Source organism: Capra hircus, chromosome 8 (genome assembly GCF_001704415.2).
Source record: "Capra hircus breed San Clemente chromosome 8, ASM170441v1, whole genome shotgun sequence".
Classification (NCBI taxonomy): Eukaryota; Metazoa; Chordata; class Mammalia; order Artiodactyla; family Bovidae; genus Capra; species Capra hircus.
In genome coordinates this window covers 45,386,042-45,648,182 of record NC_030815.1, presented here as the reverse complement: position 1 = coordinate 45,648,182, position 262,141 = coordinate 45,386,042, and the positions used below count along the sequence as shown (strand labels likewise).

The following is a 262,141-nucleotide window of genomic DNA, read 5'->3' as shown; positions in this document are numbered from 1 at the left end:
AAGCACACACAGCAAGATACAGAATTTATTGTGCATTGGGTCAAGTACCATGAACAGTGTTTAGCCCACAGTATTGTTTTTGATTTGATATCCTAGGGAAGGGAAGTAGTTTACTAAAGACAGTCTTGATTTCAATGAGTAATCAGATTACATAAGAAATCTGACAACAGTTAGTATTACCAAAGTGCTTCACTTAATAGGATACTCCTTGAACAATAACAGAGGCAGGATAATATACTAGCCCGTTACAACTTTTAAATATGATAAACCTTTCATCATTTGTCTGTATTTGGCAATATCACTTTCCTCATGCTGGAAGCTCAATTTTTTGCTTTTGGTGCTTTTCTTTTTTTTTCCCCCTTTTAAATTAAATGGCATGGCTTCTGTCTTTTCACTCAACTCCAGAATGGCTAGACTGGGCATCAGCTATATTTAACAAGTTATAGTAAGCTTTTTTCTTATAAGAAGTACAATATTATCATATGTGTCCCATGTTACAGCAGAAGTTGAAAATAGAAGCAGTAATTTTTATATTGTCTTTTCTTTCAAAGAAAAATATTTAGAATAATCCTGGTTGCTAAGAGGAATTTCCTTACCACTCCTTAATTATATGAACAGACAGATAACGCTTTTGAATTTACACTTTTATTATTGGAATCTTCTGAATATGTATAAATCCTGTGAAGATATATAAATCTCTTATATTAGATTCCTCATGTACCTCTCACAGTAATTACAGGTGACTGATGCAAGGTCAGCTTTCTGTGTTGGGGAGAAATGGGCTGAAATGGCCCTCCATCATATTTCTGTATTCTAATATTTCTTACATTGCTAGTGATCTCCCTAGATACACTGTTGAGAGGATACTGGAAAGTGGGTGAATAAGTGGGATTGTTGCCACATTAGACACCCTGTTTATTTTATTTTCAAGGAAGTTTTGTAGTCTCCCCACCATAGCTCAGTTGGTAAAGAATCCGCCTGCAAAGCTGGAGACCTGAGTTCGATCCCTGTGTTGGGAAGATCCCCTGGAGAAGGGAAAGGCTACTCACTCCAATATTCTGGCCTCAAGAATTCCGTGGACTTTATAGTCCGTGGGGTCGCAGAGAGTTGGACACAACTGTGCAACTTTCAGTCACATGCTCATACCTACTAAGGGCCCCTGGAGCAAAAATAATCACTAGTTCTCTCTTGTCTGTCACTAAGGCATGACACATCTAATTTGTGACATTGATCTCATACAAGTCTTAATGGTAGTTATTCCATGTGAAGAAATTTTTGAATTAAAGCAATTCAAGTAGTATTTACTATAGTAAAAAATGAGAAACAACTTGAATACACAACAGTAAGAGATTCAGTAAATTGGCATTTTCCTACAGTGGTATAATACATACCTTACCATTATAAAGAAGTGTATAAGATTCTAATTTTATTTAAAAATTAAGATTAATTACCATTTCCAGTAGTGGCAGGACCAACACTCCTACTGCTGCTGCTGCTGCTAAGTCGCTTCAGTCGTGTCCGATTCTGTGTGACCCCATAGACGGCAGCCTACAAGGCTTCTCCGTCCCTGGGATTCTCCAGGCAAGAACACTGGAGTGGGTTGCCGTTTCCTTCTCCAGTGCATGAAAGTGAAAAGTGAAAGTGAAGTCGCTCAGTCGTGTCCGACTCTTGGCGACTCCATGGACTGCAGCCTACCAGGCTCCTCCGTCCATGGGATTTTCCAGGCAAGAGTACTGGAGTGGGGTGCCATCGCCTTCTCCAATTGGACACAACTAAAGCTTTTGGGAAAAAATACTAAAATTTTTCTTCAAAGCAAAATAAATAAAAAGAAATCCAATCATACTGAAACTGCAGGATGCCCAACAGCAATAGAACCTTAAAAGTAACTGATGGTAAGACATTATACCAATAACTGACTTCTCATTCATTCAGTTCAGTTCAGTCGCTCAGTCGTGTCCGACTTCTCATTAGCAACATTTAAAGTCAGAAGACAGTGGGAAAGGTAAGCTCAATGTGCTGGAGTGATGTAACTGCCATTATAGAAATCTATATATAGAAAAAAGCTATTTGAGGAATTATATATATTGGGTTGGCCAAAAGGTTTGTTCAGGTTTTTCCATAAGCTACTATGGGAAAACCCAAATTTTTTTTTGCCAATCCAACATTATATATTATGTAAAATAATTATATTTTTATTTAAATTTAATTACTAAAGTTATATATAAAATTCTGTATATAAATTGTATTTGAGGAATTTTACATCTATACATATGTAATTCCTTTCATGTAAGATGTTTAAAATAGATGTTTAAATCTATGAAAAAAGCAAAAGAAAAACTGTTGTAAGGGTCAAGGTAATGGTTATCTCTAGTTGGGGAATAATGGAACCATGATCAAGGATTGCATCAAGATGGGGAACTTCTGGGACGCTGATGGGGTTTTGTCTTGAACTGGATATGGACACATGTTTTATGCACTTTGCTCATTGTTACTATCACAATAATAGAACAAAAATATTTAAAAATCAGAGTACAAAGTTATTTTTAAGTTAAAGTACCATATTTATGAACTTGACAGCATATAAAATATCCCTCCCAAATTGATCTGTAGATTCAATAATCTATCAAAATTCCAGTGGGTTTTTTCAGTGAAATTAATGAATTACTTTAAATTTATATGGAAATGAGAAAGATTTAAAATAACCAAATGATTTTGAAAAGATGGCTTACTATAAAGCTATAGTAATTAAGTCTGATTTTTGACATAAGAATAAACAAATCAATGGAACAGAATAGGTTTGTTCCCAAAAACCTACGTATATACAGTCAGCTGAATTTTGACCGATGTACTAAAGTCGTTTCAATGGGGAAATCTAATAAATAGTGCTGGAACAACAAGATACCTATATAGGAAAAAATGCACCTCAACACTTAACCTCTTGTAATTTATAGAAGTTAATTAAAAATGGATCATAGAATGTAAAACTAATAACCCATAATATTACTAGAAAACAAGAGAATAGTTTTCCAGCCCTAAGGTAGAAACAGTTTATTGAACTGGACACAAAAAGGTCTAAATCTGATCAGTAAAAAATTTGAAGCTAGAAGGCCATAAAATGGGTAGGAGTGTGTGCATGTTCAGGAAAGACCTGAGAAGGTCATAAGCTGTCATCTCGCACAGCAAAAGCAGGATGTGAAGGCTAAGACAGTTTCAATTGCCTGGGTAATATGGAAGGCGTGCCATAACAAGCACACATAGTCCTATCAATAACTGGGAGGTGTGAATCAAGGAAATCTCTCTCCAGTCATTAGCTGACCATTATGTTACTGAGTAGAGACTTACAGGAATACACACCATAAAGAATACGGACTTTGCAAAATTAAGAAGTCAGTAAACAACAAGCAGTGACAATAAACCCTGAGGATGAGGAAGAATCTGATTCCCAAATTTGATGTGTTACATTATTCAAAATGTCCAGTTTTCAACAAAAAATATCACATGGAAAGGAATGATAAAGTATGATGCATACCCAGGGGAAAAAAGCATGAGAAAGAACAACTGTTAGACTTACTAGACAAAGACATTAAATCAGCTATTTTAAATATATTCAAAGAACTGGAAGAAGCATGGCAAGTGAGCATATGAAAAAATGCTACACATCAAGTGTCATTTGGGAAATGTAAATTAAAACACTGAGATACAATCACATACATATTAAAAAAGTCAAAATCCAGAACAAATGCTGATGACAGTATGGAACAACAGGAACACTTGCTCATTACTGTGGGAATGCAAAATGATGCTACAGTCACTTTGGAAAACAGTTTGGCAGTTTCTCACAAAACTAAACATACTTTTAACCATACAATCTAGCAATTAAACTCCTTGGTATTTGCCCAAAGGAGTCAAAAACATATACACATAAAAATCTGCACATTTGTTTTACAGAAGTCCTATTTGTAATTCCTCAAATTTGGAAGCAATCAAAATGCCCTTCAGTAGGTGAATGGATAAACTGTGGCACATCTGGGTAATGTAATATTATTCACTGTTAAAAAGAAATGAGCCATCAAGCCACAAAAAGGCATGGAGGAACCATAAATATATTACTAAGTGAAAAAAACCAATGTGAAAAGGCTTCCTACCTATTGTAGCCTTTCAACTGTATGACCTGGAAAAGGCAAAAACAGTGGAGATAGTAAAAAGGTCACTGAGGGGTTAGGGAGGAGAGGAATGAAGACAGAGCACAAAGGATTTTAAGGTCGTGAAGCTTCTATGTAACACTATGTAGATGAATACTTATCATACTTGTGTCAGAACCCACAAAGTGTATAACACCAAGAATGAACTCTAATATAAACTAAGATCTTTGGGTGATAATGAGGTATCAATACAGGCCCATCAAAAGTGTACCACTTTGTTGGATATTGATAATGCCAAAGGCCATGCATGTATAGGGACAGAGCTTATATGGGAAATCTCTGTACTTTCCATTCAGTTTTGTTGTGAACTTAGAACCGCTCCAAAAAAATAATATCTGTTAAAAAAAAGTCTCAAGATATTTGACACTTTAACTTTTAAGTGGTTTAAAAACGTGTATGTGTATGTTTCTGGATAATATTTGGACATACAAATATTGTTTTTTAAAAAAGACAAGGTCCAACTATAAACTGTCTGCAAGACTCATACTTCAGATTTAAAAACACATACAAGTAAGTTGAAAGTGAGCGGATGTAGGAAGATATACTATGCAAAAGAGAACTGCAGGTAGCTCTCAGACAAAATAGATTTTAAGACAAAATTTGTTACTAGAGACAAAGAAGGACATTTTCTACAAATAAAAGGTTCTGTCCATCAAGAGAGCTACCAATTACATATGCGTCTGACAACAGCCCCCAAATATATGAAGCAATATTAATAGAATTAAAGGGAAATATACAATTCAACAAAAATCATTAAGAGACCATACTACGCCACTTTCAATAATGAATAGAACAACTGGACAAAATACTGGCAAGGACATAGAAGGTGTTTAGCAACAATAAACCAACTAAATCTAACGTCTATAGAATACTTCACCCAACAACAGTAAAATACACATTTTTCTCAAGTGTGATGGGACATTTCCCAAAATAGACCATGTGGTAAGCCATAAAATAAGCTAATAGATGTAAAAGGTTCAAATCATGCAAAATCTATTCTCTGACCACCATGGAATGATTCAGATATCAACAGGAAAAAAGTTTTGGAAACTCACAAATATATGGAAATTAAACAATACACTCATAAATAACAAGTGGGTCAAAGACAAAAATCATAATTTATGAAATACTTTGAGGCAAATGCAAACAAAACACAGCATACCAAAACTTACAGGCTGCATCAAAAGAAAAGTGCTCAGAGGAAGATTTATAGCTGTAAATGCCTATGTTTAAAAAAATGAAAGATGTCATACCAGTAGCTTAAACTTCGAGCTTACTAAACTAAAAAAGTGGGAGGAGCAGGGTAAATTAAAATAAGCAGGGGGAAGAAAATAATAAACTTAACAGTGGAAATAGAGAATAGAAAAAAACAGAGCAAATGAAGCAAAGTTCGTTCTTTGAAAAGATCAATGGAAGATGGAAGTAAAGAACCTTGCCTGATCATTTTTTTGAAAAGGAAGACTAATTACCAAACTCAGAAATGAAAGAGGGGCATTACTAACAACCTTAATAGAAATATAAAGGATTATAAGAAATACTTATAAACAATACTTATGAACAGTAAATTAGATGACCTATACAAAATGGCCAAAAAAAGACAAACTACTCAGACTGACTCAGGTTGAAATAGAAAATCTAAACAGAGTTCTAACAAAGATTGATTCAGTAATAAATTTTTTCTCACAAACATCAGTAATCAGATGACTTCATTGGTGAACACTACCATATGTTCAGTTCAGTTCATTCGTGTCCAGCTCTTTGCAACCCCATGAATCACAGCACGCCAGGCCTCCCTGTCCATCACCAACTCCGGAGTTCACTCAGACTCACATCCATTGAGTCAGTGATGCCATCCAGCCATCTCATCCTCTGTCACCCCCCTCTCCTCCTGCCCCCAATCCCTCCCCGCATCAGAGTCTTTTCCAATGAGTCAACTCTTCGCATGAGGTGGCCAAAGTATTGGAGTTTCAGCCTCAGCATCATTCCTTCCAAAGAAATCCCAGGGCTGATCTCCTTTAGAATGGACTGGCTGGATCTCCTTGCAGTCCAAGGGACTCTCAAGAGTCTTCTCCAACACCACAGTTCAAAAGCATCAATTCTTTGGCGCTCAGCCTTCTTCACAGTCCAACTCTCACATCCATACATGACAACTGGAAAAACCATAGCCTTGACTAGATGGACCTTTGTTGGCAAAATATTATCTCTGCTTTTGAATATGCTATATAGGTTGGTCATAACTTTTCTTCCAAGGAGTAAGCGTCTTTTAATTTCATGGCTGCAGTCACCATCTGCAGTGAATTTGGAGCCCCCCAAAATAAAGTCTGACACTGTTTCTATTGTTTCCCCATCTATTTGCCACAAAGTGATGGGACCAGATGCCATGATCTTAGTTTTCTGAATGTTGAGCTTTAAGCCAACTTTTTCACTCTCTTTCACTTTCATCAAGAGGCTCTTTTGTTCTTCTTCACTTTCTGCCATAAGGGTGGTGTCATCTGCATATCTGAGGTTATTGATATTTCTCCCGGCAATCTTGATTCCAGCTTGTGTTTCTTCCAGTCCAGCATTTCTCATGATGAACTCATGATCTCATGATGTCATCTCATGATGTACCAGATGTTTAAGAGAGAAATAAAAATCCATCACAAAATATTTCCAAAAGTAGAAAAGGAAGGAACCCATTCTAAAAGGCCAATATTATCCTGATGCCAAAAGCAGACATGCATGCGTGCAAAGTTGCTTCAGTCATGCCTGACTCTCTGCGACCCTATGGACTATAGCCTGCCAGGCCTCTTTCTCCATGGATTCTCCAGGCTTCCCTGGTGGCTCAGATGGTAAAAGCATCTGCCTACAATGTGGGAGACCCGGGTTTGATCCCTGGGAAGGGAAGATCCCTGGGGAAGGAAATGGCAACCCACTCCAGTACTCTTGCCTGGAAAATCCCATGAATGGAGGAGCCTGATAGGCTACAGTCCATGGGGTCGCAAAGTCAGACACGACTGAGCAACCTCACTTCACTTCTCCAGGCAGGAATACTGGAGTAAGTTGTCATGCCCTCCTCCAGGGGATCTTCCCAATCCCAGAATTGAACCCACATCTCCTATGACCTCCTGCATTGACAGATGGGTTCTTTACCACTAGAGCCACCTGGGAAGCCCCAAACCAGACACACACACCTGAAAAAAACAAGACCAATATCCCTTATGAATATAGACACAAAAATCCTTAAAAACAAAATCTAAATCGCAAAATATAAAAAGGATTATATACCAAGCTAGCTCAGTTGGTAAAGAACCCACCTGCAATGCGGGAGACCCCGGTTCAATTCGTGGGTCGGGAGGATCCCCTGGAGAAGGGATAGCTACCCACTCCAGTATTCTTGGGCTTCCCTGGTGGCTCAGCTGGTAAAGAATCTGCCTGAAATATAGGAGACCAGGTTTCAATCCCTGGGTTGGGAAGATCCCTTGGAGAAGGGAAAGGCTACCTACTCCAGTATTCTGGCCTGGAGAATTCCACGGATTGTATATAAGTCCATGGGGTCGCAAAGAGTCAGACATGACTGAGTGACTCACTTTAAAGCAGGATTTATCCTAAGAATGAAGGGCTTTTGTATGATTCAACATACAAAAATCAAAAGGTTTCTCCTCAAATCTTTGTTATATTCTTTACTACCTTGAGAAATCTCCAGGAACAATGTTAGATTATGGCATTTATTTCCATGCCCTGGTTTATGAATCCACAGATAGCAATTTGTTCTAAGCCAGCTGCACTCACTTAGCCTAGCCCCAATGAAGAATCTGCCCTCTGTTGATGAAGAGTCACTTACACTTGTCTTACACAGAACAACACTTACACTTTTAGAAGAAATAGCCTCTTCATAAATGGTTAAATTTTTCCGACAGGGTAAAACAGGATTGCTGTTTAACATGTTTTTAATGAATCTGTCATTTGGGGATTTACCTGAATGTAACAGATGAAAGAAAAACATTCTTTTATATGCAGATACTATAACTATAATTTTGTATAAAACCAAGTGATTTTAAAGACAGCTGACACTGTTCCCTAATTATTGCCATAACAGAATTACTATAGATGAATTGTTCTGAAACAAAGTTCATAATTATGGAAGTCTTCCCCAGTCCTCAACAAATTTAAAATAATAATCCCACACAGTTAACTTTCCAGGAATGTAGAGGTATGTTAGGAGAAGGCGATGGCACCCCACTCTAGTAAATCTTGCCTGGAAAATCCCATGGATGGAGGAGCCTGGTAGGCTGCAGTCCATGGGGTTGCCAAGAGTCGGACACGACTGAGCGACTTCACTTTCACTTTTCACTTTCATGCACTGGAGAAGGAAATGGCAACCCACTCCAGTGTTGTTGCCTGGAGAATCCAGGGACGGGGGAGCCTGTTGGGCTGCCGTCTATGGGGTCGCACAGAGTCAGACACGACTGAAGCGACTTAGCAGCAGCAGAGGTATGTTATACACATTTACCTTGAATAGTGCTCCTAGAAGTACATAACTTTAAGAAGTTACTCTGTTTTTTAAGTGATCAATGATTTTTAATATATCTGTTTCATGCCTAAAGCAGGCATCTGGTTTTACTGCTTTAAATGCATTCAGACTAAAAATATCATACCCATGATATAATCAACAAAACCTGGCACCAAAGGCCACCGTTTTATACCTCTTTGTAAGGAAAAGCTTGACGCTGCCTCTGGGACCCTCCCTTGCTCATTTCTATTAGGCAGGGCATTTTATTTACAGCTCTAGAACTTTTTCAGCTCCTTTGTTTCCATAAGATAGTATAGGTCTATCCTCAGTTGAATTGTCTATTATGGAAGGTGTGTTTCTGTTTAGCCAGGAATATAAAATAACAAGTCTAGGAACTCATTATGGAATGCAAATTCATTGTTGCCCAACATTAATAAAATTCCAGCTGAGAAACGCAGTATTGATGGAGAATTTCAGAAGGCTACAAAGATCCATGCATTTTTAAAACCTGTACTCTTAAGATCAAGCTAGAAGGATATCAGAAAGCCAGGTACTCCTGGAGCAAGTGTGGTAGTAAAGAGCATATGCTCTGAGTTTGAACTTGGCTTTATCACTTAATTAGCTGTGAGAACATGGGCAAGTCACTTAACCTTTCTCTGGCCTAGCCTATGTAACACTTCCCATTTTGAATTTTTGCTATCCTATTATATTTCACATTCTCTTAAAAGCAGCCTTCAATCCACTGAGATAAAGTGGAGGAAATGATTTCTTATAGATAAACATTTTAATTGATAATACATTATAATAGAGAAGCTTACATATCTTAGGAACTTAAAGATTGTTTAATATTTTTAAATATATTAATATATAACATCAGTAGCCCCACTAAGGAAGAAAAAAAAATCATTTTAATTGATGCTGAAAGGCACAAAATAAAATCAAGATTAACCGTGTTTTTTTTTAAAATGCTCTTAATAACCCAGGACTTAAAGACTATTATTTTAATGTCTAAAAAGTCTACCACGACAATATTGTAAAGTAATTAGCCTCCAAATAAATTAATTTTTTTAGAAAAGACAATGACAACATGCAGTGTTGGTTCCAACAGTCATTTCCCTTTCCTGCTAGTGGTGGAGCCCACATATTGGGACAGCAATTTAGCAAGACTCAAAGACCTTTAAAACTTAGACTCAACATCTCCATTTCAAATAATTTATTCTAATGATGAATGTGGTTAGGTATTCTAACATATACATGATGCTATTTAAAGAAATGTTTTCCAGTTAAAATTTGTAAATAGTTTAAATATTTAAAAGAAGAGAATGTTTAGAAAGCTGCGTGATAATTCCTAAGGAGTTATCATGAATACCAATATCTGGAGACACTAACATTGAATAATATGGGCACGTACTAGCTGTATGTTTTTTAAGTTGTAAAACAGGTTATAAACTATGTATACAACATCCTCACTTTTATAAAATGTATATTTGTTTATTTACATTAGCATGCTCAGAACAAGACCTGAGGAGTGAAATGCCTAAGTGTTAGTGATGGTTTTGCTGTTAATGATTTCATCTTTTTCTTCTTGCTTATTTGTACTTCCAATTTTTCTCCTAATAGACATGTATTATTTTCATAATAAAGAAATATTCTAAGGTTAAAAAAACAGGTTAATATAATTCACACACACACAAAATCTATCTGAAACCAAAAGCCACATAATTCTTCACAGAAACATATTCATTAAAATTTTAGAAACAAAATTCAGGTATATAACTTCTACCATTATTAATACTGAGTGCAAATTATATTCTACCATTATTATACTGAGTGGAATTATGCTAGTGCAAACCATACATGGCACAGAAATGAGATCTAAATTTTGGAAAAGAGGAAACATAATTATCATTACTTATGAATGGTATTATATACTAGAAAAGCCATGATAAAAAATGAAATTCCTAGATTCAAAGCTCAATAAGGTGCTAGACATAAAATAAGTATGCAGTTGGTTCTTTGTTATTGGAAGAAATTTTTTCTATTTCTCAACACAGCAGCAGAAATCAGTTATCAAACATAATAAAATATGGGAAAAGATTCTATTCACCATGTATTCTAATAGACTAAGAAACATGAATGACCTATATGTAGAAACTCACAAAACTCCTGAAAGATGTAAAAGGAGAGAGATCACATTCTTTGATGGAGAAAACACATTTTGTAAATTTGTTTATCATATTTAATACATCTAACTAAATGCCAATTAAACTCACAATTTTCTTTATAAAATGACCATAAAGTTTGTAAAAGTAAATATAACTGTTCAATGGAATAATAGCCATATCTAAAGCTATAATAATTTAACACATATATAGACATAGGAGTAGGCAGACACACCTACAAAACAGGCTCTATTGTTGATGAGAATTTAATATGTGATCAATGGAGCATTGTAAACCAGTAACAACAGGAAAAATTATTCAATAAATTGCTTGGGAAACACTCATTAAATATTTTGGGAAAAATTAATTCAGATACTCATATTTTTAGATATACATAAAAACATAAATGTAAAATAAGTCAAACATTTAAAAGTCTTGAGAAAAATAGACATGAATATTGAATTTCTCAAGTGGGGAAAATTATTTACTTTAGAAATGATTAAATAATTTGGATAAAGAACCCAGTAACAAACCCTTATGCATATGGTCAATTAATCAAAGGAGTACAGTAAAAATATACAATGGTGAAAAGACTGTCTCTTCAATAAGTGGTGTTGGGAAAAATGGATAGCTACATATAAAAAAAATAAAATTAGAGCATTTTCTGATGTCATATACAAAAATTTTAAAAATGCATTAAAGACATAAATGTAAAGACCAAAAATCCAGAAAACTCCTAGAAGAAAAACTAGGCAGTGCACTCTTTGACATAAGTCTCAGCAATATTTTTTTGAATCTGTCTCCTCAGGCAAGGGAAACAAAAGCAAAAATAAACATATGGGACCAAATTCAACTTAAAAGCTTTGACAGCAAAGAAAACCATTAACAAAAAAATAACCTGCTAAATGGAAGAAGATATTTGTAAATGATATGTCTGATAATCTCACTCATCTCACATGATAGTAAAGTAATGCTTAAAATTCTCCAAGCCAGGCTTCAGCAATACATGAACCGTGAACTTCCAGATGTTCAAGCTGGTTTTAGAAAAGGCAGAGGAACCAGAGATCAAGTTGCCAACGTCCGCTGGATCATCGAAAAAGCAAGAGAATTCCAGAAAAACATCTATTTCTGCTTTATTGACTATGCCAAAGCCTTTGACTGTGTGGATCCCAATAAACTGTGGACAATTCTGAAAGAGATGGGAATACCAGACCACCTGACCTGCCTCTTGAGAAACCTATATGCAGGTCAGGAAGCAACGGTTAGAACTGCACATGAAACAACAGACTGGTTCCAAATAGGAAAAGGAGTACATCAAGGCTGTATATTGTCATCCTGCTTATTTAACCTATATGCAGAGTACATCATGAGAAACGCTGGGCTGGAGGAAGCAGAAGCTGGAATCAAGATTGCCAGGAGAAATATCGACAACCTCAGATATGCAGGTGACACCACCCTTATGGTAGAAAGTGAGGAAGAACTAAAGAGCCTCTTGATGAAAGTGAAAGAGGAGAGTGAAAAAGTTGGCTTAAAGCTCAACATTCAGGAAGCGAAGATCATGGCATCTGGTCCCATTACTTCATGGCAAATAGATGGGGAAACAGTGGCTGACTTTATTTTGGGGGGCTCCAAAATCACTGCAGATGGTGACTGCAGCCATGAAATTAAAAGACACTTACTCCTTGGAAGGAAAGTTATGACCAACTTAGACAGCATATTCAAAAGCAGAGATATTACTTTGCCAACAAAGGTCTATCTAGTCAAGGCTATGGTTTTTCCTGTGGTCATGTATGGATGTGAGAGTTGGACTGTGAAGAAAGCTGAGTGCCGAAGAATTGATGCTTTTGAACTGTGGTGTTGGAGAAGACTCTTGAGAGTCCCCTGGACCGCAAGGAGATCCAACCAGTCCATTCTAAAGGAGATCAGTCCTGGGTGTTCATTGGAGGGACTGATGTTGAAGCTGAAACTACAATACTTTGGCCACCTGATGCGGAGAGCTAACTCACTGGAAAAGACCCTGATGCTGGGAAAGATTGAGGGTAGGAGGAGAAGGGGACGACAGAGGATGAGATGTTTGGATGGCATCATCGATCGATGGACATGCATTTGGGTGGACTCTGGGAGTTGGTGATGGACAGGGAGGCCTGGCATGCTGCAGTTCATGGGGTCGCAAAAGGTCAGACACGACTGAGCGACTGAACTCAACTGAAAACTAATGTTGTAAATTAACTGTCTTTCAATTAGAAAAAGAATTGACCAACCCCCTCCAAAATACCCAGTAAATTCAAATTTTAAATCTAAAAACAAAATCCTAACTATGGAAAGATAAACAATGGAAAAGTAATAACTTGCAAGAATGCCAAAAATGAATATTGCTCTTTACACTCTATTTGCAACTTTTTTGTAAGTTTAGGGTTATTTTAAAAAATTATAAACACCCTTGATATAAGAATTCCTGCAATTTGATAAGAAAAACATTAAAAGTCCAGTAGATGAATGAGTAAAGAATATAAACAAACAGTACATAAATCCACAAGCACACACACACTCACAAAAGACAAAAAGGTAGTTAACAGATAAAGCAGAAAAATAATGTCTTGGTGGCTAAGAAATGCAGATTAAAATAAGACTTCAATACCTATCAAATTAGCAAAGGTTTTTGGTTTCGTTTGTTTTTAGTAATAACATCAGATGTTTGCAAGAGTACAATAAAAGGTGCATCCTTTCTCTTTATTGTTGGGAGTGTAAAGAATAATAAATTTAGTCATTTGTATAAGGAATCCTGACATCCTTGAATATAGATATCCCACTTCTAGGAATCACCCTTAAGAGAAATCATGAACCAAAGAAAAAGCCTTATATATAAAAATGTTCAATAAGAATTATTTATATTAATGAAAATTTGAAAAAACTTTAATGTCAAGCTGTATAGGGAATTACTAGATAAACAGTAAAATATAGCTATATAAATGTTTACAAAAGAACTTTTAAAATAATGTGACAAAATGTGCTAAGTTAAGAAAGTAAGATGCAGAATTGTTTATACAGTATGATCACATACCTGTAAAAAAGAAGACTGGGGAAAAATTATTTTAAAAAGTAGATGCTAACTATAGTAACTTTGAGTGGAGAAGCTGTAACAAATTTTATTCTTTCAATTCTTGTATTTACTGCATTCTCTATGAGAGAATATACTGGGTTTCTCTGGTGGCTCAGACGGTGAAGAATCTGCCTGCCAACACAGGAGATGCAGGAGGCAAGGTTTTGATTCCTGAGTCAGGAAGACTCCCTGGAGAAAGGAATGGCTGCCCGCTCCAGTATTCTTGCCTGGAGAATTTCATGGTCGTAGGAGCCTGGTGGGCTATAGTCCATGGGGTCACATTTTCTTTGAGAAGAATATATTAGCTTATATTTTATAATATATAATAACAATCACTGTTATGTCTGGGGCAGCAGGGAAATCTCACAGTATGTGCTTATTATAGATTTCCAGGTTTCTGAGTTTAATGAAATTCGATACAAACTTTTGAGCCAATGGCGATGATTTTTCCAATTCCTTCTAGAACTATTAATAAGAGCCTTCAGAAGTCGAGTATATAAAAAAAGTTTGACCAGAAATTCTCTTGCTTGGTGCTTCGGTGCTAAAAGACATCTGATGATTAGTTGGGGCTGAGGAGGAAAAAGGATCTTTTAGAAAAACTAAAACTCTATCAAAATTTCCTAGTGGTAATTTTTTTGCTTGTTCGTTTTCTAAACTACTTGTTCTGAATATAAGAATAATAAATCCTTGTTATAAACATTTCAAGTGCTATAGGTATTTATGATAGAGTGACTAACTCTACTATAGTTTGGTGTATGTTACTCCAAATTTTTATGAATATCTAACACTTAAATAATAATAATGGGATCATTCTAAACATACTATTTTGCAACTTTGTTGCAGACAATTTCCCTTGAAAGAATTCATGGGCCCCCTCCTTTGTTTTTTTTTCCCCCCTCCTTTGTTTTAATGATTTAAAATGTTCCATTTTTGGTATACTATAAATTATTTAACCAGTTCCCATTTGAGAGTTATTTTGATTACCAAATCATTATAAACAATGCTACACTGAATATGTACATATCTTTGTACACTTGTACAATGAAAAAATATCTGAATTGTATGACTATTTTATGATAAGTATCAATGACAAGTATTTCTGTGTGATAAATTCCCAGGAATGGAATTTTAGGGTCAAAGCTTGTTAGCTAAGCAGGCATTTACAAATATTGTTTATACTTATATTATACAGTAATACTGTATAATGAAAATATCTGTTTTCTTACATTTTTAATAATGTAGTTTATTATCAAGTTTTATTTTAGCCAATCTAATAGGTGTAAAATATCATCTTTGTATTTCTTTAATTAATACAGAAGTTGAACACCTTTTCACCAATCTATTGGTCACTTGTTTTTCTTCTAGGAGTTGGCCATTATTGTCCTTTGTATTTCTATTTGTTTATCTTTTCTTATTGATTTGTGAGAGCTGATTTTATATCAGGCAAAGTAGCCCTTCATTATGTTATTGCATAATTTTCTAAGGTTTTCTTTTGATGCTTTGTTTTCAAGTTTTGGTGCAGAAATTCTTTAATTTTAATGTGGTTATATTTATTGGAATGTTCTAATTCTGGGTTTGTGACATGCTTAGAAAGGTCCTTTCCACTCCAAGATTGTAAATAATATCTACTGTGTTTTCTTCAAGTATTTTAATCTTTTCATGTTTATTTTTTAAATATGTAGAATTTATTTTGATATGGGGCTTCCCTGGTGGCTTGGATGGTAAAGCATCTGCCTGCAATGTGGGAGACCTGGGTTTGATCCCTGGGTCAGGAAGATCCCCTGGAGAAGGAAATGGCAACCCACTCCAGTACTCTTGCCTGGAGAATACCATGGACGGAGGAGCCTGGTAGGCTACAGTCCATGGGGTAGCAAAGAGTCAGACACGACTGAGTGAATCCACTTTAACTTTATTTTTATATAAAGAGTGGGATAAGGACTTCCCTGGTGGTCCAATGCTTAAGACTTCACATTTCTACTGCAGGGGAATGCCTTTGGATCCCTGGTCCAGAAACTTTGATCCTACAGGCCAAGTAGTACAAACAGTAGGATGGAGATTCAGTTTATTTTGTCATAAATGGCTAGTCAGCTGACCTAATAACAGTTATTAAATAATCCATCTTTCTGTACTAACTTGAAATGCGACATTTATGATGTACTAAATTCTCATATAGATCTTGTGTATCTCTGGGATCCATTTACCTTTGCTCCTGAGCCATAAAGGGGCAATTTATCTTTGAATAAACACACTTTTAATAGAAAAACAAAATACTATTGTTCTGGAGTTGAACATCTTTAGACTGTACAAAAAATTTCCTTTTACTAATTTATCTTTCAAGACAAATCATCAGTCTTGGGCAATATGGTCAACATGGCTACAAAGGTCAAATTTGGTATGATGCCCAAGTCGTCTTGGGCCTCACCCACAGTTTCTTACCCCTACTTTGTCAAGTAAGGATCAATACAGTTCATTTCTTATCTCTAAACAGACAGTTCACTGTGGCTAAATAATAGAACCACAAATTGAAAGAACTGGATATAGTAAAGGTTGGTGATGTAAATTTAAGCTATGGAACTTGAGTATGACCAATGGGGCTGTTTATATTCATATGCATAGGTGAGAAACTAAGAATCTCCTTTTCCAGCTATTGTACCTGTGTGGATTTACACTGAACATATAAAAACAGATACAGTATTTCAGTTTAAGGAAACTCTTCTGAACAGGTAGAGTTCACAAAGAATCGATGATAGAGATTTGCCACAGTCTTGCCATAGTGGGTCTCCTTTTGTTTCTTCAGTTCCCATAACATGAAGGAAAGGAATGACCCTGTGACCCACCATCTTAGCACCTCAGACTGAATGCCATGTTATGCCTCTCAATTCCATCGTGTGGGTTTTGTGCAGTGATTCACTCCTCCTATGTAGCACCTATCTCTATGGCCAACTTACCTATTAGAGCAGGTACAATGCCTAAGGCCCATAATACTTTGAGGAACCCATTAAGATGTCTTAATTTCTTTTAAAATTGGAGATGAAAAAGAACTTTTAAGTCCAGGAAAATGTTTTGTTATATAATATTAATATATTCATCTTTGTAGAAATATAGTTATAAAATGTATCCTTTACTATTTTTTATGAAGGAAGGAGCCAGCAAAAGTCATAATATAGCCTTGTCTGTCTCTTAAAAGATGTCCTGCAAAGGTAATACCAAATATTTTAGATCTTTCATCTCTACTCTCCTGGAAATTCACAATTAAAGGCTTGTAGAAGTCCTGCAATAAATTAAAAAACAAAGCAACAACAAACTGTAAATTTTACTTTATTCTAGGTTCTTCAGATTTATGTGATCCTGGAACGTTTTTACTCCCACATAATAACTACTATTTTTCACTTCCACTGTATAATTGTAAGGGATTTGATTTAGGTCATCTCTGAATGGTCTAGTGGTTTTCCCTACTTTCTTCAATTTAAGTCTGAATTTGGCAATAAGGAGTTCATGATCTGAGCCACAGTCAGCTCCAGTCTTGTTTTTGCTGACTGTATAGAGCTTCTCCATCTTTGGCTGCAAAGAATATAATCAATCTGATTTCTGCATTGACCATCTGGTGATGTCCATGTGTAGAGTTTTCTCTTGTGTAGTCATGTACAGATGTGAGAGTTGGACCATAAAGAAAGCTGAGTGCCGAAGAATTGATGCTTTTGAACTGTGGTGTTGGAGAAGACTCTTGAGAGTCCCTTGGACTGCAAGGAGATCCAATCAGTCCATCCTAAAGGAAATCAGTCCTGAATATTCATTGGAAGGACTGATGCTGAAGCTGAAGCTCCAATACTTTGGCCACCTGATGTAAAGAACTGACTCATTTGAAAAGACCCTGATGCTGGGAAAGATTGAAGGCAGAAGAAGGGGATGACAGAGGATGAGATGGTTGGATGGCATCACTAACTCAATGGACATGAGCTTGAGTAAACTCCAGGAGTTGGTGATGGACAGGGAGGCCTGGTGTGCTGCAGTCCATGGGGTTGCAAAGAGCTGGACACGAATGAGCAACTGAACTGAACTGAACTGAATGACTACTACCTTCCCGCAGAACTAGGGATCCATAGAAGAATTTGGGAGATACTTAACTTTCTATTACATTAAGATTCAACATTGATCATGAGAGTCTGTAAATGAAATCTCTCAACTGTGTATATATGTATATATATATATATATATATATATATCAGACACCTAAAGAATTACTCTATATTCTATACAAACAGAATTAAAATGTATACCTGATTCTCTTTGAGAGCATGCTAGCAACACAGCCTCCCTATTCACTTGGCAAGAGAATTTTATTGTTGCATGTTTTAGATTTATGCTACACAGCTCACTGAGACCCATTTCAATTCAGTTTTCTTGATAGACTTGCAGTAGCATGAGGATGAAAATAATTCCCAAATGGCAAGGAAGGGTGAAAAGCTGCTTTCCTAAATTCCAGAACATGTTATTCCTTAACCCATCAGACCTTATTAAGAGTAACTTAAAATCTGTCAGCTCTCAAAAGGTTTCTCTAGTAACAGATTTCTTGGTTCCATCTCAGTTCCTGCAGTTCCCATAACCACAGCCTATTCAATTTAGCAGTGCTCGGCTGCATGAATGCTGAAATTAAAATGTGCTTTCAAAATTCAATCCACAGCAAAACTGACCTAAGTTAGAAGCATCTCCACAGTTAGATTTAATAAAAAAGATATGAGATTGAGATGGAAGGCAGAAAAAGGATAAATTTCTCTGAGAAATAAAAGTAGAAAGTGGTTGGTTCTTTTTTTTTTTTTTTTTCATTGGAAAAGACTCTGATGCTGGGAGGGATTGGGGGCGGGACGAGAAGGGGACGACAGAGGATGAGATGGCTGAATGGCATCACCCACTCGATGGACATGAGTTTGGGTGAAATCTGGGAGTTGGTGATGGACAGGGAGGCCTGGTGTGCTACAGTTCATGGGGTCGCAGAGAGTCAGACATGACTGAACTGAACTGAATGTCCTTTTTTAAGAGTCAGTTTTCTGTTTGACAGAAAAAGTCAGAGACTTTAAGTCCTTTTTTTCAGCTTTCAGAAGGTTTGTTCATTAGGGAGATGATCTCAATTATTTTTCTGGAAGCAGACACAATGGTCAGCCCATAGATGCTTTAAAAATACATGTATTTCTCATCTTGGAGAAAATTACAAGTCTTCAGGTTTATTATAGTATTTTTTAAAATTAGGAAACAAAATTTCTTTTAAGGAAAAAAAAGTCCTGCTCATTTAATGACAGACCTGATTTCTAGAGAATTTATTTAATTCCCTAAACACATAGTATTTAGCAAAACAAAGTGATAATAACAACAACAAAAATTTGTCAAGTTCTCCTTTGCACCTCTTTTTATCACAGCCAGTACAACCCCTGAAATGATTTGTTTATAGATCTGTCTGCCTTTTTTAAGGCACAAAAGTCCTCAAGGGTAGAGAGGTTGTGGTATTTGACTTGGTCTCACAAATGCCTACCACAGTGACTAGCATATGCAGCTTGAGGAATGAAAATGCAGTATTTAGTGACTTTTTGATAGTATAACCTTCTGAAAATGGTCAGTATCGCCATAATTGTTAGTTATAGTGTTACTTGTTGTTTAGTCGCTCAGTTATATCTGACTCTTTTGTCACTCCATGGACTGTAGCCTGTCAGGCTCCTCTGTCCATGAGATTTTCTGGGCAAGACTACTGGAGCAGGTTGCCGTTTCCTCCTCCAGGGGATGTTCCTGACCCAGGGATAGAATCCACGTCTCCTGCATCTCCTACACTGCAGGCAGATTCCTTACTGCTGAGCCACCAGGGAAGCCCTTATATTGTTAACTGCTCATCCTGAATATGAGGAGGAGGAGGGAGTGGGAGGGAGAGAGAAGGAGAGAAAACATTACCCGTCTTGGCTGGCAAAGGGCATGAAGTTCTGATAAAATTGCTGACACTGGTTTTGCCTACTATTAAAGCCTTACCTGAGCTCTTTATTTTTGGGTCAATAGAGAGAACTACAGCCACATTTTTAGTAACCATATTTTTTCAAATTGTTAAGGCCATGTGAATTCTAATAAAAATAGTAACGAAGGGAAAGGAAATTATTTTAAAGGCAAATCACTTCAATAGTCTTCTTGAACAATCCAACTGTAGTCACTGGAATGAGAGTAAATAAAGCAACCAGTCAACAAATATTTGATGAGTACTTCCTAGATACTTTATTAATATGCTAGGTATTTGGTAGAAGGAACACAAAGGGAATATAACTGACATTTAGTCACTAATCTTTAAGTGTTCAGGAACTAATTGGGGAGGTGATACATCAAACCCAGAACAAAATACCTAACAGAAAATAGGACTAGAACAGTGATTTTTAAATTACACTTTCATGTGTCAGTGTAATTGTAAAACCAGTACTGAGGGGATCTCCTGCCTGAAATGAATAATGGTTGCCTATTTCTTAAACTGATAAAAGAAAAGGACTGGTTACCAGAATTTTCTCAATCTTATTATTAAAATTAGTAGAGTGGGAAAAAGATATAAATCTACAGCAAACACATATTAAGAAAAAGTTTTTCTGAAATTGCTGAGCACGTAATTTCCCAGCTTCTTATTTTTAAGTAAATACACTCCTGATTGCAATGTTATATTTTATCTAGAACACATGGTCATATTTTCTTCCAGTAAAATTGTTCCCAGTGTGTATGATGAATTAAATATATCAATATCTTATGCTGCTCCAACCAGATGACCATAATATTCAGCTGTCTTACTACTGAAATAACATGGGAAACAACCAAGTGCATAAGCAGATGTTAAACAGAATGAGCAAACAATTTGATCAATTTTTGTCTACTTATATCCTGACATTTCAAAGATGCTGTAAGGCTCCCAGTGCTTCAAACAAATGCTCAGACAGTAAGGTACATCAATGATAGCAACACAGTCTGAAAACATTTTCTTCAAGTATGTGGCATTTGAAATAAGCCTGAAGGATAAATCAAATTTGGAAAACTGTTTTAGAAATGCAAAGTGACCCAATAGTTATTTTGGGACGTCACTAGGCATCTGGTAGTAATGTTAATTTTTACAACCACATTTTTAGTAACCTTATTTTTTAAAATCGTTAAGGTCATGTGTATAGTGTAAAATTTTTTTAAACTACTACAGCATAGAAAGAGGAAAAGAACAGTACTACTCAAGAGGACTACTGACAACATTTTGATGTACTTTTTTTTTTCCTATGCACTTTTTAAAAGTTATGATCAACTCTCTACCTAATGTTGTATCCTGATTTTTAAAAACTATGATGAGAACATAAGCTTGTGTTTCTTCCATATTATTTAAAAAATCTATGGATATAACATTTTTAATGGCTGTGTTATATAGCACTGTAAAGACATTCACTTATGTACTAATTCCCTTATTATTGTACAGTTGGGTTAAATTTTCTTGTTTTTCTCTAGTATAAGCCTGAGATGAACAAGAGAGTTGTTTTCCTTTGCTTCCATCCATTTCCCGCTCTTTTTTTCTATTATTAACCATGTGGTTTGGGGAGAAATGATCCAGCTACAGGGGTGGGAGCCTTGCTGCTAGCTATGGAGGTTGGTTCAGGAATGGGCACATAACCATTTAAAGAAGACAGTAGGATCCCATGACACTCCTCATTCAGAAACTTCATTTTCAGTGGTAGAATTACCATCTGTGGAACCAGAATATCCTCCAGTGCATCACATAGCTACAGCACAAAATTCTGGTAGGAACCATTAAAGAGTACAGTGAATGTGATTCAAGGAAGAGAGAAAGGGAACCTGGCCTATTTGAAGGAATAGAAAAGACAAGGATCTGGCTGAAGCCAGGACAGAATGTATATCTAGAGGAAAAGCTGGTGAAATAAGAATCAACATGTAAAAGATTCATGGAAGTTTAGGAGACACATTTCATAATTGTTTATTTTGTCCATATACTTAAAATTATGTGACAAAAGTAACTATACAGTAGATTGAAAATGTTGCTAGATTATCTAATGCTAACAAAGCTGAAATCCTCAAGAAAAACCTCACTACCCGAAGGTTGCTGATTATTTGTTCTACACACAGACTCAGCTCATAAGACTTAAACTCAAGGCCTGAGATAGAATGCACTTGATAAGGACTTGAAATCCAGGGAAAGAATCTACCATTACCAAAGTAAATGTTGCTTGAGCCTTGCAAGAAAAGCTATGACAAACCTAGACAGCATATTAAACAGCAGAGACATCACTTAGACGACAAAGGTCTGTATAATGAAAGCGATGATTTTTCCAGTAGTTATATACAGATGTGAGAGCTGGACCATAAAGAAGCCTGAGAGCTGAAGAATTGATGCTTTCAAATTGTAGTGCTAGATAAGACTCTTGAGAGTCCTTGAGGCTACCAGGGGATCAAACCAGTCAATCCTAAAGGAAATCAACCCTGATATTCATTGGAAGGACTGATGCTGAAGCTGAAGCTCCAATAGTTTGGCCACCTGATGGGAAGAGCCGACTCAATGTAAAAGACCTGATGCTGCGAAAGGGCAGGAGGAAAGGGGGCAGCAGAGGATGAGATGGTTGGATGGCATCACCAACTCAATGGACATGAGTTTGAGCAAACTCTGGGAGATAGTAAAGGACAGGGAAGCCTGGTGTGCTGCAGTCCATGGAGTCACAAAGAGTCAGACAGGACTTAGCGAGTGGACAACAACAAATTATCCAAAGAGACATGTCCAGTTTGGGCTGTCCAGAATCATAACAGAGGATGAAAGACATGGTCACACTCTTTTAAAATGTGAATGAATTTAGTGAATCCTCCAATCTTCAGGTCTTTGCTGACGAAAAGAAACCTAAATGAGTAACAGTTCATGGATCCCTGCCCTCTTACCAGTGACAGACAGTGTTTGTGCCACTAAGATATACTTGTAAGTACAGAGGAGGGTGTTGGGGAACTTGGAGATCACACTAAAGAAAATTATGAAATTATCTATAAGCCAGTGGGAGACAAACTTGGCTCTTATAACAGGAGGCTCTAGACTGGCATGCACAGAGACTTCATATCCACATGCAATCCTGGACAAGGCCTAATTTAAACCCAAGTCACTTGGCAGTGTCTATAGTATTGTACCTGCTACAATGGCTGGTAGGGTGCCAGTGTTTTATATACTGGCTTCTGAAACCTTGAAGTGCAGTTCTGACCCTTGTTAAAATTAGGTGGGTATACATATTTGAAATGGCTTATAAGAATACCTGTAATAAAGTAGAAAATACCAATAAAGCAGGCACAGGAAAACTATAGATAGACTAGAAAAACAAGACCAAAGGAAGAGCTATGACATAGATAAGGATGCCATATGAATTTACCCATTTCCTACAATGACCTGCAAATTAGGCTTGAGTTTCCTGTCAGCCAAGGCACAAAGAGTAACTTGAGCACTTCAGACAACATTTGTGCTCACCAAAAGAAAACAGGCATTTCTGTTTTTTTGTGGAAGGTTCAGGGGAGGAGAAGGGAGGGAGTTTCCAAGATGTGACTATTTGGTAAATGGTTAGTTTGGAGGTCTCTAGAAAGTGAAAGAAAGAAAGAAAGTGAGTCACTCAGTCGTGTCCAACTCTTTGTAGCCTACCAGACTTCTCCATCCATGGGATTCTCCAGGCAAGAATACTGGAGTGGGTTACCATTTCCTTCTCCAGGGGATCTTCCCCACCCTGCATTGCAGGCAAACGCTTTTAACCTCTGAGCCACCAGGGAAGCCCTCCTAGAAAGTGAAGAGGAACTAAAAAGCCTCTTGAAAGTGAAAGAGGACAGTGAAAAAGTTGGCTTAAAGCTCAACATTCAGAAAACGAAGATCATGGCATCTGGTCCCATCACTTCATGGCAAATAGATGGGGAAACAGTGGAAACAGTGGCTGACTTTATTTTTCTGGGCTCCAAAATCACTGCGGATGGTGACTGCAGCCATGAAATTAAAAGACGCTTACTCTTTGGAAGGAAAGTTATGACCAACCTAGACAGCATATTAAAAAGCAGAGACATTACTTTGCCAACAAAGGTCCGTCTAGTCAAGGCTATGGTTTTTCCAGTGGTCATGTATGGATGTCAGAGTTGGACTATAAAGAAAGCTGAGCACTGAAGAATTGATGCTTTTGAACTGTGGAGTTGGAGAAGACTCTTGAGAGTCCCTTGGACTGCAAGGAGATCCAGCCAGTCCATCCTAAAGGAGATCAGTCCTGGGTGTTCATTGGAAGGACTGATGCTGAAGCTGAGACTCCAATACTTTGCCACCTCATGTGAAAAGTTGACTCATTGGGAAAGACCCTGACGCTGGGAGGGATTGGGGGCAGGAGAAGAAGGGGACAACAGAGGATGAGATGGCTGGATGGCATCACTGACTCAATGGACGTGAGTCTGAGTAGACTCCAGGAGTTGGTGATGGACAGGGAGGCCTGGTGTGCTGCGATTCATGGGATCCCAAAGAGTCTGACACGACTGAACGACTGAACTGAACTGAACTGAAGCTGCCATTACAACAATGATTACTTTTTTTATATGGCACTTAATACTTTGCAGAGTCATTTCACACTTTCTTTAATCTGCACAAAAATCCTGTGATGCAAGATTGAGGAAAATATATTACATTATTAAAGCAATAATGTATCTCTTATTCATGAATCAAGGAACTTTGCCTCAATGTAAGCACAACAGAAAAGTAGAAAATAAGCATAACAAACCAAATGACACCAAGTGTATGCACAGAAAAAGCCTCTTACTCAACCTGAAATTCTAACACAATTAGTTCATTTCTTTCCTAAAACACAGCAGATTAAAAGTAACAAAGTAGGCACTACTACAGAAAGACCACAAAACTAGTATGAATGGAAGCAGAGGCAGTAACTAAAAACAAACAGAAGAACAGTCCGTGTAAAACTGAAAACCCTAAATACTTAACCAAATATACAGGCATGGATGTCTCTACCCTCCATGAAACACTTATTCACATGGTTCCCTCACCCATTTTTAAGAAACTAAAATGTGATCATGATCACTCACTCCCAACTCTTACAGTCTTGCAGTGACCTTCCAAGGCACACAGAATAAAATCCTTATTCAAAAAGGCCCCCAAGGTTCTGGCTGCAACTGCCCACCTCTCATTCCTTCTTACTTCAGGCACACTTGGGTGGGCTTCTGCACATTTCCTTCTGTCTACCTGGAAGTGCCTCTCCTGGGCAAACTGAAAGGTCATTTCCCTGGAGAGCCTTACCCAATCTTGTAGTTCATATTAGGTTTCCTTATAAACCCTCAGCACCTTTGCATTTGAGAACACATCACAGTTGCACTTATTCATCTGATTGTTTTAATACCTGTTTCCTCCATTGTTCTATGAGCTCTGGGAGAACAAGTACCTTGTCTGGCATAAATATCCAATAGTTGCTGGGGCAAAAAATGAATATGTAAGATTACAAGATGAATAGATATATCTTCCTAGTATGTGCTGTGTGGTGCCAAGGGGCGTCAGTCTTATCTGACTCTGTGTGGCCCTATGCGCTGCAGCCTCCCTGGTTCCTCTGTCCATAGGATTCTCCAGGCAAGAATACTGGAGTGGGCTGCCATGCCCTTCCGGGGATCTTCCCAACCCAGGGATGGAACCCAAGTCTCCTGCACTGCAGGCGGATTCTTCACCACTTCACCACCAGGGAAGCCCCCTTCCTAGTACATAATATTTCAATTTTAGTAAAAGATCTTTTTGGAGGGGGGGAGAAGCTATTTTTTAATTTTATTAAAGTGAAAAAGAGATTTGTGGAATAGAATGGAAACGTGAATTTTAAAGCTAAAACGCAAGACTTTGACAATGCGTTTCTGGAGGCATTCGGCTTAATATGGAAACACACTGTGATAAAAGAACACTTTCCCAAGAAATCTGGATAACCAGAGCTTATCTTCATTTTACCAGATAAGAACATATGTATGAAGATGGTTTTGCAAAACTATAAGGCTTTGTGCAAATATCATTTCTTATTATTACTGAGTATTCTGTGAAAAAGGATTTCACTCATATTACACTGCCAGTTACAGGTGAGGCCGGCGCCAGAACCCAGGTCTTCTGAGGCCTGTCCATCCCACTGCTTTTCATTAACGCACAGCACCTGCCACCTGGTCCCTGCTACCAAGGTCCCCGCCTTACTCCTTCCCAGGCATATCTGGGGCTGATGCCCTAAGCCAGGCTCGACTACACTCCCGGCATCATAATCCAGAGGCTTTCTTCTCTTCCCGCAGGACTGGGCAGTTCCCTTCAAGGGCTGCAGGCGCGGTCAGCGCCGCTCCGGCCCGAACCCGAGTGGCTCACTCCCTAGCGGCGAAAACGTAGGCCTGCAGCCGGCTCCAGACGTACCCGGCAACCCTCTTTTCTTAGGGGGCCTTGTGTGCCTGCCAGGTAGTGCAGTACAGGCATCATTTTAGGGGCCGGAGGAGCGGGAAAGCTCGTCAGTAACTCAGTTAAGGGAACACCCCTCCGGAGCCGACTCGGCGGCCGGGATTCGATGTCCGGCAGGGCGGCCTGTTTCTGCGCGGAGACGTTGGCCGCAGCTGCTGCTGAGGAAACCGCGGACCTTCTGGGCTTCCACCGAAGAGGGTGGAGATCCCTGTCAGTCCCCTCGGGGAGGCAGCCGCATTGCCCACTCCATGCGGCGACGCGAAAGCCGGAGGGATGCCCCGGGAGCTCCGACGGAGCCCGTGCACGCCAGGACGCGGCTGCCCGAGCTGAGGCGCGACAGGCAGCGAAAGGCTGTAGAGCCCCTCATGCCCACCAGCCCTTGGGCTGGGGCGCTTCAGAGGCTGCGCGTGGAGGACGCCGCCTGGCTGCTTCGTGCTCGCGCGCCGCGCGTGCGCGCGGGTGGGCGTGGGAGGCGAAGGCGCGCCTAGCTGGCGGCGTGCGCGCGCACTCACCCCGGCGCCCTCCCTCGCCAGCCTGCCGGCTCGGCCCCGGCGCGCGTCACGAGGGGCGGGAGGGTGGGGAGAAGGGGGTGGGGCCGCAGGACCGGAGGGGCCTGAGCGGCTGCTGCGAAGCCCCAGCCAGAGCTGGGCGACGGCGGCTGCGGTCGCGGCGGCGGCAGCGGCGGCGGGAGAAGATGGTGGCGCTGGAGGTAGGAGCGGCTGGAGAGGAGCTTTATTCCCAGACTTGGCACCAACGCTGTCGTTAGCGCCGCCTGCTTCTGCGGGCCCGCGGACCCAGCTGTCAGGCAAGGTACCACCTCCAGAGCGGCTTGGGTGAATGGGGGGTCCCCGGCGCTGATGTTGCCCCCGACGGGGCCCCCGTCCTCGCCGAAGGGCGCCCCCGGGCGCCTGCAAGGAACAATAGTGCGGATGAGAGGGGACAGCCGGCGACATCCAGGGAGGCAATGCCTAGAGCCATCGAGCTAACGGGGCGGGGGAAGGGGGCGTTGAGGATACGGACGCCTGGTGTCCAGTGCGCGCTGACATGCCGTGCTTTCGGGGCAGCGGTGAGTCTGATGACAGTCATGGCAGGAGTGTGTGTGTGTGTGTGTAAAAGGTAGAGTCAAAGGGATGGGGGTGGCGGACCGAAGGTGTTGGGGGATGACATTTCCAGGAATCCCCGCTAGGATCCCTCAGCTCTCCGGACTCTCCGGGAGAGTGTGGTGATGACAACGGTGAAGTGAGCAGGATGCACTTGGTGTGAGAGTGTGGAGGGAGGCAGGGGCGTGGGTGCGGATTTGTAAAATCCCATGTGTGTGAATCTGTGTGTGTATGTGTGTGTGTGTACTCGCGTGACTGCAAACTGCTCTCCAGACCCAGAGATCTGCGGGTGCCCTGACTTGCTGTCACCCGCTGACTGTGGGACAGTGTTATTTCTCCCCTGAAACTCTGTTCACAGTCTCTGTTCTGCTCCCGCCTGGGGATGGCCGGCTGTAGGGGTGCTCACTTCCCTTCGTTTCCCTTCGTTTCCCCTTTTTCTTCACATGTCGCTTGAGATGGGGATGTGGAAGGGCGCATGTGGCTTTGGGCACATGGCAGGGAAACAGTATAATGGTTACCGTTCCTGGGCTTGCTGGCATTCAGGTTTTGAAGGCAGCTTCCATCCTGTGACCCTTCTCCTTTCCTCATCTCCTAGTCTGTAAGGGTCTTAGATGCCCTGACTCTGCAGTTTCTATTGTTTTTCTCTTGTCTGACCTGAAGGAGAAGGGGCTTTAATGGCCACTGTCCCCACAACTTTGAATGTCAACTAAACCTTCTCCGTCCACATTTAAACACTGGAAATCTTATGGTTGAGGAATATGGACTTTATCTTGGATCTTGCAGAATGAACTCTGAAGGTGTGTATGAGAGATGAGGGGGTAGTATTTTAAAAGAAAAAAAAAATCATTGAGAAATTGGTCCCCCGCCTACCCTCTGGTCAACATCACAAGCAGGGCGTTTTCCTTAGGAAAAGGGATACTTTTATTTCTAATGCTAGTGGCATCCACTCTTCCAGATTTCACAATGGCTAGGTGGTACCATGTATTATTGGGGGACTGAAATCCCCCAAGGTTCATAGTGATGGGGTCCCAGGTTAGTGAGTCTGCTTTCCTAGCCAATATAGCCTGCAAGTAGAAAATTTGGAGAATGTCAGGCTGGCAATAAGTCACCCAGTGGAAGCCAGGACACGGAATTGCATCCAGGGTCTATAGCTGTTTAATTGTCTCTGCGTGATAAAGATCCGCTTATGTGGGGTTGGGTAGAGAGAGACAGGAAGGGAGATACTGTATTCATATGTGCGTCCACTGCAGTTTGACTCCCCAGCTCCTATTTTTCTCCTGCAGTGTTTATAAGAATGATGCACCTTTACACTGTATATCTTGATACTTCTTTATTAAAATGTTGTGGAACTAGATTAACCTGCTTAGAACATATTTGCATAACACCTTAAATTCTACTGCATTGCTGTCAGAATCCAAACTGGCTGCCCCAGTCCTCTTGAAAAGCCTATAGCAGTCATAGCTACACAAGTAGGTATACAACATGTTAGCATCAGATGTTTCTTTCTCTTTTAAAAAAATTTTTGTTTTGTTTTGCAGAGGTTGCATTGAAAATAATAGAACCAGGGCTGTCCACATATGCTTTTTGTCTTCCCATTTGTCTTCTCTTAATTAATGATGATCTATAGACCAGGTTTTCTTGGAGCTGTGAACACTAAAATAAATTTCCTCATGTCCTTCAAGTCAAGCCTTCTAAAATTTTAATGTGAGGTTGTTGGATCGCATCCAAAGTTTTACGAAAGATTTATAAAAATGAATTTGGAATCTTAGTTCTTAACTCTCTTATTAGTTCTGCCAATTTCTTTCTGAGAAAAGTACTTTGGAACGTAAAAGGCATTCTAAGAGGTTTTTGCTTTTTTTTTTAAAGAAAAACTGTCTTACCATAAAGTTTAAGAATATCAGGAATTATCAAGGTGAATAAACTGTTTAGAAAAAGAATAATTATACAACAGCACAACTGATGACTCAGGAATTAGTGATTTCCTTTCTAACCTGTGATAATTTTTAAAATGCAATGCCTGGCTGTCTAAAGATTGCACTATTAAGGTTAATGATACAGCTTGAATACTGTAATTCAGTCTATAAACAGTTGTACCTTTTGCTGTAGCCTGAAGTAAGTCATTTGTTTTGCATGGATGTGTTTTCTTTCTTAAAGGAGCATTAATTCTGTTCTTTTCCAGTATTGGGTCTCTTAAAGAAGTTTGTTTTTTAGAAGATTTGGGAATAAAAGACATCCGAAAATTGACCTGTGGGGCCAAAGGGAATAAGCTGTGGTACCATGGGCGAGGTTGGACTTACATCCTATAAAGAAAAAGTAATTGTTGTTAAAATTGAGAGACTTTCAACCACTAAAATCCAGAGTTAACCCTTTAGGTTACAGTCATTAATTTGCAAATATTTGTTCATTGCCTACAACATCTTAGGCAGTGTATACCTTTGGATAGAGTTTGGGAAATGTTATGACGGCTGGAAATTTGAAAACTAAGGATACCTAGATCCTGCCCAGAGGAAGTTCATGGCCAGGAAGGAGAGACAGGTCATGCATGTAAAAATGGTGGAAAGTGGTGAAGTGCTGAAAAAGCTATATGCCTGTAGATCTGTAGGAGTTCACGTGATACAACAATGACTTCAGAAGGAAGAATCAAGAAAGATTTGGAAGAATGAGCTTTTGAGCTGAGATTTACATAGGTGGGTTTTGGGCTGGCAAGGAAGGAAGGGCATATTTGGGGGGGGGGAACAGCATAGCAGAGGCCTGGTGGTGGCAAGTGTGTGCCCATTCAGGGAACAGAATGAAAATGAAGTCGCTCAGTCGTGTCCGACTCTTTGTGACCCCATGGATTGTAGCCTACCAGGCTCCTCCGAATGGTGTGCTTAAAATTCTTTCTCAGTTAAACTGGGGGTGGGGGGTGGGAAAGAATGGCGTGTGCTGGAATGTAGGAGATGCCCAGAGATGAAGTGAGAGATAAGAAAGAGACAGTCATTCAAGGTTGTGAAGCAACTTTTATGTGGATTTTATTCAGTTACTGCCAGGAAGCCTTGGAAGGTTTTTGAGGATGAAGGTTGACAGAACTATAACTGAGCTTCACAGTGACAATCTTGAATTGTGTTGGATGTAATGAAATGAAGAAAGAACAGCAGTAGGGAGACAAGATAAGCTCTGTTGTTAAATTAAGGGTCAGAGGAAATGAGAGAGTGGGAGTGAAGAGAGCAAACTCAAGAGACAGAGTACAAGAATAATCTGAACACTGATCAGGGAGATCAAAGGTCATTGTCAGGCTCAGCTGTGAGAATGATTGGGTTATTGTCAAGAAATACTCCTTCAGAGGAGGATGGGGAAACTTCTTTATAAAGAAGAATTTTGAGCCTGACAGGTTTGTCCAAATGAAGGGACTCCAGTGCAGGTATAGGTTTCGGAGAGAGGTTAGAGCGACAAAGAGAGATTTGTAAGTCATTTATTTAGGAGCAGTTTTAATGTCTCAGGGGGGCTTCCCTGGTGGCTCAGAGGTTAAAACGTCTGTCTGCAACGCAGGAGACCTGGGTTTGATCCCTGGTCGGGAAGATCCCCTGGAGAAGGAAATGGCAACACACTCCAGTATTCTTGCCTGGAGAATCCCATGGACAGAGGAGCCTGGTGGGCTACAGTCCACAGAGTCGGACATGACTGAGCGACTTCACTCACTCACTTAATGTCTCAGGAATGACCAATAAAGAGAGTGGAGCAAGAAGAGGCAAAGGCTAAGGGTAGGCTCCTTGGAGGACGTCTGGTTTGGAGGGGAAAAGAGGAAAAAGAGGTTATGAGCGTTAAACAAGAGGCAGTTGGAGGAATGCAGTAGCAGTAGTGTGGTGTCGTGGAAGCTGGGGAAGGTGAGGGAGTACCACCCTTCCTACATCACGCCCCAAGGGGGTGGAGGTACAGGGAAGGAAGAGCCGGTTGGGCTTGACTTGACTTTCCTTGATTATCCTGAGGCAGGTGGAGTGCATCCATGCTGTGAGGGATTGAATAGGGGAGGGTAATGCGTATGGAAAGCAGCGAGGACAGACTTCCTTTTTAATAAGTAGGATGAAGGAGAGAGAGAGAGTTTGCTACATCAAAGGTAGGGCATGGTGTAGGGAAAGTAATGTCTTAGTATAGGGACACCTGAACCTACTTTATAAGTGGAGGAGAAGAAACCAGTGAAGGATAAAGAGAGATCGAAAATGTAAGGGACAGGCTAATGGGAAATAATGGGAGAGGCTAATGGGGAGGCTAATGGGAGAGGCTGACGGGAACATAATCTTTAAGATAGGACTTTTCAAGGGAAGGGCTCTTTTGAGACAGAAGCATGGGAAGTTTGAGGTGAAAAGAAAGGAATTTGGCCATGGTCTTCTAAGTCAAGTCAGAGAGAGCTGGGCAGGGTTGAAGCCATGGGTAGAATAATAAAGACTTGGACCAAGTGTTGTGGGAATGTAGTGGTGAGTTAGTTATGGGTAAATAAAAGATTATCACCTGACTATGAGGGCCTCCTTTGTTTGGAGAGCATAAATTTGTGGTAGAACCAATTGGTCCTATATAATTAAAGTTTGACAACCGCTTATATAATTTTTGTTATTAATAGCATTAAATGTTGTTAAATACAGTAGCTCCTCCTTCCCATAAACTCAATGAAAAGAGAAAAATGTTTGCCTTTAAAATTAGCTGAATAAAAGACCCCACCTGAAGTATTTCCTGTGAAGATTTTCTCTCAAGGATTGCTGACTTCAGTAAATAATGGAGGAAAATATAAGTGTTTTTGAAAAGATGAGATTTCCCTATCTCCAGTGCCAACATATGGCAAAAGAAAAATCAAATATAGCTCTTCACCCAACACCATGCCTATTGTAAGTGCTCAGTAAATTGTTTTTCATGAATACATGAATAAATTAATTTTTTTAGTAAAGATAGGTATAGTATCTAAGATCTAAAATTTCAGGATTTCTTTCCTGTTTACATCATGGACATTGAATAAGTTGCATTCCATGGCCTGTTCAAGTTCATGACAGCATTAAAACTTTTATTTATTCTTACCTGTTACATACATTGAAGCTTTATAAATTTTTTTTTTCATGAAATAATTCCTCAAAGGGGGTCTACAGGGTCATGTGTGATTCCAGACAAATTTATAGAAATCTGACTGTGGTGAGTGTTGATTTTGAGGTTTTAATGTTGAAATCATTTATTCATTCCTTCAATAAATGTTCTCTGAACATCTCTCCACCACTCACTATTGTTGGTGCAAAGGATAGATCGGGGCAAGAAGGTCCCTACTACCACTGACCTTTTAGAGGAAGGGATTAAAAAATAAATAAGCACATATATTTCAGGTGGCAGTGAGTGCTATGAAGAAGAAAGCAAGGAAGGAGTAGAGTGTGGAGTGTAGGGGTGGCTGTTACTTTATAGTGGGTGGTCAGGGAATGCCTTGAGCTCAGAACTTAAAGAGTTGAGTGAGCCATGCAAGTATTTGGTTGGCCAAAAAGTTCATTTGAGTTTTCCTGACTGATGGGGCAGTAAGACCCAAACAAACTTTTTGACCAACCCAGTATTTTTGAGGGCAGGGCCTTCTAGGTAGTGAATGTCAAAGGGCCTGAGACAGGAACATGCTTGGCATAATCAAGTAAACCTTGCTGGTTTCCTTGCTTCTCCTGGCCATGTAGTGTCATACAAGATACATGGAGCCGTCACTTAGGGACCCTGCAATGTGATGCTTTGCCTTTCAGTACTGAATCAGTCACTTGTAAGGCTGTATCACACTACCATGTTCGAGCTGACCTGTGGGTGAGTCGGTGCTGGGTTTTTAAAAAGAGAATATGTCCTGAATGACACATTTGAGTTAGAAAACTTGGAGAGTAGCTGTGTCTGAGTAGTGCTGAAATACTAGCCAGCTGGAAGTGGTCCCTTTCTTGAAACTGCACATTCACTCTTCTCTGGACTGAACCGTCTTTAGCCATAGTGTTCCTCTTCTTCTTCCATATTTCATATCTCATTCCTAGGTCTAAGGTCTTTGAAACTAGAGCTATGTTTTGTTCATCTGGGCATAGAAAAACCCTTCAGCCCATAGAAATACTGTTTGTCTTAGTAAGGTATCATCAACTACTCATTGCAAAGAATGGATGAGACATTTCCAGGTATAAAGGAATGGGGCTAAAGCTCTTTGACCTTGATCCCTGAAGACAGCTGTTTTTAAAAGAAGACAAAATTTTCCCTTGGTGCTAAGTAGTTTATGCACTCATGGTCTGAGATGAAGACTTGGGTACAAATAGTCTGTTTGGGAGGTGATCCCAAGAAGCACAAATGAGGAATGGGAAAAAATGAGACAGGAAAGGAAGGAAAACAGGGAAGTAAGAAAAGAGGCAAGTTAGTGAGCAGATTACCATTGTGGGCAGTGGAGACGCTATTCTTTATGATTGTCTATCAAGCAGTGGGGAAGGTAGGATTTTACCCCCCATTTAATCCTGGGGGCATCAATTCCCAGGCACTTTAATGCTGCGAACTTTGTAGGCACTGGAGAAAACCCTTGTGGGTAGCTAAGCAGAGAGGCTGAGAGGGTGGGGGTAGGAAGCCGTCAGTGTGTGGGGAGCTGTCCGTCAGAGCCACCCATGAACTCACAGGTGGGCTAAAGGGGCAGGCTGCTGCTGCTAAGTCGCTTCAGTCATGTCCGACTCTGTGCGACCCCATAGATGGCAGCCCACCATGCTCCCCCATCCCTGGGATTCTCCAGGCAAGAACACTGGAGTGGGTTGCCATTTCCTTCTCCAGTGCATGAAAGTGAAAAGTGAAAGTGAAGTCTTCGCAACCCCATGGACTGCAGCCTACCAGGCTCCTCCGTCCATGGGATTTTCCAGGCGAGAGTACTGGAGTGGGGTGCCATTGCTTTCTCCAAAGGGACATGGGGGCAGCGCAACAGCAGCTTCTTGTGCACATTGGCACAGGGAATTTTTAATAGAATTTATGGGATAGCAGTTATTGTTATTTTATTTTAGGGGTTTTAATATATTGCAGCAGCTTCCTACTGTTCAAGTTTACTCACAAGCCAACTGTTGACAATCCTTAATTATCTGGGGTGCACATTACCATGTATGCCCATGTATAAGGTACCCTGGATTATAAGGTAGTACCCCATTTTCCAGCGAGGTAGTTTTAAAAAAGTCTTTACATCAACTTGAATATGCACATTGGCATGATATAGGTATTTTTATATTTAATAAATAATATTTTATTGTTATATTTAATTTACTCTAAATGTTTATACTATATTTAATAATAATCTATATTTATTAATTTACTTGCATGCATTTTAAATCACCTTATATAAAATTAGTCAGTTTAAAATATGACATTCTTCTACACTCACATTTTACAAAATCATTTATTCAGATGTTTCACATGCTGCTTTGACCAGCGTCCTTTTCATTGTTAAACACCACTTTTGGCATATTCACATCTATCTAACTTGTATGTCATAGAGTACTTTTGAATTTGCATGTGATGCTGTCCTTCCATGGGATGCCTCCCTTAATTCTAAGCCCTGTATGCCTATTCACACAGTGTAAAGACAGTTGGTTTTTTGCTGTCTTCCTATAGGTATATATTCATGCCCTCTACAGCCCAGCACTTCTGCATGATTTGTGTAAAGTCATCCAATACAGGCAATTATGAAGGAGTACTTACCTAAATTGGTGTTAAAATCTTGACTCCCTTCATTCGTTCACCTACTCTGTTTCAATCCCATGACCTCTATAGGCATCCCTGTCTAGTTTTGATTGCAGTTGTTTCTGGCTGTCTTCTCCAGACAGTTCTCAGGTGACCTCTGAAACCTACATCTTTTCATAGAACCTTCAGTCTTACCAAGTAAATTTTTGACATGGCTTTTCCCTTTAAAATCAGTGGCCATCACATCCAATATTAATGAACTGCTTGATTTTAATTCCTGTTATCTTGGAGATAACAAGCTTTCTGGCATTCAGAAGAGAGTAACTGAGAGCATGGCTCTTAGTAAGGGAGACTTTATATGGAGTTAAACACAAGATGACTTTCTCTTTTCTGAAATCTCATTTTTTGGGGGGATTAGGAATCTCATTTTGTATATGCCATGTCATCATGGGAGGTTGTTGAGGTGTGGTGATCCTTGCCTAGTAAGTTTCCTCTCCAACCTCCTCCTCTTCTGCTCCGTGGTGGATTAATTAGTGTGAAAAATACAGTAATGATTTAGTTTCACTGAGCAGTTGATGAACCGTTGTTCTGAACAGTGTGACCATTTACATTTCTGACTTTTGATAAATTTTGTGTCTCACATTCAATTCCATATTGATTGACAGATACACTTTATTTTCTAGAAGAGGTGTACTTGACAAGATGTGTATAAATCATTTTTCTTGTAAATGGTAGCATATCTTAAATTCAGAGGAAGAGCTTATCATTGAAAGAGATTCCACTTATCAGCAATAATTACTCTCTTATGTGGCTAGTCAATGAACTAGGATTTTTATAGTGGACTTACTATGTGGATCACACTCTATTTCAGTGCCTTTAAACTTGTTTAACCAAGACCCCTCATGATAATATAGTTTATATCATAGCCTAACAATATAGATGAGTATGTTTAAACATACACACACACACACACACACACACATCACTGAAACAAAAATCTCACTTGGCAATACTGGTCCTTTATTACGTGTGAAGCACTTGGATATTTTCTGTTCTATTCCATTCTATTCTATATGATTGTCAACTCACTAAACTTATTTCAGTTCTAATGGTTCCTGACATGCGGTTGAGGAAACACTGTTCTATTGTATTACATCCATCAGAAGAGTGCTTGTTTCCTTATAGCATGAAATAATTTCATGTCAGAGGATTTTTAAAATTTGTTTCAAATTATTAGCATATCTGTATATTTGGTAGTATGAGTGTAGGAGGTCACAAGAATACTAAAGAAAAATTTATTTTTGAGTAGATGTTGTATTTCCAAAAGAAGAAACTATTAGTGTGGAAAGTGGAGTCAGACAAGTGGATTGGTTCTTAGATCTAGCGGCTTCCTGGGCTGTACGAACCATGCTCAGCTCCTGGGTCCTGACTGCGCGGCTGGACTGGCCGGCCTTCCCAGTCTGGCTCATCTCCCCTCACAGTTCTTTGCTGCCCCCTCCTTTCCTGCTTCTTTCCCAAGCCACCGCCTCCAAATTTCAGAGTGCTAGATATTCAGTTCAATTACTTCCTTCTCAATTTCAACCTAATATATTTCTTCCTAGATGTGAAACTGCTTTTTACACCCACTTCTCTTCCAAATAACTTGAAAGTGCAGGAATCGCTTTTTCCCCTGAGCTCATACCTGGCATATGTGTGGGGGGCAGGGTGGGGAGGGGGACCTAAAGAAGTGAGAATGTGTTCCACAGGTGGAATGTTTCCATAGTGTTAGGCGGTATGAAAGTCTAATCTAGTCTGGTGTTGAGGTGTGATTACACTCTTTATGGCTCTCCTGTTGTCTAGTGGAAGGACATACCAGTTCCTACTTTCAAAGCCTAATAGGCAGGAATAGAGATGCAGACGTAGAGAACAGACTTCTGTACACGGGGAGCAGGGAGGGAAGGGGAGTGTGGGACAGATTGAGAGAGTAGCGTTGACATATATACACTACCACATGTAAAATAGAGAGCTAGTGGGAAGCTGCTGTATAGCCCAGGGAGCTCAGCTCAGTGCTCTGTGAAGACCTGGAGTGGTGGATGGGAGAGTGCAGTGGGAGGGAGGCTTAAGAGGGGGGGGATGTATGTAAACTTACAGCTGATTCACATTGTTGTATGGCAGAAACTAACACAACATTATACAGCATTTTTACTGCAATAATGAAGAAGAAAAACCTCAATAGGTTCCCCATCCAGTAAGTGAAAGCAAGTTAACATCATAGCTACAGAGTGCCAGGTGTTGTGGTGAGCACTATACACAGTTAACTCACTTGATTCTCATACTGACCTCACCTACTCTTCATAACCATATCAGGAGAAGACTTAAGTTACAGATGGGACTTGAGGCTCTCAGAGGTTCCATCAGTGACTGAAGGACAGGCAAGAGGGCCTCACCTGGGGTCCAGGGATGGGAGCAGGCCCTGATGGCTCCTGTTGCCTTTGTCCTGGGGCCCAGCAAAAGCCCCCCACCCGACCTGGCCAGCTGGATGCCCTTGTTTGTGATGCCCTGTCCCACTTGGGATGTCTGTGTGTGGGCAGCTGTTGCACCAGCATCTCTCCAGTCTCTACCTGCTGTGATGGAAAGGCTCAAGATGGATGGAGTGTGGTGCTGCCATTCATTAGCTGCCAACATTGGTCAAGTCTCTCTTGACTGAGCTGAGCCTCAGCTTCCTCAGCAGTAAAAGGAGGGATGATGAAACCTACCCTTCTCTTCTCTTCCCACACAGGGCCACTGGGCTGTCAAGGGCTCTAGGAAAGTAAGGGAGACGTGTCACTCCCCTCATGATGACCTTGGGCATAAGTGACATCTCCCCACTCTAAACCAGGGGTCAGCACATTCTTTCTGCAAAGGGCCAGATAGTAAAAAAGGTTCCATGGGGCCATACAGTCTCTGCCGCCTGTCACAACTTCTCAGCTCTGCTGTGGACGTGTAAGGCAGTGAGCAGGGCAGTACTCCAATAAAACTTTATTTCTGGATGCTGAAATTTGAATTTCGTATCACTTTCACTTGTCACAAAATTTTGATTCCTCCCTTGATTTTTTTCCAGCCATCTAAAAATGTAAAACCATTCCCAACTCCCAGGCACTGGGCCAGATACGTTTCCTGGATCTGAGCTCACAGACTCCTGGTGTAAATGCTCACAGCCCTGGGTACCACTGGTTAGAGAGCAACTGCAGTTCACTTTGGACTGCAGCACTGTGTGCTTACTTTATTCCATCCCTTTCTTGTCCTTCCACATTATACACCCACCCGCTGACCTTTTTCTCATCTTCTTTAGCACTGTGAGAGCTAACAGCGTATGGATACTCTGCACACACATATATGCATATATAGTATGTGCTGAATATATATTTGTTGAATATATGGTATATATAATAAGAAAATATGTTGCTTTTCTGTGTATCTTATTTTTCCATCTTTAAAAGGAATTCTGTCTATTCTCTAGTGAACCTTTAGGAATGGTTGAGTTAACATTTTGTAATTAAATTTAAGGGCTTCAGCAATCATGTACCCCCCCTCCCCCACTATTAACCAAAAAAGGAAAAGAATGTCAGGGAAGAAAGAAGAGAAAAGCAAACAGGCAAAACAAAGCCAACATTTCAACATGAAAAGGGCTTATTAGAGAATAACTGAAGTGGCTAAACGTTTAGCTTTGGTCCCTGAGGCTTTCTGTCACTGTCGGAGCTCTGGAGGCTGACGTGCTTTGAGCCTTAGCTGCCAGCAGCCCAGCGTTTTGTTGTGCTTTACCCAAAATTTAACTCAGGGGCCGGAACTCTGCATTAGGCATAAATAAAGATAGAATGATAGAATGTGCTGTGTCTTTTCATCTGTATTTTCTCAACATGTAACAAGGAGTCACATCTCTTTAAGAGCAAAGCCTTGAACACAACTCCCATTTTATTTCTTAGTACGTATGTAGGCTCAGGAGTGGAAGCATTAGGAAATATATAAATCTAGAATTTTCTTCTCAAAATGAGATGGACAAAAACTGGATGGTGAAATTACAGTGTGCACGTGTGTTATTTTTCCAAATAGTCTGTTACTCTGTGTTCTGTCATGAAGAAACTCTATATGTGTGTGTATGTGTGTGTTTAAGGGGTGAAAAGAAAGGAATGTGCTAGAAAAGTTGTAACCAAAATCATTAATAGTCTATACCCCTTATTAAAATTTGTTAAGGAAAAGAACAGTTAGGTTAGCTTTCAAATAAGCCCTTATCTTTTTTAGTCTGCCAAAATATGTTAACCTGGAGAAAAGATCCATGGCTGATGTAAAATAAGTTATTAAGTGTGCTTTCAGCTTGGTATAAATTGGTACTGCTCTGGTAGATGCTGTCTAACCTTGAAGACAAAATGTTAAGCCAGTGTTAGAAGTGCATATTACATTTAAGTTGTGTGAGGTATTCAAAGCCTGCTTGGGGAAGAATGGAGGCTGAGGGGCTTAGGATGTTGTTTGCTATTATGTCTGAGCTGCTCCTAGTGAGACACAACATACCACTTACTGGCAGTGCAAAGACTGATTTCAAAATCGTTCTCAGTAGATGAAGGCACAGGGGTTGGGGTGGCGGGGGGCATGCTTACCTGAGAACTGCAAGGTGTGGAGGGGGTGTAACTAACCATCTGCAGTTTCTTGTATGGAATGAGGCTCCCCTTGATGAAGTAAAGAGACTGTACTTGTGAAGGTGGATGATTAAGGTTTTGTTCATTATATTATCTGCACAGTGAGTCTTTTCCTGAGTTAAATTTTTTCCTCTCTTCCCACCCCCTCCTTCTTTTTTCCATTCAGGGAATTACAGTGGGCTTGTTTATATCTCGCTTATTTGGATGGCTCCCTTCCATGCCAGAGGTTTTCAGCTAATGTCTGGTCATCATGGATTGTCCATTCATATTAGGGCTGTGACATGGGAGATAGCCAAGCGTCTGTATTAGTTGGCAGGGTTTGTAAAGGTCTTAGGTTGGGCCCCCCAGAGCAGAAACTAAGAAGAGGTTGGTATGTTCAGGCACTGCTTTATTAAGGAGATGCTCCAGGAAGAGAAGCAGGGTGTGGGGGCAGGGAGGGTGTCCGTCAGACAAGGGTGTGATCTCAAAGGCTTGAGGGTGGGGAAGCTCTGGTATGATGTGGTCTCAGGACTGTCCCTACCAGAGTCAGTGGCTTTGGTGGCATGCACTGCATACCTGTCAGTCACTGGGTAAGGGTCTTTTGCATTAAAAGGGTACTGTGGGGAGGGGAACATACATCCGCAGGTATTTCTGGTTCTCTGTATGAAAAGGCGAAGCTGGTCAATGAGTCATAGATGCTGGCTGTTGACCAGGTGAGGATTTGGATGTGATACCAACATTGTCCACCACCAGGCCAGTAGCTTCTCTTGACAGTAGTCAACCAAGGAGCCAGTTCAGCGCTTCCCTGGAAATCCCCATATGCCACTCTTTTTCCTGAGAAGTGGCTGCTGGCTTCTGGTGATATTGTGTGTATCACATGGAGCAGAGGTCTGTGATCCAACTGTCTGGTTTCAGGGGATCGCCTGTTTTCCAGAACCTTCTGTACCTCCATCCCTTGCCAGGCCTGTATGCCTGGCCAGGGATTCTACAGTCTAGTCACTTCCAAAGAAATGTGTTAAAAATCTCTTGTTTGTGGCTATTCTCTCTCTGTTTCTCTTAATAAAAATGTATGTGATCAAGTTGCCGCCTTTAACCAGAGCTACTCAAAATAAAAGCTAAAGCAGAATTGTGGACTGAAAAAACGTATCTGTTTTCTCAGTGGATCTGTTTTCTGTTCCCCATTGGAATACAATCCTGCACAGGTCCTTTAGGTTTCCCTCTCTTGAGTGGTGAAAGGCAAAACCAGTTTATTAATCACATAATACAGTCCAGTGTAATAATAAAAATTCCAAACTCCTGCCTCATTCTTGGCTTAAAAATTGCAGTGAAACCTGAACACAGTACAGAAATCCAAGTGTGCAGTTTGTTGAATTTTGTGTATCTGAAAACCCATATAATTGGCACCTTGATGAGATACAGAACACATCCTGCCCCTCCTCCACTTCCCCCAAGCTCCCTCATGGCCATTTCTAGTTAATACCACCTGCAGCCCACAGGTAACCACTGCTCTGTCTGACCTCTATCACCATGGAGTATTTTGCTTGCTTTTAACTTCATACACATGGAATCCTTGAGTATGTAACCTTTTGTGTCTGACTTTTTTGTTCAATATTTTTTAGAGATTCACCCATGTTGTTTTATGTAGTTCACTCCTTTCTGTTGTGGTTTGATAATCCATTGTGTGGGGTTTCCCGTTACTCAGCAGTAAAGAATCCTCCTGCAGTACGGGAGATGCAGTTTGATCCCTGCGTTGGGAAGATCCCGTGGAGGAGGGCATGGCAACTCACTCCTGTATCCTTGTCGGGAAAATCTCATGGACCAAGGAGCCTGGTGGGCTGCAGTCCATGGGGTCACGAAGAGTCAGACACGACTGAGCATGAGCATGAATCTGTTGTGTGAATATACTTAGTTTATTCTCTGATCTTCTATTGGACACTTAGGTTGTCTCACTGAAGATTCTTGAACATTTTGGTGCACATAAGCATTCATTTCTCTAAGAGTGAAATGGCTGAGTCATGGAACAGTATATGTTTAGGTTTTGAGATATGGCCCAAAGGTTTTACAAAGTGGTGGACCAATTTACTCCCCCAACAGCAGCTTATGAGAGCTGTGATTGGTCCCCATCCTCATCAGCACCTGATCTCATATCATTCATTTAGCTCTAGCCATTCTGGTAGGTGTGTTTTTGTTGTTGAGTTTCTAAGACGTGTCTAACTCTTTGCAACCCCATGGATTGTAGCATGCCAGGCCTCCCTGTCCCTCAGTGTCTCCCAGAGTTTGCCCAGGTTTCTGTCCCTTGAGTTGGTGATGCTATCCAACCATCTCATTCTCTGCCACCCTCTTCTCCTTTTGCCTTTAATCTTTCCCAGCATCAGTGTCTTTCCCAATGAGTCAGCTCTTCTCATCAGGTGGTCCAAGTATCGGAGCTTCAGCTTCAGCATCTTTTCTGGAATTCCCTTGCTTTCTCTATGATCCAGCAAATGTTGGTTCCTCTGCCTTTCCTAACCCAAGCTTGTACATCTGGAAGTTCTCAATTCCAGTACTGCTGAAGCCTACCTTGAAGAATTTTGAGCATAACCTTATTAGCATGGGAAATGAGTGCAATTGTCTGGTAGTTAGAACATTCTTTAGCACTGCCTTTGGGATTGGAATGAAAACTGACCTTTCAGGTGTGTAGTGGTGTTAAATATGTCTAGTGTTAAACTTCTCCTCCAGCTCAAGCAGGCTGCTTCCATGGAGCCCACAGGAAACACACACCCCTGTTCCAGTGGCAATTGATGTGCCTTTTGCTACAAAGACAGCCCCCTCTCTCTTTGCCCTGCTGGTTTTGACTACCTTCTTGATTTCTCACAGCAAGAATCAGGTAACAACATCCTGGCTCCCACAAACTCCAGAGAGCCCACATCAAGCTCCCAGAGTTTTTCCTGAAGCCTCTTTACTTGGTGCGTTAGTCTACTAGAGCTGTCATAACAGACTACTGTAGAGTGAGTGGCTTGGCCAGCAGAAATTCAGTTTCTCGCAGTTCTAGAGGCTGAAAGTTGAAGATCAAGGTGTCAGCAGGCCTTTCTCCTCAGCTTGCAGACAGCCACCTAGTCGCCATGTCCTCACATGGGTTTTTCTCATTAGGGCACATACTTGATATCACTTCCTCTTCTTAAAAGGACCCCAGTCATGTTCTGTATGTCTCCAGCCTTATGATGATATTTAACTTTAATTACCTCTCTAACGGTCCTATTTCCCAATACAGTCATGCTGGGGGTTGGAGCATCAACACGTGAAGGGCGAGGGGCACACAGTTCACTCTGTAACACTTAGTTTGGTGTGTACGTGGAAAGAGCTGTCTGCCAACTCTGCAGCAATGTGTGAAGAACTCAGATGGCGGTCAGTTTTCTTAAATCGGTGTACAGCTGGTCATGATTTAAACTATTAGGAAGGTTTTTTTTTTTACATAATAGGAGTAAAACACATACAGTGAAGTACATAAAGTACATACATCTTTAGTGTACAGTTTGAGGAATTTTCCATATGTATAAACCTGAGTAACCACCCCCCAAATCAGGATGTAGAACACTGCCAGCACCTCATAGATTCCCCCCAGTCTATACCTGTTCCCGTCTCCCGGAGGTAAACACTGCTGTGACTTCTATCATCATTTATCAGATTTGACGATTCTTGAACTTCATCTAAAAAGAATCACTTCTGTACTTCTTTTTTGTACAGATTATTTTACTTGGCATAATATCTATGAGATACATGCATGTTATTATGTGTAACAGTGGTCATTCTTTTCATTGCTATATGGTATTCAGTTGCATAAATACATAATGATTTGTACTCTGCCTGCTGATGGACATTTGAGTTTTCAGTTTTTTGACTATATGAACAATGCTGCTATGAACATTCTTGTGCGTATCTTTCTCCCTTTTTTCCTATTTTTTGAGTATGTATTTAGGAACAGAATTCCTTGATCATAAGGATATGTGTGTGTCTAATTAGAAACATTTTAATCAATTGATTTTGTGAATACCTTTCTGTTTGATGTAATCAACATATTCTCTTCACAACTCAAGGATAGATATAGGTATACTACTCTGCTTTAAGGCAGAGATACATTTTATTGATTCTTTTCTGATTAATTTTATTGTCTACCTCAGTTAACAGAATGTGATTTTGTTATTTTATATATCAAAGGTAAATGAGGCATATGCTTGTGAATTCACTGGATACTGAACAGGTTATTCATGCATATTTGAAGAGTTTTTGTCACACTCTGTTAAGAAGTCAACAACCATCCACTAACATTTTGTTTGCTTTGTCTGAATCAACAAGGTTATATATTCAGAATACTTTCATTAAAAATAGTTTTATGTACAACAGAATAAGCCAGTGCATATTTTAGTTTTTAGCATCTTAGCTTTAAACATTAATTGAGCCCCATTCTAATCAAAGTATATTTATTTTCACTAGAATACTGTAAAACAGCTTTAAAAAAACAGTAATAATAAAAGGGAAAACATTTATATATTGAGTCATATAATATGTTAAGTAACCTAAAACACTGCTCAAAGCACTTGATGTACATTAATTCATTTAATTCTCATAACAACACTATGCTATTATTATATACATTTTATAGATGAGGATACCGAGGCACAGTGAGGTCAAGTGACTTGCCCAAGATCACAGAGCCAGCAGGTAGCCAGGATCCAGAGTATGTACATATATAACCACTATACCACACTGCCTTTTAACTCATTTTTTAATCTTTCTGTTTGTACATGGTAGAGGGGACTGTGGGAAACAGCATTCGTGCTTTCTCAGTTCTTAGAAGTTTTCTCAGTTTGGATTAAAGCTGTTGCAGTTAAAATCTTTATTATTGAACAGATTCCATTAATCAGATGCCTAAAGGATGCCAACCTGCTCTCACTGTCTTGGAAAAAAAATCACATTAAAGAATGCCAACAGAAATAGAGTTGTGCATGCATGCTCAGTCACTTCAGTCATGTCCGACTCTTTGTGACCATATGGACTGTAGCCCTTCAGGCTCCTCAGTCCGTGGGATTCCCCAGGCAAGGATACTGGAATGGGTTGCCATGACCTCCGCTAGGGGATCTTCTGACCCGGAGATTGAACCCGCATCTCCTGCATCTCCTACACTGCAGGCAGAGTCTTTACCACTGAGCAACCGGGGAAGCCCAGAAAGAGAGTTGCAGGTATAGGAAGCAAACCTGTGGTTACTAGGGTATAAGTGGGGGAGGGATAAATTGGGAGACTGGAATTGACGCATCCAGACTTCTACATTTAAAACAGATAACTAATAAGGACCTACTGTATAACACAGGGAACTCTACTTAATACTCTGTAATGTCCTATATGAGAAAAGAACCTAAAAAAGAGTGGGGAAGAAAAAAAAAAAAAATATATATATATATACACACACCTGGAACTGACATGACACTGTAAATCAACTTTACTCCAATAAAAATAAAAAAAAAACCTCTCTCCCTCCTTCCCACACTTTAAGCCCTTGGGTTATATTGGGGAACTCTGTTAAGGGAAGAGCCTGGATGTTCCTGCAGATCCTCTGCAGCCCTGAAAGACTGACCTCCGTATGGCTGGAGAATGATGCTCAGCAACAGGGGTCTTAACACCCATGATCTGAGCACTAACCCCTTTCTCACGTTCACTCTTCATCACATTCATCCTACACATATTTGGTGGGCATGGACAGTGAGCCAATCCTGTGCAGGTTCCAGGGGTTTATTGGAGTGGAGCCCTATTCTTTAGGGAGCTAATTTAAAGTTGAGCACAGGAGATAGGTACTTACACAAACTATAGAAATGTCATTGCTGTTCTTACACCTGATGTGTGCTGTGAAGGACAGATAAGAGTGCCTGTGTGTGAACAGGGAGCCAGCCCTGCTGGGGTCTCTCAAGAAGAGCTTCTCTATGTGCAGAAATAACTGAGGTGGGGAAGTAATCACAGGCAGAAGGGAGAGAGTGCATCAGAGTCCTGGGAAGGGGAGGGGACAGCTGCCTGCACTCTGAGGACAAGAGGGAGTCATCTAAATGTTTCAAATAAAGGAAAGCCATGGTCAGATGTGTGCTTTTCTGAGACAGTAGATTGGGAAGAGGGCTCAAGGGAAAGCCCATTTGTAAACATTTTGCAAAACGGAAGGTGATTCCCATTAGAGCCCATCACAGACTCTAAAGGTGGTGGTTTGGGAAATGCTGGCAGAAGAACTGGGAGATGGACAGACAGAAAAGATATTGAGCAGGTAAAATCATCAGGACCTGGGGATGGAGGCAAGGGCATTACAGCCTGCTCCTAGGTTATTTTGTGCTTCTAGAGGGATGGGGTCTCCAGTTACTGAAATAAGAGATGGAAAAATGGAAAGTGACTCATGGGGAGAGTGGGCAGGGAGCCAAGAGGACACTGACTGTAAGGTGTCTGTGAGGTCTGCAAGGACAGGCGAGAGGTGGGTGCTTGGATATGGACGTCTAGAACCTAATGAGAGATCCAGACTAGAGATTATGCTAATCAAGCTTTAGAAATGAGATTCTTATCCATATGGATGCCTTGAGTTTGGGGAGATCGAGTGCTAGTTTAAAAAAAATGTGGATGAGGGCTCGAGCAGAGAACCAGGAGTTAGGCTAGTTGAATTGCCCTCTCTCAAAGCTTTACTCCTCTAAACTGCATCTGGGGTCCTAAAACCATGGCGCTCTATCAGAGCATGAGTGGTCCAAGCTTTTCAATTGCTCTTCAACTGAAAATTTGTTAAAGTATTTGATTGATTTGTTTTTAAAATAGATGCATGGTTTGTGTAAATGTTTATAAATATGTTTACATGTAAACTTGCTGATAGTAAAGTTTATAGCATCAATTGCTGATTAATTGAAAAGATTACTTCTATGTCCTGGGCTTTAGGTATTTTAGAGCTGCTTTATTCAAGTGCTCCTTGTAAGTTTGTTGTGAAGTTAAACCCATCTATGTTTTCTGACACAACTCTGGTGTAGTTTTGTTCCTAACTTTGTTTTCATCTTCAAACTGTGGTGCTGGAGAAGACTCTTGAGAGTCCCTTGGACAGCAAGGAGATCAAACAGGTCAATCCTAAAGGAAATCAACCCTGAATATTCATTGAAAGGACTGATGCTGAAACTTAAGTTCCAATACTTTGGCCACCTGATGCAATGAACTGACTCATTGGAAAAAACCCTGATACTGGAAAAGATTGAGGGCAGGAGGAGAAGGGAGTGTCAGAGGATGAGATGGTTGGATGGCATCACCGACTCAATGGATATGAGTTTGTGCAAACTCCGGGAGATGGTGAAGGACAGGGAAGCCTGATGTCCTTCAGTCCATCCAGTCACAGAGTCGGACACAGCAGTGACTAAACAACAACCCTTTAGACTTGACCCAAGGGCATCACTCTAGGGGAGAAATGGTGAGGCCAAGGGTCTTGTGGCCAGACCTCGGGAAGCCAGCACAGACAACTTTTACCTGTGGTCTGATCTTCCTGGCAGGTTACTAGCCCTTCACCCATGAAGACACTGTAAATAAGGACACCTGAGTGCCTTTGAGCTCTGACCCAGACTCACAGAGGGCTGGGCCAGGATTCAGGCCCAAACAATGTGGCCCAGCCTTCAAGGCCTACCTTGGTCACCCCCGTGTTCCTACTTCCAGAGAAGCCGGCACCAACACCCTGCTCAACAGTGTGCTCTTGTTATTAAAATAAACTTATCATGAGCTTCATTGGTCATTTGGAACCTTTTGCTTGATTTCCTAGAAAACAATGCTGTCAGAAACATTTTATCTAAAGATTTTTAGATATTCAATAGTATTATTTCATTTCTATGTATTTTTGTGCGCTTGGGTCTTAATATGTTAATAGTGTACATTCTGGTGCATTCAGGAAGCAACTTTTAAAGCTTGAGTGTTTTGAGGTTTGTTTTTCTGTTTCATGACATGCATATCTTAAACTGTTGCTTTCATGACCTTGAGTTATAACTGAAGAATAAATTTGAGAAAAATATTGTCAGGAAACCTGAGAAAGAAGTTATTGTCTACCCTGAAAGCTGTCAGATAGAGATTACATGTAATATTTAGAATTTGGCTGGCTCCTTTACTGTGGCTTTTAAAGCACTTGCCACATCCAGCTACTTTGCAAAATACTGATAAACTCTTGGGAAGATGGATGTGTTTTATATGGCTTGATTTTAAGGGTAATGATTTATGAAACTTAGATGTTTTATCTGAGGGAGGCGAGGAACAATAAAATAGCCAGGGTAGAACAGCAGATTTGAGATTCTATGATTTGCTTCCTTTTCATATACTTTGTGAAGGAAAAGGTTAAGATCAATGGATAAGCTTTATAGGCTTGAACAGTGCTTTCTGAATAAAAAGAGCTATAGTTCCTTTAAAATGTCTGGCTGCTAATGAAACCTCAGGGCCTGGCTTCAGATATTTTGATAGCACAGGTTATGTATTGCTGTAGCTAGGCCTTGAGTCCTATTTGAGAGAGGGTGGTTTCTGACTATTAAGTAATGATATATTTCCCCATGAAGCACCAGAAGAGAAGCTGGCCAGATTGGCAGTGCATCTGGGGTGCCTGTCTTCTCCTCAGTGACAGAGGATTCAGAGGAACTGTCCACCACCCTGTGTTCCCTGTGTCCCGGGACTTACGCATGGAGGGCACCAAAAAGCCTAGAGAAACAGTGCTCCTCACACACAAGCTGGAATCAAGATTGCCAGGAGAAATATCAATAACCTCAGATATGCAGATGACACCACCCTTATGGCAGAAAGTGAAGAGGAGCTAAAAAGCCTCTTGATGAAAGTGAAAGTGGAGAGTGAAAAAGTTGGCTTAAAGCTCAACATTCAGAAAAAGAAGATAATGGCGTCCGGTCCCGTCACTTCATGGGAAATGGATGGGGAAACAGGTCCCTGAGTGCCTCAGTTCAGTTCAGTCGCTCAGTCGTGTCCAACTCTTTGCAACCCCATGAATCGCAGCACGCCAGGCCTCCCTGTCCATCACCGTCTCCTGGAGTTCACTCAGACTCACGTCCATTGAGTCCGTGATGCCATCCAGCCATCTCATCCTCGGTCGTCCCCTTCTCCTCCTGCCCCCAATCCTTCCCAGCATCAGAGTCTTTTCCAATGAGTCACCTCTTCGCATGAGGTGTCCAAAGTACTGGAGCTTCAGCTTTAGCATCATTCCTTCCAAAGAAATCCCAGGGCTGATCTCCTTCAGAATGGACTGGTTGGATCTCCTTGCAGTCCAAGGGACTCTCAAGAGTCTTCTCCAACACCACAGTTCAAACGCATCAGTTCTTCAGCGCTCAGCCTTCTTCACAGTCCAACTCTCACATCCACATATGACCAAAGGAAAAACCATAGCCTTGACTAGATGGACCTTAGTCAGCAAAGTAATGTCTCTGCTTTTGAATATACTATCTAGGTTGGTCATAACTTTTCTTACAAGGAGTAAGCGTCTTTTAATTTCATGGCTGCACTCACCATCTGCAGTGATTTTGGAGCCCAAAAAAATAAAGTCTGACACTGTTTCTACTGTTTCCCCATCTATTTCCCATGAAGTGATGGGACGAGATGCCATCATCTTTGTTTTCTGAATGTTGAACTTTAAGCCAGCTTTTTCACTCTCCTCTTTCACTTTCATCAAGAGGCTTTTTAGTTCCTCTTCACTTTCTGCCATAAGGGTGGTGTCATCTGCATATCTGAGGTTATTGATATTTCTCCCGGCAATCTTGATTCCAGCTTGTGCTTCTTCCAGCCCAGCGTTTCTCATGATGTACTCTGCATAGAAGTGAAATAAGCAGGGTGACAATATACAGCCTTGACGTACTCGTTTTCCTAATTGGAACCAGTCTGTTGTTCCATGTCCAGTTCTAACTGTTGCTTCGTGGCCTGCATACAGATTTCTCAAGAGGCAGGTCAGGTGGTCTGGTATTCCCATCTCTTTCAGAATTTTCCACAGTTTATTGTGATCCACACAGTCCAAAGCCTTGGCATAGTCAATAAAGCAGAAATAGATGTTTTTCTGGAACTCTCTTGCCTTTTCCATGATCCAGCAGATGTTGGCAATTTAATCTCTGGTTCCTCTGCCTTTTCTAAAACCAGCTTGAACATCAGGGAGTTCACGGTTCACGTATTGCTGAAGTCTGGCTTGGGGAATTTTGAGCATTACTTTACTAACGTGAGATGAGTGCAATTGTGCAGTAGTTTGAGCATTCTTTGGCATTGCCTTTCTTAGAGATTGGAATGAAAACTGACCTTTTCCCGTCCTGTGGCCACTGCTGAGTTTTCCAAACCTGCTGGCATATTGAGTGCAGCACTTTCACAGCATCATCTTTCAGGATTTGAAACAGCTCCACTGGAATGCCATCACCTCCACTAGCTTTGTTCGTAGTGATGCTTTCTAAGGCCCACTTGACTTCACATTCTAAGATGTCTGGCTCCAGATTAGTGATCACATCATCATGATTATCTGGGTTGTGAAGATCTTTTTTGTACAGTTCTTCCGTGTATTCTTGCCACCTCTTCTTAATATCTTCTGCTTCTGTTAGGTCCGTACCATTTCTGTCCTTTATCGAGCCCATTTTTGCATAAAATGTTCCCTTGGTATCTCTAATTTTCTTGAAGAGATCTCTAGTCTTTCCCATTCTGTTGTTTTCCTCTATTTCTTTGCATTGATCACTGAAGAAGGCTTTCTTATCTCTTCTTGCTATTCTTTGGAACTCTGCATTCAGATGCTTATATCTTTCCTTTTCTCCTTTGCTTTTTGCCTTTCTTCTTTTCACAGCTATTTGTAAGGCCTCTCCAGACAGCCATTTTGCTTTTTTGGATTTCTTTTCCATGGGGATGGTCTTGATCCCTGTCTCCTGTACAATGTCACGAACCTCATTCCATAGTTCATCAGGCATTCTATCAGATCCAGACCCTTAAATCTATTTCTCACTTCCACTGTATAATCATAAGGGATTTGATTTAGGTCATACCTGAATGGTCTAGCAGTTTTCCCTACTGTCCTCAATTTAAGTCTGAATTTGGCAATAAGGAGTTTATGATCTGAGCCACAGTCAGCTCCCAGTCTTGTTTTTGTTGACTATATAGAGCGTCTCCATCTTTGGCTGCAAAGAATGTAATCAATCTGATTTCGGTGTTGACTATCCGGTGATGTCCACATGTAGAGTCTTTTCTTGTGTTGTTGGAAGAGGGTGTTTGCTATGACCAGTGCATTTTCTTGGCAAAACTCTATTAGTCTTTGCCCTGCTTCATTCTGCATTCCAAGGCCAAATTTGCCTGTGACTCCGGGTGTTTCTTGACTTCCTACTTTTGCATTCCAGTCCCCTAGAATGAAAAGGACATCTTTTTTGGGTGTTAGTTCTAAAAGATCTTGTAGGTCTTCATAAAACTGTTCAACTTCAGTTTCTTCAGCATTACTGGTTGGGGCATAGACTTGGATAAATGTGATATTGAATGGTTTGCCTTGGAGACGAACAGAGATCATTCTGTCGTTTTTGAGATTGCATCCAAGTACTGCAGTTCAGACTCTTTTGTTGACCATGATGGCTACTCCATTTCTTCTGAGGGATTCCACCCCCAGTAGTAGATGTAATGGTCATCTGAGTTAAATTCACCCATTCCAGTCCATTTTAGTGCCTGGAACCACTTTATCACATCCCGCAACTCCCCTCCCAACTGGAATCAGATAAGAACAAAAGGCAGAAGACAAATGGAGCTCTGTTACTGACAACGCCAGTTGGAAGCTGTGCCTTAGGTGTGCCGCCACCTAGGAATTGACTGAAGCCCATCTCATTCACACCCTCCACTCTGCCACAGCAGGTAAACTCACTAAGGGCAGAGAGCAGACAGCAGTGCACCTTGCTGTGGGCAGGCAGAGGTAAGACAGAGGAAGAGTTGAAGCTGGGCATGCTGAGGATTTTCTCCCAACTCTCCCACCTCCCACAGGACACACCCTTTCTTGTGTCAATTCAGTTCAGTTCAGTCGCTCAGTCGTGTCTGACTCTTTGCGACCCCATGAACCGCAGCACGCCAGGCCTCCCTGTCCATCACCAACTCCCGGAGTTCACCCAAACCCATGTCCATTGAGTCGGTGATGCCATCCAACCATCTCATCCTCTGTCGTCCCCTTCTCCTGTCCTCAATCTTTCCCAGCATCAGGGTCTTTTCCAAAGAGTCAGCTCTTCACACCAGGTGGCCAAAGTATTGGAGTTTCCTGTGTAGGGGAATGAATGTTGAAGTGTAGGTTGGGGCCAGGGAGGCAGAGGGGTGTTACTCCCTCAAAAATCCCTTGTGGGAATATCAGACCACGGGAAGGCAGTTGCTCTTAAAATGAAGAAAGTCATGATTGGCATACCTGCAGAAAAAAATCAGACATGTTTCTAGGTGTTCTACAGTGACCATTTATCATATGAGAGTTACACACACAAGGTAGAAAATGTATAAACTGTTTATAAGCAAAACGAAGGAAATCAGCCTCAGTCTTTATCCTACTAGCCCAAGGCGATGACTGTTCACATTATGGTGTAATCTCTTCCTGTGTGTGTAACAAAAATACAGCATGTATGCTAGTTTGTATCCTGCCTCTTTATACTTAACAATATCATAAATTTTAATAAATCTAGAAGATGATGCCTAGGAGTTTATCAAACTAAAACGTTTCCTATTTTCAGCTTGTTTATATGTTGGAGGAAGTGCTTTAACTGGTTGTAAGATTAGTGAAAGAATATATACATGTAGGATTTAGAGCAAAATATGTGACATGTATAGTGTTAATGTTTATCAGTCAGGGTTCTTAGACATGAGAAATAGACAGTGATTGGCTGACCAAGAAGTAAAGTTACAGGATCGCTTGCAAAATTGGGTGACCTACAGGGGTGGGATGAAGGTTTAGTTTCCTGAACAGCTCTCACTGTCAAGCCTCAGAACTGGTCTGACAAGAAAATGCTACCACTTCTGAGTTCTTCTTGACACATGACTTCTTTGCCAGGACCTTAACTTTTTTTTTTTTCAGTCTTTGGTGTTTTTTTTTCCTTTTATTTTTAACTATAATTGACCTACAACACTACGCTAGTTCCAGGTGTATCAGGAAATGATCGCGCAGGACCATCGCTTTTGCACAGCAGCTGGGCCCACAATCGCTGAAGCTATCTGTGTATCAGGTACTCAGCCAAGGGGCCGCGACCTCTGTTGCCACCACTGAAGAGAAAGTGAGCTCCCTTCTTCCCCTTTCATATCGTGAGCTCTGAGTCTGCCTCTGTGCCTGCTTGCCTGGTTGACAGAGCCCAGGTCATATGCCTTTTCTCGAGCTCCAAGAGAAACTGGGCATGCCAGTCTCTAGTTTTTTTCTCTCATGTTCTTCACGTAACCTGGACTCACAAAATAGTGAACTCACCAAATACAGAATGAAATCCAGGCAGGGATAGCCCAGTGAAAGAAAAATCTTTTACGTGAGTCACGTTGTTTTGAGTCCTTACTTAACTGATGTTTTCAAATAACTGACTGAATTTCTTTTTTTGATTAGAGAAATTGACTTCAGTTCTTTTGGCTCATGTGGCTTAGACAAGTTACAGTCTTTCTTACCTGCCTATGTCAAAAATAAGGTGAAAAATGCTTTGGAAACAGTAAAGAAGTAAGTTACAATTATTCAACCCTTCAACCAATTTCTTTATATCTCCTTTGCAGTCTAATCACCATCTGAAACTGTTAACTTTGATGATTACCGTGCATCTCCTAACAGACAATCCAGTGACTCCTGACTTCACTCCTTGGCAGCAGTCTGACACCTCTCCCATCCCCACACACACTTCTAGTCACTTTCCAGTCTAGATGTATTCTTCTCCCACTGTTGTTTTCTAGAGTTCGATTTCCACAACCCTGTTCAGGCCCTACTCAGAATAACGTCAGCTTCCAAGGGTCACCATTAGGACCTGGACTCTCCAGCCAGAATTATTTCACAGTATAAACAGATATCCCCAGCTTCGTCTACTCAGACTGATTCCTTGTCGTCTCCCAAATATGCCCACCCCCAGGTTTTGGTCACGTCATGTCCTACCCCTGGAGTGTACTCTCTCGTCTCCTTCTGTTAAGACATTCTCCACTCTTATTTCTAAACCTCAGTTGTGTCTATTCTCATTTCTCCTTTCATATTCTGTTTTACTTGAATCTTCACTCCTTTTTTCTTGGTAGTCTTGGCATATGTCTATCTTTTTAAATAACTAGCTTTGGGTCTTATTAATTTTAAAATTTTGTTTTTGTAGTTTTCTAAGTTATTGATTTCTACCTTAAATATTTCCTTCTTTTTGTTACTTTGGGTTTGCTTTTGGATTTTTTTTCTCCAACTTTTTTTGAGTGCTTAGTTCATTTATATAAAAGCTTCCCTTGTTTCCTGATTCTTATATTTAAAACTATAAATTTTCCTCTGAGTACTGTTTTAGCCACAACTCCATATTTTTCACATGTAATGTTTATCTGCCTTTTAATTCAGTTCTAAATGTTTCTCTTCTCCATTCTCGAAGGTTTTTACATGCTTCCTCCTTTCTAACACTTCCCTCATCACGCATCCAGAATCTGTTTTACTCTACTCTCCTGGACTTTGAGCCTTTTTCCCCTCTCAGTAGCCCCCTTATAATCTACCTTAATAGTTATTTATATGGATGTTTTAATTCCTGCACTGAACAGTCTGTCCCTTGGCAGTGTCTAAGGACTGTATTGTTCATCTCTTCTGGCTCCAGCCCCCACTACAGTGCAACAATAGAATGTGCTCACTATTATTAAATTGTCTAGAACAAAGGTTTTTATTTTTAGTTCTTGTGTACTGAATGATCAATCAGTAACTCTCAGTCTGCGAGCACTTGCTAAGCATATTTTGTTTACAAGTTACTGTACAAAGTCCTATGGGTGAGTCTAAAGAAGCTTCAGTTCTTGAGGTTCCATCTAAACATGGCCAAGTTGGAAAGAAGAACAGAGTTCCTGGACCTGTGGAAACAGAACTCCCTAGTGAGAGCAGTTGAGTATTATGGATAAAGCCAAACTGAAGCTGCCAAGATGTGATAAAATGGCAAAGAGGAATTAATTTGTACCTCTTATTGAGAACTAACAGCAGACTTTGGGGGAATGGACAAGAACTAGATCAACACTGAAAGAGTAGAAAATATTGGCATAGATACAGTAGGAAATACCCCACCCCCCATAGGAGATTATCAGTGGGAATAAATGGACTGTGATGGTGGTCCCTGAATTAAACTGGGTATGTAAAAATGAGTTAATAGTTTGTCAAACATAGTTATAAAATGTTTACTCTGTGCCTGATGCCAAGAGTTATATTGATACAGCAGGGAACATAACAGTTCTCACTCTTGTGAAGCTTACATTCTAATGGAGAAAAAATTGATTAACCGTGTGTGTATGTGTGGTTTTTACAGTGCTCTGAGGACAGATAAATCAGAGTAATGGCAAAGAATTTGGCATACAGGTTGTTGTTTTAGATATTAGATATGGCAGCCAGGGAAAACTTGAACATTTGAGCAGAAAGTCCTGATGAAGTGAGGGAGTCACCTTTGGGAATATCTGTGGGAAGAGCCTTCTACACAAAGAGAGAGTAAATGCAAAGACCCTGAGGCCAGGAGCATGACGGGAGTCCTTGGGAATAACAAGAGGCTAAAGGACAATGGTGTGAAAAATGGTGGTCAGCTTGAGCTCAAATAGGACCTCACAAATCAGAAAGCTGACCCCCTTCCCCAGGAGTTGTCTCCTAGGCCAGCCCCTGCTCACCGAACATTGAAACTTGGGGTGTGAGCTCTGTGTCCTTAGCTGAATAGAACTCCAGATGAATCAACTCAGTTCTTTCTGCTAAGAATTTGGTTGTGAACCTATGTAAAGTGATAGGAGACCAGAAAGGATCAGGCGGGCCATGTTTGGCTCCTGTTTCTGGAACAAGACAGAAGAAGCATGAGGTAGATGACTGGGGAGAAACACATATGAGAGAACCCTGGGTTTTGAGATGTGCCAGTTCCTGGTCTCAAACCTCCCTGTACTTTCTGCATCCAAATTCCATAAAATATCCATGTCCTCATTAGTAAATTCACATATACTTAAGCTCGCTTGAGTCAGATACTATTTCTTTCAACCCAGTGGGCGTTAAGGCAGACATCATTCTATGGCACATGCGAGGTATAGAAAGGAGGCTGTTGACATTGAGGAGGGCAAGGTCATCAGGTCTGGGCAGATGAAGAAAGACCTCATGGGCCTCAAAAACTGAAATATTAATAGGCACTTTTGGAGGTAATTTCAGTGTTTATGATGCTTACTACATAGCTGACTTAGGCTTATTATAAAAACTGGGGTATAATATGCATACAAATAAAATTCATATTTGTAAAGTATACAGTTTGACGAGTTTTAACTAGTATATGCAGTTTTGTAAACTCCACCACAGTCAAGATACAGGACATTTATGCCACCTGAAAAAGTTTTCTTGTACCCCTTTGTAGTCAATCCCCTCCCCTCCCTCACAGCCCCTGGCAACCACAATCTGTTTTCTGTCCCTATTGTTTTGCTATTTTAAAGAATGTCATATAAATGGAATATTATATTAATAGTATATAATCTTTTATGTCTTCTTTCAGGTAACATAATACATTTGGGATTAATCAGTGTTGTTGCATGGGTTGGTAGTTCCTTTTTTGTCATCTTATTTTTGTTCTATTATTTAGACATATCAATTTGTTTATCAATTTACCACTTTATGTGCATTTTGGCTGTTTCCCATTTTTTACTATTGTGAATAAAACTATTAAAAATATTCACATATAAGGTCTTTGTGTAGATATTTGCATTTTTTAAGAAGGCTAAATCCTTAGGAATGGGATTGCTGGATCATATGTAAGTATATGCGTAATTTGATAAGAAACTTCTTATACTAGTGTTCTCCAGAGAAATGGAACCAACAGGATATGTATATAGAGAGAGTGACAGATTTATTTTAAAGACTTCATTCATGTGACTGTGGAGTCTTAGTAAATCTAAAATCTGCAGGGTAGGCAAGCAGTCTGGAGAACTGGGGAAGAGTTTGAGTGAAAAGGCAGTCTGCTGATAAAACTTTTTCTTCCTCAGGGTAGGTCAGTTTTTGTTCTATTAAAGGCTTTGTTTGGTTGGAAAAGGCTCACCCATGTTATGGAGGGTGATCTGCTTTACTTCAAAAAAAAAAAAACTGAACAGTAATTTAAATGTTAATCTCATCTGAAAAACATCTCTACAGAAACATTGAGAATAATATTTAACCAAATATTTGGATACTGTGACCTAGCCAGTTTGACACATAAAATTAACCATCACACTGCCCAACTGTTTACCAAAATGGCTATACCATAGTGATTTTCCCATCAGCAACAGATGAGAGTTTCAGTTGCTTTGCATCCTTCCTTGCCAACACTTGGAATTTCAGCTTTTTTTTTTTTTTTTGCTACAAATGGCAATATTTCATTTATGGCCCAGTAATATTCCATTACAGACACACACACACACACTATGTTGTTGTTGAGTTGCTAAGTAGTGTCTAACTTTTTGTGACCCCATGGACTGAAGCATGCCAGACTTCTCTGTCCTCCACTATCTCCTGGAGTTTGCACAGATTCATGTCCATTGAGTCAGTGATGCTATCTAACCATCTCATCCTCTGCTGCCCCCTTCTCCTTTTTCCATATATATATATATACACACACACAACCACATCTTCTTAAACCAATCATCTGTTGCTGCTGCTAAGTCGCTTCAGTCGTGTCCGACTCTGTGCGACCCCACAGATGGCAGCCCACCAGGCTCCCCCGTCCCTGGGATTCTCCAGGCAAGAAAACTGGAGTGGGTTGCCATTTCCTTCTCCAATGCATGAAAGTGAAAAGTGAAAGGGAAGTCGCTCAGTCGTGTCCGACTCTTAGTGACCCCATCGACTGCAGCCTACCAGGCTCTCTCCATCCATGGGATTTGTTGATGGGCATTTGTAAATAGTACTCCTGTGAACATTCTTTGTCTTGGTTATTGTAAATAGTACAGCTTTGAGCATTGGGGTACATGTATCATTTAGAATTAAGGTTTTTTTTTTTTATCTTTTTAGTTATATTCCTAGGAGTGGTATTGCTGGATCATATGGTAGCTCTATTCTTAGTTTTTTAAGGAACCTCCCTACTGTTTTCCACAGTGGCTGCACCAGTTTACACTCCCACCAACAATGTAGAAAGGCTCCCTTTTTCCATTGTAGACTTATTGATGATAGCCATTTTGATCAATGTGAGGTGATACATCACTGTAGTTTTGACTTGCATTTCTCTAGTAGCTACTGATGTGGAGCACCTTTTCATTTGCCTATTGGCTTCCCAGGTGGTGCTAGTGGTGAAGAACCTACCCAATGGGTAGACGTAAGAGATGTAAGAGACACAGGTTCGATACCTGGGTCAGAAAAATACCCTGGAGGAGGGCACGGTAACCCACTCTTGCCTGGAGAATCCCATGGACAGAGGAGCCTGGCAGGCCGTAGTTTATAGGGTTATAGAGTTGGACATGACTGAAGCAACTTAACACGCATGCATCTGTATATATTCTTTAGAGAAATGTCTATTTAGGTCTTCTGCCCATTTTTTAGTTGGGTTGCTTGATTTTTTCATTGTTGAGCTGTATGAACTGTTTGTATATTTTGGAAATTAATCCCTGTTGATCACATCATTTGCAAATATTTTCTCCTAGACTGTAGGTTGTCTTTTCATTTTGTTTATGGTTTCCTTTGCTGTACAAAAGATTATAAGTTTGATTAGCTCCCATTTGCTTATTTTTGCTTTTATTTATTTTGTCTTGGGAGACTGATGAAAGAAAATATTGCTGTTGTTTATGTCAGAAAATGTTTTGCTATGTCCTCTTCTAGGAATTTAATGATGTCATGGCTTATATATAGGTCTTTAAACCATTTTGAGTTTGTTTTAGTATATAGTATGAAGGAGTGTCCTAACTTCATTAGTTTACATGAGGCTGTCCAGCTTTCCCACTACCATTTGCTAAAGAAACTATCTTTTCTCCATTGTCCTCCTGTGTCAAAGGTTAATTGATTGAAAAAAAAGATTAATTGACTATAGATGTCTGAATTTATTTCTAGGCTGACTATTCTTTTCCACTGATCTATATGATGTCCATTTTTGTGCCAATATCACACTTTTTTTTTTAATCACATGGTTTTGATTACTATAGCTTTGTAGTATTGTCTGAAATTTGGTTTATGGAGGGCTGTGCCTCTAGCTTTGTACTTTTTCCTCAGGTTTGATTTTAGCAGTTCTGACTTATAGTGATTGGTCTGCTCAAATTATCTGTTTCTTCTTGACTCAGTTTTGGCAGGCTGTGTGTCTAGAAACTTGGATTTTTCTTTTATATTGTCCAATTTGTTGTCATATAACTGTTCATAGTATTTTCTTATGATTTTTTATATTTCTGCTGTATCAGCTGTTATTCTATTGCTCTTTTTAAAGAACCAACATTTGGTCTAATGGATTTTTCTGTATTCTGTTAGGCTTTAAGATACTGTTTTCTCATCTCAAATTCTGTGCCATAATATGATCAATATAAAATCTCATGTTCCCTAGGAGATTCTCAGAATGCTTCTGAAGGATTTTTTTTCATCCATCAGATACTCTACATCAAATCCTGGTTAAAAGCCACATATGTTCCACATATATCTAGAATCCAAGATGAGTTGATCCAGCTTTTCTTGAAGCAGAATAGTGAGGTGGTAAAACAAAATCACAAAATTTCTGAAATCATGTACTGGATTCACCACTTCCTAGCTATATAGCATTGGGGAAATTACTCCCTTTCTTTTGAGAAATAGAAATAATAATGCTTGTTCCTATGGTTGTTATCTAATATACAAAAAATATTCAGCATGGAACCTGGCATTCAGTAAGAAATCAATAATTGCTGACTCTTCATAATAGTATTATATACATTAAATATTTTTCAATTTTCCAAGTATAAACATATTTTAATATAATTTGTAAACTTTTGAAAATTATATAATTCCCAACCATCCTAAACTTCCCCTACAGTGTTCTGTGCCTTATTTGAGAATAACTGTCATAAATTTTCCAAATTTTCTTTATTTCTCAAGTGTGAGGGCTCACAGTATGTTCTATGATTTCCCAGTCAAAAATATGATATTCTAAGACTGTAATAACTGTGGGTAATTTTAAAACAACTTTTGGCTGACATCTTTGTTTCTGTGTGTGTGTGTGTAATGGATTTAAGTTGTATATTTACAAACTGTGCAACAATAGACTGCATATATACCTACTGTGTATATAGGCATTGTATGTACACATATACATACTGTGTTGTACATATACATACTGTGCAAAAGTTGTACGTAAATATACTGTGCAACAATAGACTGGTATGAAAGCTGAATAAATCTTGTTCTCATTCACATTTTCTGTTCTCTTTCTTCCATTTATAATTTATTTGTTGAAAAAACAAACAGGTCGATTCTCCTGTAAGTAGTCCCAGAGTTAGTATTTTGTTGACCATCCCCTGTGATGTCATTTGACATGCTGTCTGGTCTTTGCATTTTATATAAATTGGTAGCTTCATCAGATTCAGTTTTGATTTTTTTGCAAGACCATTTCACGCATGGTTTTTCTAAATCTATTAATTTATTGGGCATTACAAAATGATGACATTCTAATTTTATAATTTTCTCATCAATAGATGCATGTCTTCTATGAAAAGGAATTTTCCCTGTCAGGTATTGGTTACTATGAAGTACAGTTCACACTGACAAGGCAGGCTAATTGCTTGATTCTTTTTCTTTATCAGTTTTCAAAGTAAGGAGTTGGTTTGCTTACAGCCTCCAGAGGTAGCCAGAGGAGAGATTTGTATTGTTACTGTTGATTTTGTGTGGTGCGTGTGTGCTCAGTCATATCCAACTCTCCGCAACCCCAGGGACTATAGGCTGCCAAATTCCTCTGTCCGTGGAATTTTCCGGGCAAGAATGCTGGAGGGGGTTGTCATTTCCTAGTCCAGAGGATCTTCCCAACCCAGGGGTCAAACCCACATCTCCTGCGTCTTCTGCATTAGCAGATGGATTCTTTACCACTGTGCCACCTGGGCAGCCCATTGTTGACTTTAGTGCCATGAGTTTAAACACCTTTGTTGTGTTTTCATTCACTGCGGTTCGGCCTGTATTCTTTGGACATAGTCTTACTAGCCTTTGATGGCTCCATTTCTTCTGGTGTGATAACTTATCCTAGAGCCATCACTCTCACATTTCCTGCTCCACACCGGGATTCAACCGTTTCTCCTAAGAACACTGGTTCCTTTTAGTGAGAAATGGTGAAGACCGCAGTGTGCTGGGGCTACACATTGCTACTGGGTTGCTCATTATTTCCAGGCCAGTATAATTGGCAGAGCTGGGAAGTGCATATTTTTTTAAAAAAAGATGAAACACGTCATAACTTCATGCTGATCCTTCCCATTCAGATTTAGCACTACAGGATTATAACTACCTTTTAAAAGAAAAATTTGCATAGAACCATATAGCTTCTATGAGCTTTGGACCTCAGTTAAGAATAGATGAAAATAATATCATAAAAATATCTTTCAATTACAAACTGTCCCTACAAAATAGAGGGTGGGGTTTTTTTTTGCATTTATAAATAATAAGATGATTTAGTGCAAGTGGTGGGAGCAGAAGATTGGATCATTATAGGAATGAAAACCTTTGTAAATCTATAGTTCTAGCACAGAGCATGGACTCTCCTGTTTGAGAAGCTCTGTCCTAGGCTAAATCTCTACATTATTCTCTTGTGACTTCATTAAAGGTTAAACGTTTTATCTGTGTGTGTGTGTGTGTGTGTGTGTGTGTGTGTGTGTGTGAACACTCTGAATGGGCCTGGACACATCTGAAGTATAAAAGATTTTTCCATATCTTTGCTTAGAGTGACTCTAGCGCGCATGTTCTCAGATGCTCAGTCATGTCCAACTCTGTACAGTCCTATGGACTGTAGCCCTCCAGGCTCCTCTATCCATGGGATTGATTCTCCAGGCAGGAATACTGGAGTGGGCTGCCATGCCCTCCTCCAGGGGATCTTCCCAATGCAGAGATCCAACCTGCCTCTCTTATGTCTCCTGAATTGGCAGGTGGATTCTTTACCACTAGTACCACCTGGGAAGCCCAGACTGACTCCAAGATGGTCTTTTCTTAGTAAACATTTGATGTGATTTTTAACTACTTCAGAGTCTTTTGCTGACCTGAACCAGAGATTCTTTACATTGTTTAACCCATATTCACGCATACCCACATGCATCCCCACACAAACCAACTGCTTAATCTCATACACATAAATGAAGAGAGGGCTGGGGGCAAGGGCTTTATTATTCTCTTTACAGAGTATTCACTTAAGTGTTTTGTCCATGAAGCTGGATCCCCTAGTGCATTTGAAATATGATTCTCTGTACAAAAATCTGATTTGTATGCAGCTCTTCAGCAGCATCTCTCTTGAGTCAATAAAATTATAGCTCATCAGCTGTGCTGTGTTTTGGAAGAAACCACACAATTTTCAGAGGCTGCTAATGCTACTCAGTTGTGGATTTTGCAAAAAGGGATTCATGGTAACCTGATGATTTGTAAAACATGTGCCAGTCTTGGACATGTTTTAGACAATGCAGTCAGACTGATTTTCCTGAATGTTCTTTATCTCATGTGTCCTGGCTCTCTTTTTCTTATGTCAAATGCTTCTTTTTAGCTCCATTTTTAGACCCATTATCCATTTTTCCTTATCAGATGTCATTTCAGTATTATTCATTAATCATAATTTTTAATACAGTGTCAATATTGAAGATCTTAATATTTTATATCACCTTTGCTTTTAGGTCTATATTAAATGGATACAAAGTGTTATACACAACAAACAGCTTCTCTGCATGAGAAATTCTCCATGTTAGAACTGCCTCTGCTGCTCCAGGGTATTGAAATGTACTTTACCCATTTTATTTACTTGGGCCAATGGTTTATCACTAAGCACCCCACAAACTTTTATTGAGTCATTTTCTCCTATAGAAAGTGAAAGAAAGATAGTGAAGTCGCTCAGTCGTGTCCGACTCTTTGTGACCCCATGGACTGAAACCTACCAGGCTCCTCTGTCCATGGGATTTTCCAGGCAATAGTACTAGAGTGAATTGCCATTTCCTTCTCCAGGGGATCTTCCCAACCCAGGGATTGAACCCAGGTCTCCCGCATTGTAGATAGACGCTTTACCATCTGAGCCACCAGGGAAGTCCCTATTCTCCTATAGAGTATAACCTAAAGACGCAACTAATGATTAATTCATATGGTGAAGCTGGTAACTGCTGCTGGTGTCGCCTTCTAAAATTAAGCTCCTGGTTATAATTAAGAGCTGCAGCCTCGGGGCATTCAGTATTACTGCCGCCTTGATTGTTAATAGGGAGAGCTCCAGGAAGTATTTTTCAACTCCTGTTTCTCAAGGCCAGCATGGAAAAGGTGAGTTAGTGTTAGAGAAACTTGCATTTGAACTTGTTCTTAAGAACATGGTAGCAAATGCCTTGGTGAATTGTATGCAGATGGAGAGGAAACTTGAATCATTTGAGAGATGGTGTATCAACAAGTCCTCTTATCCTGCAACTTGTCAGAGGGAGTATCATTTACATGATCATAACCCTGTGTTACCTCCTTCCTGGGCTTCTCAGGTGGCACTAATGGTAAAGAACCCACCTGCCAATGCAGGCGACATAAGAGATGTGGGGTTTAATCCCTAGATCAGGAGGATCCCCTGTAGAAGGGAACAGCTACCCACGCCAGTATTCTTGCCTGGAGAATCCCATGGACAGAAGAGCCTGGTGGGCTACAGTCTGTAGGTTCACAAAGAGCTGGATACGACTGAAGCGACAGCGTGCACGCACCTCCTTCACAGCACATTTCCTCTTCAGGTCTGTTCAGAAGCCATCATCCTATTGGTGCCCACTCTGACTGCCCCAATTAGAATTGTCACCCACTGCCCCTCAACGTACACACTTCCAATTACCTTTATCCTGTTCTTTCTCCCTCTTTAACATAGCACATATCACCTCTTAACGCAGTGCCTAAATTACCTGTGTTTTTCTTTCTCTCCCCTGGTAGAGTGCGATCTCCATGAGGGTGGAAGTCTATGTTTTGTTCACTGATGCATCTCTAGTGGTAGAGCACTGCCTGGCAAGAAATTGGACCTCCCTAATATATGTTCACTTGAATTAACTTTCCACTGTATGAAATTTGATCAGTTGTTGGCCTGCTTGTTTATTGTTCGTCCCACGACTGGACTGGAAGCAGGGACCTTGTCAGTCTTACTTGTTTCTATAACCCCAGCACTAGAACTGTGCCGATATATAGCAGGTGCTCAATAAATATTTGTTGAGTGATTGATGGTTGCTGCTGCTGCTGCTGCTTAGTCGCATCAGTCGTGTCCAACTCTGTGCGACCCCGTGGACTAGAGCCTACCAGGCTCCTCCGTCCATGGGATTCTCCAGGCAAGAACACTGGAGTGGGTTGCCATCGCCTTCTTCTGATTGATGGTTACGTTCCCTAAACTGAATGAACTCCAGACATGACTTTTGATTTGCCTTAGGTATTACTGAATCAAGATTGTCAACCTGGACTCTCGTTTGCCATGCTGTGTCCCTCTGGAAATTTCTGGAACTTCAACATCTGCAGTAACACAAAATATGCATTCTGGCTCCATTTAATGCAACTTGTTGTCATCATTATATGGATGATATCATATCTGTTTTTACTTCTTAATACCTATATATGCTGAATAAATATGACTCAGAAAGTAAAATTAATCATGAACTGTTAGCACTCTAATTATTCTTAGAGGTTATCTAAATCTATATCGTGTATAACGATTGATATCAGGAATTGGGCTACATTAACATCAGCTGTATAATTAAAATGTGTAGTAAAATCTCAACTAAGAATTAAATATTCCAGGTGTTATATAACCTTGTCACTAACCAGATACTTGACACTGACATAAAATAAGTGAAGGAGAAAAATCCTGCTATAATTCTGCACATATAATGGATATATTTAAGAGTTATAGTTGGTTTCAATTCAGACTTTAGTTGTCATTTTTGCATTTATGCTCCACTTGTTACACAGGCTGTATATTCTAAAGTTACCTTTTGTATATAAGCAATCTTATGTGATTAATTTTTAAAGTTGCCTTCCTATAAGAAAAGGTATAAAAATTATTGAAAGTCTAAGAAATGTAATTAAGATTTAACATAGATAGAGATTAACACATGAAGTTTTACGTCCCTGTAAAAACACCTTCAAAGCAGAAGGCCACATTAGGTGTTCTTTTTTTATACATAAAATTCACTTTTATTCCAGAACTATGATACAAGCTCACAGGTATAGAAATTTAATGAAAACTCATTTGCAAAACCTTGAGCTATAGGCAGATGAAGAAAAACCAGTTGTCTCACTGTTGTGCATTTCCAGGAATTTTAAGTAAAGCTACTTAGAAGTTCCCTGTATAGTATAATAAGATTTTAGAACATGTCACTATGCCCATTATTTTTCATTGCCTGCTTAAGAAGCTCCTCTCTGGTTAATAAGCTTTCCACCATGGGACCCAGAACATCTAAGAAGCTAATAGGCATCCTTTGGAAAGGTTGACACAGCACTCAGCTGGCTCTGTCCAGCTCTGTCTGAATGTTTCTTCCTGGGATTATCTGTACAGGAGGGGGGTTAGCAAACAGCTGTGTAGCTAGGCTTAGAACGACCTCAATTCCTTTTCAGGGTGGGCACAGAGGGACTTGTTTCATTTCTTTTCTCAGTGAATTAGATTCCTGTTTCTGCCAAACTGATTACCACAAACTTGACGGCATGAAACAACATACGTTTCTTATCTCACAGTTTCCATGAGTCAAGAGTTGAGCAAAACTTTGCTCAGTCCTCTGTTCAGAGACTCACAAGACATTACTCAAGGTGACCACCAGCCTAGGTTTGCATCGAGAGGCTTGACTTGGGAAGAATCCACGTCCATGCTCACTCAGGTCATTGGTAGAATTTATGTCCTTGGGGCTGTATGAGTGAGGGCCCAGCTTTTGCTAGCCTTGAACAGGAGTCCACCTACAGCTCTTTACCATGTGGTTTTCTCAACGTGGGACCTGACTCTATCAGGCCAGCAAAGAAAAATCTCTCACTATATGATGGTCATAGGAGTGACATCCTTTCACCCTTGCTGTTTTGTTGGTTAGGAGCAAGTCAACAGGTCATGCTTGCATTCATGGGGAGAGGATCACACAGAAGTATGAACAGGAGGAGGCAACATCACTGGGCTTATGTTAGGATCTGTCTGCCATGCTCTGATATCTCATTCCCACACTGATGGTTTTGCCTCAGTGAGTCATGGCTTTTGCTAAAGTAAGTGGTCGCATAAAATGGAGCAATTTGGATCTTAGTGTTTTTCTAATTGTGAGACTAATTCATGTTGTTTCCCCAGCTTCTTTCTGTGTTCTGGAGTCTCTCTTGGTTACTTTGGGGGTGATAAAGAGTCTTTGAGGGTGAAAGTGAGAGTGGAAGTCGCTCAGTTATATCCAACCCTTTGCCACCCCATGGACTGTATAGTTCATGGAATTCTCCAGGCCGGAATACTGCAGTGAATAGCCATTCCCTTTTCCAGGGGATCTTCCCAACCCAGGAATTGAACCCGGGTCTCCCACATTGCAGGCAGATTCTTAACCAGCTGAGCCACCAGGGAAGCCCCCTTGAGGGTAATGGAAGAAAGTCAAAGATTTTGTTCTTCAAGAAGAAGTTTGGCTCCAGAGTGTTGGGGTAGCTGTCATCTGTGTTTCACGTGGCATTAACACAGTTTCCACGTCACTGAGGAAAGTCCTCTGGGTTACAACAGTGAGTTGACACCCAGATGGCACACATACTGTCAAAGGAATGCTGCAGTCAGGGTGGGAGCTAGTCCAAATGAACTCAACGAGCACATCCCACCCACAGATATTCTGCATGTGCCGTAAAATTAGAATGTCTGCCCTCCCATGCAGGCCAGTTAAGGAAGGATATATTCCCAAGAGATCTAGTTAGCGGAAGAGCTGTTTTTCAGACTGACAAGAGAGAGAAGGAAAAATAAAAACCCTAGGGTGACTGTTAACTGCACTGAACTGTAATGAAGCTAAAAACAGTGTTATTTGATAACCAACAAAACCTACACCAAACCAGCACAAAAAGGGACCCTTCACAGTTTAAAAAACATAGTAATTTTGAGACATTTTAAAAATTCTGTCACATTGAAAGCATTCATATTTCTGGTAAATATGATGAAGTATATTTGTGTTTACATTCTTACTAATGACTTGCTTTTGGAGTGCTTTAAGAAATGCCCGCAGAGAGCTTTAGCTTTATTCAGAATAAAGAATAGATCAGCTGTGTGCACCATTGTATGGAGGGTTTTGAATAGTGACTGGAAGGCACTTTTAAGCACTGACAACCAGAATTAGTGAGGTAGAAATCTGCAAAAGAAGCATTATTGAAAATAATCCTTCTGAATTTATCCAAGTTTTCTTTTTTTCCCCTTGTAAGTGCTGCTTTTCTCCCACTGGCCTCAGGATTCTAAACTTTGCAGACTTAATGGCTGGCGTTGGTAGGTAAATAAATAAGAGAAGAGATGCCATTGGCTTTTATGGATATTGGTGTGCCTTAGGACAGAAACAGAAAATCATAATATTTCTTTCTTTTCTTAGGCTTTGAAAGCTTATGTTCCTATTCCACTCTCTCAAGGAGGTTTAGCCAAGTCTTAAAGAGAATTTATACCAACAGCCAAAGGTCTCAGAAATCAGCTGATAGACAGAGAGCAGCACATCTCATTTTTCCTATTCCATGTTTGAGGAGATGTTGATTTATCCAGTGTAGCTTACAGCACTTTCATACTTTCTTGTGCATTGTCATAAAATCTGTAACTCCTAGTCCTTAATGGGAAGCATGATAACATATTAATATAAAAAATATGGATTTGAATTTGATTCATTGGACCACCACTGTTGGCTTTTATATTATCCTTTTAAAATACTAATAGCTCCTAATGTATGTTTGTCAAAAATAGTTTATTCCTGTGTAGTAGGGAAACCTCTGTGGCCAAGATCTGAGCCAGTACAGATGCTCTTCACGTTTTGGCAGATGCTTATGGCTGAAGCTCAGTTTGTTATCAGCATAGCCACACACATCACTGGTATGTGTGTTGCCCTTCACTGACCTTATAAGCTTGTGAACAATATTTACAATCTACCAACTGGTCCTGGAAAAATAGCAACTTCATTTAGAGGCTTGAATGGAAATTTGACATAACCTGTACTTAACAAATTGCTTTTTCTAGACCTAGAATCATATTTAAATGGTAGTTAATGTTCGAGTTTCCCCCCGTATCCAAGTTAATCCCCTTACCAAATAACTCAGATAAAACCTTTTCAGATGATCAGGGTAGCACTGGATATACTGCCCATATAATGTGCTTAAGAATTAAGCTGCTGAATTTATTCTGAGAGTAGTTTAGGCAGTGAAACTCAAGCCCAGTGACATATGTTGCTCTCTTATATATTCAACTTCATGGCCGTGCATTGAGTCAGAACCTCTTATAATTGTTCGGATATGTTTCAGACTTTAGTAGCACTTCTCTAATAATAATATGATTAATGTTAAATTTTACAAAGAACAAACAAAAAGTTCAAATTATATTTTAACTAAATTATCGCCAGCAGAGGACAGCAATTTAAAGACCTGATTGGTCTATGGGCGACATATCTCTAAGCCCAGTTAACATAGCCTCCCTATTTCCCCCATTCCCACGTCCAGTAAATATTGGTAGGTCAACTGTGCCAAGGATGGTTCCAGGTACCAGGGGTACTGCACTGGTCATTTGAGAAAAGATCCCTGGTCTTATGCAAATTACATTCCCTCTGAGGAAGAAGACAACAAGCAAAAATAGAAATGTTCAAGAGAAGTATCAGCCAGAGATAAGTCCTATGCAGAGAATTAAATAAGGCCTCATGATAAAGAGTGATCAGGCAGCTACTTCAAATAGGCTGGAATGGGAAGGTCTCAGTGAGAAATACAGACTTTAAATGGAGAGCTCAGTGTCACAAAGGAGCAGTCTTGGGAAAGATGAGGGGAGAAAGCATTCCAAGTGGAAGGGACAGCTAGTGCAAGCCCAGGGTGTTTAAGGCCAGGGAGAAGGCCGCTGTGGGCTGTATGCACTGGGAAGGGGAAAGGTGGCCCAGAGTCAGGGCCAGATTGTGCAGAGCCCAGTGTGGAAGGGAAAGGAGCTCGCATTTATATTAGACGCAGAGAGAGCCCAAAGACCCCTGGAATGGAAGCTCCATGAAGGCAGGGCGGGGGCAAGGGGCCGCCGTGCTCCTCCTCAGGCTATTACTGTGCTTTGGTTGTCCGCAGTCATACATTTCTAACAAAGGCTGGCCATGACCTATTTTTTGCTTTGAAAGACAAAAAGAGAAACCTGGAAAAACATGTCCTTCTTTGACAATGGAGAAAGAATTTAAGGCATTTAAAATTTATTGTTGACATCTGCTGCTAAGTCGCTTCAGTCATGTCCGACTCTGTGCGACCCCATAGATGGTAGCCTACCAGGCTCCCCCGTCCCTGGGATTCTCCAGGCAAGAACACTGGAGTGGGTTGCCATTTCCTTCTTCAGTGCATGAAAGTGAAAGGGAAGTCGCTCAGTCGTGTCCGACTCTTCGCGACCCCATGGACTACAGCCTACCAGGCTCCTCCGCCTATGGGATTTTCCAGGCAAGAGTACTGAAGTGGGGTGCGATTGCCTTCTCCGTTGTTGACATCTACTTAAACTCAATTTCACATCTGGATTTCTCTGCATTTATGAAATCTTAAACTGTAAATCATGCTTTGTTTTAAAAGCCCCACTCATGAACAGAGTTGTGGGCACACCCTTTTAACTGTGTTGTGAAGACTGATGTAATTTCTTGGAAGTTTGACTTCAGTGGATTGTCTTCTAGAATTAAGAACATGTTTCACTTTCCACTGAAGGAGGAAGGTCTGGCTTAAGTGAGAGTGCAAATCCAGGTCTTCAACCTGTCAGTCACCTCACCTGAGCTCCGCAGGTTGGGATGGGGTGCTCTATTCAGCTTCCAAGAGGCCGCAGCAGGAACTGAACATGGACTCTCCTACTCTCAAAGAAGAATACCATTTTGTGGGTACTTTCCTTAACAGTTAATCAGGAGAATTAAAGAAATTATTAGAACTATTAAAATCATTTCAAAATTCAGTGTTTTCATTTGGGTTCTTTCTCAGTCTGAGAACACTGTTTGAAACAGTAAGAATAAGCATTATTTGTCTGTAAGGGTGTAGAGTGTTTTCATCTGAAGTGTACCTCATCCATCTTTATGTTGATCTTATGCAGTATGTTTACTCTTAAAATTCACTTCATCATAAATTCATGCTCCTCTTTATTAAATTTAGAGGCTGTTTGATTTTCACCAGAAACTGGCTCAGACTATACAGTATCCTAATTTGGGCCCCTAGAACTTTATGTTTCAGATCCACAATCTCTCAGAAGCAGTTTGCCAGCATGTTCTAAATACAGGTTACAAATGAGTAAATGAAAAAAAAAGGATTATGATAATTTATGTTTTACATTTTATGTTGCTTTACATTCCTAAAACTACATTCACACCTACCTTATTTTCTCAAGATACCCACATGAGAGAGGTATTAGAAGCAAGACTCAGACACGTTAAGGTGATCTACTCAAGGTCACAAAGCCCAAAACAACAGAACTGCCCACAAATTATGTTTCTCACATTGTGAAGGGGGTTGGGCTATGTTCCCCAGTGTCAGGGTCAACTACATGCATTCAGATGGACGTAGAGCCTGTCTGAATGCAGGTTTGGGGCCCCAAGTCAAACCTGAATCCCTTTCTCTAGTGATTGGGGTTTGGAGCTAGAATCTGTATTTTTCAAGCACCATGGCCCAGCTCACTTTTGTATGTGGTAAAATTGAGAACAGTTAACAGGTCTTGTCAGTCAGCCCTTGGCAAAATCATGAACTTGGGGATGATTTTCTGTGACCCATCCACTTCCTACTCCAAATGTTGTACTTCCCTTTGAGCCATTAATCTTACTCACCACTTTCTTTTGTCAGACCCCATCTGAGAAGAGGATGTACAAGAGCTGAAAGTACCACTCCTCCATAGATTTCTTCCTTGTAACACAGAGACCTTGACCTAAGTTTAAAAGAAAAGGAAAAGAAAGAAGAAAGTCTTTTGGAGAAGTGGAGAAAGCATGTAGGAATAAAGGAGAATGAGGTCCTCCCTGAACCTCTAGCATTACCTTCATGTCACCTATTCCGTTGCCATCTCCAGTCAGTTCTGTGTACAGCACTCACCCACAAGATGCACATTTCCAAACAACAGCAGATTGATAATGTAGGTTTTGGGGGTAGGGTGCCTGTGAGCCTATCTTGAACTTGCTGGTTCCCAGACTTTTCAAGTGGACTTCCCTGGTAGCGCAGATGATAAAGAATCTGCCTGCAATGCAGGAGACTTGGGTTTGATCCCTGAGTTGGGAAGATCCCCTGGAGAAGGGAACAGCTACCCACTCCAGTATTCTTGCCTAGAGACTTCCATGAAATTCTAATTTGACTTTTCAAGTAAAGCTTGACTGTTTGAGCCAAAGATCATGGTGCTTTCCTAACAAAGCCTGATTCTTCTCTTTCTAGTGGGACCCCCTTAGAGACCCCCGTTGGGACTCTCCAAAGAGAGTCTTTGGAGATGACCCCTGGCTATGCCACGGGTGTGGACGCTTGAGTCATGAGGTCATTGTTGCAGATTCTGTAGCTGCCTGTGTTAATCATGAAGACAACACATGCTGTTTCTGTGGGCTGTGGTTGCCAAAACTACAGCTGACCATGAGCTGCTCTGCAAACATTAGAGGAGTTCGTCATGAGTGGTTGGAAAATCGTATTCCCTATCGTTACTGACACCTCCAGGGAGATATCTTTAGCTTGAGCAGGAATTAAGTTCTTGAGCTCTGAATAGGCTGTTACAGGACATACAGAAGAACATGTAATTGCAAGAAGATCCCCAAAGGCTGCTTGGTATAAAGAGGTATAAAAACAGGCCTTGGTTTCATCACACTGGTCTTAAATGCTATTGATACTGAATGACTTCACAGGCCAGAAACATTTGTCAACAGCATTTCTCTATGCAAATGAAAGAACCCACAAAACCTAGCCAGAACCTCCCTCTTCTTGTAATGAACTCGATACAGATGTACTCATGTCTAATCACCTTTGGAGATTAAGCCCCCAGTGTATGATTCATTTCTTTGTTTCACTTTCTAGAGATGGGTTTGTTGGAAGAGACATCTGTGACACATGTGAGCCTTGGTCTGTCTTTTACTGACTCTAAATCTTGAGGGAGGTGGGCTAATTCTGCTCAGTCTTAGTTTCATCATCTTTGACAGAAAGAGAATGGAGTGAGTCAGCAGATCCCAAACATGGAAGATACCCCAGATTCCTGGAACCCATCCCAGACCTCCTGAAACAGAATCACAGAGTCTGGGACCTGGGAATCCACGCTTTCCGGGTGTTTTGGGTGCGCTTCAGGCTGGGTGGTCATTGCATCAGGTGATTTTTCAGAACCCTCTGGCTCAGAGGGACTAGGCAACACCTATCCTGTTTATTGGGTTGCCATTTGGGACAGAAGGACATGGTTTGTAGCTTATCACAGCCAACATAGGGTTCCAATTAATTGCTTTGTTTCTGCCAAATGCTGTGGTTTATTTGCTAGTAGAAATCTGGTTAAAGATCACAAAACATTTGCCTACAAAGCGTGCTGAGCCTGACTCACTCCTATTTTCCTATCATTTTCATAAAGCATAGTTGTAGTGATGGCCAATACCTAGTGTTGGGGGCCGGGTGTTCTTCTGAGTATTTGAGATACATACAAGTACTTGAGATACTACAAGTACTCGTTTGAGCCTCATAACCACTCTCTGTTGTTGTTCAGCTGCCTAATCTTACCCAGTGCTTTGCAACCCCATGGACTGCAGCATGCCAGGCCTCCCTGTCTCTGACCATCTCCCGGAGTTTGATTTACTCATGTCACCAGTGCATCAGTATTTCTCGTGATGTGCTCAGCGTGTGAGTTAAACAAACAGGGTAACAGACAGCCCTGTTGTACCCCTTTCTCAATCCTAAACCAATCAGTTGTTCCATGCAAGGTCCTAATTGCTGTTTCTTGACTTGCATACAGGTTTCTCAGGAGGCAGGTAAGATGGTCTGGTATTCCCATCTCTTTAAGAGCTTTCCACAGTTGTTATGATCCACACAGTCAAAGGCTTTAGTGTAGTCGATGAAACAAAGGTAGATGTTTTTCTGGAATTCCCTTGCTTTCTCTGTGATCCAGTGAATGTTGGCAATTTGATCTCTGATTCCTCTGCCTTTTCTAAACGCAGTTTAGACATCTGAAAGTTCTTGGTTCACATAATGCTGAAGCCTAGCATGTAAGATTTTGAACATAACCTTACTAGCATGAGAGATGAGTGCAATTGTCTTGATTCTTTAGTACTGCTCCTTGGGAATTGGGATGAAGATTGACCTTTTCCAGTCCTGTGGCCGCTGCTGGGTCTTCCTAGATTTGCTGACATATTGAATGTCACACATCTTCTATAGTTTTAAATAGCTCAACTGGAATTCCATTGCATCCACTAGCTTTATTGAAAGCAGTACTTCCTAAGGCCCACCTGACTTCACACTCCATAATGTCTGGCTCTGAGTGACTGATCACACCATCATGGTTATCCAACTCATTGAGATCTTTTTTGTACGGTTCTTCTGTGTATTCTTTCCATCTCCTTGTTCTCTTTAGTTTCTACTAGGTCTCTACCATTTCTGTCCTTTTTGTGCCCATCTTTGGGAAAAACGTCCCCTTGATATTTCTAATTTTCCTGAAGAGATCTCTAGTCTTTCCTCTTCTGTTGTTTTCCTCTATTTTTAAATTCTTCTTCTTCGTTGAGGAAGGCCCTCTTGTCTCTCCTTACTATTCTTTGGAACTGTGCATTTAGTTGGGTGTACCCCTCCCTTTCTCCCTTTCTTTTCACTTCTTTCTTCATCTATTTGTAATGCCTCTTCAGATGGCCATTTTGCCTTCTTGCTTTTCTTTTTCTTTGGGCTGGTTTTGTACAGTATTATGGACCTTCATCCATAGTTCTTCAGGCACACTGTTTACTAGATCTAATCCCTTGAATCTATTTGTCACCTCCACTGTATATTTATATTCCACTCTATATTGTGGGACTTATTATGGTACCTATTTTGTAGATGTGGAAACTGAGACACAGAATATATAACTTAACTCTAGCTAATTAGTAATGATTCCTGGAGTTGCACATGCCCTGGAAAAGGGAATGGCTACCCACTCCAGTGTTCTGGCCTGGAGAATTTCATGGACTGTATAGTCCATGGGGTCGCAAAGAGTCGGACACGACTGAGCAACTTTCACTTTCACTTGAACTTGCACCTGAGCAGCCTACTCAAGAGTGATGCATTGAGCTGCTGTGCTAGTACAGTCTCTCTGGATAAAAGTTTGTCTCTGGCTTGTCTGCTTTTACTGCGGACTACTAGGCTGGTTGAGTAGAAGGATGCTCGGGTACAACTCAAGACAAGGCAGTGGAGGGGCCATGGGTTTACCAGGGAAAGATCCATTTGGCAAGTAGAGTTTGAGATGTATCATGGACCTTAGAAAAAGTTGACTCTGAAATGGAGCCATGGGTGGAACAGAATGAGGACAATACTAGAAGGGACATGGGTGATGGAGGTGAGGAGAAGGATACAGACTGCTGGGGGAACCAGAGAGAACCATCACCATGAGGATTGCCTCCCTTCTGTCTCAGATGGACAGGGAGCTGGCCAAAGGCAAAGGAACAAAGAAGAAATAGGAGAACCATGGGGCTGCAGATTGAGAAAACCAAGAGAACACAGATTTTCTCAAATTAAGGAGAGAGAAACCGTGTTGGATGGAGCAGTGTCAAACAAATAGAAAACTAGCACTTCATTGGTAACTTTTTAGAAGGGAATTTAGTGTGTTGAAGTACCAAACAGCAAGGAACCGTGTTGATGTGCTATATTTAACTTAATTACTCTATAAAGTAATACCTTCAGAGTTAGTACTTGAAGAAAATCCCACCTGCATCAAGATGACCAGCTCACAGGGCAGTCAGTACCTTTTGTTTCAGCATCTGTAGTTAAGCTCACCTTGTTCGTGATAATAACTGTCATTTGGTGAATGCTTACCCCAAGCCATGGAGAAGGCAATGGCACCCCACTCCATTACTCTTGCCTGGAAAATCCCATGGGTGGAGGAGCCTGGTGTGCTGCAGTCCATGGGGTCACGAAGAGTCGGATGCAACTGAGCAGCTTCACTTTCACTTTTATGCATTGGAGAAGGAAATGGCAATCCACTCCAGTGTACTTGCCTGGAGAATCCCAGGGACAGGGGAGCCTGGTGGGCTGCCGTCTACTGGGTCACACAGAGTCAGACGCAACTGAAGTGACTTAGCAGTAGCAGCAGCAGTACCCCAAGCCAAGCACTGATCTTAGCAAAAACTCCTACCCACCCCATTTTACAGGTCAGGAGATTTTATATAACTTTCCCTGCATCTCAGTCAGAAGACGTCAGGGCTGAGACTCCAGCCCAGCCCACACGTTCACCCGCAGCGCCACCATCTCCTGCTGCCGCCTTTGCCTTCTGCTGCTCCAGCTGCCTCCTCCTTTCGGGAACACTGTTGTTCACCTGTGCACAACACAGGTGTGGCCAGACTGGCCTGGCCTTCCCCCTCTCACCTGGGTCTTCCCATCCAGAGATGGAGTGAGTGGTGTAAAGCACCAGGGCAGGGCCCTGCGGCCCTTCTCTGACCTATGGGGTTTCCCCTGTTGTGTCACAGAATGAAGAGGTAGTGTATCACCTCCCAGCAGTCTAGGGACAGACTCTTCATCTCCCCCGTTTCCTCAGCTTAGCAGCTCAGCTGCAGCTTCCCTCGCAGCCTCTCCTGTCCTTCCTGAGGACTTTGCAGGGGAAAGGGGGACTAGCATTTATGCCAGGCTTTGCCCTGGCTTATAGAATAATTTTTTTAGACGCCCTAGACTACCCTCAGGAGAAGTTGCAAGACACCATACTAACTGCCAGATCTAATTTGGGGAGAGAGAGGAAGAGGCAATGCTAGTCACTGGGATCTAGTTCTCCAGAAGACAGGCAGAGCTTTGAGACCAAGACATCAAGGGAAGACTGTTTTCAGTTCAGTATTTAATTGCCTGTTTTTGAGTGTGTTGGGAAACTTTTTATTTTTCCCAGTGTTTGAGAGATTTCAGGCAACTTTTTGCAGAGAAAGCCAGAATAAGAATTTATGTTTTTACCAGAGAATTTTGTTGGCCCTGCAAACAAGGAAAATTTGCTGTTTATGTCATTAAGCATATGTCTTTAGGTCAGGACACATCTATTAAAGCCCAGAATTTAAGATATGAGTGTGCGTCAGACTCAAATTTCCTCATAAAGCAGGTTTTATTTTGCTAGCAGGTAAAATTTCATCTTGGCTTTTCTGTTGTCCTAATCTAAGCACAGGGAGAGGCCTGTACTTTAATAACTGAGAGATTTTGGTGGCCCTTCGAGGTGATGGGAAGAATGATGATGATGACTTATTTCTATATGCTCTTGGCAGTTGGCAGGGCCTGTCCCCACATATTACTTTGAGTCTCATAACACCCATGTAAGACAGACAGGAGAGAATGCAATCTGCTTTTCATGGTTGAAGGAGGAGAGCTTCAGAGAGGTTAAGCAATTTGTGTAAGGTCACCCAGCTAGCAAACAGAGGTCTGTTTACTAGCTGTGAAATAGTGAATATGTTTGTGGTGTTTATGACTGTCCTGTTATGAGGTTCATATTTCTACATTTTCTACAGAGGTCTCTCCAGTTGCTTCACTGGTCCTCTCAGCCTTCACAAATGACTATTGGGTAATCACTCAGAGAGTATGTTTCTAAAGTACTGTTCATATTATGGGTTGATTTCCATGAATGTAACTTCTTTTCTGATGGCTCTTGAAGATATATAGTTCTTTTTCTTTACCACTGGATAAATTCCTTGAGAGTAGGACCTAAGACTTCAGTCCCTTTTGAATTACCTCAGAGCAACAAATCCTGTGCTTATTTCAATAAATGTTGACTCATGTAGTGTTGTGGTCCAGTGCAGTCCTCAGAAGTTCCTTGGATAAAAGGGAACTGAAGTGTTTATTAAGTACCTGCCATGTGCTGAATACTTCGCTAGCTGCTGTACAAACTGCATCTCAGTTAACTTTCACACAGCCCATCAAGGTAGACATTATTGTCCCTGCTTTGTGGGTGTGACATTCAGAGAAGTTGGGAGACTTACCTGAGGTCCCCCAAGTAAGTCTAATGGGTGGCAGCTTAGGATTTGAACCCAGATTTTTCTGGGTCCAACATATTTGTACCTTTCCTCTATATATCTTTAAAAACAGCATGTACATGTACATGGCTATATATGAAATGGATAACCAACAAAAATATCATATAGCACATGGAACTCAATTCAATGTTATATACCAGCCTGGATGAGAGGAGGGTTTGGGGCAGAAGGGATTCATGTATATGTATGGGTGAGTCCCTTCACTGTTCACCTGAAACTGTCACAACATTGTTAACTGGCTATACCCCACTACAAAATGTTTTTGGTGTTAAAGTGTAAATAAATAAAAATAAAATTTAAGAAAATAAAAACAAAGGCTAAAAATATTTGCTAAGAATTTCTCGTGACACTGGAGCCTTCACCTCTCTCTGTGTTAGTGAATCTGACTTCAGCCTAAGCCCTGAGCCATCAATCATACTTCTCTTTCTCCCTGGGTCCACCCCACCTCTCACCTTCGCCTGATCCTCCCAAGGTTACAACCCTCTGATTTTGTTTAGCTCAAGTTGATCTCAGTTGAATGTAACAGTTGAATGATATTGACTTGCTTTATACCTCCATTTTTTGTTTGTCTCTTTTCATGGAAAGTTCCGTATCTTTCCGAACATAATAGTTATCCTAGTACTTGCCTTTGGAGAAGGCAATGGCACCCCACTCCAGTACTCTTGCCTAGAAAATCCTATGGACGGAGGAGCCTGGTGGGCTGTAGTCCATGGGGTCGCTGGGAGTCGGACACAACTGAGCGACTTCACTTTCACGCACTAGAGAAGGAAATGGCAACCCACTCCAGTGTTCTTGCCTGGAGAATCCCAGGGACGGGGAGCCTGGTGGGCTGCCGTCTCTGGGGTCACACAGAGTCGGATATGACTGAAGCGACTCAGCAGCAGCAGCAGCGGTACTTGCCTTAACCTGCCTCCACTTTGTAAGCTTTAGGGGACTAGAACTTTTCCTGCTTCTCACTGCAGCATCTGGAGCAGTGTCTCTTGCACAGAGCAAGAATACACTAAATGTTGGGCAAATTAAATCCAATCAAAAGCAGCTGAGTGATTCCTAGAAAAGAATTGATGCCATCCCTGCTGCTTATATCTACAGTCATCAGGGAGGCTGAGAAGTGGTGGGGATGCTGCACAAAGCTATTGTCTGTGGCTGTGTGCTTGTCAGAGACTGAGCTCTGTTGCATTTTTCGGAACCTGTACTAAAATGACTAGTCCAAGGATGACAAATATGGAGCATCCATGCTGCCATTCCACCTCCCACACAGCATTCCAGCAAGTATTACCAAGCAATTAAAGTTGACATTTAAGAAAATGTAGTTACTGCTTCTGTTTTCATCTACCTAGGGGAGTGTGTGTATGTGTGTGTGTGTCTGAATTTTATAGTAAAACATTGAGAGGCTAGAACTTTAACATGGCCGGTTTTAAGTATGTCAGTAAATACTCAGATTTGATCTTCTCATTGGCAAGAAGTCAGGATTTAAAAGGAAATGTTTGTTGTTGCTTTTTAGTCACTAACCCATGTCTGACTCTTCTGTGACCCATGGATGTAGCCCACCAGGCTTCTCTGTCCATGGGATTTCCCAGGCAAGAAGGCTGGAGTGGGTTGCTATTTCCGTCTCCAAAAGAAAGTATAATTTCATAATACTGTGAATGTACTTAATGCTGCTGAATTCTAAACCCCCAAAATGGTTAAAATGATAAATTGTAGATTGTGTCTATTTTACCACAGTTAAAAAAAAAAAGAGGTACAAGTTCCAGATATTTGGTGTTGACAGTTGCATGTCTGAGCTCCAGGGGTGAATACAGTTTAGGGGAGTGTAGGGGGTATAATCCCTATTTCTTCTCAATCAGACTTCCAATTCTCCACAGTTTTCTAAGCCTACAGCAGATATGCATCATGATCTGCGGTACATTCATTATTAAACCGTATTTCTGGCTCTTAAAATGGGGTTGTGTGTATAGAGAATAGTTAATAAATATTTGTTGGTGATAATGACCACATGTAGGTGGAATACATACTCACTCACTAAGCTGGATTCTGTCACTGGTTATCCAGTATGAATACAATTGCTCAGTCAGTTTCCGCACTGTGCTGTCTTGGTACTGTGTAAGTCTTCTCCATCTGGCTTTGGGTTCTCTATAGATGGGAATAACCACTGGAAGATGAACCCTCCGAGACCTGAATTGTCATTACTGTTACTTAATATCATTTCTCTTTCCTACTCCCCAGGATGGTGCTCAGAAGGAAATAAGTGTGAGCATTTAAAAAAATGTTGAATGAAGGAATTGAATTGACATCTGGCTTATTTTATGTTCATTTCAATGCCTAGCATAGTCTGTCACACTTGCAGCACTTTACTTGTGTTATAGGTTAAACTGCTGTTTTAAATGGAAAGCCGATCCCATACCACAGTGGGTATTACCTACTAGCACATAAGAAAGGCTAACTAAATATTAGTGGTTGTTATTAGATTATGTCTGAGTGAGTGAGTGAGTGAGTGAGTGAAGTCGCTCAGTCGTGTCCGACTCTTTGCGACCGCATGGACTGTAGCCCACCAGGCTCCTCTGTCCATGGGATTTTCCAAGCAATAGTACTGGAGTGGATTGCCATTTCCTTCTCCAGGGGATCTTCCCGACCCAGGGATCGAACCCGGGTCTCCTGCATCGTAGACAGACGCTTTACCGTCTGAGCCACCAGGGAAGTCCCTAGATTATGTCTAGAAAATATTAAAGCTAACAAAGTGGCACAGGATGGAAAAAAGTCATATCTTTAGAGGAGGAACATAGGATGATGGAAACATCACATAATTAGGAATCAAAGTTGGTATACTTGATGGGAGTATGACCAAAACCTAGGTTCTCAGCATGCTGGTGGTGGTTTAGTTGCTAAGTTGTGTCTGACTCTTGCTACCCAATGGACTAGCTTCTCAGCATGGATACTCTTTAATTCTGTTTGCTTGAAGTAATTGCAGGCAATTACTACTGGGTCTATATCACTGCTTTTAAGGAGGAGAAAATCAAAGAGGACCTCTTGAAGATAATGGAATTTAAACTTTACTTTGTGACGTCTCTTCCCTGTGTATCTTGAAGTAGTATGTTGGAAACACTGTCTCTATGAGGGCCAGTGCCTTAAAGAAGACTTGTAGCATGTAATGGTCTGCCTTCCCTTCCCGAAGTGTCACTATTCTTTACCTGTAAGGTTTTTTTTTAGCCCTTTTGATATTTTGAAGTTAACTGTGAATATTGTTTATAATTCTACTCTGTGATCCACCTACCCTCCTCCACTTCCTTTTGAATAATTGGATGATGGTATAGAGTTTTTATAAAAATCCTTTCAGTTAAAAAATAAAAGAGGAAATAGGATGGATTAAGATGTACCTGATCTTGTGTGTGGGTGCGTTAATTCATCACTGTAACAGTTTCCACCTTGGTAAAAACATTTCTATTTTTTACTACTGCGTTTGCAGCCAACAGTTTTCATCATTATAATTAAAAAGATTTTGTGATTTCTTTTCCAAATATGATGCTAAGTGTTCTTCAGGGACTACCACTGCATATAAAAAGGGTGAATTGTAGGGTCGTTTACAGTATGATGTACTTCCAATTAAGCGATGGTCTCCTGTGGTCAGAGGAATCTGAAAATAGATGTGGCTTGTTTCTACCCTGTGCTACCTTGTTAGCGCTTTCAGGCATAATCTAATGATGATAACTGATATTTGTTTAGCTGTTATTATGTTGGGCTTCCCTGGTGGCTCAGACAATAAAGAATTTGCCTGCAATGCAGGAGACTTGGGTTCAATCCCTGGGTTCCCCTGGAGAAGGGAACGGCTACTCACTGCAGTATTCTGGCCTGGAGAATTCCATGGACCAGTCCATGGGGTCGCAAAGAGTCAGACACGACTGAGCGACTTTCACTTTTCTTATGTTACATGCAAGGCTTTATATTATAATGTTACATGCACGACTTCAGAAAGAGCTTACAAAAGAGCCACTAGTAATATCTCCATTTTACAGATAGAGAAATTAAGGATTAACCAACTTAAAATATTTATTCAAGGTCAGTCAATAAGAGACAGCACCGAAATTCTAACCCACTCAGTCTGAATCTGGAGGCACAAGTCTCATCACTGGTTAGTTTCCATGCTCCATTGGTTGGCACAGTCTGACCAGTTTTGGTCCCATTAATGCTTTATTTAATAAATCTAAAGTTAACGCAGAATACTTTGGGGGAACATAAGAAAAATATGTGCTTTTATTAGAGATGAGTACCACAGTGTATTATTCAAAGTACATACGATAAAGCTTAGCTTTGAAGGTCAGAGGAAGTTGGAAGTAAAAACTACAAATGTGCCCATTCGCTGGTTCTAGAGGTAAGTGTGGCTGCTGCTGCTGCTTTTCTTTTTTCACTCCAAGGGAGGTGATCACTGAATCAACTAAAGGCAGAACTCCTCATTTTTGAAGCAAATTAAATTCTGGTTGACACTGTGAGGGCTTCTTTTAAAGAGCTTCTACTGTGTTTCTTAGAAATAATTGTGGCAGTATCATTTTATTTTTAATCTATTCATTTACCGTCATCCACATTTTTTACTTCTTGCTTTCTTGCCTCATTATTGCCACGAATCATTTCTTTTTTTAAAGATTTTTTTTAATATGAGCTATTTTAAAAGTTTTTTTTTTAATTGAATTTGTTACAGTATTGCTTCTGTGTTATGTTTCAGGTTTTTGACCCCAAAACATGTGGGACCCTAGCTTCCTGACCAGGGATCAAACCCACACCCTCTGTATTGGAAGGTGAAGTCAACCCCTGGACCACCAGGGAAGTTCCCATGTGTCACTTCTTTTAGGAAGGAGCGTGGCCTGAAAATAGAGAAAGGACTGTAATTGGACAGACTGGGATTCAAAACCAACTTCCCACTCACTTGCTGTGTGAGCCTTATTTAACTTCTATGATAAAGCCTAACGGGTAGAGTTCTTATGACGTTTGTATTAAGTGAAGGACAGTGAGTGCCTATTACAGGGCCTGCTGGCCTGTAGTGGGTACTGATTCAGCACACGTTAGCTCCTGCGTCTCTCCCTCTTCTCTCCCTGCTCCTTTACACCACCGTTTGCCAGTGCTGGGCTTTGTTAATCAAAAGCAATTATCTGCTAATGGATAGAGGGCAAGGAGCTCTCTTTGCTGCTCTAATACTCTAGAGGAAAACCAATCCATTTGCTTGCACACCAGTGCTTTTTATCAAGGTGTGGCTATAAACTCTAGTATGTATATGTGTGAATTCTTCTGTGTATATTTACAGTTGCGAAGTCTGTTGGTGGGATCCTTTCCCTGTATTCTTCTTTCAGATTCCAGGAGACTGAGGACCATGGATATTTCCTATGGTTATATGAGTGCTTTCTGAGAATTTTCCATTCATTCACTGTCATTCATTGAATAAGTATATATTGAGTGCTAGCTATGTACTAGAGTATTCTTTTTAATTTTTTAAAAATTGAATTATAGTTGATTTACAATGTTAATTTCTGCTGCACAGCCATGCGATTCACTTGTACATATCTGAACACTCTTTTTAAAAATATTATTTTCCATCATGGTTTATCACAGGATACTGAATATAGTTCCCTCTGCTTTACAGTAGCACCTTATTTGTTGCATCTGATAACCCCAAACTCCAACTTCATCTCTCCCTCAGCCCCCTCCTTTGCAATCACAGTTCTGTTCTCTATGTCTGTGAGTCGGTTTCTGTTCCAAAGATAAGTTCATTTGCGTTATATTTTAGATTCCACATGTCAGTGATATCACATGGTATTTATTTTTCTCTTTCTGACTTCACTTAGTATCATAATCTCTAGTTGTATCCATGTTGCTGCAAATGGCATTATTTCATTCTTTTTATGGCTGAGGAGTATTCCACTGTATATCATACCACGTATTTATCCATTCCTCTGTCCGTGGGCTTTTAGGTTGTTTCCATGTCTTGGCTATTCTGAATAGTGCTGCTGTGAACATCGTGGGCATGTGTCCCTCTGAATTATTGTTTTGCCTGGATATATGCCCAGGAGTGGAGCTGCTGGGTCATATGGCAACTCTGTTTTTAGCTTTTTGAGGAACCTCCATACTGTTTTCCACAGTGTCTGTACCAAGTCACAGACCCACCAACAGTGCAGGAGAGTCCTATTTTTTTCACATCCTTTCTAGCATTTGTGACTTGTAGACCTTTTTAATGATGGTCGCTCTGACTTGTGTGAAGGGACACCCCATTGTTGTTTTGATTTGCATTTCTCTAATAGTTTGTGCTAGGCGTTCTACTAAGTGCTGGAACACCACAGTCAATAAAGCAGATCTAAATCCCTGACCTCGCAGAGCTTACGAGGGTAATGGAATTCATTTTGATGATAATTTAAAAACAAATTTGATGGCAGCATGTCCCAGACTCAGTGGATAACCACCTTGAAAGTAATTGCTGCTGCAAGATCTCCGTGTTCACAGTGATGTATGGTCCTAATGCTCTGGCATCAAGTGGTTTTTCTTTAATAGTGGCTTAAGGGGCAGAGGTGAATATGATCACAAATGATGCCTTCCAACTAAGACAAGGCCAGATGACAATATGAGGCAGTGTTTGTGACAGTGGAAGCAGCACATGGAGCCTGAACAGGAGAAAGTGGTTGGGCGTTGAGTTATCACATCATATACAATAGAAAAAGAGGTCAGACTTGAAAGAACCAGGCCACTGTGTGGAAATCTAATTTCAACAGTATTTTACATATCAGATTAGTTAATGTGATTCATTTGGATTTTATTTGGCCATTTTATATGGCCTTGTGGGTTTGTTTGTATTATCAGTTATAAATTTGTTCTTATTTTATAGCTATACTAGAACTTAAAACATAAGGAATTTACAGCTTTATAATTTTTTTAGTTAGCCCAAGGATTGGGGTTGCTGAGATAATTTTTTGTTGTAAAGGAAGCCAGTACCATTATTTAAGTGTAGAAATGTTCCAGAGGAAGTGTCTCTACAGGTAAAAGTCTTTGGAAATATGGACAGTTCAGCAAGAACTAGTTATATCCTTGCTTTCACAGAAAAATAAGAAAAGGGCTATGTGGAAAGGTTGTACCTATTGTTTGTAGCCCTATTGTTTTTATGTTAGTCATGACTGAGTTGTCATGATTGTAAGTATTTCTCATTGATTCTTTTAGAAGAGAAAAAATTTACACCAACTTCTTTCGTTCTTGCCGTGCCTGTCCACTTATCCACATGTGTACATGTGTTTGTACTCGTATGAATACATACTCACATGAATTAACTCATCACTACAAGACTTCGTTTCAAAGTATTGGTTGGTATTCAGGATGACTTGAGCCTGTCCAAGAAGCCTTAAAGAGCAATCATGAGATTATATATTCATAGTAATTAGCATTTTCTGCTATGTAATATAGAGTATCTGATCTCCCCTTCCAGGTTCTAGGCTCCAGGGTAGGACTGGGAGGTAGTTCTGCTGTGATTTGGTGTGATGCCCATACACAGGGTGATGTGTCCCCCCATTTGTCTGCCACTGTCCAGACTTATGTCTGCTATCTCAGCTTATTAAAGGTGTCCACGTTCACTCTCAGAAGTATCTTATTTGGATAATAAATTGCAAGGTATTCAAGTTACACAAGACACTTTGGCTCTATGGTCTTACTAGATCCAAATAAAGAAACTGCTTCACAGACTCAGTTTAATCACTAATTCTCTTTCTTCACTTATTCCTAAATATAGATCTATGTTTGAGTTTTCACAATTGGGAAGTGTTTATGAAGAAAGATATGGTGATATACATGTACTGGTTTGTAGCAAATTTCCTAGGGATAACAGCAAGTTTTTCATAGAAATGGTGGGGATTGTTAAGTTTGGAATAGTGATTATCTGAGCTTTAGCAAAACTTTGTGAAATGTGAACTGATCAGGACTTTTCACTGATCCAGGAAGTCAAATCCTGCAAATCCTGTTATACTGAACTTCTAGGACCTAAATATACTCCTCAAAAATTAAAAGTGAAATTGTTTCATTGTGTCTTGCCTTTAAAAAAGCATCTCATTGCCTGGGTCGGGCTGAGAAATTAAGGTTGGAACCTGCTATTTTGGATGATAATCTTACCTTTGTCAGAAGGTTTTAAGATCTTAAGCCAGTTTTGGGGTTCAGTTGGTGGTTTGTGGTGTAGGGCACATGGACACGAGATGAGGAAAGACCTCTGGGTGTTCTGGAGCCAACTGTCCAATCTGACCATGGTTCAGAATGTGCTTCACCTCCTGCTTCTTGCTCTTGAGCTGTTTAGTTTGATTCTTGCAACCCTCTCAGAGGACCAGGATGAAGGGGAAATTTCTACACATCAGTTTTCTCTAAAAGGTCATTGATAGAAAAAAATGTTTGCATCTGTTTTGCGTATTTTCATGGTATGCATGCGTGTATATGTATGTTTGGGTTCTCTTTTTTATCAGACTGAGAATATACTATTTTCTTGCCTGTATTTCCTTCTCACTAATATATGTTGCTTTTAATTTGGTGAAATGCATGTAGTTACTAAAAGCAAAGCACCATTTAGAGGAAACTTGTGGCCTGTTTTATTCACCAGTCTGTCCCGTTGTGCCTAAAACAGCACCAAGTATTGAGAAAGTGCTCAAAAATAGTAACAAATGAACAACACAATACTGTAAAGCAACTATCCTTCAATTAAAAATAAATAAAATTTCACAAATAGTAATGAATGAATAAATGAATCATAGAAATTAGATTAACTTGCATCAGGGGCTGAGATAGGGAGAGAGAAATGAGAATGATTGCTAATGAATATATGGTTTTTTGAAGGGTGATGAAAAATTGTTGGAATTAGATAGTGGTGATGGTATACAACCTTGTGAATGTACTAAAAACCACTGAATTGTGCAATTTTAAGAGATTTAGTTTATGGAATGTTAACTATATTTCAGGGCTTCCCTGGTGGCTCAGTGGTAAAGAATCCACCTGCCAATGCAGGAGATGCAGATTTGATCCCTGGGCTGGGAAGATCCCCTGGAGAAGGAAATGGCAACCCACTCAAGTATTCTTGTATGGGAAAGCCCATGGACAGAGGAACCTGGTGGGCTACAGTCAATGGGGTCACAAAAGAGTTGGACACGACTTAGTGGCTAAACAACAGCAATTATATCTCAGTGTTTTTAATTGCAAAGAAAAGAGTGAATGAATGTATGAATTGCATGCTTTACTCATAGTTGGTGCTTAGTAAATGTATGTTGTGGATGAATGAATGGCTGCTTTTCTCTACCAACATAGACTATGTAAATGTTTCTCTCTAAGCATAATGATGCAAGTTTGCGTCACATGTCATGTGGCTTGGGAGTTATCTGGCTAAAAACATTTGGGTTTAGGGCTTACTGTGGTGCCTGAGCATCATCTGGGATTAGAGGGAGTTTGGAAAACGTAGGAGAGTCTCTATGGGAAAGTAGTTTTGTTTGTGAGTCCAAGATAAGAGAATTGCCTGTCTGCAGAGACTGTTTGATTCTAGCACTACCAAAGAGCACTGCAGTGTGATGCTTTCTGAATATTTTTTAATATTGGAAGAGAGAGACTTCTGTCAGAGGCAGTTTCAGTGCAAATCTTTCCAACTCTCTTATTCTGTGCTCTTGATAAGTCAGTTTAAAGTCCCTATGAGTCTGTTGTTCTTCAGAGAGCAAAATCTGTCAAAACAGATTAATGTCATCACCCAAAACATTTGACTATACGGTGACAACTAACCTGGAAGGATTTATCAGAATTCATGTAATTTAGCCACTTACTAGTTGCCAACAGGTAGTTATATAGTCATCAAGTCAGCAGATGCAGTTTGTAGAGATGAGAATGGTTATGTATCTTCTTTAGCACGTCATGTAGAATTCTTTAAAAATTATTGGTTTGTTCCCCCACTAAATGGCTGTGAGCTGCTGCATTTAACTTAGCAGTCACTGCAGTTTCAGCTCTCACTTTTCAAGGTGTCTTCATAGCCCCTTCTAATTTGCTAGCTCTAGGAAGACCTGAAGAGAAAATCAGATATTTCAAACTTGAACCATCTAACTGAAAATAGATTGTGACAGAAGAGAGATTTTTTATCTTCAATCTCTCTTTCTACTTTAGATGTATAGAATTCCCAATATTTAGTTGGACATGGGATCACTAAAGGCTTCCTAAGTGGCTCAGTGGGTAAAGAATCCTCCAGCAATGCAGGAGACACAGGGAGCCACGAGTTCAATCCCTGGGTTGGGAAGATCCCTTGGAGGAGGGTATGGCAATCCACTCCAGTATTCTTGCCTGGAGAATCCCGTGGACAGAGGACCTGGGGACCACAGTTCATAGGGTTGCACAGAGTTGGACACAGCTGAAGCAACTGAGCATGCATGCACGTGGCTACTAAAATAGGGCAGGGCACGTTTCCTAGCCTCACTCGTGCAGCCAACATGACAGTGCTAGCCAACAAGATGGAGACTGAATGCATCTTCTATAGAGCATTCTTAACCAATGGCATGTAACCTTCTTCAAACATGCTTAGTACTTGGATGTGATGGCTGAACTCCAGCTTGAGCCATGAGGATCAGGAAAACCCATTTGGGAAATAGCACACAGTCCCACATAACTGGTGCTGTTGTGCCAACCATAATCTGGATTTTTATGTGAAAGAAATAAATTTTCACCTTGTTCCTTCACTATTATTTGCACCTCAGCTACTTGTAGCTAAACCTCATTGTAACTAATACATAGATACATTTGATTAAAAAATTTAGATGTCTGGAAAATAAAAAGTTCTGCATCAATAGTTTAAAAAATTCAGCAGACCCCCAACATGTAAATAGATAAAAAGGAAGCAGTTCTGATTGAGTGGAGGTATCCAGAGTCCCTCTGGCTCCGCTTTCCTTCCTCTCTGCTGGAACTCTGAGGCAGCTCCAGTGATGAATGGCTGCAGCAGGACATAGTTTAAAAATGGCATGTGTGACCTTCGGATCTCTTAGAGGTAAATAGAACCATCCCTCAGACCACTCTAACTGTTGAGCTAACCTTAGGATAGCTCCTTAGGTATCCAGTTTTTATCCAGTTTTTTAAATCAGAGTTTAGTTGCTTTATAATGTTGTGTTAGTTTCTGTTGTACAGCAAATTGAATCATCCTCATGTATACATATGCCCCTTCTTTGTCACTGCAGAGCATTGAGTAGAGTTACCTGTGCTATATAGTAGGTTAGTGGAAATGTAAATTGATACAGACCTCTGGAGAACAATATGAAATTTTCTTTAAAAACTGAAAATAGAACTGCCATATGACCAAGCAATCCCACTCTTAGGCATAAACCCAAAGAAAACCATAATTACAAAAGATACATGCACCCCAATGTTCATTGCAGCACTATTTACAATAGCCAGGACATGGAAGCAGCCTAGATGCCCATCAGCAGAGGAATGGCTAAGAAGATGTGACCCATATATGCAGCTGAATATTGCTCAGCCATAAAAAAGAACCAGATTGTGTCCTTTGCAGAGATGTGGATGAATCTAGAAACTATCGTACAGAAAGAAGTAAGTCAGAAAGGCATCTTGTTATTATCATCATGTAACACCAGCCCAGTGCATCTGGAGTGGCTAACTTCAGTGTGGATATGGCTAGATTTACCCATAAACTGGTGAACTTTTACCAATTTAGCCATCTGTAAATAGTCTAGGAACCTATGAATAAACAAAACTAGGCTTGATAATAAAAGGAAACTGTTATCATCCAGCCCATATCTTTTATTGCATGGGAAACATGGGGCTACCTCCAGACTGCCACCAGTGGACATAAAATGGCATATAAGTTAGAGGTCCCCTTACATATTTCCTGAAAGAGTGACAGAGCCCCAAGCACCAGAGGTTGTATCATTAATAATGTTTATAATAGTTGTTATGAGTTGAGTACTTATTCTGTGTCAGGCTTTATGTTAAGCATATCGTACCACATTTCTCATTTAATTCTTACAGTTAAATTGTAGTTGTTAATATCCCTTTTGACAGATGAGAAAATTTATGTCCGGAAAGGTAACTTGTTTAACTAATAAGAACAGAGTGTAATTCTGGCCTCTTGTCAGCCTCTGAAGCAGTGTTCTCCTTCCCCACCAGAAAGTATTTTATGATTGTTTTGGATAATTTCTGTTCATTAGAAAAGAGCTAAAAAATGTTAGGTTGGAAAGCATTTCAGGTCTCTTTGGGGACTTCCCTGGTGATCCAGTGGTTAAGAATCCACCTGCCAATGCAGGAGACCATGGATTCAATCCCTGGTTGGGGAGGATTCCATATGCTGAGGGGCAACTAAACCTGTGAGCTGCAACTACTGAGCCTGCATGCTGCGACTGTTGAAGCTCATGTGCCTACAGTCCATGCTCCTAAACAAGGGAAGCCACCACAAAGAGAAGCCCTTTGTTGTTTAGTCGCCCAGTCCTGCCCAACTCTTTGTGACCTTATGGACTGCAGCACCCAAGGGCTCCCTGTCCCTCTCCATCTCCCAGAGTTTACCCAAGTTCACATCCATTGAATTGGTGATGCCATCCAACCATCTCATTCTCTGTTGCCCTCTTCTCCTTCTGCCTTCAATCTTTCCTGGCATCAGGGTCTTTTCCAATGAGTTAGCTCTTTGCATCAGGTGACCAAAGTGTTGAAGCTTCAGCTTCAGCATCAGTCCTTCCAATGAATATTCATGCTTGATTTCCTTTAGGATTGACTGGTTTGATCTTCTTGCAGTCTAAAGGACTCTCCAGAGACTTCTCTTGAGAAGCCCGTATACCGCAACGAATCAGTGTTTTAAAGAACACTCCCTACCCACCCCCACCCCAGGTGATTTTAGGCACCTTAAAATTTGAGAATCACTACTGTTGTCTGTTGCTGCAGTCATGACACAGCACAGCTAATCCCAAAGGCTGTTTACAAGTGGAAGTGATGCGCAGAACCAACAGGAAGAAGACCCAGAGCCATGACCCAGCTCAGGGGAATGATAAACCAAGAGGAGGAGAGACTTCTAAATAAATAAAGAACATTATGGAATCTAACAGCAAAAGAAACAACACCTCTATTTTGCACAGATACAATTAAAACAGAGTCAGCCCAACTTGGAAACTACAGAGAGTTAGATAAGAGTTGGATAATCAAGGGCATGAAAGTCATTTAAGGGAATTCATTTAAAAGAGCTTCACTAAACAAAATTTCTTTTCCTAAGTAGTGAATTCTTCAGGGATGAAAAGAGCCGATGAAACAAAAAGTTTCCCTTTTGCAACAGTAGATTTTTATTTTATTTGCTAAATATCTTGTTTGTTTGTTTGTTTGTTTTTAAGTCCTAACCCTCTTTTCTACTTTGGCTTTCATGGGGCCAATAGGAGTGTGAAAGAATTGACCTCATTTGAAATTTCCTTTCAGCAAATGGTCAAAGCTTTGTTTTCTGCTCCATTGTTCGCTAAACTGGTGCATAAAAATAATGCTTCTGCTTCAGGCGTGTGCTTGCTATGTTAACCTCCCGTAATAACCTGAAACACATATTATATCTATTCTTTGATTACACATGAAACTCAGCTCCTCCCTCTCTTCGGGTCTCCTTTGTGTGCTTTCTCTTCTCTCACTGATGATTGATAATCCCTTGAATTTTTTATTTTTTTTGATGGTAATTGGATGAGATCTGAGCAAGTGAGATACCACACACTGCATTTTTCCTACCAAAGCAATCCTATACCATATATGCATGATAGTATGGTTGCTGATTTAAAAACCATCTCTAGAAGAAGAAATATTATGCTTCCCAGAGATTATAAATGACTAGACAAAGATAAGTGCAGGTAAAACTATAGTTTGCTATTTGACTTCAATGGATAAATTTTTAAAATGTAATAGAAATGCAGACTCTTGGCTTTATATTTTAAATGCATTATCTCAAGAAAATACTTTCTTGTGTGAGATAGACACTGCAGTGCCAGCAGTTAGGGTCTTATTACAGAAGGCAATGGCACCCCACTCCGGTACTCTTGCCTGGAAAATCCCATGGATGGAGGAGCCTGGTGGGTTGCAGTCCATGGGGTTGCTAAGAGTCAGACACGACTGAGCGACTTCACTTTCGCTTTTCACTTTCATACATTGGAGAAGGACATGGCAACCCACTCCAGTGTTCTTGCCTGGAGAATCCCAGGGATGGGGGAGCCTGGTGGGCTGCCATCTTTGGGGTTACACAGAGTCGGACACGACTGAAGCAACTTAGCAGCAGCAGCAGCAACAGTGATCACAAATACAGTATTTGAATGACTAGTAAATTTCTTATATGGCTTTTTACAACCCTTCTTCTTTGCAGAAGCCTTTATCACTTTACTTCATTCAATATGGTAAACTGACCTACCATTCCTATGTATGTAGAAGACTTCAGGCCCTATTAATGGACTGTAGTCATATTTGCAGTTCAGTTTCAGGACAATGTTAGTCTTGACAAATGAAGAAAAGCTTATATGAGAAACCATGTTCTTTACCACAAAAATGATACATGCTTTGTGGATCCATAAGAATGAAGCTATCATGAAATATTGTGACTATAGGATGTGGAGGAACTTTAGTTTTTTTGTTCAGCAGTCTAAGAGGGGTAATTTGGGTAAGCAGCTTTGTAATTATTGAAAATGATAAATTTATCTACAGAAAAGGAAACCAAGCAAAAAGATGTAACTTAGAACACAGTCTGTGAAATTGCTATCAGCAGTGGAAATGAAGGTGAAGACTGGTCATTATCATTAAAAACACCTATCCCATCAAAGACAGTCAGCAAGCGTGAACATGGCCTGAGGACCAGCTTACTGAAAGCCACTGGGCTTTATATTGCTGATGGCTTGTGTGTTAGGCTTTCAAAAGGGGCATACTCGCCTTTGGCTTTGAGGGGTACACTTAATTGAAGAGACTGGACATTTTATACATTAAGACATTTAAGAATATTTGTGAGCCACCTGTATTTGAAAATATAAAGTGTTATTCTACTGGCAAGTTTTTGTATTAACTGGATTCAGGAATCCATAGGAGGAAAAAATATTTAAAAGATAGAATTAAGAGAAGGAAAGAAATGATTGGGAATGTAGTATTGGGAAACATCAGGACTTCAAATCTGAAGCTCTGTCTTGAAAGCATTTAGGAAAATGGAGTCGAGTAGGCAGTGCATTCTGTCTGCCCAGAGCCATCCTTGGCCTCACAGAGGAAGCATCACATGCAATTTTTCATCTCTCACAGTTTGGAAACAGGATCCGGGGGCCCTCCTGGAGTCATGGCAACAGTGGGAAAGGTTTTCTTCTTGGATCTGTTCATATTTGATCTTGGCCAAAATCTTTCTGCTGAAAGCCCCCAGTATTCCCTTAGGACTTTGGTCTTAATATTGAGCTTGGAACCAGATCTAGGGATTAAAATATGCAGAATATTCTCCATGCTGTTCAGCTGTGTGCAGCATGCCAGAGAGCAGGAGGCTGCTTGCGTTGGATATCCGGGCGTGTCTACTGCCCGTCATCACTCCAGAGCAGCAGGGGGTGCGGCTCTGGGATGGGGAGAAGCCAGGAGAAGTGCCTGAAAGAGACTGACACAATTAATAGACACTAGAACATGACTCTCTGTGTGGAAATTGAGGGTGATTATTTCTCCTTCATTGTGTGCGACATCCTTTAGGGATCATTTGGGGAGGGATTTTGTCAGACTGGAGAATTGTGATTAATGGTGAGGGCCTTGTCGAGCCAGCCTGCATGAATGCATTATCCTCAGTTGCTTTCCCATCTGTGCACACAGTTCACTCAGTGCCAGAGCATTGGGGCCTTCAGGGCTGAGCTGGTCCAGCCCCATTATTTTGGCTGATGAACAAACAGGCCCAGAGAGAGTAAGGGGCTTACTCCACAGCACACAGAGAGTTGGCCCAAGGCCAAGACCTGCACCACCTTCTCCTGTGTCCCCAGATTCCCATTCCCCTGACAACACAATGCCAGACTATGCACCGTTCAATTCAACAGCTAGTTCTTGAACCTCACTGTATCTCACTGAACTGGGGTTTATAAGATGAGTAAGAGGCAGTTCATGAGGAACTTCTAGTCTGGGAAGGAGAGTGAGATTGATAGCATACCTTATCATTTTTCAGAAATTAAAACAAGAAAGTATACACATAGCAACACAGTGGGAGAGCCATCCTAGGTGTGCTTTAGGGGATGCCATTAGAGCTAAGGCTGCAGGGCTGGCCTTAGGCAAGAGGGTGAGTCTGGTGAGGAAAGGTGAGAGGGCCATCCAGGAGAGAGACAGCATCAGCCTCTCCATTAGGTTTTCCTGCCAGACCACTCCCTGTGATCCTCTACTGAGAAGCAGTATGGATTTCACTGTGGGTTCAGCCTAACCTCATATCTCTTAAAATTGTAGGTGCAGGGTGTACTAATTGTATTAAATTATTTGTTTCCTATTTCATCAAGTCAAAGATTGACCTAAAGTGTTTGGCCAAGCAGAAATAAAAGACCAATCCTAGTTTGAATTACTTGAATCTGGTTCAGTCAGGATTGCAGATCTTCCTGCTTATGATTTCAGCTTTTTTGGAAGCTACGTGAGTTTACAGAGCAGTACAGAGTGAGTTTTGGCTTTAATGTACTAAAGATAGCCCCAATAACTTGAGAGGCTTGCTTGAAAACTGTGGGTTGTGTGAGCTACTGAATGGAAGCTGTGTGCTAAGAGACTCCTGCCAGCCCATGTTTGTGGTGACATCATGCTCCAAATTTCATCATGAAGTACTGTACACACTCCTCCATGGAGTGTTCTAAATGTTTATGAAAGAGGAAGAGGGCCCAGTAGGTCAGAAGCCTGTTACAGGGAGGTGAAGGAGAAGAAAAGAGAGAACTAGAAGGGAAACTTCTTGTTTGGGCCTTGCCTTATGCCATTTGGTCTTTTCCCATGAGTGATGGAATTGAGCAACAAGTATTGACTGAGCATCTTGTAAGGGCAAAGTATTTTGGGAATGTAAAGAATGAAAACTGTCCTTCCCCAAGCACCTTATATTCTAGTTCAGGAGATACAGCACACTTCGTGACAAGGTCTCAGGCCATCTAAGGTAGAACTCTATTCCTGGTTTAGTTGGTAGCCATGTCACTATTGACAAAGTATCTTACCAAGTCTGAGCTTCAGATCCCTAATCTGTAAGATGGAAATATTAGCTTAAAGGGATGTGGTGAGATTAGAAGAGATAGTCTATGTATCAGTTCAGTTCAGTTGCTCAGTCATGTCTGACTCTTTGCAACCCCATGGACCGCAGCATGGCCAGCCCTCTCTGTCCATCACCAACTCCCGGAGTTTACTCAGACTCATGTCCATTGAGTCGGTGATGCCATCCAACTATCTCATCCTCTGTTGTCCCCTTCTCCTCCTGCCCTCACTTTCCCAGCATCAGGGTCTTTTCAAATGAGTCAGCTCTTCACATCAGGTGGCTAAAGTATTGGACTTTCAGCTTCAACATCAGTCCTTCCAATGAACACTCAGAACTGATCTCCTTTAGGATGGACTGGTTGAATCTCCTTGCAGTCCAAGGGACTCTCAAGAGTCTTCTCCAACACCACAGTTCAAAAGCATCAATTCTTCAGCGCTCAGCTTTCTTCACAGTCCAACTCTCACATCCATACATGACTACTGGAGAAACCATAGCCTTGACTAGATGGTTCTTTGTTGGCAAAGTAATATTTCTGCTTTTTAATATGCTATCTAGGTTGGTCATAATTTTCCTTCCAAGGAGTGAGTGTCTTTTAACTTCATGGCTGCAATCACCATCAGCAGTGATTTTGGAGCCCAGAAAAATAAAGTCTGTCACTGTTACCACTGTTTCCCCATCTATTTGCCATGAAGTGATGGGACCAGATACCATGATCTTCGTTTTCTGAATGTTGAGCTTTAAGCCAACTTTTTCACTTTCCTCTTTCACTTTCATCAAGAGGCTCTTTAGTTCTTCTTTACTTTCTGCCACAAAGGTTGTTTCATCTGCATATCTGAGGTTATTGATATTTCTCCCAGCAATCTTGATTCCATCTTGTGCTTCATCCAGCCCAGCATTTCTCATGATGTATTCTGAATATAAGTTAAATAAGCAGGGTGACAATATACAGCCTTGACATACTCCTTTTCCTATTTGGAACCAGGCTGTTGTTCCATGTCCAGTTCTAACTGTTGCCTCCTGACCTGCATACAGATTTCTCAAGAGGCAGTTCAGGTGGTCTGGTATTCCCATCTTTTGAAGACTTTTCCACAGATTGTTGTGGTCCATACAGTCAAAGGTTTTGGCATAGTCAATAAAGAAGAAATAGATGTTTTTCAGGAACTCTCTTGCTTTTTCCATGATCCAGCAGATGTTGGCAATTTGATCTCTGGTTCCTCTTTGGTTCCTCTGCCTTTTCTAAAACCAGCTTGAACATCTGGAAGTTCCCAGTTCACGTACTGTTGAAGCCTGTCTTGGAGAATTTTGAGCATTACTTTGCTAGCGTGTGAGATGAGTGCAGTTGTGCGGTAATTTGAGCATTCTTGGAGAAGGAAATGGCAACCCACTTGAGTATTCTTGCCTGGAGAATCCCATGGACAGAAGAGCCTGGCATGGTCCACAGAGTTGCAGAGAGTCAGACACAACTGAAGGGACTTAGCTCTTTGAGCATTCTTTGGCATTGCCTTTCTTTGGGATTAGAATGAAAACTGACCTTTTCCTGTCCTGTGACCACTGCTGAGTTTTCCAAATTTGCTGGCATATTAAGTGCAGCACTTTCACAGCATCATGTTTTAGGATTTGAAATCGCTCAACTGGAATTCCATCACCACCACTAGCTTTGTTCGTAGTGATGCTTCCTAAGGCTCACTTGACTTCATGTTCCAAGATTTCTGGTCTAGGTGAGTGATCACACCATCATGATTATCTGGGTCATGAAGATCTCTTTTATATAGTCCTTCTGTGTATTTTTGCCACCTCTTCTTAACATCTTCTGCTCCTGTTAGGTCCATACCTTTTCTGTCCTTTATTGAGCCCATCTTTGCATGAAGTGTTCCCTTGATATCTCTAATTTTCTTGAAGAGATCTCTAGACTTTCCCATTCTATTGTTTTTCTCTATTTCTTTGCATTGATCACTGAGGAAGGCTTTCTTATCTCTCCTTGCTATTCTTTGGAACTCTGCATTCAAATGGGTATATCTTTCCTTTTCTCCTTTGCTTTTCGCTTCTCTTCCTTTCACAGCTATTTGTAAGGCCTCCTCAGACAGGCATTTTGCTTTTTTTGCATTTCCTTTTCTTGGGGATGGTCTTAATCCCTGTATCTTGTACAATGTCACGAACCTCCGTCCATAGTTCATCAGGCACTCTGCCTATCAGATCTTGTCCCTTAAATCTGTTTGTTTAATCTTTAATCTTAAGTCTATGTATAGCACCTCACGTAATATCTGCCATACAGTATATGCTTAGTAAATAGTAGCTGTCGCCATCATCATCATCAGAAGAGGGCAACAGAGGATGAGATGGTTGGATGGCATCACCGACTCAATGGACATGCGTTTGAGGGGAAATGGTGAAGGACAGGGAAGCCTTGCATGCTGCAGTCCATGGGATTACAAAGAGTCAGACATGACTTTTAGCGACTGAGCAACAGCATCAAAGCTCTGACATCTAAGCTCTGGTGTCTACATTAGTATGTTCGCATGACTCTTTAACAGGAAGGTTAAACTAAGCAGGTCCAAAAATGGAAATCCTAATTACTTATGCCCCAAAATAGTTCTTTTCTCATCTTACCATCTGACTAAATGACATCACCATCTAATCAGTTGCACAAACCAAAAACTTAGGAGACCTCCCTTTTCCTGGTCCTTAATTTCCAACTACCCAGCAAGTTTTGTTTATGTTGCTCTCAAAAATTATCACAAATTTGCCCACTTCTTTCATTGTCTCCATTGCTACTGCTCTGGTCCAAGGCCCCACTATCTCTTGCCTCAATCACCAGGTTCTGCCTACCCAACCTAGACTATTGGATGCTTTCATTCTCTTGCTGTCACTAAGCTCCAATAACACTAACCCCCTTTCTGTTCCTCCAGTATAGCAAGCCCTTCGTTACCTCGGAGCCTTGGCACTAGCTGTTTTACCTACTAGGAATGTTCTTTCTTCCTCTCCTCTCCCCAGTACTAGCTTCACTGCTTGCTTATATTTGCATATCACATCTCTGTTCAAATATCATTCTCACAAAGAAGTGTTCCCTGGCCCTGCCTCCCCACTCATTCCCCATCTGGTTTCGTATATCACAGTGCTTTGTTTTGTACTTCCTGGAACATCTCCAAGGGTACTACAGAATGGGAAGAAGTATTGAAGAATCTCATAGGGTTTGGGGGAAAAGGCTTGGGAAAAGCTTACTTCAGTTCTATACATGTTCCTTTAACCAGAATCCAGTCTCATAGACCCTCCCTCAGCAAGGGAGGCTGAGCAATGTATCTTTCTTGTGTGCTCAGGAAAGGGAAACAGTATGGGAACACACAGTTGACTGCCACAGCTCAGCAACTGAGGGTCCAAATGTGTCAGTTCAGTCGCTCAGTCGTGTCTGACTCTTTGTGACCCCATGAATCGCAGCACACCAGGCCGCCCTGTCCATCACCAACTCCCAGAGTTCACTCAGACTCACTTCCATCGAGTCAGTGATGCCATCCAGCCATCTCATCCTCTGTCGTCCCCTTCTCCTCCTGCCCCCAATCCCTCCCAGCATCAGAGTCTTTTCCGATGAGTCAGCTCTTTGCAAGAGGTGGCCAGAGTACTGGAGTTTCAGTTTCAGCATCATTCCTTCCAAAGAAATCTCAGGGCTGATCTCCTTCAGAATGGACTTGTTGGATCTCCTTGCAGTCCAAGGGACTCTCAAGAGTCTTCTCCAACACCACAGTTCAAAAGCATCAATTCTTCAGTGCTCAGCCTTCTTCACAGTCCAACTCTCACATCCATACATGACTACTGGAAAAACCATAGCCTTGACTAGACGGACATTTGTTGGCAAAGTAATGTCTCTGCTTTTGAATATGCTATCTAGGTTAGTCATAACTTTTCTTCCAAGGAGTAAGCGTCTTTTAATTTCATGGCTTCAATCACCATCCGCAATGATTTAGTTTTGTCAAAATACAAGTGACACCAGCATCCTTTTGTCCTGTCTTCATCTCTGGACTCTCTTTCACTTTGCCTCCTTTCTCAGATAGGCTTTCCTCTCAATGAAGTAAAATGGGTGCAGAAGCTTCACATCTTGCCACCTACAATGATAAAGAGTAAGACCCTTTCCTAGAAACCTAGAAGTCTCACTGATTCTGAGTGAAGTACCTTCCCATCACATAACTAATTACTATGACCAAGGGAATGTGATCTTAGATCAATATTATGTTCTCCATCCCTGAATTTGGGAGATGGGAGTGCAGCTGAACCACAGTAGATCAAGATTTGGGAAGAGGTGGAACTGAAACGCTTCTTAAGGGTGTAGGTAGGATAATGAAATGCCAAAGGCACACACAGACACAAAATCAAATATTCACTACAACTGCTCATAGCATTTATCGACCTACACAGTACAATCCTAAATACTTCCCAAATTAACCTATCTTAGGATCAATAGGCCACGTCTTTAGAAAGGTGTTTCTTCTTAAATTACTTCTGACAGCAGTGGTCTCTACCAAAAGCTATATTGTTCACAGCCATAACTATTTGTGAAAGTATATGGAAACTCTTAGTTGTTTGATCGGTCTCATTTTAGCCTGAATTTCTTATTGACCAAGGATAAACCTCAGTGGCTTCATTCCACTTAAAAAATAAGTATTTTGAGTTGTAGGTTACCATGAGCAGTAAGGATCTGCCTTTATGACCCCGCCTCTGCTGAGGTTGCAGAGGATGCAGTTATAGCCCATGGTAAGGTTGAGGGTAAGACTGAGTGGCTGAAGGTGACACCAAGATCATCTGAACAGAAAAATTGGAGTCATGGTATTAGCAGGATCATCTGCTTGTATATTGAAATCACCCAGGACTGTGATGGCAAGGGCATCAGAATCCAAGGAATGAAGCTCAGGGACTCAGACTTTTGAACGACTGAGTTGTAGTGATTTGTAGTGACTGATTTATTGTGTGATAGGGTGAGTTTCAAAGCTGAGGAAGTTTTAGGGAGTAAGGAGAGAATTATCTGGAAGCAGCAATGATTGAGGAAGATATCAGCTGCTCCTCCTAGCCCAGGAAAACAAGGGTTGTGGTAAAGAAAGCTAGCTACCATTTGAGAACCTTAGAGGGGTAGCTGTGCCTTTATAAGATCACCAGGTTGTGCTTAGAAAAATAATGTTCAGCAAAAGATTGCTTTAAGATCCTTTTCCCAGAAGCCAGTTTATCAGGATTTCAGCTCAGGTATAGGCTGAATCAAGGGAGAGTGTTGTCTGTCAATCAGAGACGACTTCTCTTGGGGTGCCAGCAGGTACAGTGTGAGCAAAGCAGATGCGGCCCCTGCCCCCGTGGGATTTACAGTCAAGTAGAAGAGGTAGGCATTAGTCAGATAATTAGGCAAATATTTAAATAGAAACTTTGATAATAGAGGTGTCTAGACATTCAGAGCCTAATATGAAGAGTTCTGATTCTGGGCTGATTCTACGCAGGAGAGCAGGAAGACTCCAGGTGTCAATCTGGATACAATCTAGCTCAGTGGCCAAGTTCACCCACTACACGTGTCTTTGTAGTGGTAGGGGGGAGAAGAGGGCCATTTTGCAAGATGGCCCAAAATGCTTGCCCCAGCAGAAATCCTGGTGAGCAGCCACAATAACAGTTCAGAAGCTCCAAGGGAACAGAGCCAATTTCATGGGCCAATCAGTCACTGTGGAAGGGTTCCATTATAAAGTGACAAGGCAGGCACAGATATCAGTGGATGGTTCAGAAACAGGCCCAACTTGAAAATGCTGGGAAAGCGTGGCCCACCCCAGGGCTTTATGAGAGATGTGTGATGAACAGAAGAAGATGCAGAGACTCCAGTCCAGGGAGTTCTGGAGTGCCCCGTAGGTGGCCAGAATGGGCTTTGGTACAAAACTGGGAATCCTGTCACTAGAAGTGAGTCATTGATTGTGAACCAAGGCTGATGAAGAGGGAGGAAGACCACTTTTCAGAGCATGAGTACAGATCAGAAATAGTCGAGGGGATCTGGATACTGGGCCCCAGATGTCAGACCGGAGCTCCACCAGTCCCACTACCACCCGGTCAGGAATAAGATGTGGGGACTTGGTTGGGCTGAGCCTGTAGCTGAAGGTCAGATGGTATCCCTAGGACCTGGGGAGAAACGCAGAAGCTGGGAAGCACAGTCAAGGCTGGCCTAGTCCCTGCAGTACTCCCCTAATCTCCAGGGAGCTTTGACCTTGGCCAGCCTCCCACCCTTCTAGGGGTGGAGGAAGCCAGCACACACCCCTTCCCCCTTGGCCCAGATTCTTCTCTTCATCTCTTTTTCATTCATTCAGAAGATCCCAGCAGAGGTTTGGAGTCAAATAGCTGAGCTAGTGACCTAACAGTTTATTATAGTTTAGAAACTATTTTAGTCTTTAAATATTTCCCCTCTGCTTCAAGTATTTTTAGAGAAAGATAATTTTGCAAGTGCAAATGTAATATAATATACTAATTAGACATGGTATTATCACTCCTTACATGTTATTATATACTTAGCCTGTTTGCTGTCTACCTCACCTAAAGAGTGCCAGCTCCTCGAGGGCAAGGACTTTGTTTTGTTCACTCCTGGGCCCCTCAGTGCCTAGATCAATGTCTGTCACGGGGTAGATGCTCCACATGTTTGCTGAGTGAATGAATGAAGAAAGCGCATTCCATTCTAATAGGTATAGATAGCTCTATTCTGTCCCCAGACACATTATACCCGAAGGAGATAATTTACAGGTTCACGCTTGTTATCAAAAGGTTCCTCTGGATGTTATAGGCAAATGATGACTATTTCATCCTGGACAATAAATGAACATTCCTTTGTTTTCTTGGCTACTCTGAGCATAATCCCAGTCTTTATGTTAACTCAAACTTTGACCCTTTTTTTCATTTTCCTGCAGGAGAAGAAAGGTAAGCTTTTCTTGTTTATATTTATAATCATCGAGATGGATATTACTGTATAGAAGGATATTATTTCCTCTTTTGGATGGACCTGTGGTAAAGTTTGCTAAAATTTACTGAATGATTACTGTGTATCTGGCACTAATCTAAGTTCTGTACTTCATTCTTTATCAGCGGATCTTTATAACAGTCGCATGTGTGATTATTATTGTTATTCTTGTTTTATATTAGAGAAATTGAGGTACAGTGAGGTTAAGTAACTTGCCTAAAGTCATACTGCTAGTAAGTAGAGGAGCCAGGGGCATTCTTAACTAGTAGACAGTACAGCCTACAATGGTACGTTGGTAACCATCACCTTAGTCTTCATTAACTGAGTGAAGAGAGACTGAATAACACATTTTGACCACTTCATAGGCTTCTTGTGAAGATCAAATAAGTTAATACAGGCAAAGCAATTGAAACAGTGTCTATCCTATGGTAAGCACTCAATAAATGTTATTCATTTCCATTCACCATCACCCTCCAAAAGCTTACAATATTGTAGAGGTGACAAACATGGATATCTGTGCTTTATAAATATCTATATATGGGTATATAGATATTTATAAGTACGGATTTTATATTTTTATACACCTATGGATATATATACCTGTATATATTTTATTAGATTTTTATTTGGGCTTGGTCAGTATTTCAGTGGCAGAAGGCGGGGGGAAAGAGCCAGTGATATTGAATGAAGTTTATTTAGCAAACACACAGGAAGGGAATGTGAAACGCTGCTGGGGAGATTGCAAATCTTAGCCATTCTTCAACTAACCTGATAAAAAGCATTTTACAAGCAGAAAGAAAATGGCTGACATTTATTCAGTGTTCACTGTAGGCTGGACACTGTGCTAAGTACTTTACATGGATTATACCCTTGAATCCTAACCACATGCCTTCAGATTAAATACTGTTATCCACATTTGGAAGATGAAGAGATGAATGCCTGGAGAGGCTAAGTACTGGCCTGAGGTTCCCCAGCTGGCTAGCATATACGACAGAGCCAGTGCTTTTAGTGATTCTGCAAAACCACCCAATACAGCATTCACTGGGTGAGAAGAGGTTGGGCATGAAAACTGCCACTGTCTAAGACATTTTATAAAATGTGGGGTGTAGTCAGAATGGAAACCCTGGTTATTTTTTTAAAAACTGTGTGATTAGAAATCTCTTTTATGATGATTTTTTCCTTTAAATCCATTCATTTGCTGGATATTTTCTTGAGTTAGCTCTTGCAACACCACTTTAGTGTAATTACTTGAGATATAGAAGCTTAAGATAGGATTCTTAAGAACAGTGTCTGATTGATGACAGGTAATTTTGTAGTAATAGATTTAAAATAAATCCTAGTTGTCAAAACCATTAACAGCCAGGATTTCTGTATAGGCTGGTTGCATTTGCTTCATTCATTCATTTATCCAGCAAATCTGTATTGTGAGCCTACACAGGATCTATTCTAAGTGAACATGACAGATTCTAGCTTGCCTGTATCTTAACTCACTTTCATAGCTGAAGGAGCCAGGACAGTGAGTGAAGGCAGGAAATTAGAGGAATGGAGGCAGGGTAAGTCCCCAGTTAGAAGAAGGAGCCCCTAGTGGTGGGGCTAGTGAAGTGAAGCCAAGATGAGAACAGCCTAAATGGGAAGAAAAAGCCGGTAGGGTAGAAGTCGAGAGGATTCTTAAGGAGACAGCAGGATACATCAGTATTTCCCTCATTTTATCAGGGAGGAGAGGAGATTTGAGAGGTGGGATGGGAAGCAACATAAGCCAGAGAGAGTAACAGGCATTGTGCCTTAAATCTGTGAAAATACCCAGTTTACTTATTCCTTTATCTAAAAGTCTGTGGTTTAGCTTGATGGGCTGTTGTATCACCATCTCTGATTATTGAGGGTGGGGAGCAACTGGTCCTGACAGCGGGAGAGCTGTTTGAGCTGTGCTAGAAGTAGGTTGGCAAATGCGAGATTTCACTTCTAGAATGCACACTGAAAATTTTGTTAAGAGGGTAAAGCTCATGTTAAATACTCTTAACACACACACACACACACACACACACACACACACACACACACACAGATTTCACTTCTTTGTTTGGACTCCTGCAGTATCTAAAAGGGAGAGCTTAGCTATTAAAGAGCCTCACACTGTTGGTTTATCTGACTTTCTATCTGATCGTTTAAATCAGAAAACAAATTGTGCTGTTCTGTGATGGGTTGAGTGCTAGCTTAGATGCCCAGGGGCACTTAGAATAGGCATATCTGGTGGCTAAAAATGTAACTTCTCCTTTCTCTCCTGTGGCAATAAGGCCGTCACTAAAGAAAGGGCCTCAGGCCTTTTATAAGAGTCACACACAGCAGCAGCACATTTTTGTCCTGCCGTGTAAAGCTGTCTCTGTCCCATGAGGACAGTTAACACATTGCCTTCAAGCCAGGACTCCTTTTATCCACTCACTAGACCCTACCAAGCACGGTCCCTGTTTCACAGATGACCTTCGCTTTTCCCAGCTTGCCCTCGCTTCACTTCTGAGAGGGAAGCAAGCCCTGTCTTTATCCGCAAATTACCCTCAAGAAAACTCATGCTCAGTCAGTGAGGTGACTTGTTTCAGCCACATGTCTGGGAAGTAAGACATAGGACTTCCTCAGATCTGCTGCTCCGCCAGGCAGCTGTCACCCTGCACCCTGCTCATTCCCTCGGCCCTTGTCAGAAGGAGTGATCTTGCTGCGGAGGCTTTCTTCCACTCATTTAATATTTGAGTACCTACTGTGTTCTGGGACTGTTCTAGGCTGGTCACGCCTTTGCCTTCTTGTTCTAAAACCAAATTGCAAAAAGCTAAATACTAGAGTCTTTGAAATGTGAAAGTCCTATGCAGTCAAGCCCCTTCTCTGGTCAAACACATGTACCTGCAGACTGTATATTTTCCTAACCCCTTACATCAGGGGTCCCCAACCTCCTGGATCTAATGCCTGAAGATCTGAGGTGGAGCTGATGTGATAATAATAGAAATAAAATGCACAATAAATGTCATGAACTTGAGTCATCCCAAAACCAACGCCTCTTCCAGTCTGTGAGAAAATTGTCTTTTATTAAATGGGTCCCTGATGCCAAGAAGGTTGGCGATTGCTGCCTTATATCACTGAAGGAGTCAGAATTCTTGTTTTTGTTTTTTTTCTGACCCCAGAGAACTGTGATTAGTTAAACTTTTGGATACACTATGGGAAATGTCAGGGATGTTTTCTCAGTGACTCTTACTGGCAGATCTTATTTTTGCTTGCAGCAGGAATAATAACTGTGGCCATGCTAACATATTGTCCCAAAATGAAGAAACTGCAGGCAGAGTGAGGGGAAAATGCATTTTGACACTCTTCCTTTGACTGATACTATTTATGTGGCCTGTTGAGAACCTAAATTTGATTTCAGTCAGATGGCTTAGGAAATTCCAACGCCAGGAAAGGGCACCTGGAGATGACGCCATCTGCAGGGCACTTCAGTGGTGTCTCTGATCGGGGCCTTCTTTGATCTCTGTCACCTGCTGCTGGGAAATGAGTGTCTATCAATTACATAAACTATCAGGCTCAGAGGCTGTCGAAGATGGATCCAGGTCAAGATACCCATCAGGAATCTGGAAAAGCAATTCAAATGTTCAGTTTAGGGACAACTATTCAGCTCCTAATGGGTCTTCATTTTATTTAACTGCTTGACAATAACCCCATGAAGCTGCCAAGGTGACATGAAATCTGTGAAGTTTGTGTGGTGGGGAGCCGAAGGTACTTTATGTAGCCTGCAGGATTCTGTAGGCTCAGCCAGTATGTGTCATGTGGAACACCCGTTCAGTGGACTAAAATGCATTTCACGCTTTTGGTTTTTCAAAGGACTCCTGTCAGCAGGTTTCCTAGGGCAAAAAATAACTGTGCCATAGTTGAACTTCACTAAGAGTCCTATCCAATCAGATAATGTCGTACCACTAGGAGGAGGAATTTAGGGCTTTTCTGGGATAATAGGATTCTAATCACTGCCAATAGGATTTGTTAACGCAGGCCAGGAGGGTTGTCCATGAACACTGGCATCTGGATTTTTACCCTTCACACAAAGTTCATCTTCCTTTCTCAATGCCTGTTCTCTGTCCTGAAGTCAGACTGGGTGCAGAAGAGGTTGTGCTCTGGTGCTCTGGTGCTCTGGTCAATATGAAGGTTTCTAGGGCTTAATTTGAAGTAAAAGACACATTATATGTTGAGTATAGCTTCAGTGTAGGCATTGTGCTGGAAGCTTCCCCGCTATATGCCCTTGGTAGATATTGCTAATTGACAACAATACTCGCCCATTCGCCTGGATTCCGGCTCATAATCCTTAGCAAATCTCCTGGCTGCCGCAGTCAATCAATGGGGGTTGGCAGGGAAAATAGCAGCTGGGTGCCATCCAAGTATTCAAAGTGATTTCCTCAAGGACAGAGACCACGGTTTCCTCTCTCTTCACTTAGGTTTGGCTACATGCACTGCTGGGTTAAAGGTCTGATGTTAAATTAGGAATTGCATTTTAATGGTGCCCACGGGCAGATGTGACTATTTTTTTTAAGAAAGTGGAGGGGAAAAAACCCTCCATATGGAGCTACAGATAGCCACAACTCTGGGTCAAAGTCTGGCTGACACAGTCGAGTGTGCACACTCATAAAAACCACTCTGCAGCTAATTGGCCTTTGAAAATGGGATAGAACGAGCAAGAATCAGATCAGATCTACTCCTAAATTGGCTTTTCTCTGTTCTCTCTCCTTTCCTTCCTCCTCTTCCACTCACTCATTTACGTCTCCGTTTCCCTCTTATTTCATTTATATTTATGGGAATTAGGTAACATCCATTAACTGAAATCTACAACTTTTCTGTGAGCGCCTCAATAGGTTTGACAAGATGCTTACGAGCTTTGGGTTAAAAGTCGAACTGTCTCTATATGCTTCCCTCACTCTCTCCCCTTACTAGCTGTAGGACCTCAGCCAAATTAACTTCTCAAAACCTCAGTATCTCCGTGGTAGCACACAGCTGACACCAGCATCACTTGATTGTGAGGCCAGTAGATGATTTCACTGTCACAGAGATAAGGCATAGCCTCTGCTTATGTGCTAGTTGAGGAATTAGATTGCAAAAATATAAATAAAACAAAAATACAGACATTCCTCTTACGGTTGGAGTTCCCATAAAGCAAGCTGACACACGAGTGTCCATAACCTGGGGTACATCATGTCCATCATGCGGCCTTTGTCAATGATGACCTATTCTTGGTCGGGAATTAGTACCATCCCTTGGGGCTTCCCTAGTGGCTCAGATGGTAAAGCGTCTGTCTGCAATGCAGGAGACCCAGGTTTGATCCCTGGGTTAGGAAGATACCCTGGAGAAGGAAATGGCAGCCCACTCCAGTATTCTTGCCTGGAAAATCCCATGGACCACGGAGCCTGGTAGGCTACGGTCCATGAGGTCGCAAAGAGTCGGACACGACTGAGCGACTTCACTTCACTAGGGATAAAAAAATGCCACTCCAAGTGCAACCCAGTGGCACTCTTTGTGTGACTTTGTATATTATCACTCCAGTGTGTAGATAATGCTGTGCTGACTTTGGTCCCATTATGATGGGTGGGAGATAAGAGAAACCCTTAACATTGAGCTGCATATTAATAAACACTGAGTTTTCTTAGTAACACTGTTTGTTTGTTTGTTTTTTGGCTTACCCTTTCATGGTGGCTCAGAGGTTAAAGCATCTGCCTGCATATGTGGGAGACCTGGGTTCGATCCCTGGGTTGGGATGATCCCCTGGAGAAGGAAATGGCAACTCACTCCAGTATTCTTGCCTGGAGAATCCCATGGATTGAGGAGCCTGGTGGACTACAGTCCGCAGGGTTGCAAAGAGTTGGACACGACTGAGCAGCTTCACTTTTCATGTACAAAATGCTTATTGAAATTTTCTATAGGAAAGAGAGCTCAGTTATTTCTAGAACTCTGGTCCCTGATCCCATTTTACCCACTGAAAGAATGATATTCTATAAGGTAGGTTTTGATAGCCCAAGGTTTCTCATTGATTCTCATCCTCTTCATCCATGTATCCATTTATATATTCATCCACCTATCTGACAGAAATTTAGTGCCTAATATGTGCTAAAATGGTGTTAGGTGCTGGGTACAATGGTATATACAGAGTCCCTGTCCTCGTGGAGCAATATCATATTTGCAGAGTTCTAATGAAATTGCATTTGCTAACACAGAGATTATTAGCCTGTGGTAGCAGACAGACTGCATGTGCCAAGCTTGACTCTAAAGTCTAAAAGGGGAAGAGCAGAGAAGGTACCAGTTGGTCGCCAGGGGAGAGGGCTGCGTGCTCCCATAAAATCTGCCATATCTTCCCCCTTCTGTGATAATATTTCCAATTATAGACAATTGACTTATCAATCTTTAAAACTAGGAATAAGAGGATTTTTAGAAACCTTCAATTTTTTTTTAATTTAAAGCATATAAACTAAGTAAAAAACAATGTACTTGCTTTCAACCTGATTGCCTCCTCAAAGCCCCTTCCATCCAGAAACTCTGGGTAGAATTTAGGGAAAGGAGAAATTAGTGAAGGTGAGAAGACAGGGAATGGTCTATGAAGTGAATTCTCAAAAGATGATTAAAATCTTGACCCTAGGTGCCCTAGGCTTCTATGCACAGTCAGCACAGGATCACAAAGAAAGCTGCCGGATGCCCAGGCATGTCCTGGCTTGGAGCAGTAGCATCTATGAGGACCTAGTTGTTGGATTCTGTGTTCCAGGCTATAGGGCTTCCTCTCTGCTTCTCGTGCTGTGCTGGGCCTTGCCAGGGGCTCCCTTGACTCTGCCACTGAGATGCTCTAATTTTACTTGGTTGATTTAATTCCTCACTCTAGAGGAAGAAAGTACTATTGATGTTTTCTAATTTGCCTCTAGACTCCCTTAACAGTTACCTTCAGCACAGCAGATCTGAGGCACTTCACTTTAGATCAGCTTAGAGGCTCAGAGTAGAGTATTTACAGAGTCACTTGGGGCCCGAGGATTTCTCCAGCTGGGCCAGTTCTGGTGACTGCCTGGGCTGCTGCTATACCAGGGGTGTCATAGTGGAGAAGTCGAAAGACATGGATTCCAACTGTGTGAACTGAGTCAAGTCACTGCACCTCTCTAGACAGGATTTTTCTCATCTAAAATATAAGGAGCCTAAATTAAAATTTCCTCAACTGTGGTGAGTCACATCATTTCAAGTTTGGCTAAAGGATAAGCGTTTTTTATTTACTAACCATATATTTTCATGGTCCATTCCACTTATGTTTAGTGATACTGGATTTTCATAATAATGATAATCATTTCTTTAAAATAATTTTATTTATTTTCCTCATGTGATTTCACTCACAAGTGGACCATGACTCCTTATTTGCCCTGGGCCTCCGGCCCTGAATTGTGAACCCTCCAATGTCCTTTCCAAAGTCTTCTTCCTGCCCATTCATTCCGTGATGGTTTTGAAAGAAACTGTTTACTTTGTGTGTTGAGTGCTGGACGGGCCCTTATTAGAAAGTCAGACAGCCACTTGGGTCTCACGTGATGTGGGGTTGGCCATCCAGGGCTTCCCAACCACCGTCCAGTTCCATCTGGCTTTCACAGCTGTTGCCATGTCTATGTGCCATGTCTACTAACAACGATGTGATATTTTCTTCAGATGGGCTGATTTACTTCCTACTCAGAATTATTTGTGAAGTTCTTGTAGATGTTTTTCACATATCCCTGAAAGAAGAGTAAAACCAGCACATCAGCCCAAACAATTATGACCCTTTACACTCTTTAAACTTTAGTTCCCTAGAAATTTCCCTAGTTCCCTAGGATCTCTTTTGCCAGAGTTTCAATATGAGATCAATAAATTCATTTGCTTTGTGGATGGTTATCCATATAAATAGAGACTTAAAAAAATTTTTTTTAATTTTGTAACCTGCACCTATTCTCCTGGATCCAAAATTTTCAACTCAACTGAAACAAGGGAAGTTGTCAGTGAAGAAAAGATGCATAGAAGAAAATGGGTTCCTTGAAAATTGAAGAATGGGAAAGTTTGAGGCTGGGGAGACAGTCACTGTATCATAGTTATAACAAGATAAGCTCTAATGTAATGATTTACATACTTTAGCAAGCTCAGAATTTTTCTATGACTTAGTAGCATAAAAGAAATCCAGTTAAAATGAGCAAAAGACTTGAATAGACATTTTTCTAAATATATACAAATAGCCAACAAGTACATGAAAAGTACTGAACATCACTAATCATAAGGAAAATGCAACTCAGAACCACAATATTGCCCCCCACCGGGCTATTGTTAAAAAAAATAAAATAGGAGATGGTGGAATGTAGAGAAAAGGGAATGCTTATATACTGTTGATAAGAATGTAAATTGGTGGAGCCATTATGAAACCCAGTATGAGTGTCCTCAAAAAATTAAAGATAGAGCTACCATATTATCTCCCGGTCCTATATCTAGCAATGTATCTGGAGGAAATGAAATCACCTTCTCAGAGATATCCGCACCACCCCCATGTTCATTCCAGCATTATTCACAGTAGCCAAGACATGCAAACAGCATAAATGTCTATCAATAAAGACTATGTTGTATATCTATATTTATGCTGAAATATTATTCAGCCATAAAAGAGATGGAACTTCTGCCATTTGCAACAACATGGCTGGACCTTGAAGGCATTATACTAAGTGAAATAAGTCAAACAGTGAAAAACTATTACTTTATGATCTCACTTTTATTTGAGATCATTAAAAAAGAGCTGAACTTACAGAAACAGAGTAGAACATGATTTCCATGGGCTAAAGGGTAAGGGAAATGGGGAGATGTTGCGGAAAGGATACAAACTTCCAGTTACGAGATGAATAAGTTCCAGGAAGCTCCTGTTCAACATGGGGATAGTAGTTGACATGACTGAATTATGTCCTCGAAACTTGGCATATGAATAGAGTCCTAATGTTCACATCATAACAAAAAAATTATAGTTATGTGATGTGATGGAGTGTAAACATTTTGCAGTAGATAACACATACTAAGCCATCAGATTGTATACCTTAAATTTACACATGTTCTATAGGTCAGTTATAGCCCAATAAAATTGGGAGGGAAAAAGAGCTTTTCTGGGAGCATTTTAAATAAACATCCCTGTGCCCACTCAACAGGTAGGTGTGGCCCCAGGTGATCCTTACACAAGTCCAGGGACTGGACCACACTTTAAAGTTCTCTACCTGGGTATAAAAGTTTACCATTTTAAAGATATTTGGGGGGGGGGACAGATTTTTGTTTTTATCAATAAAACATTTATTTGGAGATACATTAAATATGCATGCACATATATACAGAAATTGTTATTTGTTCAGGATAAAGCTGTTTGAAGATCACCGGTTTCATACTGCCTGATAAAATAAAGTTCAAAAGAATGTGTCATCACTGGGTCAGGGGAGAGGAGATACCACTGAACCTGAAGGCGATGAAATCAAAGTGTTGCTTTCTAAGCTTCTGAACTGAGTTGCAGGAACTCCAGCTTTAATCACCTCTGTGGCCTCTCTCTGCAGACAGAAAACTGAAGGAAACTGAGCAGCTCCTTCCCCTTACCCAGACCTGGTGGCTGCGGGTGCCCCTCTGGGTAGAATGTGTGTGTGTCATCAGGGTCCAAGGTTCTGCATCTGGGGAATCAAGGAAACCCTGAGGTTCTTCAGCAGGAAGGCCATTTTACAGGGCAAGAAGTCAGTACAAGCAATTGAGTCAATTCATTGAAAGGACACCAGCCATAAATGTAGGACAGAGAAGCAAAGCACATGTGCTCAGTCATGTCCAACTCTCTGTGACCCCACAGACTGTCCACAGAAGTCTCCAGGCAAGAATACTGGAATGGGTTGTCATTTCCTTCCCCAGGGTCAGGGATTGAACCCGCATCTCTTGTACCTCCTGCATTGCAGGTGGATTCTTTTCCACTGAGCCACTGGGGAGACTTTTAGGATGGACATTGGAATATAAAGATACAAATCTCTCCATTGCAAGCCAACAACTCTTTACCTTAAGTCTTCTCTTTTTTAAAGAATAGGATTTATATATTAGGATGTTCCCTGTAAATTGTATATTTATGATACGCCCCCATCCTCCCACCTGCCTCCCTTACCAGAAGAGGACTATAATAGAAAGAGAATGGTTAAATAGATTATAAAGCCTATAGCACAATTAAGTATTATGTAACCACTAAAGTCATATTTTTAAAGATGTGTGACATGGCAAAAAACCACTGAAGCGTTCCCCATCTTGTAGATCTGCTGTGTGTCAAACCCTGTGCTAAAGGCTTGGGGTGGAATCCACAGCTCTGACCTGGAGGAGAGAGAGGAATAAACAAGCAAGCATAGTGTGCATGCTGTGCTCAGCTGGAAGTGCTTGCTAGGGACTCTGGGACACCCCCCCAAAGAGGGGCAACTAACCCAGACAAGGAGTCCCAGCAGGATGACAAAAGGATGGATGCTTGAACTTGGTGGGCATGAGTTCGCCCCAGTAGAGATAAAGTGGAGAAGCTTTCTGGAACAAGAGTAATACACACAAAGGCAGTAGAAGCTCAAAAGGGGGTGTTATTCAGGCAAGCTGGAATGATTCATTCTATCTGGAGCTTCAGGTGACTGAAGAAAGGCTGGGCATGTGGAGAGAGAACCACAGTAGCAGTAGCCTTCTCTGAGTGCCCTCCATGTTCCAGAAACTATGTATCCGTGTAGAGTATCATATTGTTTCATTCCATGAACATGCTATGAAGAACTGCCAAGGCAAAGTTTTGACCAGAACATCGAACTCCAATGCCTGTGTTCTTAGCTTGGCCCTGAGGCTGAGTAGCTGACCGAGGTCAAATTATCGAGGCCTCATTTACCATGTAAAGCAGCTTGGATGTGGAGTCAGGGAGAAAATCAAAACATGATCTATAATAGCCTGGATTTCCCCACAAAGAAGAATTCAGCAAAAACGTTATGTGCATTCTGTGGAAAAGTGTGCAAGCATTAAAATGATAGTTGTCAACACTAGAAATATGGAAAATGCTTAATCTAATATTTAGAACTTTTTCCAGTATAAAATTGATAAATGTTCATTGTAGAAAGTGAAAAAATCAGAAAAACTGTAATAAAAAAGTAAGCCTACTTTCCAAAAATAACTACTTTTCTTCTACATGTTTGTGTATATATGTGTGCATATACAAAACAATTAGGTTTATAAGTTGTATAGTTTTATATCTTGTCCCATTATATTAAAAGCATTTTCCCATGCTTATCATTAAGTATTCTCAGAAAAACTTACATTTTAATGCATACATAATCCATTTTATAGACAAATAATTATTTAAATGGATAAAAGATGAGAATACAAAGTTGTAGGACTTTGTGATTGCAGCTATGTAAAATTGGCATAAGTAACAAATTAATAATGCTGGGGTTATGAATTTCTTTTTCTGTTTTCTCTAATGTGGTTATTTTCATGACTTAATTTTAGAAAAACTTTCAGCTCTTGGCATTAACTCATTCAACAATGAAAAATTTTTCATCATTTTACAGTTGCCAAAATCACCAATTAATAATAAGATTGTACTTCAGTTTGACATCCCATTCTGGGTTTGGGTTTGGAAGAAATGCACATTGAGAGAGAAAGGAGGGAAGGAGATAGAAAAATTCTCCACAGTGCCCTTTCAGTGTTGCTGCTGTTGAAAACACAGTGTGACTATGACAATGTGTCTGCAAAAGAGTGGGGAATTATGCATTCCAGTAGAAATCCCAGTGTGGAGATGAAAGACTGCCTTGCAGCACCCACTCCCACCTGAGAGATGGGGAATTACTTTGTCAATATAAAAAGTAATAAAAACCAGAAGAGACTTGTTTTATTAGGCTGATATTGTTCATGCTGATTTATTGTCTGATTTTTTTTTTCCTTCTGAACATAGTCACAAACAAACCAAAGGAAAAATTGAGGATTCTAATCAGAGGCTTTGCTGATCCATGGCTCTGAGAGTGAAATGTAATTCAGTTTATAGCCTGCTCACTTTGGCATCTACAACATTTTGTAGGGAGAGAAATATAGAATCTGGTCTGTAACAGTGAGGATGTAATTTGTTAGATGGGCGAGAGGTGAGGGGAAAATGTGACAGAGAACTACTCTATCAAAACATCTCCAAAAGTTCCTTGAGCTAAGAACTGTTAGGAGGTAGGTCTTTTCTATTACAAAGAATTTATTTACCCCTCTTTTAGGAAGCCAGTTCAATTCCATTCAGTCGCTCAGTCGTGTCCAACTCTTTGTGACCTCATGAACTGCAGCACGCCAGGCCTCCCTGTCCATCACCAACTCCAAGACCCTATTCAAACTCATGTCCATTGAGTCGATGATGCCATCCAACCATCTCATCCTCTGTCATTCCTTTCTCCTCCCACCTTCAATCTTTCCCAGCATCAAGGTCTTTTCAAATGAGTCAGTTCTTCTCATCAGATGGCCAAAGAATTAGTTTCAGCTTCAGCATCAATCCTTCCAATGAATATTCAGGATTGATATCCTTTAGGATGGACTAGTTGGATCTCCTTGCAGTCCAAGGGACTCTCAAGAGTCTTCTCCAACACCACAGTTCAAAAGCATCAATTCTTTGGCAATCAGCTTTCTTTGTAGTCCAACCCTCACATCCATACATGACTACTGGAAAAACCATAGCTTTGACTAGACAGACCTTTGTTGACAAAGTAATGTCTCTGCTTTTTAATATACTGTCTAGGTTGGTTATAGCTTTTCTTCCAAGGACCAAGCATCTCTTAATTTCATGGCTGCAGTCACCATCTGCAGTGATTTTGGAGCCCCCCAAAATAAAGCCTGTCACTGTTTCCACTGTTTCCCCATCTGTTTGTCATGAAGTGATAAGACCAGATGCCATGACCTTCGTTTTCTGAATGTTGAGCTTTAAGCCAACTTTTTCACTCTCCTCTTTCACTTGCATCAAGAGGCTCTTGAGTTCCTCTTCGCTTTCTGCCATAAGGGTGGTGTCATCTGCATATCTGAGGTTATTGATATTTCTCCCAGCAGTCTTGATTCCATCTTGTGCTTCATCCAGGCCAGCATTTCTCATGATGTACTCTGCACATAAGTTAAATAAGCAGGGTGACAATATACAGCCTTGATGTACTCCTTTCCCGATTTGGAACCAGTCTGTTGTTCCATGTCCAGTTCTAACTGTTGCTTCCTGACCCTCAAACCGATTTCTCAAGGGACAGGTGAGGTGATCTGGTATTCCATCTCTTTCAGAATTTTCCACAGTGTTTTGTGATCCACAGAGTCAAAGGCTTTGACATAGTCAATAAAGCAGAAACAGATGTTTTTCTGGAACTCTCTTGCTTTTTCGATGATCCAGCAGATGTTGACAATTTGATCTCTAGTTCCTCTGCCTTTTTTAAATCCAGCTTGAACATCTGGAAGTTCACAGTTCACATACTGTTGAAGCCTGGCATGGAGAATTTTGAGCATCATTTTACTAGTGTGTGAAATAAGTGCAATTGTGAGGCAGTTTAAGCATATCTACTTATATATCTCTAAATGTAAAAAACAAAAACGAATGCTTAGAGGGGGCCACAATATCTTTGGGAGGTTACTTTGAATTTAAGATGAAAGATAGATTATAATATTATCTCAGTAATCCTATATGACAATGAGAAAACTTAACTTTATACCATCAAAAATATATTTGTTTGCTGGGCCCCATCCATCTTTCTGAGGATATCCAACCTGTCAATCTTAAAGGAAATCAGTCCTGAATATTCATTTGGAGGACTGATGCTGAGCTGAAACTCCAGTCCTTTGGCTACCTGATAAGAAGAACTGACTCATTGGAAAAGACCTTGATGCTGGGAAGGATTGAAGGCAGGAGGAGAAGGGGACGACAGAGGATAAGATGGTTGGATGGCATCACCAACGCAATGGACTTGAGTTTGAGTAGGCTCCGGAAGTTGGTGATGGACAGGGAAGCCTGGTGTGCTGCAGTCCATGGGGTTGCAAAGAGTCAGACACAACTGAGTGACTGAACTGAACTGATCCATCTTTCCAGTAGCATCCCCCGGAGTATCTTCTCCCCTCATGCCAGGACACTTTCAGCTCCAGAAACCCAGTGTATTTAGCTTCCTGAATCTGCTGTGCCATTTGACACCTCAGTGCCTCTTCACAGCCATCCTGCCCCAGTCCATTGAATACATCTGGAAAATATTCTTCATCCTTTGGAACCCAAGGAAGATATGCCCTGTTCCAGCATGCCTTCCTTGAACTACCCTACACCATGACTCCTCTGCATTTTCTCTGGGATCCTGTGAACATTGAACTCTAGGTGTTGTGACACGACCCCATGGTTGTTTTGTTGTGGGCCTCTCCACCTTGAGCCACTGGAGGTTCGGGGATGGGTCTCACCTCCATTTATGTCCTCACTATCTGTCACACAGTAGGCACTTAATACATTTTATGTTGAATTAAAAGCTTCCATTTCAGAAAGCAGGTGACTCATTAAATTGTGCTAAGGAGACTTTAGGTCCTAAAATCTGGGCAAGTTCCCAGATCTGAATGACACCCACACCAGCCCCCTCTTTGCTAGGAGAGAGGTAGTGAGTTAAGTGCTTTCTCAAGCTTCTCAGAAGCCCAATTAATATTTCTGATTCTCTGTCTTAGAATACACTCGAACTTCTCCCTTAGTTCTGACCTACCTGGCAGGGGAGCAAGAATTTATAGCGTCACTCACTCTCAGTGAAGACTGCATGCTTGGCAATTTGATTTAATTATTTCTGGAGCTTGATTCAAACTGTTCTTGTGTGCTTAGGAAGAAAAAGGACTCTAATAAGTTTCTTGTCCACTTTAGAATCAGTGCTATCCCAAAGGAAAGCAGGTATAATTGTTTTTCCTTTTTAAGCCTGGCATTCACCTACACAGTAGAGTTTTATTTCACATGAAGAATGTTAAGTCTAGTGGACAAACATTGTTTTTTCCTGATAATAGCAATCTCTACTGTTACCCAGGCTTCCCAGCTGGCGCTAGTGGTAAAGAACCTGCCTGCTAATACAGGAGACGTGGGTTTGATCCCTAGGTGAGAAAGACTCCCTGGAGGAGGGCATGGCAACCCACTCCAGTATTCTTGCCTGGAGAATCCCTATGGACAGAGGAGTTGGTGGGCCATAGTCCATAGGGTTGCAAAGAGTTGGGCACAACTGAAGCAACTTTGCATGCACTGTTATCCAGTCACCTTCAATAAGAACAGAAATGTATGTGAATATATTTTTTCAGGATTTCTCAACCTTGGCATTGTTGGCATTTAGGACTGGCTAATTGTCTGTGGGGGAGATTCTTGTGCATCGTGGGGTATTTAGTAGCACCCCTGGATTCTGCCCACTAGATGCCAGTACCCCGCCCCCAACACACACACTTGTGATGATCAAAAATGTCTATAGATACAGACAAACATCACAAGGAGATGGGGCAGGACAAAATTGTCTCCAGTTGAGACCCATGGATACACATACACACACACTAATATATAGAAATTTGTACATAAACACACCTGCTCACAATCTCATACAGCCTTGGCACTTGGCAAATCCCATTTGGCTTTCATTTCTTATATAAAAATCACTTCTTTTAGAAATACTTGTCCAGTTTAGGGGTGTGACCTGGTGTGGGCTAGTGTGTGTATGTGTCTGTTTGTGTATGAAGCCATCCCCAAGTGAAAACTTAGTCTCCATAGAAAGGTGACCAAATTAACTTTCCTTTTAGGGAAAAGCACCACTGGAGGTAAATAGACACACTGCAGGTCGCCCGTTCCATGACTAAGGGACTCAACAAGGGGTCCGTATTTGCTCTTTCCTGTTTCCCCTTTCTTGGCATTGAGGATTCTTCTCCATAGCTGGATTGGGGAATTTACTGGACTGTAGAGATTGAACCTTCCTGAAACATCCAGGTCTTACACACTGGCTCACATTTGCATCTGACGTACTTAGCTGGAAGTCGCAGAGCTGCTTTTGCATTTTTTACTGCATGCCAGACTCTATCCTAACTGCTTTACCTATAGTAATTCTTTTGGCTGTTGTTCCGTCGCTCAGTCATGTCCGACTCTTTGTGAGCCCATGGATTGCAGCACGCCCAGCTTCCCTGTCCTTCACCATCTCCCAGGGCTTGCTCACACTCATGTCCATTGAGTCGATGGTGCCATCCAGCCATCTCATCCTCTGTCATCCCCTCCTTCTGCCTTCAGTCTTTCCCAGCATCAGGTCAGTACTTGAACCAAGAACTCCCAGATGTACAGGTTGGATTTAGGAAAGGCAGAGGAACCAGAGATCAAGTTGCCAGGATCTGTTGGTTCATAGAAAAAGCCAGAGAATTATTTCTTTTAGTCTTCACAATAGTTTCGTAATGTAGGCACTGTGACTATCCCAGTTAGACATGTGAATAGACAAGCATAAAACACTGAACACAGCTAACTCTTGACCACTGCGTTGTGTTACCTTCCAAAAGATCAGTAGATTTGCTTCTCAAGAACCTCAAATGACTACATCAAAAGCTACTCCAATAGATGGCTTTTACATTTTTATGTGATCTTTTCTGTTGTTGGTTGAAATAAGATCAGGCTGGAGGAGGGGAAGATCTACTTAAAATTCTGGTAGAGGAGACCAGAAATGTGGTTGGGGAGGCAGATTTTCTTTCTGTTGCCTACATGTGATATTATGCATGCTTTCCAGCTGTACTTTTATATTAATTAAGCAAAAGTTGTAAATTGAAAGTGTTAGTCACTCAGTGGCATCCGACTCTACAAGCCCATGGCCTGTAGCCTGCCAGGCTCCTCCATCCATATAATTCTTCAGGCATGAATACTGGAGTGGATAGCTGTTCCCTTCTCCAGTGGCTCTTCCTGACCCAGGGATTGAACTTCAATCTCCTGTATTGCAGGCAGATTCTTTACCATCCGAGCCACCAGGAAGAGATGTAAACAGTGGTTATGGTGGTTCAGCCACTAAGTCGTGTCTGACTCTTGTGACCCCACGGACTGTAGCCCACCAGGCTTCTCTGTCCATGAAATTCTCCAGGCAAGAATACTGCAGTGGTTTGCCATTTCCTTCTCCAGATGATCTTCCCAACCCAGGGATCAAACCCTGGTATCCTGCACTGCAGGGAAGATTCTTTACTGACTGAGCTACCAGGGAAGCCCAAAGATGTAAATAGTTTTCTTCTAAATGAATAACATAGTAAAGCCCTAAAATGCAGAGTACAGGCAGAATATTTCTCCCCAAACTTAAATTTTCAAAGGAGAGAGTGATTCACCTGAGAACTAAGAGAATGCTCCGGTTTAACCACAAGGCTTAACCCCCACCCCCATATCCCGCTTTGTTGAAGTGTTATCACCAGCTGATGCTGGTTAGGAGCTTTTGAGAAATGAGAACTTTTGCTTAGGGCATGTGAGACCTTCTCAGGAAATCCCAGTGACTTCTGTTGCTCTTCTGCAAGTGGAAAACCTTAGACAGTTTGGTTGCTCATCCAGGGCTGGCCACCCTTCCCAGAATTCTCAGCACAAGCCCAAGGTCTCCATTATTTCTCCCGCCTCCTTCTAGCTGGCATGCAGCACTCCCCCAACCCCGGGACACAGGTCAGAGAAGCTCAGCACGCAGGGCCCACCAATACAGAGGATGCCAAGACCCTCCTTGTCTAAAGCAACTCTGCTTCCTCTAGCCGCCTCTTATTTTCAGTCAGCAACCTGGGATTCCAAGTTAATGAAAAGTGTTGAACACTCAAAGTTTAACAATTCGAGTTAAGTTGGGTAGGGGTGAGGGTGGCAGGGATTTTTTAGTGTTGAAAGAAGCTTTCATACCCCTGGACCTCCCTGGGCAAGTGCAGTTTTCTCTGTAGCTTTTCCTCCCCTGTCTGGGAGGTATCTTCTGTGTGGAAACGGTTGAGCCCTTCTCTGTGCTTTACTGCCATGTGCAGAATCCAGAAATGTTTATCAACTAAATGGATACTTCCACACTAGAATCTATACCTTTAAAAAAATTTTGGAAATATAACTGATTTACAATGTTGCGTTAGTTTCTGCTGTACAATGAAGTGAATCAGCTATATGTATACATATATCCTCTCCTTCTAAGGGCTTCCCTCCCCCCACCCATCCCACTCATCAGGTCATCACAGAGCTCCAAGCTGACTTCCCTGTACCATTCAGCAGCTTCTCACTAGCTATCTGTTTTTCACACAGTAGTACTGTTATAATAAACGATCTTTGTAAAAAATACTCAAGAAGTACTGATGTGTATACACCACTCAGTTTCAAATATTTCCGGCATACCTACTGGGTGACAGGCATTGTTCCAACATCTGGGAAAAGAGGCGGGAGCAATATGGTCAAAATCTCAGCCCCCTCAAAGTTGACATTCAAGGATGATGAGGCAGATGGTAAACAAAGCAAATACATGTTAGATAATAATGCCCCATTAATAAATACAGAGCAGGGCAGGAGAGCCCTGAGTGATGGGGAGTGAAGTGGACCTGGTGCTCTTCAAGTCACACTGGGCAGGGAGACATCTGAGCAGAGGCCTGAATACAGTCGTGGAGCCAGCCATGAGGATTTCTGTGAACACCTGGTTCCATGTGGAGGGAGCAGCATGTGCAAAGGCCCTGATGAGGGCTTTAGAAGATGAGGTCAGAGAAGTAGCCAAGGGCAAATCATGTGGTGCTTGATTGGCCATAAAACGGATATTGAATTTTATTCTAACTGAGATGCAAAGCCATTGAGCAGGAAAGTGTCAGGCACAGACTTGTGTTTATAAGCATCACTTTCAGAGCATTTTCATGACCTTTCCTTTGTCCAGGAATTATCAAGCACCACTAGTGCCAGATACTAGATACTAGGCAGTGACAGATAAAAGACACAGTGTGTGCTTTCAAGAAACGTATGGTCTGGTGTGGAAATCACTAGGCAAATGGACAGCTCCACACTGGGTTATTGTCGTGCTCATCATGGTGGAGGGCTGTGGAGCCAGGATGAAGAAACACAGGGCAAGGGCCGAGGAGGAGCTTTTCTAGATGAGGTCATTGTCAATGATGGCCCTAATCTGTGTCGGAAAAGCAGGAGCATCTGTTGCTGTGGGGATACGTTGCTATGGGGATACGTAAGAGGATGGCCTACCTCAGTCTGGGCAAGGAAAGGGGAGAATCTTTGAGGAAAGGATTTTTAGGCTTGGTTCTGAAGGATGAGCAGTAAGCTGGTTAAGCCAAGAGGGAGAGTTCAGATAACTGCCCAGTACAGGGCAGGGAGACCCGGATGGCAGCGGGAGCAAGAGAGATGAAGCCAGGCCGATTGGGGTGGTCTGAGTATGGAGGCCTTGAGACCATGATCAATGCTTGGGTGATCACTCAGAAAGAGCAGTGTGTGTGTGAGGGGGAGGGAAGCATTTTAAAGAAAGAAGGGGCATGATTGGAGTTGCAGTTCAGAAAGATCAGTCTGGCTGCATGGTAGAGAATGTTCTAGAAAAGAGCAGAGACAGGGAAGAAAACAGTGAGGGGCTAACCTGTGGCCTAGATGACAGTGGACATTGTGGGAGTGGGGCAGGGTGCTGGATTTGAACAGCATGTAGGAGATGAAGCGAGAGGACTGGACAAATTATTGGATGTGTAGGGTGAGGAAGAAAGATGAACCGTCAAAACTGCCATGTGCTGCTCTGAAAGTGGTGGGCATCAGAACTGTTGATCAAGATAAATGACATGATACAGAGAAGAAATGTGATGGGAGAGAAAGACAATCGGTTACTCTTTGGTCTTTTTAAGACAGCTGCAGGGATGTTCTGGTAGGAAACTGCACAGAGCATCCTTGGGAGAATTAGCATGCAGGTAGTCAGGGTCATGGGAATGGATGGCTCAGGGAGAGCGTTACAGTGTGTGTATGTGTGTGTGTAATTCATGAGACCACCTATTTGAGACCACCCAAGGACTCTCATCAGATGTCTATTTAAGTCTCAGACCCATCACACCTCTCACAGTGGCACTGGCTCTGGGCACAGCGGAGGCTGTGCAGCAACGTGCATTCTGGGACTGCGGAGCAGGGCAGGCCCCTGGCGATAGGAGGGTCCTGGTAGAGGTTGCCTCAGGATGATAAATGAGCTCAGGTCTCCACCTGACAAGCGCCTCCCATCACCTTTTCATTTCAGCTGTTTGGAGGGTTTTGCGGGTGAATAATCCGTTTTGTTTTGTTTCTTTCTTCAGAATTAGAAAGAGTATTTTAGAGTGTTTTCCTTTCTTGGCCACATCCCCATCCTGTATGAGGAACAACAAAGGAAGATGTGCATTTTTTTCTTTCTTACAGACTTGAGCTGCGGCTTTTCACTAAATTCACATTAGCAAGATTTCAGGATGGCTGAAGGTAGTCCAAGAATACTGACTTCCAGTTATAAAATGAATAGATTTTGGGGATGTGAGGCACAGCATAGTGAGTCTAGTTAACAGTAGTGTATATCTGAAAGCTGCTAAGAGTAGTTCCTAAAGTTCCCACCACACACGCATGCACACACACACACACACACACACACACACACACAGATTGTAAGTGACCTTATTGTGGTCTAATCATTTTTTGTATATGCATTTATCAAATCAGTATGTTGGTACACCTTAAATTTATATAACATTATATATCAATTATATCCCAATAAAGCTGGAGAAAAATATTTCATACAACTTCAAAAGGGTTACTAAGATTTCAGAGGTATGGCCATGAAAAAGCAAACATCTAGTGAACCATATTTGGCCAAAACAGAGTTGATCATTCTTGGTAAGTCTCGATTGTGGGGATATTTTTCATTTTGATTGCTCAGAATGAGAATTGGTTCATTCCTTATTTCCACCCGTAATAAAGTCAATGTGGACTTTCCTGCTAGTCCGTTCCAATACCAGGCACATTAATATATAGTAGATCCTCACAAATCTTTATTCATCATTATTATTGTTGCTTTGTTATTATTACATTTTTTGTACTGAATGCCTGTCTGTTTCCTCCACACAGGGCCTAAGGAAAGGTTCTAGATGATCTTGTTATGCCCTTGGGACTAGCAGAGTCCTTGGCACAGGGTAGAAATAAAGTATTTTATATTGTATGCTGATTGTTCATGTTGGTAATTTTTTCCCAGTTTGAGGATAAGCTCCTTGAAGACAGGAATGATATCTCCTACTTTTTACTTCTAGTAATTCTAGCCTTGTTTTGAATATATGGGAGTTACTTACTTGTGTCTATCTAAAAACTGACAGGTTGAAATAAGGAGTTGACTTTGCCAGTTAAAAAAGAGCATGAAGATTATAGAACGACTTCATGACCTCTCACCCTAGCAGCAAAAGCAGTGTCAAGTCCACCTTATTGAAATGCACATCCATTACCTGTAAAAATAAGGGGTACAACTTTTACAACTTAAGAGATACAGCAGTCAGAAGTGAGGACATACCTTTTGTTTTTAAATATTCCTCTTTGATCAGGGTATTAATATTCATAAAACTCTCGAAAGGAGATTGTCATTAGGTGTTAGAGCCATTAAGGTCGTCACCAGGTTTCGGAGCATTGCCATGGAGGTGAAATTAGCCCTGTGCCTTCGCTGCTCTTCAGAGTAAGTGCATTTGGTTTGAGTTCCCTTGTTCATTTGCAGGCCTGTGCTTCTGGAATTGGGAGGTATGATTAGAAGTGCAGAAGTCAGGAGAGAATGCTGGCAAAGAGCGTCTGGAGTTCATGGTCTGTGGAATTGCATTTTTTGCACTTTATGGGGATAATGTCACGGGGAATAGAACACCACCACGAGAAGACTCTTGCTGTCACATGGATGCAGCCGTGCACACTTGACTGGGAATCCCCATTGAGTATAGGCTGCACTGTGTGTTTTCAAAGACTGTAGCTTGTATTTCTTGACATTTTATCCCAGTGACTTTTACATTAACAAAAGCCAGCGGGTGCTATGGAAATAATCAGTCTTTGGCAAAGCTAGAGACTTCCTGTTGTCACAGGCATCTTGGAAAAAGCTGTCCTTCTGAGGGACAGGAACCCCAGGATCCAAAGCAGGTCATCTAGAAGGATCTGGTTTCTTCAGTGTGATCTGAATCTTGATGGCTGGATGGACAGACAGGTCTCTCTAGCAACTTTTTATAAATTAAAACCAAGTAAGCAGTAAACTTAGAATACTATGAGCCACCATATTCACTATTGCAGAGCAGAAAAGGTTAATTTAGGGAGTTGCTCGGTGGCTTATTTGGTAGCCGCACAACCATGTACTAATTGGTATATTTACCTTTGCTACTTTTGTGCTTAAGAATTTTTTTTATTTCAGAAAATACAATGTAGGTCTTCAAGTTGGATCTTGATGAAAATTGTGCTAACCCTGGGACAGCTTTTCCCTTGTAAGCATTTAAGAAGAGAGGTTTTGTTGGCCTCTCCTTTGCTAGTGAAAGTGGAAGAGAAATTTAACATTTAAGTCTTCTTAATTTCAAAGTCCACTTTTGAGTGGATAGAGAAAACAGTTTAAACTGGAACTTGAAAAGTTGGATAGATATATACTTTTTCTTAAATTTATTAAAAATGATGTTTAACCAAAAATATAAGCATATGTAATTCCGATTTTAAGAATTTTTCCAAATTTCATTGACATTGTGTTATAGAGTAAGATAAACTTGAGACTTGTGGAGGAGTAGGATTCAGTTTACAAATGGACTGGCCCAGCCCAGAAGATGTCACCCAGAACAAAGATTAGCTGAAGGCTTTTGTATATCATAAGATGACTTTAAATTCTGTCCAAGATTTAGAAAACAGTCATCTACAAAGTAACCAGGTAAATTTTGTGAACCATACTTCTCAGAATTGATAGTCATAGTGAGTTTTTAAATGATTTTCAAAGGCATTCAAGTCTACCAAATATTGTTTTATCAGACTGTCTCTAACTTCACTATTTTAATAAATATTTTTAAAGATCACACATTTAATTTTAAAGCCCAGAATTAAAATTTTCTATTTGGGCAGATATAGAATATTCTTTTTGCAACAGGCCAGGCAGATACAACATGTTATAGGTTTTGTTTTCTTCTTTTTTAGTCCATAAATTTGATCTTTAAATGTTTTAAGTAAGCAAAAATTCAAATAGAATCAACAAAATCTGCCGTATTTTGAGAATGTCAGTAATAGTTACATGATTGGCTTTAATTCTCTTGTGTTCTGATTATAAGACTTACAAATATTGCTTCTGAATTGGATTTCATGTGTGATTTAACCTTACAGAAGCAATCCAATACCTTCTGAATGTACATGGAAAATATTATTAGATCTTCTTTGAAAGTACAAGTCATTCCAACTGCTGCTTTTTTATGGGAAATTAAAGAAAAATGAGAAAATTTATCACCTTCTACCAAAAAAACCCCCAAAACGTGTTAGACGGCAAATAGCAGAAATGAGTGCTGTGGTAATCATAGTCCCCTTAAAAGGACCGGCCCCTAGACCCACAAGTGATAAATTGCAGGACTGGCAAATCCGTATATGTCCCAAAATCACTTCCAGTCAGGAATCCAGTGGACCCCTGGACTCTATAGCAGATATTGATTTGTTTATTAAACACCAATAGTGAACTTTCTTTGAATATGTAGCATAATTAATTTTGTTCTCCATCTGAGCTTATTGCTTAACTCAGATCCCAAGCATCCTTTCCTGAGAAAGGGCACCTTTCTTCCTGTATAACAATAATAACGCTCTTTACAGTGGTGCTAATGTGGGCTTCCCAGGTGGTACTAGTGGTAAAGAATCCGCCTTCCAGTGAAGGAGCTGCAAGAAATGCAGGCTCAGTCCCTGGGTCTGGAAGATGCCCTGGAGTAGGAAATGGCAACCCACTCCAGTATTCTTGCCTGGGAAATCCCATGGGGAGAGGAGCCCAGTGGGCTACAGCCTATGGGGTCCCAAAGAGTCTGACAACTGAGCACACAACATGTCCCTAAAGCCATGCTGTCCAGAGTGTGATCCTTATACCCAGTCAGTGAACTGCTTGTTACTGCTCTGCAGGGAGTTAAAGGAGCTCACATCCCCATGGAAACCCACTCCATCACTGAGCACACTGCTGAGTTCATCTTGCGTTATGGTGACTTCCGCAGAGAAGGGAGCAAGTGCAGGGACTTGCATCCTGGGAAGCAAAGTGCCTGTGTTCTCTCGTATAATGTTCTCTCTGACTTTCAAGGGTTTTCTCCAAACTTGGAAAGTTCAACTCAGAATGTATAAATTATGAGAACATGAGATTTTTACAGGGCAGTATTTATAAAGAGCAACATTCTGTATCCCACATATACAGAATCTGTATTAGCATATTTAGTTATTATTCAGTTTATTTCTGTTTCATAAAAGATACATTTCTGTTTCTGTATAGCATCAACTTTTACATAACTTGACTCCTAAGTAGACAAAACAATTAATCAAATAATATTATGCAGTGTTTCATAATATTAATAGTTATTGATGAGTGCTTACTAAGGAACTCTGCCAAGTACTTTACATGCATTAGCGTATTTTATCTCACAACAACTCTTTGCAGTTAGATTTTGATCATCTTCTTTTTGGAGATGAGAAAACAAAGGCTTAGAGAAGTTAAAGAAAGTTACCCAGTATCAAATAGCTCATCAGTCGTTACAGGAGTGATTCAAAACAAAATCTACTTGGCTACAGGGCCCTTGCTCTTAGTTACTCAGAAGTCCATATGGGCCAGCTGGATAAATGATAAATGAGTGAATCAGATTCTGGCAACGTGGTGGACAAACCTCATGCAAAACAAATGGAAAAATTGCTTAAGATATATTTTCTAAAAATGTTGTAACATTTGAGGTTGAAAGAAAGTCACCAGGTTTAAGAAAGAAAGGGAGGCTCAGAGGAGCCCGATGAGAAAGCTGCCATTAGAGCTCTAGGAGTTGAGGCCCTTTGGATCTGAAAATAGACCCTTGTGTTAACTTCCAGGCATGCAGCGACTGGCCCTCTGCAAGCAGGGAGCTACAACTTAAACTCCATGTGAAGATGAACTCCTCAAGGGTCCACCTTTTTTCAAGAAGGGAACTTGAAAAATTCCATCCATCAAACTCATTCCACATACTGATGTGGAGTCCAAATCTACCCCAGTGAGGCATAAATTTGGAGAGATTGTTTATACCCAAAGAGCCATATCCTTCAGATTGAGGAAACACATTGATTTCTGTCCGTTTGTCTAGCGTTACCAAAAGCAGATCCTCATCCTGACATGATGTATGGAAATCTCAGAACAACAAGGATGAAAGGGGCATTTTTAATATAAACATAATCAAAAGAAAGAAAAGCAAATAGGAAAAAAAGAAAAAGTTACTATTAAAGGAAAAACAATTCAACTGCCAGTAATACTTCTTTTTGGCAACAATAAAGTCTAAAAGACATTGAAATAACATCTAATTTTAAAAGTTGCTATCACCCTGGAATTCTCTTCCTGGCAACCCATCGTTTACGAGTGATAATGACATGGAATACACAGTGATATGAAAAACTCCTGATAAAAACAGTAATCTCACAACCATTATGTTGAATGTTTGTTAGAAGCCAGACACAAAAGAGTACCTACTGGATGATTCCATCTATATGAAATTCAAAAAATAAACTAAATAATCAGTAGGGGAAAATGTCTGGATAGTGGGGGTGAGTATTGACAGAGAAGGGGCATGAGAGTACCCTCTGGTGTAATGAAAATATTATAAATCTTGATCTGCATGGGATTTGCTTGGGTGTGTACACATGCAACGGAGAAGGCAGTGGCAGCCCACTCCAGCACTCTTGCCTGGGAAATCCTATGGACAAAGCAGCCTGGTAGGCTGCAGTCCATGGGGTTGCTAAGAGTCGGGCACGACTAAGTGACTTCCCTTTCACTTTTCACCTGCATGCATTGGAGAAGGCAGTGGCACCCCACTCCAGCACTCTTGCCTGGAAAATCCTATGGACGAAGCAGCCTGGTGGGCTGCAGTCCATGGGGTCGCTAAGAGTTGGATATGACTGAACGACTTCCCTTTCACTTTTCACCTTCATGCACTGGAGAAGGAAATGGCACCCCACTCCAGTGCTCTTGCCTGGAAAATCCCAGAGACAGGGGAGCCTGATGGGCTGCCGTCTGTGGGGTCGCACAGAGTCGGACACGACCGAAGTGACTTAGCAGCAGCAGTAGCAGTACACATGCAAAAACTGAGATAAGCCCTTTACATGCATGTGTATTATGTACCTCAGTGTATATATTTTGACCCTCTCCAAGAAGAATATATCTTTTAAAACAGGGAGGACATAATAAAGACTTTTAAAGTTTGCTTCTTATAGATACCACTAAAGAATTGCTAAAGATGTATTTCTGTGAGAATGAGATAGAATCCAGAGGATCAGAGTGGGTTGTAATAATGAAGTAAGAAAAGAAAGCGGTAAATAAGAGGTTTCTTTTAAACAAACATTGACTCACAAAAATAATAATGACTTTGAAGAGTGGGAACTAAAAGCAAGATGGAATTAAACCCTATATAACAACCAGTGAATGTGGTGTTTGGCAGTTGGAGTTAAAGCATTGTAAGATTCTTGCTTTTTTGTGGAGGAGGGTAGAAATGTAATTATCTTTGAGTCAATGTTAGAAGTTTAAGGTAGTAACAAGAATAATACAGACAGAATATTTAACTCTCATGTTAATTGATTGTAAAATAAGAATTAAGAAGTTATTCGATTGTTAATAACCACTCCTCGGATAAACCTCACTGGTTACAGTATTGATATATAGACACTGCTATGTATAAAACAGATAACTAATGAGAACCTACTGTATAGCGTAGGTAACTCTACTCAGGCTCTGTGCTAACAAAGAGGGGATGTATGTATACGTATAGCTGATTCTGGCTTCCCAGGTGGCACTGGCGGTAAAGAAAAGTGAGAGGTAAAGTTGCTCAGTTATGTTTGATTCTTTATGACCCCATGGGCTATCCATGAAATCCTCCAGGTCAGAATACTGGAGTCTTTCCCTGAAGGGGATCTTCCCAACCCAGGGATCGAACCCAGGTCTCCTGCATTGCAGGGAGATTCTTTACCAGCTGAGCCACAGGGGAAGCCAAAGAATACTGGAGTGGGTACTCTATCCCTTCTCCAGCAGATTTTCCTGACCTCAGGAATTGAACCAGGGTCTCCTACATTGCAGGTAGATTCATTTACCAACTGAGCTATCCCACCTGCCAATGCAAGAGATGTAAGAAACTGGGGTTCAGTCCCTGGGTTGGGAAGATCCCTGGGAGGAAGGCATGGCAACTCACTCTAGTATTCTTGCCTGTAGGGCTCAAAGAGTTAGTCATGACTGAAGTGACTTAGCATGCACACATGGCTGATACTTTGCTGTACAGCAGAAACTGATACAACATTGTAAAGCTGCTGTGCTTCTGTTTAGTCACTAAGTCTTGTCCAACTCTTTGCAACCCCATGGAGTGTAGCCCCCCAGGCTCCTTTGTCCATGGAATTTCCCAGGCAAGAATACTGGAGTGGGTTGCCATTTTCTTCTTCAGGGGATCTTCCCTACTCAAGGGTTAAATTACCCACATCTCCTGTGTGGCAGGTGGATTCTTTACCACACAGCCCCCTGGGAAGCCCCAATAAAAATTTTTTAAATAAAAAAAGGATTTATTCAATCTAATAGTAAGCAGGAAAAGAGAAAAATAAAGGCAAAGTAAAGGCCTAGTAATAGGAAAAAATTATAGAAGAAATAGATCCAATTAAGTTAGTAATTATAAATATAATTTATTAACAGATGTAATTTTTTAACATGTGAGAAGATACAGAATCTACCTATTATTTATAAGCGAGATTCCCAAACCAAATTATGCAAAGCCACAGGGATAGAATGTGATAAATTGGGAAGATTTTTTTAAATGAATGTTGATATAGCTACATTAATATCTTGCAAAATAAGCTTTAAGGGAGAATATATTTTTAGGAATAATTCATCAGGAAGATATAAAAACCCTAATCTTGAATGCTGAAAGTAAATCAAGCATTATTTGATAGAATGACAAGGAGAAATAGACAAATTCTTAATCATAGTAGGAGATTTTAACACACATCCCACAGAAAATGATACCTTAAGCAGAGAGAAATGACCAAATATGTGGAAGAGTTGAACAATACTGTTAATACACTTAATCTTTTGAATATGTAAAGATCACTGCCCCAGTATTTGGGCAATATACATTCCAAGGGACATACATCATTTATAAATCTGAGCATGTATTATTGATACAAAAGAAATATCAGTAAAGGTAAATCAGACAAAGTTTAAAATAACTGGGAATGTTGAGGCTTGTTGCAAATGAGAGTGTATGCCTTCTTAACAAAAAAAAAAAAAAAAAATACTCTGCAGATTATGGCCTCGGTTAGAAACTTCTAAGTGATTGCACTATTCTGGACTCATCCAAGCACAGATTTTTGCTGCTGCCTTTCCATTTTGTTGCCTACTCTGATCTTTTGACAATGCAGACAGCTGTATTCATAGAAGGGAAAGGCGTTATCAGTGAATAAGACCCCCTCCCCCACAATCAGTCATCAGAAGTCAACACTTCTGATGTGGGGTGACAGGGCATGAGGGCTGAAGAGGCTATTGTCTTAAATAAGATTTAAAGATTCTGTGATGAATTTTGGATTATTCATTGTCCCTGTGACCTCAGAAGGTCACCTCTATAAGAGACTGTGTGAAATATTTCTCTAAAGTTGTTGAAGAATTATCAAATGATTTTCTTCTTGGATTCAGATAAGACTTTATTTATGTATTGTACACAGTAAGTAAGGGCCTGCACTCTGTCATGGCTGAAAGAATTTTGTGACCCTGAGGAATCCTGAGCATAGATTCTCTGTGAGCTGGGTGAGTGCAGAATTTGTCAGAAACGCTGTGGGACTTCACTTAGACATCTAATTGTCTCACCTCTTCTGTGGTTTATGAATAATGTTCAATATTGTTCAGTATCATGGCTGTAATTCTCTAGAATTGGTGTGTATCCTTTTAATTTGTTAATCTATAGCAGTCTTAACCTCTTACAAATGATTCATGATAGCTTCTCGTTTTGTTAGATTTCTGTGTGACTTTTTGCTGACCTAGAAATTCTACAGGCAGCTCCATTTTTAGGCTGATGAAATGCAGTGATCCCTGAAGCGATCTGAGCAGTCTCCCACAGGTAACCTCCTTCAAGCTTGAAATGATTCCATTTATTACCGTGAATCCCTGCCCTTGAGAACATATTAGCTGAATGTTTGCTAATTTTCTTCTCTGCTCTGCTTTTGCATACTAGATATCAATCTGTCTCCTAAAATCTTTCTTAACTTTTTTTAAGTTAAGGCTTTGATCACCAAATTATGTATCCCATGAGTGTTTTTGGTTGACAAAAGAGAAATAAAACAACCCATCATAGTTAATTTTACAGTGTAATTGAAGAGCTAAAGCAACCGTTAATGGTTAGCATCACGCCTACCTCTAAGGGATAAAGAATGCTCAGGTTTGTATGCTTTTCTAAGACTACTAACCATTGATCCCTTTGCAAAGAGTAATAAACTACAACTGTACTTGATCACAAGCTCACATTAGGCATCAGAATTCTTGCCACAGAGGAAGTCATCGTTGACTGCACCTGTGTAAAATCTGACAGTCTGTCAGCTCAGTTGTGTTCACAAGCTTGCAGTCTTGGTATCTGCATGCAGCATCTTTCGGGTTACCCATAACTACACCTAAGATTCTAACGAGTGCCCCGAACAGAGATGTAAATACTTTGGTTTGCCCTTGCTCAACACCAGACCAAAAGAGAGCTGGTGTCGTTGCAGACCCGGATATATTTGAACTGATTCAATATTTTCCATGTGATATAAAGTAGGGGACACGTCAGTGTGATACTCACAGATTTCTCTGGATCATGTGTGTGTAATTACTGTGCCTCAAGATTCCTATGAAAGACTTCATTCACCACATGTGAGTCCCTAGTTGATGAATTACTTAAATACTTTTCTGATTTAGGTTCAGATAGCAATCCATGTGGAGCTATAAATATGAAAGTGATTTGGTTTTGATGTTTTCTTTTCTCTCTCTTTTACCACTTAACTGCTTTCCTCATTTCAGGTTCATCAGTTTTAAGCTTAGATTAAAACAGGCACCTGAGTCATAAAATTTGACAGTTAAATGGACAGTATCCTCATTACATAAATAGCTTATATAATTTTTATGAATAAATCTAAGGCCACAACAGTTAAGTGAGTAGAGGACATGAACAATTCCCTAAAGTGAAAAACCAGATGGCCAGTATGCATTTGAAAAACTGTTCAACTCACTAATAAGCATAGAAATGTCAGTTAAAACAACCACAAAGTATCCTTTCTCATCTTTAAAATTCAACTTTGGTAGGTTACTCAAGTTTTTCTAAAACTTTTAATTATAATGAGGCATTAAATATTTTTATGTACCTTGTTGAATTAATAGATTTTAATGTATGTTGCTAAAGGGTTTGCTAAAGTATTGTACCAAGTATACTCCCAGGTATGCCAGTACAGGGAGGACATGCCTGTCTCTCTACACTCTCGTGTACATTGAGATGATCCATTTTTAAAGTGCTGCTGATGCATTGCTGTACAGCAGAAACCAACACATTGTAAAGCAATTATACTCCAATTGAAAAATAAGTTAAAAATGATGCCAATGAGAAAAGAAATTATTGTATGACTATATAATACTTTCATAAATAAATGAATACTTATGAAGGTTTTAAGTAACAAAGAGGAGAGGCTTACAAAAAGGACAAATGACACTTTGCATAGCCCCAGCCGCACATCTTACGTAGTCAAGTAGGGTCTGTTGAAGCTGCTGCTGCTGTTTAACTGCTCAGTCACGTCTGACTCTTTTGTGACCCCATGGACTGTAGCCCGCCAGGCTCCTCTGTCCATGGGATTTCCCAGGCAAGAATACTGGAGAGAGTTTCCATTTCCTTCTCCAAGGGGTCTTCCTTACCCAGGGATCAAATCCACATCTCCTGCTTGGCAGGTGAATTCTTTAACCCCGAGCCACCCGGCTGCAAATAGGGTCTAAGGGAGGATAAAAGGTGTGTGGCATCGAGCGCCCACTGATCACCGGGGTGGTCAGCCATCCCTTTTATTCTCACTTCGTATAGCCTAAGGAATGTTCAACACCTGGATGAAACAGCCTGGTGGTATAGCCCGCTTCCCCCCATGCACTGGAAAATGGTTGTGCAAATGCTAAAACTCATTTCCATGGTGAAATCATCAACTCCTGTTTGGAAGAGATCTGGATTATCTTCAAGCAAAATGAGTTCCTGGTGTTGAAACGTTCTTGCCTGCAGTGCCTGGCTTAGTTTTGAATGCTTAAGTTATGGAGATATTTGCCCATTTGCAGGACGTTGGAGGGCTTCCCAGGTGGTGCTAGTGGTAAAGAACTCACACACCTGCCAACGCAGGAGACGTAAGAGACTCGAGTTCGATCCCTGAGTCTGGAAGATCTCTTGGAGGAGGGCATGGAAATCCACTCTAGCATTCTTGCCTGGAGAATCCCATGGACAGAGGAGCCTGGCAAGGTACATTCCATAGGGTCACAAAAAGTCGGATGCAACTGAAGTGACTTAGCACGCACGCACACAAGACATCAGAATCATCAGTCGTCCTTCAGCTCCCTTAGCTTATCTCTGTTCTGTCATCTGTTTACGTCTGTGGCAAATTCTTTAGAAACCGCCCTGTGAAGACAGCCCACCTTTCTGCAGGTGTCCTTACCACTGAAACAACATGAATAGAGGCAGCTCTCAAAGAAAGGCTTACCTTCGGAATCTGAGATACTGCCATGTGTGTTTCTTTCAACCTAAAAATATCTGCTGTTCTTAGCTATTTCTAAAGGGTGTGCCTCATTTGAGAGGTGGCAGCCAAACCTCACAATCTACGTAATTTTATTTTTAAGGTAGAAAAAAATTAGAGATGATGAACTGTTTTGACTGGCATGTCACTGAAGCCCTAGTGAAAGCTGTTCTCGTAAGCACATCAGATAAGTCTTTGTTGTATATTTAAGCCCCCTGTGAAATCCCATGGAAAGAGGGATGAAAATCTGAAATCCATGGACAGACACTCCGTGTGCTGACACTTTGGGCGTGGAGACGTTAGAGGTTTGGATTCCTCTCCATTAAAAACTGTGAGTGGATCTCACATGAGCCAGTTGCATCTATGTCTCTCTCCTCAAGGATGGGATTTATGGTGCCCACAAATTTTATAAAAATGTCTTAGTGTAAAGCGGTTGGGTAGACTTTGGGCTATGTCACCTGGGGGCCAAATTCTGGTTCTGCTAGAAACTAGCTGCTGCTGCTGCTAAGTCACTTCAGTCGTGTCCGACTCTGTGCGACCCCATAGACGGAAGCCTACCAGAGTCCCCCGTCCCTGGGATTCTCCAGGCAAGAACACTGGAGTGGGTTGCCATTTCCTTCTCCAATGCATGAAAGTGAAAAGTGAAAGTGAAGTCGCTCAGTCGTGTCCAACTCTTCGCAACCCCATGGACTGCAGCCTGCCAGGCTCCTCCATCCATGGAATTTTCCAGGAAAGAGTACTGGAGTGGGGTGCCATTGCCTTCTCCGAGAAACTGGCTACTTAACTTTAATTTACTTAACACAACCTTGCATAAAGTGAAGTTTGATTCTTCACCTGACATGTGGGGAATAACAACACTCACTTGGCAAAGTTGTGATGATAATGATTCTATATCTGATATGTAAGAATCAACATGTTAATTAATTAATACTTCCTTCAGTTCAGTTCAGTCGCTCAGTCGTGTCTGACTCTTTGCGACCCAATGAATCTCAGCACGCCAGGCCTCCCTGTCCATCACCAACTCCTGGAGTTCACTCAGACTCATGTCCATCGAGTCAGTGATGCCATCCAGCCATCTCATCCTCTGTCATCCCCTTCTCCTCCTGCCCCCAATCCCTCCCAGCATCAGTCTTTTCCAATGAGTCAACTCTTCGCATGAGGTGGCCAAAGTACTGGAGTTTCAGATTCAGCATCATTCCTTCCAAAGAAATCCCAGGGCTGATCTCCTTCAGAATGGACTGGTTGGATCTCCTTGCAGTCTTCCTTAGCATTTTATTAATATTGTATGAGGAAATACTTGAATAAGCTGCTTTTTTAATGAGTTTGCGATTCACCTAAATTAACCCAATGCATTTTGGGTTCGATTTCTAGTCTGGATGTGGGATTTTTCCAGGTGGTTCACAAGACCCTTTCCACTGGCTTTGTGCCCCGTGGCATGCATTGGTGAGATGGTCGGGGGAGGGGGGGTCCCTTTTGTTTTATGAGACCTAGGGGTGGAGCTCTGCTCACCAGAAAAGCCAACAAGCTCATACAGGATACAGTCCACAATTCTGTATTCATTAGCACCATGCTGAACCAAATATATTTAATTGGATGCTTAATAATTCTGGTTCAGGCACTTTATAGGGTGTGAGAAAGATATATTCTATTTCTGCCAGGAACTTGTAATATAAAGTATCCAGAACACTCTGTTAAAAAAAAGAGTCTGTGCTTATAGCTTAGGTCATTTCTTATACCTCTCTAACCCATTCTTAAACTCATGAAGATCTGTCAAAAACAGCATTCACACTAGAAACAACCCAAATACCCATCACTAAGAGAATAGATGAACTAACTGTATATTCATATGATGGAATATTACTCAATGGTTAAAAAAATCTATGTGCTATGAAGACATGCAACAACATGGGTGAATCTTAAATACATTATGTTGAGTCAAAGAAGCCACACGCAATAGAGTATATAGTGAAGCTTTCATTTTTGTGAAGTTTGTGAAGAGGCAAATCCAGTCTGTGAGGACAGAGGTCGGAATGGCAGTTCTCTGGGGATGAAGCAGTGATCTCTGGGATGGTGACTAGGAAGAGGCCAAAAGAGATTATCTAGGGTGATGGAAATGTTCTGTAGCTTATAGATAACAAGGTATGTATGCACACACAGACACACACACACACATACATATACATGTTTGTCAAGCTGCACACTTAAAATCTGTCCATATACAATATGTAAGTTATACCTGCATTAAAACAAATTGTCCAAGATAGAGCGCCATTTTGTTTGGAGAAAGTTAAGGTGAGGTAAGAAAGAAATCAACTCTTAAAATAACAAACTTTCTAGGGTTTATATTTTTACAAGCTATGTTGGTGTAAAAATGAGTCTATCATTGAATTCTGATTTTAAAACTAAAACTTATCAGGGTAGCTCCCAGTAGATGAATGAATATATTGGATCCCTTTACTTTTCAGGTAAAGCTTTAGCTGAGACTGAATAAACAGCAGCAACAGTACTCACTTTCCCAGTAAGTTCCAGCCCAGAAATGTCAGAAGTTTGACTTTAGAAGGAATATTGATTTTAAATGTCTCTTGGAATGAATTGACAGTTCAGTTCAAAGAGAAGAGCTCGCGATGTTGTAGATTCACCTTCCCATCTTGGGTTTGTTAAACTCCGTGGGAGAGGCAGCAGGATAAATTGCTCAGAGTTGAATGTGAGAGTTTTTGAACTCAAATTGATGTTCATACAGGACACCTTCATTTTATGCAGAAAGAGTGAGTCATTCAGCTGATGACTCCCCTTTTGCTCTGTAGTGTGCTTTTTTTCTGAGGCTGAAGAAAGAAACACATGAATGAATGAATCAAGCAAGGGGTGGGGGGGCATATCCAGGTGTCACCTATATAAATACCCAGCTTATGCAGATCACCTGCAGGCAAACGTCAGCTGTGTCACTTCACTTTTTTCCTTAAAAACATTGACTGAAAAATCTGTAACCGACTTCTTCTGTTGTACTGTTCAAAGCCTTTCATGATCTTTTCCCTCAATCTTTCTAGACATGTCCCCCGACTTTTCTGAAGGAATCCCTACCCCTCGCTTTCTATCCGCAATGAACTATGGTCATATTTCTTTAAAACTCTCCCGACAATTATGTTCTGGCCTCTTCCATGTGCTTCTGAATTAATCACAAACATCATGCTTTACACAGAACAGGCATTGAGAGTTTACAGAATTAAGTGAAGAGAAAGCCTGCATCTATCTGAACAGTGAAGATGAAAAGAAACGATGAAATGTTTCAGATTTACCATTTCATGGTACACAGGTTTTGCACTAAAAAGGATTTCACGGAACCTTTCAAAAGCCTTGTCTTTCCCTGACTTCAGAACTTCATAATATCGAGTAATTAAGACTTTTGTTCCAGGAACGTGAAAGATCACCCAGACTTCTTGTAACAAAATAGTTTAACAGTTGCAGGGGGGAAAAAAAGAGATTGATTCTTAAACTCAGTATGCTAAAATGTAAACAGTAAACAGATTAAATTTAAAATATTAATTATTATTTTAAAATATTAATGTTGAGTTTTAAAGCCCCACACTCTGCTGTGAGCCACAGTGTGTGGCAGCGTTATGAGCTGCTGTGACCTTGTCCTCTGTAATCTGTCACCAAGGGCTAATAGCTGGTGAGAGAGCCAAAAGATGTCCATTGAATTATTTTTCCAGACATTTTTCTTTTCACAAAAATGTGTGTTTAATGAACATTATTTAAAGGTTGAATATGTAACGCTACTTTTCCTCATAGCCAACGATTTAACATAACTTCTGTTAAAGTTTTATTTTTCATATATGTATTTTATATATATATGTATGTGCGTGTGTGTGTGTGTGTGTGTGTGTGTGTGCATGCTAAGTCACTTCAGTCATGTCTGACTCTTTACAACCCTTTGAACTGATGCCTGCCAGGCTCCTCTGTCCATGGGATTCTCCAGGCAAGAAAACTGGAATGAGTTGCTATGCCCTCTTCCAGGGGATCTGCCTGACCCAGGGATCAAACTTGAGTTTCTCATGTCTCTTGCATTGGCAGGTGGGTTCTTTACCACTAGCACCGTCTGAGAAGCCCATTTTACTTATGTACATATATAATATCTATACTATGTATATTATACCTATTTACATATACACCTAGTGTGTACCTACACATCTGTGAGATGACCAATAAATTACTTACACATGATCGGGGAACATATAATGCTCATCTTTGCTCCTGCCTCAGGGCCTTTGAACTTGCTGTTTACTCTGTCTGGAATGCTTTCCTCCCAGGTAACTATGTGCTCACTCTCTCATCTGTATCTTCATCCTTGTTTGCTCCCTTTTCAGTCCTTCTCAGAACTCACAGTATATGTATTTGGTTACTTGTAAACTTCTCAATGTGGGATCCATAAGGGCTAGGATCTTATCTGTTCTATTCATTTTATACCCCTTGTACTTAGCACACACATACAGATGCTCATTAAATATTTGCAAGATGAATGTTGAATGAATGACTTATAAATCATCAGCCACCCTTCTACCACACACGTGAATTCCCTCTGTATCATTCCCAGTAAGAACCTACAATCACATATTAATCAAAATGCATTAATGCATTAGGAAATAATATGGAAACAGAGTCCAGAGAGGTAAAAATAAAATAAGTAACCATCCAAGTTGAGAAAGAGGAGGAGGAAAATTTCGAGAGCATTTAAAAGGGAGGAAGAAGAAATCAATCTGACCCATTATGTTATCTATATTACATACAGAAAGATGACTGGTGGATATAAGCTGCATCATTTGTCCCAGAGTTTATATTATTTTTATTCCTTAATCCATGAGAAAATAATATCTGTGTATTACAAATACAGTTTATGGTATTATTTATAACTGAGTGGCTAAATAAAAGCAGATCATGTGAGGAGTAATGATGAGAGTATATTATGTGCTGAAGAGTATAAGGTCCAATATAGCAAACACTTCATGATCTCACAACAACCAAATCAGTGAGACAGGTATAATTATTATTCCCATTTTTCAGATGTGAAGACTCAGTCTCAGAGACTTTAAATGACATGCATCTTACATCTAATGCATACCAGATTCCAAATTAGATGCCAGGCATTTAGAATCTAAGGGCTTCCCAGGTGGCTCCGTGGTTAAGAATCTGCCTGCCAATACAGGAGACTTGGGTTCAATCCCTGGGTCGGGAAGATCCCCTGGAGAAGGAAATGGCTACCAACTCCAGACTCCAGCATTCTTTCCTGGAGAAGTCCATGGACAGAGGAGCCTGGTAGGCTACAGTCAATGGAATCACAGAGAGTTGGACGCTGAACAACTTGAATTTCACTTCATTTCCCAGAAGGTACTTAACTCTGCAATTACTCCCTTTTACCACAAGAGGGCACTTACAGGCCAGTGAGGCAAAGACCACTTGAGGGGTTTATGAGAAGTGGTAAAAGAACTGGAAAACTTAAGAGACCATGTCATTACTCCTGGTGTGAAACTGATGACTCATTGGATGAAGGTGGCAAGAACTGAAATATCTGTGGGTTTTGGACACTCTTGGATAAGAGAGTAGCAGAATACAAGAGGACAAATAGTGCAGAGAACTCAGCAACTTAAGCAAACACTACTCTGATCACCAGTCCGTCTAGTCAAGGCTATGGTTTTTCCTGTGGTCATGTATGGATGTGAGAGTTGGACTGTGAAGAAGGCTGAGTGCCGAAGAATTGATGCTTTTGAACTGTGGTGTTGGAGAAGACTCTTGAGAGTCCCTTGGACTGCAAGAAGATCCAACCAGTCCATTCTGAAGGAGATCAGCCCTGGGATTTCTTTGGAAGGAATGATGCTAAAGCTGAAACTCCAGTACTTTGGCCACCTCATGCGAAGAGTTGACTCATTGGAAAAGACTCTGATGCTGGGAGGGATTGGGGGCAGGAGGAGAAGGGGATGACAGAGGATGAGATGGCTGGATGGCATCACTGACTCGATGCACGTGAGTTTGAGTGAACTCCGGGAGTTGGTGATGGACAGGGAGGCCTGGAGTGCTGAGATTCATTGGGTCACAAAGAGTTGGACACGACTGAGCGACTGAACTGAACTGAACTGAACTCTGATCACCTACAATGTTTCAGGCTCTGTGCTGGATGTTTGAACAATGACAGCAAGGACACAGCCCCCTCTTCCCCTAAACTCTCTGTCTAGCAAGGTGACTGACAGCCTGTGCCCACTAATCTCTGTGTTTTGCTTTAGAGATGAGATTGCAAGCAGAAAACCTGCAATGGCCTGCAGCTGGCTGTGTTTGGTGTTAGCCCACATGCTGCCCCATACCTGTTATAGTTTGCTTTATTGTAAACCTAGCTGGTTCCACTCTCTTTACATTAACTGCCTGGTTCCTGTAGACATTTGAGTTTTGTCCCTGTGATTTCCCTATCTGTCCTCCTTCACCTTGCCCACTGTGAAAACAAGCCCTGTCTACCTCTAGGCTTTGTGTGTGTGTGTGTGCGCGCGCGTGAGAGAGAGAGAGAGAGAGGTTTGGTTACCACTGCCCTGGGCATTTCAGGGCTTCAGCTGCTTTGCTGCCTCAGCAGCTGCTGTAACAAAGGAGGTGTAAGCTAGTTCTTTTCCAGATGAGATCTGAGGTTAAATGACCTTGTTTGCCTCAAAGAGAAGAACCAAGGGCTTTCTGTGAAGGAGGGGGGCCTAGAGATGAGCAGGATGATCTTACTGGAGCATCTTGAATGTGGCTAGCCCTGAGGGCACCCGTTGGCCAAACATTGGTGGCACCAGGCAACCACCAGTGGCATATGGGACCCTGTCCTTTTTCTTCCCAGGTTTCTTTTTTCTTTTTATCTTTTTCTTTTTATCTTTTTCTTTTTCTTATTTCTTACCTTATTTCATTGTCTTTCCCATTTTATCTCTTTCATCCCATGTTCTCATTGCTTTCTGCTCTAATAGAAACTGATGGGGATACAGGGGTGGTGGCTCAGATGCTAAAGAATCTGCCTGCAATGCAGGAGGCCTGGGTTTGATCCCTGGGTCAGGAAGATCCCTTGGAGAAGGGAATGGCAACCCACTCCAGCATTCTTGCCTGGAGAATTCCATGGGCAGAGGAGCCTGGCAGGTTACAGTCCATGGAGTTGCAAGAGTCAGACACAAATGAGCAACTAACACTAACACAGGAGCTGAATTTGATGCTTAAGTGGATGTTGTTTGGCTGGTGGTATGTTTTGACTCAATTGCATTCGAAGGTCTTTGAACACTGTGTGCTGTTCAGTTCATGCCGCAGTCCCTACCACTCAGTCACATTCCTACAGCTGCATTCATTTACCTGCCTAGCCCCAGCTCTGATCCCAACTCGTGCTCCAGAGGTCACTTAAATGAAACAATGTGTGTGATGCCTTTTATTACTAATAAGATGGGACTCTTCTAATACTTGGGAATTCAGGTATCACCACCTCTTTTTACCCTTTAATGCTTTCCACCTGTTAATTTGTCAGAAGCTGTTCCTGTGCAAGTAAGGAGACATAGTGCTCACAAATATGAAAGATATTATAGACAAGCTTGCAGCCTCTGTCTGGAAGCTGTCAACCTACTTGTGTCACGTTCCTATTGTGCTGTAACATTATCACAAACTTATCAACTTAAAACAACAAAAATTATCTTGTAGTTCTGTAAATCAGAAACAGACACGAGCCCCACAGGGCTGAAATCAGGGTGTCTTTAGGGCTCTGTTCCTTGCTGGAGGCGCTTGGGGAGGATGTTTCTTTGCTCATTCAGATAGTCAGCAGATTCAGTTCTTTGAGGTTGTTGGACTGATGTCTGCATTTCCGTGCTGGCCAGCAGCTAACAGCCCTTCCAGCTTCTAGAAGCCACTTTCATTCCTTGGCTCAAGCCTGCCCCCCTTCACCATCCTCAAAGTTAGCAATGGGGCTCTAGTCCCTCCAGTTTCCAATCTCTCCTCCTTATATCTCATCTCTGTGACACAGTTGGAAAAGATTCCCTGCTTTTAAGAACTCAAGTGATTAGGTTGGGTCCACTCAGATAATCCAGGATAATCTCCCCCATCTCAGGTCCCTCCCTTTAATCACAACTACAAGTCCCTTTATCACATAAGGTAACATCTGCACAAATTTCAGGGATCAAGGCATGGATGTCTTTCAGAGCCGTTATCGTACTGACCACACTGCTGATCCTGGCTCTTTCATTGGTAGGAACCTCACATGGTAATTGTATTTGAAACCAGATGTGGGGTAGCCTGCTTAGTAAAGCACTTGGCCAGGGATGGGGAAAGCTTAGATTTCATCCCAGTCCTGTGGTTATGACCCCAGCCAAGGCTCTGAAGCTTTGTTTCTTTCAGGATGCTGCCAAGATGGCCAGCTTTAAATTGACTTAGAAATCAAAGATGAATAAAATTGACATTCTAGTAACCAGCATTTTCTATTATTGGTATGACAGAGACCTACTGATTCTTCCTTTCTTAATTGCTGAGAGAAACCAGGTTTTATTTGAGGTAGCAAGGCCTACAGCCAAAAACCAATCAACAAAATCTGCGGCTTAGCGCTTTCCTCGCAGCTAGAGGTGGTCAGTGCGACACATTTTTGGTTGAGAAATAAATGGAAATTACTGAATAGGCATTCCAGGAAAGCTCTGTAGCAGGAACTGACTTGGCTGGTACACACTCCTTCTTGCCCTTCCTCATCTACCTGCCTGGATGCAGACATGGCGACAAGCACTCGGGCTGCTGTCTTGGAAGGTGTGGATGAGAGACAAGCCCTAACAACGGCAGACTGGAGAGAGCTGAGTGCCCAGCAAGACTGCTGAACTCCCACACCAGCCCTGGACTGCCCACTTCCAGATTTCTCTCCTATGGGAGAAAAGGATGCCAATGACAGAGGAGAGAGGAAGCAAGAGGTTGTTCGGTTCTAAGCCGCTGGATCCAGTTCCTCGCTGGTCTCTGTATTCTCACAATTGGTCATTACTCTAAGAAGCATCACCAGATTCGGAAGTGTCCCCTGCCAATAGGAAATGAGCTATGAAAAATAACCACTTCTTAATACATTTAACTCTATCAAATGATTTCAAAACAAAAGTAGGTATACATGTATGTGTAGCATACATTTAAAGACTTGCAGTATCATTTTCAGACACATTATCTCATTATCAAAATAACTCCATGAGGCAAGTAGGTCAGACACTGGCATTTTCATTTGCAGTTCAAGAAACTGAAGGCTTTAGTGGCCTTCTTACGGACCCCAAGTCCTTATTTCTATCTTTAACTCTAGGCCATCTGCTGTCTCCTGCTCCTTGCTTCATAATATTTATTTTTTAATGTTATATTTTTAAAGAATCGCTAACATAGGATGTGATAAAAGGACAAAAATTGTTTTCTTTGCCTGTGACGTGTATTTAACACAGAAAAACTGTAAGATTAACCTTCTCAAGGCTTCTCTGCCCCCAGCATTGGGCAACTTATGCATGCTTGGTTCTAATGAAGGAAGAGTTGGTCAGAGCCAGAGGGATCTCTTGGAAATGAGGGTGGCCAGGCCTTGCATGTTGATCTGTGACTCCAGAAGCCACTAGCAAGTGTCACCCCATGGTTCTCTGACTTCCTCCAACTCTCTCCACCTCCTCCTCTAATTAAACCATGGAATCTATGCCAAAGAGTACAGTGACAGCCCCCATCTGAAGGACTGAAGAATTCTCAGTCCAGATTATGAACTTTTAAAAGGTAAATGTTATCTTGTATAATTTCAAAGATCATAATGCTTTAGAAAATGTATTAACTGAAGAGGAGAAAAAGAGTGTTTCCACCAGGCAGAGCAGAGGTCACTCTTCAAAAGCCTTTCTGTTCTTTGAAAAGATGACAACTGTGACCTCGATTTTCTATGACGTTTAAAAGCCCCTATGTTGAAGGTCATTTGTTGATAAATTAATTGGCTTAAATATCTTGTTTTCAAATTCTAAGGCTGTTTTGTGTTTTTTTTTCAGTATTGAAAATAATTTCACATCTGAGTCAAAATGAGAAGATTCAGGACACTGAAAAATCATCATGCTGCATGCAAATTTATAGAGAGCTTCCTGCACATGTACATTATAAAAGGCACCCTGAGATTTCCTAATTGTAGCTGAGGCTTGGTCTCTACCATGAAAGTATTTACAGTCTAAAGGGAGAGATCGACTAAACACTTGATTTAAAAAAAAAAAAAAAGGTGATGCAGTGCTTTATGACAATTTGCAAGCATTTTATCTGAATTAGCATATGTCTCCTGCCTAACATGATCTTGTTTATATCGGTTAGGACTATTGGTTGTAATTAATAGAAACCAAGGCAAGCTAGATTAAAGACGGAAGAAAGTAAGATTAAGGAGAAAGCTCAATTAAGGTGAGAAAGTATACTATGTAGTGTCTTTTTATTATTATTAAAGTAGAGTTGATTTACAATGTTATGTTAGTTTCTGGTGTACAGCAAAGTGATTCAGTTACATGTATATTTTTCTCATATTCTTTTCCATTATGGTTTATTACAGGATATTGAATTTAGTTCCCTGTGCTTATAGTAGAACCTTGGTGCTTACCTATTTTATATATAGTAGTTTGTATCTGTTATTCCCAAACTCCTAATTTATCCTTCCCCCATTCTCTTCCCCCTTCATAAATTTGTTTTTTATGCCTATGATTCTGTTTCCATTTTGTAAATTAATTCATTTGTATCATTTTTTTAGATTCCACTTGTAAGTTACGTATGGTATTTGTCTTTCTCTGACTTCATTCAGTATGAGTCTCAAAGTCCATTCAAGTTGCTACGGATGGTATTATTTCCTTCTTCTATGTCTGAGTACTCCGCTGTGTGTATGTGTGTGTGTGTGTGTGTACACATACATATATGCATATATATACCACGTCTTTATACATTTGTCGATGGACATTTAGATTGCTTTCATGTCTTGACTATTGTAAACAGTGCGTCTATGAACATTGTGGTGCATGTATTTTTTTGTATTATTTTCTCTGGGTATATGGCCCAGGAGTGGGTTTGCAGGATCATATGACAACTCCATTTTTAGGTTTTGAAGGGACCTCTGTACTGTTTTCCATAGTGGCTGCACCAATTTACATTCCCACCAACAATGCGGGAAGGTTCCATTTTCTCCACACCCTATCTAGCATTTGTTATTTGTAGATTTGTTAATGATGGCCATTTTGACCCGTATGATCTGACCCATATGAGGTGATACCTCATTATAGTTTTGATTTGCATTTCTGTGATAATTAGTGATGTTGAACATCTTTTCAAATGCCTCTTGGCCATCTGCATGTCAAGAATATGTAGCATCTTATGGATCCCAATAACATGTAGCCTGACCACAGAAGGGGCTGGAAAACTAGCAAGAATCCAGGCAGGTGTCTGTTTCGTCTTTTTTTTTCCTCACTCATACACCATTCCCCAGTTTCAGTCTATGACAATTAACACATCTTTTACCAAGCTCCTTTTGTCCATAATGACTAAGTTGTTTTTTTTTTTTTTCTTCCATTCATGCAACCAGCCCAGAGGAGAACTGAAAACTCTTGGTCCCACTTCTGAGTTTCTGCCGAAAGAGCTCTAACCTGTCGTGGGTAAGGGACTCACTCTGGTCACTTGTCAAAGTTCCAGTGAAATTAATGAGACTAACAATGGCTAACCCCTAGGAACATGTGGATGATGTAAAAGTAGTTCTAGAGAAGGTAGGGTTGTAATAAGCTGTCTTCTAGTTTGACTGAAGAACAAAACTTTGGTTTCTAACCAGTGGGCCAAGACCGTGGGTGGGGAATGTAGGTGGGAGTGTAGAGTCTCATATTTATTAATGGGTCGTTCCTTGAAACCTGAGCATATAGGTGTAGGTGGTTTTTAATTGTGTGTAGATGCCCTTATAATTAATACAATTTAAATTCTTTTACATGTGTTTGTGAAGTCATCCTGTCTTTTGGTCATCCTGTATCTTTTTCAATCACTGGACACAGGTAGTAAGGCTCTTCTTGCGTGAGAGTCCCTTTTAGGGAAAACAGTTGAGGGCCCCTGTGTACAAGGTTAGGTATGGACAGAGAGACTATGTACATCACTGGAGGTGTTGGCTGTGATGATCACAGTTTATTTACAGGAAGCTTCACACGTGAATTTTATCTTATTTGTCCTTCCTTTATTTTCGTGTATTGTCAGGAATTTGTCTGTAACCACCTTGCTGGACAGAAGTGCTTCATATCCACGATATAGTAAGTTGGTAGAAAGCCCATTCTGATTAATAAGGAATATTTAAATTGATTTTGTGTTACTTACAACTCTGTTTAGTGACAGGAACTTGGCCAACAAAAGGGTTAATAAGAGAGGAACTTTGTAATGTGCCATGAGCAATATTTAAGCCCGGCATGTAATTGCACGGTGATTGTTGACACAGGAGCAAATGCTTTTAAAGTGTTTTAAAATGTCCCTTAAAGGTACCTTAAATACTGAAAGTACTATTTGAAGCATTTTATTAGAAACTCTCTTACTAGATATTGCAAAGGGAAAGTTCCCATTTCAGCCTAAAAATAACAGTAATAATAAAATAATAGTAGAAGCTAGTATTACTGTGGCAGTTTCTTGATACAAGAATTCCACACTTTATAAGCATGTTTTCATCTTATTTTTGCAACAAATGTCAATACCATATCTACCCCTATTTTATAAGGAAGGAAGTTGGATTTGAGAAGCCTGCAATTTATGTCAAATTACTTGGATCCAAATGTGTTTTTACTGTTTGTAAAATACTCCTTTGAATGGAAGAAATGTTGACAGAGAGATCCAATTAACCCATTAGGTTAACTGGGGAAAATTCAGACATTGCTGTAACATTGAAGGGACACATAGCTTCATCATTAAGACTGGGTCCTAGAACAAACCAGACTGTGCACATTCAAATTCCAGGCCCACTGCTTACTTGCTTTGTGACCCTGGAAAAGTTACTTGACCTGTCTGTTCCTTGGTTTCCTCTCTCTTAAATGGAGATGAATAGTAACTCTTTCATTGAGTTGCTATGATGGTTAAATCATATTTAAGTGCATAGAAGAGTTCCTGGAACACAGGAACTGCCATCTGGGTGCTTCTGATTGGCCTGGAGGTGCTATGCCCTTGGGGTGTTAGCATAGCCAAGGGATCTTCCTGGGGCTACTTCTGTCAGCCCAGGAGCCAGATTAATGGGGCCGTCTGGAAAGGCAGTGTGGTACTACAGCAGGTATTCCTTCAGACTCGTGATTCTCCATGTACTAATGGTTTCCAGACCTCTTTGCACCAACACATTAGTGAGGAGCCCAGGCACTGGACTGTGGAGGACTGGCCAGGCGGAGCAGTCCCAGCGCGGCCCACAGTCTAGGCTCAGAGACCTGTCAGGGGCCTCCCTCCAATTAGCAGCTGCTGCCCCTTTCAGAGCAGCCACGCTTCCATTTTAAATCCATCGAGTGCCATCCTTAGAAACTAAGGAACCCTAACTAATTGGACAATAAAAGAAGATTTTGGTCTAGAGACGACAGTGCGCTTAATGGAGTTTGCAGAGATCCTGATTGCACTCCTGCTCTGCAGCCAGCCGGCTGTGGCTGCAAAAGCCTCTTAACCTCGTTGTGCTGATTTTCCCTGCAAGGGAAATGAGAGCCCGCTCACTTGCCCTCTCTCCTCTCCCCAGTCGTCCACGGATTAATAGCTACTTGGAATTCATTTTGACTTGGCTCAAAAAAATACAGCTATATAGAGATACTAGAGTTGGGTGAAATACTGTTTTTCTGTAATTCATGAGAGATTATCTGTCTTAAATAGAAATGACCACTCAATTTAAATTGGATAAAACTTGGACACTTGGGAATAAAAGGAGGCACTAAGCATAATTAAAATTATACAGATTTTCTTGGAAGACAATTTAGCAGGTTCTTGATGGAACTAAACACACTCTTTACATATGTATGATCCAACAATCATGTTCCTTGGTATTTACTCAAAGGAGTAAAAATCTTATGTCCACAAAAACACGAACATGGATGTTCACAGCAGCTTTGTTCATAATTGCCCAGACTTAGAAGCAACCAAGGTGTCCTTCAATCAGTGAATAGATAAAGAAACTGTGATATATCCAGACAATGGAATATGCAGCATTAAAAAAAAAAATGAGCTGTCAAGCCGTGAAAAGATATGGAAGAAACTTAAATGCATATTTCTTAAGTGAAAGAAGCCAGTCTGTGAAGGTTACTTACTGAATGTTTCCGATTGTAAAATGTTATGGAAAAAGCAAAACTATGGAGACAATGAAAAGATCACTGGTTGCCAGGGGTTAAAGGGAAGGAAAATATGAGAGGTGGGATACAGGGGATTTTTAGGGCAGTGAAACTATTCTGTTTGATACTATAATGGTGGCTGTCATTATACATTTATCGAAACACATAGTGTGAATAACGCAAAAAATAAACCCTAATGTTAACTATTTACATTGGATAATAATAACATCTCAGTGTAGATTCATTGGTTGTAACAAATATTCCACGCTAGTGGGAGATATTAGGCTGGGGAAGATGAGTAGGAGGGAGATATGTAGGAACTGTATTCACTTTCTGCTCAATTTTGTTGGGAACCTAAAACTCTAAGAAAGTAAAGTCTATTATTTATTAATTATGTAATTTTTGGATGTATGTATTAATCAGTTTTATTATAGATAGCTATATTTTTAAACTGTTTTCAAAAACAAAATTATTTTTACAAAAGTAAAATTCTTCTGTAAAAAAAAAAAAAGGATATCAACTGGGATTATCCCAAAGAGCAGAGATGTGTGGTCATCTTTCTCAAGCAAAATTCTCTGATTTGGAACTAAAAAGAAAATAAAAGATAGCATGTTTATTGATAAATTGCTTTTCTATAGTGTATTTACCTTTCTTTTGGAAACATGCTGTTACACTTTTCTCCTTTTTTTCCAGGTTTTCATTACTAATTTATTGAGCAACTCACACTGTGCCCATACTCTATGAAATGCTTTACATACATTACTTTAGTCTTTACTAAATAGAAGCTTCTTCATTCATTCTCTCAAAAATGTACTGGGCACTTGTTAATTATCACACTCTGTTCCAGAAAATGGGAACATAGCAGTGGAAGGGAAGAAGGACAATAAACAAGCAAATGCATCCTATATCAGGTGAAAAGTGCTGTGAAGAGGTGAGAAAACAGTGATAAAAGTAAGAAACAGTATAATATTAAATAATAATAAAGATAAGAGAAAGAAAGAAGAAAGTAAGGTAAGCAGATAGTGACGGGGGAACTGCTATTTTAGATAGATAGTTGGGGAGAACTGCTCTTAACAGGTGACATTTGAGCAGGAACATGAGGAAATGACAGAAATGAGCTATGTAACTATTTGGGGGAAGATCCTGCTCGACAGAGGGAACAGAGAGTGCAAAGGAACATGTTGGCATTTCATGGAATATCGTAGAAGCTAGGCTGGCTGAGCAAACATCTAGTTGAGGGGAGCTTACATTGAGACCGGAGTGGCAGTGGGGGCCAGATTGGATAAGGTAAGTCATTGTAAAGATTTGGGGATTTACTTGGTAGCATGCAGGAAATCACTGGGAGAGATACACAATCTAGCTTATGTTTCGGCAGGATTCTAGAAGCCCGGACACCCATTATGAAGCTGTTGAAAGTGTCCAGGTAAGATTGCTGGTGGTGGCAGTGGAGGGATGAACGTGCTTGGCTGATTCTTGATCTGCTTTGAAGGAAGGGAGTTCTGAGTTGCTGACAGATTTGATACAGAATATGAGAAAAAGGACTTAAGGATGATGCCAGGGTTTTACCCGAGCAACTGCAAGAAGGGCCATTGAGGAAGATAGTAGAAGGAACAGATTTAGAAGGAGAAATCAGAAGTTTGTTTATAGACATCATTTTGAGGTGGCTGTCAGATATCTATGGTGAGTTGTTGAGGGGGTAGACGGTGTCAAGCGGAGTCCAGGGGTGTCAGCCTGAGCTGGAAATATAAATGTGAGAATTGTCCATTGTATAGATGGTTTATAGGCTATGAGCCTGCATGAGATCCCCTGAGGGGATGGTGTATGTAGATGGTGAAGAAAAGGATCCAAGGACTGACCTCTCTAGCGTAGAGAGCCCTGGGAGATGACCCAAGTGTGATGGTGAAGAAGAGTCAGGGAGGGGAACCAGGAGAAAATGGTGCCTGGAAGCCAGGAGAGGAGAGTGCTTAGAGACAGAGAGGCCATGATCTGTTTTATCAAGTGCTGCCCATCAGTCAAACTCAGTGATGGCGAGATTGTGCAGCATGAAACTTGTAGATGACCTAGACAAAAGCTGATTCAGTGGAAGAGTAAGGAGGAGAGCCTGACTGGCGCTGGCTTACAACAGAATTAAAAAAGAGAAAGAAGAGACCAAGAGATGATCTCAAACAGATTACTAAGTAGCAGAGCCAGGATTCTAACTCACATCTTTCTTACTCCAAAGTCTGGAGACTTTACAACAGGGGAAGAGATCCTGAACCAGAAACCAGTAGGGCTTTCACACTTGCTCTGTAATCTTGAGAAACTCATTCAACAAACTTCTTTGAAGTCCTGTGTTAGGCGCAGTGTAAGGTATGAGGGCTACAGAGATGAACATCAGACTCCTGACCCAGACTAGGGAATTAGAAAGGGAGAGAGGGATGGCTCCTAGAGACAGAAGGAACAGCCATTTTAGCTCTTCTTGTTGTTTCTTTAAAAAGAGGAGTTGGCCGAGGAAAGGTCTAAGAGCCTTTCCCTTAAATTCCATGGATTGGGGATATAAGCAAATTCTTTCGCCTACAGACTGAGAAAGAGAAAATCAGCACAAATTTCCCACCCCCTCCAGGGTGTATCACCAAGAAATTTTAAAGATGTCAACCCTTAATTAGAATTTTAAATTGGGAGAAATGTGTGCAGGCACTTTAGGTGCAATTAGTGCAGTAGATTAAAACCATTTTGAAGTGACCGCATTCGCTTCCCAAAATGTTTAAACTGATTTTACAATTTTCTGCCCATGTAAGTGGCCAGATGATATATAGAGGGAACTACTAGAACATTTTAATGAGATTACCCTTGTCAATCGAGAAAAAAAAAAAGATAAAAACTATTATAGCTTGTCTTTTTACTGCATCAATAAAAAAGGAGAAGGGGGCTTCATACTTTTTCAATGGGCTTTTACAGTATTTTCAATAAACCTGGAATGCCGAAATTCTGTTGTATTTCATCACAGCAAAGCAGCCCTTATCTCTGCTGAGTGGCACCACCAAATAAAAATTTTGTTTCTCTGTAAAAAGAGAAACTATAAATCCAGTCAAAAGACAAATAATACATTAGGAGAAGATATTTGCAACAGTATGACAGTCAAAAGGTTAATATTCTTCACTCTTTTTTAAACATCCTCTTCCAAGTGGGTAAGAAAAGGACTTGATAGGAAAGCAGGCAGTTCACAGAAAAGGAAGTGCAATGGCCAATAAGCCTGTGGGAAAAAGGCCACTCTGTTAGTTGTGAGGGAAACTCAAGGTGAAATAGGACGTACCAGATTGGCAAAAGTGAAATATACTGATGACAAAAAATATATATATATATACTAATGACAACTATTGTTGTGTTGTTATTCAGTCACTAAGTCGTGTCCAACTCTTTACAGCCCCATGAGCTTCAGCACACCAGTCTCCTCTGTCCTTCACCATCTCTCGGAGCTTGCTCAAACTCATGACCATTGAGTCAGTGATGCCGTCCAACCATCTCATCCTCTGTTGCCCCCTTCTCCTCTAGCCCTCTATCTCTCGCAGCTTCAGGATCCTTTCCAGTGAATCAGTTCTTCACATCAGGTGGCCAAAGTATTAGAGCTTCAGCTTCAGCATCAGTCCTTCCAATGAATATTCAGGACTGATTTCCTTTAGGATTGACTGGTTTGATCTCTTTGCTGTCCAAGGGACTCTCAAGAGTCTTCTCCAGCACCACAATTGGAAAACATCAATTCTTCAGTGCTCAGCCTTCTTTATTGTCAACTCTCCCATCCGTACATGTTGTAAAAACCATAGCTTTGACTATATGGACCTTTGTTGGCTGTATAAAGTGATGTCTCTGCTTTTAATGTGCTGTCTAGGTTTGTTATAGCTTTTATTCCAAGGAGCAAGTGCCTTTTAATTCCATGGCTGCAGTCACCATCTGCAGTGATTTTGGAGCCCAAGAAGAGAACATTTATCACTGCTTCAACTTTTTCCCCATCTGTTTGCTATGAAATGATGGGACCAGATGCCATGATCTTAGTTTTTTGAATATTGAATTTTAAGCCAGCTTGTTCATTCTTCTCTTTCACATTCATCAAGAGGCTCTTTAGTTCCTCTTCGCTTTCTACCATAAGGGTGGTGTCATCTGCATATCTGAGATTGTTAATATTTTTCCCAGAAATCTTGATTCCAGCTTGTGTTTCATCCAGCCTGCCATTTCCCATGATGTACTCTGCATTAGGTTAAATACGCAAGGTGACAATATACAGCCTTGATGTACTCCTTTCCCAGTTTTGAACCAGTCCATTGTTCCATGTCTGGTTCTAACTGTTGCTACTTGTCCTGCATACAGGTTTCTCAGGAAACAGGTAAGGTGGTCTGGTATTCCCATCTCTTGAAGAATTTTCCACAGTTTATTGTGATCCACACAATGGCTTTAGCATAGTCAATGAAGCAGAAGTAAATGGTTTTTTGGGAATCCCTTGCTTTTTCTATCATCTGGTGGATGTTGACAATTTGATCTCTAGTTCCCCTGTCTTTTCGAAATCCAGCTTGTACATCTAGAAGTTCTTGGTTCATGTCCTGCTGAAGCCTAGCTTAAAGGATTTTGAACATAATCTTGCTAGCATATGAAATGAGTGCAATTATATAGTAATTTTAACATTCTTTGGCATTGCCTTTCTTTGGGATTAGAATGAAAACTGACTTTTACCAGTCCTATGGCCACTGCTGAGTTTTCCAAATTTCCTGGCATATTGAGTACAGGACTTTAACAGCATCATCTTTTAGGATTTGAAATAGCTCAGTTGAAATTCCATCACCTCCACTAGCTTTGCTCATAGTAATGCTTCCTAAGGCCCACTTGACTTCACACTCCAGGATTTCTCTGTCTCAAGATCCACTGTGGGATAACACTGGCTGCTCCTCTGCTTGGCCCCCATTCCCTTCTGCCTAGAAGAGGAGGACTGTGTCGTGAATTTGAGAAAGGAAACTGTGTTGGATTGGTGCCATCTCTGTCTCTTTTCCAGCTCTGCCTGCCTGCAGTGTGTGTATTCTGATGTGCTCCAACCACTTGGTAAGCTTCCCCAGACAGGCACAGCACCTGTGAGGGACACCTGTGTTTGACTGATATCCCAGTGACTTGGTGGGGTACAGTTACTTAATGCAGGGGTGAAGTATGAGACAATTTGGCTAAAACTATACAGACCAATTAGCCAACCCAGCTTTTCAGATGATGATTTAAAATCTCTATTTGTGTGGCTCCTATGTCTCTTTGCTGGCTCAGAATTTGAAAAGAAAATAGAAGAATGTTTATTGATTCCTGTATGCCCCTCCTCCCAGAAAAAAAAAAAAAAAAGAATACATATATCCATGAACACACATGGGAAGATTGAGATTCCTGGGGGTTGGAAGGGAAGAACTAAAATTTAGGGGGGAAAGAGCTAGCAGTGTTATCAAACCTGACTTGTATCTACTCGCCCAAGCACAGTAAAGAAATCTACTGATACTGGATTGTGGTGAAGGAAAGTTCAGCATTTACTGCAGGTGCCAAACAAGAAGCATGAGCAAGCAGCTCATGCTCAAAAGTCCTGAGCTTCTCAAAGACTTTCAGGGTAAGGTTTTTAAGACAAGGTGAGGGAAAGAGTTGCAGGGTATGTGATCAGCTTGAGGATGTTCTTCTGATTGGTCAGTGGTGAGGTGACCAGAAGCCAATATCATCAGCCTTCTGGTTGCAGTCAGTCTGGGGTCTACATGCTTGTGGTCAGCACACAGTTAGCTTCTTCCACCAGGTAGGGGTTTCGGTATCTGCAAAACAGCTCAAAGGACATGGCTCAGATGACTGTCTACAATCTTTGAGGAGGAACTAAAGTTACTTAACTTTGTTTAATGGCCAAACTATGATAATTTTGTCTTGCTTGACTGTTTTCCTTTGTTTCTACATTTTCTCACTCCTCTGATTAAGTTTTTTCTTTGGACTGTAGGGAAAGCCTAGGAGGCTAAGGTTTTGCTACAAACAAGAAGCAGGGCGAGGGTGAGGGGCAGGGTGTCTATCACTGGAAGGCCCTATAGGGTCCTGCTTGGTTACAGCAGTTTCTATTAATTGAACATGTATACGTTCGAATGGGCTTCCCTGGTGACTCAGAGGGTAAAGCATCTGCCTGCAATTCAAGAGACTCGGGTTCCATCCCTGGTTCAAGAAGATCCCCTGGAGAAGGAAATGGCAACCCACTCCAGTATTCTTGCCTGGAGAATCCCATGGATGGAGGAGTCTGGTGGGCTACAGTCCACAGGGTCACAAAGAGTCGGACACGACTGAGCAACTTCGCTTTCACTTTCACGTTTGAATGATGTAATTTGGTCTCTTTCATTTTCTTCAACATAATCCAAGAGGAGGGCACAAGTGGGTAGAGGTATGGAAGCATCGAAAGTATCCTTTTTCATGTCTGCAAGTTTTTACATCTTTTCAATCAAATTAAGAGGGTAGTTATACTATTCTCTCTAGCTTTCTATGTGTTTTACATTTTCCATAGTAAAAAAATTGTTTTAGAATGTGTATTACTTTCAACTAGCATTCTCACTTTTAGGAATATTTTTCTTAGAAATGACTGTAGCAGTCCATATGGATATATATCTATGAGGATGTTTATTAAGACACTGTATAAGAAAAATATGCAAATAAGCTAATAATCATTAATAAGAAAATGATTATGTAAACAACATATATGTTGACCTAATTACTAAACAGAGTAAATTGGGGGAAACAATCTCGTGTAGCATCAAGCAAAATTCACACCATCTATTTAATCCTTTATTCTTAAGTATGAACAGACAGGAACCATCAAATACATAGGGGAAAAAAATAGCATCATGAAAGAGAAAGGGCTAAGATAAACAGAAAAATTGACCCCCAGAGGAAGCAAAGACAACCCAGGAAACTTCAAACAGCTCCATTAGTGTGTTCAGAGTGATCCAAGAATTCATAATATCCATTTTAAAATGACATGAATTCAGACAATAGAAAAAGAAAGAGCTTTTAGAGATTAAAGATAGGCTGTCCAGAAATCTGATAGAAGACCTTGGGGAAAATAAGTGGAGCAAAAAAGATAAAGAGATAAAGTTAGTGGAGAAAAGAGAAATCTCTTGGCAACATCTCTGTACTCCCATGTTCATTGCAGCATTATTCACAATTGCCAAGATATGGAAAAAGCTACATGTCCATCAGATGATGAATGGATTAAAAAAATGTGATAGAGATATATAAAGATCTATATATATATATATGCATTTTATATACATATATATCCATACTTACATATACCCATATATACATATATGTGTGTGTATGTGTATATATATATATGTTATTGTTGTTTCTCATAAGAAACCTGGTTTGATCTCTTTGCAGGCCAAGGGACTCTCAAGAGTCTTCTCTGACACCAGTTTCAATTCTTCAACACAGCCTTTATGATCTAACTCTCACATCCATACATGACTCACACCCACACATGATACTGGAAGTGTTAGCTGATACTATAGTGGCAATTATCTTGCAATATATAAGTGTAACAAATCAACATGCTGCACACCTTAAACTTATACAATGTCATATGTCAATTACACCTCAGCATTAAATGCTGGAAACTCACTATTTGAACAAGGGCCTCAGACCAGCAGCGAGATCAGCACCCGGGGCTTACTAGAAATGCAGGTCTCAGGTCCATCCCAGACCCATCAGTCAGGATCTGCATTTTAAGAAGATGCCCAGGTGATTCATATGCTCATGGACAGGCTAGAATGCACAGGATCATGACTTCATGGTAAGAAAAAAAAATTATTTTGAACTTATAATTCTATCCCCAACGATCAGTCGAGTGTAAGGGCAGAATCAAAGCACTTTAAGGCAAAATGTGTGCGTGCATACATTCTCAGTCGTGTCTGACTCTTTTGCAACCCCATAGACTGTAGCTTGCCAGGCTTCTCTGTCCATGGAATTTTCCAGGCAAGAATACTGCAGTGGGTTTTCATTTCTTTCTCCAGGGGATTTTCTTGATTCAGCAATCGAACCCATGTCTCCTGCATTAGAAGGTGGATTCTTTACCACTGAGCCACCTGGGAGGCAAAATAAAAAAATACAAGAAATTGGCCCTTCTGGTTAGTGATATAGATAATGTGGGAGGCTGTGCATGTGTAGGGACAGGGGGTAAATGGTAAATCTCTGTACCTCCCTCTCAATTTTCTTACAAAGCTAAAACTACTCTAAAAATACTCTTCCTTTTTTTTTTTAAAAAAAGATAGTATTAAAATTATAAATGCAACCAATAAAATATAATTATTAAACATTGGGAAACTAAAGGAAAAGGAGATTAAGTGAACTGAATTCTCATTTTTCATCATCTTTCATGCCAAGAAGTCCATAGATGGTGCCTAAATTAAGCCAGTGAATTGTGATACATATTAATATTATGTAGAGCTAAGGAGGTAACCTGTAGAAGAACTAAAAATAGTAACAGGATATTTTTCCTCCTGTTACTCATTGATTCTTTTTTAAAGCTGAGAGGTAATAACTTTTTTGAGGCCTCTCTGAAATGGACCTGTGCATGGCTTGCTTAGAATAATAGAAACAAACTCCAAAATTTTACTGTTGTGACATGTTAAAAGTTAATTTACTAACAGTTGCAGTCCAGGGCAGGTTATTTTTGGTCTGTAGGCAGTTTTCCTCCATGTGGTCAATTCAGGGATCCAGGCTGCTTCCTTCTTGTGATTCTGATATCCTCCAGGCCTTAGACTCTTCTGCATGCATCCATGGATGGGGAAGGGCAGCATGGAAAGGGCAAATTCACTTCCTAAATGACCTGGCCCGAAATGACATCCTCACTTCCACTTTCATTCCCTTAGGGAGAACCAGTCATGGCCCCATCTAGATGTCAGGAGGGCTTGTAAATGTAGTTCTTGGTGACCGTTCTGCATCATGGAGGATGAACTCCAAATTTTGATGGGAAGCGGAAACAAACCATTTCAGCCACACTCTATATCCTCATAGCTAAGTATAAATGGCATATACCCCTTGCACCCCCTCAGAAGGGCATGTGGATTCTGGACACTGCAGAATCAAGGGCCCTGCAGGTAGAAAGGCTGGTGTGTTGATCAGATTTGCTCTGAGTTGTTTGAAAATTTTTAATTCCTTTCCTTTGCTCTGATATCATATAACCAAGCACGTTTCTATAATCATTTCCCTTAACTTAGTAGATCTGTATCTTTTAACTGGAGAGTATGTCCTCTTTGTAAATTAATAAATCAGTGTTATTAACATAATGGTACAGTTGCAGTTCATGGGGTCATAATAACTCAGACTTGGCTTGGCGACTGAACAGTGAAAGGAGAGACTAGGCAATATGCTGCCCCCTAGTGGCAGCTTCATTAACATGGGTGTGACTTTGAACTGTCAAGTAATCTCTCCACTCCTTGGTGCCCTTATCTGTAAAATAAGGGACTTGGGTTTTGCCAGTCCTGTCTGTTCTTACTGTTTATTCCTTTATAATTCTCTCCATCAGTGAACTGATAAGACTGAGTTTCTGGTGTGCAGACAGAGTGACCACAGTCTGGACTAGAAGTTTAAAAGTAAAGTAAAGTGAAGTCGCTCAGTCATGTCTGACTCTTTGCGACCCCATGGACTGTAGCCTACCAGGCTCTGAGGAGCCTCTCAGTCCATGGAATTTTCCAGGCAAGAGTACTGGAGTGGGTTGCCATTTCCTTCTCCAGGACTAGAAGTATAGCAACTCTTAAAGTCTTCGCCATACCCACCCCTGCAACCCATCACAGAGACTTCACTCTTGAATAGCAAGGCTCAAAGAAAAACAAGGTTGAGACACAGCGTGTTGGCAAGGAAGCAGACTCATGGTGAGAAATCTCCATCAGTGTGTGCGTGCATGCTACGTCACTTCAGTCGTGTCCAACTCTTTGCAACCCCATGGACTGTAGCCACCAGGCTCCTCTGTCTATGGAATTCTGCAGGCAAGAATTGTGGAGTGGGTTGATTCCAGAAAAGAAAGGTTTTATGGGGATTCAGCTCATTATCCCCACCACAAACCCTCCTCAGCAAGACAGGGTGATCAATTTTTCCAGGCACTTTACAGTTCATAAAGCCATCACCATCCCTATAGGGTAAGCAGGGCAGGTGTTATTTTCATTACAGATTTAATAGTTTCATGGTTCAAACATTAAAAAGTATAGAAAGGCATGTCATGAAAAGTCCCCCATTTGTCTAGTTCTCATTCTTCATCCTCCCACCTCCCAAAAGAAATAAGTACTTGTACTAGTTTTTTGTCATTTTAGAGATTGTCATGCATATATATTCTTTTCCCTCCTCTCGTATAGCACAATACTCATTAGACCCTGTTCTGACCTTGTTTAATTTAATATATCAGGGAGTTCTTTCTATTATCTGTAGATAAAAACCACTCTGTGTTTTATAGCATTCTATCTAAAATTTATTTGTTTTGTTTCTAGCCTTTTGTGAACACAGATTATGCTTTAGTAATTTAAATAGAGTTGTACATAAGTCATTTCATACACTTGCATATGGATATATACATAAATGCCTCAGAGTGGTAATATTGGTAGATACTTTCAAATTACCCTTCATTGACCCATTTTATAGATGAGGAATAGTGGTAAGAATTTCTAAGTGCAAATCATAGGCTGTATCCAGCTTGCCTGCTCACGAGTGTAATTTTCCTGAGTCGGAACTGGATGGCTGTGATGGGTCTGCTATTGTGAGCTGAGGGGGGCTGCTGTGAGGTGGGCGAGCAGAACAGCTCACCAGAGTGCAACCTGGAAGAATGAGGCTTGGTCACAGTGGAGCACTGGGAAGTCACAGAGCAAACGTGAGCCGAGCACTACCAATGTCAGAGCAGGCGCTTTGTGAGCCAGAGCCCAGGCTTTGCACACTGGCTGGTAGAGGCTCCAGAAATAGCAGTTCCACTCATCACAGGGTGGTCTTTGAGCCAGGTGGCCAGGGGGTGATTCTCTGTGTGTCAGCTTCCTGCCATCCACACCCAGCTTCACTGGGCCTTAGACGTGGGACATGGATAGTTCAGTGGCAGAGTGGTGACCAACCATATCACTTAAGCTTAGTGAGGGATAGTGGGGTAGTTTTGTTAAAATGAAGCAGCCTTGCTAGCATATTTTAAATAATAAAATATGTATATATATATATATATATATATGTATGTGTGAATTTATTTATATATTCCTATATAATATGATGGCAGCCACTCATTATAGCTCAGATGGTAAAAAGTCTGCCTACAATACAGGAGACCCCGCTTTGATCCCTGGGTCAGGATAATACAATGTTTATGTTAGGTATATTTAAATATTTTATATATTTATGTTACTATAAGTCACATATATAATTATACATCTTATTTTTGCTTATATAATATATATAATATATAATATGAAGTATATTTTAATATGTATGCATATATAATCACATATACAAATAAACATATAGAATTCTTTTTTATTTGTCCACTCAGTCGTGTCTGTGACCCCATGGACTACAGCATACCAGTGTCCTCTGTCCTTCACTGTTTCCTGGAGTTTGCTGAAATTCATGTCTGTTGAATCAGTGATGCTATCTAACCATCTCATCCTCTGCCGCCCCCTTCTTCCTCCTGCCCTCAATCTTTCCCAGCATCAGTGTCTTTTCCAATGAGTCGGCTCTTCCTAGCAGCTGGGCAAAGTATTGGAGCTTCACTTTCAGCATCAGTCCTTCCAATGAATATTTAGGACTGATTTTCTTTAGGATTGACTGGTTTTATCTCCTTGCAGTCCAAGGGACTCTCAAGAGTCTTCTCCAACACTTCTCCAACACTTCAACTCTTCTCAACAAGAGTCTTCGAAAGTATCGACTGTTCAGTGCTTAGCCTTCTTTATAGTCCAACTCTCATATCTGCACATGACTACTGGAAAAACCATAGCTTTAACTATATCTTTGCCATACCTTTGTTGGCAAAGTGATGTCTCTGCTTTTTAATATGCTGTCTAGGTTTATCATACTTTCCTTCCAAGGAGCAAGCATCTTTTAATTTCATGGCTGCAGTCACCATCCAAAGTGATTTTGGAGCCCAAGAAAATAAAACCTGTCACTGCTTCCACTTTTTCCCCTTCTGTTTCCTATGAAGTGATGGGACCAGATGCCCTCCCAGGTGGTGCAGTGGTGAAGAATCCACCTGTCAATGCAGGAGACACGCGTTTGATCCCTGGGTCAGGTAGATCCCCTGGAGCAGGTAATGGCAACCCACTCCAGTATTCTTGCCTGGAAAATTCCATGGACAGAGGAGCCTGGTGGGCTACAGTCCATGGGATCACAGAGAGTTGGACATGACTGAGCATGCACAATAGAAATTATACATACATATAAAGTATACATATTTTATATAAATTACATATTACATACATATTTAATAAATATTTAGGTGATGGAATTTTTCACATACTTTATTTTTTAGAGCAGTTTTAAGTTCTCAGAAAAATTAAGTGGGAAGTACAGAGAGTTCCCATATACCTTGTCTCACACATATACATAATCTCCCCCACTAACAACCTCCCACAGCACAGCAGTACATTTATTACAATTGATGAACCTACATTGACACGACTTTATTACCCAAAGTCCACAGTTCACCTTAAGACTCACTTTTGTTGTTGTACATTCTGTGGGTCAACAAGTATATTTTTTATTCTTGTTCTTAGTGCTACATTAACACATCACCAGCAATCCTGTGAGGTAGATGCTATTATTACACCCATTTAGAGAAGAGGAAACTAAGGCGCATAAAGTTAAGTGATTGGGCCAGGGTCACGTAGCTAGTGAGTGTTGGAACTGAACTTGAACCTAGCAATGTGACTTCGGGTATGTTCTTAACTGCTGTGCTGTACTACCTCTGATTTGGTTCCCCGATCCCTTGGGTTCTCTTTACTCTTCCCACTCCTCCTCCAGGTGAGCAAAAAGGGCTCTCTCTCTCTTACTTACCTGGCTGTCCCAGAGCCTCGCTGTCTGAGGAATCTTTGAGCAGCTTCTGTTATTCTCTGCAGCAGGAGCCCGGGGTGCTGAAGAGCAGGGAGCTGTGGGTTAGCTGTGGCTAGAGCCTCATGGTTGCCAGTGAGGAGGACAGAAGGGGAAAGGGAGGGTGAGGCTGCAAGTGATGGAGAGAGGAGGGGAGCAGTACCGCAACACTGGGCTCAGAGACACGGAGGTCTGATATTAAAGGACAGCACTGAAAATCAGGGGAGGAAAGAACACGGGACCAGTTCCTTCGAGAGACCAAAAACCAGACGGTGTGGGACACTTCGTTCCAGGTTACAACAACAAGCAGGCTTTTTACTCATTCATTTATTTGTTCATAATCTCCTGTTATTTGGAGGGAAAATTCTGATAACTGGAAGGTCTTTCATTTGCTGAACAGGGTGATGTTATGTACTTTTGGAAGAGCTTGAACACAGTTAGATTTTCCAACAAAAGAAGAGAGTTTAGGAAGCCTGAAAGGAAGATCCAGAATTGCACTGTACAGTATAGTGAACACACAGGGCTATTGATATGCTTGTAAGTATAAAATTCACGTTGAATTTTGGTGACTTACGGAAAAAAGAATGCAGACTGTCTTAGTTATTGTTTATATTGGGCATATGTTGAGATGATAATATTTTGGATTTATTTTAGAGATTAAATATATTATTAAAATTAATGGTACATTCTTTACCTTTTTAAAAAAAATGTGACTACTGGAATTTTTAAAATTACCTATGTGATTTGCAATATGTTTCTACTGAACTGTGATGATCCAGAGGAAAGGGATAAGAACCACAAAGACTCAAGACTATTAGGGGAAAATTCACGAGACAGGGAAGCCCTATAGCTAACAACAGAAAATTAATCGATGAGGTTTTGGAAGGGTAATGGGTGTGCTGTGCAGTGTAGAATCTCACCTCAGTCTTCCCTCTGAAATCTTCAGTAAAATCTACATCATTTTAAAATTTTATTCATCTATTTATTTTTGCTTGTGCTGGACCCTTGTTACCGCTCAGGCTTTCAGGTGCACAGGCTTCTCATCACAGTGGCTTCTCTCGTGAGCACAGGCTCTAGGTGTGCAGTTCACCAGCTCAGTAGTTGCACCTCCCAGGGTCTAGAGCAAAGTGGTTGTGGTGCACGGGCTTAGCTGCCCGGTGGCATGTGAGATCTTCCTGGACCAGGGATTGAACCCATGTCCACTACATTACCAGGCAGATTCTTTTCCAGTGGACCACCAGGGAAGTCCCAATTTTCAAATAAAATAAAAAATAATTCCTTTTGGAGAAACTCATGAATTCTCTTGAGGTGACTAAAAGTCTCTGGATCCTAAAAAAACTGTTTGAATTTCACTGGTCTATATTTGGGACCTAAATGAAATCAGTAAACTAGAAATTCTGAGAGTTAGATACTCTACCTCTTTACATTCTAGCCAGCATGTCCAAGGAACTCTTAAGAGTTTCTAGATTATCCATGAATCATTTTTAAGAGAAAGTGGTTTTCTTCTTTCCCCACTTTATGGTTTTTTCCCTGTTAACTTTGCTAATGTGACTCAATTGAGAGAGTTTATTGTCCAGGCTTTGAATCAATATGAGATTTCTGGCTCATCAAATTCAAATTCAAGTCAGCACCAGTGTTGCCACCTAATAGTTGCTTAATGGGCTCTTGTTCTTTGGGTGTTGTGAAGCTGAATTGTCAGGGAGCTATCTTCCTGGATACAGCTGTTTCTAATCATCTATTGTAACCCTTGCATATCAGATATGAGGCATAACAGAAAAAATGTCTGATGACAGTGGCCAGAATACCTGATGCTGTCTTCTTGTGAATAAAAAGAACGTCAGAGACAAGAATTTGATTTGAAGCTTCATAATTAGGACTGTGGCTGACATTTTGGCATTAATTTTTGGGAAGGAAAATGTTAGAGGAAGTTACAGAAAACTTGAGGGAATAGAGAGAAGCAAGATAACTGACTTCCTCATGAGCCAAATAATTTGTAAAAGTGATAGTAGCTGTAAATTTGAGATATTATCGTCTCAAAGGAAGGACTATATTTTAATGAATTACTGTTCAATTCATCCTGAGCCAGTATTCCCCATTTCCGGGATGAAGTGATGAGCCTCTGAAAACTAACATGGCTGAACTGATTTTAGAGATTTACTGTCTTTAACATAAAAGTGTGGTGTGTCCATGGCTTTCTGTATAATAACAGAAAAGAAATACCAGGAAAATGGTTCAAGTTGATTGTAACTGGCGATTAGCACCCCAGAAGTGAATGTCGTGTACCACAGAGATAGTAAATGCAGGGGAGGGTGAGAAAAGGAAGTTATGTACGGGCCATGAAAAAGAGGGATTATAATGGAGGGGAAATGCCAATTTTGTGTAACCCGCACTCAATATGGATTATGTGGCTATGTCTGGTTTTGTACCAGGGTCATTTCCCAAAAATTCAGATAGACTTTTAATCAGCTTTGATTTCCAGACAATGTCCCTTGAGTTTTCTATAAAATTGACAAGATTTTCCCTCTGAGTTTACATGATTATCTTAAGTTCTTTCATGCATTTTACTGAAACCAAAATGATAAATGAATGATTTGATTGTTGGAGTGTTAGACAAAGAGCCAGACAATCAGGTAATCTGCATCCATTCAGAATTTTCTCTTTCATCAAAGTCTGGGTTGTGATCAGAGCTTTGAGGTCGGAGTGACTAAATTCATCCAAGTGAGTGAATTAATTTTCCTGCCTGTTTGGTGTTAGCCACAATTATACAGATTTCAAGGTGGATGAAAATAATGAACCTGATTTTGTAGCCATCACACAAGAATGGCCTCAGTTCCTCTGTTTACTCTGCAAGGATAAAAGCAGATGTGAAAAACATGGCCATTGGCCAAAACAATATTTAAAGCCCTCTATTGGAGTAGATTTCAGAGCCCAAACAGAGTCTTTTTAATAATCTTGGCTGTCGCATATCTTCATTCTTTAGAGATGGATTTGTATTTGGAGATCATCAAACAGCACTCACAGCCAAATTTTGTAAATAAAGTGGAAGATAAATTTGGATGACACCCTCTGAGGTCAAACATCAGATGTGACTGGATATGACTATAGAATATTGAAAACAGTTTGCTGGTAGCTTCAAATACCTCAAACTAACTTGGAAACCAGTTCCAATAAAGGGGTGGCTAAAGTATTTTGAGCAAAGACAGTGCCCTTGGAACATGTAAGTATAGAGTCTGCCAAGGTGACTGTTTCAAAAGGGATTATACCAATTTAGATGTTTGTTTAAAAAAAATCAATCACATCACTTTATGAGTGCAGTGCAATGTAATAGGAAGAACAGCAAAAAGCCAGAGGGATCTACCTTCACTTCTGGCTCTGAGTGACCTTGGACAAATTATTTAAGCTACCTTAGCTTCTGCTTCAAAATTAGCAATTGGAGATAATAATTCCCACTGAGGCTGTTGTGAGGGTTAGAAATATAGTATGTAAAACACCGGAGAAGGCGATGGCACCCCACTCCAGTACTCCTGCCTGGGAAATCCCATGGATGGAGGAATCTGGTGGGCTACAGTCCGTGGGGTCGCTAAGCTGGACACGACTGAGCGACCTCACTTTCACTTTTCATTTTCATGCATTGGAGAAGGACATGGCAACCCACTCCAGTATTCTTGCCTGGAGAATCCCAGGGACAGGAGCCTGGTGGGCTGCCGCCTATGGGGCACACAGAGTCGGGCACGACTGACGCAACAGCAGAAGCAGCAGCAGCATGTAAAACACCACATTTATTGGCCCACATGTAGTACAGCATTTGTGATTATTTTATGGATTTATTTATATCCAGCCTGTTTCAAAATTGGTTAAAGGTAGCTTAACTTCAGAGAAGGCAATGGCACCCCACTCCAGAACTCTTGCCTGGGAAATCCCATGGATGGAGGAGCCTGGTAGGCTGCAGTCCATGGGGTCGCTAAGAGTCAGACACGACTGAGCGACTTCACTTTCACTTTTCACTTTCATGCTTTGGAGAAGGAGATGGCAACCCACTCCAGTGTTCTTGCCTGGAGAATCCCAGGGACAGAGGAGCCTGGTGGGCTGCCATCTGTGGGGTCACACAGAGTCGGACACGACTGACGCGACAGCAGCAGCAGCAGCAGCAGCTTAATTGTATGTTTTCCACCCCTATATAGCCTTATTTAGGAAAGGGTAATATTAATAAATGTAAGTAAACCATGTACCCTAGTCATTTATATTAACTTATTTTGCTTTTTAAAAATGCTGTATTGTCTGCTCAATGCTAACTATAGTGTTTGAGAAAATGCAGTAATGGATGTTAAACAACCCTTACAACATATCAGACATTGTTCTAAGTATTATATATATATATTAATTTGTATTACCCAGTAACCATGAGTGGCTCAGATGATAAAGAATATGCCTACAATGTGGGAGACCCAGGTTTGATTCTTGGGTTGAGAAGATCCCCTGGAGAAGGGAATGGCAACCGACTCCAGTTTTCTTGCCTGGAGAATTCCATGGACAGAGGCATCTGATGGGCTACAGTATGTAGGGTCACAAAGAGTCAGACACAACTGAGCGACTAACACTCACTCATATACTGGGCTACCTGGGTGACTCAGACAGTAAAGAGTCCACCTGTAATGCAGGAGACCTGGGTTTGATCCCTGGGTTGGGAAGATCCCCTGGAAGAAGGCATGGCAACCCACTCCAGTATTTTTGCCTAGAGAATCCCCATGGACAGAGGAGCCTGCCAGGCTACAATATATAGGGTCACAAAGAGTCAGACACGACTGAGTGCCTAAGCACACATACTGGTTTTAGAAATGGTGAAATGAGAGCATTTTCGGTGATTAAGTCATTCAAAGTCAAAGAACTAGTAAGTTGAAAGATAAAACTAGAATGCAAATTCAGGCAGTCTTTCACCCACACCTATCTTCTTAACCACTACCTGCCAGCCTGCCTGCTAAGCACATTAGTTCTGTCTGACTCTTTGCAATCCTATAGACTGTAGCCCACCAAGCTTCTCTGTCCATGGGATTCTCCAAGCAAGAGTACTGGAGTGGGTTGCCACACCCTCCTCCAGGGGATCTTCCCCACCCAGGGATCGAACTCGCATCTCTTGTGTCTCCTGCATTGGCAGGTGGGTTCTTTACCGCTAGTGCCACCTAGGAAGCCCCTTAACCACTAAAATAGCTCATTAAATATAGTGAGTGACAGGAAGATCTATTAGGGATAAACTTGGTGTTTGAAAACTAATAAGCACCATTTATAGCCAACTCTTGTAAATAAGGTGGGGGATAATCCTTTAAAGTCAAAAGTCAATATGACTAAATATTAGAATATTGAGAACAATTTTCTGGTAACCTCAAACCCCATAAATTAAATTCAAAAGTTGTTCCTGTAAAGGAGTGCCCAAAGTGTTTTGAGCAATGGCAGTGGCCTTGAAACATGCAAGTATCGAATGTACCATGGCTTGTTGAGAAGGCCCAGGACCCACTAACCTGTGCTGGGCAGGTCCTAGAAGGCAAATTCAGCTACAGTGTGGTCAGACATGTAGTCCAGCAGGCAGTCCACTATCTCTAAGGGATCAACGAGTGGCCATCCAGATGTCATTGGCATTCTTAATCCAAAAAAAAATGAGTATCTAAGGTGGTGAGGCAGCCAACATTGGAGCAGTCTGTCCACAGAGAAAGAACACAAGTCCCTGAATGGAAGATCAGGAAATGGGAAGATCCACCAGAGCTTTCCATTGGCCAAACCCAAACAGAAGCCAGAGGATAGGGAGCTGTTGATGCAACCCAAAGAGGCCAGCCTTGCAGGGAACAGAGTAGGGAAGGGAAGGTGCAGAGTGAATCTGGAGAGAGAAATGGAAGTTGTCCAACCCCCATGTCTTCATCAAAGCTGCACAGGGTTGAGGATACCGCCCTGAGTTCCAACCACAGAGACCTCACCCTGGTTGACATCTGGTACTCAGCTCACTCTGAAACCATTACCAATACAATCTGCCAAGCCATAGTTCACAACTTCAGGCACAAGGATATCAGAGAAAACAAAGTAATAGTTTGTTGAGGCAAGATAATTTTGTGTGAGGAGGCTTTTTCTGACCACGTGAGCTTGTTTAAACTGACAATGATTTTAGGAAGGTGAAATGTGTATTCCATATCCATCTTGGCTCCCGGTATCATTAAATTTAATTTCTGGATGATTCAAAGGAGATTAAACTTTAATGAATTCTAGTCTTTTATATTTCTGTCTTTTATGTTACTCGTATGTGTTTTGTTTAGAAAAGCTAATGATTTGAGTGGGGTTCTTGATGTCCTTTGGATTCCATAGTAGATGTTTCATGACTGATTTCACTCATGGAAGGGAAACCCATTTATACAGTAGGGAAGGTAGATAAGAATACCTGGGTATTCCTATTCTCTCATCTTTTTTTTTTCCTTGAATGAAAACCATTAATCTCCCAACCTATGCCGATTGCGTGTGTGTGTGTCTGTGTGTGTGTGTGTGTGTGTGTGTGTGTGTGTGTCTACATTACATATAGGACATAATCTTGTTTGGCAAGCTGTTTCTATGGAAATTATCAATAACAGTCTCATTGTCAGCGACGGCCCCTCCAATGGCTTGATGTCAGACGTCATGTTGACTGGAACAGTGTGTGTGCAGGTGGATTAGGACAGGCTGCCTGGAGAATCCCATGGACAGAGGAGCCTGACAGGCTACAGTCCATAGGGTCACAAAGAATCGGATACGACTGAGCAGCTGAGCACTCTTGCGTGCATGCAGTCCCAAGATATAGGACTTCCCTTCCAACTCCAGCAGGGGAAGACCAGCAGCGTTCATTAAGTCCATGAGAAGCAGTTGTACGCTTATACTTTAAATACATGCGAAAGTGTAAAAACTTATATAAATGAAATCGTTTTGTTCATTCTAGCTTTTTCAGAGGAAAGAATGGCCAGTGCAGACTTTCTTCTTCTTCTCCCACTCTCTTCCCCTCCACCTTCGTGTGTCTTCCCTACAACTGCGTCACTGCCCCACCCCTCCCCCCACACACACAGGCTCTCCAGATTAACAAGCCTGTGTCATTCCTTTTGCTACTGTTTACATTTCGTCTTCAGTCTGACTACTGAACTACTAAAACTGCTTCTGAATGTGTTAAAAGGGACAGTCTATTGGAAAGCCTTCTTAACAACTACATAAGGACAGATCAACCTAAGTAATTTATAGCCTCCCCTTCTTTTCATCCCAAACCAACATGAGCCTCAGCTAATGTTATGAGCTGCCTGGGTTCAACTGCTGAATCATGAAATGCTTTATTTCTAAATGGTGTGCTGCAGTGGATTCCCTCCTTTTATTCACTTTTTCCAACTCAGCTGTAGAACATTCTAGAACCAGGAGCCGGAAAGCCACCAGTGCTTCACTACAACCTGGATTCCCTGACTCCTGCAGCCAAGATGCCACAGCACCTCCTTTTCATGTTACACGGTCGTGCCTGCAGAGGGATCTGCCTTGCCTGTGTCATCCAGGTCACCCAGCCTTTTTGTAGAAGGGGAGGGATTTTCTTCAACCAGCTGTAACTCCTCCCTTCTACTCTCCCAGCCTCTGGAGGCACATGGCTCATAATCAAGGACTCTGGCTAGATAATAGCAGTCATCGCTTAAGCCTTAGTTCCTAGGACTTTATGAGCTGTGAAATTCCAGAACCTGTAAGAACAGCAGCACTTACATGATTCACAAAGGTGATGCAGTGGTGGTTGTTTTAACTCTAGCTTCCTTCTGTAGCTTGGACCTGTTTCTGCTTTGCATTCATCACCAGGTATTACAATTACTGAAGCTTGTCTGCCCTTGAAGGCTGGGACCATGGTTTAGAAACTTGCATCCCCCCACCTTGCACAGTGCCTACTACTGGATCAACACCCTCAAATGCAGGCAAATGTTGAATCACTGGAGTTCTTTGGGCACTTAAAGCATCAAAAGAAGGTAGAGAAGGTTGCAGGGATGGATGAGGGCAGCAGAGATTCAAGATGGAAAGAAGAAATGAGTTCTCAAAAGGCTGAGCATGGCAATGTCCAAAAGGCCCCTGATATTGAAAAGTGGGAAGATAATTATTTTCTTTTTAATCACTAACAATTTATTGACTACCTACTATGTTTCCTCTGTACTTGGCACTGGGGAATCAAACATAAATGACCTGCACACTTTTCTCAAGGATTTCATATTTATAAAAAATTGCTACTCAGAACAACAGTTGTTATGATATTTTATTTAGATAGAGTTCAGTGAGGATGATGGGAAGGGTTAATCAGATTTTATTATTCCCCTGCTTAAACCTTCCCCAGTACCATGCCCATGGACTGTAGCCCACCAGGCTCCTCTGTCCATGGAATTCTCCAGGCAAGAATGCTAGAGTGGGTAGCAGTTCCCTTCTCCACGGCATCTTCCTGACACAAGGATCGAACCTAGGTCAAACCCTGCATTGCAGGCAGATTCTTTACCATCTGAGCCACCAGAGAAGCCCAGTAGCGTGCCAGCGCACTTGAAATAGTTTTGCCGTGATGTACCGGGCCCTGCCCTGCTGGCCCTTCCCATCTCTCCACCCTCGTCTCCTAGCACATCATCTCTTACTCAGTTCACAAACATTAGTTCTGTCTTTGAACACAGCAAGTCCTTTCTCACCTCAAGGCCCTGCCCTCGGATCTTTACTTGGCTCTTTCTTTATCATTCAGGCCTCAGCTCCAAAATCACTTCCTCTGGCCTCTATATAACCCTCTCCTCAGTCAGTTTCTCTGCCATTACCCTGTTTCATTTTCTTCATAAGACTTTTTGTTCTCCGATGTTATCCGATTTATTTATTAACATAATCATTGTCTCTTCCCCCTCTCCTTCCCCTTCACCCCCATGCATTAGAATGGGGTCTTCGCAAAAACAGAGGCCTTTCTAGCTCGGCCACTACTCTGCCTTTATGCCCAGAATATTGCCTGGAGGCTGACATGTAATAGACACTCATTAGGTAGGAAGTGACTTCCCCCTTGCTTTGGGGAAGATAAGACAGATTCACCAGCAAAAAATTATAAATGAAAAAATATGTTAGGATAGGGAAGGCAGCTAGGGTCAGTGTCAGGACTCTGGGTATTAGACTGCAGGATACAGATGAAGCATGAAGATGAGGCTGGAGGAGAGATGTGGCTTCATTTGTTTGATGAAGCATCAGGAGTAGGACTCCAGCACCCAGAGCCTAGAGCCCGAGAGTATGGATCAGACACCAGTCCTGCCAGGTGGAACACTGGGCAATCACCTAATACCACTTGTCTCCATTCCCTCATTTTTAAAAGAGCTGACAATAATCTCTGTAAAGACAATAGGAGAGTACGTTCTTCATAGGCTAGTGGGAGGATTAAATAAGTCATTGTGTGGAAAATGCCTAGTAATGTGTGGTAGATAGCTAAGCATTTTCACCACGTACTACACAGAGGAGGGTCACTGAAGAGTTTAAGAAACAGGGTTATGGGATTCAGGTCTGTATTTAGAAAGATGAGCAGGTTAGCAGTGGTACAGATGGATCGGAGGAGACTGAGAAATTAGTTAAGGAAATAATTTTGTAGGCGAGAGAGACCAAGACAATGTAGCGGCACCGAGGATGATGCGAGAGTTGTTAAGACAATGGACTTGGTCATCAGTTTGGGGAAGGAGGTGAGGGAAAGAGACAAGTCAATAATAATTCCTGGATTGGGAACTTGGTGGTGCCTTTCACCTGTACAGGAAATACAGGGGTGGGGATGGGGTGCCAGGTTTGGGAGCTGGGATGGGGAAGGAGGTTGAGGAGGCATGTTTTGTTCAGCTGTGGCAGGTAGAGGTTGGGTGCCATGGGAACTCCAGGTGGAGCTACCCAGCCAGAAGGTCCCCCCACACCTTCCTGGACTGCAATATGCTAAAGTGCTTATTAGCTCTGTACTTATTGATACTTAATGCTAGTGCTTAATATTTAATGTTTATCTTTGCCTTTTAAACAAATAGCATGAGAAATATCTTTGTCCATATCTGCATTTTTGAGATTTCTAAAAGTAGAATTACTGGGGCAAAGGTATATTACCTTTTGAAGATTTTAATTCATCTTGCCAAATTTCTTTTCAAAAAAGTGGTACCAATAATATAATCCTACAATAACCTGGGATTCTTAACAAAAAGAAAAAGAAAACAGCTTGAGTGAGGTTTTTTAAATAAGCATATTTGCCAAGGTATAGGGTCAGTCCTCTTGTGTGCTACCGATGGACCTGACCACCAGTGTCAGCTCCATCTTTAAAAGTTGGTAGTTGCCTTTGTCCTAGGGAATCCCTCAAATTGATGCCTGTTATTAATTAACATGCTGCCAGCACTATAACCCAAACTATATTCTTGAAACCAGGATGGTTCACTCTGTGTGTGAACATTCCCCTGAAGCTGGGGAAGGGGTATAAGGACCATACACCCAGTGAAAGGAAAGCTTCAGTGTATCAAAACTACCTTAGTTTAACATATTTCCCCCAAATAACTGTGTTTTGGTCACTTTCTTTACATGACTCAGTGTATGGACATGCACAGAAATCGCATTGTCTGTGGATCAGTCAGTGCTCTATAAGACAGCACTATTTCCTGGTCAGACATGATTTTAACCCAGAATAAACTAAAATCTCTTTTTGATACATATATCAATAGATTTTCATCAGGCTAGAAAAGAAAGTGCCATTTTCACTGAAAGTGGGGTTTTGGTCAGTTCTGCAAATGGTTATTATGAATTGCTGGCCTGCTCATGTGTTTTGGATGGTGGTCATTGCATCTCTAACTACACACAGCTGACACACTGCAGGGTAACAGTACCCAGGGAAGTATCTGGCATGTTTCGTATCCCTCCATTATGAACGCTTGCTTTGTTCTCAGCAGACTTAGATTTCAACGTGAGTGTGGTTTTTATCTGTTGTCTTTTCCAGAGAGTCCTTACGAGGGAAACTTGGATAGACTGTTCTTGTCCATGCCTTGAATGGAATTGAATATTTGTCTTGTATATTTCATGCACCACTGGAGGCATGAAACCTGGGCGCTGTCAGCACCAATATTTGCCTCTTCTGTTACGTGCATTAAACCATCCATCTGGTCTGAACAGAAATACGTACTTAGAAAACTTTCCTATACCTTGTCCACAGTCACCATTCTCAGGGGTTAAATAAGAGGAAGCCACAATTTTTCAAAGAAGAATGGGTCTAATTTGTGTGAAGTGGGATTCTTGTCAAGGAGGAGAGCAGTAAGGATTGATCATCTCTGCTCAACCATAATTGTTTTCTAGTGAGTGTTAGTCAGGGGTGGATCCATCAAAGAAGGGGGTAAAGATGGTAACTACTGCTTTAAGATGAACTTGGCAGCTCCAAAATGGCCTCCTTTACTACTGGGGCTATCATAGTGCCTGAAGGAAATTGCGATTGTTATGGTGGGAGTTGAGTAGAATATAATGCATCCTAATATTAGAGAGTCCATTAGATGTCTCTGGTCCTCCTGGAGCTTTCTGCTCTTACATTAAAGAGTTCATTTCCCAATTTTGTCCTTCTGTAAAATGAGCCCCCCAAAAGGACACTAAAGAAAGTTTACACACATTGAACCCATTTACCACAACTGCATTAAAATCATGGGGATCCTGCCTGTTTTTGTTGCTCTTTACATCCCCTGCAATTATTTCCATACACTGTATGCAGATTATGCTATAAAGCTATTTTGGATAAAAAGAAACGAAAATACTAAATTTGCCAAATACCAAATTTGAGAGTGGTTGAAACCAAAGCCACCTCTGCAGTCACAAGTCCCTCTGGAAACAGGGAAAGAGACATACCCGTATTTTAAAGAAGTTAGCATGTTATAAAGTATCAGCTATAATGCTAACTTATAGAATCGAAGAGTTTTAGATCCAGGGTGTATGAGGGAGCGACTATTAGAAATTAGAATATTAGTGTTTTAAGTGCAGTCGTCAGAACTCTGGCCTCTAGGGAGAAGGTGTTTCCCAGTCAGACAAGTTGGGTAACCCCTGCACCCTGCATCTTCCTCTCCTTGCATATTCACAAGGAAAGTCAACTTAAGTCAGCATCTCCCAAACTACTTGAGCAGGGAGCCTTTTTACTCTGCGTAGTAGCTGTTAACATCCTGCCTCAGGAAATGAGTCCAGTCTCATGGTGGAGGTTCAGAAAATTAAACCACTTAACGGTAGTTGACAGAGCCCGTAATGCCAGGATGAGAACCCATTGATGGCTGAAGCCTCCCTCAGAATGGCTGCATATTTGTACTGACAGCAATGGATTCAAAACATCCCAAGGCTTTTTTCCTCCTTGAAATACTCCTTCTCCCTGGCCCCCGCAGCATGCAGGATCCTACATCCCCCACGAGGGATTGAACCCTTTCCCCCTGCAGTGAAAGCACGGAGTCCTAACCACGGGATCACCAGGAAAGTCCTTTTTTCCCTTGAAATTTATTTTTAAAAATAGTTTCTAAAGTATCAAGGATCCTAGTTTAATTTAGAGAGATTTATCCCTTAGCAGATGGAAAATGTGTCAATTGGCTCATTCAATTTGGTAGTACTCTCTATTCATATGCATCAGAAACAGAACCTGAATAGTAAGCGCGGTGGGGAACTTAAAGGCTCAGAAGGCTGTCGGTCTGAGGGGTGGGGAAGAGAGAAAGCCAGTAAGCAATGAAACAAGGAGACATGTAATTACAAATTACAACACGTGCTACGAAGATGATGAACTATGTGCTGTCAGCTTGAGCCTAAATTTGCAATCACTTTTTAATTGACCGCGATTCAGACGAGATCAATAACAGCTGTTTTTATGATTATCTTGGTACTCGGCTTCTGCCTACAGTCTGAACCAGGTAATAGCCCCTCCCCCTTCTTGTTTTTCCAGCCGGGTGGAGCAAAATGAGAGCGCAGTGAGCCGGCCCAGCCTCTCTCCCAGCCGTCCCCGACGCCCACCATGAACCACTTGGAGGGGGCCGCGGAGGTGGAGGTGACGGACGAGGCGGCAGGCGGGGAGGTGAACGAGTCGGTGGAGGCCGACCTGGAGCACCCCGACGTGGAGGAGGAGCAGCAGCAGCAGCACTATGCGGGTCGCCCCCGGCGCCGGCGCGCCGTCGAAGACCCTCGCGCCCAGCCTGGGCAGCAGCAGCAGCAGCAGGAAGAAGAGGAGCGTGGGGAGTGCCTGGCGCGCTCGGCCAGCACGGAGAGCGGCTTCCACAACCACACGGACACGGCCGAGGGCGACGTGATCGCCGCGGCCCGCGACGGCTACGACGCCGAGCGCGCGCAGGACCCCGACGACGAGAGCGCTTACGCTGTGCAGTACCGGCCGGAGGCCGAGGAGTACACTGAACAGGCGGAGGCCGAGCACGCCGAGGCCACGCACCGCCGCGCGCTGCCCAACCACCTGCACTTCCACTCGCTGGAGCACGAGGAGGCCATGAACGCGGCCTACTCGGGCTACGTCTACACGCACCGGCTTTTCCACCGCGGCGAGGACGAACCCTACGCCGAGCCCTACGCCGACTACGGGGGCCTCCAGGAGCACGTGTACGAGGAGATTGGGGACGCGCCCGAGCTGGACGCGCGCGACGGTCTGCGGCTGTACGAGCAGGAGCGCGACGAGGCGGCCGCCTACCGCCAGGAGGCTCTGGGCGCGCGGCTGCACCACTATGACGAGCGCTCCGACGGCGAGTCCGACAGCCCGGAGAAGGAGGCCGAGTTCGCGCCCTACCCGCGCATGGACAGCTATGAGCAGGAGGAGGACATCGACCAGATCGTGGCCGAGGTCAAGCAGAGCATGAGTTCGCAAAGCCTCGACAAGGCGGCCGAGGACATGCCCGAGGCCGAGCAGGACCTGGAGCGCGCCCCCACCCCGGGCGGGGGCCGCCCCGACAGCCCCGGGCTGCAAGCGCCGGCGGGGCCGCAGCGGGCCCCCGGCGGCGAGGCGGTGCAGCGATACAGCAAGGAGAAGAGGGATGCTATCTCGCTGGCCATCAAGGACATCAAGGAGGCCATCGAGGAGGTGAAAACCAGGACCATCCGTTCGCCTTACACCCCCGACGAGCCCAAAGAGCCCATCTGGGTCATGCGCCAGGACATTAGTCCCACCAGGGATTGTGACGACCAGAGGCCGGTGGATGGCGATGTAAGTGTGTGCGGGTTCGGGCTCGCTCAGCTCTACGCGCGGCCAGGTGGGGAGACGGGCGCTGGGTGGCGTCATTTGTCATTAGAAATGACTTGACGGAAATGATCTCTGGGCATGCTCAGAAACAGCTTGCGCTTAAGAGCCGGTGAGCGAAAACCAGGTGGGAAGGAGTTAAGTGCTGAGAGGTTGCGATAAATCAGTGGTTCTCAAACTGTTACTGGAGCACTTGTTCAGAAATTGATTTCCAGACGCACCTCTTTCCATCCCCTAGTTTCACACTTAGATTTGGGGCAGGGCCTGCGAATATTTATTTCTAACGTTAAATAAAAAACAAGTCTGGATTGAGGAAGGAGAGACTTCATTGAGAAGGTACTGTTGTAACAAGTACTCTTGCAGTAGCAGAACTGTGAGATCTGCAAGGGTTGCTGCTGCTGCTAAGACGCTTCAGTAGTGTCCGACTCTGTGCGACCCCATAGACGGCCCCCTACCAGGCTCCCCCGTCCCTGGGATTCTCCAGGCAAGAACACTGGAGTGGGTTGCCATTTCCTTCTCCAATGCATGAAAGTGAAAAGTGAAAGTGAAGTCGCTCAGTCGTGTCCGACTCTTCGCGACCTCATGGGCTGCAGCCTAGGGTTAGGCAAAAGAGGATTCTAAGCAAGGCCTGAAAGGAAAAGATGTGAGGAAGTGGGATGAAGCATGGCTTGAACGTACTGCCCTTGATCGTGTTTTAATCTGAGAACAGCATTTTCCCAGGAGGGTTTGGTGAGGAGGGGCGGTAAACTGGCAAAAGTTCAGGTACCTGGAAGAAGGCGAGAAGCTTAATCAAAGGTTGGTTAATAAGCATTCTGTTTTGACTAATCAGTTCAGCTAATCATTTCTAAGGCAAAGAATGGGAATTTGAGGGGTCTGTGTCTGGCCTTGTCATAGGTAAACAAAGGGGCACCTGTGAGTTACTCAAGTCTTACCGGAAAGAGGTTCATTGCATAAGGCATATTCACAAAGGAAATGGGAGGATGGGGGTCTTTAACCTTTGCTGTTTCCTGGGATCTCAGGGCTCACGTTAAGTTCAGCATTGTCACTTATAAGTTGCTAGGTGATGCTGATGGCTGCTGGTCCCAGGACCACAATTTGAGAACCACTGTCTTAAATCAACCCCTTAAAGGTTTAGGATGAATAGTGGCCTTTTTAGAGGAAATCAAGGAGATTCTTCTGGGCCCTTTCCAGCCAAAGGATGTCTACAGTTTGTTTGCTTTTTTCTCCCCCTTCTTTGTGACTTAGTTTTCATTTCTGGTGGTACCAGAAGGAGCTTCTCACGTCACGAAAGACATGCTTTTGAACTGAAATTACTTTCTTGTGAAGAGCTACGGAAAGCTGTTGCTGCCTCGTCGGCCTTTCACTTTCCATTTTTGAAATAACCAAGAAATTTGATAACTCGGCAAGCTTGGGTGTCACAGTCTACTCAGAAATAAATCAAGAAGGCTAACCTTTGCCCCCGCTACCTGACTCTGAAGATTCTCTTTCTTCTCTGACTCTCACTTTTCCATTCTCTTGAATAATTTTTAAGCACTTTCATTTAAAATGGGAGCTTGGAGTAAAAGAAGGGTCAAGAGGTTAAATTTGGTTTCATTTAATTCTGCATTTTATGACTGCACCTATCTATTTCTGAGTATATCTTTTGGAGTGAAAAACCATTATTGGAAGCTGTTTGTTCATTTTACTTTTAGGTAAAAGGCTGTGCAGGTCAGAGATGTCATTTGCCTCCTCTTTTAGTAACAGTCAGCATTGGCTGTTAGCTGATTAAATCACAGGCACCTTTAAATCTTGGGCTTCCCTGGTGGCTCAGATGGTAAAGAATGTGCCTACCATGCATGAGAGCCAGGTTCGATTCCCAGATCAGGAATATCCCCATTCTGGTGTTCTTGCCTGGAGAATTCCATGGCCATAGAAGTCCATGGGGTTGCAAAGAGGCGGACACGACTGAGCAAGTAACACTAAAGTGAAGTTTCAACAAAGGCTGTTAGCTGATTCAGTCACCTTTAAGGCAGGGTTGGAACAGGCTGGAAAAGGATCTGCATCCTCCATTGGGTCAGTTCAGCCTCCTCAGTGTTTCCCCTCTGTAGTCCACGCTTCACATTCAGTTTAAAACAGGTGTGCTCCTATGCAGGATTCTGAGTGACCTCTGGTCTCTGCGGGTGTCTCCTGGCTTGGAGGGATGGAGTGCAGCTAGCATTTTTGCAGATGTAGTAGAAATGGAGCAGGCTTTTAAAAGCAGGGAGCTGGCAGGAGAACAGGTTCTAAGTCCTTTTAGAAACTTGGAAAGTTGTTGGAAAAAAGCCACAGGAGCATTCGGTACAGATGCTGGCCTCTTCCTTCAGCTTTCTCACCTATACCAGCTCCGTGAAACGACCTGCTTCACCACCTGGTCCCTGCAACCTGATAATGAACCCACCACACACCCTCCACTAGGGCTGGGGGCTTGCTTTTATCCATTTGAACTACTAAAACAACCCTCTTACAAGTTGTTTCATTCAGAAGGTAGAATTGATTTTAGAATAGTTGGTGATGCTTCAGAATCCCATCTAGTCAGAAATTCAACTTAACACCAAGAAATTGGTGAATAGGGCTTTCTGAGTTATTAATAGTTAATACAAAGCAAACCCAAAACCCTGTGCCTTCAAGTAATCCACCAGTTGTCTTTAAACCGTCTGAATTTGTGGGTTCCATTTCATCTGTCATGCCATAGGAAAGCCCTTCATTTGCTACCTCTTTGATATTATTATGGGGGAAATACAAGTGTATACATTCTGTTAGTTTCCACCTCAGCATCAAAAAATATTTACTGAGTGCTCATTTCATGTATGCTGTTGTAGAAAATGGAAAAGCACTATTAAAAGCACTGCGGCCTGAAGTCTTTCTGGAAGGTACTTGTTAAAAATGGCATTACTACCTTCCCTTTCCAAACCAGAATACCTTAGGTGGGGTCCAGTGATCTGTTCTTTGGGTTTGTTTTCCTTGCTTTGTTTTGTTTTGTACATTTTCCCTATGATTCTTGAGTATGTTTAAAAAAAAAAAAAACCACTGTTTTAAAAGACAAGTATCATGTGGGTAGTTTTTCCATGTAAGCCCCTGTGGATTAGAGACCCAACTAAATCTCATATTAACATGGGTGTGGTTTCATGGAATGGTCTCTCCCACTCTGGTTATGGTCAACAGGCCTGGGGAAGGGGCGCTGGAATTCTTGTTACAGGAGCAGTGCATTCTCAAAATAGCATCATCAGAAACCACAGTGATGCAAATAGACAGAAATAAAAACCACCTGTACTACTACCTGCCAGAGATACCTGCTGATAGCTAAATTTGTTCTTCACACTACTTTTAATTCCCTCAGAACTTTAGCATTTTTCTCTTACTTGGAGGAAACTGACATCTGCTTGCTACTGAATCCTACAGAATGCGAAAATAGAACTGCTCATTAGCAAGGACTTACTGAATACAGACTAGATGCTCAGCAGTGAGTGGAAATAATTGTTTTCTGAAAAAAAGTACTTTATAAATGCTTTGCTTCTAGTAGGGGCTCTTTTCCAGGTATATGTTTGAGAACTGCCTTCCAGTCCCCTTCTTGAAAATGTTGTTAATGAACGACTAGTTCTGAAAGTCCCACAGTCTACCCATCTCTCTCTCTAAAAAAAAAAAAAAAAAAATTTAATTAGAGTATAATTGCTTTACAATGTTGTGTTAGTTCCCACTTTACAACAAAGTGAATCAGCTATACATATGGCTATATCCCTTCCTCTTAAGCCTCCCTCCCACCCCCACCCCCTTCCTACCCTTCTAGGTCATCACAGAGCACCGAGCTGAGCCCCTCTCTCTTTAGGCAGCAGATTCACTCTGAGTAAAGGACAGAGTCGTGGTAGAATCAGAGACATGAGTAGGGGCAAGCACACATCATAAATGGGAGCGTTTGGGCTACTTGGAATGGTGTGTTGTGTGGCTTGAATTGGTATTTATCTCTCCTTGCTCTTCAAGCTATGCTAAAGTGACAGTAAAAATAGTAAAAATATGTAAACCCATAAGTGCCAGGAGACAGGAAATGGCAGCAGGTGAGAACAAAATTTTGGAACACCAAAGTGGTGGCTGGCTGTGGTAGACATTTGTGCCCCCAACCCCGTATTGCCAGTTGCTCTCTGCGTTCTAGCCCAGGGAGGACTGCCCTGCCCCCCTGATCCCCTCAGGGTGAGACGCGGCAGGGACGTGGGAGGCTGCAGCCTGAAGCTGCTTCTAGGCGGGAGCAGCCCAGAGCGCCGTCTTCAGCTGAAGCCTCCGGTGAAAGTGCTGGTGTCACGGGATGCCAGAGCCTCTGTCCACCTGGGTCCTGAGCGACTGATGAGCAGGGCTCCCTGCTGCCCCTGCAGGCATGTAGTGTGAGAGAGGACTCGATGTTTGTTGCTTTAAGCCTTGGGGATTTGGGGTGGTTCATTGCCACAGCATAGCCTCATAGCCTGATGCTGCTAAGGCACTTCAGTCACGTGTGACTCTGTGCGACCCCATAGACGGCAGCCCACCAGGCTCCTTCGTCCATGGGATTTTCCAGGCAAGAGTACTGGAGTGGGTTGCCATTGCCTTCTCCGCATAGCCTGATGGGTTCTCACTAATACACTGATAAGTCTTCTGTGTTCCCTACTCTGCCTAGTGTCTGTGAGGATTTGTTTTGTAGGCCCCTTAAAAGGCAAAGGAATGAAACACTGGATATCTCAGATGGCAGGAGTATGGCTGAAAAAGAAGAGAGGATTGTTTGGAGTTGTTTCATAGGAGAGATTAAACTCCAGATCCCTTCTCCAGCCCATGCCTCCCTCGCCTCCACAGAAGGTGGGAGGCTTACTGGAAAGAAATCGTGGACCAGAGAAGTGCTGGAACTGGGGACACTAGCCGTGGCTGAAAGTGGGTGTTAGGGGTGCCTTATGGAACACAGGGCCCACTAACCATTGGGCCTGAGAAGGTCTTGCAGTCTTAGCCATCAGGCTTAGAACTTACCCCTCCCACCCCCCAGCCAGAGATTAGAATATTCCTCTCTGAGGAAACAAAAAGGCCCAAGAATAGACCCCTTCAGTTACTAATGTTTGGGGGCTTCCCAGCAAAACTGGGTCCCCACCTGATCACCCCACAGTGAAGTTTACTGCCGCTTATGGATCTTCCAGTAGGCTTTTGGGGGACCCTCTGTTAAATATGAGTGGATATCCAAGGGGACATTTAAAGAACATCTCTAACATGAAACACACACAAAAAGCAAATGGAAAGGAACTTGGAGAAATAAAGGCAGTGCTTAGAGCTGGGAAAAACTATAAAACATTCACTAACATTGTCAGAAAGAGAAGATCAGTTCAGTTCAGTTCAGTCGCTCAGTCATGTCCACCTCTCTGCGACCCCATGGACTGCAGCATGCCAGGCCTCCCTGTCCATCACCAACTCCTGGAGTTGACGCAAACTCATGTCCATTGAGTTGATGATGCCATCCAACCATCTCATCCTCTTTCACCCCTTCTCCTCCTGCCTTCAATCTTTTCCAGATCAGGGTCTTTTCCAGTGAGTCAGTTCTTCACATCAGGTGGCCAAAGTATTGGGTTTTTAGCTTCAACATCAGTCCTTCCAATGAACATTCAGGACTGATTTCCTTTAGGATGGACTGGTAGGATCTCCTTGCAGTCCAAGGGATTCTCAAGAGTCTTCTCCAACACCACAGTTCAAAAGCATCAATTCTTCAGTGCTCAGCTTCTTTATAGTCCAACTCTCACATCCATACATGACTACTGGAAAAACCATAGCCTTGACTAGATGGACCTTTGTTGGCAAAGTAATATCTCTGTTTTTTAATATGCTGTCTAGGTTGGTCATAACTTTTCTTCCAAGGAGTAAGCGTCTTTTAATTTCATGGCTGCAGTGACCATCTGCAGTGATTTTGGAGCCCCCCAAAATAGTCTGACACTGTTTCCACTGTTTCCCCATCTATTTGCCATGAAGTGATGGGACCGGATAAGAAGATGGGGAAACATAAATTAAAATAGGATGCCATTTTAAAAGAGAACATTCCAAACAAAATTTAATTTTTTAAATGGCAGGAATTTTTAAAATCCTTCAGTGGGATGATTAGAAGACAAAGTAGAAAAAAATCTTCAAAGAAGTAGAATAGTTAAGTCACTAGATGGAAAGAATTAGGAATATAGATAAAATGGAGAAATTATGAAAAGCTATTTCCTCAAGGCAAAGGACCTTTGGAAAATTCTACTAGGTGCCTAGAACAATAAAAGACCTATAGAAATTTCAAAACAGAGGGGAGAAGGAGGATATCCTCCAGGCTTTCAGAGAGGGAGAAACAGGTTACAAATTATTAGGAATCACAACAATGGTATACTCTTCAAAAGCAACACCAGAAACTGGGAGGCCAACATCCAGTCTCAATGTGAGATTGGCCAGTTAATTGGCCAACACCCAGTTAAGCGTGAAGGTGGAGTAAGACTTTTTCAGTTTTGCAGAACCCCAGAAAATTTACCTCCCTGGCACCTTTTCTCAGGAAGCTGTTCAAGAATTGCTCCCCCCAAAATGGGAGTGTAAATCAAACTCAAGAAAGAAGATGGGATTGGGAAACAGACTCCCACACAAGAAAGAGACCAGGCATTGCCTGTGATGATAGGGAAGGAGATGAGAGCTGTGTAGAAAGACAAGGCAGCAGCCAGGCCAGCCCAGGGTGGACTGGAGTCTGAAGGGCTGCACGTGGGAGGTTTCCAGAAAGCACGGAATGAGAGATTTCCTAATATTTTTAAAATATTTTAAATCTATATTTCATTAGGACTTTTTATCTTTGAAGGATATACTGCTTTAAAATGTTTTTTATTTTATATTGGAGTACAGTTGATTAACAGTGTTGTTTATTTTCAGGTGTATGGCAAAGTGGTTCAGTTATACATATACATGTATCTGTTCCTTCTGAAATTCTTTTCCCGTTTAGGTTATTCCAGAATATTGAACAGAGATCCCTTTGCTATACAGTAGATCCTTGTCAGTCCCAAACTCCCAATTTACCCTTTCCCTGAACCTTCCCCACACCCCACCTATCCTGGTAACCGTAAGTTAGTTCTTTAAGTCTATGAGTCTGGTTCTGTTTTGTAAATAAGCTCAAATAACCATTTGTATCATTTTTTTAAGATTCGGCATATAAGTGATATCAAATGATACTTGTCTTTCTCTGACTTCACCTAGTGTGATAACCTCCAGGTCCATCCATGTTCCTTCATGGCATTATTTCATTCTTTTTCATGGTTGAGTAATATTCCTGTGTGTGTGTGTGTGTGTGTGTGTACACACATACACCACATCTGCTTTATCCGTCCATCTGTCCATGGACATTTAGGTTGCTTCCATGTCCTGGCTATTGTAAACAGTGCTGCAATGAAAAATGGGGTGCATATCCGTTCAAACCATGGTTCTCTCCGGATATATGCCTAGGAATGGAATTGCTGAGTCATATGACAGTTCTGTTTTTAGTTTTTTAAAGAATCTCCATACTGTTCTCCATTAGAGGCTGTGCCAGTTTATACTCCCATCTGTAGGAGGGTTCCTTTTTCTCCACACCCTCTCTAGCATTTGTTATTTATAGACTTTTTGATGATGGACATTCTGACCAATCTGAGGTGACACCTCATTGCAGTTTTGATTTGCATTTCTCTAATAATTAGCAGTGTTGAGCATCTTTTTATATGCCTCGTGGCCATCTGTGTGTCTTCTTTGGAAAAATGTGTATTTAGATTTTCTGCTCATTTTTTGATTGGGTTGTTTGGCCTTTTGATATTAACCTTCATGAGCTCTTTGTAAATTTTGGAGATGAATCCCTGGTCAGTTAACATCCTTTACAAATATTTTCTTCCATTCTGTGGGTTGTCTTTTCATTTTGTTTATTATTTCTTTTGCTGTGCAAAATCTTTTGAGCTTAATTAGGTCTCATTTGTTTATTGTTACTATTTCTATTACTCTAGTAGATGGATCAAATAAGATGTTGCTGCAATTTATGTCAGAGTGTTATGCCTGTGTTTTCCTCTAAGAGTTTATACTGTCCCATCTTACATTTAGATCTTTAATCCATTTTAATTTTATTTTTGTGTATGGTGTTAAAGAATGTTCTAATTTTTCTTGCATGTAGCTGACCGGTTTTTCCATCACCATTTATTGAAGAGACTTTCTCCATTGTGTACTCTTGCCTCCTTTTGTCATAGATTGGCCGTAGGTAAGTGGGTTATTTCTGTACTTTCTGTCCTGTTCCGTTCATCTATATTTCTGTCACTATGACACTGTTTTTTGATAACTGTAGCTTTGTAATACAGTCTGAAGTCAAGGTACCTGACTCCTCCAGGTTCCATTTTTCTTTCTCAAGATTGCTTTGGTTATTTGAGGTCTTTTGTGTCTCCATACAAATTAAAAAATTTTTTGTTCTAGTTCTGGAAAAATGCTGTTGGTAATTTGAAAGGATTTACATCGAATCTGTAGATTGCCTTGTGTAGTATAGTCATTTTGATAATATTGATTCTTCTAATCCAGGAACAGGGTATATCTGTCCATCTATTTGGGTCGTCTTCAATTTCTTTGATCAGCGCCTTACAGTTATCAGAGTACATGTCTTTTGTCTCCTTAGGTAGGTTTTCATTCATAGAAATTTTATTATTATTGTTGGCAATGGTAAATAGGATTGTTTGCATAATTTCTCTTTCTGATCTTTCATTGTCATATAGAAATGCAAGAGATTTCTATGAATTAATTTTTTATCTTGCAACTTTACCAAATTCATTGATGAGTTCTAGTAGTTTTCTGGTAACATCTTTGGATTTTATATGTATAGTATCACATCATCTGCAAATAGTGACAGTTTTACTCCTTTTCCAAATTGCATTCCTTTTATTTCTTTTTCTTCTCTGCTCTGGTTAAGACTTCCAAAACTATGTTGAATAAAGTGTAAGAGTGGGCATCCATGCCTTATTCTTGATCTTAGAGGACGTGCTTTTAGCTTTTCACCATTGAGTGTGATATCAGCTGTAGGTTTGTCATAGATGACTTTTATGTTGAGGTGTTAGCGACTGAACAACATGTCTAGAGAGTTTTTATTGTTAAGTGGGTGATGAATTTTGTCGAAAGCTTTTTTCTGTGTTTATTGAAATGATCATATGGTTTTTATTTTTCAGTTTGTTGGTGTAGTGTATCACACTGATTGATTTGCAGATATTGAAATATCTTTGCATCCATGGGATAAATCCCACTTGACCATGGTGTATGATCCCTTTAATCATACACCATGTCTGTTTATGTGTCTCCATTCATCAGTGATATTGACCTGTAATTTTCTTTTTTGCGATATCTTTGTCTGGTTTTGGTATCAGGGTGATAGTGACCTCATAGAATGGGTTTGGAAGTATTCCTTCCTCTGTAGTTTTTTGGAATAGTTTCAGAAAATAGGTGTTACATCTTCTCTAAATGTTTAATAGAATTTGCCTGTGAAGCCATCCGGTCCTGGACTTTTGTTTCTTTTAAGTTCTGTGATCACAATGTCAGTTTAGTACTTGTGACTGATGTTCGTATTTTCTCTTCCTTCCGGGTTCGGTCTTGGAAGATCGTACCTGAGAATTTGTCCGTTTCTTCTAAGCTGTCTATTTGATCGGCATGTAGTTGCTTTTAGCAGGCTCTTATGGTCGCTTGCATTTCAGTGGCGTCCATTGTAACTTTTCCCTTTTTCATTTCTAATTTTATTGATTTGCACCCTCTCCCTTTTTTTCTTGGTGAGTCTGGCTAAAAGGTTTATCTGTTTCATTTATCTTTTCAAAGAATCAATTTTAGTTTCATTGATTTTTTTTTTCTGTTGTTTTCTTTGTGTATTTTTGCTGTGATCTTTATGATTTCTTTCCCTCTAACTTTGGGTTTTGTTTGTTCTTTCTCTAGTTGCTTTAGGTAATAAGGTTAGGTTGTTTATTTGAGAGTTTTCTTGTTTCATGAGGTAATATTGTATTGCTATAAACTTCCCTATTAGAACTGCTTTTGCTGTGTCCCATAGGCTTTGGATCATCATCCTTTTGTTTCCATTTGTCTCTAGGGATTTTTTTTTTTGTTATTTCTTCTTCAGTTTCTTCAGTGATCCATTGGTTGTTTAGTAGCATATTATTTAGCCTCCATGTGTTCGTGCTTGTGTTTTTTACAGTCTTTTTCTTGTAGTTGATTTCTTATTTCGTAGCATTGTAGTGGGAAAACACGATTGATATTTCAGTTTTCTTAAAGTTACCAGCACTTATTTTATGGTCCAGCATGTGATCAGTTGTGGAACGTGTTCCATGTGCACTTGGAAAATGTGTATCCTGCTGCTTTGGGATGGAATGCTGTGTAAATACCAATTAAGTTCATCTGGTCTAATTTATCTTTTAAGGCCTGTGTTTCCTTATTGATTTTCTGCCTGGATGATCTGTCCATTGATGAAAGTGAGGTGTTAAAGTCACCTACTATTGTATTACTGTTGATGTCTATTTATGGCTGCTAATATTCGCCTTACATATTGAGGTGCTGTTGCATTGGGTGCATTTATATTTATAATTGTTTTATCTTCTTCTTGGCTTGATCCCTTGATCATTATGTTCTGTCCTTTGTCTCTTTTAACTTTCTTCAAAGTCTATTTTGTCTGAGTATTGCTCCTCCAGTTTTCTTTTGATTTCCATTTGCATTGACTACCTTTTTCCATCTCCTTAGTTTCAGCCTGTATGTTTCCCTAGATTGTGAGTCTTTTGTAGACAACATATATATGAGTCTTGTTTTTGTACCCACTCAGTCAGTCTGTGTCTTTTGGTTGGAGCATTTAAAGTAATTTTCAATATGTACTTTTTTTTCTTTTGTGATTATTATTTTATATTCTCAAGGTATAATTGACATAAAACATAATGATGTGATATTTGTATATGTTGTGAAATGATCACCACAATAAGTCTAGATAACGTCTGTCATCATACAGAGTTACAGAAATTTTTCTTGGGATGAGAACTTTTACAGCCTGTTCCCTCAGCAACTTCCAAATATGCAACACAGTATTATTGATAATTATTAATTAATAATTAGGGCTCAGTGGCAAAGAATCCACCTGTTAATGCAGGAGACACAGGAGACGTGGTTCAATCCCTGGGTCGGGAAGATTCCCTGGAGAAGGAAATGGCAATCTACTCCAGTATTCTTACCTGGAAAATTCTGTGGACAGAGGAGCCTGGCAGGCTGCAGTCCATGGGGTCACAAAAGAGTTGAATACCATCGAGCGACTAACACTTCACTTCACTTCATGCCATCAGTATAGAGACATTATGATGTGAAAAAAATGTGCACTTTAAAATCAAAATAGAAAATACACGCCCAGATCGCTCATCTCGCCAAAAACACTCATCCTGCTCACAGACCTTCAGGGCCTCTTTTAATGTTGTTTTATTCTGTTGTTGCTTCTTTCTCTTACTTCCCTCCCTGGTAGTTTTTTGGCCTGAGGCGACCTAGCGCACAGGTCTGCGGGCTTTATGGTGGGGTTAATAGAGTTTATGCCAAGGGGGGGCCTTCCCAGAGTGCTGCAGCCAGTGCGCCCGTCCCTGTGATAAGCCCCTGGCAACCCGCACCTCCAGAGGAGACTCTTGGACACCAGCAGGCGGTTTTGGTTCAGTCTCCTGTGGGGTCACTGCTGCTTTCCTCAGTGTCTTGGTGCACCCAAGGTTCTGTTTGTGCCCTCCGGGACTGGAGGCTCTGTTTCTCCCAGTCCTCTGGACGTCTTGTCATCAAATCCCACTGGCCTTCAAGGTCAGACTCCTTGGGGATTCCCAGTCCGTTTGTCAGATCCCCAGGCTGGGAGGCCTGACGTGGGTTTAGAGCCTTCACAACAGCGGGAAGACTTTGGTGTTATTGTTACCCAGTTTATGGGTCACCCACTGGCTGAGTAAGGACTTTTATTTTATCACGATTGTGCCCCTCCTACTGTCTCCCTATGGCTTCTTCTTCGTCTTTGGAAATGGGGTCTCTTCTTTGGGTAGGTTCCAGCATCCTCCTGTTGACGGTTGTTCAACAGCTTGTTGTGACTTTGGTGCTCTCACAGCAGGAGCTGACCACACATCCTTCTACTCTGCCATCTTGAACTGGAAGCTTGATATCTATGTTCTTACTGCCATTTTGTTGATTGTTTTCGATTTAATTGTGTAGGTCTTTTTTTTTTTTCTGTTCTGTTGTGATTTGATTACTAACTTTAGTGTTGTGTTAGGGTTCCTTTAACTTTTTTTTGTGTGTGTGTATCTGTTGTAGATATTTGGCTTGCGATTACCATGAGGTTCAGTCATGTCCCACTCTTTGGGACCCCATGGACTGTAGCCTACCAGTCTCCTCTGTCCTTGGAATTCTCCTGGCAAGAATATACTGGAGTGGGTTACCATTCCCTTCTCCAGGGGATCTTCCCAATCCAGGGATCAAACCTGACTCTCCTGCATTGCAGATTCTCTACCATCAGACCACCAGGGAAGCCCTTTTGATATAGCAGTCTATACATAAATAAGGTTGTTTTAAGTTGTAGGAGTTTTAATTTCAAATGCATTTCTGATATCCTGCACTTGTGCCCTCCCTCCTCTTCTCACAATTGCTAGTAGTGATATCATGATAGTCACTCAGTCATGTCCAACTCTTTGTGACCCCATGGACTGCAGCAACCAGGCTTCTCTGTCCTTATCTCCCAGAGACTGCTCAAACTCATGTCCATTGAGTTGATGATGCCATTCAGCCATCTCATCCTCTGTCTCCCCCTTCTCATCATGCCCTCAATCTTTCCGAGAATCACAGTCTTTTCCACTGAGTTGTCTCTTCGCCTGCGGTAGCCAAAGTATTGGAGCTTCGGCACCAGTCCTTGCAATGAATATTCAGGACTAATTTCCTTTAGAATTGACTGGTTTGATGTCCTTGCAGCCCACGGTACTCTAAAGAGTCTTCTCCAGCCCCACAGTTTGAAAGCATCAATTCTTCAGCGCTCAGCCTTCTTTAAATTCCAACTCTCCCATCCATACATGACTACTGGAAAAACCATAGCTTTGCCTATATGGACCTTTGTCTGCAAAGTGATGGCTGTATGTTTTAATGTGGTCTTCAGGTTTTTCATAGCTTTTCTTCCAAGGAGCAAGCGCCTTTTAATTTCATGGCTGCAGTCACCATCTGCAGTGATTTTGGAGCCCAAGAAAATAAAGTCTGTCACTCTTTCCATTTTTTTCCGCATCATTTGCCATGAAGTGATGAAACCAGATGCCAGGGTCTTAGTTTTTGAATGTTGAGTTTTAAGCCAGCTTCTTCGGTGTCCTCTTTTACCTTCATCAAGAGGGTCCTCTTTCACCTTTTCACCTTTATCTTTAGTTCCTCTTTTCTTTCTGCCATTAGGATGGTTTCCTCTATATATCGGAGGTTATCACTATTTCTCCCAACAGTCTTGATTCCAGCTTGTGATTCATCCAGCCTGGCATTTCACTGCATAGAAGTTAAATAAGCAGGATGGCAATATATAGCCTTGACGTTCTCCTTTCCCAGTTTTGAACCAGTCCATTGTTCCATGTCCAGTTCTAACTGTTGCTTCTTGACCTGCATACAGGTTTCTCAGGAGGCAGATGAGGTGGTCTAGTATTTCCATCTCTTTAAGAATTTTCCACAGTTTGTTGTGATCCACAGAGTCAAAGGCTTTAGCAATGAAGCAGTAGAAGATATTTTTCTGGAATTCTCTTGCTTTTTCTGTGATCCAGTGAATGTTGGCAGTTTGATCTCTGGTTCCTCTGCCTTTTCTAAATCCAGCTTGAACATTGAGAAATTCTCAGTTCACATACTGTTGAAGCCTGACTTGAAGGATTTTGAGCATTACCTTGCTAGCATGTGAAATGAGCACAATTGTGCAGTAGTTTGAACATTCTTTGGCATTGTTTTTCTTTGGGATTAAAATGAAAACTGACTTTTTCCAGTCCTGTGGCCATTGCTGAGTTTTCCAAATTTGCTGGCATATTGAGTGCAGGACTTTCACAGCATCATCTTTTAGGATGTGAAATAGCTCAGCTGGAATTCTATCACCTCCACTAGCTTTGTTTGTAGCAGTGCTTCCTAAGGCCCCCTTGACTTCACACCCTAGGATGTCTGGCTCTAGGTGAGTGACAGCACCATGGTGGTTATCAGGGTATTTATATGTAGGCTATTTTCTGCCTTTACTTATGTTTGCCTTTACCAGTAAGCTTTTCCATTCATAATATTCTTGTTTCTAGTTGTGATCTTTTCTGCTTAGAGAAGTTTCTTTAGCGTTTGTTGCAAAGCTGATCTGTTAGTGCTGAAATGTCTTTGTTTTGCTTATCTGTAAAACCTTGATTTCTCTGTCAAGACTGAGTCAGAGCTTCTGCTGATAAATCAGCTGATGACATTATGGGGGTTCCCTTGTATGTTATTTGTTCCTTTTGTCTTGTCACTCTTACATTTTTCCTTTGATTTTTGTCATTTTGATTACCGTGTGTCTTGGTGTGGTCCTCCTTGGATTTATCCTGCCTGGGACTCTGTGCTTCCTGTACTCAGGTGACTGTTTCCTTTCCCATGGGAAAATTTTCAGCTATTACCTCTTAAAATATTTTCTTAAGCCCTTCCTCTCTCTGTTCTCCTCTGGGACCCCTGTAAGGTGAATGTTCTTGCGTTTAATGTTTTCCCAGAGCTCTCTAAGACTGTCCTCATTTCTTTATTCTGTTACATGATTTTCACCATTCTGCCTTCAAGCCTGCGTATCCATTCTTTTGCCTCAGTTCTTGTGCTATTGATTCCCTCTAGTGTATTTTTACTTTCAGTTGCTGTATCGTTCACAGCTGTTCTCTAGTCCTTCCAGGTCTTTGTTAAACATCGCATGTAACTTCTCAGTGTGTGCCTCCATTCTTTTTCTGAGATTTTGAATTGTCTTCACTGTCACGTCTCTGATGTATTTTTCAGGTAGATTGCCTGTTTCCATTTCATTTAGTTGTTCTTCTAGGGCCTTATTTTGTTCTTGCATCCTGAAGATATTCCTCTGCTCTCTCATTTCATTTGACTTTAGCTGTGACTACGGTTTTCATTTTGCAGGCCCTAGGGTCGTAGTTCTTACTTCCGCTGTCTGCCCCCTGGTGCGTGAGGCTGTCTAAGACACTTGTGCAGGCTTTCTGGTGGGAGGGACTGGTTCCTGCCCGCTGGCGGATGAAACTGGTTGTCCCTCTGGTGGGCAAGGCTCTGTCAAGGAGCGTGTTTAGTGGGCAGCTCTGCTCAGAGTCGGACACGACTGAAGCGACTTAGCAGCAGCAGCAGCATGTGCTCAGGATGGCTTTAAGCAGCCTGTCTGCTGTGGGAAGAGCTGTATTGCCAGCCTGTTGGTTGGTTAGCCTGAGGTATCCCAGCACTGGAGCTACAGGCTGTTGGGTGGGGCCAGGTGTTGGTGAGAAAATAGCGACTTTCAGGAGAGCTCCTCCTAGTAAATATTCCACAGAACTGCTGCCACCAGTGTCTTTGTCTGCAGTGAGCTGCAGCCACCCCCTGCCTGTGCAAGAGACCCTCCAGTACTAGCAGATAGGTATGGCCCAGTGTCTTATGAGGTCACTGCTTTTTTTCCCTAGTTCCTGGTGTGCACAAGACCTCGTGTGCCTTCCAAGAGTGGAGTTTGTTTCCCCGAGTCCCATGAAATTCCTGTGATCAAGCTAGATTGTCTGGGGGCTCCTCCTCCCATTGCCAGACTCCCAGGCTGGGGAGCCTAATGTGGGGTTCAGAACTTTCACTCCTGTGGGAGAGCTTCTGTGGTACAATTATTTTCCAGTTTGTGGGTCATCCACTCATCAAATATGGGATTTGATTTTATCATAACTGTGCCCCTCCTACTGTCTCACTGTGGCGTCCGCCTTTAGAACTGTGGGGTATCTTTTATGGGTACCTCTGAGCATTTTTTGCTGACAGTTTTCCAGCAGTTAGTTGTGATTTTGATGTTTTCGTAAGAAGAGATGAGCTCATGTCCTTTTACTCCACCGTCTTTTCTCTGTCCTGAATTTCCTAATACATTTTTACTAAGAGGAATCTTAGATTGCCTTTGAGTTTGGCATAAGTCATTGTTCAGAACATAGAAAACTAAGCAAATGGAAAAACAGTTCAGCTGCTTACCTCACTAAAAGCATTCGTTATGCAAGAAATGCAGTAATACATTGTGTGTGTCTCAGAGATGAGCATGTGCGTGTCTTCAGAATGCAAACACCCAATATTGATTAACCAAACTGGTATCATTGAGTAGATGAGGGAAGGTATAGTGTAAAGGAGATAAATCCTAGTCTTTTATAGTAGAAGCCAAGAAATAATATCTGCAGTTGAAAAATGAAGGTGAAAGTGTCATTCATGCAGTTGTGTCTGACTCTTTGCGACCCCTTGGCCTGTAGCCCACCAGCCTCCTCTGTCCATGGAATTCTTCAGGCAAGAATACAGGAGTGAGTTGCCATTCTCTTCCGCGGGGGATCTTCCTGACCCAGGGATCAAACCCAGGTCTCCTGCATTGCAGACAGATTCTTTACCAGGAGAGCCCTGGGAAATAATGTAAGCAGTTGAAAATCCAGGTGAGACCATATAAACACAATCTTTATGCCTGTGGAAGCAAATACAGGGAGGAATGCCGAAAGGAAACCATGGAGCGCGGAGGAATACAGAAAAGGACTTTGGTTTTTGCTGTAAACCTTATAGTACCATTTGACTTTCAAAACTATGTTTCTGTATTTCTTTCCTTTATGTTTTAAAAATAAGAGTTGGAATCATTATGCAGAGATCAGTCACAAGGGATTATTTCCACATTACTGTCCGCTTTCTTGAAAAAAAAAAAAAAATAAAGGCAAGCATTTCTGTATATTATGTGCACAATTTGTAGAAAATGACTACTGTATTACCTCTGTTATATGATGAGCTAAGTGTCCTGAGTTTTTCATTTTAATTTCATGCTGTGTTTGTGTATGCATTGAGTATACACACTTACATTTGGCTTATATTACACACAGAAGAGTCAAGAGGTAAAAAGTAGGTCAAGGAGTGGGCTGTACTACTTCAGGTGAAGAACCCTAATTGGTAAGTGGATTTGCATCTTGACAGTGAAAACCCTGAAGAGTTCAGGATCTGTGGGTTTGATAATGGGCTTAAAGTGTGGAAACGGCTGAACACAGGTGGGAAGGATGGCAGCCAGAATATGAATAGCTGCAGTGAAAATGATGTTTGCTGAGGTCAAAGTGGATGCATTGATTTCTCCTCAGGTTTATATACTTACTTAGGTTAATGGTCCATACTTTTAAAATGAAATGTTTTCAACGTGCCTACCTTTACCGGAGTACATATAACGGCCCATTCTGCAACTTAGGGTCAGCAATAAATTGCCGTATCCCTGCCAATGGCGAGTAGTGCTCTTAAATAACAGAACTTCGTTGTCAGTAACAACAACAACAACAAAAATACACTTTTCTATGAACTGTGAGGACCTGATGCGACCAGTGTAATGGTTTTAAACATGTCATGATCTTGCTGTTACAACTTGGAAATGAAAAGATTTGGCCTGGAAGTCCCTATCAGAGAGCAAATATATAGTTTATTTCAATCATGGAAAAGCAAAAGGAGCTAGAAGAATGTGTGCTTTTGCATTCTCCTCCTGGATTTGAAGTTTTGCTGATTAATTTATCTCATCTTTTGAGTGTTACCTGTCAGTTCAGCTCCAGGCCTGCCCTGTCTACAGGACCAAGCAGTTGTCTCCCCACTGTCATCAGATCATCACTGAATTGGAATGATCGGGGCAAACTGGTCTGATGATCTGCACAGCAGAAGGCAAGGTCTCCAGCTACCCCTGTGCTCAGTGGAATGAAGATAAGTGATAGGAAAGATTGATTTTTTTAACCCCAGGCTCCAGTTTTTTCTCTTGACCTGATCCCACTCCCAAGAGGAATCTTTCTCAACTTTGTAATGAATTGTCTCACTAGTCAGTGTATCTGTGAAACTACCGTGCGGGGAAATACGGGGAAAGCAACAGGGAAGGAAATGGATGATTTCACCAGAGAGCATTTTGTTATCACTTTCCAGATAGAATCACAGCACATGGGACCACGATTTGGGTGTCTTGACATGCTTGCTTAATAAGTTGGGACTCCAGAAACTTCCCAGGAGTCTTTAGAAAAATTGTGTCAGCTCTCCCAACTGTGCACCCTTGGTATTTTCTGTAAGTGGACTGGGGCTGTATAGGGGACGAAGAGAAGGTGCAGGGAGAGGAGCAGATAGATCATAGATAATTGAATTCCATATGTAACCCAATTAAATCCTGGACCCATGTCGTCCTGGGGAATTATGAAATGCACTTGATCTATAAACGTGATCATCGTTTAAATGGAAAGTGATCCCATTACAGGTGTAACTGACGTGTTCTTAATACAGAGATGTAGCTTGTCAGTCCACTTTCTTTGAAACACAGATTTTCACTGACCACTTTGTTGAGAGCAGCCGTAGAGAGGATGTTATTTTATTTTGACAAAAGCCACCTTGCTCTCCCAGAGTCCCACTGGTCTTTGACATATTTTACAGCTTTAGAAGACAAATCATCCCAGATGTCTGTGCCCCTTATCTTGGGCAAAGACAGACATTCCTCTAGGAAGTAATTTCCTCATGTAAATTTCGGGTGTGATTAAGCAGACCCCACTGGACAGAGACGACATGGCTTCTTTGGTTTGTATCCCCACCCCACCCTGCATTGGCTTACTCATTGGACTAGTAATTACAAATCCTAAATCTGCTCTTGTTTACACAGACTTACATCTGTACTCCACTTCTTAAATTGGCTCTCACCTCTGTCCAGATGGCATTCCTATTTAGTGCAGGCAGGGCCCTACTCTGAATAGATAGATTCCAGGATTCTTGATTAGAATCTCTGGAGATTTGGTCTTACCATCAGTATTTCTAAGGCCCAATCAAAATTTGTTTTTCTTGTTTAGTTGTTGAGTCGTGTCTGACTCTTTTGTGACCCCATGAACCCACGCAGCTCCTCTGTCCATGGGATTTCCCAGGCAAGAATACTGGAGTGGGTTGCCATTTCCTTCTCCAGGAATCAAACCTGTGTGTCCTGCCTGGCAGGTGAATTCTTTACCTCTGAACCACCTGGGAAGCCCCAAAACTGGTAACCAGCAGCTTAAACTGTAAACCGCAGTTTAACACTTGATTCTTTGCTCTCTTACTTTCTACTTGTCTCACATGCATTAGCCGCTGTCAGTCTATTGAAGGTGTAGTGTTTTCTCCTCTTCTTAACTCAGAGTAAATTGCACAATGTTGATGATGCTCCGTAAGCACTCATTATATGTAAATCTTAGCCCTGTCGTTGACCTGCTGCAGCTCTACTGAGTTGGTCACCTGCTTTCTTCCTCGACTTCAGTTTCTTCATCAGTAAAATAAGTTATCAGATTTTTTTCCCCAGAATTACGGAGCAGAATGGTTTTGCAAATCCTAAGTCATCCATGGAAATGTGAAATCAGAATTACAACTTTGGAGTATTTTGTTGCCTTTGAAAGTGAAAGTCGCTCGGTCATGTCCGACTCTTTGCGACCCCATGGACTGTATAGTCCATGGAATTCTTCAGGCCAGAACACTGGAGTGGGTAGCCTTTCCCTTCTCCAGAGGATTTTCCCAGCCCAGGGATTGAACCCACGTCTCCCGCATTGCAAGCAGATTCTTTACCAGCTGAGTCACAGTGGAAGCCCTTCAGTTCAGTTCAGTTCAGTCGCTCAGTCATGTCCGATTCTTTGCGACCCCATGAATCGCAGCATGCCAGGCCTCCCTGTCCATCACCAACTCCCGGAGTTCACTCAGACTCACATCCGTCGAGTCAGTGATGCCATCCAGCCATCTCATCCTCTGTCGTCCCCTTCTGCTCCTGCCGCCAATCCCTCCCAGCACCAGAGTCTTTTCCAATGAGTCAGCTCTTCGCATGAGGTGGACAAAGTACTGGAGTTTCAGCTTTAGCATCATTCCTTCCAAAGAGATCCCAGGGTTGAAGCCCTTAGTAGGTCGAAATTCATTTAACATTTAGGGCTGGTCAGTGACAGACTGAATTAGAGAAATTGGCTGTTAGCACGCTTTCTCCACTTTCTCTGTTTTCTGCGAGCACTCACATGGTGCTGCCCATCTGCTCAGGCACTCTGAATGACTCAAGGTCTCCACTGCCACCTTAAGCAGCACTATATTGTCATATTGTAAGTGCTTCCCCTCCCCCATCCCCTCCCCCCACACCCCCCCATCTGATTGATTAAGTCAAAACTGCTAATTAGTGATAATGGCACTTTGCACCACTCCTTTCAGATAACATTTAGCTTTTATTGATGTCCCCAATTCCAGAGACCAATTGTAAATCTTTTGAGGCAGGAAATGATTTTGGCACTAACACTTCTTAGTCAGAAACCAGCCACTCTCCTGCTGAGAGGAAGGTATTGCCAAAATCCTGGGAAGTGAGGACTTGACGTTAACACCTGCCCCGATCATGTGTACTTTTGTGCCTAAAGTTTTTCTTTCTTTCTTTTTTTGAGAAAGGTGATGTGATGAGGGTGGAGAAGCATCCTGGCTTCATCTCGGCCTTGGTTTCCTTGGTGTCATCTGCTCCCTGTCCTCTCTCCCGTCCCTCTGCCCTGAATTCAGCATCAACCTACATGGACTTGATTGTTGTTCTTGTTGCTAGGAAACTGTTGACCAAGGTCAAGTGTACATGCTGATTCATTAAGGCTTGTTAGCAACATCTTATCCTATTGTGATTGTGTTGTCAAGTGTATGTGAGTGAGTGAAAAGAATTGTTTTTGCTGCTGAAGGATTGTTTTCATGAAGGATTCCGGTAAAAGTATCTTTCTCTGAGAGGTCCTTTTTGCCAGTTCACATCTCAGGGAGCTCTGGCCAGCCACAGATTTTCCAAGATCTAAATAGCAAAGGATGGAGTTGAAATGGGATCTGTAGTCAGGTAGACAGACTTCAGAATGAATTATGCGTTCTGTTGAGGCCTGATTTCCCTAAGTGGATAAATTCTCAGCTGGAATGTGATGTATTCTTAGCAGGTAGGAGTCAGGAAGGAGAGTTTTCCTAAGAGGAATCAGCTCGCTTTTGTGTCATTTTGTGGCTTGAAAAGGACTAGATCCCAAGCATCCTTAACTCAGAGTGTTTTCCTGGCTTGCTGCAGAAGAATATGCATCCCAGTATAGGTTCTAAAACCAACTTTGTTCTACGATATGGTTCATACTGTTTAGAAAAGGGGGCCTGGCAGACCCTCTAGGTTAGCATCCCAGAAGCCTATCCAAAAGCACAACTTTAGAACCAAAGGATCTGCTGTCAGGACAGCAAAAATGGGCCGCAGTGTACTTTGCCAAATAGACCTCAGAAACCAATAAGAAACCTCTTCTTAGGTGAATGATAGCAGAGGAATAAATGTGCTCTCAGCCATCTGCCATGCAAACTGCCATGAAGTGATTGAGTTGAGCTGTTACTTCCCTTGCTAACACTTTTGGGTTAAATAGAGCACAAGCCACATATAAGACACTGTCTGTGAGTAAGAAATAGGGCCTGGCCACAAAGCCACACTATTCTTTGCTTTGCCAGTGAACAAGAGAGAGTGCCGACTACTGTATCTCATCAGAAATTGAAGGTCTCTCTCAACTTACCATCTGCACATTTAACAAATATTTTCGAGTTCCTCCTATATCTCAAACAGTGTACAAGACGCCAGGGATATAGCAGGCATGGAGACGCAGCTGCTGTCTAAAACCAACACAGACCCTGCCTGTGCAGAGTTTATGATCTGTTCCAGGCTAGTTCTTTGTTGAGCCCTCAGTCCAACCTCCAGGCCTCCCCTGCTCTTCAGGCTTTCCTCTGAACCCACCTTTAATGTCTTAGCTACTTACAACTGTGTAACAAATCGCCCCAGAACTTAGTGGCATGAACCGTGCCGTGGCGATTATCTCACAGTTTCTATGGTCCAGATTCCGGCATTACTTTGCTGGTCCTCTGTTTTGGGGCCTCTCTGAGACTGCAGTCAAGGGGTCAGTGGTCTGTAGTTATCTTAAGGCTCACCTGGGGAAAGCTCTGTTCGCAGTGAGCTTGTTGGCAAGATACAGCTCCTTACGGGCCTTTGGAGTGAGGACCTTGGTTCCTAGCTGACTCTTGCCCACAGGCCTCCGTGTTCTGTGCCACATGGGTACTCTCCTTGGCTGCTTGTGTTAATAAAGTATGCCAGCTGAGTCTGTTACCAAACTGGGCTATAAAAGACCATGACTTCTAATTACAGAATGACATCCCATCACCTTTGCCATATTTAGAGTAAATCACTAGCCCACACCCCCTCCCCAGGAAGAGAATTACACAAGGGTCTGTATACCAAGAGTTGGGGATCGCAGGGCCTGTTCGAGAAGTCCGTCTACTCCATTTGATGTCTTGTCATCACCTTGTGTTGGCAAAGAGCTGCTGGGCCTAAAACCAGCAGCTGCTGGCCTCATCCTCCCCAGTTGACCTTTTCAGCCATTCCCAACTCATAGGCTGTATTAATTTTGTCTTCTGGCCAGGATCTGGGTAGATCCTGCTGGCCAGCAAAGAATGAAGCCAAAGTGGTGCAAAAGAGAATAGGGGTGAGAGGCAGGTGGCTACATCAGAGACAGTGGGATTCAGGAGAACCTATGGAAATGGGGAGGAAGAGGGATTGTCCTGAAGGAAAATGCACAACCACGTGCATTCTTGAGTAGAAGCATTTTAACCTTATTGTCAAGGGACTTCCAGGGCCAAAAGATTTTGCCATAAAGAGTGCTTCTTAAGCTAAGGCAAAGCTTTCAACCACTATTCTGCTGATCCCCTGGACTTTGGGGATGGGGGAGGCCTGGACCAATGGATATGTTGCTTTCAACTCCAGCAGCATCAGTTGGGGCTCCAGAGTCTCTCTGGGCAACCCAGAATGTTGTCTGAATGTTACCATCTCTCCACACGTCATGACACAAAAAGAGGTGGCGAGGCGCCTAGGATGAGGGGTCTTGCTGGTGCTGAGAGAACAGCCTTGGAGGCTGGGTGGCATCCTGGTGCCTGAGTCCTCCCCCAGATGTGGGTGTGGCTCCCATTCTTTGTGTTCCCATCTCAACTGTCATCTTGTCGTGGGGGCTGTTTTCCATCGCAGGTGTTATCCATTATGGATGAGGCATGGAGAAGGCCGTGGTGAATAATTCAGCAGGTTTCGGGTGCAGATTGAACATTAAAGGGAAGGAAAGGCTGAAGAGAAGAGAGCCAGGGGAAGCGTTCTGGATTCTGTTGCAACAAGAGGATGCTATGTGAAGGTGCTTTCTGTAACTTTCTAGAAGATCTGCTTTTCTTTGTAGTCTCTCTAGTGATTTTTAAGTCTTAGATGTGATGGTGGTTCTCTGGTTAATAACTGAAAAAATTCCAACCTTTCCACAGCAACAGTGAAAGATTCTGATGACTTCAGCCTGTCCTGGGTGGTTCATGAGTTCAAATCAGAGCAGTTTTTAAGAGTGATAATGGCAGATTGGTTCCACCCTTGAGCCGGGGGAGTTCAGTGGTAGGGGTTATTCAATCTGGACACTTGAGAATCAACACCCCAAGGTTTTCTGTCTTTTAAATAATTGATGGAAAGAAGACAGTATCTGGAGAAATGCCCAGTGCTATAAATTCAGAGGAAATACCTCCTGCGTTTGCCCACCATTTAGAAAAAGCTTCCTTGAATGGGGCCGACAGCCACAAGTTTTGCAGCAGACTGACCCAGATCATAGTAGGTACAATCTGACTGTGAGCAGAGTGGTCAGAAACACAAGAACAGGCGAGGAGGGCAGAGAAGTGCCCGAGGACCTGCTCTCTCTGGCCTGGCCTGCAGAGTTGTCCACAGCACGGGAAGCTGTCGCCTCACATGGGCGGATTTTCCAGTTGTGGATCGTTCAGGTCCTTTGCTTCTCTCTCTTCCACCTTTGGACTCTTACAGTTCATCAGGTAAACTAGGGAGAGAGACCTGTCATCCCGTCTCATAAAAGGGATTGGTGAGAAAGAAGGCTGAAGCCATCTGTTACAGTGAGTGTCTCGCATGTCCTGTACCTTTCGTCTTTTGCGCATCCGCAGCCTCCCCAATTGCCGTGGCTAGTTAAGAGGTGATTGACTCTGGGAGGTCGGTCTGTCTGTCTTCAGCACCAACCCGCCCAACTCTGTTTCCATTAGTTCCTTCCAGCTCAGTTCCACCTGTATTAGTCTTGTCTTTCCTGGGAATAAGTGGACACAGTCCAGCTCTGAAAGCCAGTTTGCGTTTACCTAGTGTTGTTCAGTTGCTCAGGAGTGTCTGACTCCTTGCAACCCAATGAATGGCAGCACTCCAGGCTTCCCCATCCTTCACTATCTCCCAGAGGTTTCCTCAAACTCATGTCCATTGAGTCAGTGATGCCATCCAACCATCTCAACCTCTGTCACCTGCTTCATCTCCTGTCTGCAATCTTTCCCAGCATCAGGGTCTTTTCCAGTGAGTCAGCTCTTTGCATCAGGTGGCCAAGGTATTGGAGCTTCAGCATCAGTATCAGTCCTTCCAGTGAATATTCATGGTTAATTTCCTTTAGGATTGACTGTTTGCTCTCCTTGCAGTCCAAGGGGCTCTCAACAGTCTTCTCCAGCACCACAGTTCGAAAGTGTCCATTCTTTGGTGCTTAGCCTTCTTTATGGTCCACCTGTCACATTCATGTACAACTACTGGAAAAACCATAGCTTTGACTACCCGGGCCTTTGTTGGCAGAATCTGCTTTTTAATACGCTGTCTAGGTTGGTCATAGCTTTTCTTCCAAGGAGCAACCATCTTTTAATTTCATGGCTGCAGTCATCATCTGCAGTGATTTTGGAGCCCAAGAAGATAAAGTTCGTCACTGTTTACATTTCTTCCCCACCTATTTGCCATGAAGTGTTGGGACCAGATACATGATCTTAATTTTTTGAATGTTGGGTTTTAAGCCAGCTTTTTCACTCTCCTCTTTCACCTTCATCAAGAAGCTCTTGAGTTCTTCTTCGCTTTCTGCCATTAGCGTGGTGTCATCTGCATATCTGATGTTATTGATATTTCTCCTGGCAGTCTTGATTCCAGCTTGTGCTTCATCCAGCCCAGCATTTTGCATGATACTCTACATATGAGTTAAATACGCAGGGTGACAATATACAGCCTTGACATTCTCCTTTCCCAATTTTGAACCAGTCCATTGATCCCTGTCTGGTTCTAACTGTTACTTCTTGACCTGCATACAGGTTTCCCAGGAGACAGGTAAGGTGGTCTGTACTCCCATCTCTTCAAGAATTTTCCACTTTGTTGTGATCCATACAGTCAAAGGCTTTAGTATAGTCAATGAAGCAGAAGTAGATACTTTTCGGGAATTCTCTTACTTTTTCTATGATCCAACGGATGTTGGCAATTTGATCTCTGGTTTCTCTGCCATTTCCAAATCCAGCTTTCACATCTGAAAGTTCTCAGTTCACATACTTTTGAAGCCTAGCTTGGAGGATTTTGAGCATGACCTTGCTAGCATGTGAAATGAGTGCAATTGTGCGGTAGTTTGAACATTCTTTGGCATTGCACTTCTCTGGGATTGAAATGTAAACTGACTTTTTCCAGTTCTGCAGCTGCTGCTGAGTATTCCGAGTGCAGAACTTTAACAGCATCGTTCTTTTAGGATCTGAAATAGCTCAGCTGGAATTCTATCACCTCCACTAGCTTTGTTTGTAGCAATGCGTCCTAAGGCCCACTTGACTTCACACTTCAGGATGTCTGCCTTTACATGAGTGAGCACACCATCATGGTTATCCAGGTCATTAAGACCTTTTTTGTGTGATTCTTCTGTGTATTCTTGTTGGTGTGTATCGCACCATGTTGACCATGGGGGCAGCTTCTTTTTGTGTTTGTGTATCTGACTTGCCATTTCCTCTTATTCAGATTTCAGAGTGAGGGTATTCAGCAAATGTGAAGAGGTGGGGAGGGTCCACTCTCAGCATCCTGTGCCCCTGGGCCCTGGCTGGCCACAGCCCAGGTTTGTTCTGACACTGGCTCTGAGCGAGCCTCTTTTTCCCAATCCCGCCCCTTCCTACCATATGAACTGGATGCTCTTTTCACAGGTTCTATAAACATAGCAGAGTTTAGAGTGTGTGAAAGTTTCTGGTAGCACCTCAGAACCGAGTTTATTTTCCCCCAGAAATAGTAGGCATTACTGCCAGAAGAGGGAGGCCAGCCCCTCCTCAGAAACATCAGGTGATGATGCTCCAGTAGTGACGCACGACTGCTGGGACCATCGGGCGCTGAGGGGTTAATGCAGCTGGGTCAGACACCCTGGGAGTTGGTTACATCTCGTGTTACAAGTTACATTATTGACTTGGCCACCTAACACCACTGGAAGCAATCCACCAGGCACACACTGGGATCAGGAGTTAGCCTCGGCTCACAAGTGGATGCTCAAGAGCTGGCCCTGCTGCCCAGAGAGCACCCATAAAGATGGAGAATTTCTGGATGTACGAATCTGAGTGTCATGAAGATGAGGTAGGTGGATCCTCAGCTGCACAGCTATGTTTGCTGCTTTGCTCTTGGTTTTCTTCTAGTCCTGTCAGATTGTGTATTTTCTGCATTTCCCTTGACAGTAGGAGTAAGTGAACAGAGGCTGGAATAGGATGGAGAGAGATGTAATCAGGTTTGCCTGTTGCTGGTAAGTCCAAGACGACCTGAAAAAAGAAAAGGCTGACCACTTAGAAAGATTGCACTTTGCTTCCTCTCCATCAGCGTCACATTGTTATTTGCTGTGTTCTGATAAATGAGTTCATTTAGGCACTGTAGCCTCTAATTCCAGGCTCTTTGTTTGTCTTTTGCTTCCATAATGCTAATGAAAATGAATGGAAATTAGTGCCTTGCACGTTAGGAACTGATTTGCTAATAAATGAGCTGATGGGCAAAGTGAACCCTGTATAGTACCTGGCACATAGTAAGCTGTCAACAAACAGTAGCTATTACTGTTTTTAGTAGGTAACGTGTTATTACAGCAAATGGTTTGCTCTTAGCTGCATCTCTTAATACAAACTAAAAGCTACTTTGGTTTTCCTCTCACTGAGCTCACATTCCGTATGGTCTGAGGATGCTCGTGCAGGAGGACCATCAGGGATACGGACCTAGATGGAAAATGAACATGATGGAGGCCTCCTCATAAATGAGTCCATCACAAGTTGTAATGCATTTCAAATAAATACAGTGAGGCTATTTCAAAGGGGGAAAGATAACATTGGTTTATAGATCAGTTTTAACAGATGATAAGTTATCAGATGTTTCAGGAATGACTTTAGTTAATAATTAATTGGTCAATTTTTTTTCCTTTGAGTCAAATTAGTCAATTTTTTTTCCCATGTTCTAAAACATGGTTTCAGAAGCATAGAGCCCTTCAGGTAGTGATAAAATGAGTGATCTGTGTGGTCCCCTGAAGAGGAAAGCAGCCTGTACCTAGGAGATCGCTGCAGTGCAAGGCTTTCTCCGAGCTGCTAGATGGACTGGATCCTCACACTAGCAGTCTTGCCAAGGGTTTAGCAGACTTGGGACTGGGAATGTGAGCATTTTCCCTGTGGGAAAAGAAAATGGAAATGCTTAGAATATTCTGACACTTATCTCAAAATGTTCCATTGGTATTAATTGAATCCATTATAAATGTGTATATAAAACACTTCATTAGGCCCAGGCTATTATCATTTTAATGACATAATTATGCCCCTACTATGCCTATGCTAACTTTCCTGCTTCACCACATTAAGGAAATACAAATGTGCATTGATAATGCAGTTTGAATTGAAAGTGAATAATTATGGGTTTCTTCAGCAGTTTTGATTTTCAGAAGCACAGACATATCTTGGAGCAAGAAAAAACTAATCATATATTTGGTATTTTTTTAATAATCATAACATAGAATAGGTTAATTTAAAACACTTTGTATCAGTGAGGAAAACAGTGTGCATTTACTTGAGGAAAAGGATAACACTGGTTAAACTGATACACATACTGAAAAAGCCATCTGAGAAAACCAGAAACACAGAAGTCACCCCCTACACCCCACCCCACCCCACAAGTGTAAGTTTCTCAGAAAGACTAGAGCCTATACTGTGACCTGCCCTCAGAAACCCCCGACTTTGGAAGTCCATATGCATTCTTTGGCACTCAGCCTCCTTTATGGTCCAACTCTCACATCCATACGTGACTACTGAAAAAATCATTGTGGCTTTAGTGGTGAAGAACCCACCCACCAAGGCAGGAGACATAAGAGACGCAGGTTCAGTCTTTGGGTCAGAAGACCCCTGGGAGGGGAAATGGCAACCCACTCGAGTATTCTTACCTAGAAAATTACATGGACAGAGGAGCCTGGCAGACTACAGTCCATGGGGTCACAAAGAGTTGGACATGACTGAGCAACTAACACTTCACTTCTCACATCCACATGTGACTGGAAAAACCATAGCTTTGACTATATGGAACTTTGTCAGCAAAGTGGTGTTTCTTCTTTTTAATACGCTAAGTTTGTCGTAGCTTTCCTTCCAAGGAGCAAGTGTCTTTCAACTTCATGGCTGCAGTCACCATCCATAGCGATTTTAGAGACCAAGAAAATTAAAATAGAGTTGGACCATAAAGAAGACTGAGTGCCGAAGAATCAATGCTTTCGAACTGTGGTGCTGAAAGAGAAGACTTCAGAGTCCCTTGGGCAGCAAGGAGATCAAATCAGTCAATCCTACAGGAAATCTACCCTGAATATTCATTGGAAGGACTGATGCTGAAGCTCCAATACTTTGGCCACCTGATGCGAAGAGCCTACTCATTGGAAAAAACCCTGGTGCTGGGAAAGATTGAGGGTAGGAGGAGAAAGGGGTTACAAAGAATAAGATGGTTGGATGAAATCATTGACTCAGTGGACATAAATTTTAGCAAACTCTGGGAGATAGTGAAGGACAAGGAAGCCTGGCATGCTGCAGTCCATGGGGTCACAAAAAGTTGGATGCAACCAAGTGATGGGACCAGGTGCCATGATCTTAGTTTTCTGAATATTGAGTTTTAAGCCATGTTTTTACTCTCCTCTTTCACCCTCTTCAGGAGGCTCATTAGTTCCCTGTCACTTTCTGTCATTGGAGTGGTATCATCTGCATATCTGAGGTTGTTGATATTTTTCCCAGCAATCATGATTCCAGCTTAGAGTCATCCAGCCTGGCATTTCCCATGATGTACTCCGCATATATGTTAAATAAGCAGCATGACAGTATACAGCCTTGGCGTACTCCTTTCCTGGTTTTGGACTAGTCCGTTGTTCCATATCCAGTTCTAACTGTTGCTTCTTGACCTGCATATAGGTTTCTCAGGAGGTAGATACGGTGTTCTGGTACTCCCATCTCATTAAGAGTTTTCCCACAGTTTGTTGTGATCCACACAGTCAAAGGCTGTAGCGTAATCAATGAAGCAGATGTTTTTCTGGTATTCCATTGTTTTATCTATGACCCAACGGATGTTGGCAATTTGATCTCTGCTTCCTTTGCCTTTTCTAAATCGAGCTAGTACACCTGGAATTTCTTGGTTCACATACTGCTGGAGCCTAGCTTGACGGATTTTGACCACTAATTAACCTTGCTGGCATGTGAAATGAGCACAGCTGTGCAGTAGTTTGAGCATTCTTGGGCATTGCACTTCTTTGGGATTGGAATGAAAACTGACCTTTTCCAGATCTCCTGTATTGCAGGCATATTCTTTACCATCTAAGCCACCAGGGAAGCCCTGTATATTCAATATTCTGTGATAAACTGTAATGAAAAAGAACATGAAAAAGAATATATATATATGTATAACTAAATCACTGCTGTACAGCAGAAATTAGCACAACACTATAAATCAATAAAACAAATTAAAAATAGTGACAAGAACCCTGAGCTACATGTACCCACAGACTTCCATATGAGCACATAAGTGCAATGCTACATGTGTCTAGAACATGCTTTGTATGTAAACCTTTTTCTTTTTTGTGTTTCCTTTTTTCCTCTGATATTAAAGAATTGGTGCCCATGCATCCTTCCATATATTTAAGACTTTTCTGGAACACCTTTTGTAGTTTTTATGGGGAATCCTGATTAAGCACTTGAAAAAGAAAATATAAGTTAATCATAAATTCTGCCTTCAAAGTGATTATTAAATACTGTAACTAAAATATTATCTAATAGTATTATAATTTTATGAAATATAATGGAGAAAGCGATGCACCATAAGAATGACACAGATAAAATACAAGCAATTCTCATAGGAGAGGGATTCATTTTGCCTAAGAGAACTGGAAAGACTTCATTAAAGAACTAGTATTTGAAGTGGGCCTTTGGAGGGTTCTGAACATGTGGAGTTCAGACAAGAGCATAAACAAAGGTTCACACAGAAATTCACAGGGAACAGAAAGGAGTTCAGTGGCTTGATCGCAGACAATAAGAACTTGGAAGGGTGGAAAATGATAAAGAAATTAAGGCCAAACCTTGGATGCCTTAAGTGCCAAGGTAAAAGAGTCTAGGATTTATTCTTTAAGCAAAAAGGAACCACTAAAGTTTTTCCAATTGAGGAATGAATTCCTCAGAGCTTGTTAAAATTGTATTTAAAATAATGAGTAAATAGGTGCTTCATGAGAGGTCTCAATGTCTTACTCAGTTTGGCCTGATCTAACAAGATAGCATAGACCTGGTGGCTTAAGCAACAGAAATTTATTTCTCACAATTTTGGAGCCTAGGAGTCTGAGATGAGGGTACAAGGATGGTCAGCTTCTGGTGAGTGTTCTCTTCCTGGTTTGTAGATGGCCATCTTCTTGCTGTGTTGGGGTGGAAGGCAGTGAAAGAGGAACCCAAGTTCTCTTGTGCCTCTTATAAGGGCACTAATCCTGTTCACAGGGACTCCATCCTCATGACTAATCACCTCCCAGAGGCCCCACCTCCCCATTTCATCCCACTGTGGGAAGGGGGACAGGTTGAGGTTTTAATGTATATGTTTGAGAGGGACATTATCCATAACACTGGTGAAGAATGTTCATGAGTTCTTAGTGTTTGGGTTACATGTTATATGTCAGCTGTTTGGTGACTTTAAAAAAAAAAAAAACACCTTATTTTCAGGCTCTGTGAGTTTCTCCATATAATTGAAGTTGCTAAATAATTCATAGGCTTGGTAAAACTGTGTTTTTAAAGAATTATTTCTCCTACCCTTGGTTGCAGTGAGATTTTTGTCCCTGAGTTCCCTTTGAAGAAATGGACCTTTGTGTGCTGGGATTCATCAGACTTGGCTGGAGCCAGCTGGGATCTTCTAGCAGGCGTCCTAAACAGTGCAGTGTATCAGTGTGTCATGGTCTGTGTGAGCTGTCATCATTTAACCCTAGAGCAGTGAATACGAACATGGCTCTCTTTTGTAAATCAATCACCATAATAGCATCATACTCAGTCTTCATGCTCCAACATGCTGTCTTGAATTGAACATGCCAGAAACTTCGTGCAGTCATTGTGTGTACCCCCTAGCCATAGCCAGTAATGAGCTATTCTTGCCATTATACCAGTAAGAGTCTTGGGGCTTATAAAGTAATTTAAAATCTTTGTGGCATGATTTTTATAGAGCCTTCTGTGTGCTTTTTAATTTTATTCATGAATAAAATGTTAATAAGGAAGGAAGCAAGATGAGATGAAGAAAATATCCCCATGGGTATGCATTGTCCTTGTGAACACTCTCCCATAAGGGCAAAGTAATTTTTGTTATTATTGTAATCTTAAAAGATGCTCAAATATTAGTTAAGTGCTTTGTGCATGCCCAGGCACTGAGCTGATTCTGTGTGCATTGTTACCAATTAATCCTCATGTCATTCCCAATCCTCATGTCATTCTCGAAAGAGTCAGAGGCTGGGAACCTGGCGGTGAGTGGTGAAGCCAGGATTCACACGCAGTGCAGCTCTGCCAGATGCTGGTGTTTGAGCACTTAGCCCTTTCAGTATCCTGAAACCTGAATTGCAATCTTACTTGTTCTGCCGCAATAGAACATTAAAATGTCAGTATTTTTCAAAGGAGATATGTAACTTGTGTTCCCTGTAATCACCTATGCTTTTGAAAATGGACTTTAATATTGGAAAGCCAGAACATGGTAGCTTTGAAAACTTGGCCAGTGTCTTAGGAATTCATTGATTTTTTTTTTTAACTTCCCAACAACCAGGAGCCTTTCTCAGGGCCTTCCAAGTCCTGGGCACTGTGGCACAGAAGACTTGTGTCTTCTCCACTGGAAGCTTTCTCTGGTCCAGGTGGTCTTTGCTCCTACCTGCTCATATCTGTTATGGCTGCTGTCATGTCATATTTTAACCAACCAGGGGAGACAGAGGGACTGTCCCAAAGGATCCTCGTGTCAGTGTACCTTCAAAGGTCTACTCAAAATTCTCTTACAGCAAATGCCAAGGTTTCAAAGTAAGTATGGGGAGAAAGGGATTTGATTAGAACTTTACCTTGAAAAACCATACTAAAAATTACAAACATAAGCTTAGTTTATTTTTTGATTAACAACATGTCAGTTATAATTTCATCTGTATATGAATTCTTAGATAAGTATTTTTTCAATTTATCTCATTGAAGTATAGTTGATTTACAATGTTGTGTTAATTTCTGCTGTGCTGAAAAGTGATTGTTATACATATATATGTTATTTTTCATGTTGTTCTCCATTATGGCTTATTACAGGGTATTGAATGTAGTTCCCTGTCCCCAGTAGGACCTTGTTGTTTATCTGCTCTATATATAAGATGTAATAGTGGGCGTCTGCTAACCTCAAACTCCCAATCTGTCCCTCCTTCCTCCCTCCCTCCCTCTTGGCAACCACAAGTCTGTTCTCTCTGTGAGTCTGTCTCTGTTTCACAGATAAGTTCATTTATGTCATATTTTAGACTCCATATAGTATTTGTCTTTCTCTTTCTGACTTCTCTCAGTATGATCTCAGTCCATCCAGGTTACTGCAGATGGCATTATTTCATTCTTATTTGTGGCAGAGTAGTATTCCGTTGGATATATGTACTACATCTTCCTTATCCATCCTTTTGCTGACGGACATTTAGGTTGTTTCCATGGCTACTGTGATTAGTGCTGCCCTGAACATAGGGGTCAGTTCAGTCACTCAGTCATGTCCGACTCTTTGCAACCCCATGGACTGCAGCATGCCAGGCTTCCCTGTCCATCACCAGCTCCTGGAGTTCACTCAAACTCATGTCCATCAAGTCGGTGATGCCATCCAACCATCTCATCCTCTCTGAACATAGGGGTACACTTATCTCTTTTAATATAGTTTTGTTTGGATGTATGCCCAGAGTGGGATTGCTGGCTCATACTCTATTTTTAGTTTTTATGGAACCTCCACACTGTTTTCCATGGTGACTGCACCGATTTACATTCCCATCAACAGTAGAGGAGGGTTTCCTTTTCTCCACACCCTCTCCAGCATTGTTCTTAGTGTGAGGTGATACCTCACTGTAGTTGTATTTTCATCTCTCTGATAATTCGTGGTAATGAGCATCTTTTCATGTGCCTGTTGGCCGTTTGTATGAATTTTTTTGAGAAACGTCTGCTTAGTTCTGCCCACATTTTTTTACTGGGTTGTTTGTTTTTTGTTATTGAGTTGTATGAGCTTAGAGAAGAGGTATTGACTTAAAGAGTCATAATTTTTCTCAGAAAAAAGTCATTGAATCTACACTAGAACAACTGCCTTCAATCCACACACGACTCCTGCAGCATGATCAGAAACAGTCCTTTCAATCACAGCAAGGACCATTTCAGCAAAAATATTTAAAGACTGTTTTCCCAAGGGCCTCTATTATCAGATGTTCCAGTCATGCTTGTTTTGAAGCACCTCTAACATCATTATTGGCGATGGACAGGGAGGCCTTTCATGCTGCAGCCCTTGGGGTCACAAAGAGTCGGACACAACTGAGCGACTGAACTGGACATCATTATCCTTCCATTTTTCTCTTTTTAATTGTTAGCTGGTGCAGCTCCACCAGCTTTTCGATGGCTCATAGTGGGTCTGAGCAGTTCTCCGGTTTTACCACCTTCAGTTTTGAAACTCTGCTTTTTCTTTATTTTTGCAGTGTTTGCACTGCTGCCCTGCGGTGCAGTTGCTGTTTAGTTCTGGTTTGGTTTTGTCTGGAAACACCAGATGGTCCCAGCAGTCAGCAGAGATCAGCTGACAAAGATGTGGACCAGAGAGACGCTAGTGTTCGAGAGGGAAGACTGTGAAGACAGACACTAACCCTGCAAGTTTTAGCTCCTTAGTGGTTTTCATGTTAAGGTGACTTGTTTTCTCAGGGACTCGGTGACACTCCTTACAGAGGACATCTCGCATGTGTTCACGGGTCTGCCTGCCCTGCCAGACCGGGAGCTCCTTGGGCACAGGCAGGGACCTGGGCTTCTCCAGACACTGCCAGCACTTCCGTGTTAGATAAGCGAGTGAGTGACCCAGGTCAAGCTCACTCTTCTGTGCCTTTTGACTAGAATTCCTCCAGAAGTCTCTCGCCCTCCCTGTGCACCTCTCCACACCACAGCCTTGCCCTCGGCGCTGCCTCAGTCTTTAGGCTTTTCTGAAAACAGCACTGTCCGTTTGGAGAGAGCCAGCGGTTCTTTACCCGTGGCCTTGGGTTGTTCTCAGGGTCATTCCGTCAGCTTTTCTGGGTGATAATCTGTTCTTTTTGCAGATATCCAAGGATGAAAGAGGACTAGGGGGAAAGGAAGACCAAAATGGTAACTCAACCCCTCAGTCCTTTAGATTTTCCAGTTCAATTCAGGAAATAGTTATTAAAGTGCCTAGACTGTGCTTCTCCAATGAGGACAACAGGCCAGTGACTTATAAAGAAAATAGCCTCTAGGCAGAGAGTAGGCACAGTCTGTCCCCAAGTGGGGCTCCAGTGACTGGTCCCAGCCCTGCTGTTCAGCCCATTTCTCACCTCCCTGCAGAGCTGTGCCTCCCTCCCTGCCTCTGTCTCTAGTACCTTCAACCTCTTCCCAGTCCCATCCTGCTGCACGAAGACCGTCCAGGTTTCAGGGCTCAGCTGAAGCAGTGCCTTCCCAGTGCAGTAGCACTGCCGGTACACACTCCTTCCCTCCTGCAGAAGTGGGCCCTCCCAACTCTGTGTCTCCGTGTAGGAATGCATGTCTCTGCCACCTGCCGTGGCGCAGACTTCATACGTTTCCTCTTCCTCCTTGGAAAGGGGTGGATGGAACAACCATAACATCTCTTGCCTCTTTGTTTCTGAGTCCAGTGCTAGGAACACAAGGAGGTGCTGAAATATCTACTGGAGGAATAAATAAGTAATAATTAATCGTGCACTGCTTTTCACCCCTACAAGCATAGCCTGAAAGTGCCATGAACTGTTTGTCTATCTCTCCCCCAACCATCAACAGTTTATGTGCCCCTAAGAGATGTCCAGTGAATGAAACTGACTGGTTGGCTTTCCCTCCAGATGCTCTTGCATCCTTGGACCTAAGGACAGGATTATCCATCTCTTGTCCTGGCATTGAAGAGCCTAAGTCTGAAGACTGGGAGCTCTGCTTTTACCACCCCAGAGCTGCGGTGAATCAGCTAGAATATAATCTATAGAAAACAAATTGTTGAGTTTAAGGAGACCTCCTGTAATTCCAGAGCAGGGAGTTGTCGAGTCATCTTTGAACAGTGCCTTCCTAGAGACCCGATATGGCACTTACCTTTGTGAATCTCAAAGCCCGCCTTTGCTTCCCACCCTTGGTCTCATTTGCCTGAAATTGAATATCCATCCAGTAACCCAGAAAGCATGAAACTACAGACAGAAATATGTAATGATAGTTTACTTTTTGCCTCATATCATTGGTTAAATTTTGCCTCCAATACATTCTTTGAAAGTTAAAAACTATTTTCCAATTTCTGGTTTTCTCTCCACTCTTCAGCATATGAAGAGGCAGAAGTTGGGGTGAGGGGCAAAGGACTTTTAAAGCAGACATTTGAGATGAATTGACATTAACCCCTTGGCTTGGGCTCCGTGGAGTCCGTGTCTGCTCTGAAGGTGTTTGTCCATCTTGACTTTGTCAGCAGTGGTGTAGCTGGGTAGTAGGCTTCCAGGTAGGGTAATCTCTTGGGGACAGTTTTGTGCTTTAAAGGAACTTTGCCAGAGCTAAAGTCGGAGTCTTCACTGGCAAAGGCCATTTCTCTACTTTTCTACTTCAAAATGCAGATGTAGCACTGTAGGGGTCCCATAACAGAAAGAGGCTTATGACTGACCTCCAAAAATAATACAAGAGAGTAGTTGTTGACTGCTTTTGGCACAAGTTGGAAAACATGGTAAGGCTGAAAACCACATTGACATCATTCAGTCAGTAAACTTTTACTGAGTGAGTCCCTGCTGTTCACAAGTGCCCAGGGCAAGGCACTTGGATCACCAAGATGAATACAAGAGCTTTGCTAAAGAGTTCTTGGGAAAGGGGAGGCACGCACAGAAACAGATAATTACAAAACCTGGGATGTGCCATCAGGGGAGAATAGTAGCTTGAACAGAGTCTGAGAAGGCTTCAACAAGATGAGCAGTTTCGAAGGAGAGAACGAGGGAGAACGCTCTAGATGGAGGTCAATAATTGCATGTGCAAACGGAAGCTCAAGGGGCCTCATTTGCATGTGGAAGGCTAGGGAAGAGAAGTGGCTCCTAATCAGGCCTGGTGTGGGTCCCGTGAGAGCCTCGGCGAGACAGTGCCCACCAGAGTCACGTGTACCCTCTTCTCTGGGGTTCCGTGGTGGGTGACTGGCGCTGCTCACCAAGCCTTATTGTGGGGTCCGACCTGCCTCTTCTGTACCCCAGCCTGCTCTGCAGATAACCTGTCTTCTTACATCATCCAGAGATGACCTGGTGCTCACAGCACTGTAAAGCCTCCATTTTTAGAAGCTTTGCAACAGAAACTAATTAGAGAAATAGGCACTATGGAATACTTTGGGAGCTTTTTTTTTTTTAATGAAAGTGATACGTTGGCCCTCAAACCAAGCAATTAAAGAAAAAGCAGCTGTGCTAGCTTCCCCAGGGACTAGACCTTTAAAATCTTTGTGACAGAGAAAATTACTTGGGGAAAAATAGACATAAATATCTAAGAAGTGCTTCATATTTGAAAAACTAGGAAAATTTAAAGGCATTAAATTCTCATGAAAACTACTCCATTAATTTTGAGTAGGCCAGACATAGAGCTAACTCAGCAAGTCCCCACCACCTCTCTGGGGGTGCCAAATGAAAAGTTCTGTGTGTTCTTTTCAGAGGCATACAGGGCACCTTTCTTGCATCCAGAGACCGAGGGGCCCAGGTACTTTGTACCTCATGTCACCCTGATGTGTGTCCTCTTGGCTTAACTATGGAGCAGCTGATTTCTGCACGTGTGTGATGAAGAGGCTCGCTAGTCCTCACCTCTCTGCTCAGAATCAGGTACATCAGCTCATGGGAAACACATCCAGGCCTCGCAGCAACACGAGACAGCACCACGTCTGTCTCACCACATCATCCTTCAGTTCATTGGGTATTTCCTGTAACTGAGACTTTTTGGAAAGAATTTATTGTTTTTGTGATTTCACCCAGTGCTTGGTGACCACCCCGCCCCTCCCCCCCCCGCCATGTATGAACATGCTCCCTCCCCTCCTCTGCACCATGCTCCATGGACCGTTCACCTTCCCCAAGCAGAGATACATTCCTGATGTCTCTGTACCCCCACTTCCCCTAGGGCTCGGTCTCCAGAGATCAGGAGCAGGTTCAAGCTACTGCTTGTGTGATTTTGCTTTCTTTGCCCAGCATGTACCTCTCCTCACTCATATCCCTACACTTCCTCAGAGAATAGGTCTTTACCTGGACTAGGTTTTATGCCTTCCATCAAACAAGCTGTGAAGCAGTGTGTTCTTGCTCTCAGAGGATCATGGCTACAGAATTCTTAAGCATCCCTGTGGCTTACCTGAAGATTTTCTTCATCCCCCAGATTTTGGGAGCATGCAGAAATCTTTTGGGATCAGCTGGGGAGAGTTTTAAACACCTTCACTGGCCTGGAGCTTCAGATCCATTCAAGCAGGGCCCGCACAGGGAGCCTGAGCCCATCACCTGGGGACAGTAACATGCCTGATGGAACCCCTGCTTTCCAAACCTTTTCTAAGTCTTTTTTTTCTTTTTCTTTTATTATTAAGTAGATCAATGAGTATTTAAAAGTGTTTTTTTAAGTGGAGAAAGGAGAGGATGGGACAAATTGAGAAAGTAGCATTGAAGCATATCCATTACCATAGGTAAAAGATAGCTCCTGGGAAGTTGCTGTGTAACGCAGGAAGCTCAACCTGGTGCTCTGTGACAACCTAGAGGGGTGGGATAGGGTGGGGGGTAGGTTCAAGAGGGAGGGGAACATACGTATACTTAGGGCTGATTCGTGTTGTGGTATGGAAGAAATGAACACAATGCTCTAAAGCAATTATCCTCCAATTAAAAATAGATTTTAAAAAAGATGTGTTTATTATAAAAAATAAAACAGTGTTCTCATCACCTAATTTGACAAATGGAAAATTACCAGTAATTTTGAAGGCTCCTTCTCTTCCTCAAGTCTATACCCTTCTCTTCCTTCTCCTTATATAATAAATTATTTCATTTTCCTTGTTTTTGAAGAAATCAAACTGCTTTTGCTTCTCTGTGCCTTTAACTTTTTCTTAATATTCTTGAGATTTAGCCGTGTTGTATCTTTTATTGTAGTTTGTTCATTTTAAGTGATAAGCCTTATTTTTAAACATATTGCTTAACAAAGAGTTTAACTCTTCTAAGAGTCGCCAAGGTAATGTTGTTTGGATGCTGAAATATCTGTTTTCCGTGGCTGCTGGGTTAAATCAGACAAAATATTTTACAACTGGTTCAGTTTCCATTCATCAAAACCAGTCCCAGCTGCCTCTTTAAAAAATTTATGCTTTAATTTTTACTTTTTCATTTAGGTCATCTTGGACAGGTGATTTTTTAAGATATTTAGCATCCAAAGTCTTTGTATCCTTCAATAAGAAAAATGTTTTAAAAACAGAAACCAACCACTTGAGTATCACTATTAGCTTTATTCATCTGTGCTTGAAGTTCGGTCATCAGCTTTTGCTGTGTTTCAATACTTGGCCTGAGGTGGTGGATGGAGGGAGAAGGGGAACTGTAAAGGCCTCTTTGAAAACAGGGCAGGAATTTAAAGCAAGCTTGACAAATCCAAGCCTTCTAGGCACCACTGCAGCTCTGTTCCAGGAAGTTTTCTCACTGCTGAAATGCTCTTCAGTCCTGCAACTTTCTCCTCTCTCCCCAGGTCGCCAGGGCCAAGCGGTTCACCCTGTCCTTCTCCGTGCAGGTCTCACTGTGTTTTTCTTTGCTGTTTTCCAGTCCCCATCTCCGGGCAGTTCCTCACCCCTGGGTGCAGAGTCTTTGAGCACACCCCTTCATCCTGGTGACCCCGCGGAAGCCTCCACAAATAAAGAGGTAGGATACCGTTTTGTTTCAGAAGCCATCAGTCCATTACGTTTTATTCTAATTCTGGTTTATGCTTTACCCGGCTTCCAATAGAGTTGCTGACCCAGAGTACCGTAGGGAGAACAACCCTCATCTCTCCAGCATGGAATTCAGTGATTAAAGCTGTGCCATCCCGTTCAGTAGCCACTAGCCACTTGTGTCTATTTTAATTCATAAATAAGATGAAAAAGTCACTTCCTCAGGCACACTAGCCACATTTCAGGTGCTCAGTAGCCACACGTGACTAGTGGCTGTTGAACTGGAAGCAGAGTTTACAGAACATTTCCTTGATTGCAGAAAATTCTCTTGAACGTGAAACATCAAAAACTGTTGAGCCGTGAGGTTATGAGCCTCGATGCCATGGCATTACAGTTGCTGTGTGGTTTGGGAAGTGGGCTGGTTTCTTAAATACTCATTTATTTCAGGCGCAAGTAAAATAGCTTTTTGACAACAGGGCAACTGCTTGTCCTGTTTATCTGGGGTGGTTCTTGTTCATCCTTGTCGTCCAAGCAGTACACCTGGTGAGCACCCCTTCTCACTCTAAAGCAGTGCTATCCAAGAGGGCTCCCTGTGTTGCTGGGAACGTCCTGCTTCTGGACTGTCCTCTTTGGTAGACACACATTAGCCTTGTGTGCCTCGCTAGCCCTTGAGATGTGGCCAGCGGCGCTGAGAAACTGAATTTTTCATTTTATTGCATTTTAATTAAATAACTACGTGTGGCTAGGGGCTGCTGGGAAGTGCAACTGTGAAGCGTCTCTTTGAACCGCAAATCATATGGTCACCCTGCTGATGGAGGCCATGCTCTGCTCTGGCAGAGAATATTTGAGAGAGAAGATGCTGCTGGCTCCTACTAAGGTTTCTGAGGCTAGAAAAGGGCAGGTGTTTTTCCCTGAGGCGGAAACATTGCCTTCTCCAGCACCCATTGTCCTTTTACACCTGGCTAACTGCTCCTCCCACCTGTGTATGAACTAGCATCAGGTCAGTACTGACCTGCACGATCATCTGACGTGTGGGCTCAGCTCGCTCTAAATATAGATAATGCCTAATCAGCACTGGGGATATGCATGAAAGAGATAAACCACATAATGAATGATTGTCTAATTTTCCTTCCTTTTACTGATAAAAGAAGTTAAATTCAGTGGAGAAAGTGATCTCCATTTTAACCTGAGTGGCAGATCACTTCTAAAAAGGAGTCAGTTAAAATTTACCCTTGACATATCATTGAATACACATGCATTTGCCATTAAATATTCATGCAGGGGATAAGTATTTTTTATTAATCTATTCATATTAAAGCAAACAAACACAGGGAGACAGTCTCAGAAATGACAGCAACATTAGAATTTAGATTTGAAATATGCTCTGTCCTCCTCTGGTCTTGATCAGGCCTCGGGAACAGGAGTAACAGGGTGGTTTCTTCTGGCCCTGCACGCCATATATTTTATTCATAGCACACGAATAGGTGGCAGAATGGCAAGAAGGAAAGCCACAGTGATGGTAACAGTGGTGAGAGTTACCATTTCTTGAGCATTTATAGCATTCAGGCACCAGGCCAAGCAAATCGCATAGTATCTCATTTAAGCATTAAATGACTTCTATGAGGTAGGAATTATTGTCTTCATTTATTCATGGAGGAAGCTGAGAGGTTACGTAACTGGCCTTACGTCCCAGATGTCACAAGTGGTAGGGCCAGGTTTAAAATCCAGAGTTCTGGAGAGCCCAGGCTCTTAACATCACAGTCGGTTGTCCCTGGGGTAAAGAGTACTTGCAGGACATACACTGTATGAACAGGTAGCTTGTGTGTTATTATTTCATTGTTCAGGACTCCAGGCTCTACACACGATTTGTGTGACCTCTTGAACATCTCAAAGATTTGGCCTTTATCTTCTTGAATGTGTCTCTGTTAATTCTTGAATGTGAAGGATCAACTAATGTTCATTTCTGTCCACATGTGAGAAAACAAAGGGCTCATCAGACATCTGAATATTCAGCATTTGATTATTCATCAGATATAATAAGCAAGGCAAATTTGTTAGTTTCCCAGTTCCTACAGGACCTGGCACATGTTTCTGCATATCTTTAGAAATAATGATGAAAATCCTCTTTGTGTGCAATAATTATAGATTCTTTCATTTCACAAAACTCTTTAAAAAAAAAAAAGTTGACTGCCCTCGAGACTAAAGAAAGCCAGTCATGAGCCCATGAATAGAGAATACATGGATGAACCACATGCCCTTCGTTGTGACTCTAAAGAAAATGGTAGCTTTTAGAGCTGTAGACTAAAGCAATTTTTTTGTAGCTTCTGCTCAAATCTGGGCACTGTCCTTGAGACTCGCATTCAGAAAAATATCCAAATAGTCCAAGAAAATATAAATTGGCTTCTTAGTTGTACCTGGAATTTAAACCATTTTGATTAGATGAAATAAAGCCCTTATTGCCCCTAAATGCTGAGGGCAAGGAGAGGGAAATGGTTGGGGAATACTAATCTAAAAGTCTTAGGCACTTGTGAAGAAGCTAGCTTTCATCTGAATACCATGAACTTATAGATTTGTTTTCTTTAAAGAAACAGAGTTTTAAGCCAGCAGGCACTCAACTGGGCCTGTCTTCTCACTTGAGTAAATAGAAAGTAAAATTAACGTAAAGCATTTTTGAAATCGGAGTTCCCTTTTTCTTCTATCCACATAATCTTGACGTTCAGTAGGTGTACATTTTGCCTTAAATGCTTTAGCAGCCAGGAACTTTTCATTCCTGGTGAACTTGTGTCCTTAGTGTCCCTAAAGGTAATTCTTTTCTGAAACCAGAAACCCTCCTTTGGTATGAGGAGCTTTTTCATCCCAGTGAGCACATCTCCAGCACGTTTACTGAGATTACCCTGAATTGTGTACTGTGTGATTAGTGTTGAATTCTTGTCCTTGTCTTGGGTTGAGTTTAAAGTCTTGAAATTGTTTCTTTTACTCCTTCCAGTTTTTCACATAACAGTTAACATTACTGTTTTTCTTTTTTGAATGTTATGCAAATTTAATTTATCACCCCTTTACCATTCCCATCTTCCAAATGAAGAGCACTGTATAAACTATATCAAGTGCTGTGATGTGAAGTTGTTCCCCGTGATATCCCAGCCATCACCCAGGGCTCTTCCCTCTATCAGTCCACTAGGCAGCCCAGAGTGTTCCATCAATTCAAGTCACCCTGCTGAGCAGCTGTGTTGTATTAGGTAGTCTTGTTCTGAAATCATCACCTAACACCTGGTAGATTCTTAGCAGTGACAGTCCCTAGGCTTTCTGAAGATAACCCTTGGCCATGCAGACTCTGATCTTGCCCATTTTAGGGACGCTTCTACACTAGCTCTCGACCCTCCTACAATGCTCACCTCATCCTGCCCCAGACGGTCAGCTGCAAATTCTGTTATGGTTGAAGTAGAAATGAATTACTGACGCTTATTCCACTGAGAGTTATCTCTGGGACATTTGCTTGTGAAAGGAACCAAGGGTTAAGTGTTGGTCCTCTGAGAGCTGGCATTTAAACTGTCATCCAGTCAGGTTCTATAAACTTTCTAACTGATTATATCCACTTCAAGGATGCTGTTGGGAGACTAACCTTTGCTCTGGGGTTTTACTTAATATAAAAAATTCCATTACATAAATCATTATTGTGACAGATTTTTTAACTGCTTCTTAAACGTCTTTGTTTATTGGACTCTTGTTTTAAGAATAATATATAATACATGGTAACACATAATAATGACTTATGTAATGGAATTTTTAAACTAAAATACACCAGTAAGAGATGAAAGGAAGAGATAAAAGAAAAACCCTAGCAACCATTTTTAGCACAGTGAGAGACCAGACCTAAAGTACAAATAAAATTTGCCCTGCAAAGATCTAAAGTGGAATAAAATTCTCAAAGGGAATTCTTAATTTTAACATATAATCATATTATTGGTGCCTTTACTAATCAACAGTTTCTCACAAACCTAGATTCTTACAAATATAAATTGAGGCTTTTATTGTTACTGCTGATTATGAATTTTGGTCCATGGATTATTTTTTAAGATAACAAACATTTCTCTGGTTGTGGGATGTAGGGTTTTTAGATTATCTAAAATATGAATGGGTGGTTCTGGGCTGCAGGTAGCTTTTAATAATAAATGCATATATTTATTCACACTTCATTGTCCGTAGCCAAAAATAGTTGACATCTGGTTAATATCTGCCATTGGTGATATATTTATTTTTCATTTTGCATGGATGGTTGTGTTAATGCATTTTTAATGATGCTTTGCCCTTTTTGAAACTTTTTGTCTTAATTACAGTCAAGAAAAAGCTTGGCTTCATTCCCAACCTACGTTGAAGGTAAGAGCTGAAAAGGAAATACTGAACACTGAGTCATTCATGAATCTTTTAGCATTTTGAGTATTGGAAGAACTGGGCTGTAAGATACTAGTGGGAAAGGCCACAGAGTCACTTATTCAGTCTTTAGTCTTAGAATCTTAGACTAAAACAGCAATAGCCATGAATCTCTCAAAAGACCCTCCTCCCTGCCCTTGCTGATTCTGTCCAGAAGACAGTGAGGCTGGGGGTTGTCTGGGGGGTTTTGCCTAGCCTAGAACTGGCCATATTGGATTCAAAACACATGTCTCCTTATTTCCAATCCAGTATACCTCTTGCATTTATCAGGAACCATTCAATTAGGAACAGTGTTTAACTAACGGGGAAGTTTAAAAAAATAAAAAATTCCCAGTAATTCCTGTCTCTTGCTTGGGTGAGCTAATAATAGTAACACTTATCAAGCTCTCTTACTCTCCCAGGTACTGATAACTAATTGAATCCTCAGACTGATCTTGTGAAGTGGCTTTTATCATTATCCCCATGTAATGCATGAGAACTAAGGCATGGAGTGAGGGTGAGCAGCCTTCCCTAGATCCTTCAGTGAGAGTCTCAGAGACAGGCTGGAAACTGGCAGTCTTAACTTCACCATTCTCCATGGAATCGATAATCTATGCAGGAGAGCCACACATGGTCACGCAGGTTATTCACTGGCCAAGTGTACTGAGTCATCAACAGGTCTGGTGGGGCCAAAACTCGGTGCAGACTAGGCGCCGCAACTTGAGGTCAGACCACACACATGGTACGGCTACTGATCCTCTACCAAGGAGGATGGCAGACGATTTGAGGGAGCAGGGGGATTATCATATTCTTGAAGGAGGGTTTTCTGGGGGCCATAGGATACCCAGACATTGTGTCTGACCTTTAGGTTCTATGTATGTTCCATAGGTTCTATGTATGTTCCACTGCCCGAGAATAAATTACCTGAATCCATAAACCTTCCTCTGAACCCTTGGGCCTGAAGCCCAGGACAAGCTTGTTTCTTTCTTGAGTAACCTGGAAATTGTATGCATTGTTTTTGCAAAGATCCAGAACTCCACAAGAGCACTTGGGGGAGTTTTGAGGAATTTAGAAACTATTCTTCTTCAAGATTTCCAAGCTCAGCATCAACATGAATGTGAAGATATAATGTGTGTGCTTGTTCACCCAGAGAGCAACACAAAGGCGTCGCTGAAAAGCAAAGTCTGCAATTCTTTGACTTAGGAGAACTATAACTTTAATTTTTTTAACTTTAAAAAAGTTACTAGTACTAAGCGTAAAACGAAATTAGGATTATTTTTTATGAGTATAATACAGTGACATTTGATTCTAGTCAATTTCCCCAGAAAATAATTGACATAAAATTGTATCTCAAATATGTATTTGTTTAGGTCCAATATTTCTCTCTCAGCTTCTTGACATTTATATAGTCGCTTAAATATCACCTGGATTACTCTTAAACATATCTGCATATTCAAACTTACTGAGGTTGAAAAGGGACCCTTTTCAGTAAAGAGAGCTAAACCCACTGATGAATATATGATAGTGGAAGTCCCATAGAGAAGATGTTTCATTTTTTTTTTTTAACATTCATTATTTTCACAAAATAAATGGAAGTTTTTTAAAAGTTGCTATTCCAGATAAGGTCTTTTTTTCTCTTGTTTGTCAAAAATGATTATATTTATCTAACATTATAAATCCATCACTGGAATTTATGATGATATTTTACAAGACATAGTATAGATCCAAACTTGCCCATGTATTATTTTACTTTGACAGTGCTTCCCTGCTATATAACTAAAGTTATACATTGTAAATAACCGGAATTCTGCTCATATCTGTAAAACCTTCAGGGTCGGAAGCATGTGTCTTTCAAGAAGCACAGAAGTGACTGGTATGTGGTAGAGGCAGGTTTGGCTGTATCCCTCAGTGTTTGTCCAGAAACCTTTCTCAGAAAGATTGAGAATCAGAAAACTTAACAGGTTTCCTGATTTAATTTCTACACAGATGCTTTGTGAAGACCTTTCCTAAAACACCTTAATTTCTTTTTTTCCACCAGCACTGTGGTTTTAGGAAAACAAATAGATCACATTGTCTGTACCCTGATAAGCAGCTTATCATGGGAACCAGCTGTTTAAACTCAAGATGAGCTTGATGTGTAAGGATAAAAATAAAAAATCATTCCAGATTAGCTCTTCAAGAGGAAAAAGCAAATTGTTTCCATTTCAAGTTGTCTAATTTAAGACCCTGAGTTTTTAACAGTGGGTTAAAAAGTATATTTTAGTCTTTCCAAATATAGCATTCAAGCCAAAGAAAATACATATGTTTTCACTGCAGAATTAAAATGCCTTTCTTATCACATCTGTTGTAAAGTTATGTATTAGTCCCAACACATTTTAATTTCCAGTGGGGTTTATAGGTGATCATGGTTAGAATCAAACTTCCCAGGTGACTCAGTGGTAAAGACCCTGCCTGCCAATGCAGGAGACATGGGTTCTGTCCCTGGATCAGAAAGATCCCCTGGAGAAGGATATGGCAATCCACTCCTGTCTTCTTGCCTGGGAAATCCCAGTCAGAGGAGCCTGATGGACTACTGTCCATGGGGTCACAAAAGAGTCAGACACAACTGAGCAACTAAACAACAACAGTGGTTAGAATCAGATGCTTCCATTTTAAATATTTAAAATTAAAGGTTTGATTTAAAAGGCTGGTGAATGAGAACAGGGAATTCCAAACTTCCTTGGAATTGGTATGTATGTGGATGCAGGCCGGGCACGTTATAGCGGGTAAGTCAACAAGGTTATTAGCACAAGACCACAACTCTGAGGTCATGTTACCTCTCTTGCAGACTTCAGGTTAGAGGCTCTTTGGGGAATCCAGACATTCTGCAGCAAATACTCATTTTTCTGATTTATAATATTTATTTTCCCCATTATGGATAAAATGGAGGGGGTAGGTGATATGAATCAGTGGCAAGCAGAGGAACTACTGTATGATGAGGCTGTCTAACAAGATGGCCTTCTGCTCATCTAACCATTTGTCCAGCAAACATTTATTTGATACCCACTGTGTGACAGAAGCTGACTAGACACAGGAGAGCCAGAGGTGATGGTATAGTGCTCCTTGTCCCAAAAAACAACATCATTTATCAATGGATTTTATATTTCATGTTTAAATAAATATTCACATTGTTTCTCATAGTAAATGGTCTGGGTGAAGTTGACTCCTCTAAGGAAGAATTTTCCCTTCTGTTTGAAAATGAGGGCATAGTGAAGAGAGATCAGAGAGATGCCTTAGAGTCTCAGGTAGATGCACCTGCTCAGGGGTGTCGGAAGCTGACCACCTGTGTTGGAGGCGTGTAGCAGAGGGGAGGGGGCGTGATGAGGGGCACACGTGGCCTCACTCACCACCATGGTCTGTGTGTTACAGTTCCTGGACCTTGTGACCCTGAGGACTTGATTGATGGAATCATTTTTGCTGCTAACTACCTTGGCTCTACCCAGCTGCTCTCAGACAAAACTCCCTCCAAAAACGTGCGAATGATGCAGGCCCAGGAAGCAGTAAGCAGGATCAAGGTGAGGGGGTACTCTGTGCTTCGAGGGGGGGTGGTGGGTGAGCCGTCCATAGTGGTCACCCCGCACCACATGTCCCAAGTTTAGTGGAGAGGACTGAGGTGACATGACAGGCAGGGCTTATACCTGTACCTGCCAAAGTTCTCAACAGAAAAAAGATTTGCAAAGTGTGTTGGAGTCATGATGCATACATGCTACATAATTTGATTGTTCTTAATGGCCAGCCTTGAGGAAGAAGTATATATGATGATAAGCTTTGGAAAGGTGGAGAGATGAGGAAGGACAGCATTTTAAATATTATCTTTCCAATATGTGAGCACAACATCACTGCATTTCTGCTGACAGAGATCAGTGCCTTGAAAATTCATGCTACAGTGTGGTTCAGACTAGGTATCATTACTTTTGAATGTGTCGATCCTGTTCAAGCTAGATTGAACTGGCTTCAGTTCAGTCATTCAGTCATGTCTGACTCTTTGTGACCCCATGAATTGCAGCACACCAGGCCTCCCTGTCCATCACCAACTCCCAGAGCTTGCTCAAACTCATGTCCATTGAGTCAGTGATGCCATCCAACCATCTCATCCCCTGACATCCCCTTCTCCTCCTGCCTTCAGTCTTTCAAAGCATCAGGGTCTTTTCCAATGAGTCAGTTCTTCACATCAGGTGACCAAAGTATTGGAGCTTCAGCTTCAGTCCTTCTAATGAATATTTAGGACTGATTTCCTTTAGGATTGACTGGTTTGATCTCCTTGCCATCCAAGGGACTCTCAAGAGCCTTTTCCAACACCACAGTTCAAAAGCATCAATTCTTCAGCACTCAGCTTTCTTTCTGGTCCAACTCTCACATCTATACATGATTACTGGAAAAACCATAGCTTTGACTAGATGGACCTTTGTCAGCAAAGTAATGTCTCTGCTTTTTAGTATACTGTCTAGGTTGGTCATAGCTTTTCTTCCAAGGAGCAAGCATCTTCTAATTTCATGTCTGCAGTCACCACCTGCAGTGATTTTGGAGCTCAAGAAAATAAAGTCTTATCACCCTTTCCACTGTTTCCCCATCTGTTTGCTGTGAAGTGATGGGACCAGATGCCATGATCTTTGTTTTTTGAATGTTGAGTTTTAAGCCAACTTTTTTCAATCTCCTCTTTCACTTTCACCAAGAGGCTTTTTAGTTCTTTGCTTTCTGCCATAAGGGTGGTGTCATTTGCATACATGAGGTTATTGATATTTCTCCCAGCAATTTTGATTCCAGCTTGTGTTTCATCCAGCCAACCATTTTGTTTAATGTACTCTGCGTGTAAGTTAAATAAGCAGGGTGATGATATATAGCCTTGACGTACTCCTTTCCCAGTTTTGAACCAGTCCATTGTTCCATGTCTGGTTCTAACTGTTCCTTCTTGACCTGCATACAGATTTCTCAAGAGGCAGGTAAGGTGGTCTGGTATTCCCATCTCTTTCAGAATTTTCCAGTTTGTTGTGATCTACAGTCAAAGGCTTTGATATAATCAGTAAAGTAGAAGTAGATGCTTTTCTGGAGCTCTCTTGCTTTTTCTATGATCCAATGGATGTTGGCAATTTGATCTCTAGTTCCTCTGCCTTTTCTAAATCCAGCTTAAACATCTGCAAGTTCTCAGTACATGTACTGTTAAAACCTGGCTTGGAGAATTTTGAGCATTACTTTGCTAGCGTGTGAGATGAGTGTAATTGTGCAGTAGTTCAAACATTCTTCAGCATTGCCTTTCTTTGGGATTGGGATGAAAACTGACCTTAGCAGTGGCCACAGGACTGGATGAGTTTTCCAAATTTGTTGCCATATTGAGTCCTGCGCATTCACAGCATCATCTTTTAGGGCTTGAAATAGCTTAGCTTAGCTGGAATTCTATCACCTCCACTAGTTTTCTTCATAATGATGCTTCCTAAGGCCCACTTTACTTTGCATTCCAGGATGTCTGGCTCTAGGTGAGTGATCACACCATCGTGATTATCTGGGTCATGAAGAACTTTTTTGTATAGTTCTTCTGTGTATTCTTGCCACCTCTTCTTAATATCTTCTGCTTCTGTTAGGTCCATATCGTTTCTGTGCTTTATTGTGCCCATCTTTGCACGAAATGTTCCCTTGATATCTCTAATTTTCTTGAAGAGATCTCTGGTCTTTCCCATTCTGTTGTTTTCGTCTATTTCTTTGCATTGATCGCTGAGGAAGGCTTTCTCACCTCTCCTTGCTCTTCTTTGGAGCTCTGCATTCAGATGGATATCTTTCCTTTTCTCCTTTGCCTTTCGCTTCTCTTCTTCACTCAGCCATTTGTAAGCTCTCCTCAGATAACCGTTTTGCCTTTTGCATTTCTTTTCCTTGGGGATGATTTTGATCACTGCCTCCTGTACAGTGTTACAAACCTCTGTCCATAGTTTTTCAGGCACTTTATCAGATCTAATCCCTTGAATCTATTTGTCACTTCCACTGTGTAATTGTAAAGGATTTGTTTCAGGTCATACATGAATGGTTTAAAGGTTTTCCCTACTTTCTTCAATTTAAGTCTGAATTTGGCCATAAGGAGTTCATGATCTGAGCCAGAGTCAGCTGAACTGGCTTGCTTCACCTAAAAGTAAGCAGTTGATCAGATCTTCTCTGGCTAATCTGAACCAAATCAGTGCAAGGCTAACTCAGTTCAAACCAGTCATAACCTGTTTGCATCTGTTTTGTCAAGATTTAAAAGGAGCGAGCTTGTTTGATCCCTGAAACCACTTTTGTCTAGTTTTAAGTCATTCACAGCTAATTTGAACCAGCCAAACTAGCTTGAACTGGTTTGAACTGGTCTGACCCCATGGAAATGCAGCCTGTGCCCACGATGACGCTAGTGCCCCTAGAACCGTGGCCAAGCCAGTGGTGACAGGGACCCTGACGGTGCCATCATGTCATTCGGGTGCGAGCCCCTGAGGCTGTTTTCAGCTAGAGCTGCAGGCATTTCATCACCACTGAATTCAGAGCTGGGGACTTCGAGCGAGTTGAAATAGCTTAGGACTTGACAGATTTGGTTCTGTCAAGTTTCCGTCGGTCAGAGTCAACTCCCTCCTCAAGGGACTGTTCCCTTTATGTGTCTTCTCTCTCACACATCCCCAGGCTTCATCCTGAGCTTTGTATGGCAGTGTGGAACGAGAAGAGTTCTTAACTCTCTTCATCAAGGGAAGAATATTTGTTGAGCATTTATGTGCGCAAGGCTGTGCAGGGTCCTTGGGAGGGAGGAAAAATAGTGATTTATAAGGTGAGATTCTTACCCTCAAGTTCAGCAGCACAAATGAGAGGTGAATTAAGCCAGCAAATGTACAAGGGGGTGCCGGAGGAGGAGAGAGGGATGTCAGGATCAAAAGGCCACAGGAGTGTGGGGCACCCTTGTGAGGTGAGACACTGCCTGGAAGCCTGAGGGAGGAGAGAGCAGCACCCACGGAGGTCGTGGAGGTCACACAGAGCAGGGGTGGTACTTCACATCCTTCTACCCCCGCTCCCACACCCCTCCTCCAGGGCTGGTGCTCGTCTCACGAACGTGCCCAGGCTCTGCTGTGCCCTGAATAGTAGACAAGGTCAGCGCGGGCCCTGCCCTTCATTACCCATCACTGCACAGGAAGCCCATGCTGCAACTTTTGATAGCACTATTGACAGTTTATCGGCTTCCCTAGTGGCTTAGGTGGTAAAGAATCTGCCTGCAACTGCAGGAGACCCAGGTTCGATCCCTGGGTCAGGAAGATTGCCTGGAGAAGTGAATGGCAACCCACTCCAGTATTCTTGCCTGGAGAGTTCCATGGACAGAGGAGCCTTGTGGGCTGCAGTCCATGGGATTGTAAAGAGTCAGAAACGACTGAGGGACCAACACTACTACTACTATTTCTACTACTACTACTGACATTTTAGGATTTAGGATGTATGATCCAGAGAGTAATTTACAACTATATCAAGTCCCACCCCTACCTCCAGAGGTGCATCTTACCCTGTGACTCCCAACTAGACCACTTCCTGACTATGTATCAGACCGACCCTCCTACCCTCTGGGTCCTTCAGACGCAATAATGCTGCTGGTAGAATCTCAGGTTTCTGTTGAGCTGTGTGTCAGAGCTTGCTTGATCTTTTACCCTCTCCCTGAACATAAAGAGGTGACATTAATACCTGGAGATGTCCCCACAGTGTTTTCCGTGTTAATTTAGGATCTCCCAGGTATAGAGTTCAAGAATGCACAAAACTCCCTGAGAATAAGTTGCTTTTCAGGCGTTATCCTGCCTTATCTCATACAGGAGAACTTTAAAAGCACAATCTTTAGGGACAGAGTTCTGGCTCTTCCTGTCCCCATGGTTACCAGATATGTTATGATTATAATTTTGTTACATCAGCATTTGTTAAGTAAACCCCCCAGGTGAGCAGAAGACTACAAGAGAAATTGAGATGGAGAAGTTTAAGACTCAGCAGTCCTGGAGGAAGCACCTGCACACCTAGAGAGGCCACGTGGGGAGGCAGGCAGGACCTGGGCACATGCCTTTACTGGGGTCCATGGGTGGAATGCTTTGAGGTTCCCAGATGAAGGCCAGACTGGTCAATGCAAACCAAAATGGGGTTTTTCTGAGCTCAGTGGAGGTATTACCTAAGGGGCGCCTTGGGGAAGGCCCTGGGCAGCCGGGGGAGACAGGGCTGATGAGTGGGGGTGGGGTCCCTTTAGGAGCTGACATGTGCGTGTGACTCTGCGGGCTGCTTTCCACAGCATTTGCGTGCATGAAGGGAATAATATCAGTTTAAGGTTCAGGCAGGCTGCTTGGCCAAACAGAATGGATGCTGAGGCAGTAATACCATGGAGTAACTTAGCTGAATTCTTCACCCAGCGCTTAGTTTCCTGGGTTAATAATGGTACTGTTAGCTCTCCCTGGGTCAGTGGGAGTACAGAGACCCTGGATGGTTCTCTGATAGACAGGGACCACCACTAAAGGGGGTGTTTGGAAAAGAGGCAGTGCTTTTGGTTGTTGCAGTGTCCTCTGGGGCATTTTTATTGGCATGAGAGTCTAGAACCAGAGATTTTTGCCTCCCTGTTAGGTCCAAGACAGAGCCACGTGACAAAGATTTATCTCCTAGATTGCCAGAGCACCTGTCCCTGTCGAGGCACACTACCAAGGTCCATTCAGGTGAATCCTCCAGAACAAAGCAATAGTCCACTCCCGAAAGAGTACTGAGGAGCCCTGAGACCAAGTATTGCATGTTGCTTTGAGATGAGTTTTTCCTGGTTTCTGTTTATTGACTTCCTGATGGGTCGTCCTTGACTCCCACAGCTAGAGTAGTCTGTGTTTCTGCTGCCCTAAGACACGTGTGTGTGTTCAGTGACCTTAAGGGGACAGCAGGCACAGCCACATCACCCAAATGTAGGGCAGTCTTGGGAGAGACCCCAGACTCCAGCATCCTCATGCCAGACCCCTCCAAGCGCCAAGTGCTCTGCACGTTATACTTTCTGATTTCCCCAGTGGTTTCTGAGAGTGTTCTTTTCCATTTTTAAAGTCCAGCTCCCTGATGAGAAACCAGAAAGTTTACTTTTGAATCTTCAAAAAGGATTAGTATCCAGAAGTTCCACAAATTATTTGAACAAAAAATTAGAAGGCTTTGTCAGTCAGAACAGGCAAGACAGGCTCTCTGATTATAAATCCATTTTAGACCTGCCTAGAGCAGAGTAAGCAGCTGGAAAATGTATATTTATTTTTACAGCAAATTGCTCTAGTGTGAGGAATTCATTATCGAGTGGTGAGATTAAACAGTCGCATTTCATGTATAAGTATCATTTCACAATGTGCTTCTTGCATCTGAAAGGAATGTTGCCTATCATTAAATATTTTCTGCCTCGTGTTCCTTTTACATCCATTTAAATGCCTGTCAGATTGTTTGCCTTTACAACCAGCCTGCCACTTTTTCAAATTATAAGTGGAGAAGGCTGCGTTCAGAACCTGTGGTTTATTTCCTCGCCCCCATGAAAGTTACTGTGGGGACGGTTCACAGAGACTTCACCACGTGCACGGGGAACCAGGGGCTGAGAGCGGGTCTCCAGCTGAACTCGGGTGGTCCAGGGAAGCCTGCGCTGGGGTGCCCACATGCACTCCCTGCTCTGAGGAAGGCGCTGCATGCTTCTTCCTAAAGAGGCTGGCCTTTCAGGAATGAGTTACTCTGGGCCACCTCTAGAGAGATGCAGCGCAAGCAGAATGAGGCTGCCGATTTTCTAGCCACGTCCATCCAGGAAGGAAGGGGGGAGGGATGCTCTGTGGATTTATTTGGAAATCCATTTAGTGATATCCTCACCACAAACTGGAGTAATTCCTGGCTTGACCCTCTCCTTCCTCTGCCTGCATTATTTGACACGATGGATGCCAGGGAGGCCTTCCTCTCAGGAGCCCCGCTGTGGCCCTGTGTGTGAGGTGCTTTTGCTCTGAGCCAGCTCTGCCCCTGATGTTTGGGTTTCCATTTCAAAGCAGGCTTTAATTCCTGGTCTGTCTGTCAATTATGTGGTGTCTGTCACTCACGTAGCACCAACTGTGGGCTGACATTTAATAGTGATACTGGCTTTACACTTGGAGTCTGAAGAATTGCAGTTTTCTTAAGTTACAAATAATGTGCAGGTTTATTTGCCAAAATGGGGGGAAGATTTGGAGTTGTGGTTTTTCTAGATATGAATCTGGCTCAAAAAGCAAACTGTCCCTATGCAGGATCCCTGTGACAAGGCCTCTTAGCAGATAAAAATCAACCACGTCCTTGACCCTGAGAAACTTGCAGTCTCGTGAGGGAGCCAGGGAGAGTGTTTAGGTAACCAAAATACAAGGCAGGCTGAAGAATCTGTAACTAAGACATTTCCATCTACCAAAATGTAAGATACAAGGGACATCTGAATGCAGCAGCAGAGGTAGAGGGTATCGGCCATTTTTTTGCAGTTGTTTGTTTGTTTGTTTGTTTGTTTTTTCATCTTTGCACCCTCCCTAATCTATTCTTTCTGCCTTAGTTCATCTTTTTTTGAGAAGTAAGAATAACCTTCCAGAAAGCTTCCCATATGATTTAGAAATGCATTAGAGCAATGGTCCTCAAGGTGGAACCAGCAACAGCAGCATCAGCTGGGAATTTGTTAGAAGTGCAGACTCTCAGGCCCCAACCCAGTCAGAAACTCAGGGAGGAACCTGTTTTCATACGCCCTCCAGGAGGTGGTAATGTATGCTGCAGGTCAGGAGCCGGCCCCTGAGAGAAGTGTGGACCATCCGTCCAGTGTGAAGGAGCCTCTGTTCTCCAGCTGTGCTCTCACATTCTGGTCAAGTGCAGCGCTTCTCGCTGATGGGGTCCCATTGGCAGATAAGCACAAGAAAAGCTGCCAAATAGATATTTTTGGTATCTGTCACATGTATTTTCCTAGTAAAGGCTCTGAGAAGTCCTATACTAAGGAGATTTAATTCAGTTTGTTTAACCAGAAGCTTCCACAATTACTTGAAAGCAGAATACATTATCCCTATGGTGATACCTGATCGTCTTGTTGCTGGGATTCTTTTAAATATGTTTTAGGAAAAACTTCTAGAGGGAGCTTTGCCCTACGCTCAGTCAGTATCTAAAGCAGGCAGAGACATCCCCTGTACAGCCAGCTCACTCGCCGCTTCCTCTCACTGCGTCTCCATGCTCCGTTTCACCCTCATTCCCACTTCATTCTCTGCTCCTCCGCTGAAGACGGGGCGAGGTGCTGAAACTGCCCGAGCTGTAGAAACTGCTTCGTGTGCACGCAGTGTGGTGTGTTTGTCGCCATGGCATTTTGGTGTTGTTTTGGTCCACACATTTTTATAAGGCGTGTTCATTATCAAATATTCTTACATCTGTCTTTACTAGCCTTCCCCAAAAGATCAGATTTTTTTTTCCATTCTTTTATGGAGAGATTTTAGTTAGGTGTTTCAAAATTATGATGGAATTGTAAAATGAGAATTTCTGTTAGTGTAACCTTGTCTAAGCCAGCTGATTTCCCATCTGACCCAAAGAAGTCTATGGTTGATAAAGAAGATGTTGACATGGATAGCAGCCCCTTTACGTACATTATCTCATTTACTCCTCCAAATGGAGAGGGAGGGGAATCCTGTGAGGTAGGTATCATTAACCCCACTTTACAGACGGACTGAGAAGTTTATAGAGGAGAAACGTGTCCAGCTGGCACCGTAGCAATTTGGAATATAGAATTAGGTTTCCAGTTTAATTATCTGTTCTGCCACTTAATAGCTGTGTGACCATGGGCAAGTTAATGAGCCTCTCTGTGCCTCAGTTTTCTCTTCTGGAAGATGAGGATGATGCACTGCCTGCCTCACAGGATTATTGTAAGCTTCTATATTGATACCTGTGAAGTGCTTAGAAGGATATGGGCATGTGCTAAGTGCTCAGCCAGGGTTAGCTGGGGAAAGAAAAGCTAGAATAGTCAGAGGATCCCGGGCATAACTAGCCTTAGAGGGTCTTAGCAACAGCAGGTACTCAGTATATGTTGTAGATGGAGTGATTGGATGGACTGTGCTGCACGTGTCCTTTGGTGACCACCAGCCTGCTGGTGGTGAGCCCCACGTCTCATGAAAGCCAGGGCTTTAAATGGATGTTGTCAGCCCCTGCTTCAAGATGCATGTGGGCCTTAAGGCTCTAAGACCTTTCTCTGCTGCTCCAGCTTCTCATTCTGGCCCTGACCCCCATTGTGATTTCCAAACTTATGCCTAAATTTTTAATTCTAATTTGTTTCAGGGCACTTGGACATCATAAGTGATTTAAAGGTGGTGTTACTCTAAGTGTACAAAATATTTTTGACTTCATAAAAAAATTCTCAAAACGTCTTTCATGGAACTCGGTTTGCCTTTTGGAACCTCTTCCTCATCACCCATCCCAGTAAAAACAGAAAGTGGGCGTTTCATTGGTGGCAGGCTTGCTTTCCTTTGAGAGGGGCCCTTTAGATTAGATTTCTCATCCAGCAGGCGAAGAATTTTGACCAAAGGCCATTAAGTTTTGGTATCAAAAATAATGGAAATTCACATATTACTGCTGTATCATTTCAGGAGAGGTAAGAAGACAGAGGTTAAGCTCTTACAGCAGTTGTTCATCTTGAGGATTATAACTGGTACAGATCAGGAATCTGTGTGGCACAGGATCAGCCTAGGGCCGCTCCTCGGATGCACAGATATTTCCACTGTCGTTGCAGCAGTTAGGATAACACTTGCAGTTGCTGCCTCCAGACTTTCCCATAGTAGACTGTTTCATCACGAAGTCTTGACCATCAGTATGAGTTGTGGGGCTGGGGCTGCCCTGGTCTCCTGGGTGTACCAGATCAGCTATTCAGTGTTTAGGTGGCTGACTCATCCAGTTTCTCCACCATGAGGTAGCACAGACAACACAGTTAGTTGCTTATGAGTAGTGGCGTGTGGCTGAGAGCAAGAGCTTTGGCACCAGGTGAGTACCAAGGGTGTGAGTACCCCACCCCCATCACCACAGCAGTGCCCGTGGTTCGGCCACTGACTCACCGTCGTTCAGGTAATGTCTGCGTGTATATAGCAGGCCTTACCAAAGCCAAGAGATTGCATCCCGACCCAGGCAAATTATAATCGTCTAACATCATAATCTTTTAAGAGCAAACACAAATAGAGTGCCTGTAACACACCAGGCACTGTTTTGAGAGCATTGTGTATACAGTTGACCGTTGAGCAACACAGGTCCACTTATACCTGGATGTTTTCCAGGAGTAAATAGTACAGTATTATGTGGTCCAAGACCAGTTGCCTCGGTGATTGGTAGACTCTAAGGACGCAGAACAGTGGGTGCAGAGGACCTGAACTGTGTATACAGAGGGCCAACTGTAAGTGATACCCGGGTGACCCCGTGGTTGTTGGCACCCCTAACCCCACATTGTTCGAGAGTCAGCTGTACTCATTTTATCCTCACAACAGTCCTGTGAAGTAAATTCTGGTTTTACCTTCATTTTACATTTGAGGAAACTGAAGCACAGAGATGTTAAGTGTCTCGTCCCAAGTCACAAGACTAGTACGTAGCAGAGCCAGAATTCAGTTTTGGACAGTCTGGCCTCAGAGTTTCTACTCTTACAGAACTCTGCTATCTTGAATAAATCTTATATCCATTTCTAGTTAGAAATAGGCTTTATTGAAGCCCTGGTGACTCAAATAGTAAATAATCTGCCTGCAGTGCAAGAGATGAGAGTTTGATCCCTGGGTCAGGAAGGTCTCTGGAGAAGGGAATGACTACCCACTCCAGTATTCCTGCCTGGAGAATTCCATGGACAGAGGACCCTGGCGGGCTATAGTCCATGGGGTTGCAAAGAATTGGACACAACTGAGCGACTAACACACACAAGTTTTATTACTATTATACAAATTTAAGGCAAGAAGTATTACTGGAGTTAATAAAGAGGAAGAACAGTTGATTCAGAAGTCTATAACAAAAAGATAACTAGGAAATCTTCAAATGTGTTTAAATTAAGAACATAAATAAGGTTTCAAAGAGGAAATCACAGTGGAAATTAGAAAGTGTTTTGAATGAAAGGATAATTAAATTGCAACATGTCAAAATTTGTGGGATATAGCTAAAGTGGAGATTAGAAGGAGATTCATAGCTTTAAATATTATCAGGAAAGAAAAAAGTTTGAAAATCCACGATGTAAGTTTTCATCTTAAGCTAGAAAAAAATTGGCAAATTAAACCCAAAGAAAGTAGAAACAAAGATATAGGCTGAAATCCATGAAACAGAATATAGGCATACAATGAAGGAAATCAGCAGAACCGAAAGTTGGTTCTTTGAAAGCATCAACTGCAGTTAAGTATAAGGCACCTCAGTACACGTCCTTCCTCCTACTGCCCCCGCCAACTACCAAATTCTGATTTAGGAAATCAGTAGTCGAGTGGGATTTTTTTTTAAAGCCAGTCCACCTCCCACAGAAATGCGTTATACCACTGTCGATATTAGATTGTCAATTCCCTTTTCAACTTTGAGTCTCTGCAGATTCTTTTCTAACTGTTCTCCTGTCTCTGTTTGTTCCATGCTAAGCAGATGGCCCAGAAATTAGCCAAAAGCAGGAAGAAGGTGCAGTACAAACAACTTCATCAGCTTGATGTTATGCCTGGTTTTTTTTATTTTTCATTTATTTATGTTTTGCCTTTTTTCTTATTTCGTGTTTTTGTTTTCTGCATCCAGCAAGTTTTTGTTCAGATTTCTTTTTGAACCGCCCCATAAGCCAACGTTTCTCAAAACTCGGTTGCCCAAAGTGGCTGTTTTCTGTTGCTCATTAGTCATCTCACTCCAGAGGAAGGCCAGGGGGCAGACTGGGAATGCTGAAGGGATCCTGCAGTACTGTGCAAGTGCCCACCGTTCAGGAGCATTCACATGGCAGGGACCTGGGTCTGCTCGATTCTAGTCACGTTTGATTTGTGGATTTGTCAGATTGCTGGATGCAAAAAAGAAAACTCGCTAATAACCACATGTGTGCAGAGTCAAGCCCTAAATGAACCAGATTGGTGTGCTTTTTTTGGTTGTGGAGCTTCCAGGTGCTTAAGAGCTACCCGTGGGACATTGAGGCATTGGGGCTCGCTCTTAATGGGGTGGCTTCCGAAGTGGGTGCCGCTTCTGTGTTGCTGTGGTATGTGGGAACGTGAAGACCCTCTTACCAGAACTGCCTCCAGCTGCTTGTCTGCACCTGCTGTAAACATCGACACCCCCCACCCCAATCTCTTGAGCAGGAGCAAACTCTGACTTCTCCAAGGTCCTGGGGGTATGAGTCAGTCACCCTTCAATCTGTTGGGCTCTGAAACCCTTGCGGAAAGTGCCATTCACGTCATTGTCCAGAGAGTTAGATCTGCTGCAGTGAGCTACTGCTTCCGTGGCGGAAGAGGCAAAGGGCGTCCGCATTTCCCCTGTAGCCTGGAGGTGCTCACTCCTGTCCCTGTGTCCATCCTCTGTGTGGCCCCTCTGGCTTTGGCAGCCTCATTCTGGAGTCTGAATCGCTGTTCTGGTGACTGTGTCTCGAAGCTTCTGTGTGTGAGTTAAGCTTGCTCCCACGCACCTGGGTCAGAGCAACATATTAAGCTTTCCCCTGGTATGTTTTCCTTCTCAGGCTCCTGAAGGTGAATCTCAGCCAATGACTGAGGTGGATCTCTTCATTTCTACCCAGAGAATCAAAGTATTGAACGCCGACACGCAGGTATTAATTCGCCGGCTCCCACCTTCCTAGGGGGTGAAGCTTAGCATGGCAACCAGGAGACTGTGCCCTTGTCTGTCAGGCAGCTGTGCCCAGATGCTGGCTGGCTTCCACACAAGCTTGTGTCTGCAGTGCCTGCTGCTGATGTAGGGGGTGGGGGTTAGGGAGGGACTTGGTAAGGAAGGTTGGGGCTGTTAAAGATCAAAGGGGAAAACAAGCCACAGATATTGTTTGTTAATAATTCCCACAAACCTTTGTCAGAAGATTCATGAATTTAAACAGATTAGCCTTTCAAGAAATTTTGTTTAAAGCCACACGTACACACGTTAAGCAAAACACAGTAATTGCATGCAGATTTTTTATTTCTTTAGCTTCCCCACCAGGGGTTTCCCAAGTGGCCCTAGTGGTAAAGAACCCGCCAATGAAGGAAATGCAAGAGATGTGGGTCCGATCCCTGGGTCAGGAAGACCCCCTGGAGGAGGGCATGGCAACCCACTCCAGTATTCTTGCCTAGAAAATCCCATGGACAGAGGATCCTGGTGGGCACTATAGTCCAAAGGGTCGCAAAGAGTCAGGCATGACTGAAGCGACTTAGCACGCACCCACAGAGATTCTACTGGTTGTAAAATGATTTAAATTCCTTTTCACATACCACAGACCACTTCCTGCTCTGGGTTATCACCAGTCAAGGGAATTGCCCCCAGGTCTGGGTGGGTACATGTAAATTTGCGAACACAGTGTTTGCAGTGAGCCCCAGAGCACCGCCACCCACTCCCACGCCCGCAGCATGTGTGGACTGTACTAGGCTACGCTATGGGTGGCAGACTCTCTCTGGGGTCTTAGATGATGCTCTGGACTCACCAGCCTCCCCCGTCTCCCCTCCAGGAAACGATGATGGACCACCCTCTGAGGACCATTTCCTACATCGCGGATATCGGGAACATTGTTGTGCTGATGGCCCGCAGGCGGATGCCCCGCTCCAACTCCCAGGAGAACGTGGAAGCCTCCCACCCATCCCAGGATGGAAAAAGGCAGTACAAGATGATCTGCCATGTCTTTGAGTCTGAAGATGTAAGGGTGGCCTCCTCTCATCTCCCTCCCCGTGATCTGATCTGAGCTGCCCTTGGGTAAATGGGTTCCCTCTAGTTCTCAGAACCTTAATCATAGGTGAGACAAATACTTATTGAGCACTTACTCTGTGTCAAGCCCTGTTTTAGTGCTGGGGATATGAGGCTGAGTAAAACAGATAAGGTACTCCTCGTGAAGGTTACAGAGAGACAGAAAATGAATAGATAAATATACTTAATGTAAAGTTAGGCAGAGGAATGTTTACTCAGGAAAAACTAGGTCAAGGGATAGAGGGGCAGGGGCTGTTTCAGGTAGAGCGATGATCAGAGTCCTTTCAGAAGTCACATTGGAGCCAAACCTGAGTAGAGTTGAGAGTAAGGAAAGAACAGGTGCAGAGGCCTGAGACAGAGGCCTGCTGACGGAGTATGGGGAAAGGCAAGGAGACCAGACGCTAGAGGGCTGTGCAGGACTGCCCTTTCCTAACAGGAAAGTTGGCGTCCCTGCCCCTCCCCACCACATGGCATGAGCACCAGCTGCCCATTCCTTTGCAAACCCAACTGCTCCTCCAGTCACAAAGCCAGGGATTCCTGACACCCATCTCTCCACATGATAAAGTCAGCAGGGGAAGCTAATTTAAAACAGAGGTGGGGCTCTTCCTTCCCTTCAGCCTTCTTCTCCAGTTGTCCCTAGAATTGCTGGCAAGGCCACTGGGCTTCAAGCTATTTCAGCACCATCCTTTTCCCAAAGCTCAACAGGCCTTGGCAGCTCCCTCCAGGCCAGGGCCACAGCCCCACGATGGTTTCAAACTACAGAGCCTGCCCGGAGATGGCCAGGTCAGTGCCATTGACTGAGATAAATTTTCCTCCTGCCACAGTGAAACAAGCTATCTTTCTCATATTGAGCAGAGAGACCTTATCTACTTAAGGAAAATTGGCGCCAGTAGCCTTGGGTCCTTAAAAGGGGCTGTTTTTCTGCCAGAGAGTATTCACTGAGCCACAGTAATGGCCTGCCTCTAAGAAGTTAGGAGTCAGAGGCAATTTTCCAGGGAAGCAGAGCCCTCATGGCTGTAGCCTCAGACAGGAGGAGACGCTTACATGTTTGTACCAACTTTTACTAGTCTGGTTCTCAGCTCCAGAGACAGGTTGCTGAGAAGACAGAGAGCTTGAAGCACCTGTCCTGGCCATTCTCTCCACTTTTCCTATGAAACTGAGACCAAACTTGCAAACTGGGAGAAGGTTCTTGTAAAGCTCCAACAGAGTAACATTTAGAACATTGTTTCATGTGTCCTGCAGGCCTGCAAAAAGATGGCATTAGCTCTGCCTACCAGACATGAGGTGCCTGTTCAGCTCTCAGCCACCTCTCCCAGGCTTGCTGCTCCTAAAGGAGGACTTTGTCTCCCTTGAGGCTCCTTTGGGTCTGTAGGGGAGACAATGAAGGGGAAGAAGGAAGAAGCAAGAGTGGACCTAGAAATCTTTGCTTCCAAGGCCCAGGATAGAAGAGGAGAGCATGGGCTCCGGAGCTGGGAGACCCACATGTGAATCCCACCTCCATGTACGGGCTGTGCAGCTGCTCAGTTTCTATAGAACAGGCTGCCGTGTGGCTCAGGTAGACCCAGCAGAGATGAGAGTAGATTGAGCTGTTGGCCCGGTGCCTCCACTCACAATGGTCGGAAAGCCCACTGACTGTGTTCTCAGACACTTTTTTCAATTTGTCTGTTCACACGAGCCTCTGATGCCCACAGCGATGCCTCGGCAGGAGGCAGTGTGGTGGTCCTTGGCATGACATGTGATGTCACCAGACTCTCAGAGTGAGAAATGTTAAGCAGTATTTCTTTCCCGCAAGCCAACCATGCAGAAAGTTCTGATATCACTGTTAGTTAACTGCTTTCAGCAAAAATGACTAAAGATAGGGAAAGGAGGGATGGAGATGAGAGTTGTGTGTTTGAAACATTGCCCTAGAGCATGTTGTTGTTTTGTGGGTTTTCTACCCACTGGAATTTGAGAGAGCAGCAGTACCAGGGGTGGGCAGGAGGTCGGCTCTGGAATTAAGCTACCAGGATTCTCAGCCTCCAACCCCACCCCAACTTACACTTTCAACCTCCTTTTCCTCATCTCCCCAATGCAAACAAGGAAACAATACGTACACAGTTTTAAAGTCTAAGAGCTCTGAGAAACAAAAGAGATTTTTGTACTCATTTGGCTGATAAGCTTGCTCTGAGCTGTGATGAGACACTTTATAGGATTTGTCCAGCTTACTGTGAATCTCACACATTTTGTTGCAGGAATATTACTGAGTGTGTTTAGGCACTTCTCCAAGCTCTAGTGGGGTTTTTACACAATGTATGATGTATGCACTCTGTTACCTTTCTAAAATTGGAACATTTCTGAATTCTTAAACACTGCCCTCAGAGCTTAGGATGAAGGCTTGTGGACCAGTCATACTTTCGTCATAGACTTGACGTGAATTTATGTGACGCTGTTTATATGGGATGTGATGTGGCGCAGGCTTGGTTGCTGCTGGCTCTCCCAAGTTGTGATGTTAATTAATTAATGCAGGGAAAGGTTATCAAATTCCAGTGCAGGAAAAAGATCAACGGAAGCAGAGTTCCCATCCTGTGAGCTGTGTGACCCTGAACAGGTTCCTTTGTATCTCTGGGCCTCTCAGCCTCCTCACCTAGAAAATGCAGGGTTGGACTCGACCAAGGTTCTCAATTCTGTTGGACCCAACAGTCCTTTCACATAGCAAATATTTTGTAATGCCCCGCTCATAGACAATATGAATGAAATTCATAGATCATTTAATCTCCTTTTCTGAAAAAGTTTTCACAAAATGACCAAATTATTGCCATAAATGTAATACAAAGGAGAAATAAAAGGAAAGCTAAAATAAGATTGTTGGTAGCTATCATAAAATAGTTGATAGACACATTCGTGCGCACACACACGCACATGTGAAGAACCTCTACACTGCATAGCCAGTGTGCAGAATGACGGCGATGATTTATTGGCAACACACATCTCACAAACGGCGTTGATGCCGATGGTTTTCTAAAGTCATGATGCTTACTCGTGGTAAAGTGTTGGATAAAACATCTTTTCTCAATTCACATAATAGTTATATTCTGGAAACATTCACTGTGTTTTAGAGCCACGCGATAAGTCTTGTGGTTTTATATAAATTAGAGTTGAGTCCTAGACTCAGGTAACTGAGCACAGGTGTTATATGTACATGAATGTCTGGGGGGGGGATATCTTAAATTTTGCAGGATGTAAAACAGCTCATCTTGGGCAAGACTGTCCTTTGCACAGCAGTAAGCTGTGTCAGAGCATCTCTGACTCCTGTCCACTGAATGCCGGGAGCTCCCTATGATCATTGTCATAGTAAAAAATGTTGCCGCTAATTTGGGAAATGCCCTCTAGAAGGCACCGCTGCGCCATGGAGACCCGCTGGGCTAGCCAGTGCCTAGGGCCCGGCACTCTTCAGGGACCCGGGTCATCTACCAGCAGCACTGGCCTGCTGACCCTGTCTCTCCTCTCCAGGCCCAGCTGATCGCACAGTCCATCGGGCAGGCCTTCAGCGTGGCCTACCAGGAGTTCCTCAGGGCCAATGGGATTAACCCTGAAGATCTCAGCCAGAAGGAGTACAGCGATCTGCTCAACACCCAAGACATGTACAACGACGACCTCATCCACTTCTCCAAGTCGGAAAACTGCAAAGATGCAAGTACCTCCCTGAACCTGTTGCCCAGGCTGGGCCAGCTGGGCCTGCCCACCGAGGAGGGGAAGGCAGGGTGCTGGGGTGGAGCGCGGTGTTTGCAGGACATGGCAGAGCGCTCAGGCCCATCTCTGGCTCCCCGCATGTGTGGCCCAGGTTCTTAGATACTTCAGCTGAGGGCCGTGGCCAGTGAGGCAGGGTGTCCTCTGCCCTCTGTGACCCACAGCTGACTTTGGGGATGGGTTCCAGAACCAGACAGGACCTAAACCCTGTCTTTATAAGCTCCCGATCTAGGAAAGGGCATATTTATAACAGTTCAGTTCAGTTCAGTCGCTCAGTCATGTCCGACTCTTTGCAACCCCATGAATCGCAGCACGCCAGGCCTCCCTGTCCATCACCAACTCTTGGAGTTCACTCAGACTCACTTCCATCGAGTCCGTGATGCCATCCAGCCATCTCATCCTCTGTCATCCCCTTCTCCTCCTGCCCTCAATCCCTCCCAGCATCAGAGTCTTTTCCAATGAGTCAACTCTTCACATGAGGTGGCCAGAGTACTGGAGTTTCAGCTTAAGCATCATTCCTTCCAAAGAAATCCCAGGGCTGATCTCCTTCAGAATGGATTGGCTAGATCTCCTTGCAGTCCAAGTGACTCTCAAGAGTCTTCTCCAACACCACAGTTCAAAAGCATCAATTCTTCACCACTCAGCCTTCTTCACAGTCCAACTCTCACATCCATACATGACAACTGGAAAAACCATAGCCTTGACTAGATGGACCTTAGTCGGTAAAGTAATGTCTCTGCTTTTGAATATGCTATCTAGGTTGGTCATAAGTTTTCTTCCAAGGAGTAAGCGTCTTTTAATTTCATGGCTGCAGTCACCATCTGCAGTGATTTTGGAGCCCAAAAAAATAAAATCTGACACTGTTTCCCCATCTGTTTCCCACGAAGTGATGGGACTGGATGCCATGATTTTCGTTTTCTGAATGTTGAGCTTTAAGCCAACTTTTTCACTCTCCTCTTTCACTTTCATCAAGAGGCTCTTTAGTTCCTCTTCACTTTCTGCCATAAGGGTGGTATCATCTGCATATCTGAGGTTATTGATATTTCTCCCGGCAATCTTGATTCAAGCTTGTGTTTCTTCCAGTCCAGCGTTTCTCATGATTTATAACAGGGAGGATCTTAAACGATGATGCTGGATGGGCACTATTCAGAGACAGCTGTGCCCGGCAGAGTGGAGCTGGTCCCGGCTTTCTGGGGTCAGATGAGGGGTGCTGGGCACCCCTTGGGACTGAGCTCTGCAGGAACAGCTAGAGGAAAGCAGGGCTATCTGACCTGCTGTGGGGTCTGGGTATTCTCTGAGAAGTGTAGAGGAGCGCAGAGAGCTGGGCCTCAGTAACAGAAGCATGAGGTTTCACACACTCAGGAATCATCTGGGGAGCCACGGATGAGGCATTGAGGCTGTACTGTATGAGAGGATGCAGGGCCTGGGTCAGAAATGGCAGGCTTGAGAGTCCAGCCAAGGTGAGGGGCCTGGACTTTATGCCCAAGATGTGGGCCAGTGATCTTTTAATTCACTCATGGATACTAGGTGTCCTAGGTTCCCTGGAAACAAAACGTGAGATGGGAATTCTGGTTCAAGAGGAGGTGGGGGCAGGGTGCACTCAGGAAACAGTGAGTGTGGGCACGAGGGTGGTGGGGATGCCACGGAGGACTGTGGCCTCGCTGGGGATGAGCATCCTCTGATTCAAATGGAAGCACTGGGTCACACATCACAGGACTGTTTTGTCCCACCTGGAGCCAAAAGAGCTGGCAGGCCTGTGCCCAGCGCTCATCAGTCATTGGCAGTGAGGTCAGACGGAGGTAGGTGAGTGTGCCTGTGCTCAGAGTTCCCCAGACTGAGGGCTTCCACAGCAGAAATGCATTGTCTTCCAGTTCTGGAGGCTGGAGGCTGGAGGCCTGAGATCAGGGTGTCTGCAGGCTTGGTTCCTCCGAGGGACTGTGAGGGGGAAGATCTGTCCCAGGCCTCTCATTCGCTTGTAGATGGTCACCTTCTCCCCTCTCTGTCTTCACTCTGTGCATGTCTCTGTGGCCACATTTCCCCTTTTTATAAAGATACTAATCATATTGAGCTAGGACTCACCCTAATCATTTTTATTTTAACTTGATTGCCTATGAAAAGGCCCGATCTCCAAACAAGTTCATATTTGGAGGTACTAGGAGTTAGGGCTCCAATGTATGGATTTGAGGGGTGAAGGGGCACACGGTTAAACTCCCAGGAGGTGGTGACTGCCATGTGGCTTAGGGCAGTTCTCCAGGAAAAGGGCCAGTTGTGAGTGACAGCAACAGCGAGGAGGACACCAGCCCATGAAGGGACTTTGTCAGGCCCCAGCAGCCCCCATTCCAGTATGTGTTTGAGCATGTGTGGATTTGTAAATATGAAGAAATAAATACACACATACTCTGTTCGTTGCTTCCAAGAAGCGTCTTACCTGTCTATGGTATGTCTGCCTTATCAAACTGAACATATCTGAAATCAGCTCCCGGCTTCTCTGCCCAGCTGGGGAAAGCCACAGTAATGACGCATATCTAGGGCCGGTGTTTTTGCACTTCCAACCTTTTTCTTTTTTCTTAACTTTCTTGTTGCAGAGAAGTGTTTCTATAATGCATGTTTATTTTTAACTCAAAAATCTTAAATGTTGGAGGGAATTTATGAGGCACTGTGAAACAGGGGATCTGTGCTAGAATCCAAAAGCTATTCTGGAAACCATAAGATCCCACCAAAGCCCCACCTACAGTCTCTTTTGCCCTTCGCTGGGGACTACAGGAAAAACAAACAAAATATGACACCCCTTGTGGTTGTAGCACCAAGGCAGGTACAAGTGCTGAGTCTGACTTGCGCAAGTCCGACTCTTTGTGACCCTGTGGACTGTATCCTGCCAGGATCCTTTGTCCATAGGATTTTCCAGGCAAGAATACTGGAGTGGGTAGCCATTCCTACTCCAGAGGGTCTTCCTGACTCAGGGATTGAACCTGCATGTCTTCCATCTCCTGCATTGGCAGGTGGATTCTTTACCACTGAGCCACTGGGAAGCCCCAAGGCAGGATGGCTTTTATGGAATAAGAATTACAAAAAAAGGGGTATGTGCCTGCATGACATCGTTTCTTACCAGCCCCAGATGCCATGGAATACAGAGAGGATGGCATTCGTCTGGGTTGGAGTCATCAGGGAAGTGTCTGTCATGTTTCATCAGGACAGGAACAGGGGAAATGCCTTGACTTCTCTCTCTACCTTGGATGGTTGCTGATTCAGCCTTTGTAAGTGTTGTGTTTCTCCTTTCAGGTCTTCATAGAGAAGCAGAAAGGGGAAATCCTAGGTGTGGTGATCGTGGAGTCTGGCTGGGGATCCATCTTGCCAACTGTGATCATAGCCAACATGATGCATGGAGGCCCAGCAGAGAAGTCAGGGAAGCTGAATATTGGGGACCAGATCATGTCCATCAATGGCACCAGCCTGGTGGGCCTGCCTCTGTCAACCTGCCAGAGCATTATTAAGGTAACCAGAGATGGGAAAAGTCCAATGCCATTGTAGACCCAAAATGACATGATGTCATTGAACATATTCTGAGTACCAAACACTAAGAAAGACACAAATACAAAAGGCATGGACTTGCACTTGAGCTGTTTTTCCTCTGTACAGAATCCTCCCTGAAACTGTTTTTTCAGTGATGGTGTATATTTGGCTCACGTAACACCACTGACTAACACCATGCCCATTGCAGACATCACTAATCAATCACAGCACTATCTCCCACTAAGACTCAGCCTCAACAGAATTTTCCTCAGCTCAGTAATCAAGACACCACATAGAGTCAGCTAGGTATGCCTGAGGTGACTTGCCATCCCTATCACAAGTCAAGAAAATGCTTCAGATGCCAGAGCACTGTCCTCCACTGTGATCCAGGAGAGTGTGTGCTCCCCAGAGCCTGCATAACATGATTCTCACATGCCAAGTGGAAGGAAGGAAACTGGTACCATCTGTGTACACCTTCTGCAACCTGAACATAATTATTTCTTGTTCAACCTGAATTTATGCTGTTTCATAAGACTGAGAAGAGCTACTTAAAGGAAAATTGAATATGAGTATTTAAGGGGAAGAAATTAGATTTTCTTAGAAACAAAGCATGCGAGTGTAGTCTCTGGAGCACATTGGAATTTTCTGATTGCATGGCCAATAGGAACAAGAATATTTCCCCCCACTACAGTATCTGGAGACCCTTCTAGCTCTGTAGCAAGCACTGAGGTACAGGCACATTGGGATCCTATGACTTTCTCTGGTTCCTTGGGGTTTCCTGAAAGCCTGTCAACTAGAACATAGCTCTGGGTGTGAGTATGAGAGAGAATAAATGTGAATTCATGTAATAGTTATTCTAAGCAGGAGAAAATCACAAGAGACAATATCCTTGGCCAAGGGGCCTCGGGTGGAGGAAAGGTCAAGGTAAGTGTATAGGACAGCTTGTTTTTTCCTTTTTTAATGTTATACAGGAATTTTTATCTTCTTGCCTGCTTTTTACTCAAAATTTTTATTGAAGTATAGTTGATTTACAGTGTGTTAATTTCTGCTGTACAGTAAAGTGATTCAGTTATACATACATATACATTCTTTATTGTATATTCTTTTCCATTATGGTTTATCATAGGATACTGAATTATAGTTCTCTGTGCTAGACAGTAGGACCTGCTGTTTATCCAGTCTATGTCTAAAAGCTTCCATCTACTAACGCCAGCCTCCCACTTCATCCCTCTCCCAGCTCCCTCCACCTTGGCAACCACCAGTCTAGTCTGTTTTCGTGTTTCTGTTTCATAGATGGGCTTATTTCTGTCATAGTTTAGAGGTACATATAAGTGATGCCATATGGTATCTGTTTCTCCCGTGGACTTACTTCACTTAGTTGCCTCCATGTTGCTGCAGATGGCATGATTGCGTTCGCTATTATGGCTGAGTGGCGAGCTATTGTATATGTGAACCACATCTTCTTTATCCATTCATCTGTGCAGACATTTAGTTTGCTTCCATGCCTCGTCTACTGTGGATAGTGCTGCTGTGAACACAGGGATGCATGTATCTTTTTGAATTATAGTTTTGTCTGGATATGTGCCCAGGAGTAGGATTGCCGGATCATATGGTAATTTTATTTTTAGTGTTCTGAGGAACCTCCATACTGTCTTCCATGGTGGCTGCACCAACTTATATTTTCACCAGCAGTGTAGAAGGGTTCCTTTTTCTCTAAACCTTCTCAGCATTTGTTTTTTACAGACTTCTTAATGAGGTTCATCCTGACTGGAGTGAGGTGGTACCTCATTGTAGTTTTGATTTGCCTTTCTCTAAAGGAGATCCAACCAGTCCATTCTGAAGGAGATCAGCCCTGGGATTTCTTTGGAAGGAATGATGCTAAAGCTGAAACTCCAGTACTTTGGCCACCTCATGTGGAGAGTTGACTCATTGGAAAAGACTCTGATGCTGGGAGGGATTGGGGGCAGGAGGAGAAGGGGACGACCCAGGATGAGATGGCTGAATGGCATCACGGACTCGATGGACGTGAGTCTGAGTGAACTCCAGGAGTTGGTGATGGACAGGGAGGCCTGGTGTGCTGCGATTCATGGGGTTGCAAAGAGTCGGACACGACTGAGCGACTGAACTGAACTGAATAATTAGCGATGCTGAGCATCTTCTCATGTGCCTATTGACCATCTGTATTTCTTCTTTGGAGAAATGTCTATTTAGGTTTTCTGCCCATTTTTCAGTTGGGGTTTTTTGTTGTTGTTGTTGAGTTGTATGAGCTGTTTGGATAGTTTGGATTTTAAGCCCTTCTTGGTTGCCTTGTCTGCGAATATCTTCTCCCAGTCTGACGGTCGTCTTTTCACTTTGTTTTGCCTGTTTGTTTTTAATGAAACAAACTCATAATCACACCCAGAAAGAAATAGCCCTCTTTGGCCTCATTTCTTTTTGTTATATCTTACACTTAAATTTTACCTCTTGCTTAACATACATTAAAGATAAGATTAAAGAACCTGCTTTAAAACATGCATATTCATTCAAACATGGTTAACTGGGCTTCTGTTAGGCTGAGCTGAACTGTGGAGGAGCCAGAAGGACAGTATGCATCTGGGGGATAATTATCATTGAAAGGATTCAGTGAACCCTCATGGCAACATAGAGCTGAGATGCTAAGAGCATTTAGAGTAGATTGGTGGTGGTGGGATCTTGGTGGATATTGAAGGAGGGGTAAGACCCAGGTGGATACCAGAAGGAAACTGGCCTTTGGGAGTTTCTCCTGGAATTGACGGACAGTGGACTAGGTTTGTCGTGGGGAGAGAGAGGTTTGAGCCAGCCTGGGAAGGCTGACCTGATGGTGTGATCATGTGGAAAAGCCAGGGAGGGCCAGGAATAGAAAGAGAGGACCCACCTCTGGCTTCTCACTCACCACGTGCCAAGGTTCACACATGCACTTTCACACCAGAAGCAAGTTACTTATTGAACACCTGTGCATGTGTATGAACCGCTGAGGGGCCCCGAGAATCAGAGATGTGTTAGACACCGTCTGCATCCCAAGGAGCTTGGCCTCGTTGGGGAGGAGTGAATGAAAGGACTGATTCTAGCAGTGACTGAGTGCTGTGCACCTAGACCATTCTAGAATGTGTATGTTCACTTGAAAAACCCTACAGCGGCCTCCTGGAGGGTAGGTACCATTGTGCAAGCTAGGAAACAGGCATAGAAGATGATATAATCATTCAAGGTCGTACAGCGTGTCAGTACTGAAGCCAGGTTGCTCGGCCACCCTGATATCATTCCAGCAGCATCTCTGATCAGACCCTAGGGAAGTTGTTCTCAGCTTGGGGGATCTTGACCTCTGTGGGGGACATTGGGCAGTGTTTGAAGACAGTTTGGGTCATCACCACTAAGGAGGAGGAGATGCTGGCATCCAGTGGGTAGAGGTCAGTTGTTGTTCAGTCACTCAGTCATGTCTGACTCTTTGCAACCCCATGAACTGCGGCACACCAGGCCTCCCGGTCCATCACCAACTCCCGGAGCTTGCTCAAACTCATGTCCATTGAGTCGGTGATGCCATCCAACCATCTCATCCTCTGTCTTCCCCTTCTCCTCCTGCCCTCAATTTTTCCCAGCATCAGGGTCTTTTCCAATGAGTCTTCCCTTTGCATCAGGTGGTCAAAGTATTGGAGCTTCAGCATCAGTCCTTGCAATGAATATTCAGGGTTGACTTCCTTTAGGATGGACTGGTTTGATCTCCTTGCTGTCCAAGGGACTCTCCTAAGGTCAGGGATGCTACCAAATGTCCTGAAATACACAGGATGAGCCGCCCAACTAAGGAACACCCAGCCCAGTGTCTGTAAGTTGAGAAAGCCTGCCTTGGGAGATAGTTCAGTGTGGGAGAGAAAGGGAGGTTGGTGAGGGAAGGTGGAGGTTGATCTGTACCTGGTTTGGGGAGAGGTTTGGGGAGGAGAAGCCAGAAGAGAGGATAACTTGAGTTGGGGCTGGGGCCTGGGTGGGAAGAAGCCAGGCTTCCTAAGGACTGTGGGGCTGTATACCTGAGCCTATTACACACCAGCCGGGCAGCGCTCAGCCCTTGGCACTGGCCACCTTCCTTCCTCTTCATAAAAGGTAGCCCATGAGGGAAGGCAATGGCAGACATCCAGTTCACAGATAAGTCATCAGCTACTCAGAAGGTGCAGACATGTCCAGTACCCCCCCCACCGCTCGCTGCCTGTGCACGAAGGAGGCAGACAGGGTGAGGCTGTGAGACCTGTGAGGCCTGCGCTGCCTTCCCGTGGTGCCACCCAGGGACTGGCCTTCTGTCCGGTGCCTCACACAGCAAGGTGGAGACCAACTAGTGCAGGATTCGGTCAGCACATTGGGCAGTTTCCTAAGGGGAAAAGGTTTGTTTGCACACGTAGCTGACCTTTGATGTCTATAAATGGAGTCTCTGTGGAATTGGAAAATTAAAAGGCCATGTGGTGATGAAAACAGACGTAACTGATGAAGATGGAAAGGAGGAAAGACTGCGCCTTTGTGGCCACCCCTGGCAGAGAAGTACTTAGCAGGCAGGCCCCAGCTAGGATGGCGCTGCAGGATGCACGACCTTGTCAAGTGGAAAAATGTGATCGGCCCAACCACATCCCCCCTCCCCACTCCCACCCTGAGGATTTTCCCCCTGGTTTCAGCTAGAACTACCAGGATGGGATGAAGATGTTTAATGGCTTATATTCTTGTTTTTATCTAAAAACATCTCTCTCTTGCCTGTACCTGAGCAGATGCTCACTGCCCCACCCCACCCTCTAGGCCACTGCAGGGGACCATTCTGGGCTTCTTCAAGGCTTCACGTTAGTATTACTTGCTTCAGTGCTGTGTCTGTGTTCCTTGCGATGAATTTAATGAGCAGCTCTCATCCTGGTAAATGAGTGCTTTGTAAACTCCGATTTGAATCACCCAGGGATCTTGTTAAACTACAGGTTCTGAAACAGTGGGTCTGGGATAGGATTCTGCGTTTTCAATAAACTCTTGATGATGACTTGGCCAGCCTTGGACTTTGAGAAACAAGAGTCTAAAGCCAAGAGTTCTGCATCTTGTCACTGTGATGCATGTTGGCCTTTTCTCTCCCTGGTTACAGCGAACAGAGTACATTTCTAGACTAGATTACAGGTATTGAATTGTTTTACTTTCTTCCCTAGCTCTTATTTTTCCTGTCATAATTCCTAAAGCATAATTAGTGGTAGGCAAGCGTGTTAGCACACCACCTGTTCACACCCCCACCTCCACGGTCCTGCCCTTCAGGTTTGTTTTCTTTTTGAAAGTAGAGCACCGCTTTCTTACCTTCAACAGGATCATCACAAGTCTGCTTTCCTGTTGCTATGGAGACCATTCTGCCTTCGCCTTTCCCGTCCCCTCTTCCCTACTCTTACCCTCCCACCATATTCCTTAATTTGCTGCGCCATTCCGCTGTTGTCATGGGGATGAAATGACCATTTATTTAAATTGGCACCTCCAATAAAAGGGCAGCTGAGAAATCCACGTTCGTGGAACCCAACTTGGAGCATAGATGAAGAGCAGCAGAACGCGTGCATGTGTGGTCTGCCTGTTTCAATTGCTGTCTCTCTGAGCTTCATCTTGCAGCAAGTGTCCTGAGTCTAGATCAGGGGACACATCAGCATCTTGAAATCAGTTCACAGAAAAGGAAAGAGCCTACCGGACCTATGTGAACTTTTTGGGTAACATGGAGAACCCAGAGTCCTTCTCTTGCTATTCAGGAGCTCTCCAAGGTCTTCCTGTACCTCACAGGCACACCTGAGCCACCCCAGTGATTCGCAGGGTTAAACACTCCCAGCAGGCAGCTTTGTCTGGAGGGTTGTTTCTGACCCTGCTCTGGTCTCTGGGAGGTGTGACGAGGAGGCAGAGGGAGGGGACTCTGGCTGCCCTGTTTTCAGCATTCTTTGCTCTTGTTTTCCACCCCCTCCTTGTCTCAGGGTCGGGGTTGGGGGTTTATGACCAGGAGACAGAGGGAAGGGACTCTGGCTGCCCTGCCTATGCCCACAGCCCTCCCCTGAGCTCACCACGGCCCAGCTCCACCAACTCCCAGCACCTCGTGCCTTGGCACACTGCAGGTGATCCATAAGTATTTACTGATTGGGTGAGAAAGAAGCACTCAAGGGGGAGAGAATACATGTACAAATGGTATCTGAGAAGCATCCCCAGAAGAGAAGCTGATTTGTAATGTTAGAAATAGCTGTTTCTAAGCACGATGGTTGAGATGTGGTGTTGTCAGCCGACGCATTTAGGAAAGAATAAAAATGCATGACAAGGGCCAAAATTGTCACAACTAGAGATGGAAGAGCCCTTAGTGGGTGTCAGCCTTTGTTTTGAAGACATGGAGACTGAAATAGAAGGAGGTAGAACAGAGGGCCCAGGACCCCCGGGGCTGTGGTGGGGGAAACACAGCTAGAGCCCAGGTCTGCTGCCACAGCAGAGGCCTCTTCCGCAGGTCCCTCTGGTCACACTGTCGGGCAAAATCCCAGCACATGTCCCCCTGGGCACAGGTGACGGGACTGCCTGTTGTGCAGGCGGGATGCCTGGATCTGCACAGGTTGCCCTTACTCCAGCAGAATCACCTCAGCTCATTCTGTTGCTCCTGTTTGAAAACCTTTCTGGAACCAGAGAAGCCTCCTAGAGCTGTTCTAGAACCACAAAGAGATGCTGGTGACAGCTCCTGCGATGCACCCACACCACCACAAGCCAAATCCCAGCCATAGGGAGCTCCAGTCCCACCGAACACAGCAACTCAGGACCCTGAGGGTGCAGCTGGAGGTGGGGAGTTCAGCTGAACCCCTCACAATGCACATGTTGAGAGGACAGCCCAGAACCCTCAAAGGAAGTGGGCAGCCAGGGAGCAGGAGCCCTGAGGAACTCTCACCCCAGGTAGGTGAGTAAAATCATGGCCCCACGCAAGGCTTGGGTCACAAGTTCGTTCTCCAGTCACTCTCCCTGGCTTTTCTGTTGAGCAGGCCTTATTCATGAATAGCGCACATCATCCAGTTGTCTGAATGGCGGATCATTGAGTAGAATATGTTCTGAGTTTAAATACAAACACACCTGGGATGTTGTCTTGCTGTGGGTGAATTTGGGTGAGTTGTGGCGCCTCAGTTTCCTCTTCTGTAAAATGGGCATAATCAGAGCTGCTGGTTTGTCAAGGAGATTAAAGGAGACAGCTCCTGTGACTCTCCAGGTTGGTTCCTGGCAGGAGTCAGCGTGCAGTGACAGGTGGTTTGGCTGGTTTCATCATCAGCGTGGGTTTTGATGGTCAGTGACCTTGGGGTGCTCACACACATGGGGTGGCTGCATCTGGGCACCAGGCCAACTGGTTGTCGCCCTCCCCCTGGTGTGGCTAGTCCATGCTCTCACAGAGCACACTGGCCACCGGTGTGAGGAGAAAACTGACGCCTTAGATCATCCCTGAGTGCAGATGAGTTGGTTGTTCTGCAGTGGCGATTTATAGCCGTTGTTCTGAAAATTGAGTGTATCCCCAGGAAGTGTGTGTCCTGCCACTGGGAAGACTTGTTAACACATAGGCTGTTGGGTCCCACCCCTGGAGTTTCCGATTCTGTAGTTCTGGCTGGAGGCCAGACTCGGCAGGTTTTTTATTGAGGTAGGACTGATTTGCAATACTGTGTTAGTTTTAGGTGTACAGCACGGTGATGCAGTTGCCCAGGTATATTATTTATATACGTATATATTCCTTTTTGTGTTCTTTTCCCTTGGAGCTCGTTAAAAAATACTGGGTTTGGTTCCCTGTGCTATACAGTGAACCCTTGTTGATTATCTGTTTTCTATATAGTAGTGTGTACATGTTAATCCCAGCCTCCTTATTCATCCCTCCCCCATCCTGCATTTCTAACAATAGTAGCTGATGATCCTGGGGCTGCTGTGTGGGGTCCCCACTTTGAGAACATGTTGGCCCAGCATAAAGCCAGACAACTAGAGGCCAAAAACCCCCCTATCCATCCCTTAGTCTAAAGCATATCTTCAATACTTAGAAGCAAAAGGAGTGCGGATCACTCCTGCCACTGAGAGGGGCAGGTCACGCTCTTGCCACAAATTCTGTTGGCACTGAAGTCATCTAACACCAGTTTCACCTCTCAGCTTGGCAGGACGCTTGTGAGGAAGGCAGAGACCTGAGCAGAGGCTCCGTCACCCCAATGCTGACCCCACTGAGCTTCGGACAAGGCAGGTGTAATGTCCGTGTTTGTGTCCTCATCCATAAAAACCTGAAGTAGGAGTCCTGACCTCCTGCAGAGAGAGTGTCTGCAGACTGCTTAGAGAGTGACAGCGGGCACCAGCGACTAGGCAATTTACAGATTTCTGTTCATAGGTCACCCTGCAGGCTGAAACAGATTTGTCCTTGTCCTCTGGGCCCTCTCTTTCTGCTTCACCTGTAAGGGGCACACACTGGACCCATCTGTGAAATGATGGGGGGGTGGTGGGATGCGGGGAGGGGCGTCTCCAGGGGATGCTCCAGACTGGGTGGCACAGAGCCCACCTTTCCCTGCCCTTCCGCTGTTGGCTGCTCCCTCCTGGAGGACGGGATGTCCACTCCCCCTGATCTTGGGTGCCCTTGGCCTGCAGCGCCCTGAGGCAGGGTTTCGGTTCCCAGCCAGATATCAAGGGCAGGCACTAGACCACCTGGGACCAGTGGCAAGATTCTAACCCATCAGCTGTGCAGAAACAAATTTCCACACACAGTCGGGAAGTAGTGAAACAAGTAAAGTACTGATTAGGAAGAAAAAGAATATGGTGTATGTGGATAGACTGACATGCGGGCCCAGAGTTGTGCCTTTCTGGTAGTCTGAATCACCTTTATGGGGCATTTCTTGTGAGTTTCCTTTGCTCAGTCATCTTGCTTTGCCTGGTCCTGAGTGTACTAGGTATCTCAGGATCCTCCCATGTGTGTATGTATCTCTTAGCCAAGATGGATTCTAGTGAAGAGGCCTGTGGGTAGGTTGCCATCACTTACTGTGGGGTGACACCCTCTCTCTTTTGACCCCCAAGGAGAGTTTCTGCACAGGTGTCGTCGGGGAGGTCTCCCTAACTTCAGGAATGAGGAATATGTGGTCTTTTGTCTTTTATCTAGACAGGGCCTCCTACATCATCCTGCTTATATGGAGTTTCTGTCCACAGGGGAGAAACTGTTCAACCTGGGGTCCATCCATCTCCTGTCTCAATCCTGCAGTAGCATCTTTTAGGAAGAGCTTCTCCCCTTTGGAGGAGAGGAGCTGTGGCAGGCCTGAAACCTTTCCTGAACAGCTAGCCTCACTTGCTGGGAGTCCAGTGAGGCAGGCGTCTAACAGGAGTACTGACTTCTCCCCCGTCTCGCCTTTCAGAGCAGGGCCTCTGGCCACAAGCCGAGCAGTCTGTGTACCCAGCCTTTCTTCCTGCATCCCGCGATTGAAGCAGGCTGGAAAGCACCTGCTGTAGCCATTCAGTTTGGACCAGAGGGCAGGTAGGAGGTCCCTGAGGCAGAGCACACAGCCTTGCAGACAGGAGAGGGAAGCTCATTTCAGGACTGAATGACTTTTGTCTGGCCCCTTCCTCTCGGGTGAGGCTCACAAGCTGGTGGTGGGACCAGCAGGGGCAGAATCTTCCCATTGCCTGAGTGAGGGGAAGAGGGGCTTTGTGGTGATTTTCTAGGGGTGCCTCTGCATAGACCCAGGCCCTGGTCCCTGCTGAGCAAATGTTCAGAGGGCAGGAAAACAGGCCTGAGCTCAGCTGAAGTCAGATCAGGTGCAGGAGGTCTAGGCTCAGAAACCAGCTGAAGTCCCTCTATCTTTAAAAGACCGACATGCTTCTATACTCCATTCTAGTTTAGAGGGAGGGGTAAGTTACCAGGGAGCATGAAATCAGAAGATGATTTCCAAGACCTTTTTCCGTCTACTTCCTGCTCTACCAGCGCTGGTCCTAACACCCCCTTCAGTCTCCCAAGGAGGTCTTCCCGGACTGCCGTCTTGCCCCCGCGCCCTGTTTCTCCCCACGTGCACCTGGAAATGGTCACTAACTGTAAGCTCCCTAACAGGCAGAGGGAATGGGGAAGTAGGACCCTCAGGGGTGAGAGAGAACAAGCCCGATGAATTGGGCCATTGCTGTGAGGTAGATGTCCTTTGTTAGAAAAGGAGGAATTGCTACGACTGTGACGTTCAGAGTAAAGTTCCTTTCGAAAGCCTCTCTCTCACCCGTCCGGAAGCGAGACTGTACATCCTTCATCCTTCAAGCCAGAAACCACACTTGGCAGTTTTTCTCTTAACGGTACAGATGACTGCTTTTTTCAGATGCCTTACACGCAGCCCATGTCCCTGCTCACAGAAACTAGTCTCTTTGCAGGACAGAAGGGCTCCATGTAAGCCCAGCAGTTTTCTCCCCTAGGTTAACAGTTTCGCCTGGACTGTCCAGCTCGGGCGCCATCCAGCTGGACGAGGGGCACTGCACGGGCTGACCAGGTACCGAGGCTCCGTGCAGCATCTTCTGCCTTCAGTGCCATCTGCTCTTACCTTGTGTCAGCCTCGATGGTCATCAGTTTCCCTTTTATTCACACTGCAGGGCTTGAAGAATCAGGCCCGGGTGAAGCTGAATATCGTGAGGTGTCCCCCAGTAACCACCGTGCTGATCAGGAGACCAGACCTTCGCTACCAGCTGGGGTTCAGCGTCCAGAACGGAATTGTAAGTTCAGCCCCATACTTCTTCCAGAAGTCTGACCCACGAAACCAAAGCCCAGGGTTTGGGTCTTTGGGGGTTATTTTTTAAAGCTGGTCAGTTCCCAGAAAGAATCTGGCAAGAGAGGGGGGGATGGGTGAGACAGACCCCCTTCTTCCATGGGCAGAGAATTCGGTGCCTCCTCTGGGAGGAGAATGGTCCTCCCAGCTGCCAACTTGAAACAGTTTGGGAGGTGCCCACCTTCCCCACAGCCTTGGTTGAGAACCCAGCCCTGTGGGGCTTATGTGTGAATGATTTCCTCCTTGCTTTCTTGACCTGAATTTGGCACTTTGGGGATAAAGTGTATTTTCATCACTTGGATGTCTGCTTTCAAATACTGGGTTAGCCGAAAAGTTCATTTGGGTTTTTCCACAAGATGTTATGGGATGAACCCAGACAAATTTTTGGTCAACTCAGTACTTCCCTTTTTTCCCCTTTATTGTGATAAAACATACACAGTAGTAAGTTTACCATTTAAACCATTTTTAAACATACAATTCAGAGCCTTTATAGGACATTCATGAAGTGGTTGTAACCATGCTTCCAAAACTTTTTCTTTATCCCAGACAGAAACCCCATATTCGGTACTACTCACCTTTCATCCTGGTTTGCCTTGTTCTAGACTCATAGTAATTCTGGGCTTTGGTAACAAATCTGTAACCTTCTGGATATTATAGATTTTGGACGTGCCTTCCTTCTCTTTGCGTTCATCTTTTCAGATAGAAAAACCTATACTTTTTCCTCCCTTAAATTTTAATTGACTTGTAGGTAATTAAAATTTTATTCCAAGTGTGTCTTAAGAAATACCTTTGAAGTTCCCAGTTGGGGTTGAAATACCTAACCCACTTTATCTGTTTTTTGTACCCATGTAGCCTCATTTCCTTCTTAAGAGCCAAGGTTACTCCTTATAGTTTTGATCTGACAACCTATTTTTATCAGTTTAAACTTCCTTGGGTATGTTTTTCCAAAGTTGAATAATATTAGAAGTTGTTCAGCTGTTAACAGAGGATTGCCCTATAAGAGATACAGAGCCCTCAGTTTTATCTCAAGTGTGGGAAGCACCTAAAGGCCTGGCTCCCCGAGTACCTGACAGGCTGAAGGGCCCCCACAGACACAGAAAGCATGTTGTCCCGAGCTGAGGCAGTGTCATCTGCATAGGCTTTTAGAGAAAGGTGCACAGTCAGGAGTGAAAAGTCAGCCCTGCTGCGTGCAGGCCAGAGCCCTCCCCCAGCCTCCAGCCTCTGCCCACCACCGTGCCTGGCTGCACAGAGACAGGAAACAGCCACGTTAGCATCTCTGTCAACGGGGAGTGGAACAAGGACCACTGAGTTGGAAAGGCCGATGAGCTTCTGCCCTCCAGCTGGCCAGACTGTGGCACACACAGTGGGGTTCTAGCAGGTTCTAGCCCCAGCGTAAGTCAGGTAACTGACCCTAAAAAGCCAGCTGCTAGCATCACACAGTTGAGTGTTTGAGTCCCAGATAATACTAACCTGCGTCTGACAGTTTGAAAACACTGGCAGCTCTGTGACAGGCCCAGACAGCTCTTTTTGCCAAAGCTGAGCTTGGATGAAAGTAGTCTGAATTCACGATGCCGTGAGATCCGCGTGCATTCCCTGTGCAGAGTGTGTGCACACAGGGGGGCCGTCTGGGGCTCCAGAGTCCTCTCGCTTGTAGAAACAAAGATGTAAACGTCCAAAGCCTGACCATGGCAGCTTCTCAGAGATGAGAGCACTGGGGGTGGAAAATTCCAGAAAAGACACTCTCCTGCCCCAGTGGGTTTCCTAGCAGGCAGTGCCCCCCCAGGATGGGTCACTTGGCCTCTGGCTAAATTTGGCCTTCGACTCTGACAGATCTGCAGCCTCATGCGAGGGGGAATAGCAGAGAGAGGAGGCGTCCGCGTGGGACACCGCATCATTGAAATCAACGGGCAGAGCGTGGTGGCCACCCCACATGAGAAGATCGTCCACATCCTCTCCAACGCCGTGGGGGAGGTAGGGGAGGAGCCCTGGGTGGGAGTTCCCCGGCTCCCCTCGTCCCAGCCAGGAAGCCCTCCTGAGAGTTCTTCCTCATCCTGAACACATCTCCACAACCAAACTGTCTTGGACCAGAATTGAAACCCAGTAACAAGTGGTTGTCTGAGAGCTATTCCTCAAAAACATCATCACATCACCTCAGCCTTCTCCTCCGACAGCATCTACCCACCTTCTCTTCTAGTTCTCTAATCTGGGCATATTCTCTCTGTGGCTACCCAGTTTTCTTCATGTTTCCCAGCTAATCCCACCAAATGAGCCTGCAAGATTAAAGTCTCAGATTCAAGTCTAATCCGCAGCTCCCTGGTATGGCCAGGCTGAACAGGGGTCTGAACAGCTGGGAGAGGGAGGGAGGCAGGAGCAGCCAAAACCCCACAGTTGTCCTCCTCCTGTTTTAAGGGGGTTTCTCCTAAAAAAAAAAAAAAAAAAAAAGAAAGAAAGAGAAGAAAAGCCAAAGCCTGGTGAGAGCTAGAGCTTTGGGGAAAGTAGAGCACACTGGTTTCCAGTCTCCACTGTCACCCCTAATGTTTTAGAAAGCCCATGGATTTTGCTCTTCCTGGAGGCTGCCTGGGTCAGGTTAGAAATGGGGGGAGGGGGGAAGAGGGGTGTACCTTGAAAGGCGCCCCAGCCCTGCGGCGGCCCCCACACAGCTCCGGAGCGCCAGCCCGCCGCTGACGTGTGTTTCTGCCCGCAGATCCACATGAAGACGATGCCGGCTGCCATGTACAGACTGCTGACAGCCCAGGAGCAGCCCGTCTACATCTGAGGCCGCGCCCCGCGGCGGCATGCATGGAGGCCCCTCCTCACGTGTGGTTGTGTTTCTCGTGCTGCTTCTGTGTGCCCACCGGGACCTTCCCCTCTCACGCCCAGCACTCGGTTCGAACCGGAGGAAGAGAATCCGCAGCGACCTCCCTCTCTCTCTCCCCGGTTTGCTTTCTTTGTTTTAAATGCCAGGGAAGTTTTGTATACACTCCTTTGAGGCTGGAGAGCAGGTCAAAGCCACCCAGCATCTGCCGAGGACCTTCCGGAAGGGCCCTTGCGGGAGGGGGCCTGAGGAGGGTTGTCGCCACCCCGCACCCTCCCTTTCCAAGAGGTGCAGACCTCTTCGGAGGAGCCCCTGGGGACGGTGAAGAAGCCGATTCCGCAGTGCCTACGATCCAATGGCTGATCTCTGCTCTCTTCCAGTCAGTTCATGGGAATATGGTAGTAATGGGGGGCCGGCCCACCGGGTACTTGGGGCATCATACACTATTTCCTCCCAGAATTTCTGAGCCAACCTTATGCCTCTTCTATAGCCAGTTTTAGTTTCAACATAATTGTATTTTCTAATGTGAACCTTTTCACCCCGGGATAGAAGGGGAACTACTGGGACGCAGACACCTGGGCAGAGAACTGGGCGATTCCCGCGGTTACCAACTGTTAGATAACCACAGGCAGGTACTTCTGCCTTCTTCTACACCGCACGTACGTACACACGTCTCACTTGCATATATTCCACACTGCCCTCCTACCCACCACCAGTGAGGCAGCCAGAGCCCCTGGAAAACCCGCATGGCCTCTCTGTGAGGCCCCTTCCCCCACAGGTGAGGGCCACAGGGGCTGGTGAGCCCTGCCCGGAGAGAGACAGCCCTCTGAGGCTGAGGTCCGGCCCTGCCAGCAGCTCCTTGGCTCAGGGGGTTCTGGTGGACTCCCATGCACCCCCCACCCCAACACACACAACCCACACACACTGGGAGTCTGGACAGGATGGACTGCTCCCCTTGAAGATGAGGAACCCGGTGTGATCGTGTTAGGCTTCCTGGTCCAAGGTGGGACCAGCCTCCTCTTCTCAGGACCACGAGGCAGGATGTGACATTTGAGAGGCCAGCACGGTACATAGACCACCAAACTAAGGGGACAGTCGTGACCTCAAGCGATGCCTAAGAATCCCCAGATGAATTCCAAAAACATCTTGCTGCCTCGGGGGCCTGAAAAAGATTTTACTTAGTGTGGAATGTTACGTGTTCCCATCAGGCGCCTCACGTCCGTGGGTTTCGTTCATCGCAGTTCAGTGCAGATGTCTTTGTAATACCATGATTCTGAGCCAGTCTTCACTTACTCTTGGTCCAAAGAGCACTTTTGTTTCCATGTGGGTGGGGTGTGGCTTCGTTTGGTTTTCGTTTTTGTTCCGTTTGTGACCTCCACAGAGACAGGGTAAGAGAAACTATTTTGTGATATTATTATAGTCCCTGTTCTCAACATCTGGGCTATTTATGTTGTGTCTGTGGAAATAGCAACCTGGTGAGCACATGTTGGGTAGTATGGATTTATACCTCGAACAGAGGGATTTCAGGGAGGGAGAAAGTGAATGAGAAAAGACTAGGAACAAGAAACTTCTGCCAGAGAGGTTGTGCAGTCTGGGATCTCTGTGCTGAGTTTTCTGCTTAGGCAGGAAAGCCAGGTGCTTCAGTGGTGTTAGTGGCTGGACTCCCAGTGTGACCATGGGTCAGACCCTGCCAAAGAGGGGCTATGCTGCCCACACATTACCCCTGGGAAGGGGCTGCCCCTTCTCCAGGGGTCCAAGGTGGGCAGTATGGGACCCCTGGAAAACTTTGGAGGACAATTAGCTCAATGTTGCTAAGCAGGAGACCAGCCCCAACATGAGGAGCCACCAACCTCAGTACCATTTACCAAACTGTAGTGTCTGATGACATACAATGAAATACTAAAGAGTCCTGAGTTCACCTTACCTTTGCCAGAGAGAGTGGGTAAAACAGGAATGCAGCATTCTGGGTGGTACTGGGATACAACCGCGAGAGGCTCGTGCCGTTTTCTCCCAAGTGAACTCTCGAGCCTCCTGCCCCCATACCCATTCAGAGGTGTTGGTGATCGGCCACTGGACAGGAACCCCGCCAGCACATCCCTGTGCAGCCCCCCAAGTCATTACAATGCAGTGTCTTCACCCAAAGGAGAGGAGGAGGCAGGCTACACTTCTATTGCTACTGCACAAAAATCTAGAAAGTCTGATGGGTGTTTTTGCCAGTTAGGAGACTAACGTTTTAGTATAAGATTATCTCACCACATACCTTTGTGTCAGTAAGAGTGGCTCCTCATGCCCGGAGAGCCAGATCTCTAACTTGGTGGAGGTTCAGTCAGCTGTAGTGTATTCTTCCCTGCCTGGCTGCCTGAGGGGAGTCAGCCCATCTTCAGAAGTTAACCAAGAGGCAGGATCTTAACAGTAACTGTTTGGGAAGTCTCACGGGAAGTGATGGCCTGTTTCCCTCTGACATCCCAGTATATATAGTTACATATGTAAATATCTGAAAACCCTGTGTAATGGTGAAGACTATGTACAGAGCAGCCTTCCCAAACGTGGCCCTAGGCAAAAAGCCACTCTTGCCACTTGGCTTGGATGTGCTGGTGACTCAGCTTTGGGGATAGATCCCCAGATCCATCTGCTCTTCCTGGTCCAGCCAGGATGCGCCAGAACCTGCCCTGCCTCTGCCTTCTCAAATGTGACCATTTCAGGGAGCCACCCTCAGCCTTGGGTTCACGAGAGGATGAAGCCCCCAGAGACCAGTGCCTAGAGCCTGCTCCCCTAGGCCTGGAGCCCATCACGGGGCGCTGGACTCTGAGTCCCCGCATCCGGGTCTGCATTCCCAACATTGCCCATCAGCCCCGGCCTCAGAGAGTCCCAGAGTAACCTACTACCTCCCCATCGCTCCCGCTATCCCGGTCACACCAGCCACCCCATCTGCACACAGATAAGACCCGCCCCCGAGCCCAGCAGTGAGGCTGTTACCAATGTTTACAATTAGGGGCACCTCCTCTGAGGCGTGTTTACTCTCCCACTCCCAAGGCCACTTGCTGGTTTGAGTTTCATGTCCTTCTGCCCCTTACCTGATTGAGGCCAACTTGAACACACAACCCTGATCTTACGTCCCGACCCTCCATCAAGGCCATGGTGAGGACTGTGTGGGAAGAATATTCCTTGTACATACTCAGCACAGCCCCTAGAGTTTGGACTTGTACTATTGTTCTGTAAAGAGGGTGAAATAGAGCTTATTGTAAAGCGTTGGGAGAAGTATAGTATTGTATTTGTAACAATATGGTTCTTTGTATACACAAAACTCAATGATCTCTATATATAATTATAAATATATATAAATAAGATATATATACACGTGAGCCTGGAATGTTGATGCCGCACACCCACTGAATGTATTTCCCCTGACAGTCTGGTCACTGGGCTGGCCCGCCCTCCCCTCCTCCGTACTGTTTTGGGGGTTGTGATGTATTTAATGTGTTCTCTTCCTTTATTTAACTGAACGCTAATGTCTGTAAGAGTTGCCGCAACAATAAACAAGAACGTCACCTCTTGGCCCTGGCTGAGCGTCTTCATGTTTCAGGTGAGGGACAAGACTGAAGGTGGGGGAAAAATGTCATCATCCCAAAGGACACCTCCTACTCATCCCATGGGGCCTGCTCAGTGCTCAGAGCCCGTTGCCTAAATGGGCAGGTTCTGTGAATCTACTCGGCTAGAAACCAGAAGCGGCTGCGTCAGCTGTCAGAAAGTCCACTGTCTCGTCAGCCTCCTGGGAGCACACTGAATGGGACACAGGAACCCTCAGGGCTTCTCAGTGAGGGAAGGGAAGTAGAAGTGAATTACCTCCCCCAAGAAATCTCCAGGGAGGGGAGGTAGCACTGCTGAAGTGGACTGCAGAAGGAAAAGTTCCCTGTCCCATCCCCTGCGCCATCACAGAGGACAGAGGAGCCTGGCAGGCTGCAGTCCACGGAGTGGCAAGAGTCGGACACGCCTTGGCGACGGAACAATAACTGAACCATGCTGCACAGCAAAGATCAACATTGTAAATAATAACAAAAATCTGACTCATACAAATATAGAATGAACATGTAGCAAAGATTTATTAACTCACTAATTGATAACATCCACTGGGTCATTGAAAAAGCAAGAGAGTTCCAGAAAAACATCTATTTCTGCTTCATTGACTATGCCAAAGCCTTTGACTGTGTGGATCACAATAAACTGGAAAATTCTGAAAGAGATGGTAATACCAGACCACCTGACCTGCCTCTTGAGAAACCTATATGTAGGTCAGGAAGCAACAGTTAGAACTGGACAAGGAACAACAGACTGGTTCCAAATTGGGAAAGGAATACAACAAGGCTGTGTATTGTCACCCTGCTTATTTAACTTCTATGCAGAGTACATCATGAGAAACGCTGGGCTGGAGGAAGCACAAGATGGAATCAAGATTGCTGGGAGAAATATCAATCACCTCAGATACGCAGATGACACCACCCTATGGCAGAAAGTGAAGAGGAATTAAAAAGCCTCTTGATGAAAGTGACGGAGGGGAGTGAAAAAGTTGGCTTAAAGCTCAACATTCAGAAAATCATGGCATCTGGTCCCATCACTTCATGGGAAAAAGATGGGGAAACAGTGTCAGACTTTATTTTTGGGGGGGCTCCAAAATCACTGCAGATGGTGACTGCAGCCATGAAATTAAAAGACGCTTACTCCTTGGAAGGAAAGGACCAACCTAGATAGCATATTGAAAAGCAGAGACATTACTTTGCCGACTAAGGTCCATCTAGTCAAGGCTATGGTTTTTCCAGTGGTCATGTATGGATGTGAGAGTTGGACTGTGAAGAAAGCTGAGCGCCAAAGAAATGATGCTTTTGAACTGTGGTGTTGGAGAAGACTCTTGAGAGTCCCTTGGACTGCAAGGAGATACAACCAGTCCATCCTGAAGGAGATCAGCCCTGGGTGTTCATTGGAAGGACTGATGCTAAAGCTGAAACTCTAATACTTTGGCCACCTCATGCGAAGAGTTGACTCATTGGAAAAGACCGATGCTGGGAGGGATTGGGGGCAGGAGGAGAAGGGGACGACAGAGGATGAGATGGCTGGATGGCATCACCAACTTGATGGATATGAGTTTGAGTGAACTACGGGTGTTGGTGATGGACAGGGAGGCCTGGCGTGCTGCGATTCATGGGGTCACAAAGAGTCAAACACGACTGAGCGACTGAACTGAATTGATGAAACAGGTAAGATGGAAAGAGTATTTTGAAGAGCTAAGTATTAAGTTTTTTAAAAGGACTTAGAATGAAACCTCTAGGTTAGGTATAATTGGTTAATGTCCTTTAAGGCCCTATAACTGTCACCTTTGGAATCTTCTTTTCTAAGCAGAAATCATTTGCATCTC

At 42.5% G+C, this 262,141-nt stretch overlaps 1 protein-coding gene across 2 annotated transcripts; it reads left to right on the top strand.

Moving 5' to 3' along the window:
• On the top strand, positions 27,041–260,290 carry APBA1 (amyloid beta precursor protein binding family A member 1). Of its 2 annotated transcripts, XM_018052054.1 has the most exons (13): positions 27,041–27,238; positions 173,769–175,028; positions 214,541–214,636; positions 218,979–219,018; positions 222,460–222,605; positions 233,665–233,697; positions 234,725–234,811; positions 235,694–235,879; positions 239,416–239,595; positions 242,932–243,144; positions 253,747–253,866; positions 255,750–255,890; positions 256,624–260,290. In XM_018052054.1, exons 2-13 carry the CDS (start codon positions 173,838–173,840, stop codon positions 256,693–256,695), a joined length of 2,505 nt encoding a protein of 834 aa, XP_017907543.1. In that variant the 5' UTR covers positions 27,041–27,238; positions 173,769–173,837; the 3' UTR covers positions 256,696–260,290. The 2 variants fall into 2 exon arrangements, with proteins under 2 accessions (XP_017907543.1, XP_017907545.1); XM_018052056.1 differs by lacking the exon at positions 233,665–233,697 and having other exon boundaries at positions 27,146–27,238.

What these genes read in the sequence shown, in the direction of transcription:
- APBA1 (XM_018052054.1), top strand. Translation starts at nt 173,838, where the DNA reads ATGAACCACTTGGAGGGGGCCGCGGAGGTGGAGGTGACGGACGAGGCG. An exon ending in AGAGGCCGGTGGATGGCGAT is followed by an intron (nt 175,029 to 214,540) that starts GTAAGTGTGTGC and finishes GCTGTTTTCCAG; the next exon opens with TCCCCATCTCCGGGCAGTTC. An exon ending in AAGCCTCCACAAATAAAGAG is followed by an intron (nt 214,637 to 218,978) that starts GTAGGATACCGT and finishes TCTTAATTACAG; the next exon opens with TCAAGAAAAAGCTTGGCTTC.